Source organism: Alternaria incomplexa (genome assembly GCF_024043165.1).
Source record: "Alternaria incomplexa strain BMP 0042 chromosome Unknown scaffold_13, whole genome shotgun sequence".
Taxonomy (NCBI): domain Eukaryota; kingdom Fungi; phylum Ascomycota; class Dothideomycetes; order Pleosporales; family Pleosporaceae; genus Alternaria; species Alternaria incomplexa.
The window spans coordinates 930,921-1,154,232 of record NW_026249862.1 but is presented as its reverse complement, the minus strand read 5'-3'; the positions used below and the strand labels follow the sequence as shown (position 1 = coordinate 1,154,232).

Sequence of the window (223,312 nt, the reverse complement as noted above, 5' to 3'; positions counted from 1 at the left end):
TTCTGGTCCTGCTGGTTGGCGATAGATGTTCTGATGAAGAAAGCTACCGTTGAACAACTGCGTATGCCAATTTGGTTTCACATCCCGGACGACCGGTGCTGTTGCCATCAGTAACGACATGTGTTCTTCGAGAGTCCGTTACATACAGTAACGCGAAACATGATGGATACAAAAGTCATCTGGGTCGGAGATCAAAGCTGACTTGTTCACAGTGAAGGCTATCCACAAAGCAGCACCTACGTATACGATGGTACATGCTATGAGGGTCCTCACTGCGACTCGCACATCGCGGCTCGATCCTTGGAACGCTGGTGATTTAAGCGTCAGTAAGGTCGACGAAGAAGAGCCAGGCAAAAGAGTGTCGTCGTCGTCATGGCACTCGGAGTCGTGTTGTAGTAACCGCTCGTGTCGAGGACGATTGCGGAGGATGTCGAACATGAAGAGATTGCAGTTCAGATATACGCGTTCTGAGATCGGAAACTGGTCGACGATGAAAGAGTAGCAAGGAAATAGCGACAGACCTGCTATCGCATCAAGGGATGCGAGTCCCCCCAAGTCGCTTTACCAGACGACTGGGCCTCAATACCGTCTATCCCTATAATCCTCCATGTACGACTTTCGGTACGAATTGGACATCAGTACGACTTGACCAGCCGTGTAGGACAAGCAGTGACACTGTGATGGGCGTCAGACATGTCAAACACGTTAGTCGTGCGATGTGGAAGGCGACATATATCACTCCGCTAGCAGCACCGCGCCCTATCATATCTTTGGAATTCCCACTAACAGTATCCGACTTTCTTTCATTGAGGCATCAATCGCCGTACCGGTCACTATCGTACCGTACTATTGAAGAACCTGCGTAAAGGTATCCCAACGCTACCATAGCTTGACCGAATGACTTACTCCGCCTTACTGCTATGGAGATGCGCTCTGCGCTTACACCGAATTGGGGTCACGATAGGCAAATATGTATGCCGGACTAACCATCACGACTTAGTCTGGCCACATGATGCTGACTCCATAGCAACGACGCACAGCTACATCTGTCCTGCAATCTTCACTCATCAACCAGTAGGCGTTATTACCGGAAGAGTACGTCTTGCTTGCTTCACTTGAAGGCGGTGTACATCGTTGAGCGCATCTGAACTACGTCTTCCCAAAACTTCGGACCAATATCACTTTACCGATGTTGTCTTTGCACAACCTACAGCAGCGACTTCATTGCACCTGCGCGAGCTACGTGGTGCATGCTTCCCCGATGCTTGCAGTCAATGCGAGCAGATACAATATTACGCGCATGCGGATGCAACCTTACGCCATGCTCACTACAGTTGGCCTCTGTAATGAGGTTGTACTCCATAGGCACTGCAAGCCGACATGTACAAAAAGGTGACTCCCGTGGCGAAACTGGGAAATCACCACAACAGTCTTCCCTCAAGGTTACTTCCTCGACATCCTTGAAAGTCTCCGCTGTCTCACGGCCGATCATTCCCTGCCATGCATCTCGAACTGGTTCTCGTGGGTCTCGCCGCCCTTACGGCAGCTATGCCACTCGATAAGAGGGGTGACGACTCCGCGAATCAAGCTCAAGATATCAACTACAAGGAATACGCCGGCTACCGCCCGTATTACCAGTACGGAGATTATTCTTCACCAGCCGAAGCAGAGGCAGCGAAGATGCAGCAAGGTACGTTCTCTCGCCCTCCAACCTTCCGGACAAAAGCACTTCTAACGGTCCAGTAGAATCAGCGGCCACGAACATGAAGCGCGACGAACCCTTATCCAAACAGGAGGTGTACGACAAGTACGATAAGTACGAGACCTACGGCGTCTACTACGAGAATTACAATCCGTACCCTGCTTCTGTAGAAGCCGAAGCCGCGAAGATGAACGCTAAGATGGAGAAGCGCCATATCGTGGATATGCCCAAGGATATGATGGATCAAATGACCAACAGCGAGAAGCGTGACGAGCCCAAGGAGGTTCAGGCTGCAGGGGATTCTTGGTACCAGTCTTACATGTAAGCTTCTTCTCCTCTTTCTTTCTTCTTTCGACGTCTCTCTCCTGGGCATCCAGCCCTCTCTCCTCATTCGATCATTGGAATCATTCACGTCTTCGTATGCCGAATCAACACTAACTTGATTCCCTTGTAGCCCCTACTCAAACTACGGCAAGTACAGCGGCGCAGCTGAGGCCGAAGCCGCCAAAGCTGGATGCATCATGGCTGCGAGTGGCTGCGTTGAATGAGCCCTAGGCAAGGGCGATGGCTTGCTGCATGCGAAGGAGAGAGGGATGATGCACACTAACGATTGCTGTGTGTTCTGCGATGATGGTCGCGCTGTCGCTCGTTTATATGTAACGCTGCTAGAGGGGTCGTAATGAAGGGGATTGGAAATAAAAGTGTCGCTCCTTGTATGTGGCTCTTTGATGTGTGACGCTTGGTGAATTGACATTTTATTCTGGTCCGTTTGTCAGCTTCACTGTTAGTAACGTGAACTTCGATCACCATTAGATTTTGGTATGATAATCTACTCATCTCATCCTCAGAAGTGATTCAACAATACTTTTGCCAAGTAGCAAAATTCTCTATAGGCTTGGTTGGTAATGGCAGGATGTAGCAACAAAGATTGGATCGACGTGATCGTAAAGAGTGGATACTCCACTTTCGCTTCGTACACCCTCATTCTTGGGCTGACCATGGTATTGGCTCGGTCGTTTGTGTCGATGCAGTCTGCAATCGTGCTGGCTCGTCGGGTACGCGCCATCGGGATGTGGAGCAGCCTGGGTACACTACACAGAACTACTCATACGGATGAACGTCTGGCGTTGGCGCATGGGTAACAAGGCCGCCCCTAGTAATGCCCGATGACATATAGCATTACAGATATCGTTATGCGTGGGATGCATAGGATTCAGGATTCAGCAGCAGGATCTATTGATCTTGTTGGATCGATCGGCCGTCGCGTATGGCCGTATAGGCGCTTGCTCCATCTTCCCATATCGAATATCGGTAGCCTCGGCTCGAGTTGCATATGGCCCCAACGATGCACACACCTAGCCCCAGAGTTGCAGCGTGTAGTGCCAGCGAACCAAACGCAGTATGAATCGCATTCCAATACTACGTCTGAGAGGTTCGCCCATATGCGCGTGGTCAAGTGTACAACACGAGATGAAAAAATATGGATAAATCAGCCACTCATATTATGAGAGTGACGTGCAGGGATCAGTGTAGAACGGCCCCCTCTCAAGACAAATGCAATTACGAACCAGGAAAGATGGGTTATCTCAAATCATCGGACGATTCCTGAACCGTGCCCGCAGAAGGCAGCTAGAAGGCCTGTCATGGTTCAGTCCGTAACGTTAAACTGGGGGCAGGGGGTTGGTCGTGTCGACACACCCGGATCGATGACGCACCCGAGACGAAAAGCCCACAGGTGCCTACCTCTGGTCCTAACAACGAACGTGTATGTATGCGCCGCAAATATTGAAACGCATTCTTCCGGTGGTAGTCGCATTTCCTACTTTGCAAATGGTCCACTTGGCCAAGTTAGATGGTGATGGTTGTGCACTACCCTCGTGATGCACCCGCCGCCCATGTTTGTAGGCAACATCGTGGCACCAGGCTTAAGCGACCGGCGCACAGTCTCGCGCGAAAGGGCGAAGCCGGAGATTGGACGCAAGTGGTCGAATCGGAAAATAAGACATATGGGTTATATAGAAGCGCAATGTAGAGCTCATATACCTCGCGTGCGTCTAACGTGTCGCAACGTTGAACAGGGCGGGCGCCCCGCAGAATAGCGACCACCTGGCACACGACGGGTCCCGCCGTCAGGCTCGCCAGCCACAGCGCACCAGGCTCCACGGAGATGCGCTCGTGATGTGCAGAGCCGGTGTAGAGTTATACATCATATATGTGCATATGAGGCGCCTTACAGCGATGTATGAGGATAGGCAGCGTACAGCCTGGGCGGCGATCATGGTCTGCTCGAGGCTTGGTGGTATTGGAAACTGCTTTGTGATGTCTGAATAATCAGCACCGGGTCTCGACGTGCAAGGATTGCCATGTGGGGAAGTGCAGGATTGTGTGGCTTGCATCGGCCAACGTGCGGCCAGTGACTTGAGTGGGCCGACGAGTTTGATCGCGGTTTAATCGGACGTCGACGGGAGGCAAGCGTACGAATCGCAAGGGCGCCATTACATGGCCATGCTTCCGTCCCTTGTACAGGCGGCATGGGGAATGCAGCCATAGTATAGGCGGAGGGATAGGCCGCAGCAAGCACCTCTTGGAGGGCTTTCAGACATCACCCACCGTCGTCATACCTCGTTTCTTGTCTCATCCAGCCCCGAGTTGTGTCGGCCTGGCTGCGTGCTGCTTCTCTGCTCCAGTCGCGCGTGCTGACGCTCAATCCACCTCCCCACATACCCAACTCGCGCTTTGATATAGAGACTAGCGCCCCCACTGGACTCCAAGCAAGGGCCGTGACTATCCTGTGGAGAAGTCGGAGCTTACCATTTCCCCTTCTTCGGCCGGCGTTCCGATCCAAGCACACGACGTTTGGACGTCTCGACGCCTGATTCTGCCTGCGATGTTGTTTTGGGGCCTTGGGTGCAGGCGCATATGAAATATTTCTTCTTCTGATCTTGAAGTTTGGAACCTGATGTAAGATTGACTGCCTCGGCGCTACGCGACAGCTCCACGACGGCAGGCAGTCGTCGAGAACATGGCCGACTCCGGCGCAACCGCAACCTCCATAGCCACGCCCTCCCACGCGCGCTTCGACAACGACGACTCGCTCCTGCTGGCTGAATTTGGCCTGCCTGAACTTCGAGCCTCTCCGAATGCGACTGGGACTAGTCCGTCCAACATGATGGGCTCGTTTTCCGACTTCGACATGACGTTTGCGCAGAGCCAAGGATTCGCGTCCAATTTTGATGGCATACAACCAAAGATCGAGGCTGGATATGCGGACCACAGAGGCAGCGTCGGCAACATGAGCGAAGAGGGTATGAGTGGCGGCGGGAGTGCGCATCCAAATCGGATGAGCATTGGAGGAAGCCCCGGCCGCGACGGAAACAACACCAGCCCCGAGAGCGCACCTGCCATGGGTATGCTCGCAATTGGCGAATCGATGAATGATGCTTCGGCGCATGCCATGAACAGCGGCAATGACGGCACAAACCATTCGACTACATCGCGAAGGAGCAAGGACGATGCGCAAGATCCGCCACTTTGGAGCGAGATGAAGACAAAGGCTGGTAAGGAGAGGAAACGACTGCCTCTCGCTTGCATCGCATGTCGAAGGAAGAAGATTCGCTGCTCCGGCGAGAAGCCAGCCTGCAAACACTGCCTGCGGAGCCGGATACCGTGTGTCTACAAGGTCACCACTAGGAAGGCTGCACCGAGAACGGACTACATGGCGATGCTGGACAAGAGGCTCAAGCGCATGGAGGATCGTGTCATCAAGCTGATACCAAAGGAAAGCTTGCCTTCTGTTGCGAATGTGGGCAGATCCGTCGTTAAGCCCGCTATCCCCGGCGCCCCACCCAAAACACCCACCACGAAGAAACGCGCCGCAGAAGAAGCCTTTGGCAACGAGCTGGACGAATGGTCGAAAGTAAAAGGAGGAGATCCAGAAACCGCTGGGTCGACATCGCACGGCAAGGAATCAGATGAGAACAAGCTTCTTACCGAAGGCGCGGAGAGCTTGCCGTCGAAAGAGATCCAAGAACACTTGGCTGAGGTGTACTTTGACTTTGTCTACGGGCAAAGCTACCCACTACTGCACAAGCCGAGCTTTATGCGAAGACTAGCAGCTGGGAAGGTTCCGCCGGTACTGATACTAGCAATGTGCGCCATATCGGCACGATTCTCGAACCACCCGCAACTACGGACAGAGCCATGCTTCTTACGGGGCGACAGCTGGGCTGAACGAGCGCGTGAGATTGCCCTGAAACGATACGACGCACCGAATATCACCATCTTGATAGTCTACCTGCTGCTGGGGCTTCATGAGTTTGGCACCTGTCAAGGCGGACGGAGTTGGATGTTCGGCGGTATGGCACAGAGGATGGCATACGCACTGCAACTGCACAAGGAGAACGAGTACGACCCACTGGTCAACGAACCAGACAGGAAACCCCTGAGCGCTACTGACCGCGAGATACGGCGGCGGACCATGTGGTCTTGCTTCCTAATGGACCGTTTCAACTCCTCCGGTACCGACCGACCACTCTTCGTACACGAGCAGTACATCGAAGTGCAATTACCAGTCAAAGAGCACCTATACGTACACGAGATACACGCGCCCACCGAGAACTTAGAAGGCGACGTGCCGAACCCCGTTCCACCTGACAGCGGTCAACTGGCGAATCCGCGCGATAACATGGGCGTCTCGGCATACACCATACGATTAGTCTGCATATGGGGCAAGCTCATCAAGTACATGAACCTGGGAGGAAAGGAACGCGAAGCAGAGCCCATGTGGTCGGCCGATTCGACCTACAACGCTATCAAGAAAGAGGCGAAAGAGTTCAAGGCGGCATTGCCCGAGATGCTGGTCTACAATCCGGAGAACTTGAAGAGCCATGCGATTGGCAAGACTGCGAACTCGTTCTTGTATCTTCACATCTTATGGCAACAGATTATGCTGTTCATGCACAGGTTCGCGCTACCTTCGACTGCAGGCAGCAGACCACCGAAAGACATGCCGCATGACTTCCTCACAGAGTCCGCCCGCTCCGCGCTCGATGCCGCGAACCAGATCTCGATGCTCATCAACGAAGCCATGGACCACAACGTCGTCGCGCCATTCGCCGGCTACTCCGCTTTCTTCTCCTCGACCGTACACGTCCATGGGGTCTTCTCGAAGAACCCGAAGCTCGAAGCGCAATCGAAAAAGTACCTGGCATACAACGTCAAATACCTGACAAAGATGAAGAAGTACTGGGGCATGTTCCATTATATCGCGGAAAACCTGAAAGAGCTGTACCGTCAACACGCCGACGCGCAGCTGAAGGGGCCGAATGCGAGCGGCGAAAAGAAGAAGGGCAGCATATTCCAATATGGCGACTGGTTCGATCGATACCCGCATGGTGTTTCGAAAACAGACTACGAAGATGCAGCTGAGTCAAATCCGAATGAGCCAGGCACTGACGCCGTTCTGGGTCACAAGAGCGACCTGCAAAGTGTGGAAGAGTTCTTCGCATCGCTATCTCCACCGTCGAAAACCGATCAGCAACGCAAACAAGCGCGCAAGAACAAGTCGAAGTCGATCTCAAAACCTGCTGATCTCGCTTCGGCAAACCAACAAGATCTGCCACGCTTACAACGACACAACAGCCAATCTCACCAAAATCATGCCGCTCGACTGCAAGCACAGCAGCAAATGAACATCAACATGGCCTCCCAAGATGCAATAGACGCTGCCATCGCCGCTGGCTACGACCCCGCTGCTCTCTTCGCCCAACAACAGCAACAACATGCTTCACCCCAACAATTCCTCGCCGACTTCGCGGGCTCCCACCACGCGCATCAGCAACATCCGCACCACCCATCGCTTCCCCTCATCAACACCTCACCTACGATGATCCATCCCTCACACGCCCACCAAATGGACCCCACCAACCTCTCTCCCTTCCCCGATCTAGCCACCGATTTCAACAACTCTTTCTGGAATCTCGAAGCCATGGGTCTAGGCAATAATGCGAACAACAATAACTTCTTCGATCCGATGAGCAGTTACTTCGTGCCGTTCAATGTGGAGCCGCCACCACAGCATAGTCTAGGCGACGATGGAGTTTTTGCAGGGCAGGGCGCTGAGGCGTATGGGTTCGCGCTGGGCGCGGGGACGCCTGTTGATTTGGATATGATGCATGGTGGTGGTGGGGCGAGGATGCATAGGGGGAGTGTTAGTGGGGGGAGACCGAGTTTGGGGAGGAGGGGCACGGGATTGGAGTAAAGGGATGTTTTTCTAAAACGACCTTGATTGGGGTCATTGGTATGGGAAAATTAATGTGGGGATGAATATCAGGTATATACCATCGGACGGAGTTCTCAGTGATATGAGGCTGTGTATACGGTGTCGGCGCAATCAGGAAGAAGGCCTCAGGGACTAGGTTGTTCATAGTCAAAAGCGCGGCTGTATCTTGGATTTGGCTTTGCAATACCACTTTACGCATCTGAAGTTTTCTTAAGATTCTATATCATCAAAGCGCAGTAAAGTGACCATGGCGCTATGCGTCACGTTATCGTCGTGCTCATGGTGATGGCGCACTTCCTGTATCTGCTCTAGCGCAAATCACGCATCTGGGTAGTCGCAGGCCGGCGGATTGTCCCCCAAGCTTTCGTCTCGCATCGACACTGCGCCCACCTCCAAACTCACACTTTCACCATTCCTCGGGGCTGTGGAATGTATTCATAATGGAACTTCTGTCATACATCACGTCCACAATGATATCTTGCGCTTGTCTGCCTCAGATGAGGGGTAAGGCTTCATTCGTCGACCAGGCTGAAAGCGCCTTACAATGACGATTGGACATTGCTTCACCGGTCTGATGATCATGGCCTAATTATCCCAATGTGGCGCCGTCCTCAATGCCTACTGGTGTAGAGAGAAGCTCATTGCCTCCGCGCGAGGCACCGGAAGAAGCTTGCATATCTGACCGGTTCGTCCATTGATCGAGCACTGTGAAGCTGAATTGTGATATAGAGAGAGATTGCAGTGCCTATGCTCTTCCGACTGATATCACAAGACCACACCGCCGAATATCATCATACCATGCACAACATCACCACCCGGAATGTCGGACGAAATAGCCCTGCTTCCTCGCCTCTTTGAGCCGTTAGAGGAGAACCAAATACGCATTTTAGTCCTCTATCCGTCTAAGGACCGCAATCGCCCTTTATCAGGGCGTCATGACGTCCAGACTCTTGCGAAGAAAGGCGATGCCAGCCAAGCGCCCGACTGGAAAGAGTACTTTGCTCTGTCTTATGTTTGGGGAGATCCTACCAAGACGGGCTGGCTTACGCTTGATACCGGAATGCTCGAAATCCGTTCGAATGTACACCAGGCTTTATTGGAAATACGACAGGACAATGAAGAGATAAGGCTCTGGGTAGATGCAGTCTGTATCAACCAAGGCGATCGTCAGGAGAGATGCTTACAGGTGTCGCTCATGGGTGATATATACTCAAATGCAAGGTCGATCGCCATTTGGTTGAATGATGACAGAAACATTCTTGGAAGTACCATCACACCTCCAAGGATTCCATCTTACCACTGGGCTTATAGGTTGTGGACAGCGTACATGAAGCTGTCAGTGCTATCAGATATACGTATCTTGTATGGCGCATTGGAGTTCTTCTGCAACAGCAGAGGGGGTTTCTCTCTGCTTTGCAACGGTCGTGTAATACAGGTCAAACGAGCAAACCTAAACAAAGGAGCTTTGGGTAGATCGTTATTGACCCAACCCGCAGTCACGCAGGTTGCAGGGATTCAACACACACTTCCATTCAAGTACCAAATCGGCCACCATATTCTTGACGACCATCGATCTGTCATGCAGCAGCAGTATCCTCGACGAAACAAAGTGCTTAAGTCTCACGGAAAGCCTCAACACCGCATCGTATTCGAAGAGATCAGTTTCTCGCGAAGTCGCGCAATCAAGATCATACCTTCGTTAAGTACTGCAATTTTCAGCTCTTGGCTCAAATCCAGGGTAAGGTAGCCGCTACAAATAGCTCTCAAGATATTTTACTAACTTCTTACTAGTATGTATCCTCCTTGCTACGCTTTAACAAATCAATTTCGAGACATTTCATTATTTGTGCTGACAGCTTGATAGCGAGAGAAGGAACTCCATGTTATGGCTCAAGAGCAACCACCTGAGCATCGATGAGAGATATGATAGCGGGAATACCCAGTGCGAGGCTCTAGTCGACACGAATATAGAAACAAAAGGGATTGAATCTGAACGAGCGAGAACGTCGAGGGATACTGATCAGCGAGCGAGTGAAGAAAGAACTATACGAGGCTACAGGATGTTCTGGACGTGTGTAAGTTGTACCAAGTCGCGTTCAACGATGGAGAAGAGATATCATTTCCACAATGCTAGCATCCCCAGCTGATCCAATGAGCAGACCTGCGGCCATAAAGGCCTCGATCACTACATAGAGTACTGCTCCGGTTCTGTACGGGAGCTTCTACATCGTCTTCATGATGCCGGTATTCATGGATACATTGAGCCCTGGGACCCGCTTCAACCCGGTCGCTTTGCCATAAGCCACGCAGTCGCACGCCTCTCGATAATCGTCAGCAACATGCATAGGTGGGTCCTTATGTCTACAGTCGGCTATGTTCGACCGTACCATGCAGACTGGCTCCCTAAAGACCCTACAAAGACGGTTCCGACATCTTGGGGCACTAAAAAAGGCAAAAGGCCCTATATCGAGAATACCGCTGGTCGTACGTCCAGGACTTATTTCCCGACTGCCAGCTCCCAAAGTCATGGCACCACAGCTTCGTTACTATTCAGTGGCAACCCTGGTGTTCCTTCTACAAATACAACGGGTCAATGCAATCAAAGTAGTTCGTCAACGACATGCACGAGCACAAACACCACACAAGTCAACATACGGGAGGATTTTATACTTCTCTGCATGAGAGTGAAGAAGTTCCTCACTAGAAGACACGACGTCGGAGTATCCGGCATCACATGTGACCGCGAACTTTTTCAAGCCTTTCGTAACGAGTACAATTCAAGGTTTGGACGAATTTATCGAAGGTTCAGCCTTCGAACAGCACAACGCATGAGCTTCGTAAAGGTGGAATGCTTAATTCCACGGTCTGCAATCGTTGTTGCTGACGCGCTTCACTAGTTTGTTTTGCATCCCCGCTCAGAAGTCGACGGTTTGATGGCTGACATGCCACCGGACACCGTTAAGCACTATACGTGCGATCCTCGCAAACCCGACCACATACCTGCTATAGGCAGCGACTTTCTGATGCACCGCTTCACTTCACCAGAGGCATGTTTCCATGACAAGATATGTCTCAACCAAATGCCGAAACGTGTTGGTGAGCGCCCAACACCAGGCATCGACCCAGATTTCTACACAGGTTGGGGAATGCACATAGACGAAGGTTTGAATTTCGAGCGCATATGCTTCATACTCTTTATCGGCATTGTATCTGGAGGAACGTTCGGGATTGTATGGGCAATCTGTAAGAAAAGTCTGCAAGATGGGTTTGCGGTAGCAGGTTTCATCATCGGCGCTGAAGCTATAGCAGTCGCTAGTTTACAGCTTCTGTTGGCTTTTGAAGCTAGATAACGCAACTTCGTGGTCGCTGGGGATCGCGTTTGCTGAGGTCTCATCTGAGCGCTTGATGAAGGGCTTTTCGAGACCGGGTGGATATACTAAGCGAGCAACACGCGGTTTCTGCAAACCAGAGGTCGCTTTTCCTATGTCTGATCTACCGCACAGCTGATGTACAAAGCTCACATTCGCGCCGCCTACCCCATTTCGGCCGCTCCACTTCATCAACACCTCGACCCATCCACTTACCAACCATCGCAGCCACATCCCAAATCCCCACCCCAGCCTCGGATCACAAGATCCGTCGCATATCATACCAGGGCACGAGTTTGAGGGACCAGGCATTTCATGTTTGAAGATCGACCGTGTCGTTTGGTGAAACGCTAGTGGCGACGGGCCTGCAACATCATGCAGCTGCGGGTGGATCACGGCAACTAGTATTCGCCTACGCTGATGCTGAACAGGATAGTTGCGAGTGATTGGAAACCGATGATTTGAGTGTGTGGTTTTGCATGTTCGGAATCAACCGTGTTTGGTGCGACTTGTCATGCGCGCGGGGTGGAGTTACTCGTTTTGGTGCAGGCCGCAAGAACAACACCACGGTGCGATGGGCGCTACGACAGAACCTCACACATGAGTAACTCATCAATACTGATCGTGACATCCAGCATGCGGAGTAATTCTGTGTGAGTTGTATATTCTGATAGGCCAACAATGTGATGGTGGTATTATGTGAAACATACATGCGTTTGCTTGTTTAGTGGGATTCTGCAACTCCAAAGACAGCGTTTCGCAAATCCACGATCTTGCATTGAGAGTTTCCGCCTTGGCGCCTTTAGCCTTCATCCCCAGGCGCAGACGAAACTGAGTATCGGAACGTTGACACCTCTCAGCGCCTGGGTAATCGGCACTCCGCCACAGCCAAGTATGGGAGGGAAACGCCTCACTGCCGCCAAGCACGTTTAGCCTTGCCGGAAGACCTTCGAAAACGCATCTTGACACAAGAGCCTGCCTGCATCCATACTGAATTGTACATGCCAATGACGAGCTGAGTGGAGCGGTGGGCGGCTGTCATCCCAATGGAGAATACGATGCGATGTAGATCGACAATGCAGCGCAATGGGAAAGAGGTATAAGATGCCTTGACGAAGCCGGCTCTACAATCATCATCAGCATTCAACTCTTCAGCTCCTCTACTAATACTTCATTCTCCATTAGCCTGGTGCTTCTCGCTTTTCATCTTTACTTTCAAACCACCCATATCTTTTAATCCACCGAGTTGATCTCGATTTCAAATACACACATACAATATGCACTTCTCACCAGCTCTCGTCCTCGCCCTTGCGGCTGCCGTTTCTGCCCACGGTGTGGTCTCTGAGATCAAGGGTGCCAATGGAGTCACCATGCCTGGCTTGACTATCCAAGACGGAACTCCTCGCGACTGCTCCTCCAAGTAGGTCTCTCAACCTTCTATTCTTGAAACAAGTTACTAACCAATCTTCAGCGGCTGCGGTTCTCAAGCCGACACTGCCATCATCAGGGACCGCGAAATCTCCAGTGGCAAGACTGGTCCTCTTGGTCGCACACAAGGTAACGGCAACGTTGATGCTGCCGTTATGGTTGGTGCCTTCATGGGACAGGGTGCCGCGCCTCCTGCGAACAACGGTGCTTCTGGAAGTGTTGGTGTCGAGGACAACATCCAACAGGCTGGCCAGAGGAAGCGTCAATTCCTCAGCGGTCTTCTTGGTGGAGGCGCTGGTGGTGCTGGAGGTGCTGGCGGCAAGGCCGGTGCTACTGGTATCGCTGGACTGCTCGGTGGAGGTGGTGACAAGGTCAACGGCCCACCAGAGTCACGCGTTGCTGCCGCAGTAGGAGCAGGTGCCACAAGCGGCATGCCCACTTGCGCTGACGATGGTACCGTCACCATGACTCTGCGCCAGGTAAGCGATCACTCCTACTCATTTTCATACATTTCTAACTCATTCCTTTCAGATCAACCAGGACGGTGCTGGACCATTCACTGCCGATGTTGATGGTACCTCAGGCGGTACTGACGAGGCCGCCATGCAGCCTGCTACCGTCACCCAGGACGTTCCTGGCCTCGGTGTTCAGGGTATCTCGCTCGCCACCAACACCGAGTTTGCCATGAAGGTACAGATGCCGGCTGGTATGACTTGCGACGCTACTGTTGCTGGTGTCAACAACGTCTGCGTCATGCGCGTCCGCAACGGTGCTGCCGCGGGTCCCTTCGGCGGATCTGTTGCTTTCACACAGGGCGCCGCCGCCAGGAAGCGCGCCATCGCTTACAAGCTCAAGAAGCGCATGGAGATTGGTAACAAGAACTAAGGTGGATGTGATGAACACTCTACCCCAATGTTAATACATGGACTGGCTGGTTCAGCGCCAACGATCGATGATGGAAATCGGGTACATATGGATAATGAGTATTATAGAGTATAACGAATCGCAATGAATGCTTCATAAGAAAAGAAACATGCGTCCTTCTTGCACAAGTCCGGTGGTTGCTGACGTCGGGATTAATGGATTTAAGAGTGGCGGTTTACCGGGAGAAGTGACGCCAAGGTGAAGGATCGAAAACCCACTAAGCTAAGCCTAAGGCGGACCAAGCTTATCGTAACTGCTATTCTGCCCCCGCCACCCGGTTGTTATCCTGCTCTAATGCCAGCAATCAACACAGCAACAGACAGTCCAAAGTTGGGACGGTATGTAGACTTCCAGCTTTGAAGCGATTCTGCGCATAGTCGCTCTTCGTCAGAATGCTTCGAAACTATTCAGACCCTGTCATCGCGCAATCCACAGTAAAAATCGCAACATGCACCAAGCCATAGTACGCTATTATTCGTCACAGATCTACCGTTCCCACGCCAAGTAAAAACTAGGAAGTCGCTTATAACGGTGGTATGCCTAGTTCTATGCGTCTGTCTCTCTGACCACCATCTTCCGGTTCGACATGGCCCTCTTTGATTCGAAAGCTCCCGCCGAGCACCCGTCGCCCACGGCAAACTATAGCGACGATGACTTCCAACGAATGGACCCCAGTGGAGTCAAGCGAGGCCTCAAAACTCGTCATCTATCCATGATGGCGCTCGCTGGAATCATTGGACCTGGTATTCTGGTCGGTACTGGTGGTGCCCTCGCAGAAGGAGGACCGGCATCTCTGCTCATAGCTTTCAGCGTTATCGGATTCATCGCTTTCAGCATTACGCAATCCTTGGGAGAAATGACAACCTTGTATCCTACTGGTGGTGCTTTCGTCACGCTTTCCGACCGATTTGTCGACAAAGCATTCGGAGTAGCGGTGGGCTGGCAGTACTGGCTGGTGTGGGCATGCGTGCTAGCAAACGAGTACAATGTCATCTCCTCTATTCTGGTCTTTTGGGGTCCGGAGGTGCCTCTATGGGGCTACTTCCTAATCTTCTGGTTTGCATTCCTAGGCTTCCAGATGTTGGGCGTCGAGTCTTTCGGCGAAGCGGAGTTCTGGCTTGCCCTGATCAAGCTTGCGGGTCTTTGCGCCTATTTCATATTTGCCATCATCTATGCTTCTGGCGGTCTCATCGGGCAAGATGAGGCACTCGGATTTCGGTACTGGAACGACCCCGGCCCCTGGGTAGACGGCTTCCGCGGAGTAGCCACAGTCTTCGTTTTCGCTTCGACGTTTTACGCCGGTGTCGAGGCGGTTGCTGTGGCCGCTACAGAGACCAGAAACCCATCGGTAGCTGTACCTCTGGCAATTCGACAAGTCATTTGGCGAATTCTCTTCGTATACATCGGAGTTGCCTTCTTCTTTGGGCTCACCTGCCCTTCGAATGCGGACGGCCTAGCGAACGGAGCCAGCCGCGCACTAAAAAGCCCTATGACCATAGCAATCCAAAACGCTGGATGGCAAGGAGGCGTGCATCTGATCAATGCGTTCATCTTTATTACAGTCCTGAGCGCTGCGAACAGCTCAATCTACATTGGGTCTCGAACGATACTCTTCATGGCACAAGAGAAAATGGCGCCGAAGTTCCTTGGGAGGACGAACAGCCGTGGAGTCCCAATCTACGCCATTGTCTTCACAAACCTGTTCGGGGCGATATCCATGATGAACGTCAGTACTGGTGGTGGCCAGGCGTATTCCTACATCGTCAATCTGAGCGGTGTCTCTACCTTCCTTGTTTGGGGTTCTATCTCCTTTACACACATTCGCTTCCGGAAGGCTTGGAAAGCACAAGGTCGAACGCCCGACATGTTACCTTTCAAGTCGCTCGCTTACCCGTGGAATGCCTACTTTGGAGTATCAGCCAACATATTCCTCGCTCTTGTCCAGGGCTGGACCACGCTGAGCCCATTCGATGCAGGCACATTTGTCGACGCTTACATCATGTTGCCGGTGTTCGGGATCATGTTTGTGGGATACAAGGTCATATTCAAGACAAGTTTCAGGCGAAGCCACGAGGTTGATCTTGACACGGGAATGAGGAAGGACTTGGACATGAAGGATGAATACGTGCAGACGGAACCGCATACCGAGCCGCGAGTGAAGCAAGGCTTCGTCCAGAACCTCTGGCGAAATTTCTGAGTAACATGACCAGTGTATTTGGTCGCCTATACGATAACACCACTATCAACAAGACTGTAATTCTATCATGCGACTCTCATTCGCGCAAATGCAAGTAGCTACGAAATAAGGCTGACAATGGCTGCTTGCTGATAAATGATACCAAGCGCTTCACGCGACAATTCGCGGTGCATGCCTTTTTGAGTGACCCAATCGGTCTGAAAACCCCGCATCAATCGCCTTGGACTATACCACAATCTAATAATAACGGTTCACTAGGGTCCAGAAGGATGCGACTCCGTCAAATTCTCTCGTGGCATTACGCCCAGGAGGATCGCAAACCCTGTCGTGCTGTCGTCTCATTGGCCAGATTTGATAATAATAGCCGTGGGCCTCTGCTCGCGGGCCTGGTCGCGGTAGCCTAACTGTGTGGGCAACCACGCCGCAATGCTGCATACCTAGGTAGTGCCATGCAGCCTCCCGAGTTACTCTTCAACCACCGATGTCATTTGCGCAGTCGTACATTGTTCAATCCGTACTTGCTACACGCTCGCTCGTATAATTGAATTTCGCTGACTCCCCTCCCATTGGTTGGATGAAACTCGAACAAATTACCATGGCGACGGTGTCCGGTAAACCACGCCAGAGAGCCTGGAAACCCAAAGCACGCTCTGGCTGTAAAACTTGCAAGTAAGTCGCTGCGTCAACTATAAAGTGTGCCTATCGTCATAGCACGGTATGGCTTGCACTTTGTTTGTGGCTGGGCTCGTAGCCCGCAAAGCTCCAGCCGCCCACTGGCAGGTACCGCAACGCGAAACGTCAACCCGATAAGCCATTCTCCAGCTTCAAGCCGCGTCGTCATCAAATCCCACTACGCATGGACTCGAAGCTGAATATATCGTCTTTTAGTACTGCTGTGTATCCAATGGTCTCTTGCTAATCTGTACAGAATACGCAAAGTCAAGTGTGATGAGGAGAAACCGAACTGCAGACGATGCACCTCAACGGGCCGTACGTGCGATGGCTACGATCCATCTTTCAGACCTCCGCCACCATCAACGCCCTCGCCTCCAGAGTCATCGAGAAGTTCACCTCAGTCGGTATCAAGTTGGAGCTTGACACGGTCTCATTCGCCAGTCTTCATCGCTCCAGCCATTCGTCTCGATACCAAGGAGGAGCGAGATAGCTTCGAGTTTTTCATGACGCATGCCGTCTCAAATCTGCGCGGATTCCTCGATTCGCCGTTCTGGCAACGAGAACTGCTTCAAGCTGCTCATCGTGAGCCCGCGATTCAACACTGCATTATCGCCTTGGGCGCTATGTATCGACGCTTTTCCGAAGGCTGCGACTCACGTCTGACCGAGACAGCCATACTGGATAATTACCTACAATTCGCTTTGCGACAGTCGAATCAAGCAATTCAGGACTTGTTGAAAAAGCCGAAGAGCAACGACAAAGTAGTCAAATCAGATAAGATCACGCTTATGACCTGCGCTATCCTGTTCACCAGCATGTGTTGTTTGCAAGGCTACCAAAGAGACGCAATCGAACACGTACGCAGCGGCATCCGGATGTTAAACGAAGTGGACCAAGGGAAAGAAAAGTTTGATCATCCGATAGAACTGGAGTCTATACGCACCATCTTTGTGGGATTCGATACGCAGATTAGGGCGATAATGCCAACGCACATCTCACCATCCTGGGTCGCGAAGCCCAAGACTAGACCGCTGGGCAGTTCAACGAACACGCTGAGTATGTCTGCGCTACATGCGATGTTGGGACACACACAGAGCCTACTAAATAGCATCCACGCTTTCAACCAAAGAACCAAACTACGCCCCGCCGACGAAGTCGAAGAAGTATACATCGAATACCTCGACCTCATCTCCCGCTACCACCGCGGCAAACTCACCATGGACAATCTCTGGAAGCAAGCCCCTGCCTACGGCGAAGAATACACCGAACCCCTCACGGCATTGGAACTAACACAAGCCCAAATGGAATTCCTCCTCCGCGCCCCACGAGCCGATCTCATCCAGAAATTCCCCTGTCTAGGCGACTTCAAACCCGCACGGAAACCTTTCATCGAACCCTTCGACATGGCCGCACAATTCGTGCTCATCTTCGAACTCGCTGCTAAACTCCTCCCTCTTTCAGGCGCGCAGACGCCTATCTTCCAAACGCCCGTTGGTCCCACATCCGCACTCTGGGCTATCGCCGTCCGCGCACCGTCGTCTTGCCAAGCCCTCCGCAAACGCGCTGTGAAACTCATGCTGAGCCATCCCCGAAGGGAAGGATTTTGGGATGGCATGCTTGCGGGGCAGATTGCGGAAGAGGCGTTGAGGTTTGAACAAGAACGTGCGCGAGCGGAGATGGGTATCGAGGAAGATGAGATGTGTGCGGAGCTGGAGGTGCCGGAGCATTTGCGTATTATTGCGTTCTATTTGACGCATCCGAAAGATAGTGATCGGACGGTCAAGGTTGAGTTTTCGGATGCCAGGGATTTGGCGATTGGGATCCCGGGGTCGGTTAAGTGGATAACTTGGTAGAAGGGTGGTGGCTTGAGACACAAAAGTGTCAAGACAGTCTTGTGCTATGACATGAAGATGTTGGTCTCCTGAGTTAGCCGACCCGAGAGTGTCTACTTGTTCTTCACCGCCAGGGCAGCGCTTCTGCAGTACGGAACAGCATCTCCTCAGCGCCGTGCTACAGCATTCGACAATCTACGTTTCCTCGACTCGGGGTCCAGAAAATGGCATTACAAAGGCGTGAAAACGTTGATGAAGGACTGCCATGGGTACAACACACAACCTTCTGTCTCCGATCACAAGGCTGGTCCCAGACGAAAGAAGAGCACGTCTAGCACTGCCATCATCGTTTGAAGATTGCGTGAATGCACGTGTTGAGGCACAAAGACTCAAGAGAAGGGATACCCAGAACTGAAGAGAGAAAGCCAAGGCTCAGCAGACTGTTCATATGGTCTGGTCAACCGCTGGTATGAGTAAAAATAAAAAATATATCGGTGAATGTATCGTACAAAGAAAATCATATAGGCAATGGTCTGAGCGACTCAGCATGCTACACAGTAGCCATGCCGGTCCTCCACAAACATCCTTTCCCTCTCCATAGATGTCAAAGTCATCCTAAGCCCCCTCCTCACCCATCAAAAACGCATCCAAATCGCTCACACCCAACCTCCCACCAGCCCTCCTCACCGTTCCCGCAGCACCCCTCGCCGCAACATCGCCCTTCTTCCAATTAACCCAACTCGTACTCACAATCCTCGTTTCTGGCTTCGGCCTAGCCGTCAGCCTCAGGCCCGTTCCTAGACTACCTCTCAGGACCTTCATATCAATCTTGCCGCCGCGGATACTGCGCAGGATGTGCGAGACAGGGCTGTTGTCGTCGCCCCAGACGGAGCCGTACGAGTCTTCGCCTGGGAAGAGGATGCGGGTTGTAAGTTTTGTGAGGGGCGTGGTGTGTTTGGGGAAGAGGGTCGTGATGAGGTGGGCGAGAGCGGCGGGGGCTTCGGCTGAGGTGGAGGCGGAAAAGGAAGGGAAGGTTGTATGTATGCTGGTTGTTTGGCGGGATTCGCGAGGGAGGGGAGGGTCGAGACGGAGGCGCGGGCGCGAGGCGTTGACGGAGACGCCGTGGCGGGCTGTTCGTCGGGAGGAGGAGCGCGTGAAGCTTGTTGTTGGTCCCGATGATGGGGTGGTGAACGATTGTGCTGCAAAGCTGCTGGATGGCGTCAAGCGCTCATCGTAGCTTGTTTGGAGATCTCGTGGATCGAGCTGGCTCTCTTGCTGGGGTGTGTAGTAGCCAGAGATGTAGACTCGACGCGCTTGTTTCAACAGGTAGGGGTATTGGTGCTTCAATACCAAGACGCCGTAAGGATAAGACACGTAAAGTGACAGGCCTTCCTGGTCTTCTTCGTTGTCGTGAACGACTCCGTCGGCATCAACAGTAGAACGCGCCTGCGCGATATGTCTCCGCCTACGAACACAATCGTTCAACTCGTCATTGATCAATCGGGACGTCAACATCAGCGCCACCGCAGCGGGGAAGCCCAGCTTCTCGCCCTCAATGTCTTCCATGTGTCCATTCTCGACGGCAATCGTGGGTGGCTTCGCGACTGAGAGGAGAGATGCATCGTGGTGGCGGCGTGCCAGCGGCGCGAGATCGAGTGGTAGACCTGGAACTTCCGTCTTCCGGGCGCGGTCCTGTATCCTGTTGCCAAAACACGTAGTGTAGCCAGCACTAATCGTGATTGCGTGCGGTTCGGTGAGGAGGTAGTCGTAGATTTGGCATCGTATCTCAGTGGGTATCGATAAGAAGCCGCTGTAGCTGCTGCTATCCGTCACACTCATGTTGTAATCGTAATCGTGGAAAATTTGTGGTACTCAATGGTGCCAAATGTATGGGTCTCTAGCGGAATTTATTGTAGCAAAAGTTGATCAAGAGTAAAAACAACGTGTCCAACGACGTGTTGTTGTAAGGATGAGTGAAGGATGATGTCGCCGAATCATGGATGTGGGGTGTGGAGCGGTGAAACAAACAGATGCCCTGCAGGAGCGAGTCACCGCGAGTCCCGGTGGCGGCCCCAGAGCCTCACGCGACGAGGCTGGCCAACATTCCACAGACGCCCAATCACGATTTTGCAAACGTCTGTTTGTTTACGCCAAGATGTATGCAATTATGACTCCTCCCTTACGCTACGGTAGGTGCGTGGAGCTAATCATCCTCACTATCTTCCGCTCTTTGTTGCTCAGCCAACTTCTGCGCTTGTTCCCACTGCATCGCAAATTCTCGCAGTTGACCCTCTCCGCCGCTACTTGCATCTACTACGTCTCTGGGAAGCTTATGCGCACTGTACTGTGGAGTTGAGAAGCCGTATGCCTCGGGGTCATCTCTCCGTACGAGGCGGAACTCTGGCTGCCATAGCTCCTCAATGTCGTCGTCATCTGTGTCTTCATCATCGTCTACAGTGTCACTAGCTGCCTCAACTGGCACGCCCTTGTCTTCCGGCTGAGCGATCTTCAAACGCACAGTCGTTTCCTCAAGAGGTGTTGCGTCGGGTACCTCCATAGTAAGGAGTTCCATCCATGAGAAGATCAGAGGATCAGTCCGCACAGCCCAGGGATTGAAATCGACCACCCAGACCTTGTCGTGCGGCGGCGGTACGTATACGTCGAAGGTGAAGTTGGGATCGGGAAATGTGTCGCGCAGTTTCGCGTCGAAGAAGTCTTGAATGGTATCTCGCAGCTTGTCCTGCATGTTGAACAAGAAGTCAAAGTGGTTCAGATCTCGCTGGCACAGGGCAATCAGCCGGCGATCCCGCACAAAGCAGCGGAACTCGACACTCGGATTCAGCGTGATCCACTTCCTCAGAACCAGATGATATGGAATCTCCGGGTCTGGTGTTGTAGATTGGTTGGCAGTGTCGTCAAAGGCGTGCGCCAGATCGTGTGTGACAAAGTCGCTGCTTTTCAGCAGCAGGTAGATGTCGTTTGGTGTCCGGCACTCCATGCTGTTGGTTGCGGCTATCCAAGTCGCGTCTTTTGGCGCGCTCCAGTTCAGCTTGGGTGCGACTTTGCCGCCCAGCTCCTCAATGGTCCGCTCGATGGCTTCGTGTGTGTCGCGCCAGTTGGCGCTCGGGTCTTGACCTTCGTCCTCATCGTCGTCATTGTTGTCCGCACCCGAGAATATGCCGCTGTCATTGTCTGACCACGAAGGGTTGTCGTTCTCTTCGGGAGGGAGGATGATGCCGTCTGATCGAAGGTAGTCGAGGAAGGCGGGTGGGAGGGGGATGAGACGCGCTTTGGGTGTTACGGCGCGGTATCTATTGCGGTTAGAGGAGAATCTGAGAACGAGAAGGAGTAGAGACCAACTTGGGATGCCATTTGTGATATGAGCAGTTCAGGATGTGCTCTTTGGTGACTGGTGGGAAGGGCAGTTCTCTGTACCCCACCTCAACCGGCCCTGAGGTGGTATCGTCGCTTGTGGCGTCTTGCGTAGTCATGGTGGTCGTAAATTGTGTGAGAAGGGATGAGAGCGAAATCTCTTAAGTTTTATATCGCAAGGCAATGACTCCATCTCTGGGTGAGTCTGCGCAGTACCAAGGGTAAAGTTTTGGTGGGGCGAGCCATTCCATCATTGCGCTTGGGCCTCCGTGCTCACCTCCGAGCTCTCCGCAAACCATCCATCAGTCTCGCCAGCGACACGCCCCAACGCGACACCCATCTCCACCCACCACCTCTACAAGCATCATGGCCGACAACGTAGGCCTCACCACGCCAAGAGGTAGCGGAACCTCGGGCTACGTCCAGAAGAACCGATCCCTCCTTCGACCGCGCGACAAGATCCAGCCCTACCCCAAAGACTGGGAACACGCCAAACACCGCCCAAGACAGCCAGACGCCGAGATCCTCGAACACGAAGCAAAGCGCGACATCGAAGTCAAGGTCCTTGAGCTGCGCGATAAGCTTGAAGACGAAGGCGTCGACGAAGACGAGATTGACGACCAGTGCGAAGGCCTACGCCGCAAACTCGATCAGGAACGAAAAGACGGCAAAGATCTCGGTCCTAATGCGAAGCGCCTCAAGTCGCACCAAGTCCACGACCTTGCCAAAGCAAAGGCAGAAGAGAGCGAGAGGTTGCGCAAAGCCCTGGGCATCAGCGCAGACTATGAGGAAGGAAGTCACTGGAGGAAGCAAGAGGAGAGAATGCGCGACAGTCTAGCCAAGAGGGAGGCCGAAGACGAAGAAAGGACTGCCAGAGCTAAAGAAGCCAGGCGGCATAGGGAGGACGACTCGGATTGAGCTTCTGCGAGTCTGCTATTTGGCGTTATGATCCTTTCCGATACCCATAGCCACTGTGCACCACCCTGAAGGCATGGCATTACTGCCTGGAGACTAGCATCCGAAAATCGGTCTCTGACATCTCTACGACATACCTCTAGTACCAAAGATAGCGACTGTCGATTACTGGTGCGGAAGCTGGAGGCACAGACAGGTCAGCTTCGTCTTCCAGCTTACAGTCTAAGAAGCAGACTGACTTCAACAGATGAGATCTAAACGAGCACCCAGTGTACCCTTGTCTACTGGCTTTTGGTTCTAATGCAGGAACCCTTTACACCATGTCAATTGACTTGACTTGACTGCTTCCGTGACGTCTCACCTCCACTGATGCGCACCTAGGATAACGCGCCGCTCACAAGCGACATTAGTTTGCATGCGCGGGATACCTATCTCCACCCCGGCGCATCTTTCGGTACTGAATGGACCTGTCAAGAGAACGGAGGCGTACCGCACATTGCGCAAGGTGCTTTGCTAGGGCTTCATCTTCACCACACCTCGTTCGCCTTATCACAAGTAACGATACCACATCTAATACACGCATTGTGACAGCCACTACAGCTGAACGATGAACCTTGTCCGTCTGCAACGCACTGTTCGGGTTGGCATTTCTTATCGGCCTAGATGCTTACCCCAGGCGGTCCAGCTGTCGGCCCACGTGGGTCACCTGAATGGCCAGCTTTTGACGGGCGCGCCAAGTCCTCACAACGACTGGGGTCATGCCCGTGCAACTTGGCTCGCAAACGCTCCACGCCGTCTTTTCCATTAACACGAACGACAGGGCTCTTGCAATGCCTCCTCGTCACCGATGCGGGCGTCATTTTCTATGAACACCCACGGGACGCCGTAGCGTACCGCATGCGATAGCCCACTCACCTAATTGGTCCATTCCTCAACACCAGCGTTCCGGCATCGTGGACGTATAAACCAGGTCTCTCCGCATTTGCGGGCTAGCTGTCTCTTCCCGTAGCAACACCACCGCACGTTACGTGCCCCGACTGTCACCATGGTCCGGCCTATCGCTGTCATGCGCGAGACATGGAACATCTACACTCCTGTCGAACGACGGAACATCGGCATCTACATCGCCGGCATCATGATGTACAAGTTCGGCCTCGAGGCATTCAACGGATCTGTCATTGCGCTTGCGACTAATCGATACGATGAACTCGAGAAGAAAACGCACATCTCCATTACTTTTCAACGTGTCGGCGTCTTGACTGGACTGAATCAAGCCTTTCAGTGTGTTGGATCTATACTGATCGCGCCACTCATCAAAAGATATCCGACGAAGAACGTTCTGGCATGTGCAGTGCTTATATTCGCCTTCATGAGCAGCGTCTTGCTCATCTTAGACGCTGCAACTGGCGGCAAGTTCGCACCGCGCGGATGGGCAAAGGATGACTTCAGCTACTACGGTGACTATGATACCGACGCCATGATCCCCATCTGTAAGTTCATAGCCCCAGTCTACCTAACGGTTCGATATGTCGGTCACCTTTGCTCTCATGTCTGCTGCCGCCAGAGCTGTCGCTGGCGGGTGCTGTAAAGAGCAGCAGGTACTTGTTCTCATCTGATTCCATGTTGCTGACGAACGCTAGATTGCGTCTGTGGTATAGTCTACGGCATGGTCGAATTGATCCGGCGAGTCATTCCGCGCGACTTGGTTGGCGGCAACATCCAAAAGCTTCGACGTATGGACTCTCTGGTCCATATCTTCTACGAGATCAGCGGCACTGCTGGTGCCTTTTGCACAGCACTTGCGCTCATTCCCCGGTTCGGCAACAACTTCAGCTTCATTATCACGCCCATATTCTTCGCCGCCGCATCCATACTCTGGTACTTCATTGAGGAAGCCAGCATACCGAAGGAAGGCAGATCTCTGATCTTGGAGAGTCAGCCAACCTATGTCAAGGCCGTGATAGGCGGATTCTACCTCTTCTTCGAGTCCGTTGGAACCGGTGCTAAGATCATCTTCAAACACCGCAAGTTTATCTGGCTGTTACCCGGATATGCTGTCGCGCTTTATGCGCACCGATACCTCGAGAACGCAATCGCTCCTGCCGTAGCACGCCGCTATTTCGGAAACTCGGCATGGTCACAGATCATAGTGGGAGGCTCAAACTTCGGCGAACTGCTAGGAGCGCTGTTTGTATTCATGTTCACGAACTTGGTGCACACTCCGATACCATGGCTTCGGCTAGACGCCCTGGCTCTCCTGATAGTCTGGTATCTACCTTTCTGGAACCCACCCAAGAACGACGTGGCTCAAGCTTGGATCGTGGGAGCGACGTTCCTCCCCATCAGTTTCGGGTGGGCTGCCGGCGACGTATCGCTCGCTGCATACATTCAGGCATCACTAGCGCGCATCGAGTCGAAGACTCAGAACGTATCTGCACTCGGTGCCGTCATGGCGTTCCTCTACAGCACATACATCGTCACGTACGCGATCGCATCCGTTTCCCTCGGGACCTACATCGACCGCGTTTCCGATCGCCACAACGAACAGATACACGGGGCTGTGTTGAACGTGGCTGCTGTACAGTTCACCATCATCAGTGTGCTGGTCTTGACGAGTACCTTTGTGCCGAAAGGCGCCTTTGCACTAAATCCCAAGATGCTCAGTGAGGAGGACTTGGATACCGATCTGGAGGACGAGGATCTGGAGTATGTGCCCGGAGTTCAGGTCAAAGGCAAGCGAAGCTACGAAAGCCACGAGATGACCAGTAGAACGAACAGCTTGGATTAGCGACATGTGAGAATGACTTGGATGATGCTGATAACGAATACAACTTTCCCATCTTAATGCGACAGGAATTGCTCCTCTGGCCACGTATCACAATGCGAAAGAAACAACATGTGCGTGCAGACACCTTGATGTCCAGCCAAATAGCATTAGCAGAATATGCGGGGTATCTTGTCTGAATCGCTAGATGGATGATACTTTGAGCACGACCTCGATCATCATGATCTGACCACCATATCGTGGGCCGGCAGAAGCCGCGACAGCACTTCCAATGTTTCTATAGTGATCTCCAGCACGTGTGTTCTTGTGCAGCGCTCATTGATCCCCACGACTACATGTAAGCTATCGGCTGTTTCATCGACGACTCCGAATATAGAAGGTGACCTCCGCGACGTTCCGTCTCGGTAGGCTGGAGTAGCTTCCGTAGCGGAGGCTCGACCCTGCGCACGGAGGGAATGTCACTTGATTGCAGCGCTGAGCAGTAAGAGTGGCAACTAAGCACTCGGCGTCCTGGGTTCGAGACAAGGGGCGCTTTAGCATGCGTCGACGCGCCAAGCCCATGTGCTCACGGGGCGAGGTTTGGTTGGCTCAGCCACGCCTTCACGCACCTCCAAGTCAGCAGCAACACCACGTCTTTGGGTTGCGCCAAGCAAAAGCTTCGCTCACAATCAGTCGCGCTGCGGACGCCATTTGCTTTTAACGGCCCAGTGCAAGCATGCGCGGAATTCCTTCCAGATCGCGCGTCTACTACGCCTTGTTGCGACCGCTGCTCTCGACCCATGGATGAGGCCGACTTCGACGGCTCACGCATAACACCTGTACCCGCCTGCTACGCGGCTGTACGTGCGCAATCCAGCTGAACAAGCTCAAGATCCCCAGAGCCTTGGACCCGTCGCTTTCGTGCTTTCGCTCTGGTCTTTGTTGGCGCCTTGTTTCGATACCCCGTCATTGTTGTTGTTGCCTCTTGTGGGTGGTAGCCCAATCTGACATCCAACCCGCATTAGGCACACCTCTGTCATCTGGTACACTGTTGCTACGACTACCGCTTGTCGGAGACTTCTACAAAATCACATCCACCGCAAAGCGTCTGGTGTTGCGGCTCGATGAATCATGCAGCCATATCCTCAGCCGAGTGGACCGCCCGGTAACGACAGAAATGAAGGCGGGCATCGGGGTCCGCTGAGTAGAACATGGCCACAGTTGTTCAAAAAGAGAAGGAGATATAGTCCGGTTAGGGAGAGCGCCCAACAGCAACAAGAACAGCAACAACACGTACAGCAGATGCAGCACGTGCAAATGCAACCAGCACCGCAAACACAGCCACAGCAACACCCCGTGCAATTACCGATACATCCCATCCGCCCATTGAAATCGCCATCAGTAACAACGCAATCTGTCACATCACCCACAGTATCTTCGATAAGATCTCCGTCAATAGCAGCAGACACCGCGAGCACATTATCATCGATATCCCATGCATCATCCGCAACACCGAAGAAAGTCGCCATCGCAAGAAGAAGCAGTAATATAGTACCTGCGGACAGCAATGGTATGCCTCTCTCTTCGTCATCAAGTCTCGTGACGTCAATTTCACCCAAACAACACAAACGCAAAACCTAGTATACAACTAACTCCTCCCAGGCGCCGGTGGCGTAACAACCCCCCAAGCCGATCTCCTAGCTTCCAAATCAAACTACGAACTAATCTCCTCTGGCCAACACCTCGAAATGGGCCTGCACTTCAGCACCGCCATGGCCACAGGCGTAATGATGAAGCGCGCCACGCACCGCGCCGCCGAACAAGCCCGGCGCGACCGCATGAAAATCGCCATGGTTGATCTAGCTGAGTTCTTACTCGACGGCGAAGTCACGTTCGGGAGCGGGACTACGTGTTTTGTTGTTATGAGAGGGAAAGATGGCGAGGATGGGAGCGAGAAGGTGACGGGCATGGATGGTGCCGATGACGATGTGAGGAGTGGGAAGGGGTCCATGCCGGGAGAGAAGAAGACGGTCAATAAAGCGCGATTGATTGAGATGGCGTTGGAGAAGATGAAGGCGCAGGAGAAGGAGATTGAGCTGCTGCGCAAGGAGATTGAGGGGTTGAGGGCGGGTGGGGATAGTATGGATGTGTCGTAGAGCCCACAACTGCATATGACGCCTTGTGTGATTTGTTGGAGAGGAGAGGAGGGGAGAAGGAGGGCTGGGTTGGAGCATCTTTTCTTTTGTAACCTGAGATATCCATCATGCATGGCGTTTGAACATATATTTTTTTCGGCATACAGTTCTACCGCATGTAACTTCCTTAGCATAGGCACTAGAAACGCAATACAGCATGTACCGGCCTGTTGCTTACTCGACGACTTGCACCGGACCCTTCGTAGCGTTCGAACCAAGTGGGGTTTCCACACGGGAACCATGGCCGTTAGCTCTGAGCTTTAAACAAGTTCGATCTGCCCAGTCTCCGCGGAGTGCAGATTGCGGAGAGCTAGCATCATGTTATCAGCTCAATAGAAGTGCAGGGTGAGGAGTAGTAATGGTCTCATTTGTACATGTCTACGACTATCTACGCGAGCAGTGCGAAGAGCAGATACGTCTTCTTCGCATAATCCGCCGCGTTCTTCCTCAGCCTGTTGAGAGCAACCTCGTCCATTTCCACTAGGTCGGTTTTCTGTACCAGTGCTGTGAGTTTGGCATCGTCTGCACCTGTGTCACCAACGAAGCGTTGGATGTAGAGAAGATCGAAGAGCAGTTGCTTGACTCTCTGTTCTTTTGCTTCCTTGTGGTTTGGTAATGATGGCGTGACGTCTGCTTTCTCACCATCGTCCGTGGTTTTGGGGTCTGGGCCTTCATCGTCTTCTTTGTCTTCGTCTTTCTTCTGGACAGAAGGGCTTTGATCTTTCGTAGGCGCGCTGATGGCGTCGAGATGCTCCTGAACTGTCTTGACTACTTCGTCGGCGACGCTCCTTTTCAGTACCTCAACGCTGCCGGGCGCCCACGCATCACTACCCAGCGCGCCCATATCTTTGTTCAGACCCCGCAGGAATCTGAAAGCGCTGGGTGACGGCTGGCTTGGTAGAGGTGGGTGTCCTTCCCACAGGATGTGGCTGTTCGTCTTCCCTTTAAGTGAACCTTGAAGCGATGTCTTGTATGCTTCCACGCTTGGTCTCGTGACGCGTAGCGCGAGTGTAGTATGCAAAGGTTGAAGAATCTCTAGCGTAAAGGGTGACGCAAGAGGTGTGGCTTTATCTTGGAGGCGTAACCGCGGTATCCGATCGCCGATCTCCCTGACTACGCGCAACATGAAAGTGGCCTTTTGTATTGATTGCTCACCATCAGACTTCTTCACGATAGTATTGAAGCTCCGACTTAGGTTTTGCATGGCTTCGCTCAGGGCTTCCTGGGTAGCTTCCTCGAGCAGTTTTGGATCGTCATCGCTAAGGAGTGCTTGCTTCGAATCACCAAGCTCATCGTCGGATTCGTCGTCTACATCGTCTGGGAAGGTATCGTCCCATCGTGCTTCCTTCATGCTCTTGACGATACCCTTGACTTCCAGGATAGACTCCATCCACTTGTCAAAGGCAGAAGTTACACTTATGACAGACTCATCGCGCCCTTGGTAGGTGTTAAGTATAGCGGATTTGAAGTTGTGTGCCCCGTTGCTCAGATCAGAGGCCTTGGTAGTGGTATCCCATAGCGAAGGTGCCACGGCCTTGTCTGTTGAAGCCACTGTGTCCAGTCGACTCGTCAGTTCGGTAACGACAGTTTGTAGTCCATGTGTGCGCGATCGCACTATGCCCTCAAGCTTATCGTTCATCGTGTCTCGTAGATCGTCTAAAACGTTGGCCGACTTGACACCCGCCATTCGCGAGCCAGACAGTATCCAGGTCTCGATCAGCTCTTGCCTCAAGTCTGCAACCTCTTTGAGTCGTTCTTCGCCTTCTAGTGCTTTTTGCACACCCTTGAGGAAAGCGGCAATAGCGTCCTTTGACCATCGGTGCATTATCCGCTCTGCTTCCGGCCGCTGCAATTCGTCGTGTCTCGGCCATGGCGTGTAGTTCCGTGCCTCATCGCCTAACCACCGATCATGTACATCGAGGTTCAGCTCGTAGAGACCGCGGGCGTCGGGGTCCTGGATCAACGGCTGCGCCTTTAGCTTTGCTAGAGCCTCTGCCAAGCGCCGTGGAAAGATGGTTTGTGTATCGAGACAAGTCTGAATGCACAGCTTGAGCGCACTAATGCCATGCTTCGCAAGCTCATCGCCTCCTGCCCTCAGCTCGCTGTTCATCTTGTCCAATCGCATCTTATGGAAATGGTGTAGGACATCGGTCGGGGTGGAGCTCGTCGCGAGCGCGTAGGCACACATGCTTTCGAGCAGGCTGGCTGCTTCGCCGTTCGTGTTCGAGAGGCGCTTGTCAATCCTCCTGAGAAGCTTCCGCCGTACCGACAGCAGTTTCTCCCACAGCTGATTGACAATGGGCGCCTTGTTGTCGGATTGACTGAGCGACTTGTGGAGTAGTCTTGAGATGACCAGGACTTTCGCAATGAGCAGATATGATCCCTCTCTTTTCATGAGGCGCGTCATGACCACAGGCGCGTTGCGCATGACTGCGAGCTGGGCCGCGAATGTATAGCGCTCCGCATCTATTGCCCGTCAACCCACTGTCCCTTGCCAATGCATTGTTGTAGACTGACCGCGACTTCGTGTATGCGTATCCATCTTTCCCGCGTTGTTTGTGATCTTGTCCAGGCCCCGCGAATTGCAGCTCTGCCCTACTCTTGAAAGCCTACTTTCCACCTGCTCCATGCGCACTTCCATATCGATGATCGTACCGGCCGTGTCGAGGAGACTGCGATAGCTTGCCCTGCAATTTTGTCAGCCTCTTCCATCTCTAATCCCTTGTTGGCCTGGCATTTCGTACCCGACAAGCGACCGTAGCTTCTCTCGATTGTCGTCGGCATTGTTGCGGAGCTGCTGTTCAAGCTTGCGGACGACTGGTATAGGGTATTGGAACGCGTCCTCCCACGTCTGAAAGGTTCGTGGGTCTGGCGTTTCGGTCGCCATTGGCGTGGGGTACTGGAAGGCGCGTGTTGGGGTCGCAATGCTACACGTAGAGGTACGCGGCGATGCTACATCTCCCCACCAATCGCGTGCTTAGTCATCGCACCTACCCATCACTCAATTGCCAACTGGAACAGTTGACTGACTTGGGAAGGTAGTACATGATCAAAGAAGGGGCTTTGAACATAATCATTGTGTAAAATACATGATGGCATTGGTGTTGAAACCAAGAAGTTCTATCTCTATACGATCTCAAAACATGGTATCACAGGTTAAGCTCAAATGACTCCGCCCATCCCAACTCCTACCAAACGAATCATTCTCCATCTGGAATAAATCCTGCCGTATCACCTGCAGCATTCCGTCTCCTGAGCTCGCGTTCCACGGCCCTCAACATGAGCTGCGCATCGTCAAGCGTCAATTCCTCCCCACCCCTCATACTCGCCAACAGTTCCGCAAATTCCGGGTCATCAGGCTCAATGATCTCAACCCTTCTGCCCTTGGTCTTTGGCTTTGGTGGTGGCAATGGCATGAAAGCTCTGTTCGTGCTGCCGAACTTGGCAATCATCTCCTCAAATTCGCCTTGTGGGGTGCTCTGGCTTGTAACTGCCCCGCCAGCACCGATGCGCCAGACGTCTTCTTTGTCATCTTCCTGATCGTCGTCGATCTTGATAGCGGTACGGATGACGACGTTGAAGTCGCCGCCTCCTCCGACGTCAAGATATCCGAGAACACCTGAGTATATGCCTCGTCTCACGCCGCTCTCCACATTTTGGAGGATTTCGCATGAGCGTTTTTTGGGTGCTCCAGTCATACTTCCTGCTGGTAGACTCTCAACGAACGCGTCGAATCCTAGGTATGGAACGGAATGTTTGGTTGGCTTTTTGGAAGCGTACTCCACAGGGTCTTCCCAATCTTCCGGGGTGGTAGGCTTGTAGATTCCGCTGGGTACCGCGTCGACGACTGAAACTAGTTGCCACAGTGTTTCGTATTCTTCGACTTCCATGAGCTGGCTCACTCGAACATTCTCGGAGCCGTAGACGCCGTGAAGTTGATGGCGAGTAAGATCGACGATCATGAGATTTTCTGCGCGTTCCTTAGACGACGAGAGGATCCCATGGGCCATCTCGGCAGTTACATCAGGTTTCTTCTGCACTGTTCCTTTAATCGGCCGGCATTGTGCAGTTTGCGATCGGTCCCAGCTTATGTACCGCTCTGGTGAGGAGCACAGTATGTGTACATTGTGCATCCTCATGTAGGCGCTGAATGGCGCGGGGTTTTGACCAGTAAGGCGTTTATAGAGGTTCCAGGAGTGTTCATTGTCCTCGGAGTGGGATATCCTGCACGCCGTAGGCTTGCGAGCGCGAACCTCGTTGCGAGTCGTGAGACACAACTCGTAGCTCTGGCCGTCTGCTATCGAGTCTTTGCAGGCTCTGACTTTATCGCAATAGTCGTCTTCGCCAACTGTGAGCTGATGACACGACTCAATATACTGGTGCATGGTGCCATGCGTCTCAAAAGGGTCGACCTGTCTCATTGCGGCAGAGTTCGGGGTAGTCTCTCGTGATTTGAAGCCTGCATGCTCATACAGTCTCTCTATTGTGTTGATGACCCAATCCTGGTCACAGGGACCGCGAATACTTTGAACGTAGATCTTTTTGATCTGGTGGTCAAAGACAATACTCCTTGTTATGTAGGCGAAGCAGATGTCCGGATATGAGGCTTCTTCGTGGCCGATGACGTCAATTGTTTCTAGACCAGCCTCATAAGATGCATATCCCATCAAACCTCCCCAGAAAGGAGCCCATGTTGAGCCCTGTGGCGGAGTCGAGGGCTGGAGACTCTTCATGACTTCTCGTACGTAGGGCCAAGGGTCGGCCACGGTCCAGTCTGTATGCACTTGGTCTTTACCATCTCTAAGCTCCATTCTGCGGGTACCAGCGTAGTAATGCAGGCGCAGAGTCTCTTCTGGGATGACGACACCAATAATGCTGTACCTGCCAGTTCCCACAGCCATGGGTACGAGGTTCGATTGCAGTCCCGACTCTAACACTATGGCTTCGCCTCTTGATAACTCGAAGAGCTCACAAGCATCCGCAACTGTAAGTCGTCCACTTCCCGTGGTCGCACAATGCACAGTGCTCGGTGGTAGATCCGGTAATGACTGCCCGTCCCCGTGCGCAATGAGCGAAGCCAGCTCGAACGGTGTGATTGTGTCGCTATCAAGCTTTGCGACGAAATCGGTGTAAGAGCGTTTGGTCTGTTTCTTCGTGCCGTAGATCCCCAACTCTCGTCGGAAATCATCAGCAGTCATCGGCAAAGACGGCACGTTAGATGTCAGACCATGCTTGGGGACGTTCCTGAACATGCGCTTCCGGTTCCAGGCTTGGGCGACCTCCCACCAATTCCGGATGATGCGCTTGCCCTCGTCGTTTGTACATATCGACTCTGGATGAAATTGAACTCCCCAGAACGGCTTCTGCAAGTGCTTGACGCCCATGAGAACGGCACCGTTAAGATCGCTATCAAAATCCCAAGCCAACGGCTCCAACTGGGGGCAGGTCTCGGTGGGTTCCCAAAGCTGTGCAGGATACCGTACAGCGCGCTTGTTCTGTATGGGGTGATCGAGTTTGACTTGCAAAGAGTGGTACTGCGTTGCTAACAGACTCTCTACACCGCGGAATATTGACTGGCTCTTGTGTAGGACGGCCGTTATGATACCGTGCTTTGGTTCCGCGAGCCGTTCAATATCGGCTCCAAATGCAAGGCATAGCGACTGGAATCCGAGACATATACCGAGCACTGGAACGATCTGCTCATCCCCAAGTTTCCAGAGTTCCTTCATTAGACCAACATCGTCGTCACATTTCGCCCAGCCAGGTCCTGGCCCTGCGATGACGGCATCAAAGCTCTTCAAATAGTCGGTAAATGCTGTGTACTCCCCAGAGGCTGATGGCTTCGCAAGAATAGGATCATCGATAAAGATTTTGATGATTTCCGCGTCTACGTTCTGTTCGACCAGCGCGACAATGTTGTTTGAGAAAGAGTCGTAGGCGTCCAGGCAGAGTATCCTTGGGCGCTGAGTCAGAACGGCGGGCGCCATCGCTTTGGTCTTGGATACGGAGCCCGGGATGATCGGACAGCGCGTATGATGTTTCTACAACAGATTCCAATATTGAATTGTCAAGAGAGTCAGACCAGACGTCTCAGCGACTGCCAGGTGTTGTATCGTGGTTGGTGAAAAGTTGAAGAGGTGGTAGGGCTGAAATCTTATCCCGCGATAAACCCGGCGATTCGCCGGTGCAAGTGCGGAACCGTGGATCGGGATTGCAGGAGTACCTTGGCTGTAGTTGAGTAGCTGGATGATTGACAGTAGGAGAGCCGAGGGAGCGATGGCAAAGCGATGGAAAGTGTCACAATGAACGATAACGATCTCATGCCAGGCCGCCACCTGGTTAGGGTCAAAAGGCGCCAGATGCAGGGTCCTACGGAAGCAGCCGCTTAGCTTCTCGACGCATCTGAGGTGTGCATGTCCTCGAAAAGGAAAGCATCCTTCGCTAATGTTGTTTCACCCAGACGATCGACCTCTTGCCACCTCCTTAAAACCCCGCGCCATGTTCTAGAAGTCAGAGACGTGTTACAGCTATCCCACACGCGCTGCAGTAGCCCTACGAAGTCGAACCTCTTCATCCTCACAGGTGCCAGGAAAGAGCCTACTGGACGACACATAGAGCAATGTCGGTATAGTCTCCAACCTAGCCTGACGCTCTTGATCTGCGCGTCAGATATCAGAATGCCACAAGATACCCTTTAGTAATGATGGCATCGGACATGATTACGCCTCGGCATACTAGAGTGGGCATCGCGCTTGGGCCATGTCGTCATGTCGAGATTCTTCCGCTGCGTTCCCACGGCGCGAGACCACCACATTTTGTTGAAGACGGCCAAGTCCCACAGTCGCCATGTCCTGGCTCAAATGGCGGGCAGGGCCCTTGATAGTACTCGGGACCTCAGCCATTGGCGGCGCCGCCTATCGCTTCACCAAATCCGCCGACCCCTCCGACGCATCGTTGAACCCCCATACCTTCACGCCCTACACTCTCGTAGACAAGCAGCCCGTCTCGTCGACCAGCGCAATATTTACATTACGCAACAGCAATGGTGTCTCGGACACGGAAAGTGTGAAGGAAGTGTGGAAGCGCAGTATCTGGAGTGTCCAGATTAAGCAGCCACAGCTACAGATTGCGCGCGCATACACACCACTGCCGCCTTTACCACCAGACGTCCACAAGAATGGCGAGAATGAGCCTGAGGATATGAGGCTGCTCATACGGCAGGAACAGGGAGGCGAGGTCTCGACCTACCTGCACCGACTACCCGAACAATCCACTGTCGAGCTACGAGGACCGAACACCGAACTTGAACTTCCGCGCGATGTCATAGAGGTTGTCTTCCTGGCAGGTGGGACCGGCATAGCACCCGCGATGCAGGTTGCGCAAGCCCTGGGAAGAAGGACTGGAAGCCGGATGCACATACTATGGGCGAATAGGCGGCGTGAAGAATGTGTAGGTGGCGTCAGCGACGACAGAGGCAGTACAACATCTGCACTAGATCGAGTAGGCTGGTGGCAGAGCTTCTTCGGTTCCAGCGAGTCCGTTGCAGCTGCACCACTTGCGGAGGACTCATCTACCGCGTCCAAGGGCATTGTGGTGAAGGAACTGGATGCGCTCAAGAAGCGGAGCGAAGCAACAAAAGGCGAAGGCCTCCGTGTCAACTACTACGTCGACGAGGAGAAGACATTTATCCATCCATCCGAGATCGAGAAGAAGATACAAAGGCAACGAGCAGAGAACGGCTCAAGGCTGATCATAGTATCAGGTCCAGATGGATTCATTGAGCATTGGGCAGGCAAGAAGCTCTGGGCCAACGGAAGAGAGGTACAAGGCCCATTAGGTGGCCAACTAGGAAGGATGCAACTAGGTGAGTGGAAAGTAATCAAGCTGTAAGATAATGTACGTTCACCATGATATCCATCTTCTTCACTCTCATACTCTTTATGCGCCTACCATCTTGTTCCTAGCGCATGTTAACACACTCCGCGGATCTTGACATCGGTGTTTCTCCGAGTCCGTAACTGCGCATATATGCAAGCCGGGAATAGTGCAGCCATCACTTGCCTAAATAGCGGCTAGACATTATGCAACAAGCGCGGCCTCATGGATGAATTCCGCGCGCTGAATAATTCCACAATCGGCGCATTTCGATCATTGCTCATCAGATCCCTGTCTCATCAATTCGAAACTTACACAGCATCTTTCCTATCAATTGCTCTTTGCGCTTCGTTCAACTTTCCGTTCAGCGTTCCGAGACGAAATGGGGGTGGACGCAGCAGACCCAGACGCCGAAGTCGCCGCTTCCCTTTCCTATCATGAGCAGCCAATCAGCGACAAGGATCCCAACGCGCGACCAGAATGCTTCACATCGACGTTCCAAGAATGCATGTTCATCGCCTCGGTGACTATGGCCGTGGCCATGACGAGTTTCCTAACCGGGTCAATTACAGTCATGAGTTCCTTCGCTGCACGGGACCTCAACATGACGAATGCGGAAATCACATGGATGAATGCAGCGACATCGTAAGCACATGTCCAGCAGAACAACTCGAGAAGCACAGACTGAAAATCCTTAGACTCACAGCAGGATCCCTCCTCCTCTTCTTCGGCAGCGTAGCCGACCTCTTCGGCCGCAAAACCATGTTCATAGCCTCCATGTTCCTCTTCTCCGTCTTCTGTCTCGGCGCCGGTTTCTCCACCTCAGGTATGACTTTAGATATCCTCTGCGGCGTGCTAGGCATCTTCTCCGCGTCCTCCGTGCCCCCAGCCCAAGGCATGCTGGGCGCCATCTACGAGTTGCCCAGCCGACGCAAGAACCGCGCTTTTGGCTGTTTCAGCGCGGGAAACCCCATGGGCTTTGTTTTCGGAACTATCTTGTCGGGACTATTTACGCAGGTGTTTAGTTGGAGAGCAGGGTTTTGGTTGCTTGCTATTGTGTACTTTGTGACTAGCATTGTTGCGGCGTTTACGGTGCCGAGGGATGGGACGCCCAAGAGGAGGTTGGATGCTGAGACGGTTAAGAGGTTGGATTTGCCGGGGACGGGGTTGACGGTGCTGGGGATTGGGATGTTCTGTGCGGCGTTGAGGTATGTTCTTTATGTAGGGTTGAGAGGATGTCAAACTGATTATGGGGTAGTCTCGGAGGCGATGCACTGCAGGGGTGGAAGACGCCGTATGTTCTTGTCCTACTGGTCCTAGGTGTTATTCTCATCGCGGCGTTTGTCGTATGGGAGATCAAATACCCATATGCTATGATCGATATGAAGATCTGGTATGATCGGGACTTTTCCCTTGTAAGTCCTCCTTCCAATCCCCATCTCCACCATCACCACCAGAAGACGTCCAACACAGCCCACTAACACGCCCACCAACCCCAGCTCCTCACCATCCTCTCCTGCGGCTTCCTTGGCTTCCCCATTTTCTCCTTCTGGATCGCACTCTACTTCCAAACCCAACTGAACTACAACGCCCTAATGACAGGCGTACACATGCTCCCCATGGTAATCGTAGGTCTAACAGCCAACGCCGTAGCCGCCCTCGTGCAACACAAAGTCTCCAACAAACTGCTCGTGGGCATCGGTGCGGCCGCACTAACCGTCTCATTCACCCTCGCCGCCGTGCAGAGGTACGGAGACTCATATTGGGCGTTTTCTTTCCCCGCACTGTGTTTGTGTGTTATTGGAGTGGATTTCCAGTTCATTGTCGCTAATGTAAGTTCCTCTCCCTTCCAATTTCGTTGTGTATTGTTAGTGGTTCTTGACACTGATCACGAGTAGATGTACGTCCTCTCATCCATGCCTACAAACAAACAATCCATTGCCGGGTCGCTATTCCAGACTCTGACTCGTCTGTGTACTGCGATTGCGTATGGTGCTGCGACTGCCATATTTGATGCCGTTCAAAGACGTCCTGCTACCTCTGGCTACTATGCGAAAAATGCTGCGGAGCCGTTTGCGGCGGTGTTTTGGTTCGCGGTCGCGGCATCGGTACCTGGGCTGCTTCTTGTTCCCTTTCTGAGGATTGGTACGCAGGGGCATAAGGGGGATACTGGGAGGGTTAAAGTGAGTGGGGATGATGGGCATGTTGTTGCTGCTGTCAGCGAGAAGCATGGACGGAGTGATGTGGAGGAGAGAGGAGAAGTGGTGTAAACGCATATGATAGGAACATCACGAAACTCAAAACAATTCGAATATCTGAACTTTGAACATGTGCTTGGTATTGTTGAGGGCAGTTGATCCGCATCTACTGATCAGGGTTGTAGTACTTCCGCCAGTTATGTTCCTCCTTGAATCCAAGAACATCCCTAATCTTGCGGTTACTCAGCGGCGCCTCCCATTCGTCCATCTCCCTCGTAATCGGCGTATTTGGTGCATACTGCTCAAGGAACTGCTTCGTCGGGAACGTAGCAGTGATGGTATCGTTCGTTGCGTTGAAGACCTGGAAGCCCAGTCCATCCTTCTGTACGCATAGATCGCAAATCTGGCCAAGATCACGCGCATCAATGTATGCCCAAGCGTTTCTCTTGCGGCACTCTGGGGACTTGATGTACTTTGGGAAGTCGCGCTCGTACTCGTGGGGCTCGATAACGTTTCCAATGCGGAGGGCGTATATGTCTGCGTCGAATCTGCGGGCAAATCCGCGGGCGACGCGCTCGCCGCAGAGTTTGGAGATGGCATAGGTGTCCATGGGGTTTACGTCCATATCTTCAGTCAGTGGGAACGCGGTGTAGTCGAGATCTCCTTGGCCAAAGCACACTTCGTAGGTGGTTTCGCTGCTGGCGATGATGATCTTCTTGACGCCGAGCTTGCAAGCTGCCTCGATGACATTGTATGTTGACCTCACGTTGCCGGCATAGCACTCGTTGTCGGGTACTAGCATGTTTCGTGCGTAGGCTGCGAAGTGGATGACCGCGTCTGGTGGGCCGGGTACGTGAGGACCTTCATAGCCGGCGAAGTTGAAGTGGGTTGTGAGCGCGTTGAAGACCTGGCCGCTGTCTGTGAGGTCGGTTTTGAGGGTGAAGACTCCGGCGTTCGGGTCGGGGAAGTCTGATTGGTGTTAGTTGATAAATCATCGCGGACCAGAAAACAACACGTACCTGTCAAGTCAAGATTGAGTACCGAGTAGCCCTTCTTGATGAGTTCTGGGATGACATGGCGTCCAGCCTTTCCTGAGCCGCCGGTGAAGACGATGCGCTTCCCTGAGGGGGCCATTGTGGGGAATCTGGGGAGTGGAAGAATGTTCTTGTATGTTCGCGATCTAATACTCGATATATTAGTGGTAGGTTGCGCATGGGGTAACTGCGGGGTCATTCCTACCCTCTGTAAACAAAAGATCTAACTGGCGTTTTAGGGAATCTGCTGAGACAAGATTGAAAATTCACCCAAGAAATCGTTCAGCAGAGATATCCTCATCTTTATAGGCGTCATTATGCATCTGCAGATCGATCGTCCCACCGGGACATCTCAATGCGAACAGGCGTGGCGAGGACGGTAGCTACAGCGGGATGTAGATGGTCGGTAAACCTACGTCACGACCCCTACCCCGGCATTTGGAGGTTGGACCCACCTAAGCACTACTTTTCGGTGGTACGACATGCTAGCGCAGGAAGACAGCGAATCTTCCGCAATTGCCATTTCACCACCTAGCACATCTTCACCTATGGTCGCATATCCCTATCCACACAGATGACCAGCGGTCTGATGCGGCGCTTCTCCACGTTTGCCCGCACGCAACTCCCCACTAGGACAGCGAGATCGCTCACTGCGCCCCGGCTGCTGGGGCTCAAGCAGTACAAGAGGACCCTCAGCGACGCCGGCGCGAGACAGGCATCCGTGTCGAGGCACTGGTTCACTAGCTCTTCGCCATGCTCCCATCCGGAATCCGATGAGCGCGAGAAGGCGCGTTCGAATGAGCGCAACTTGAAACTAGGAAACAGTAGGCGGCACCTGCTACATGTAGGATTAGAAGGCTGACACGATTACAGCAATCCGAGTACTCCACGATCGCCTACCCACGCTCTTAATATCGCCCCTACCGCAAGACATACTTTCCCCGCAGATTAGTCTTCAACTGTTCCCCTCGACGCACCCGCACCTACCCACCGTTAGTGGGAGGATTTCATACGCGGCAGCATTATGGACTGCACCGGTCGCATGGGGCCAAGTCCCCGTACTGGGCAATGTAAAGCTCAAGATATTGTCTGAGCGCATGGTCAAGAATGGAGGATCAACCACAAGCAACGTACGCAACGAGAAGCTCATAGTCCGGTGGCAGACATGCAGATCGGAGAAGGAGAACGGCCAGGTCAGCGACGTAGTCGAAAAGATTACGAGCATTGTCGCAGGATCCAAGAGGCCGCACCAGGAATTCACTGGGCTGTTCAAGTTCGAGTTCGACGAAGAGGGGCGCATCTTGAATCACATCATCGAGCACACGGAAGAGGGCCAGCACTGGGACAGGACGGCCAAGGTTATCAGTGTCACTGACTGGCTGCTGGGACGGGCGTGGGGGAGGCGTGAGGAAGTGAGCCCTAGTCTGGCTTTTGTCAAGTGCTGGAGAGAGAAGAACAGCCGGGGTCGTGGCGAGCGGCGATGAAGCGTCGGGGTACAGGCCCTTGACCACTCTATTGTACAAGACTTGTAATCACGAAGTAATGACAACACCCATCCTCACACAGCAGCGTCAATTTCACATGCGTATCCACTGCTGATGACGTGCGATTGGCCGAGGGCTTGGGTGAAATGCGGAGGCCGGCCATGTGCATGGAAATGAGTGGCAGGGCGGGATGGGATGCATCGACAGCGTGGCTGGGCCCGTGACAGCTGCTGTGTTTCCGCCCAATAGACGAGTTGTGAGCATCGACGCAGCACTAACGACTAACTCGCGCCTAGCATCACTAGGATCAAGCTTCCGGCGCATCTCCCCAAGGCCAACCCTCCACCAACATTGCTACCACCATCGCGCCCCCTTCACCCCCAAGGGCTTTCCATCGCTACTCGAGAGGTGTTTTTTCGCGTGTAGCCGCCGGCCGCTAGCCCTGCAGCAGTCCACCGCCCGGCCGCCCAAAGCTTCCCCGCTCCATTACACGACAGCGCCGGGAGCTTCAGCCTCATCCACCCAGGCAGAAGCCTAACAACCACGAGCGCCGTCCACGGAGCCCACACAGCCATGGCGGACCTCGCACAGAGCGGCGAATTGAGTGCGTGCTGACACATACACCTGCCCACGTCCCAGCTAACGAGGCGCAGACCAGCCCGTCCTCAACCTGACGCCCGAGGAGAAGCGCGTCTTCCAGTTCCTCTTCCAGCAAGCCGACACGGAGAAGCTGGGCGTCATAACAGGCGAGATTGCCGTCAAGTTCTTCGAGCGCACCAAGCTGGCACCCGCTGTCCTGGGCGAGATATGGCAGATTGCAGACACGGAGAACCGCGGTCTCCTGACCATGGCCGGCTTCTGCCAGGTCCTGCGACTCATCGGACACTACCAGGCCGGCAGAGACCCCGCCCCAGAGCTGGCCTTTAGACGTATGACCTCAATGGCCCGTAGCATAGCCATGCGCTGACACTGCCGCAGCTGCGCCCCTGCCCAAGTTCGAGGGCTTGAACATCCCATCCGCTCCTCCCGCCGCCCCGAGCTTCTCTCCACAACCCACCGGTTCGATACAACCTCAGATGAGCGGCAACGGCCCCATCCGCGTGCCTCCGCTAGTACCTGCCAAGGCTGCTGAATACGCAGGCCTCTTCGAGAAGTCTGGGGCCGTCAATGGCGTGCTCTCTGGTATGTGTCTTGATACTCGACTAGTGCGACTCTAACATTCCCAGGCGAGAATGCAAAGGAGATCTTCGAGAAAGCGCGGTTACCCAACGAAGTCCTCGGTCGCATCTGGAATCTCTCCGACACGGAGCAGCGCGGCGCTTTGAACGTCACCGAATTCATCATTGCCATGCACATGCTCGCTTCCTACCGAACTGGCAACATGAAGGCCCTCCCGACCGCCCTGCCCCCAGGCCTGTACGAAGCCGCCTCGCGACGGGGACAACTCCCACCTCCATCAGGCCGACCAGATCAATCCATGTCCATCCCGCGCCAGTTCAGCGGTCAGCAAAACCAGCCGCGGCAATCGAGTCCCCTTGGACGAACGCCATTTGGAGCACCGGCTCCAGCACCCCAACCGACCGGCAGCGATTGGCTCATCAGCCCACAAGAGAAGGCGTCTTACGACAACCTCTTCAAGACCGTCGATACCATGGGCCGCGGTTTTATTACTGGAGACCAGGCAGTACGCTTCTTCAGCGACTCCGGGCTACCCGAAGATGTCCTCGCAGGAATATGGGACCTCGCAGACATCAATTCGGAAGGTCAGCTGTCCAAGGACGAATTTGCAGTCGCAATGTACCTCATCCGTCAACAACGGAAGGGAGACCAGCTTCCAGCAACGCTTCCACCCAGCCTGATCCCCCCGAGCCTACGCACAGCCGCCAACCAAGCAGTACCGGTAGCTGCTCCTCAGCCAGCGCCACCCGTTCCTCGCGCCGTCAAATCAGCTGCAGATGATCTCTTCGGACTCGACGCCTTCACAGCACCGGCTCCTGCTCCTCAGCAACCGCAATCGACAGGCGGCTCGGCTACCTTCAGCAAGCCATTCGAGGCTGATCCTTTCGGAAGCAAGCCAACTTCGCCCACGTCTCCTCACCCATTCCAGCCTCAACCGCGAAACCCCGCTTCCACCTTCAAGCCGTTCATGCCTAGTTCTTCATTCGGTCAGACTCTTACCGCGCATTCTACAGGCCAATCGGGTACTTCTGGCGTGCCACAGCACTCCACACCATCCGCAATGGACGATTTGCTGGGTGGAGAGGATGTTGCTGAGATCAACAAGAAGCTGACGCAAGACTCGACTGACCTGGCCAACATGTCTAACCAGATGACCACTCTCCGAAACCAGATGCAGGAAGTTCAGAACAAGAAGACTGCGACCGAGGGCGATCTCAACAGTGTGAACACCCAAAAGCGCGATCTCGAGCTGCGCCTCTCGCAGTTCAAGACCCAGTACGACCAGGAAGTCAAGGCTGTCAAGGCGCTAGAGGACCGACTGGCTGCCTCTCGAAACGAGACGCGCAAGCTGCAACAGGACCTTGCTATGATCGAGGGCTCTTACCAGGATCTCCAGAATCAGCACCGCCAGGTAGGAGGCCAACTTGAGGCTGACCAACGCGAGAACAACAGCTTGAAAGAACGCATCCGCCAGCTCAACACCGAGATTGGACAGCTGCGTCCTCAGCTTGACAAGATGAGGAACGATGCCCGACAGCAGAAGGGCATGGTCGCTATCAACAAGAAGCAGCTTGCTACCAATGAGGGAGAACGCGACAAGATCAGGAACGAAATGAACGACTTGACCAAGTCGCAGGAAGAGGGCACACGCAGTCCGCAGGCCCAGACCCCCGCCGTCGCCGTAAGCCCCGCAGCGTCCACTACAAGCCAGAGCACGAACCCATTCTTCCGCAAGTCGCCCCAACCCGTTGCGGAGAACACCATGTCGCCATCTGGATTCGCACGTGAAGGCCCGCACAAGGACTTTGACAGCGTTTTTGGCAGCTTCGGCACTCCTCAAAGCACAGCACCTCCCGTCTCTTTCCGTCCCGAAAACCAGAGCCAAGGTCCCAGCTTCTCTGTTCCATCCGGCCAATCAGTGCGCTCTTCCGAAGGACCTGACGTTCCCACACCGTCTACCTCACCCCCTCTGTCTTCTTACCAGGAATCTCCCCGCGCTGCAGACCCGCCAGCTCCCCCTGAGTCGCGTCAATTCGGCTCTTCATTCCTGCCTCTGAGGGAAGGTGGCCAGCGATCCGACTCATTCAGCTCTTCCGTGCGAGCTACTGCTCCTGCCAGCAGATACGGTGGCCCTGGCAACGAGACCCCTACGATCTCCCAGGCATCTCCTGCGAGCACACCAATAGCAGAGAAGCCCACGGTGGAGCGAACTGAAACTAACCGTACAGAAACCGACAACTTTAACCCTTCTCTATTCAACCGTAACTTCTCATCAGCATCTCCTGTAGCCAGTATCACCAGTGACACTCAGCGCTCAACCAGAGCTGAGGACCGTAAGGATGCCTTCTCTAACTTCGGAGCACCTTCAGCTGGTGTTGACATTCCTGGTGCCTTCCCACGTGAGGCCGCTACCCCTCTTCAACAGAACCAAACTGGAGAGAGCAGTCTGAGCGCCCCCAACAGGAACATCAACCGCGCCGACCCCTTCGGCAGCAAGTCTGGTGAACAACCTCGTGGAGGCAAGGATGATTTCGATGCGGCATTCGCTGGCTTCGGCCCAAGTCGTCAGAATACTGCTACTGCATCCACCACAAGCGCACCCGCGGATAACTCCAACAGGTTCAACAAGGAGTTCCCTCCGATCGAAGACCTCGCTCACGACGATGACAGCGACAGTAACGATGAGCGCGGATTCGATGACAACTTCACATCCGCGTCGCCAAACCAGAAGCGTACTAGCACAGGACAAGAGCAGCGCTCTCAGCAACAGCAGCGACCGGGTACTGCGTCAAGTGACGAGCTGTACAGAGCTCCGCCGCCAACTACCCGCTTGGACTCCAACATCGGTGGCTTGCCCTCTCCTAGCGCGCAGAAGTCCCCACCCACCTACGAGTCCAGTGTGAACCAGACCAGAAGTGGATCGAACCAATTCCCCCCTGAGTTTGGTGGTCTTCTTCCTGCTCGCGAAGACCCAACGTCACCAGGATCTCCTGACACCGCGCAAGGCCCGGAAAAGTCGTACAATCCTCCTGGCGGTCACGGAGCTGCTCTCTTTGGCGGTCCTTCCAAGTCTGCGACTACATCGCCCCCTCCTCTAGATACTCCATCATCGACCGTTCCATCCGATCAATACCACTCGGCAGTATCGTACGGTGCCAATGAGAATAACAAGGGCCCATCACCTTCCAACAACGTCCCCCAACTCGGCAAGTCTGCCTTCAACGATGACTTCGACGCCGGCTTTGATGATCTAGCAGATGCCAAGGAGGATGACCGGGCTGACGACGACTTCATGTTCTCTTCGCAGAACCGTGAAGGTCTCGACGAGTTCAACCCAGTGTTTGACTCGCCAGCTGCCTCCAAGTCAAACACCATGGCTTCTCAGCAGACTCCCACCGGCAAGCCTCGTGGTGATGACAGCTTCAGTGACTTTGAACACCTGTCGCAGACCTTTGGAGGACAACCCCAGCAGCCTCAACCCGCTGCCTCGTCCCAGGACTGGGATGCCATCTTCTCCAACCTCGAGTCGTCGCAGACCGACAAGGGCTCGCACTCGCAGCAAGCATCCACTGACTTTGGCAAGTCCGTCTTTGACACTCTCGACAATGAGGAGGCTGCTGCTTCTTCATCCAAGTCTCAGGGGTTGTCGCCTCAAATGCCCTCGCTCGGTCGTGCAATCAGCACTGGAACCGAGCATGACGACCCTATCCTCAAGAAGCTGACTGGTATGGGCTATGGACGTAACGACGCCTTGTCTGCGCTCGAGAAGTACGACTACGACATCAACAAGGTAAGCAATGCAATCATGCTCTATATGAGAGGGAGCTCAAACTGACAATTCCCAATAGGCCGCCGACCACCTGGCTTCCGGAGGAAACTAAACACTCCAATCATTTCCACTCCAAACCACCACACACACTCACGCACCCCGGATCGCTCTTTTGTATGAGTACACATGTTTAGCATGGCTTTGTCACAACAAACTTTTCATACCCTTGGAGCGTTGGACCTGTCCCTCTCCCTTTTTTCCACTGTGGCTGCGACGCACGCCCTTTCCTTTGTTCACGCTTACTCTTCTTGTACTAAAGCTTTCACTTGAGACGGAGGCTTTTGGGCCAGTCTTGGTGCTGGCTGTGTAGTAGGGAGGATTGGGTCTGAGCGACTGCTGCGTTTTGTGCACATGGTTAGTTACTTAATCTAATTCGTTCTTTGGTTGATCGATGGGATGTTGTCTGCTTGTGCTTCCGTAAATGTGTATTTTGATGTTGATTAGAGCTTTGTAGCCCGCTCAAATAATATCCTGCCGTGTGGCATAGCTACATGAAGTCTCCATACTGCAAATCCCGTGATTCGTATCGTGATCTCTGTTTCTGGAGTCCGAAAGTGCCTTCACAGTCGCCGCTGTGCCAAAAGTGATCAAGATCGCCTGATTCCTGCCATCGGGTTTTCAGCGCTTCGCGCACCTTGAGCTTGGTTTCCATGTCTAGGGTCTGGTCCCGATTGAACAAGAATTCCGCGTCGTGGCTCTCGTTTTCTGGTCCTTCTTCTTCTTCTTCGTCGCTTTCTTCATCTGTTACCTCCTCGTCTTCCTCGCTGTCTTCGTTCGTGTCTTGCTCATTCTTGTCGCTTGCAACATTAGGCGGACGGAGAACGTAATGCCGGGCAGAGTCCCCATCTGCATCCTCTTCTTTCTCCTATCACTCATTAGCCCCACTCGTGCAGACACTCGCGTGATAATTAGCATTTGCCACTCCCCTTCCGTCATGCTGAAGAATCGACAAGGCGGCCCCCACTGGTCTTTCACTCTTTCAGCAGATGTCAAATACCTGATTCCTACATCTTCAATTCTCTTTTGGCGTGGTGTACACCAGTCGTCTAGATTTGCCTGGAACACCCTGACCGACTCCCCCCTATGTATGAGATCATACACGGGCCGTCTGATCGACTCGAGGATATTGAGCATAATTCGCTCATCTTCCATGTCGTAGGGATGACGATATCGATACCCACCAAATTTGATAGTTCCAATCTGGAAAGCGGTCTCGAGGCGGATGCAAATCTCGTGTTTGCGTTTCGTAGGTAGCAGCTGGAGGTCTTGGAGGTTTTTGTGAAGAGTCGCCACTTCGTCCTCGCTTTGCATTTCAGTTCCGGAGAAGTTGAGTACCAGCGTGAACTTGCGGATAAACTGATGCGGCTTTATTCTGAGCTTGAAGGGATCGGCGCGGAACAGGTTGCTCATCTCCTGGGCAGACGTGATGTAGAAACTGTTGATACTGTAGTAAGTTTCTGTAAGCTCTTGGGCTGCGTGCACTCCAAAGTATGCTGGATCCATAGCCCAGCATTTAGGTTGCATGTGGAGACTTTCACCGCAGATGTCGAGTGCTTCAATACCCTCGCCCCATTGCGAGTCTAACCAGCCAATGCGTATGCTCTTGCCGCATACGACACGCCACCATACTCCGCTATATTCCGGTGTAGTTTGAGGCTGAGCTGTCGGGCCGACGATGTAGGCGTATACCATGTTTCGAAGCTCCTTTGGTAAGACAGCGTGGAATTCGCTAGCTAGTTCGCGACATGATTTTCGCGCAGCAGTTGCGACTTCTACTGCTCTTTGGCGTTCCAAAGGGGAGGCATTGTATCTATATGTGGCTGTCGATTAGCAGAGATATTGATTCCAGTGGAAGTGAGGGACTGTACATTGGTATCGAGTCGATCTGTTCGTTGAACTTGCATCTCACAAAACCCTTGGCTCTTTCGGCTTCGGCATGGAGACGGATGATTTCAGGGTCGAGGTGCACCATAGTTGAGGGATGTGAGACGGACGTGTTGAAGGACACCAGAGGATTACGGAAAAGAGAGGGTATGTATGTCCGCGGCACAATGCTCCGCCCTCGCAGCACCCTTACATGGAAGGTCCAATCAGCTACTGTACCTCGAAGAACGTGCATAGACGCTCGCGCCTGCATTGCATTGCATTCTATTGCTCTACCACACAAATGCAATCGTGGAGTCTTTCATGATAAGAAGTTCGATTAAAATGATACCAAATCCCCATCAACCCATCAAACAACAAACGTGCACATCATACGCTTATACATGCAACATCGTCCCACTCAACACTTATACACCCTAAATCTTCATGTCATTAAACCTTCGAAACACCAACAGCAACAGATTCGGTTCTCACAGCAGCATCAACTTTCTCTTCATAGCGATCAAAAGCAGCAGTCCCTTGGATATGGCTGTCCTCAAACACATCGACAGTCGTGCTTGCAAACTTGCGCGCGCTGACGCGCTTCTCGAAGAGGAGATCAAGTTCAGCGAAAGAGCGGCCCTTGGGTTCGGGTAGGCGGAAGTAGGTGTAGATGATACTTAGGAAGCAGGAGCCGGCCCAGAAGAATCCGGCGTAGTTGCCCCTGGGGTGTGGTTAGCAGAGGGAAGAAGGAGAGGAAGGGAGAGAGGGAGGGTCGTACCAGTTCCAGGCTCCGGGGTTGAGCATGTAGGGTGTGAGGACGGAGGTGATGATTCCGATTACGTTGTAGAGGTTGCGGCCGAGTACCACGGTCTTGATTGCGAGGCGGCGGGTGGAGAGCTCAGCAACGAGGGAGTAGCATACGGTGCCGACGGTCAACTGGTAGAACATAGCCCAAACAATCATCATAGCTCCGGTAGCCATGGCGCCCTTCTCACGTTGAGAGGCCGGTACCAGGCCAAGGAAACCCATGACGAAGAGCATAACGCATAGTCCACAGAGACCACCTAGGTAGAGTGTTCGGCGTCCGAACCCGACTTTCATGAGGTACCAAGCGCCAAAGACACCGGCCATGTTAATACCGTACTGACCCATTGCGAAGTCATACGAAGTCGATGCGGGTAGACCGGCCTGTTGGAGGAAGTAGGAAGAGTAACCCGAGAAAGCGTTTCCACTCAAGTTCTGCATCGCCCAGGCCATGCAGACAATCTCCGTACGACGCAAATCAGTACCCTTGAAGCAGTCCCAGTAGCTGGCTCCCTGGGTGATCTTCTCTTCGAGGGCGGTGGTGTGCACCATCATGGCCACCGTTTCGTCGGCATCGAAATCAGTTTCTCGGTCCAAGCTGGTGAGTCGAAGCAGGGATTTCTTCGCGTCTTCGATTCTTCCTTTACGGACTAGCCACCATGGCGACTCGGGCGCTAGGAAGACACCGATGATGAGAGGGACGGGCCACATCCATTGGAGGGCGTAGGGGATGCGGTATGACCATTCGTCATCACGGTCGACCATGGAGCGGATGACACCGATACCGATGACTTGACCAAGACCCCAGCAGAAGTTGACGTAGGTGGTTACTAACTGATGTGAGCTTGTGTATGTGAAAGTAGAGCTTGATAAACTTACAGTATCCGCGCAGAGCAACAGGGCAGACCTCGCAAGCGTATGTGATAGTAAGTGTCTGGAAGACACCCCAGGGGATACCACAGAGAATCTCCGCAATCAGCAAGTGCACCACCGTCTGAGCCGTGAAGAAGATGGTGGTGAACCCAATGATCAGAAGCAAGCAACCCATGACAGTGTAGCGGTATCCGATAGCCTCACTGATCCACCCATTGAGGAAAAGACCAATGATCTCGCCCACAATGACTCCGTTCGACAGTCCAGCTTGCCATGGCGCAGGAATTTCCCAAGACCCGTCCGGAAGCTGCTCGCCATACTTTTGCTTGAACTGCGGGAATCCGAAGAAGTTGTTCAGCAGGCAGACATCGTAGCCTTCCATGACGATACACGTGCTGATAAGGACAGACCATCCAATCGCCTTGGGATAGAGTTTGATACCCTGCATCAGCGTCATCTTGCGTTCGTTGTCCGTGGCAAGCCGCGCATCGTCAACAAGCTTGTTAGCAGCGCGCTTGTGATCGGACTCCTCATTCTCTCCATAATGCTCGAACGGGGGCGCGGCAGTAGGCTGAATATCCTTCTCTTCCGCCATGACTGCTCTCTTCCGTGAACTCTCCTTGCAAACCAGAGAAATTCGGGCCGATGTCGATCCGGCCAGGGCTGGGCTGCTTTGGGAACGATAGTGGGGTGCTGCAACGCTGCTCCACACACTCTCGAACCAGGACAAAAGTAAAGAGAAATCCGGGGAAACTGCTACCGTGACATTGGGTGGTAGGACATGAGGCGGTCTTTAAGCATAAAATTTTGCGGGGTCTAGCATGGCTTTCGGGTAAGCGTGGTTGTAGCGGCGAACCATGCAAGCCAGGGTCTGGGTCGCGTGCAGACAGGTGGAGCTTTCATCTCCTGCGGCCGTGCGCGGACGTGATTGGGTCGTCCCATATGCGACCTTCTTGCTATGGGTTAGGAAGACAGAGACGGATGCTGGTGGCTCGGGTAATTCTTCGTTCACATGGTCTCGTGGCACGCCTGGTGCATGCCCAGCTGGCCTGTCCTTGGCCAGAGCGTGGGTGTTCACGATCGGAGCGGTGGCCGACAAGCTGACCGTTGAGCTGGAGTACTCGCGCATACCATGTGCATGGCTAGGTCAGCCACACCGAAAATCGGCAATAGCGACCGCGCCGTAGTGAATTGCTGATAGCTGTGATGTCGGAAGTTGTTGCCAGTGTACGCAAGAAATCGTACAAGTAAGCCCAAGAAGGAGTTTGCCGAGGTAGCGCCTTCGGCTTTCACCCGTACCTGGCGGTGTAGTGTCAAACGGCATGTTGAACATTCTAGAAGCTGTGGAATGTATTGCATCTGCACCAAGATGGTATTTATCTAATTATGTTCCTTGTTTGTGTCTTTAAGCCCGTGTAAGCTACATCAAGTAGTCCTGTGTCCATTCGCGGGCTCCTCAATAGTGTCATCCTCCTCTACACCAGTAATTGCTTCCGCTTCTTCACTCCGCGGCTGTACTCGTCCGCCAAAGAATGCGAGAAGCAATAAATCATATGTCGCTTTCAAGCTACCAGCTGCAACAAAAGCGACCCAGAAATGATCGTTCCCAGCAAGTACACCAGTAAGACTTGGTCCACTGCTCTGGGATAGTGTCTTGAGTATATTGACTACGCCCATAACGGCAGTTCGCTCTTCTGGTAAGACCACAATCGAGAGAAAGGCTGATCGAGGGGCCTGATCCATAGAGTTGAGCACAGAGCGACCAACGAGCAGGCAGATGGTTAAAGCTAGTCCCGACGGTACAGGCAGTAGCGCGAGGAATATAGAAGAAGGCAGATGAGTGAAGACCATTGCTTGGATTAAGCCGAGACGTTTTGCTAGACTCGAGGCGAAGACATTTCCAAGTGTCGACACAAACCTGTATGTTCGTAAGTGTGTGGTTTAAGGCATACTTCGATCAGGTTGTGACTTACCATGTTGCAGACATGATGCCACCTAGCTTCCCTTTTGGTAGATCAAATTTACGTTCCATGTAGTAGTTGATCAAGCTAAAGGGGACCATCCCCGAGCCCAAAGAATCGAGGAAGAACAAGCTGCAGAGTTTGATAAGAACAATGCGACTCGACTTGGAGATTTTGCTTAGGGAATGCCAAAACTTCTTAGGCTTTTTGGGGGCTGCGTCTCGAGTTGCAGTATCTCGATTCTCTGTTTCGTCATTGTTCAGCAAAGGCTCGGTCTCAACTGATGCAGCAGACTTGTTCCGTTCATCGTTCCAGTCGCTGTGCTCGCATCTCTGGCTCAGGAACAGAGTCATCAGCGCCTTGACACACCCGACCCCAGTGTAAATCCAGAAGATGGCGCGATACGCATCCAGATCCGTCCAACCCTCGATAGCCTGCAGGTTGTCGACCGCAACACCACCAACTGCCAACCCCGTTGACGTGCCCAGTACAGCCAAGACGACATACCAAGTGTACACATCCGACCTCTTGTCCTCGGCTACCAGGTGCGCTAACGTCGACTCCTCCACAGCTCTGAACGGCCCGATCTCGTTCCCACTAGGACTGATGACACCGACGATGGCTGCTAGAAGCAAAGCCACATAGTTGCTTGTTGTTGCGAAAACAGCGCCGGATATTGCCATGGACACAGCTCCAAGGAGTAACGTTCGGCGCCGTCCTAGCGTATCCGCGACAAGTGTGAGGAGGAGGCTGATGACTACATCGCCGAGCAACGTCAACGACATGAAGAGTCCGATCTGTTCATCTGAGAATCCTTGCTCTTGGAAGAAGAGTGCGAGGATAAGTGCCACGCTCCCGTATGCAAACAGACGGATGTACCGTGCCAGAATGAGGATGTAGACGTCTTTTCCAGCATGCTTCATTGTCGCGAGTCCCAGTTCGCGGCCGAGCCATTGTGCCGCTTTGACAGGCGCATCACGAACAGACATGCTCCGAGGTTCGGGATAGGGTGGGTATTATGAACGTGGCGGAGTTGGTACACCTGGACTCTAAGACGTTAGGAAGGCCAGAAGTTTTGTAGAAGGAAAAAAGAAGAGAAGAGGCTCTGGTTATGATTGCTTTTCCGAAGCCATGACGGATCAGAGTGTTTAGTGCTGCCTGGAGGCCTGGGGCCTAGTCGAGTTTCGCGTCATACGTCAGCGCCTGCATTTTACCGGATGCGGGAAGGAGCGAAGGGTACTCGGCATACATACATGTCAAAGGGCGCATCAAGGGCGCAAATCAGTTGTCACAATGTGACGCAGAGATCTTAATAAGTAGGACGTTAGCATCGAAGCTGTTGTTGAATCTTATCCATCAGTCGTGTGGTGGCTGAGCTGGCGTCTTCACATCACTAAAGCGCATGTTTGTGTTCGTGGAACAAGCATCAAAGATCTAGGAGATGAAGTCTGATTGCCCATATTAAAGAACACCTGAGACACCGAAGGGAAGAGACCTAGTGGCCACCACAAATTGTAATGCAGACACCAGCACATCCCAGAAATCCAAACGAGAGCCCCCATTCTATGCGATCGGATGTCGCCATGCTAGCGCACAACTTCGGGATGGAAACGTGGAGATGGTGACGAATGGGAGACATGGCGGTCATGTATCAGTGAGCATTATCGTAGTACTGCACCAACCCTCGCATGGCGTAAAGGCGGGAGCTCAAACACCCACGCCGTGCATTGCTCATCCGTAGACACCGGTCCGTTCTCCGACACATAACAACTCTTCCTCTTTCTCTAGCAGCAACCACCGCCGGATCCGTTTTGGACACCCTGGCCCTGGCCGATGGGGACTGTGGGCTTGGTGTTGGCGGTTGTGGTACCCATGCGCTCCTTGATCTGGCGGGCCATGGTCAGGAAAGCTTGCTCGACGTTGGTGGCGCTCTTTGCGGAGGTCTCGAGGAAGGGGATGCCGAGGCTGTCTGCGAACTCCTGTTTGAGCTGTTAGATGGCGTGCGTGCTCTGGGGTTAGCGAGATGATGGTACCTTTGCTACGGTGTACTCGACAACCTTCTTGTCCGCCATATCGGACTTGTTGCCGACCAACAGCTTGTTGACGCCCTCGGTTGCGTATCGGTCAATCTCCTGCAGCCACTGCTTTACGTTGTTGAAAGAGTCCATGTCGGTGACATCGTAGACGACGCAGATGCCGTGGGCGCCGCGGTAGTACGAAGATGTGATGGTTCGGAAGCGCTCCTGGCCAGCGGTATCCCACTATGATGACTGTCAGCACTCACGCCCAGACGCTGCATTCTGCAGTGTACGCACAATCTGTAGCTTCACCGTCTTGCCATCGAGCTCGATTGTTCGGATTTTCTGGGGCTTGTTAGATTATCGCCGACCGGGGCTGCAGGTGCGCGGGACAACGCACAAAGTCGACACCGATGGTCGAGATGTAGCTCTCGGTGTATGTGTCGTCGGCGAAACGGAGGAGCAGGCACGACTTTCCGACACCAGAGTCACCGATGAGGAGGAGCTTAAAGAGGTAGTCGTATCTGTCGAAGCGAGCCGTCAGCGGGAGCCTTGCATGGCAAGACGGGCAGCACCAGGGCTGCTGTCGATGGCAAAAAGTAACTCTGCGGGTCTTCACGTTAGCACAGTCGCAACCCCAGATCTGGCGGCGCTTTCCCCCGGCCTGTGGCGGTGGGCGTCGCGCGGAGGTTACGTACCACTCAGGGTTCATGATGGCGGTGTTGCGGGTGTGGAAAGAGGGAAGAGACTAAGAGATGTAAGTTGGGGGTGGTCAGAGGCAGTCGTTGTGGGGTATCGCGGGTCGTCGAGGCGGACGGTGTTAAGTAGAGGGTGATGGGGTGCAATGCGCGGATACCAGATGTGAATAGCTTGGCATTCAGCCAGGCCCAAATCCGTGGTCACAAGTTGCCGTAGCTTGTCGCGCCATCAACATCACATTCACGCCTGCTTATCTGCCGCCTAGCTTTGTCCAGTGAGGCGCCCGTACGCCGTCTGACGTATGACTCTGCTTTGTCTTGTTGCCAGTGCCAGACAGTCGCAGATCACGCATCATCATGTACAGTGCCAGGTGGGTGCCATCAGTGCACCCACGTGACAGCCGCCAGGGTCCACCGCCCCAGTCACCCAGCCATGGCACGCATCACCGCCATCGACTACAAGTAGCTTTCACCCAACTGATCATGGAATGGAGAATGTGTCATTCGTTTGCAGCAGTGTGCAGTCCATCGTACGTCGTTGCCTTTGACGTAGCCCAACCTGCCAGCTCTAAAGCACCGTAACCCGAAACCCCCATATAGTACAGACATCAGGACAAGTTCATCGCTACATATTACATTATTTTGCCGAAAGCAGGGATCAGTGTTTGGGCCAACCAGAAGGAGAAGACCAGCTTGGGTCCTGTCATGAGCAGCTTGGGCGTCAGTCCCTTGAAGAAGGACGTGGGACCCTCGTGCTTCATCATGTTGGACACGATCCTGAAGCCGCTCTCGGGGTTCTCAAAGTTCCTGTTCTGGATACGCGTCTTGATGACATCGAGAGGAGCAGAGACGACGAGCGATGCGCTGGCTCCGGCGATGGAGGCGACAAAGTTTTGCGACCATGAGGCCGAGTTGTAGTCGGTGAGTTTGTAGAAGTACTCCTTGGCGACAGCGGAACCACCGAAGAGCTGGGGGTGTGTTAGTATTCGGATAGCTGTAAGTAGAGTGGTATACATACTGCGAATGACCCTGGCGCGTTACGTGCTGCCGTCCATCCCCAACCACGGTACAGCCCGAGCCCTTCGTCGGAGATGATCTTGAACAGCCCACGGCCTCGGAAAGCCTCAGGGTTGGTTTGTCGCTTGATCTTGAGAACATCCAATGGCAGGAGGACAATCTCACCGATACCGATTATGGAACCGGCAGTCGCGTGCATGATAGCCTTGCCGTTGCCCTTGCCGAATGCGCGGTCGAAGCTGTCACCGTGGTTGTGGGCGAGGTAGTCGCGTACGAAGGGCTGTCCGCCGAACTTGTATACTCGTTGGAGGATCTATATCTGTCAGTCCGAGTTCCTGTGTGCTCGCACTTTCTAACGCACCTTGTATGCGGCGGCATATCCGAGACCGGGGAACAGTGAGAAGAATCGCCCAGAGACTGACGCGCCAGCTGCGTCTCTGAAGACAACCTTGTTGAGATGTGCAGCGTTCTCAATCTACATGTGTTCGAGTCAGAGGCCGTCGGGGTATTGTATGGTCCACATGTCGCACCTTGCCAATGTTGCTCATCAACCGCTTCGCCGTCGTGTCGACCGGGTGGAAGACCATGAGCTCTGCGATTCCCGCACATCCTGTGCATGTCAGATATGCTATATTGACTCCAGAACGGCCGATGTACCTGCACCCAGGACCCTAGCTGTGTTGGACTCCCTCTTGTACACCTTTGCGGACGAGTTGGTGCCGGCAGCGACTTGCGCAACCTTTGCGGCGGCTTCGGAAGGTGATGGCGTCATGGTCGAGGATTTCAAGCAAAGCAGAAATGGACAATTGACAGGTGTGAGAGGGAGCAACAGCGCAAGGCAATTGCGGTACCGAGCAGTGAAGAACGGGAGCTAGAGATAAGATGCCCAACGATACCCGCTCTCAAAAAAAGTCGTCGGGGAAGCGAGTTCAACGTCCGGCATCGCCCCGCCAAGCACCACGCCGCTACCACACGCGCCCCCAGACGCGAAACTTTGTCCCTCCATCCCGACACGCACCGGCAGCATCACATCACGCGATTGAGGAGCACTCCGCCTGCTACACGCGAACTCTGCCTCGCCCAGCATAGAAATCTGTCAAGTCGGAAATTTGCAGTCGCCACGTGACGCGCATGATGAAGCCCGAGTCCTCAGATCGTAAGTAGTTGACTAACTAGCTAACCATATCATACAAGAAGATTTATACGAAACAATAAACGCCCCTGTTCTACGCACAATCAAATCCGGAATGAAAGGCTGTGCGCCTATCCTTTCCTCTCTGCAACCAAGCCAGCGAACTCGCCTAGCGACGGTGTCTGCAGAATCTCAAAGATACTGACTTTAGCTTTGACAAAGCTACCCAACCAGTTCCGGAAGTCCACAGCAACCAATGAGTCGACGCCGATGCTTGTGAGCGCATCAGCAGTGTCGATGGCGCTCGTCTCCAGATTGAACAAGTCGGCAACCTTGGCTACTAGCAGGTCTGTGACGACCTCCTTCGTTTTGCTGTCACCCGCCGACAGTGCCGATAACTGAGCTATCAATCCATCGATGTTCTTGGATGACTCGGACTGTCCCTGAGCTGAGGCTTCTGTCGCGGTATCATCGCCCAGTCGAAGAGTTCCCAATCGACGATCATTCTTCACCGCTGGATCGTCTACCAACTTGCTGTATCCAGTGATACATGTAATGATCTGACTGTTTTCGGCCCGGCGTCGATTTGGGTTCCTGATTGCATCCCCGAATAGTCGCAACATATGGGCAATCGGAAGACATTTCATGCCAAGGGCCTTCTCCACGCGGTTCTTCACCACATCTCCTCCTTGTGCGACGTATCCGACATCGTCAATAGGACCAAGATCAATTGTCACGGCGGGCAGGCCAAGGGCAGTGCGGTATCGCGCAATCGCGTCCTGGAACGTACCGCCAGCGGTGTAGTTGCTCTGTGACACGTTGCCGAGAACTGCAGTGGCGGAAGAGGTCGTGATGAAGAACTGGAGGTCAAGCAGGTTGTTATGAAGGGCCCAGGTGCCGGTGACCTTAGGACCAATGGCCTTCTGCCACTGCTCAAAGGTCATGCTTTCAAAGACAGTGTCGTCAAGGATTGCAGCAATCTGAAGAACTCCCCGGATCGGAGGTAACTCTGCCTTCACCTCTGCGAGGAGACTACAGACCGCTCCTTCGTCGGCAATATCGCAGTTGCGAAGATGAACGTTGCAACCGTGCTCTTGTCCTTGTTCAATCAACGCCAGCCCCTTCGGATGAGCGACAGCATTGCGGGAGACGATCAAAAGGCTCTTGACCCCCTGTTCCAACATCCACGAAGCGGTGGCAAGTCCGATGCCTCCAAGGCCTCCAACGATCATGAAGGTAGAATTTGGAGCGTCTAGGCCAAGCGATGTTTCAGCCTTTGGGACGACATGAACCTCGTCGCCTGGCTGTGGCAGGATCACAGCACTGCCCATGTAGCTTCCACCTCGGACATACTGGAGCGCTTCATGGATCTCAGCCAACTTGAAGGCCTTCATTGGTGTCGCGGGTCTCGCTTCCTTGTGCTGCAACAATTCGATGGAGTTCGCCAATGCCCTGTGGAACATGGCGCCTCTCATCTCGCTGTACTGGAGGGTATCAAGACCAGTCATGGACACTCCGCGGCCAAAGGGCGACATGTCAAGATGCTTTGCCTTCTCGGTATCAGCCTTACCGATCTGCACAAAGCGACCAAACGGTGCAGTGCACTCCCAGGATGCCTTGAGCAACGGTCCGGTTACTGAGCTCAGCGTCACATCAACTCCCTCGCTGTTCGTCTGAGACATGATAGCAGAAACGAGATAGGCGGCTTCATCCTGCAGGATATGGCTGGGAGCGATGTTGTAATCTTCCAGCAGAACTCGACGCTCTTCGTCTGTTCCGCAAGTGACGAAGATCTCGGCTCCGATGTTCTCCGCCAGTGCAAGAGCAGCCTGGCCCACACCTGCCGTACCGAAGTGTAACAACACTCGCTCATGCTTCTGAAGTCTTGCGATGTCGCGCAAGGCTAAGCAAGCGGTGGAGTATGCATATGGGGTGGACGCGGCTTCCTCCCATGTAAGCTTGTCGGAAACTTTGATGACGTTGGTATAATGAGCGCGACCGGCGTTGCTGATAGGCCCTTTGAAGATGCCGCACACTCGATCTCCAACGCGAAGTCCGGAGTCTCGTGTGTCCGGGCCAAGGTTCCTGACGATACCACTGCTCTCATGCGCAACCGACTCGTTCTCTTCACTCGCCCCTACAATGTTCAGCCCAAAGGCTTTCGGTTCGATCTCAACAAATCCACTCGGCAGATCATCCGCCGCATCAGATGTATCCATAAAGCAAGACTCTGCGCCAGATGTACCGCTGCCTGATGGTTGTAGGACTAGTGTTTTGCCGGAGTAGCTGAACTTCTGCAGCTGAAGAGGTTTTGCGCCTCCGCTGGCAGCGCGATCCTGTTCAAAGTCCGGATAGATGCGAGGAACGTACAGGTTCTGGTTTTTGGCGGAATATTCCCAATCAATGTTGATGTTCTCAGATGTGCTGTAGTCAAAGCTTTGCTTGAACACATGCGCAAGCATGAGGATGGTCTCGGTTGGCAATGATTGTTGGGGTGGCTCGCATGCCAACCGAACGTATCGTGTGCTTGGATCTTCGCGTCGCAGAGTTCTCAAGAGACCAGTCACCTGGGCAAAGCGTGGATCTTCATCGTCGACAGCTCCACCAAAGCTCAGCCAAAGAATGCCCTTGGACCGAAGAAGGAGACTTCGGAGCTTTTCAAATGCACCGCGATCCATAGTATCGATGAAAGGTGTGCCTTGGTCGAGCGCCATGATCAGTAGACGGTCACTGTCTGCCTCAACTTCATCGAGAGTCTCCACCGAGGGAGCTGAACCAGTAACGTGCTGCACGGTTCCTGATACTTGATCCAACCAGGTTTGAGGTTCCAAAGCTGACGGTACGACAATCGAAATTGAAGACGGATACAATGGATCCTGGGTTTTGGCGTGCGACAAGATTGTGCTGGTAAACTGGACTTCGGGGTTTTCGCAGTCTCCAATCTCGAACTCGACGCCAGAGAAGCCTGCTGCTTTCAGAGCCTTGTCCCATACTCCTAGGTTGACGTAAGGGCATGTTTGGCGTTCAGGCTCTTCGCTCAACCACCATCTCTCAACTGTTCCGAAGATCAATTGGACGTCAAGTGAATCCTGGCTCCCTTCGAGCAAGACTAGCTGGCCTCCAGGTCGCAGCAGCTTTCTGACGTTCGACAAGGTGCGCTCCAGGCTCGGTGTCGCATGGAGCACATGCGAAGCAACTACAAGATCGTAACTATGGGCTACGAACCCCTGCTCGATCGGATCTTGCTCGATGTCGAGCTTGGAGTAATTCATCTTGTCTTCCCAAGTGGCAAACTTGGTCTTTGCTGCGCCAAAGAACCCTGAAGAGATGTCCGTAAAGTCGTAATGGCCCAGTAGCGAAGCACCTGACTCTTGCTCAGATCGCGCAGCGAAAGCATCCAGAACAACGGATGTTGCTCCGCCAGTTCCGCCACCGATCTCGATGACTTTGGCCCCGGGTTCCACAACAGAGTAAAGCTCCACAATCTTTCGGAGATGCTTGTAAGAGCCGTTGCAAAGCTGCGGAAGCTGCTCGTAGTAGCGATTCAAGAGTCCGTCTTCCATCATCAACTCCAAAGGTGTTAACTTGCCTTGCACGATGTCACACAGATGGCTTCCAACGCGTTGGACCAACTCTCCGGACGCGTTGGTTTGGGCCACTCGATCACAGAGCTCCTCGATGGAAGCCTTGTTCCTCGTAGACCATTGATCACTCCCTGACATGAGTGTACCTTTGTCGGCCGACAGGATGATGGAGTTCATCCACTCGTAGAACCTCTTGTGATACCAAGTCCATTGGTCGTCCGCCTTCGGTCCCAGCTGCTCCAGAGTTCGGGAAATATGGTGGTAAGATATTTCGCGGACGTCCCGTGCAAAGTCGAGTTCAGACTGGGTTAGGGGAATCCTCATCGAGTCTTTGATATCATCTGGGATAGCGTAGTGGATGTCGAGTTCCCATCGGCTCTTGGAATGGATCGCGGGATGCGCTGACTTCGCATCTTGCGCATGCGTAGCCGCCTGGGTAACACGCTGGAGACGGAAGTTCTGCATCTCGAATGATCCCGTTTGGTGCGCATCATCTCCTGTGGGAAACACTGAGCCTGTGAAGATTGAACCTTTGGTGCCTGATGACAGGCAGTCCAGGCTTGCGAGCAACCGCTGGTCCGCATGCGTACCGAGCTGGGAAGGCACGATCACCTTCCGGATCGAGCGAGGTATGAACATTGCATCCTTCGTCAGGTCGGCGGGTAGGGTCGCGTAACAGCATTGGAAGATCGAGTCCAGTGTCGTTGGGTGTATTACGTATTGCTGTTCGCGTTCAAAGGCCGCTGGAGCGATAGAGAATTCAGTCTCCGATCGTTCACGAAGAACGCGACTCCCAACAATGTTCTGGAATGTTGGTCCGTGGTGGAAGCCCGAATCTCGCAACCTTTGGTACAGGTTCTCGGGCTCGATCTCCTTGGTGTCCTTTTGGTGGGACAGCACAGAGCCAAGAGAAGCCCTGACATCCTCTAGTAAATGCACGCCGTGGTCTGATCTAGCTGTGATGCAGCCCTTGCAGTGCTGTATCCAAGCGTGCTTGGTGCTGACCGACCACAACTCAAATTCGTACCAACCGGCGTTGTCCAGGTCCTTGTCGTTGCAAGGACGGAGCGAGAACTGGATCTCTGTTCCTCTGTTCGAGGCACTCGACGTTTGTGGTATAATGAGAGCATTGATGATGTCCACATCTCGCAAATGATACTGCAACTGAGGTACCTCTTGGTCAGGCTTGCTCTTGAGAAGGCGCATTGCTTCGATGGCCATTGACACATATCCTGCGCCAGGAAGGACCACACTTGATTCCAATTGATGGTCGACTAGCCAAGGAATGTCATTTGTCCTGAGGAAGTTGCGCCAGGTCGGAGTCAAAGGATTCGATCCAGGAATGGCTCTACCAAGCAACTCATGGGGCTTGAAGCGCTTGTATCGATGCTCTTCGGAAGCCCTTGGCTCGATCTTGTAGGAGGTCTGATGGTTCCAAGGATATTCCGGGAGGTCATGGATATACTTTGACTGATGTGAGATGTTCGACTGGGGTTTGTTCACAGCTGTGAGATGGACAGGGTAGCCTCGCGCCACAAGGGCACAGACGACGTCTTGCGCAGTGTCAATCGCATTTAAAGGTCGCTTCAGACAAGAAAGGTACGGCATGCGTGTCTCGCCGAGCGTTTGTCTGACGGGACCTGACAAGGTGTCGTGGGCTCCAATTTCCAAGAAGACGGAGACCTGGCGATTCGGTGTTGGCGCTTCACCCTCAGGCTTTGTCGAATCGAAGATCAACGCTTCCAACGCGTTCGAGAACAGGACGGGACTAGTGAGATTGCGCACCCAGTGTGCGGCCTCAAAAGTGGAACGTGAAGTGACAATGCCACCCGTCACTGGAGATGCAAAAGCGACGTCGAGCTCGCCTTCTGTGATTGGTCCTAGAAGTTCCTCGAGGCAACTCTGGTACTCCTCCGCCATATGCTCCATGTGATGAGAGTGATAGGCGAGAGGGACCTTCAGCTTCCGTGCGAAGACATCATCTTCTGCCAAACGATCTGCGACTTCTTCCAGGGCGTCCATGTCACCAGAGATCGTGACACTGGATGGACTGTTGACACAGGCGACTACTACCTTACCATCAGAAGAGAGATCAGTCAGGTACTCTCGGACTTCTTCAGCACCGAGACCAACGGCCATCATGCCACCTGATAGTTTTGTGATCTTCTGGTACTTCTTGGCAAGTCGTCCACGGTGGTATACGACGCCAACAGCTTCCTTGAACGAAAGCACGCCCGCCGCGTATGCTGCCGCAATCTCACCACTCGAGTGACTGACGACAGCGGAAGGAACGACATTCCAGGACCGCAGCAAGTCAACCAAGCACAGCTGAACAACGACACTGAGCGGTTGACTAAGCTCAATCTCCGCGACCTTGGTAGTCTTCGCATCACGCGATAGCTCTTCTCTCAACGACCAAAGCGCACCAAATTCTCGCAAGTGGGCCTCAGCTTGATCGATAGATGAGCTGAACACCTCAGATGAGGTCATGAGCTCACGGCCCATGGCGTACCATTGCGCACCCTGACCGTTGAAGACATAACCTATACGAACTGGCGCAGACGATGCGCGGGTCGGCTTCAAGCGGCTGTCTTCGAGAGCGTCGGCTAGTTGCTCTAGACTGCGGGCCTTGACGGCGACGGTCCATGGGAACCTCGATCTGCGCTCGGAAAGCGTGTAGGCTAGATCGTTGGGCGCTGGGGCATTTCCTGCCTGCAGGGCGTTGCGGATGTACTTTGCTAGGTCTTTGCATCGTGTGACTGCCCCGGCTTCTTCTTTGGCGCTCAACATGTAGACCAGAGACGACGTGTCGGTGGAGATATCGGAAGGTTGATCAACCCCATTGCTCGCATGGCTATTGCTGAGGTCATAGCCATTGGTAATTGGGTGCCCGTTGGTGTCGGCGTGTTCATTGGTGCTGGCGTGTCCTTTGGTGCTGGCGTGTCCATTGGTGCTGGCGTGTCCATTGGTGCTCGCATGTCCATTGGCGATCTCGCCGTTGCCATTCTGGAGTGCGAAGCGACGCTGTTCGCCAGGGCTCGGGGGAGCATCGAGGATGACATGTGCATTGGTTCCACCATAACCAAAGTTGTTGACAGATATCCTGAACGGCTTGTCCTTTGGCCATGGCGTCAGCTCTGTCGGTACCTGAAGTTTCCAATCCTCTAGTGGTATGTTCGGATTGGCTTTCTCGAAGGTGGGGTTTGCAGGTATTTGCTTGTGGCGTAGTATGAGAGCTGCTTTGATGACTGCTGCTAGCCCGCTAACAGGTTCAGTGTGGCCGATGTTACTCTTGACAGAGCCGACCCAGATGGGGTCAAACTTCTCTCTTGAGTTACCGAAGGTCAATGCTAAGGCCTCGGCTTCAATAGCGTCACCCCCGGTTCCTGTGCCGTGGGCTTCAACGTAGCCTGTTGATGAGAGGTCGATTCCTGCCCGGCTATAGCATTGCTTGATAAGCTGCTGTTGCGCTTCCATAGAGGGAGATGTGATCGTCCCGGTCCTACCGTCCTGGTTGACAGCGGATTCGCGAATCAAAGCGTGGATGTGGTCGCCATCCCTCGCCGCTGCCGAATACTTCTTCAAAACTAATACGGCCATGCCCTCGCCCCTGCCGTAACCACCGAAACGATGATCCATGGAATAGCATTTTCCATCTTCGTGTAGAAGACCCAGATTCGAGATGGCGATGTAGAAGTCTTGGTTCAAAATCGCGTTAGAGGCTCCAATGATGGAAACTTCGGACTCTTGATTCCGGATGCTGTTGACACCCATGTGCAGAGCTACTAGACCACCTGAACATCCCGTGTCGACAGTAATACTGGGTCCCATCAGGTTGTAGAAATGTGAAACTCGGTTCGCAAACATGGCTGGACCGTTTCCAGTGACAAGAGATGTGGGCATCGAGTCCGCGTCTTTCATCAACATCTCGGCATAGTCTCTGCCAAAAGTTGCAGAATATACGGAGGTGTTCGAGCCGGAAAGCTTCTCGATGGGAAGACCCGCTGTCATTCTGTTAGCTCTGGCAAGACAGCGCGTCAGGGGAATCGGGGTGCTAGCTTACCACTCTCAGTCGCATTGTATACTCCTTCTAACATCAGTCTCAGCTGCGGGTCCATGGACTTTGCGACCTCCGCCGTAAGGTTGAAGAAAGGCGCATCGAACTCTGTCAAATCGTCCTCGATGAAGAAGCCGCCCTTCACATGAAGCTTCAGATGGATAATCAGCTACTACCCATGGTTTTGAAGTGCTTGAGGACACTTACACTATCTGTCCGCTGAGAGTCGGGATGCGATGTCTTGCTAATGTCGAAGCGGCTCTTGGGAACTGGCGACCAGCAGCTCTCGCCGCTGGATAATGTGTGCCATAGACCATCGAGGTTCGATGCTGACCCTCCGAACTTGCAGCTGATGCCAACTATCGCTATCGCGTTCGAGAGGTCATCGGATTTCGGTTGTGGAGGAGCATCAGAAGGCACGCCGTTCATGTCCGGAATGCCGTTCGTGGGCGTGGTGTCTGTGTAGTAGAGCGGCATTATGAAAAGGCGGGTGTGATGGGTATCTTGGTTGTCAATATCAACGAGATAAGAAAGAGAAGCATCAAGAGGGAGGCTGAGGCATATATTGCCATTGTTCCTCAAAGGCTATCTGGCATGGAGGACTGTGTGCGCCCCCGGTCTAATCGTATCTAACCCGCCATCCTGTCCTCGAATTAAATTATTCCAACACCCGAAAGCACAGTCGAAACGTTGCGCGTCTATTTTCGATGACGACACAGGAATGTTGTTGCTAAGAGACGGCTAGCTCACGTGATCAAGTGGGCAATCGGGGCGTTGCAAGTGCTCGCGAACTCTTGATAGTGACGCCTCATCTAGGAACGGCTTGTAATGTGAAACGGCTTTTTGGGACAACTCGTTGACTAAACCGGTAGCGTACCATGCGATGTTCGGGACATAGTGCAAAGCACCCCGAACGTTGTCGGGTCATACGGGGAATTGGCGGCTGGTTCATCCGTACAGGGGGCAACGCTCACCATTTTGGTGACTGTGTAAACTCCCTATTATTGCTAGGATGTCCACTCCCATATCTTCTTATCTTAGTGGTGGACCGACGTAACAACCGAACTTCGTCATAGCCAACATGAAAGTCGACATCGTCAAAGTAAACGGGATCTGGCCTCGAGGCCATCAGAACGCATCACCACAATCAGCAAATCTGCCAGCTTTAGATGCATGGTATGCGCACCGCCGTACTGTGCCTACTATCTATCTCTTCAAGAAACCGACGGAGCAACAAGATCTTGTTGCGCGACTAACTGAGAGTCTTTCTCAAACACTCGATGACTTCCCGCGCCTTGTTGGGTCTCTGGAGAGCGTCAAAACTTTAGATCCCGAGAAGAGTGGGCAGGAGTTCCAGCGAACAATTGTTAATTGGGGCAGTTCTAGCGACAGAGCGGTAGAGTTCACTGAGGCACGTACCAGGTCGCGCATCCGTGGACTCCTTCCACCTGCTACTCTCAACGAATCGACATTTCTATGGGACTATTCGCCTCTGTCTCTCCGCGGACTGTTTCCAACACCTTGTGCGGAGCCTCCAGGCATTCGCATTCAGTTTACGGAATTCGCATGTGGTGGATTCAGTCTGGGTGTCGACTTTGAACATGGCCTGGCGGATGGTTATACGGCGGGAAAATTCTTAGAGCGCTGGTCGATGATTTATGGCCAAATGTTCCACAACGAAAGCGATGCGCTCCCCAATCCCCCGTCATGGCAACCAGAAATATTCAGCGACCAACTGGTTGATATCGATCTGGAAGCAGAGGGCTCTGCGCTGCTTGAAAAAGCGAAAACCCTTCCGACGCGAGGCCCATATCGCCGTACTCTCCATTCAGACGGCTCCAACGCACAGAGGTCGGAAATGATGTTCAACTATCTGTTACATGTACCGGCCATGGAGGTCACGCACAAGCTCGGAGAGCTACAGAAGAAAAGCCCAATGCGCTTGACTGACCAAGCAGCGCTAATTGGTTTCTTCTGGGCGTGTCTAAATCGAGCTCGAGTCCACGCGCAACGTCCGCCCATCGACCTACACTTAGCAAGCAGCTTCCGTTGGCTTCTGGGCGTACGCGACGGGCTGCTGGGCTCGCCGTTGTTCGTGGTCATGGTCTCCCCCGATTCTGAGAGCAACCCTACCAACGCCACCGATCCAGTGAACCTGGCTGTCAACGTCACAAAGGCTCTCGGTGAATACGATGACAGTGCCATGCACGCAATCACGTATGATGCTATGTTCACCGACAGTCCCTCACGTGGCTTCATGCCAAAAGGAGGGGACGAACATGTGGAACTCAGCTCCGTAGCTCACTTGGGATACGACAAATTCCATATTGGGCCTCTACGCCCATCCTTTTATATCCCTTCGTCGTCTATACCCAACCTTTTTGTCTTAACAGAGGCTGTGCCTACTGGCCCTCCTGTCGGTAATACGTGGTACAAGAACGGGCTTAACTTGTTCTTCAATGTGACTGAGGATGTGTTCGAAGCGTTCTCGTCTGATCCAGCATTGGCAGAGTGCGAAGTATACCAGGATGTTTGAAGAACAGGTGTCGAGTTTTTGGTTGTTATCCAGGTGGGCTCTACCTTATTTATGTTTCGTCCTAGGATCGCTGGATTGGCTAGACATGTATATACATATAGAAAATGCACAGCAGAGACGCGAATGTATTGAACAACAACCTTGACATTGCTTGATAATATGGGACTTGGATCATGGCTGCCGTGTTGTGGCCCCCTCGGTTCCGATCGGAATCGGAATAGTCCGGCCGCTTCCCCACCTTCTATCAACGATGTATGCGCGAAGCTGCGTTCTTCCTCCACACTGCGATGACTTTGTCAACAATTACTCGATAATTCACGAAAGCTTTGTGAATGCGATACCAGCTGCTTGTGATGCTAGCGTGATCATAGCACAAAATCTCGTCGGGTTGATGCACCTGTGCTCTTGTGCGTCCGGTAGAACAGACGCTCAATAGGATACGCCCGCAGCCCCTGCAACCGCCGTAGTCGTCAAAGAGTAACATAGCAGCAAGGTAAGGCAAGTTTCTCGTACGGAAGCATCAGCAGCAACAACTTCGTTAACAACATAGACCCGTTCAATCGTGGCTAGAACACCAACGTGGGCAGCATCACAGAATTTGCCGTTTAGTGTTGTCGGCACATTGTTCGCGGAAAGCAGCTTTCGTACAAGCAATTTAAGATATCTTAATTCTAACTAATACTGTACATAACACATGTGCGCGCCTTAAAGGTATTGATGTCACTCGATCCGCCCAGCTCCTACTCCTGCCTTGTAATGCCTCCGTCTCTCAATGCGTACAAGTTAACAAGCCCACCACCCAAGTGCTCATTACCAAACACCTTTCTGCCTCCCTCAGATCAATGCTCAGGGCGCGATGGAGGACCTTGATCGCATTTCGCTGATGCGAACGGTGTCGGCAGCCTCCGGGAATGCTCTGACCATGCGCTCTAGCACGGTTTCAGTCCATTCGCCCCACCCCTGCTTGCATTCGGCGCAAAGGACGACACCGCCGAAAGTATGAGCCTGTGGGGCACCATATGTCTCCCGGTAGCTGCACTTAGGGCACAACCCTTCCTCCGCCTGGTCCAGCATAGGCACGAGTCCGTTAAACAACAAAACCTTCTCGTTCGCGAGAACATGACGGTACTGCTCAAGGCTGAATCTCTCTTGCTCCTTTGTTTTCTTCTGCTCATCGATTCTGTTCCATAGCTTGAAGTTGTTCCGTGTCTGCGCGATGACGCGCTGGTCCTCAGGCCGGCCTAAAGTAAGACCCTCCTCCACGAAGCGGTATCGTCGCATGATCATGTGGATGGGGCCACCGAAGTAGCGGAGAAAGTTGATGACACACTTCATCTCGGGTTGTCTCGCCCATGCCACATCCAAAGCCCAGAGCGCCTCGCGGCACTTGTGGTAAGCCAAGACACGCTTCTCCTCCGGGACATATGCAAAGGTGCTGTTGATCTCGCCCTCGGAACGATGCTTCCAGTAGGATATGCCATCGTACATGGTATTACCGATTTCGGCCATGATGTCGAACTGGTCATCCGTGAACCAAATGTGGTCGAGATCGTTGCAGGCTAGAGCAACTCCAATAGTGAAGCGGACGAGTGCGTCGGTGTCGCGCATGCGGAAGAATTGCCAAGGTCCCTTGGATAGAGCGACACTATAACGGCTGAAAAGCATGGTGTTTGTCTGGTGTCGTGACTTTTGCGACGACATCAAGAGGAAGCAGCGGTACTCGCGGCACATCTCTTCACTGGAAACGGAAATATGTTAGCAGGGAAACTTGCAACGTCGAGGGTGCTTAATGGTGGAAACATACCCTCCTACTGTTCCTCCGCACAAGGTGTTCAGCACTCCGGTAAGACTGTAACCAACGACATTGTCGTCATTGGCAACGTCCATGAGATCACCCTTGAATTCCGCAATGATGCCCATCACGATGATGCGCATGAAGGCAACATATCGAGACCAATTCGTGTATTCAGGAATAACACAACGAGTGTATTCCCAAGCCGTTGCGTAGATCTCCTCTTTGACCCGGAATGGAAGGTCGATATCCTTCAAGTCATCCGCAATGTCGGGTGGGTAGTACCAGCGCTCATTGACAACATGGGTTTTGTTATGAGTCGCTTCATCAGAGTGTATGTTGGGTTTTTGATCATCTATGGGAAGAAGATCTTGTTTTCCTTGGGAGCGAAATCGCTGTTTTCGAATTAGCGCTGTACTTGACGTTTACTGACGTCGGATTGAGCGTACCTGGAACATCAAAACCCCTGTCCAAACGATTCCGAAGCCAATGAAATTGGCAAGAACTTTTGTCGGGAAGGCAGACATATTGTTGTGGATGGAATTTTCAATGTAGGAGTTGAGTGCTTCGAAGTGTTGTAGTGGTGTGAGGATTTAGTCACTTAGTGGCGTTCTACTCTTATATCAGAGTACACCCGGTCGAAGCTGGTATCTTCGTAGCATATGTCTTTCTTGATCCACAACTCAGTTCCGTATTCAGCGTTTCATCAATCGCCCTTCTGCAACTCATGCGCGGAGACAGAGCTGATGGTGAATAACCCGAAACCCAAACCCAACCCCGAATAAGGGCCGCGGGATATTATAACAACCTTCGACGTCATGACGTAGTATGAACCGTTGCATTCGCTTATTCCGACATCATTCGGTTCGGTACATTGTGGTCTACTAAGTTGACGACGTTTTGCTATCAATAGCACGGTTGGTATATGTGCCGTTGACGCTCCTTAATGTTCTCTGACGCACGTCGATCCACTTCAAGACCACCATAGGGAGTTTCAACAAGGAATTCCCAGATTCCGTCGCCCAAATTTATATCACTTCTCTTTTTCTCTCCCGAAAGTCCTCCGCCATAGCATCCTACTTGCGGTGATGGCCATGCTGGAACTCGCCCTCTCGGACCGCCCCTTTGCGGGGTGGTCCATTATATTGGTGGTGAGCCGGAAGTTCTCCATCACACGAAACACATACTAAATCCTACCCTAAGGTCATCACATCCGTCATAGTACAAGCCGTTTATCGCCGGTGGATGCACAGCCTGAGCAAGTATCCAGGGCCATGGATAAATAGCGTATCAAGTATTCCAAGCGCGATCGCAGCTTTCCGTGGCGTCCAACACTTGTACAACTACCAGTTACACGAGAAATACGGACCAGTCGTCCGGATCTCCCCCGAGGAACTGAGTTTCACCGAGCCAGATGCTTGGGAGCAAATTTACGGCCACCGCGTATGTTCATCCGAGAGCGCCTGCGCATCATTCGCGGAGTTAGCTAACAGCTGGTTCTTAGCGTGGCGAAGCGATGGAAAAAGCACCTCTTTTCATCGGCGTCGTGAAACCAATCGACGGCTGTGTGGGCATCGGCCTCGCAAAAGGGTCTGAGCATGCCAGGCAGCGACGCGCAATGGCAGTCGGCTTCACGAAGCCTGCGCTCATGGCGCAGCAAGAGATACTCGAGAGTCAAACTTACAAATTGGTGCACGCAATCAAGATACGAGGGAAGGACGGTAAAGCTCTGAACGTGAGTGATTGGTGTATGTCTCTCTTCTTTCCACTTTGCCGTTGGAGATCATGACGCAGACTAACGTGGTATAGTGTCATACACCACATTTGATATCATTGGCGACCTATGCTTCGGTGAATCTTTTCACTGTTTGGATGAAGGCTTTGCCACTGAATGGGCGCTGGCAACAACAAATGTTCTCATTGCCTCAACTTTGGATATGGCTGTTCGGAGAGTAACGGGAGTGGGTACATGGTTTAATCAGATGGCGCAAAACTTTATGCCGAAGGAAGCGATGAAGTGGAGGAAGATTTCCTTTATGAATACTCGCAAGAAGACCTTTGATCGTAAGTTATCAAGACATGTCTGCAGAGCCAGAGTTGGCTAACATCTTACAAGGTCTTGCTGACGAGACTTCCACTCATAAGGATGTGATTTATCACGTTCAACGCAATCAAAACGCCCGAAAGTCTCTTGCACCCACTGAGCTTTTGCTCAACATGACCCTCCTCGTCACCGCCGGCTCCGAAACCATTTCCAGCGTCCTCGTCACCTTCATGTACAACCTCTGCATCCATCGCGATGTCTATGAGCGCCTCGCTACCATGATTCGCATCACCTTTGCTGATCCAAGTGATATCACACTACAAGAATTGGAAGGCTTAGTCTACTTCGACGCATGCATCAAAGAAGCATTGCGTATCTTTCCACCGGTCAGCTCGAATCTTCCACGTGAAGTCCCGGCCAAGGGTGCACAGGTCGGTCCCCACTTCCTGCCAGGAGGTATGCTAGTCTCTGTGGCGCCCTGGGCAGCAGTACGTTCGAAAGACAACTTCCATCTGCCAAACGAATATCACCCCGAGAGATGGCTGCGCAACCACCCCGAGCACGGCTGGGACCCAGCGTTTGAAAACGACAAGCTGTCCGCATCCACACCGTTTGGGGCTGGGCCCAAACAATGCATGGGCCAAAATTTGTCGTACTACGAGATCCGATTGATCGTGGCGCATCTACTTTGGGTTTTCGACTTTGAATTGGAGACCGAGGGAGTAGAAGGTGAGAAGAATCGCTTGTGGAGCCTGGATCCTCATTTCGGGCTTCTGAGATCGTTTCAGACTCTGAACCGACCCGATTTGTACATCCGGTTCCAAGAACGGGCAGGCATCTAGTGGTACTTTGGACGGGTGAGAAATTCAGACGGTATATATCAAAAAGTTCAATCCATGTGTTGTAATGTTTTCATCTCGATAAACCTCGATATGTGCAGGTCGGTGTTTGTAGGAATGTTGCGGATGGCTGGCGATTTGAGAGCTTTGACCACTTCGGCTAGCGAAGCTCCGAGACTTGGCACGCTGCACCTCTTCATGCGAACATTCACGCAGTCACTACGCCGCCAACGCTTTTCTATGCACATCAGACCTCGAGATGTATGCCTTTCAGTGTCCTCAGCTTGACTCAGCATCTACGGCACTCTACAATGATTCCACCTTGGCCATGTGCTTTGCTTCCGTATACGCACACCACGAGCGCGGAACAAGACCAGTCGCATTCTCCCGTCAGTTGAGTGCACGGTGAAAAGAAGCCGCCTCAAGCTTACTTCTTGTTCCACTTCAAACAAAGGTCAGGATCGGTGCGCTGAACAAGAGGCTCTAAGGACGTGTTGCTGTTAGAGCTATAACGCTACGGAATAATCTATTTAGCGGAAGTCGGATCCTTCATACTGATCATGACCGTCTTCGACTGCAAGTACTCTTCCAGACCAGCCATCCCACCCTCGCGCCCGTAGCCACTCTCCTTATATCCGCCCCATGGCAACTGGCTCAAGGGCAGGACGGGGCTGTTGACTCCCACCATGCCGACATGGAGAGCGCGGGTCACACGCAAAGCACGCGGCATACTGGAGGTGAAGACAGCAGCGGCGAGCCCGTAGGAGGAATCGTTGGCAAGTGCAAGACCTTCCTCCTCTGTGGAAAAGGTCTTCACAGCCAAGACAGGCCCGAAGATCTCCTCGCGGTATGCGCGACTGTTGGTTGGCGGATCGATCAGAATCGTCGGCGGCATGAAAAGGGCGGTGGGGTGGTCAGGCACCTCGCCTGCGACTACCTCGACGCCCTCGTCACGGGCAGCATCCACGAAGGCCTGCACTCGCTGACGATGCTGCTTGTCAACCAAGGGCCCAAAGAAGGCTTCCGCCGGCGCGCCGTGGGCTGCAGCCAACTGCTTGAAAGCAGTGCTGATGCCCGCAATGAAGGCATCGGCGATGTCGCGGTGGACAAGCACTCGCGAGGCTGCGGAGCACACCTGGGCACCATTGAGGGCGAATGTCTGCGAGCAATGCGAAATGGCGGTTTCGAGGTGGGCATCGTCAAAGACCAGTGCTGCCGACTTGCCTCCCAGCTCAAGTGTGACTTGCTTCAGGTTGCTCTTTGTGGCTGCATCCTGTACTGCACGGCCGCCGCTGACGGACCCCGTATAGGAGATTTTGCGAATGCCCATGTGCGATGCGAGGAGAGCGCCCGTCGCTGGCCCGCCGGACACAAAGTTCACCACACCTGGGGGAAAGCCAGCCTCGCAGAACAGTTGTCCAAGGTACAACGCGCCCAGCGGCGACTTCTCTGACGCCTTGAACACAAACGTGTTACCTGCTGCGATAGCGGGCGCGATCTGTTGCACTCCAGTCAGCAATCGCCTGGAAGAATGAACATAGGCGGCATTCTCACCTTCAACGCCGAAAAGATGGGCGTCGCATTCCACGCTCCGATGCCTGCGCATACTCCAATTGCCTCCTGCAACACCATCTTGAAGAAGCCATCGCCATCTTCAGTGTAAGTAGTGCCACCGATTTTATCTGTCAAACCTGCGTAATACCGGAAAGCGGCCACATGGTTCCCCACCACCCTCGTCGCCAGCATCATGGGCGCTCCCATACACTGCGACTCGAGCTGGGCTATCTGTTGAGTATGCTTCTCGACCAGATCGGCGTACTTGAGCATAAGCGCACTACGCTGTACGCCTGTCATTGCCTGCCATGTTGGAAACGCCGCCTGTGCTGCCGACACAGCCAAGTCGACATCCTTTTCTAGCGCTACTTCGATCTTGTCTGAAACAAGACTTCCATCGTACGGGTTGTGCACCGTGAGCCTCTCGCTAGTATGCGATGCGACGTACTGTATTTGGTCATTAGCTTCCATACCGCGACATATCTTGTACTGTCTCCGTTCTCACCTCGTTGTTGATGAAAAGTTTCTCTTGCATCTCCATCATGTTTCAGCTGGTTATTCTTCTGGAGCAAATTTTGGAGAAATGATAGCAATTGAGCTGACAGTGGGATATATAAGATAAATGACTTTATCAAGATTAGGGGGGGTTCTTCAACTTCAACTTCTTCTTCGCTTGCCTACACCGCCCGCGACTTCGATACCAACTTGCGCTGCAGCAGGCTAGCACGAAACTGGTACAGTTGAGCTGGCGCAAAATCATCGCGTTACGGTGAGACTGTAATCACGCCGTTGTCGGGTGGTTCCCTTAATCCCATCGGGGTTTTGGGTTGCATAATTCCGGGCGATTGCCTCCAGTCTACCACCCGCATCTGGCCCGACCAGCCTCACCAACGTCAGCCGTTCGCCAACGATCGCGTCTTATCTGCCTCGCGATACTTCTGAGCCTGAAACTCTTTTCTGAGCCGGCGCAGGAACGATAACATTGATGTTGGACAAAACAAACTGAAAGCTTGTCGTAGCAAAACAGACGTCATTCGCAGTCAGAATCGCAGGCGTAATCTGTGTACATATCCTACATTTCGTGTCAAGGTTTCTACACCATTTGATACCTTCGCCATGTATACAGAACTGATCTCCACTCGATTTGCCTCGATTCCATTGTCCTTACCAGCGCTCTGTGCGACGCTGGCTGTGGTTTATGTGATCTACCTGGTGTACAAGGTCGAAGTCCACCCCCGTCTTTTCAACCCGTTTCGACATCTCCCCACAGCAAAAGTAAGATATTACCATGGAATGCTTGGTGCATAATTGACAGTGTTGATACAGGGTGGACTACCTTTCTTAGGCCATGGGCTCCTTCAATTCACCAACCCCCGTGGACAAGCCTATTTGGACATGGCAAACTCGGTACCCAACCAGGGTCTGATTCACTTCCGCGGATTTATGAATGTCAACCATGTCCTGGTAGTTAGCAACGAGGCCCTCTCTGAGGTGCTGGTTCGTCGCGCGTACTCATTCACCAAGCCAGCGGTGTCTCGACGACTGATGAGCCGAATCCTGGGGCCGTCTCTCCTCATCTTGGAAGGCGATGAGCACAAATATCTTCGTAAACGCATTCAGCCGGCATTCAACCATCGAACCGTGCAAGATCTTTGCCCCATCTTCTGGTCAAAGGCCATAGATATGGTAGAAACAATGGAACGGTCCACCGCCTCGGCTGACTCAAAGCACTCCGTAGTAGACATTCTGCCCTGGGGAAATAAAGGTACCCTTGATGCTATCGGTCTCGCTGCATTGGGCAAAGACTTCGACACACTACGTCAACCGAATGAGCTCACGGAGTTATATGAGCTGTTGACTGGCAGCAAAGAAAGCGTTCGTCACTTGTTCATAGCCAACGCCTTTTTGCCCGCCTGGGTGCTACAACTCCTCCCACGAAAGTTCAACCGCGACCTTGATGAAGCTCGCAATAAGTTGCGACAGCTTTGCTTTGCCTTTGTCGAAGAGAGAAAGAAGGAAGTTGCCGAAGGCACCGGACAAAAAGCCCTCTTACTGCAGCTCATACAAAGTGGAACGCTAACGGACGAGGAACTGGTTGGCCAGCTTCTAACAATCATCGGCGCAGGGTATGTCGTCAACGTTTATTGGTGGACAATAGGAATTCCTGCTAATAGCCACATAGATACGAGCCTACCTCAGCAACTTTTACCTGGGCTCTGTGGCTAATTGCCACCAATCCCACCTGGCAAGATCGACTCCGTACCGAAATTCGCGAACATATTCCCTACCGCTTTTTCGACAACGACGCAGAAAGGTTCAGCGACTCTGCTACCCTCGATACCCTCCCCGTCCTCAACGCCGTCGTCAACGAAACACTACGTCTCATGCCAACCTCACCCATTACCTCACGCGTCGCCGTAGAAGACACCACCATCGTTGGTACCCGCATCCCAGCCGGAACGCGTCTGTGGGTTGTTCCCGCGGCTATGAACCGCTTTGCATCGTTCTATGGAGAGACTGCAGATACTTTTGAACCGGGTCGTTGGATTGATGAAGACAGCGGTCGAGCGAACAACCATGGTAATGCACACACCAATTACGCTTTCATGACATTCTTGCATGGACCGCGCAAGTGCATTGGAGCGGGCTATGCAAAGGTCGAGTTACGGGCTTTTATCTCCGCCTTTGTGGGTAGCTATGAGTTTGAGATGGCAGATAAAACCTATGTGCCACAACCTGCTGGTATTACAGCTATCAAACCCAAGGATGGTTTGCCGTTGAAATTGAAGCGTACACAAGCGTGGTAGTCACGTTGTATCGTACTCAAGGGAGTATGATAGGGAAGAAATTAGACAGTGGAATAAATGCAGTAATTAACAACGTTGGACTCCATGCTGCTGTGACGTGCTTCTAAAGTGTCCACTATGCCGCCCAGTTGCTTTTCGATCGTTAAAGTGCGTTCGAGTCGCTACGCACAACCGTATAATCACACAATTATTTCACACGACAGTACTATGCTGACCGAGATTACTTGCAGCCTTCGCAACAGCATGCGTCACGGATTCGTAGGCCCACGCGACGTGCATCCGGTACATGCTTGAGTGCTTCGATCAAAAGGGTGAACGACGATGCATGCACTCCACCGAAATTGTCTTCGCATGAGTAAACGACGAAGCGCATCTCAAGAAAGGCAATAACAGAAAGTGCGTTGTGAACATGTTCATTCGTGACGGGGGACATAAGGAAAACGTTAGTCATATCTGCATCGCTGGAGAGAGTGAAGAAGGTGTTATCAAGAAAGGATGACGAATAGCATAAAGGTTTCGCACGCATCGGTATAGTGCAGCAGCAGGAAATCGCGTAAAGACAGGTTTTTAGTGTTGCCCTACAGCCAGATTCTCGTAGAAGCAAACTCCATGGAGATGAGGCTCCTCGGCTCAACTGGCTTATGCGGTGATGGCTCCGCCAGATCCTCCAATCAGTCCTCAGAGCCGCCTGCCCCCGAGCCTGCCGCGCCTGCCCAGGTGATAAACACGAAACGCCTCCATCTCACTTCTTCTCTGACACCTTCACCATCAACCCCTTGTCAAGGAACACGCCATAGCTGATCGTATCGCACGGCTCAAATGGACGCACAAGCTGCAAGTCGAACACGCGAAGCATCTGCCAGGATTAGCGACGGTCACACCAGCACCATCGCGCACGTTGCGAACATACCTCAAAGACCACCTTCACCATGTCCATCATAGCGATGTTCTTGCCTGCGCATACCCAGCCTCCGTAGCCAAACGACATCTCCACGTCCTGCTCCATCTGCCTGCGTCTCTCGTCGCCTACCTCCATGAAGCGTTCTGGTCGGAACACGGCCGCGTCGGCGCCGAACAGATCTGTTGACTGCAGCAGGGCTGACATGTTCATGCATACATCGGTCCCTGGGGGAAGCATCTTTCCGTGGAAGATTGGATATTCGCCTGCGGGTACTTGTTTTGGGAAGAGGCCGAGGATGGCCGGGCGCATGCGCAGGCCTTCGTAGATGACCGCCTGGAAGAAAGAGATATATGTCAGTGGGGAAGATCAACACGTTTAGGCGCGATTCCGATGAGACATACCTGCAGATACGGCAACTTCTTTCCCTGCTCCAAGGTAATGGGGTAGGACACCTTCTCCGTCCGTACCGCGTCCTGGATCTCAGCAACAAGTCGGTTATACACGGCAGGCGAGCTTATGGTGTGTATGAGAATGGAGCGCATGGCGTTGGCGGTGCTCTCGCTTCCAGCGAGCAGGAGGAAAAGACCCTCAGATTGGCACTCTTCTTCTGTGAAGCCGCGAGCCATCAAACTCGCCAGAAAGTCCTTATGATTCTTACCACCATCGGGTGCAGCAAAGCGACGGCTGACCTGATCAGCTGCGAAACTAATCGGAAGTTAGCGAGAGTGCCCAAAAGAAGAGAAAGATGTAAACAATATGATCGTCAGGCAGATGCTTACCCCATGAGCGCCCCAAAACCCTTTTTATCACTGCTCTTTGGACCGATCAATCTGAGCACGAAAGGCGAGAATGCAATCTTGCGGATCCAACGTATGTCAGCCACTGTCGACATCCTCGGCCAAAGCTCGTCTACTGTGCCCAAGAATTCGTAGTGGTCTTTTTCGTCCTCGAGGTAGCCAACCGCTTTGCCGAAACCCATCCTTGTGATGACGTCCATGGTGAAGTATTTCGTGATGGCCGCTAGATCCAGCAGAGGCTGGCCCTTTCCTGGCGAAGTCACCACATAGCGGTTTCGGAGAACGCTGATAAGCGTCTTGACCTGGTCGTCGATCAAAGCCTCGAGACCTTGAGTTTCGCGCCCGTTGTATGCGGCCATGGACCTCATTTTTGCCTTCTTATGCTCTGCCGGATCGGTAGTCGTGAACAAGTTACCATGATACGGGTTGAACCGGCCAGCTTCATACCAATCGCTGCGAGGGTAATGGTTGCGCGCCGCCGAGATGATGCGCAGGATGTTGGGGTCATCCGTGACGACTTCGTTGGGCCCGACGCGCACGAGAGGACCGTGTTTGGTGTGCAAGTCGCGGAGTACCCAGTATTGACGGCCGCTGTATGTGGTGCGTCCTATCCAGAAATAGGAGAATGGCGCGGTGAAGTGCGCGCTGGGAATGTGACGGAGGCGCCACCATGCTCGGATGAAGCTCTGCACTACCCAGAGGGCGGCGAAGGCTAGGGCGATGGCGTATATTGACTGTTTGCTGAGAGAGATGTCTGATAGCCCGTATCGAAGCTGCATCTTTTAGATCTGATCAGCCTTGTTCTTTCTCGTGGCAGCAGTGAAAGTAATTCGACATACCTTGGGTGGTTCTGCTGGCATGGCTTGTAAGCTCTAGGAATGATTCCGTGTGGTTGTCTCTACAGGCTCTTCTTCTTCCAGCGAAAGGTACAAAAGATGGTAAGGTGAGCAATTTGGTGAGGCCCAGCCTACTCCGGGTCAAAGCCACGTGCGTGTGGAGTGTACTCAAGTGATAGACGATGGAGCATTTCAATTACCCCGGAGCATTCCCTAGGTAATACGGTTCGGTGTATACCAAAATCTACGAGCATCAGCCAAAATGCCGGGGCTTTTTTTTTTCGAATGCATCCATCTTGAAGAGCATTGAAAGCCCTTTCCCACATGAAACCAAAGTTGGACGGGTCTCTGTTTGCATCATGCGAAGGCGAAGAATTAATGAGCCGGCAGCCGCTTGTAAGGCTACAAATTCCACATGTACATCCATCTACTATCTACGACATTTGCGCCTAAGCTGACCTGTCAGCTGGAAATTGCATCTATATCACCGAAGCGTTAATGTCAGGCAAATGTACCGAGTACCACATGATCGGAGGCCAATCAGAACCCGTAATGCACATATAATAAAAGCTTTGATGTTTAGGTATTTGGAAGTATCTGCTCTAAATATCATGAGGTGCTACCAGCGCAACCATTGAAATCCTCTTATCTACCTTCTCCTAGACGTGGTGCTGGCGTCTCTTGAATCGCAAGCCTTTTCTTTGTCTAAAAGGCACCTCTCATTTCCAACATTCCAAACATCTGTTGCGCTGCCGCTCCAGTCTCGGCCGCCGCCGACCGTAGTCCCCCCAAAAGCGTGCTCTTCGTCTCCATGTTGAACATTGACAACTCTCGTGATGTCTGCACAACTCGTCTGAGGCGGAGTTTGACCAATGCCTCAGAACATGACTGAGACATGTCTTTACTCAACGTCAAGCCGCTGATTGTCAGGTATGTCGTTTGGCCGTTGGGCGCGCTGACTGTTGTTGCCTCGCGCATATAGGCTTCTAGATGCTCAATGACCCAGCTCATGGCAGTGCAAAGCATCATGCTCGTGTATATTGAGCCGAGAGAGCAGTGGGCGCATCCGGTGATTGCTTCTTTGGTCTGGCTGAGCTGTTGCTCAACAGCGAAAACAACGTCTAGTGGAACTGCTGTCGCACGCCACAGACTGACAGAATACATGAGATGGCTGAGTTGAGTGGAGCATTTGCAATCCACATTCTTTGACAAGTCGAAGATGAAATTTGAAGCAGCTGGAGAGGAGGAACTGGAATCTTTGCTGAAGTCTGCTGGGGGTAAAAGAGAAGTTTGGTTGTCCTGAAAGAGGTTTCGTTGGCTCGTATGGCTCAGGGGCGGTGATGGCTCCTGTCCTGGTGCCCCAGTACCGTTACTAAGGTCGAAGTCCATACCACTGAGCATGGTCTGGCCTGACGACATATTCCACATCTGCGGCATGACGCCTGGGTGATGGCTATTCGTTGCATTGATGTCGATTCCACTCTCGCCCCACTCCCATAGCGAAAGACTCTCCATCGGTTCAAAGTCAACTCCGTCGCCACTGTGTGATAGTTCCATCGGTATGTTGGTGAACGACTCCATCAAGTCCATTCCTGGAGACCTCATAAGCATACGCCCTTCCCCTCCATCGCTTGTTTCTCTCGAGATCTGCTGGGGGGTGTTCCGTGTCGAATCGTGACGCTTCTTTGTCGAAAATAGCGAGTCCATGGAAGATGAAGAGGGTGTCAGTGGCGCTGTTCCACGCCTTTTTCGTAACCCATTGGCACTGGCATCCTGACCATACGACCCGACGTCATCTGAGACTATAGATGTTTGACGCCGCCTTCCCGGGCGGCGTGCGACGCTGTAGTTGCAGTCTTGTTGGCAGCCACGGTCTACGCAACGTTGGCAAACTGGCTTTTCGCGACTGCATTTGAGCTTCGATAGAGTACAGATATCGCAAGAGTTGCGCAGCCGGCGGGTTCCCGGACGCGTCGGATCCATGTTGGTAGCTTCGCGAAGAGAATAGAGATATGTCGGTTGTGTGCAAATTGAAAATTGACCTTGAACAGATGAACGTGAAAACCTTGGAATGAGAGTGTGGTGGTGTTGACAGTGCGATAATCTCGAGCTTATGTGATGCTATCTGATACAGATGTAGATGTTCGCTGTTGATAAATTGGCAGGGGACTACTATTAACCGGTGTCGTAATTGTACACTCCTGGGGATCCATGGTCGACCAGAAGTATGAACAAGCTTCGTACCATCGTAGGAGAATCGACAACCCAGAAATTGAGTTTTCGCATTCGGTGCGGATGCTATGACTGTGAGTGCCTTACAACGGCGGATGAGCTGTCTTCAAACGTTTACAGCGGCATTCGTTACCGACCACCAAGTTCTGGTAATAAATGTGATGCAATGTTGACGTCCCGTCTCCGCGATGGCACGCCGTGCAAGTAAAAGCCACACATCGTCGCGCGTGTTAGGTATCTACTACCCTGTCTGGACAAGCAGCGCCGTTGAGGCAGGCCTGTCTTGAGGCCTGACGGGGCCTAGAGTTTTGTGTCCTCATCTGTTATGCAGATCAAGGGCGCAGACATAGACTGTGCGCGTTGAAGTGGCTGACACAGTGACACTTCAGCCTCGCTTCTGGGAGTTTCCGTCGATCATCGCACGCCCACGGACAGTTGACTAAGGGGGAGTTGGGCTGGTGGACCTGTACGGCATACCTTATTCTGTGATTGCGTATTCCTACTTCGTACCCATCGCTGAGACAATTCCTTCTGACTTCACAGAGAAGCACTCCGATGACGTCGAAGAACCCCAGTCATAAGGTGAGGCGCCACTCCGAATGCTTGTATGAACGTTGGTGTGTGTTGACCAGGGTACTCATGACTGCGAAAGGTCGGGACACGCTGTTGCTTCGCTAGTGTCAGCCACCCGGTTCTGCACACAGCATTGAGTGAGAGTGGAGTCGGCCCGGTGCCGACAAGCCTCCCACTTCTAAGGTTGCCAACGCGCAAGCTGCTTTACGCCAACCTTTCCTTCACGCAAGGTCTTGCATGAGACACCAACCTTCTAACAAGTAATTTGATCGTGATAAGTCGCAAGTTCAATCGTCGCGGGTAGTGGTTGTGAAACGGTAGTCGGGGGCAGCCTCGGAATCGAACTTACGAACGGGTAAGGCTGGCACTCCCTTGTAATGACAACAACAGACTTCGTGCATCGCACATATCTTGGCCCTACCAGCACCACGGACGGGGGTCTGGTCACAGCTCCCTTGCCCATCTCAATTACGAGGTCGCGCATGGGTCTTGTTAGTGTCTGCTCTTAATGGCGGGTAGATGCCGAAACACTGGCGTATTTTTAGGTACTCGTTGTCTCTGCGCCTGGAAGTGTTGGGAGTAGGTATCGGTCGCGATCGAGACTGTGGTCAAAGTGAATGAACCTTATGAAGTGAAGAAATCGCTGCGCCCCTTTTCACTGTGCTCGGCGACAGACGCGGGAGTTTACAGTACTGAACCCCTTAGGCCTCAACGTGGCGCGTTCGGTGCGCGCGGCAAACTCCATGTCCTGAGTTGTGGGTCTGAGATCGGCGCTAGAGCTTAGTGTGCATGACGTCGTGGTTCAGTAGGCCGGCACCCGGTCGCCAAACAAGCCTGTACTTACGAACTTGCTCTTGCGGAAGGCTTTTATGATCTTATTCGTGAACTAAAGGTTCTTGACAGATAGACCTCTAGAGAACCACAGTGTCTTTTCATTAGTACCCAGGACTTTCTTATTCTTTTATTATACTCGTGAAGAGAACATTTACCGAAGGAAACAGTTTCGTTGTTCTGCGCTCTGCACGGTAAATTCGGTAAGAAGTGAGTTTGGGCGATCTGCTTGGAGACCTCGGGATGGCTTAGCCCATCTCCCGCAGGACCCACACCCACAACTACCGCATTGCTTTCGATAGCTCGGAACATCAGCTACGACTCCCCGCGTTGCTGCATGCCCAGGTTCTGGGCATCAACAGTCATCTGAACGCCGCTAGGTGAGGTTCACAGGCAACTGAGCCGACCTCGGGACGAACTGTATGTTTCATGAACGACCCACCGGTCTCTGATACTCCAGGGCTGTATTTATGCATGAAACCAAACAGTATTTATCCCGCGGAGGATCGGAGCAATGTAAGCTCGGAGAGAAATGAGAGAAAGATGTACAGTATAACAGCATCATGTTTGGCTAATGTATCCATGTGCACCATCCTGCAAGCACTCATCCTCTTCCTGAACGACCTTGTATCTCTTGCAACTGTGAATATGGATATCAGGGTACGGCATTCAACAACCAAGTGCATTGCTTCAAATTTGCTTACTTCATATATAGGGCCCTCTGTCAAGCGACCAGACTAGGCAGTGCATGTGTTGGAGATCCTCGACAAACACTGAATGCTTTCTCAAAGATCCAATCGGCATCGAAATACACGATCCCGCTGCAGAGTACAATACACTAGAGAAGGTTTTGGAGCTCGACCAGAAGCTATCAAATCTGTATAGTGCGATGATGGAGTGCAGCACATGTTCTTCAGACCCCATGCGCGCTATGGCTCTTTTGCAAGAGCTGGACGTTCTTTGCACACTTTACGTCGCGGCACAAGCAAAATATGCGACAACAGACAACCATATCAAGAGAGGCAACAGTGAAGGTTGTGTAGAGTTGGGCGACAGCAAGTTTCAAGTAGGCCGGTTCGTGTTGGACAGTGAGGAATCTAAGGCAATAGGCCGCATTATCGTCAAGCAGGGGTTGGATCATCTCCAGAAGAAGCTGCTGATAGTGCAAGCGGAGCAAAAGCGGGTCAACTCTGGCTCAATGAACGACGAGATCGGGGAGAAGGTGCGGGCGATACTATCGAAAGTCTGGGAGGCTTCCGCGTATGGATGTCTGTAGCCGACAATAGAGGCAATTCCCATCATCAGCGTCATGCACTTCATGAATCTAGATCTCTCAGGGCTTTGTAACGATCCATCAATCCAAAGACAAGCCACACCACGTGGGAACCAGCATGGAGCATGGAGCATGGATGAGGACGTCAGGGCTGGCAGGCGTTGGAAACGTGGTAGCCTGCAACGGTGATTGAAAGGGCATCATTGGATTATACCGAGTCTGCGAAACGGCTTTTCGGGCCTTAGCATCGGGTCGATGCGGGACATTATACGAGCCGGCATACGTCTCAAGTGATTGGTGATGCAGGTACACTTAAGTCCCCCACTCCCACATGGCTTCAAGGATACCTAGGTGAATCTACAGCACAATCAACATGACATCGACCGTTCCTCTCTACGAACTATGCGTACCCCCACTGCGGAAAGCGATGCGAAACCATTTGGTGGTTTTGAAGAAGGGTGAACAGTGGTGCGATGAGAACAGATATCCGCATTCGAAAGTCCTCAGTGCTAGACTTGCACCGGATATGCATGTACGTATCTTGCTCACTTCCATCTTCGAAGATAAGAGTAATAGCTAAAGAATCTTTCTCGCAGCCACTCGCACTCCAAATTTTCTTCCAAGTTACCACTGCAACGAAAGCGCTGGAGCGTCTTGGTGGCATGGAAGTACCCACGTTCGGGTTCGACGCGGCCTCCTTCCAAGATCTATACACACAGATTGAGCAGGCCTTGGAATACTTCGAGAAGGCGCAACCCGAGGCGTTCGCCGGGAAAGAGGACATGCCCGTCATGATCGACGTGCCTAACATGTGGCATTTCGACTTGAACGGCTTGACTTACTTGCAGGAGTTTGTTCTACCGAATTTGTAAGAAGTCATTAGCCTCTTGAGTACATGCTTGCGTTGCTAACAAACTTGATAGCTTCTTTCACAACGTGACGGCCTATGGGATCATTCGAAATGTCGGGGTACCGATAGGGAAACTACATTATCTTTCGGGTGAAGACCGACTCATCGGAGCGTGATCGTACTGCCAGCCTGATCAAGTGGAACACTGAATACATACCCTGGAGCCTACATTGACACCAGATCTTTCCAGTCGATGGTTTTCTTTTAGTATAGTCTACAGGCTATCTTGGTTGATATCTTCTACCAGGTGATGCATTAAGGCTGCACATAGACGAAGAAAATTTAGGCCAGATACAAACATGTCACATATCGTAGATGTAGAAGGCGCAATAGGCACCAACAATGGAAAGTAAGGCGCGCAGTTACCCCGCTAGTCCTCTCTCGATTACCTCCCACCTCGCAACATCACCACCCCCAAACCCAAGATGTTCGACAAACTCCGCGGAAAGTCCCCATCCGGGCATTCCAAAGGCGACTCTACAGATTCCACCAAAGACAATTCATCATTCGCACCCCCACCACCCGCCTACACAGCACCTTCCTCATCAGCATCACAACCCGCATTAAGCCACCCCGTACAGACACGCTTTGCATCGCTATCGCTCCACAAAGAAGACCGCCTCCGCTTCCTGCGCTTCCCTGAGCCCATCATCTCCAAGTGTCGCGCCACCATTCTCTCAACCCGGCCGCTAGGTATTAATAAAGAGCAGCTCTACGCAAACAGCCACGAGTTCAAACTAAACGGCTACCCATGGGGCGGCTACGGCAAAGAAGGCGTTGAAGCACGGCGTCTGATGAACGGTGTACTAGCAACGCTGCATGCATCAGGCTGGCTCTTGACACTCAACACCGACATCTCTAAATCCGCAATGGACAAAGATACCCTCCTCTTCCGGTTTCAGAACCCGATCCCTGTGCATCACGAATGGTGTGTTGTAGCCTTTAGTCGCCAGAACCGCCTTCGCTTCATCGACGCGCCTGCTTCGTTGTATGAGTCCTTCCCGGCTCGTGTAGGTGCGGATTGTATCTTGGAATCTGGGTTAAAAGAGCAAGGGGTGTGGGAGTGCAAACTCAGGGGCAATCCATGGCAGCCTAGTGGGGAGGAGACGATGCGAGTGAGGGAGTTGTTGATTGTGTTGGTCGAGTTGTTGGAGGAGGAGGGGTGGAGTGTGTATGCTAGTATTGATCAGAAGAGTAGTGGGGGGCAGGGTGTTAGTGAGACAGATACTTGGCATTGTTGTAGGGTGAAGGGGTGGGAGAAGGGTATGCCGGTTTATATGAGGTGAGGAGCATAGGTATGTGGTCAAGACCTTCCAGGTCGATGCACGGGATTTGTGCTGGTAGCATGTACTATTGAAGTCTGTATTGCTTGATGTAATGGACCTAAATACTCAAACGCCGTCTATGCAAGTTTTCAATTGGGTATACATGAATGTTACAAGCTAATCGCCGAGCCCTTTCATACTCAGGAGAGAGGGCTGCCAATCTCCTTCTTCACCCAGTTTTCTAATCCGCCGAGAGCGATGATCTCTTGCACGTTGGGAGGTAGCTCGCCGACCTTGACGTTCCACTTGGCGCCATTTGGTCCTTCTTGTACAGAGACGGTACTCCTGCGAACATCCCATTCCAGGGTCCAGCCAGTGCGGCGGGTTGGTTGCTTGGCTTGACTTGGCTGAGCAGCAGCGGCGGGAGGTGGCGAATCGAGCGACTCGCTGTTATTGGAAGGCTCCTTAATAGCCTGTTGTGAGGATGTCGCATCCTTGGAAGAGAAGACTTCGCGGAGACGATTGGCTAGCTTGGGTACCTCGACTCCCATCAAAGCATTGTTGATGCTGTTTCGGCTGAAGATGTTACCAAAGCTACCAGAGACGACTAGCGGGATGCCCTTGGCGAGGATAGCAGTTGCGGCCTGCTCACGGCTGCTACCGCAACCGAAGTTGAAACCGGATACGAGGACGTCGCCAGCCTTGGCAATCTGCCCAAAGTTGGGGTCGTAGTTCTCCATGCACACTTCCGCCATCTTCTCGCGGGTAACATCGTCTTGGTATGTGTATTTACCGGGGTAGATACCGTCGGTGTTGATGTTGTCTGCATCGCAGAAGACAATCTCACCGCTGATCTTCTCAGGGAAGCCGGGGAGGATCTCGGTCAGCGTCTCGGCTTCCGAACCTGGTGCCGCAGGCGGGTTGACAGATTGTGTCTCGGGCTCAGCGTTACCGAAGGTATCGATGGCAGCTTCAGCATCCTTGATGGCCTTTTCAAGCATGTCCTCGATTGTCATCATGCGTTCTTCTTCAGGAACACCATCGCCTTCTCCACGTCGAACACCTTGGTAGCCTTCAGGAGCCTCGTACCATCCCGGGCCAGAAATTATGCCCGACAGGGCACTTGCAGCAACTACTTCAGGGCTAGCAAGGTAAGCCTTGGCGTCAGGCGAACCCATACGACCCTTGAAGTTGCGATTACTGGCGCTGATACCAACCTCACCAGGTTCGAGAAGACCGGTACCAAGTCCGATGCAGGGGCCGCAACCGGAAGGTAATGGTTGCGCGCCAGCTTCCAAAAGCGCCTGCCAGTCACCAGCCTCTTCTGCGGCTTTTTGTTCAGGAATTGACGCGGCAGCAATGTAGAAGTTGACATGGTCAGGGATCTTGGGTATCTTGCCGCCATTCAGAACGGCGGCGTCCTTGAAGACGTTGGCAGCGGCAGCAATATCGGAAGCGCGGGAGTTGGTGCAGGATACGAGGTAAGCCTTATTGATGGGGATGTTTTGGCTCTGGAGCTCGAGCAGTGGGGTGGCCACCTTGACGGAGTTGGGACCGGAGACATAGGGTGACAGAGTTGACAGGTCAAGGAAGAGCTCCTTGGCGTATACCGCTCCCTTGTCCGCAGCCAACGCAGGCTTGAAGATGTGACCCATCTTCTCACCAACGATACCAGTAGCAGTGAACAGCTTATCAATACGTTCGTGGACAAACTGTTGTTGATGGTGGTCCTTGGCCTGTCCTTCTCCCATAGCTGCCAGAGTGGCCCTTGCGCGAAGCCAGCCGTGCAGGGTAGAGTCGATAGGGAATAGACCCGTAAGCGCACCCCATTCGGTTGTCATGTTCGCGATAGTGAGACGATCGTCGATGGGAATGCTGCCCAGGGTCTCGTCAGTGCCGGTGAACTCGATGGCGTGATTGAGCACTTCGTCCTTGTTGAAGAGGCCAGCCAGAGCAACGATGACATCCTTTCCAGTCACACCCTGGGGCATTTTGCCATTCAGTGTGACTTTGGCCACGGGCGGAATCTGCCACCAGGTCTTGCCCGTTGCCCAGATACTCGCCGCATCTGTGCGCACGACAGGTGTACCCAAGCATCCGATACCGCCGTACATGTTGGAGTGGCTGTCAGAAGCTACCGCGAGTGTTCCCGGCCAGGCGTAGCCCTCCTCTACCATGATCTGATGACCAATGCCTCGGCCAGCGGGGTAGAAGACGACGTCCTGCTTCTGTGCGAATTCCTCGATCTGGCTGTACTTCTTCAAGTTCTTGTCCGTCTTGTTCTGTACGTCGTGGTCGAGCGTCATGACGATTTGGTTGGGGTCGTTGATCTTGGTGGCTCCGATGCCCATGAACTTGAGCGCCACAGGCCACGAGTTGTCGTGTGTCATGCATTTGTGCGGTTGCAATGTCACGTAGTCGCCCGACCTGAGGACTTTGCCCTGCGCAACTCCGACGGCATGTCGCTGCACAATCTTCTCGGTGAGAGTCTGGGGTGTTGCGGGCGTCTCATTGAGCGAAGAGAGGAAGCTCGCCGCCGGGCTCTCCTTCATCGAGGGAAAGACATCATGGGCATCGCGACGGACGGCGGTCGTGGCAAAGGTTCGGGGTACGAAACACGGTCGAGGCGAAAGCGAGGCGGCACGAAGAGCAAGACTTGCCCAGGGCTACATTGAATATTAGAGGATATATAGCCGGCGACGACAATTCCTACATACTGCTAGTTGCCTGCGACCCAGGAGCCGGGCTGCCCGTAGCGACATGGCCATTGCTGTGGTGATACCTGAACTGGGAGCAATGTGGTGTTTGCAGCAAACGGCAGTGATGCGCATCCCCAGACCAAAATTCGCGACCCACCCGCGCACCGAAACCGGCGTCAGCGGACTTGCGGCGCCTGCCATTGGGCGCAGCCGGACACCTGCAATGACTTCGCATAATGCTAACAACTCCCACGCGGGGACATGTAGGATCCGGGGCAAGCCATATTTGAGTACTCTGCATGAGGGGTTGCCATGTCCACGCCTGCGTGTTGTATGCTAGCCCGAGATCGGAAGCAACTTTTGGTAAGAGGTTGGCATTGGAGTCATCCGTATGACGCGACGTGAGAAGACTTGCACCAGACAAACCGCCCCTCTTTGATCAATTTCTCCCAAGTATCTCCGACTAACTCTGCACACCCACTGCTAATCTTCAAGCCCGTCGTCACCATGGTCAACCGTTCCGACGTCAACTACTTCGGCGCTGGCCCCGCACCCCTGCCCACCGAGGTCCTCGAGAAGGCCTCGCAGGTGCTTCTGAACTACAAAGACAAGGGCATTGGTCTCTGCGAAATTTCCCACCGCTCGCCAGAAGCCAACGAGATTCTTGCCGACACCAAGAAGGCCCTGAGCGACTTGCTCGAGATCCCGGACGACTACGAGATCCTCTTCCTCCAGAGCGGCGGCAGCGGCGAGTTCAGTGCGACCGTATACAACCTCGTCTCGATATGGGTCGAGAAGAAGCGCGCCAAGATTGCGGAAGAGGTGGGCGACAACAAAGATGAGGTGGTGAAGAGGCTGCGCAAGGTCGTCGACGAGGAGCTCAAACTCGACTACCTAGTCACCGGCTCTTGGTCGCTCAAGGCATCGCAAGAGGCAGCGCGTCTTGTAGGAGCCAAGCACGTCAACGTGGCCACCGACTCGCGCAAAATCAACGACGGCAAATTTGGCAAGATCGCTTCGGAAGACCAGTGGAGCCTGACTCCGCGTTCCAAGGGCGGGCCAGCCTTCGTGTACTTTTGCGACAACGAGACCGTCGACGGAGTCGAGTTCCCGTCTTTCCCTCAGAGCCTTGAGGGCGACGATGCACCCCTGGTCTGCGCCGACATGTCGTCAAACTTCATTTCCCGGAAGGTTGATGTGCGCAAGTACGCCATCATCTTTGGCGGCGCCCAGAAGAACATTGGCAACACGGGTATCGCAATCGTCATCATGCGGAAGTCGCTCCTTCCGCCACACTCGACACCCGCCTCGCCCGACCTGATGAGAGAGCTCAACCTATCGGTTGGCCCCATTGTGCTCGACTACCCCACCATCGCGAAAAACAACTCGCTTTACAACACACTGCCCATCTTCGATGTCTGGGTGGCTGGCCAGGTCATGTCCGGACTCGTCAGCTCCTATGGTGCCAAGCGCATTGGTGGTCAAGAGGATGTCTCCAACGAGAAGGCGCGGACCATCTACGATATGCTCGAAAAGTACTCCAATGTCTACCAGGTAGTGCCAGACAAGTCTGTACGCAGTAGAATGAACATATGCTTCCGCGTCGACGGTGGTGATGCGGACAAAGAAAAGGCCTTCCTTGCAGGCGCAGAGAAGAAGGGCCTGCTAGGTCTGAAAGGACACCGCAGCGTAGGTGGCATCCGTGCCAGTAATTGTAAGTGGCCCTATAACTCCCGTCTTATTGATCCCGCTGTCAGACATGGTTCGAGTCGTGCCTTCACAAGGCATGCTTGGGTACGCGGCTTCTGGCCGACCTGGCCGAGTGTACTCGATCTAGGATGCGGCCTGGGGAAAATCCTCATCAGTGACTCAGGCTAACTTCTTTCGTGCTCTAGACAATGCCGTCTCGCTAGATGGCACCAAGCTACTCGTCTCGTACCTTGAAGAGTTTGCAAAGTCGGCTTGAGTCAGGCCTTGCGCAGCACTGTGTATCAGTCCCATTCAAGGGAAAAGTTGAACACCGTGGAGCCTTCATCGACGCTACATTTTCTTGTTTGCTTATTTCTGGCTTATTGTAGGCTGCAGGCTGCAGGCCTGTTCAATGCCCTCCAAAAAATATACCCTCCTGTCACAACCGTGTCATTCAACAAGACACACCTGTGAACAGCAAAATCAAGTCCCAGTCTACAACTTCTAGTCTTATCAGGCCCGATCCTTATCACAAGACCCAACTAGACTGCTTGTATCCACCCGGTTCATGATTTGCATTATCGGAGAATACTATGAAGCACACCCTTGTGCCTCGTGCTGTGGCTGTGACTATGTAGAGGCTGTGCCTTGGTGTTCTGGAAAGTTACCATTCCTAGTATGACTACCACGATGCATTGACGAACTTCGTGCACTGCCTGTTGTAGTAAGATTTGCAAAGCCCTCTCTGATCTATCTTGGTCTTGGTGGCTTGCCAGGTCAAACTTCAGACCACGGCGGTTGTGACGAGACGTCTGAAGTGCTTGGGTGTAGACGTGACTGTCCCGCTGCGTAGGCGCCTTGATTAGACCTGCCGGCGGCTACCAGGGAGTGTGATGATGTGAATACTGATCACCGTGTGGTGTCGCGCTCTCGGTGCTGGACTTACGTCTCGAGTATGTTGCTTTTCTGCAGCACAACCCTCTACCACTCGGCGGTACCAGTGGTTTGAAAGTCAGTTCTGTGGAGGCCCAGGTGCGCTGGGCTGCGATAACACACGATCTTCCATCTGGGCTTCTCAATCGGTTCCTTCCGTCTTGCATGCTGATGGGTCTTGCATCCTTCAATCTCACGCCCGCGAACCGTTCCTATACGTCGCGTGCGTAAACCAGACCGACCTGCGCACTAGGCCCAATGCAGCAATGCCTCGTGGCTTTACACATCCCCCTCCGTTTTCTATAATATATTGCTTATACCTTCCAGCTAACCATCTTTGCTACGGACGTGTCGTGGGTTTGCGAGGCTTCCCCGGCGAACGTTGACCCGGCAGGGGTTCTGGAGTTCGCTGTGTCTCGGACAGGGTCGAAGCGAGGATCTGCGGCACAGTCTAAACCCAGCAAGCATCAGAACTCTAGTCCGACCACATCCACCTCACCACCACCGACGATGCGCCACTGTCTACATCAGCGCTTCCGCGCTGGAAATAGCTATCCAGGAACCCAAGTATAGTGCTCAGCGTCAGATGAGATTGCGCGCTTCAGCAGGCCGAACGACTTGACGAAAATGGGTCTGCGGTCTTGAGAACGAAGGCACGTTCACCGGCGGACCATGTGGAGACGGCCGCTACGGCAACGTCAAGCAATGACGTCGTGCTGAACCTGTCCAACCCGGTCTATATGACAGCAGCTACGAGAGCGACAAGAGGCTTTCCAAGGCAGGTGGCTGCTGTTCGGCGCAACGGTGCCTACGCGGGTTTCGCTGCTTCCGCTGGCCGGGCTACCTGGCAGAATGCGGGTGGCTCGCATGAGGTTGAAACCCACTCCCACCCATTGCGGGAAGATGCGACCTGTAATATGAACTGGCTGGATCTTTGCTAATGCGGGTCTATTCAGCCAATGACCGGATAGACGCCTGAGGACCGCTGTTCCGAAACCGTGCGCAGCAGCTACCGCCCAGTGGTTTTGTCATATACCGTTTGGAGTCTCATACCCGTCTCTTGTCTCTTACGTCTAATGCTCACGCTCTTTCCCCTTCTTTCGTTGCTCTGCTGGCAGGCTTAGCCATTTCCTTCTTTGACGCTGAGCTGGTTACTCTTTCGTTTACGACGTCAGTCACACGGTCTCCATGAATACCTAGTCGTTTTCCTTTCTTCAGCCGCTGCTGGTTACCAGCGAGACAATTCTATTCCTTCTACACCCGTTGTAACTAGAGCCGGCGAGATGGAATCATGGGCCGACCATTTCCCTCAGCTCGAGGTCCGATCGCACTTCAACTTAACTCTCAACACGTCAGCTGTTCGCCAAGTTCCCTGGACGCAATCAAACACGACGAGGACTCTCATCGCGAGTCTACAGCTTCAACAGGTACAAACGCTTCGGACGACACATCTTACCCTTGGAGCTTTCAGCCTTGCCTTGACCTTATTGACGGTTCATCGGATCGTGTCGGATGCGCGACGAGCTGCAGCTCTTCAGGTTCTCCCAAGAAAGAAGTCAGTATAGCATGATCCGAGTTTGCGATATTGCTAACGAGAACTAGGAGATTCAATGCTCTTCACAATGTCCACCCTGCCGAAACCTTTCCCCTTGCGTTGGCCTGCGGTGCCGTTCTACAACAAATTATCTTCGTATCAGTGCAGGGCACTACACTTCATAGCGTGTTCTCTAGAAGTTGCCGCGGACTAGCGATGGTCACATTTCCTGGTACGCTCCGCATACATCACATTTGCGAACAATGAAACTGACAAGCAGCAGCTATCTTTCTGATCGGATTCATTACCTTGGTCTTCGGTATCGAGGTAGCAGTCAGAGCCTACAAACAAGACCGATTCGCCCCACGCGGCAAGTGGAACACGATAATCTGTATCGCCGTTGTATCGTTCATGCTTCTTCTCTCCTGGATGCCAACTGTTGCCTGGCCGTCTCCGAACACTTGCTTTGGCGGGCTTATCTGGTTCCCCATGCGGTACGATCTTCTGATGCTGATCTTCCTTTCAATTCTTGTTTTTCTGCTGCTCATGGTAGCCGCTATGATCAGTATTCAGCTGATGAGAACGCCGGACCTGGACCATAATGAGCGAATCTCAGCTTCACGTATGACTTACTTCTTGATCGTTACCGCACTAATCTATGTGAGTATCTACACTACCTTTCTAGCCTTTCTAGCTAACAATCATAGACTCTCGTCATCCCTGTGGAAGTACAGTCCCTTCGCCGAGAATTCATGGAAGCACTAGCCGCTTCTCGAGTCGCTGAAATCTCACTGTTCTCGTCAGGAATGGTCATCACGTTCTTCCACCTCTTCCTCCGTACGAACGCGACACGAATGGTCATTCGTCCCATCGAAGAACTAAAGGCGCCCGCGAAACAACAACGACCAAAGATCCGTTTCTTCGGCCCTAGCGATCTGGAGATGCAGATCAGTGGCCCGATGGCATTGCAGACAACTCAACGTTTACACAGTCAACAGGGTCTGATCGATGTCGGGCCAGAAAAGAACCGTGGTGACTTTGATCCTCAGTACTTTGAACGACCAGAGCGGGCTTTGACACCGGCATCGACCAAACCTGGAAGCCCTATCGATCCCACAAAGTGGCCTCTTCCACCTGCTCTCGACAACGAAACTACGATACACGAGCGCAAGCAAAGCCAAAGCTATTCCTTGTTTCCCACACGCGCTGAGGAGGTACCTCGTCTTCCACCAACTGTTTACGATCCAAAATCTACCTCAGACGGTTCCTCTATTTCCAAGCTTGCCCTGCGACGATTTACTCGACGCGGCTCGGTCACGAATGTCGGCGACGCTTGGGATTTTCTGAGCAAGCCCAAACTACCATTTGCAGAACGACACCAACGCATGCAAAGTACCGATAGCAGTGCAACCGTCCAAATTGGTCTCCGCTTCTCAGTTGCGCCTGCCACGCTTGCAGCAGCCAAGTGCACACGGGTTGAACGAGAGACCCCTCCGTTGAAGCGAGGTGCTACCGACAGCAGTGAAGCTTCGTTGGCTCTTCCGATCCAGAAGCCTTCTACGACCAGCACATCGCCATCGCAGGAGATGCTTAGCTCCAGCGTATTCTCCCCTCCTCCCCCGCGTGGTGAGTCGCCAGCACGACCCAGAGCGAACAGCCCAGCGCGGACTCCACCTTTCCCCATCACACCGGCAGGTCAATCCAGCGCTCACCTCCAGGCCCAACGCGAGAAGGTGCTACCCTCCCCACCACCGAAGTCACCAGCCTCCCCTCAACCCTCTGCTACCCCGGCAAAGCCTGCTGTCCCCGAACCTGCCTGCATCAGCGGACTGCGCATGAACCCTGTGACACCCGTTACAGCAGTTGGTTCACCTACAACATCATCGCAGCCAGGCACACCTGCGTCAGTCAACAACCTCACGCGAACGAACAGTGGCCATGCCGCTCCGTCACCTACAGCCCGTATTCCACTTGGCGCGGGCACGATGCAACGGACGCCACGCAACGGCTGGATCTAAGCGGAGCCTGAGGCTACACGAAACGCGCGAGGGTACCTTTCCCAACCCTATTTCCTTTCTTACTGCTAGACCGGAATCGGCAACGAGCCGCCTGTACGATTAACTGGGAAGACGCGAGTTTCTAAATTTCTTGTTTCCTTTGCTCTCGCGACTCTGGGTGGTTCGCGTCTGGGCAACATACCCACACAGGCGTTACGGTTTCGGTTTCATGTTTTGCACAACACCTCCTGCGACACAGCGTCTCGGCACATTGGTCAGGGTTCTAGCCCCAACCCCAGCTTGCCCTTTGTCGCATGAAGGTTCATGGGAACTTCAGACCCTTTTCGGTCAGGTCAGGCAAGGTCTTGACTCTCGACCTTGCATCCGTCACGTCGCTTACGATACGAACATTCATTCACGAACCACCGGTGCTGCGCACCCTGCTACGGAAATGAGCACGGCACGTCCGCTCTTTATACCCCACACCATCACCTTTTCCATCTCTTCCTCTTCCTCTTCGTCTCTCTTCCCCCCTCTTGTCTTCCCACTGTTATCTTTCTTCACGTCTCGCTTAGCACCCCCATTGCCTCTTCCATGAGCTCTTGTTAATAACCCGAGGAGATAGAAGGTGTTGAGCCTTTGAGTAGTATAGCCCGATTCTCTGTTAGTCTCTTTGATCAGATTGAAAGGAGCAGAAATATAAACAAATAAAAACCTTCTCCATATTGCCTTGCTATCATACACTATGATAATTTCTGCTCCGTTGCGGAATTCACTTTCACCTGAGTTGTCGTCCCCGACTTGTCACGTAATTGATACGTCCGATATATCCCGCCGATATCTTCGTGAGTCTACGGTAAGTATCTCTGGGGTAACCTGTTCACGGCCACTCTTTCCGACCACGTGCCCATCACACCATCATGCGTTCCGCTCGAAACAGGAGGCGGATGGAAAACGAGAGATCTACACTTGAAGTTTCCACCCGGGTTCCGGCTTAGCTGGCCTCGAGCGGACCAGGATGTGATTTGGAATACCAGACTTGAGACGAACGATGCTAGGGTCTTGACTTGCCAGTCTGCTATTATGGACCGGGCCAGTCGAAGCCGACATCACATCGTACCTCGTAACGAGATATCTGAAGGCCTGAGCAAAGTAAGACGCAGATGATGACGGCTACGGAACAGAATACGTACACGTTGATATCATTTCTTCATTTCTACGTAATCTTATACAACCATGACGCTTAGTATACAACAAAATTGCGGTAGTTCTCTCTTTCATCGCCTCCAGCGTTGCCAGAACTTCCAGCCAACCTTCTCGTTGCCTTCTTCCGGCATACGGAACTTGTTCTGCTCTTTCCCTCTTCGTCTCCCCACCCACGCGAACCAAATCACTAGGCCTACTACCATGAAGGCTACAACGAGTAAAGTCTGTAATGGCTCTGCGAATACGGCTCTGCTCAGCAAGAAGAGACTGACGCAGCAGAAGATGATGGGTGTGGTTATCCATGTCTTGTATGGCCGTTCTAGATCGGGTTCGCGGACGCGTAGGATGATGAGGCCGAGTACGGTTTGGAAATAGAAGGCGTATCCTGCTACGCCGTAGAAGGTGACGAGAGTGTCGAAGGAGCCGACGACGATGTAAATGGCTGTGAGGAGCGCGTTGAGCATCATGGCGGATATGGGCGTGAAGAAGAAGCCTGCGTCAGCATCCGCGAACCAGGCTACTAGCTTCTTTGGTATCTTGCTCTTCCCTTGCGTTGCGTTCATGCTGTGCAAGCGGATTGCTCTGTGGTTCTTTCCTAAACCGATATTTCCGAATAGGGCGGGGAGATAGCCCTCTTTACCGGCGGCGTACACTAGGCGGCCGGATGTGAAGGTCGTCGCGTTGAGTGCGCCGAAACATGACCCCGAGACGAATAGCGCGAGTATGAGCGAGCCGACTGGACCGAAGACCTGCGAACCGAAGGCTACGGCGACGGTGTTGGACGATTCGATGACTGAGGTCGGGAGGACGAGGAAGTAGGATATGTTGGCTAAGATGTAGCACAGTATGACGAGCGGGAGCGAAGTGTGGATGACGCGGGGAAGGTCGCGGGTCGGGTTCTTGAACTCGGCGGTGACGTAGTTTACCTGGTGTCGTTAGTAGGAGTGGGCAGGGTTTCAAATCGCTTGACGTACATTGTCCCAACCGTCGAAGGCCCAGAGCCCGGCGTAGAGTGCCACTGCCCAGTTGCTAACGTTCTCGCTCGTGTCATCGAACCAGCCGCGATTCTTCCAGTCCTCATTCGCGTCGCCCTTGTACGAAAGCCCGGTCACCGCAACTACGATACCGATGACTGTGACTCCTGTAAGTGCAAAGAACTTCAGGAACATGAAGACGTCGGCACTCCTTGTGCCGAGCTTTGTGGACACACAGTTGAGTAGCGTGACAGCCACAAGTCCCACCAAAGCCACGCCCTTGTTCAACCATGTGCTTGCATCCACAGCTTCGGCGCCAATAACAGCGCGCACCAGGTATTCTCCAAAAATTATGGCAATAATGGCTGCCGAGCCCGGTTTCAGCACCACGACTGCGCACCATGTGAACAGGAATCCCGCCCACTCTCCGAATATCTTAGACAGATAGACTTGGGCACCGCCATTGAGTGGTATGGCGCCTCCGAGCTCGGCGTAACTCGCGGCACCCGTCCATGCCAGTATTCCAGCGACGATCCAGACTATGAGAGACGCGCCTGGCGACCCAGCATTCTTGTTGACTTGAGATGGTGAAGAGAAGATGCCACTTCCTATTATAAGCCCAACTACCAATGACAGCCCATTGAGGTATGTAAGGCTCTTGTTCTTCTCCAATGAGCCGCCGTTAAGCGCATTCGACGGGTCTAATGCTGGATTGGAGGGCGCGCCCAGTGCTGTATAACCCTGCGCGGTACTAGAGAGAGGGAACAAGTTCGGCGCGAAATCGAAGGCGGAGGACACGCTGTAGGAGCGATTGTGCCGTGGTCTGTTCGGATCGTGACCAGCCGGATTCAGTTCCGACAGAGGGTCTTCATCATCGAACGACAGTCTACGCGAGGAAGGCGCGCCTGAGGCCGAAGACTCTTCGGAAGTCCGCCGTGAAGGGTGCGACGAGGAGGCCAGCGAGGCGAGTTCGAGGGAATCGCGAGTCGGCGGTGGGAGGTTGGAGTAGCGACCGGCGGCCATGGTGCGGAGGGAATGTGGGAGAGATGCGCGCAACCCTATCTGCTAGCCATGGACGGTAATTATGATATGAAGGGCGAGGCAGAGTGTAGGGGCAGTATCCAGCACCCCTTTCAAGCATTCACCGCTGCCGTGTATGAGTGGTGCAGCTTGCATGCGCTGTTGAAACCGACGGGCTCCTATGCCGTCATGGGACTAGCTCCCGTTCGAGCGCTAGAGCTGCATCCAAAAAATGTGGGAGTCGTTCAGGACTGGATGCTTGGCGTAGATCCGCGCATCCTCCAGACCATGAATACGACACGTCCACGCCATGCGCATACGCCCAGGTGATGCGTCGTCTCAGTCTGCAGTCCGTAGGCTGGCGTCGCCCTCCACGCCTCCCAGTCTCCCGACCGCGCATAGCCCTACGATGGGCGAGTACGCTGGAGAGAAAGTCAAGAGCTGAGGGAATCAAGGTCGAATCGCTCACTGCGAAATGGCAACCCCATTGGGACCAGCTATCTGCCCAATGGCACGACCTACGGAAGTCCGATAGGGGAGACGCATATGTGCTGCCCATGTTCCCATACCCCTCGGGCACCCTCCATCTAGGCCACCTGCGGGTATACACGATATCCGATGTTCTCTCCAGATACAAGCACATGCAGGGCTACAAGGTCCTACACCCCATAGGCTGGGATGCGTTTGGTCTACCGGCTGAGAACGCGGCCATCGAGCGAGGGGTACACCCGGAGAAGTGGACGCTACAAAATATCGAGACTATGAAGAGTCAGATGAAGGAAATGGGTGGACGCTGGGACTGGGACGCTGTATGGAAAACGCTCAATATGTTCAAGCATGGGCTGATCTCTGTATGTAGGAAATACGAACGTGCGATCCCCATTTCTACAAACACACCCAGCGCATCTTCCTCATGCTCCATGAGCGCGGCCTAGCCTACCAAGCCAAATCTCTCGTGAACTACGATCCCGTCGATAAAACCGTCCTCGCAAACGAACAAGTAGATGCCAATGGCTGCTCCTGGCGCTCCGGTGCAAAGGTCGAGAAGGTGATGCTGAAGCAATGGTTTCTAAAGATCAAGGAGTTCCAGGAACCCTTGCTAAAGGATCTGGACGCTCTTGCACGAGACGGCAGGTGGCCTGAGAAGGTTCTTGCCATGCAGAGGAACTGGATTGGCAAGTCTGAAGGCGCGCAACTTTGGTTCGATATCGTCTCGACCGATAGTGAAATGCGCTTTGAGCCCGTCGATGTCTTTACTACCAGAGCTGACACGCTTTTTGGAGTACAGTATATCGCTCTTTCTTTGCGTCACCCAATCGTTCAGCAGTTAGCCATCGAGGATGCAGAGCTCCGCGCCTTCATGGAGCGAGCAGCAGAGCTCCCCCCAGACGCCAAGGAGGGTTTCAAGCTGCGGAAGATTGTAGCGCGCAATCCCCTCGCCCACATACAAGGCTCCACAGGACCCTCTGTACCTATATACGTGGCTCCATACGTTTTGGACGACTATGGCTCTGGCGCTGTAATGGGTGTACCAGGTCACGACACTCGAGACCACGCGTTCTGGCGAAAGAACGTCGGTGATGAGCCAGTCAGAGTCGTCGTATCTGCCAAGAAGGGCTCACTACCTTTGCCGCTTGTACCGCGCAGTGGTGACGACGTACCTATGACTGAAAAAGGCTTCGTTGCTGCAGACATAGATCGTTTCGGGGGCATGACCTCAAAGCAAGCCGCGAATGCGGTTGTACAAGCGATTCTCGATACTGGAAAGCCGGCTGAAAAGAAAGCAAACTGGCGACTCCGTGATTGGCTGATAAGTCGGCAGCGCTATTGGGGTGCACCTATTCCAATCATCCACTGCAAATCTTGTGGTGCTGTTCCTGTGCCTGAGGAAGACCTTCCGGTCGAGCTACCGAACCTGCCCGACAGCCTCTTCGAGGGCCGCAAAGGTAACCTGTTAGCAGAAGATGAGAACTGGAAGAAGATTTCTTGTCCGAAGTGCGGCTCGGCTGCTGAGCGCGAGACTGATACTATGGATACCTTCATGGACTCGTCGTGGTACTTCTTCAGGTTCCTAGATCCGAAGAACGAGCACGCCTTGGTCGACCCGACAAAAACCAATACTGGCATGCCAGTGGACCTCTATGTCGGCGGCGTAGAACACGCGATTCTTCATCTTTTATACGCGCGCTTCATCTCCAAGTTTCTGGCAACCACTCCAACATGGCCAAAGGGTTATCTAACGAATGGTGAGCCTTTCACGCGTCTCATCACGCAAGGTATGGTGCACGGAGAGACATTTACAGACCCCAAAAATGGTCGTTTCCTGCGCCCCGATGAAGTCGACTTGACCAATCCCTCCAAGCCCATGATCAAGGCCAGTGGAGTTACTCCGAACGTCAGCTTCGAGAAGATGTCGAAGAGCAAGTACAATGGTGTGGATCCAGGTGCCACGATTGCCAAGTATGGCGCAGACGCCACGCGCGCGCATATGCTGTTCCAAGCACCTGTCAGTGATGTGCTTGAGTGGGATGAGAAAAAGATCACTGGCGTACAACGATGGTTACATCGAGTCGTCAAGCTGTCAACCGCACCATGGATACCGGATGATGTGATAGAGACGTTCATTACACCCACACAGGTTGACAGTAAACTCCTCAGTATCCTACAAGATGCTTCGACAAGCGGCGAATCTAAGAACGCCACACGCGAAACCTTGGTGTCCACCCTCAAACCAGATGAAGCTCAGCTTTGGATCAAGACACAGGAAACCATCGCCAGCGTCACAGAATCGTACTCGCAGACATATTCTCTCAACACCATCGTCAGCGATCTAATGACACTGACAAACACTATCTGGGACACGCCGCATGCGTCTCCCATCACACCAATTCTCAAATGGTACTCCATGGCCCACCTCGTTCGCATGCTCGCCCCAATTGCTCCTGGTGTCGCTGAGGAAGCCTGGCATCAACTGAACACATGCACTGCGACTCAGACGAATGACAGCGGCGTCTCAACAGTCTTCGCAACAGGCTTTCCAACCGCAGATCTCGCCATCATACCGCTCCTCACCACAACGCGCAAATGTGTTGTCCAAATCGATGGCAAACGCAAGTTCGACGTGGACATCCAAAAACTCCCCGATTCGGTCAATCCCAAAGATATTCAAGCTGTAACCAAGTTCGTGCTTGGTGAGTTGGTACAAACTCCAGAAGGGAGGGAATGGTTCGATAGGCAGACAGGAAAGATCTGGAAATTGAGTGCGACGGAGGAAGAGAGTGAGGAGTTTGGTGTCGTCCCGGCGGGATGGAAGGTCATTGCCGTGAATGGCGGTGCACTGTGTAATTTTGTTGGGCCGAAGAAGCATAAGGTGGAGAAGGGTCGATGAACATATGTATAAATACAATCTCATATCTCACCAAAGTGCCGCGCATGAAGAGATCTGTTGTTTACAAGCAGTGTTGTTGAGCCGTAGGATCCAAAGATGGAAAAAGGTAAATTAACGCACGTATGAATTCGACATCTCATCTCGTCAAGTGCCTAATACAACATGACTTGTAGTCTTCAAGCTGTAATTCATCTCCCAGCTTGCTGACTACGGAGAAACTTGTGGTCTGTACGCTGCGCTCCATGTATCAGGCAGTTGTATACGTGATGTTCCGTGAAGTGAGTGTAACACTAGAGAAAACGTCGGATACCTCCAGGCATGGTTTTGGTCGCGTAGATTGTATAAAACGGCGAGTTTGTATCCCTCAACTAGTTACAAGCGATATGGTGTTGTTGCAGTCTGATAGTGTGCGCGCGCTCTCACCGCAGTGCCATGGCAACGAGCGTTTGCGCGTTTGCTCTCACCACGCGCTCCACCACAACACAACAGCGCGAATTCAAATCTGTATAGAACTCATTTTGACTGCTCTATGTATTGTAATTAACTCAGCTAATTCTCATATAGCAAAGACCTGCAGGTTCGAGTGGAGTGATAAGCGTCTTTACGTCTTGAAACAAGCCATAACATCCCTCCGAAGTATTGTTATATTTTTGCCGTTTGTTCGAACTCAGCTTGTAACAGTCTTTAATGTAGGGAGTGCACAGTTTCTTTTTGCCCACGGGCGTGGTGGCTGCGGAGCAGTGGAAGTGAAGGTGAAGACGCGTTTGAGAACGCGTGCTACGCAAAGTGACAGTGACTGAGGAATTATCCGCGGTGAAGGCCTGTTTTGGATTTCTGCGCTTCGTACTGAGATATAAAAGCTACCTTTTGCTGCCTTCAACTTCCTCTCTCCAATCCCTATACATCATCATCTCACCACTTACCTACTACAACACACTTCCCACACATCAACACAACAACCATCGCAATGCAATACACATACAACACCCCCGCCGAGCGCACAAAGTTCATCATGATGCGCTTTGGCGACGACGTCTACTGGGGACAAGTCTCCTCCAGCCTGAAAGAGGGCGATGAGACCTACAACGCGCTCCGCGCCACCTTTTCCGGGGTTCTTGAACCCACTCAAGACATCATCATCTGGCATCCTGAGCGCGATGAGAAGGTCTGCTTCGACTACCACCACCTTGTCGAGGGCCCGACATACCGCATCGAAGCCACCTTTGGTGGGCGTCAACAAGGCTCCGGCGCTGAGGCTTCTGGCGGTTACAAAAAGGCGCAGCAGTGCCTCGAGGCCATTCGCAAGCATTGGGAGTTGGGTGATGACGGCGAGATCTTGCCTGCGTGGATTGCGCCTCGCAACGGTGAAGGCAATTTGGTCGCTCCGCGCGATTGGCCTGCACGCTTTGCCGGTGAAGTGCGCAAGCTGAGCGGCCACAGCGTTGGCAGATACCAGGTCGCGATGGGGTATCTGGTCGCAGCCGTGGAGGCTAGGCGTGAGCGAGGAGAGTACCCGGGCGAAGTGACGAGCGGCGACTGCAAGACCGCGATGGCGCGGATGATGACAGGCACCGCTGACCAGGCGTACGCCCAGCTACCAGAGGAGATAGCGGCTACGCAGATGTTCGCGGGTGGTCTGGCGGAGGCGGCACAGCAGGCCCTGGAGGAGATAGAGGGCGAGGGAGCGGCGGTTGGGTTTGGGTACGAGGAGGGCGGCAGATTCAACATCGGTACACACTTCCGATCTGCTTGAGCACTGGGGACCGAGGGGTATACATGCAGTTGCTGATTTTACTTTCTGAGCGTGCTGACAATATGAACGTTCCTCATTCCAAGCCCAAATGTCCTGTCTCTTCCGCAAGATCATGAATACTCTTCAAGGCCTTACAGATACCCTTGTGAATTGGCCAGTCCCGCTTCTGGTGCTCAACGCTACAGTACCTCGCGGACTTACACGCGGAACATGGCTTTAACCCCTCGGACTTGCCACACACCTCGCAGCTACGCGCCATACTGGGGCCCTTACAAAAAATCTTGTGATTCGGCCAGTCCCGCTCCTCATGCTCAGCACTGCAATACATCGCCCACTTAATCCCACACTTTGAACATGGCCTTGACCCCTCAAACTTGCCACACACCTTGCAGGCGTGCTCTGCGTCATACTTCATTTGATCCGCTCTGAAGACTTTCATAAGTTCGCTAGCCCCTTCTACACATTTCTTAGTACCACAAGTTGGCACGATGCCAATGACAACAAACGGTTCCGGCGTGTGGAGTTGGGAGACGCAGAAAGTCTTTCCGTATCTTGTCGGGGCTTCTTTGCAAACTAAGCATTTTGGACCACTCCTTGTGTTGAACTCGTCCTGGTGTTTTGCGATAATTGGAGGCATGGCTTCTCCGAACTCGCGTTCGTATGTTGGGGGTGGGCTCGAGTGTATCTCTGGGGGAATAATGAGAGATGCGGGGATCTCGCAGTAAAAGTCCCAGGGCTTTACTTCTTGGAAGCTTAGAGGCGTACAGTGCATACGTACGGTGCGCATTTCTGGTTTGGGTTGTGCTGTGCTCTTTGCTTTGTCTTTTCCCTGGCTCTGCTTGCTCGACGAGGCGCTGCTACTTGGCTGACTGGGCCCAGATTGCTGTTTTCCCTTACTCGGTTCAGTTTTCTTGTTCTTTTGCTGCGCTGGAGCCGTGTTGGGGGTAGACGTCGAGGTGCTTGATGTTCCGTTTTCTTCCTCGTCAAGGAGCTTCCAAGCCTGGCAGGTTTCCTCCAAGTACTCTTTCGCGAACTTCAGGTCTTCGCAAATACGCTTATGTTTCTTCCAATCAGCCTTTTGATGCTCTCTACTGCATTATCTCGTCACCCTACATCTGGCACATCTCATTGCTCCATCCTTCCGCCCGCAGTGGCAGGGAGTGCCATTAGATATTTTGCTTTGGAGATGAGCTGTGGTCATTTCGATCATCGCTTCGTGTGCTGCGATCACTTTTCTCTTACAGGACCGGCTTCCGCAAGTGGCATAAACGTTTATCCTGATTTGCGAAGCATCGAGATGTAGCAGGCACTCCGGCCTGAAAAGCAAATCGGTAGCCTTCGAGCTGCAAAACATACACGGATGTCTGGAAACTGTCTGTTTACACTGAGGCCGATGCTCGGATTCGATGTCCAAGAGTGTGGAACGAAGCTGGGCTTTGTATTCGGGCGTCTCTCGAACCTCCAATGGTGCCCTCAATAGATTGGTGGGCACGCTCGCAGCGCCGTCCCAAGAGGGAATGTTCATGACACCTTCACTCCCCCGGTAATTGATGTGGAGTAAGATATTTTGAGTAGCCATGATTGAAGGTTGAAGGTGGATGAGAAGGTAAAGTGAAGCACTTCAGAATTGAGAGGTTATGATCAACGCACTGACCAGCATTGATGCGCTTGCTAGCCACCCCTCATGTGCAGACCATTCTAGAAGGATCACAACAGATCAATTGATCGGTCTAAACACAGAGGTTGATATTTTTCAGCCTTACCTCAACCTCTCGCCCTAGCCTTCAATCTCAACGTTCCACTTTCCTCTTCCCCACTATCCTTCCTTAACTGTGCCTCAATCATCCTCCCAATGTTCCCTCCATCCTGCATCACACCCCCTCTCAGCAGCTCTGTAATGACGCGTCCTCTAACGACCGTCTCTTCAACCACACCCTCGACATTCTCAGGCCCTATGCGCCCATACCAGATACCCGAGCCCTTCAATGCATTGCCCTCCAAACTGGGAGGTAGATACATGATGACATTGCCAGCATACTTGTGCCCACCAATATGACTTATCAAGCCTACATCCGCATCTATACCTCTCCGCTGAAACTCAGATCGAAACGAGGATTGTAATAAGGGCCCGAGAATACCACAGCGCTGATCGCGGCCACCGTGGCCGCATATCAGGATCGTGGGTTTCGTGATGTCTTCCGCCTTTGGTAGTTCGGTCGCTTTCGAATCGTCGCGAAGGAGATGGGACTTTTGCTCAGCGGAGAGACCATCGTGCATGGAATGGAGATTCCGAGCCTTTAGATATGCGGTCGCGAAGTTCGAGAAGGCTTCGGGGGTATGTGGGATATCCGGTATGCGTTTGAAGCTCGGTAATAGCAATGCCGTTGTCGCGCCTGCCTTTTCACTTTTCGGTAAAGAGGAAGCAGTGATGAGAACGTTCGTGAATGGCTATATGATGCGGAAACGTGTCAGCTTTCTATGTATCATGAATGACTACACTGGGAAACAGACCTACATCAAACGCAGGACCGCCTTTTCCAATCACACCTTTAAGCCCTTTTACAAAGTCCCCGGTCTCGCCCTCCTCCTGCTCGATGTTGCTAACCCAGTCTTCCTTCCCGGTACAGAATATGACCTGTTCAGAGTACGCCGCCATAGTATTCAACAGTGGTGTCTTGCGATCAATGTCTAGATCGGGAGGCGTTGCCGCGCACTCGCAACTCGGTGACGGACATGATTGCGTGTACGGTATCGCAGTCTGGAAGCGCGTCCGGGTCGTGGAAAAGGAGCGAAATGCGCGTGGTATGGCAACCCGGGAGATGCGGGTGAAGGACATGTTGCGAAGTTGGCGTGCGAGATTCTTGGGGGCGCTGTGGAAATTGTATGGGCGTTTCGGAAAGCATTCCGCGATGATGACGCGAAGTCGGGATATTACAGTACACTAGCGCGGGCTCGGAGTTTGGTGCACACCGAAGGTCACAGGCAACAGGAGATTCAGAAGAGGACATGTGATCGGCAAGATGATTGATGATTTTAGAGGGTCTCGTCAATATACGTGTATGAAGTACACTTGACTTCTCCCAGAACTAACCCCTATCATGTCTCCAGCCATGCATCCCGCCGCTCAAACGCCCACTCATAAGGCCACCACCGCTATCCCCACCACCAAAACCACCAGGGCTACCAAAGCCGCCGCTCCGACGATTACCACTACCACCGTTGAGTAGCTTGTCGAACTGCTCAATACTTACGATTGCACGTTGCTGTACATCATTGTCCGCATCGCGACCCAGCTGCTTAGCGCCTTCCTCGAAGCCCAGTTGGCGAAGGGTGATGGCACGTTCACGCGTAGCGGCTTCATCGGTATGATCTTCTATCCACACGAGATTGTGCAGCATCCAGGACAATGCGACGCGGATATCGCGGCGAGGGTGAGTGAAAAGCTGAAGAACATGCTGCATGAGAGTGGTCTGCGAGATGAGAAGAGAGCGGTGCTGAGGCCGGCCATTGGCGAGGTGCACGAGAATATACACTGCGGCCAGAATGAGTTCGGGGGCGGGATAGGTAGCCCAATTTGGCTGTGCTGGGGTGTTTGTGGAAGAGGAAAAGGGTGTGCGGTGGCTAGTGCTTGGCCAGTAGCTTGGGGCTGTAGCACTGGGTTGAGTTTGTGACATCGTCTTTGGCCGGATCTTAGCATCGAGAATTTCGAAGAACCGACTGTGGCCAAAGGTCTTGAGCAGGTGGTCGATCATCTCGCCGGAAGCTTTGTCTTCTGAAACAAAGTTCCGGATGAAGTCCAACGCTTGTTCTTGTATACGGATATCGTCGCGCTCGCCGTTGAGCCGGTTGTCCTGTTCGTCGTTCTTGATCTGTTGTAACCGATCTCGAATGTTAGTTGCACTTGTGTACCGTGAACCAGGACGTTGATGCCGTCGCATAGACGGTATACTCTCAGTCATGGCGTCATCATCCTCTTCGGATGACGGCTCTTCGTCCACATCCATATGAGGCTCGTCAACCGCATTGAGGATATCGACTTGCTCGCCTGCTGCGTTGGGTGTACCCATAGTTGGCTTGGATGGCTCTCCGTTGAGTACTTGTACGAGCCAGCCAACACCGAGCTCCTCGAGACATTGTATCTTCATGGCATGTGGTAAGCCTAGGCACAAGTGCTTGAGCGCCCAAAGGCTACCGAAACGAAGGTCGAAGTTTGCTGATCTACATTGTTCGCAGAGCGTTCCCAGTACTCCAGACTCGACGATCTCCTAGTAAATACATTAGCATGAAAAACGGCACAATGAGCATTGTACCCACAGTTCGCATAGGTGACACGTCAAGCACCAAGTTGGTGATGACCTCCGTAGCGGCAATCTGCACTTTGACGTTCGGATGCGTTAAGAGCTCAAAGATTGGCTGTGCAACTCCGTGATCGATCAAGCTGGTCCTCAGCACACTGACAGACCTGGAAAGCGACCGTATGACTTTACAAGCAGCAATGAGTACCGAATCTGGATTGCCGTCTTTCGCTAAAGAGGACGCGCCTTGCTCGTTGCTTTCGCGGTAAGGAACCAAGGCTTCGATGATGTGCGTTGCAGCGCCCATCTCAATGACCATCTTTCTCAACGCATCTTGGTCTCCTGCTATCGCCGCCAGAGCCAGTAACACACTCTCTCGATACCTGAACGCGTGCAATACATCGGCGCTTAGTCCAGATCTGCCCAGTGTGGAAGATGCAGGGTCAATATCTGGGTCTTTCACTTCGTGAGATGACGATCGTGGTTGCCAGAGAGGTTTTGAAGATGTAGTCGGCACATCGAACGACTTCTTGAGAATCTGAATAAGGGTCGGTAGGGTTCGATTATGAACGGCCGCTGTTTGAAGAGTCTTATTTCCCGTAATCAGCTCAGCAAGCACAACTGGCGAGCGTTCCAACACGAATCGCATCTCATCTCTTGAAGCAGGGCTTAGAGTATTAGCTCTTTTCGCTTGCTCTGATGTCGGACTTGAATCTTCGATCATCTTCTCAACGAGGGGAATGATGAGATACGAGAAGTGGCGCTCTCGTGATGTCTTGGAAGGATCGTTCAAAGGCCAACGCTCGCCGAATTTCTTCAGCAGTGCTAGCATCCCACAAGCAGATAGACGTTCTCGGCCTTCACCGCGGCGGGCGACGTATATAAGCCATATGAAGAGCGGTGACTCAGATTCGTCAGTGATCACACTCCGACTTGAGTTCTGCTGCAGCGAGTCCATACTCGGTAGTCGAGAATAGTTATCCCCGGTGACAGAGCCGTACGCACCAAGCGCCGGCCATTGTTTGATGTACGGATCTGATTTGCTCGCCATCGTCTGTACCCGTGGTATTAGCTTATCCCACGATGCCGCTTGTGTACTTCCATCTGATACATTCCGCTCCTTTGGCCACCCAAAAAGCTGCTGTATTGAGTGTGAATACAGGAAACGTGCGGTATAGTAATGCGAATCCTTAATGATGACCGAAAGTGCTTCCATGATGTCTGACAAACGAATCCGATCTGTCGGCGTCGAGGCCGATTTCTGAACACTGTTCGAGCCGTCACCTCCTGTTGTCGTTGCCTGACCATTGGATTGCCTCCACTCGGTTGCGGGGATACGATCGTCCATGGCAGCGACAGCAGCGAGCTTGTCAGCTAGGAGATCCAGCACTCCCGCATCTACTAGCATCTTCTTCTGATTATCTTCTACGCACGTCTTCGTGATGAGCCGAATCGTCGAGTCAATCTGTTGGTAGGCCTTCATCGTGCCTGCCGGTTGCGCCAGTATCTCGGCCAAGCTGTCAATGACAGGCCTGGTGTATATCGATTCGTTGACGGTAAAGGCGAGAGACGATCGGGAGGATGATTCGGAGTGGTCGAGCCAGGGCTTTTCTTGGTTGACTGCATCGACGATCTGGTTGAGGGTTTTGAGGGTCGTGGTAACGAGTTTCGAAGGCGTCTCGCTGGGTCGTAGCGCTTCAAGCAGGGGAGGTAGTACGTGACCTGCCAGAAGCGGAGCAACGAAGGCTGGTCCACCTGTATGTCTCAAATATCAGCCAACATGTTCCTTCAGATGGATCAGTTCGCGATGCGCGCTCACCATTCGCAAGGCTACCGGCGACGAGCGTAGCCTGAAACCTTAACTCATCCTCGGTCGTCCATTCCTCGATGCTCTTTCTGGACTCATTGAAGAGCCCAGAGCTGTGTCCATTGGTGACGTTTCTCCTCCTCTTCCCACCCTTCCTAGCTTCCGCCCGTAGCAAGCCCGCCAGTGGTTTCACAACACCATGTGTCACTGCCAGTTCCTTCCTCTGCTCGTGTCCGACGATCTCATTCTTCAGGTTCTGGAGCGCGGCGAGCTGTGCCTCGGGCGTGCTCGGATTCGCGAGCTCGCTGAGTGCGGGAGGAATCGTTGACCGGCCCATGGCGTAGACGGAGAGCGAGCGGGTTTTCGGTAATGGGCGTGTGCTACAACCGACTGGCGCAGATTAACGGTCGTCGTGCAGCCTCATGCGAAGAGGTTCAGTGCTGGGCGCACAAGCGTGTGGCAATGACGAACGGCGCAATGAAAGCGTCCCAGGGAAACTGCGGCTTGAGAGGTTGGAGAATCGTAGGAAGGCGCAGCAGAGAATTGTATCACTGTTCATGCGGCAAGGAAGCGCTAATTCAAAACAGTCGTCAGTCGCGATGATAAGTTTGCGAGGTAAGTCATGCTTCGCCGCGTGGTCGCGAGGGAACTTTGATGATGCACAAAGCCGCCCGCGCTCCATCGCGTTGGCGCAAACGTCAGAGTCGCGCGATAACACTTTGGTTATCGCCACGTGATCGACCCTTCATGCGAAGTCGGTCCAAGGTTTCCATGTCCGAACAGAGCAAATGCGTACATTCATAACGTGTTACATAATCATGACCCAAACTCCCATGAGTACCGTTACAGTCGTGACACGCATCCCCAAATCCCTTCCCGATGCCACCGTCCCGCCGCCAAGACAAAAGAGAATCGTGTAGCCATCAATACAAAAGGGTGCCGAAGCAGACCCAGAAAGATGCAAATGCATAACCCCCAGAAGGTTCGTCTCTTCATCCATATCCATAAACCTCGGTATCGTTCTCCTTCACGACACCCCCCTCGGTAAGTATGACAACAGCCACACATGCCGCATACGCCTCCCGAATCGCACAAGCCATGCACGTCTCCTTGATATTTGCCACAATAGCACTATGCCCATGATGCGCGCACCATGCTCTTGCGAAAACCTCGTTATCGCTTACACCCAAAGCCTCTATAACAAGGACATTGGTAACTTGCTCGTGCGCACTCTTTTGCTTCTCGTTCATGAGTGTAAGGGCTTTCTTGCCAGGAGAGGATTTGGACGACGTGGGACGGGGTATGCGACCGGACTGGGTACCCCAATCATGGATGTCGACGAGGCCGTCATCAATCTTTATGGCTTTGTAACTAAAGTCGTAGAAAAGCACTGACGGGTGTTAGCATGTGACAAGCTTTTCTTGAGGAATAATCCATACCATGAGGGCCCTGGTGGCAGGGGAAGGCATTGATGAAGTCGACATTGTATCGCAGCTTCATCACCCAGCTCTCACCACCACATGCAAATGAAATGCCAGCATCGAAGAGTATTGGTGGACCAGTGGCGTGTCTGGTACCTTCTGGACGCTCCTTAACAGGGATGAAGCGGAGCTTCTCCATACGTATGAGGTCTGTCACATCTTCGGTGTCTGGCATAGGAACCTCGTAGTCGTCCACGGGATACATGTCGTCTGGCGCACCCAAAGGATTGCTGCGCTGATCCATAGACTCCACGTCGATGGAGACAAGCATGGGATCCGGAGACTCGTGCTGTCTAACCTTTACACACTCTGTCCGCTTGAGATCTGGGGTGTAGATGCATGGTCCAATCCAGCCAGCAATTTGTTTCACCCCGCGTGCAGCCCCTAGTACTTTGCCAACAATGGACTGTGATGACCAGTACGTATTCGCTCGGTATTGGAATCCAGATGCAGGATGCACGTGAGTCAGGTACTTTAGAGCATCCCCGGTGTCTCGATCACAGTCTATCAAGCTGTTCATGATGAGCCACGGGAGCGTCCGACCTGGCAAGATAATCCCCGAAAACCAAGACATGGCATCCGCAGACCGGTCCTCGAGCGCTTTCTCCTTCAGGTCCTGCTCGTCTAGAACATACTCAACCTCGTCCATGTTCGGCCATTTGAGCGTTGCCGCAAAGAGCCTCAAGGCTTCGATCTGTCTGCTCTTGCTCCTCAGGTCGAAGCTAAAAGTGCTCTGGGTGGATGATGTACGCGTCTTCGTAATCTCCATATTCTCGAGCCACCGTTGAGCCACTGCTAGGTCCCATGTGATAATGGCTGGGAGCTGCAGGATAAGCTTCCGCTTAGACTTGTCCGTATGGTGCTTGGAGTGTATTCGAAGGTAGAGTTCCACTGACAGTAGCAGTTGGTGGAAGAAGTCTTGCTTCCGCTGCGGATCGGGAGAATCGAACCACTTCGCCACGACCTGGTTCTTGGGGTGTGAGAAGTCTACCCATTTCGGGTTGCTTAGTACTGTGATGAGATCCGTGATCTGCTGGTCGATCCGAACATGGCGGCGTTCTTCGTCAAATCGCTCTGGGTCTTCGATCAGTGTACCGTATAGATAGCGATATAAGTCCTCAGGATCCTGCGAAACCAATAGTTAGGATCATTCGAACCAAAGCACCCCGAGCACGATTGTTGACTGACATCTTCATTGAGGCCGCTCTCTAGGGTCTGTAACCGGTCCAGAATCTGTAGGAGCCTGATCTTCCGTGGCTTGACCTCGCTCGCGAATTGTGTAGGAGGCTGACTGGTCCTCCACTTGCTGACCCAGTTGTTCAAAGTTGTGGTTCCTGCACTCTTGCCAAACGCGTACGCCATGCAAGGGTACTCGTGAGCCAGCCACGGAAACTGGCTATCAGACGCACCCGTCATGTTGAGCGAAATGTCCCTGTATGCCTCCTGCTGGAAAGATGCGCGGTCCGTTCGGCTCTGATGCTCAGCCTCCATGACCGCATAGAAGCGATCGTAGCCCGCTGGTGCGTTTGCTATCGCATCGCAATATCCCTTGAACGACGACGCACCGGCACATATGAGTTCCTCTGCCTGGTCAGGTTCCAGCGCATCCTCCGACGTGTATCCTTTCGGCGGCCATCGTCTTGACTTGCGGAAGTCCTCGAGCGGGGTGGGCTGGGAGTAGGACTCGGAGCGACGATGCGGAGCGAGGGTCTGGTAAGGGACCATGTGGGCGTCTCCTCCGCTAGACAGCGGCCTCGTGGGGTTTGGCTCGGAGCCGTGTCTGGTTATGCGTGTGCGCGTGACTACGGGCGACGTTCGCGTTCTTGGGTGCTTTCCCACCTGCAGTTGCTGGAACCCATTTGTGAGTTGCGGGAAGGGCTCGGGGAACGCGTACGGGAGGGCTGACGGCGCTGACGGTGCCTCGGGGCGAGGCGCGCTCCAAGGACTGTCGTACTGGTGTTTGATACCATCCCAGCGGGTGTATTCCGAGTTCATCTCTTACGCATAGCACTCTGTGTTGGAGAATTACCTGAACCTCTGGTGCCAGTTAGTGAGTTGTCGATTACAGAGTGATCAAGCAGCATGGCGGAACTATCGACGAGCAACTTGAGCACGTGCGAAGGTTTCAGACAAGCCAGGGAAGTAAAGCCAGAGCTGGCGAGGAACACAGAGCGCTCGATTGGGTCCGTGGGCTCTTGTGACATATACACACTCACCCTCATAGTACTATAGTCGCGCTACTGCCGCCGCCGGAGGAGTAAGACGCGTCTGCCGCGGGTCGGGGTGGAGATCACGTCTGGATCGCGAGGTGCTCGGGGTAGCGCCGGCACACGATTGCTCTAATGTGACCTCGTAAAGACAGACGCGTGGAGAGTGTAGTGGGGGTGGAGAATGAAGGACGGAGGGTTTCAAGTCAGGTCATGTTCAACTCTTGGGTCAGGGTCACCACTACCTAGGCCGACATCGTTGATCAAGGTCGCGTGTAGCATACTTCGGCTCTCCCTGCGCCGTGGCATTTGCAGGAACCTCCGTCGTCGCAGCAAAGGAGCGCGATAGCACGAAGAGCTACGCCATAGGGGTGGAGTGTTAGCCTCACTCTGCGGCACCCGTGCGTCTTACGACTGGGGTATGCTAGCAGCCGATTCTACTCGTCCACGTTACTCACGATGCATGCTCTTAGCGGCTTGACCGTGGTGCGTCTGCCAGAACACCATTCACAAGATAGTGGCATGCATATTGAAAGGGGTTGATGATTTAATTTTGCTCGTACTTTTCAAGTAATACTTGCTATTCAACTTTCTCACTCGCCTCGTGCATCCTGCGCTCGTCGTCTACTAAACAAGCGGTCACACGAGGGCAATGTTCTGCTTCATCCCTAGCTGTTCTGTTGCTCTGAAGCATGCCTTGGGCTTTTGATAGCTACTAGAGGCGTCACTGTGGCGGACCGTGCTGGTGGCATCGAAAAGATGCCTATGAGCGTGCTCGCTGATGGCACGAGCCTGAGGTGATGTAGTGATGTGCCTCCGGCAGCTCGATAAGATCCCCCGTTGGAGGAGAGGCTGTAGGTGATAACTCCTGCCGAGTCATGTTCGCCAGCTCATCGACATCCAACCAGCCGTCTTCCCAGCCTTCCATACAATAGCGGCCACGGTTTGGCTTGACATTGGGAACAGATAAGATAACCCGCAACGTCGTCTTCGCGAACTCGTGATTGCGACCAAAGCTATCGAGGTAGAGACGCTAACGGCATTTGGGAGCGTTTCATGAGCTGGCTTGATATCGTGGCATGATGCTGCTCAGCGCTCAAGAGCTTCCGTCATTATGTGCCTGATTGATTGGTGTGTATTCCTGTCGCTGATCCCGTAGGCGTGGTTACGTGGTTTGAGCTGGCTGCCGGTCCTGATTCCGGTTCCTTCTCTATAACGTAACCTGCGCCACGATCGACCAGACCTTTGTAGTAATCTACGAGTACTTCTGGCTTTGGGACAATGCGCCATTCGAGCCTCCGCAGAAACTCCAGCTCGAGTAGCGCCAATTCACGGACACTGACGCCGCCGACCCTTGCATATAGACTGTTGGTCCAAAAGCTGTCGCTAAGGCCTTTAGCTGCGACTGTCGCAGCGGTTATCAGGAATCGATGCACAGTAAGGCTGCTGATTGTGAAGGCGGGGTACATGGCGCACAGCTTGTCGACGTAGAAGACCATGGAGAGGAGAATAGGCGGAGACAGTGTAGCGTGCACTATGAGGCGGGAGAGATAGTCTCGTACTGAGATGCCCGGCGGGGCTCTGGGGATCAATGTCAGCGAACACTGCTTCGGTCAGTCTTGGACGGACGCACCTGGAGTGGAATCGTGTAAGTGTGCCGTCGCGCAGCGGATAGCCGTCGTTGAGCCGCACCAATTCCATAAGCATGTCGGAGATGAGCACACCGAGGTCTTTGACGTCGCACGTCTCATACTGAAGGGGCATGACCTTGACGCCTGGCTCCTCGGGCCTCGCTCGCTTGGCTGGCGAGGCAGGAACCTGCAAGACAGTGCTTTGCTCTTTCTGCACCCCGGCTGGCTCTACTTCCGCATGCGTGCTCTCGTACGACATGCGGCGACCCTGGGGTTGCACATTGTTCGCGGGCGCGATGGGCTGCGGACTTACCCGCACTTGGGGCTCGGGGGGCTCCGTGACGACAGGCGCGGCGGAGGTATCCCCCCGCGGTGCAGGCACAGTGGCAGGAGCGGTCGAAGACGTCGAGTCGGCCGTTTTCTGGTCCTGGTCCCGGTCCTGGTCGAGGGTGGAGATATCGAGAGCGATGTCGGCGCTCGTGCGGTTGCTGGGCTGCGGCCGGTAAGTCGGGGGAAACCCAGACGGCGAGTACTGGGTGCCCGAGTCGACGTATCCTCTCTTGCGGCTCTGGGGCGAGGGCGCAAACGTCGGGACTGGCGAGGGTGCCGAGAAGGCGGGCTTTGGGGTGGGCGGCGCGTCGAATCGCCGTGAGGCTACCGTGGTCACGGCAAAGCGGGGCGAGTGGGCGCTGGAGGAAGCCGATGTGCGTCGCGAGGCATGGTACGGGCGGTGGCTGGGCGTGTGGAAGGTCGTGTTCGGCGAGGGCGGTTGCGAGATTGTGGGTGAGGAAGTGATCATGTCGTTGTGCCGGGCTGGGGGTCCTAGGGTGGAGGAAGATGGCAAGATCGGGCAACCGCGGTGCAAATCATAGTCAGGCCTGAGGACGGTCACGGAACTGTTGGCAGGAACGTGGGGAAGGGAGGAACCATCGGCGAGGCTTCATCTGGCGTCGAGTGCGTAGGGCCGCCGCTCTTCCTTGAGCGAGTCTTGGCTGGCGTTCTGACGATAGCAGGCAGCGCCCACACCACGTGTGACGTCCGGGGATTTCTGTAGGCTGCCGGGCAAACCTTGCACCCTCTCGAACATCGGCAAACCATCCCATGGCTGCTTCTTCCTGTCCTGCGCACCCTTTAGTAATTCTCACCGCATTTCCTGCCGGGTTGCGTGTAGGCGCATCGGCCCTGCGTGCCAACATGCTCGTCATCGCTGTGCGGAGCGCCTGACCGCCAATGAACAGCCATCAAGCCCTAGACATGGAGGGAACATCCTCTAATCAAAATTTCCAGAAGACGACAACCGATCGCTAGCTTCCGCTCGCACTAGCTTAGATAGTGTGTAGATTTTTGCTCTTGCGAAACTGCGCCAGTCTTCAAATTATACAAGCCTGACTACACGATGAGCGTGATGTCACTTCGACAAAAAAACATGCATGTTCCAGCCATCATCGCACAAAGCATTCAACGCCTGGCAGAGTTCACCCACAAGACGACCGATCAACTGACAATTATCCCCGCTCGAGTACCCACCATGCACGACGCGTCCAACTCCAACCTCAAAGTTACCTAACCCGCGGACCCTCTGCTATCTACCTGCGATAAACTCTGGTACCACAATGTCGCTAGCCGCTGGTTGCCGGCCCACGTTTTACAATGCCACAACATCACTCGACGAGACGAGGGCCGCTTGGCAGGGTTTTACACAATAGGCCCGAAATGGCATCGTGTGGCAATTGCAGATGCAGTACGTGACGGTCTCGTTGCTGTACGGTTTATCGTCAGCTCGACCGATCTTTTTCCTGCCGTGGGTTCCGAGAGCAGATCTAGTCCCGAGTTGGTTCGTGTATTACTTGTGTATCCTTCCGCGTTGCGAGAGTCGGACGTACAACAAAGGCGTGACTACACTTCACGTTATCGATAAGCACGCACTATATAGATATCTTCTGTATTCTCTATTCGAGGTAGCCTGCATCGTATGATCCAGCTTCTACAACGGCGCTGAAGATTTTTCATGCTTTATCACGTTGTCTGCACGAGTCCCATTTGGGCATTGCACTATTCAAATGGTATCGGACGAACATTGCATACGAGCTAAAGATGATAATTCAAATACATATCGCTCATCATTTTGGCTTATTGCGCCCAGATGCGTCCAACTCTGCCGAGAAAGACTGTTGCTCCAGCGGTGGACTGTGTAACTCTGCTACGGCAGGTTGCCCGTTCATCTGTGCATGCTTTAGTTGGTCGATCCTACGAACATAGTTAGCGTGCATGTCTAGGCCAGGTATCTTTGAAATAAGTGATACTTACTGTTGCTGCGACAACCCACTGACATTGCTCATCATACTCATATGGCCTTGTTGGGGCCCGGGACTAGTCCAACCAGACGGGTACTGCTCTCCTACATTGTGCTGACCGTATCCTGGGGGCGAGTTGAAGCCATAGTCTGGGTAGTGTCCTGGCGGTGGAGTAGCATAGCCAGGAGCTGGTGATTGAAACCCTGGCGATGGGAGTCCTCCATGACCGTAGTCCGAGCGACCGTACTGTTGGCTCATGTGTGGGTCGTGGGTATTCGTACCGTCTCGCTGTTTGATAACCTCCTTCAACGACTTGGATCGGCCTACGAAGAAGAAGAGAGCGGCACAGATTGCCAGGAAAGCCACGCCACCGATTACTATGCCAACGATGGCACCAGTGGACAGGCTATGACCGCCACCATGACTTCCCCCGTTAGACGGTGGTGGTGCTCCCGTTGACGTAGGGGCATTAGACAGCGTCGATGTTGCCTCACCAGGAACTGGTTCGCCAGGCGCTAGTTGAAAGTCTGCTGCGGCAGCCGCCTGAACTTGCGATGCCAGTGTTTGCGTAGAGTTCGGGTTGATCACTCCGACCATGTGTTCGCCCAGGCACGAGTTCGGTGCTGCACAATAGAAGAAGATGGGCTCTGTCGAGTTGATCGTAACATTGAAGTATGTGAGCTGCGAGAGTGTTAGCGTAACTTGCCCGGTTGTGCATCGAAGGACCAACCTCGTTCGTGTTGTTCACCCATTGGGTCTCAGACCAGAACCCTACTTTGTCTTTTCCCGTATACTCATACGGTACGCATGCTGATCCAAACTCAGCTCTCACGACCGAATGATCCGGTGGATAAAACTCCCATTGGACGATGTCGCCCACGGAGACATTGTGGAGTTCCTGCGGTGTAAATTTGAAGCCTCCGGCGCCAGCTTTGACCGAGTGGATTGTCGGTTCACCCGACGATGTCGGTGTTGCAGTCGACGATTCTACTGCTTCCGAGGTCGTAGGTGTCGCCGATGAAGATTGTATATTGTTGGATGCCGTCTGTGAGACATCTTGCGCCATAGTAGACGAAAAGTAAAGTTGGCTGGCCGCGATGGCCACAGCTAGCCTTGCGGTCCAAGAGCGTCTCATTGCGATGGTCGTGTGGCGAGTATATTAGCACAATAGTAAGACCAGCCTCCAGCACAAAGCCCGTGATCTCTTAGTCCACTCGGCTTTCAGATTGTCGGAAAAATACGAATGCAATGCGAGCAGTGTAGCAGGCAGCATAAAGGCTCAAAGAAGGAAACAGAGCAAAGGTGACCCAGCAGGCTGACCCCCAACCCTTAAGTCACTCTTCCGCCCATCTTGCCCCAGTGCTCGATACCGCTGTTTCCAGCCCCCACAGCCGCACTGCGGATAGTGGACCAAGCGACAGGCCACCTTCCTGTATCTGCCATCATACATGGCCTTTGTTCGTCTTATGCAACCAATCAGTACATTCAATGTTGCCGATCTGGCAGGCGCGCCCTTGTGCGGGCGCATCTGAGGCGTACAGCCATTGCAGCAACATGCCTGTAAATTCGCCAGCGGGGCGTGCCATCAGCATGTCAGCAGGGAATAAGAAGCACAGTCGATAGAAGGATGGATATGTGTAACGGCAGCTAGTGCTGATGCTGGCCCATCACCACTTGGCCTATTTCCGTGCCACCATCTCCTCGACTGCGCCGCCGAGTGCATCAGTATTGACAATCTCGTTCCGACCTCGTTCTGAGGAATCTGGGGATGCTGGCCAAGGGCGCGTAGCAACTCTTTCCGCGTATCTAGTTATCGATTTGCGCTGTTCGCAGCTGCCATGCCGTCTAGATCCTTCTCGTACGCGAGCTGGCATGTGGTGGAGCACAGCTGAGTTGTCGTCAAGGAATGAGCATCGAGCGTTTGAGCCGCCAGCCTCGGGTTAGCTTAGCGTTGGTCAGCGACCCGGCCATGAAAGCGGGCCCGTCTGCTTGGCGCATGCATGGCTTGGGCGCAGTATGCTGATTGCGATGCGTGTGCGGAGTAATTGCTGTGGTGGGTGGAGGATCATGCGAGCGCGGAGCGGCTGTCGTGAGGCGTAGGGCTCGGCCGGTTCGATGGATAACGGCTGGCGTCATGATTAGCCATCTCCAGGGCTCGTACCTAAGCGAGGCGCAAGCCGACCATCTTGAAGCGGCTCAAAGTACCGAGGTTTTGCGTCACATCAGCAAAGCTATCAATAAGACTTTCGTTCAACATCACTGTCATCATCGGAGTACTCATATTATCGAGGCGCAGCTGTCCTCTAGGAGGTGTTGATTATTTGCGATTGAAGAAATGCAGCGCGCGTACTCAACACATAAAACATCAGACATCGCTTCATCGTACAGCGAAAAAGGTATGCCAGATACGCCAGGCCATGCAACGAATATGATGGATGCCGTAAATCACGCCATCTCTCGACCAGCTTCAAGTAGCTCAAAAGGGTGGCCTTTTGACGGGACTCCGTGGACTGCTCGCACTGAACAAGCCCATTTGAGGCATCTTAGGGCTCTTTAACAGATTCGAGGCGGCTTCTTGCTCAAACCGCCTAGATGTGTGTGACGCGCTCGCTACGGGCGGGCTTCGCAGCCCTGCGACCGTGTTCTGCGGCCCCTCGTCAGTACGACTGGAAATGTCATTCATCTCTTCAAACTCGCTCTTCTTTTCCAGAAGTAGGCTTTGCACTTCATCCAAATGCTGCTCGAGCATATCGTCTAAACTGTCCTTGGGCGATTGGATAAGGTTGCCAAGCTTCTTGCGCATCTTGCGTTGACGGCTTGGATTCCAGACGAAGTGGCTGTTCTTCACGAAGATCATAGAGTGCTGCGAATCTTAGCTGGTATCATGTTGTAGTCTTCAAGCGTACTTACGGAGTAGTACCAGCTGGAAATGGTGTCGTCCGTTGCTCGTTTGATGGACTGAATAGTTGTTTCTCCCACAAATCCGATTAAGCACTCGACTGGGCTATCCGGATCGGTGCAGTTTTCTGTAAAGTCAGTTGCTACTCTGGGAAGGCAAGCTGCAAGAGGACTTGGGATGCTTACCATTGTGGCTCAGTAGATCAACAAGTCCAAGATACGCATCGCCGATACCCATGAAGAACACTTGCGTCGCCTCGTTTGGTCTATTTACACGTTAACAATTGATCAAAAGCGCGTTCTGAGAGACTTACTCAATATAGTTCTCCCACAGATACGCTGCAAGCTCGCGGGTTTGCTGCGCTCGGACTGCGGAATCATCGGATCTTGTGTAGCCGATGATCGACTGACTGTGATTAGCAAGCTATCTCGGGAAAAGCATCGCGAAAGCTCACGTCTTCCACTGCAACGACTCTCGGAATATTGACATCAATGACTTGAAAGTCATTGTTGATGGCCCAGTCAATATACCTCTTCGTAACATCAGTCTTCATCCAAAGTCAGCGATTACACAGTGCGAAACTGCAGCCGTACTCACAAGCCATGTGTTGTGCAGTTCTCTCTTACCAGTCACCGGATCGGTGTGGTCTTGGAAGCTCGGCGGGTCGTGAAAAATCACGAGGAGAGGATACCGGTCCATGAACTTTGGTCTGTACTAAGTCAGGATCTGCGAGGATTATGAGGAGAATGAACTTACGTTGCAATAATATTATGCTCAAACGTCTGGGATAAGCCAGCCTTGTTGATTTGTAGTGGAGGAAGAGGAACCATGGAGTGTTCTGATGACAGCCGCTGACTCTGCCATTCGCGGATGATTTCGTGCAATCGATATGTATCTTTGTAGCCAGGGTCGGTTTTGTCCAGGTGTTTAGGGTAGAGGGACTTCCAGTACTTGGAGTGCTGGCGTTTCACGTTCTCTATGACGTAAACCGCACTATCCTTTGGGGCTGGAAGATCCTCGTTCAGGCGATCCGGCGGCTCCAACATGAGTACCCTCGTCACGGCCAGCGCCGAGCGCGCTATTGATCTGAGATTGTAACCGCCTTCGAGGCACACCACGATTTTCCCCTTTGCTAGTCGCATAAGCATATGTGTCATGTGACCGTAACACGCTGGTGTGACGAAACAACCGCCCAGCAGGTCTCCTTCGGCTGCATCGAAACCAGCCGAAACTATGACAAGATCCGGATCAAACTCAGTAGCAATGGGCATGACAATTTCCTGGAAAGCGTAGAGATATTCTGAGTCGCCCATGCCGTGTTCCGCCCAAGGGATATTCACATTCTTCCCCTCACCAGGACCTTTGCCGCAATAGTCAAGATTACCGTCCTTCAAGTTGGGGTAGAAGTTTCCGTCTTTGTAGACATGCAGCGATATGTAGAGTACGTTTGGATCCTCGTAAAAGGCATGCTGAACGCCATTACCGTGGTGAACATCCCAGTCCAAGATCAAGACCTTACGGCAAGTTTCCGGATATGCATTCTGACAGACCCGGGTAGCTATCGGAACGTTGTTGAAGATGCAGAATCCCGAAGCCTGATCTGTTTCGGCATGATGCCCGGGAGGACGAATGATGGCGATTGCGTTGCGCACGATTCCTTGTACTACCGCTTTACAGGCCTCGATGGCTCCTCCAGCTGCGAGCTTGGCGCACTCGTAGGTCGCATGGTTGAAGTAAATTGAGTCGCGAGCGGAGGCCTCCATTTTAAGATCTTCCACAGTCATGTCTAATAGCAAAGTTAGTCGAGTTCTCTCAATGTTATCATAAACCTACCCTGCAATGACTCTACGAATGCGTAATGCTCTTCCGTGTGTATCAGAAGGATTTCTGGTCTCGTAGCGAAGCGCGTCATGATCCTCCAGCACTTGTCTTCTTGGTCTTCGTCTAAATCACTGGTCGCCAGTAGACCGGCTTGCCTAATTTCTTCATAGATGGAGTGGATACGACGCGGATCTTCGGGATGGATATCATCAATGAGATCCATGTCAGGCAGCTCGGCGTGAAAGCGCATACGAGAGTCGTAGACGAGGCCTGTTTTGTTCGTCGCATATGGAAGAATCGATGATCTCGGTTTTGGGGGTATGCGAACTTGCGGACTTGATCGCCTAACAGGAGTAGGGCGCGACATGCTCATCTTATCCGACCAGCCACTTGGTGACTTTGTCGTTCGATGTGATCCAGCCTGGCTCTGCGTGGTACTAGGTTGCAAAAATGAGGGGTTCTTCGATGGGCTGTGAAAGGGGAGTTGCTCTCTTTTAGATAATGGTGGCCCTTTGATGTTCGCAAAAACTTCAGACGGGTTCACGGTGTCCAGTACATGGTCCCCATTTGGCTCCGTCGAATTGATGATGGAGTCATCTCCCATGGCATAGTCTTCGTCTGCCATGACTATTTCGTAGGGTAAAGCGGGCATGGTACGCCTCGCTTTGCGGTCGCGGGCTTGCAGCTATAAATCCATTAGCGACAACTCTATCAGACGCGCCGGTCGTATGACTTTGAACACCCGACCCCATGACTTCAGCATGGTGTGCTGAGTGAATGAAGAAAACCATGCTTCTAATCTGAAGCCGATTTGGGTAGATGGAAATGTGATCCCAAGCATGCTAAGAAACAAAGATGTTGAAGAGAAAGCGCTTTGATGGTCGACCTCTGGTATGAGAACATGTTGTTGATGCGAAGCTAACTGTAAGAGCTGCTTTGAGATGAATTTCGGGAGTGGTGAATAGAAAGGCACTTACTGGCGATATCGCTACCGCATTGAGCTAGCTGTACTGGAGCTAAACGTATTGGTGGAGGATTGGTTCCAGAAGATGAGAGTAGATCGCGCTCTAGTGGATGCTGCAGGGTGAGAGCGCCAAGTGTTGTTTCTTTGCGATACTTTCTTAACGGAGTTGTGCTGATCTGTAGTTGGGTAAGTAAAGGTCGTTATGCACTGACTATATGTTGTTCGTCGCGTTATGTAGAAGGCAGATCGTAAATCGCGACAGAGGTCACCTACATCAGCTGCTGAACAACGTGAGACTGGAGCTCCAGCAATTTTATGTAACGTAAAAGCAGTTTATAGCTTTTTGAATCTCGTGATAGCTGATGCTGGGCTTCAAAGTAGGGGATAAAGTGGAGCGTTGCAATGCAAGTTCCCTACGCAGCCAAGATCCGTCACATGACTAAGCAGCGCCAAGTTATTTAGCGCAGTCTCTCGCCGCATGCCTTCAGTGCTCAACCTGGCGACCTAATCTTCCTCAAAGTTATGGCAGCGGCAAGCATGAGCAGCATTGAAATAGGTTATGTGGCTCAGCTGTGTACGAACTAGGTAGCTTCATCATCCGCTTCCGACATGGCATCTCGGCAACCCGCAGACCGAGGCCAAGTGCTCTCCCAATGTCCCAGTATAGGACCTCGGGATGCCATGATACGACGACACACGAGTGTGAACATTCACTACTGAGAGATGGCGGTTTCGGGGAGGGCATGCTTTAAGGTTACTGATATTCTCAGGACAGCTCCTCAGCATAGCCATACAGAAGCCCAAAGCCGATAATAGCCATTCAGATGCCTAAAACTGCCGCATCACGGAAGCCACCTAGAACACCCCGTTCTTCCCCGCAAACGCTTTCGCCAGATTACGGGACGTAAACGAGCAGCCGGGAACTAAGCGGGAGAAAGGGATCCGCGTGCAAGTATACATTCGCGTGAGAGTCGTACCTCGGGAACTAGCTCGCAAAGGAGCGCTAGAAAATGCAACGACAGGGGCAGCTCCACTACCATGCAGACGGGCGAGGGGAGCCTTATTGTCACTTCATGTTCACGGGATACAGGCGAGCTTTATTGTGGTGATTATTATTCATTGATTCATGTCTAGCATAACGCATTCATGTTCAGACCATATTTTCATCCCCGCGTTGTCCGCGCCTAGCCAAAGGTAGCCCGCTTCATTGAGTCGGTGCTGAAGAAGTGAAATCAGAGTTTAGGTGTTGCCTGGCTCTGTCCTGACTCCTAAGCGTTGCCATCAACCTTGGCAATGTAGACCAGGAGGTCAAGGACACGGCGGGAGTAACCCCACTCGTTGTCGTACCAGGAGACGAGCTTGACGAAGTTCTTGTTCAGGGAGATACCAGCCTTGGCGTCGAAGATGGAAGAACGGTTGTCACCGTTCAAGTCAGTGGAGACAATGTCGTCCTCAGTGTAGCCGAGAATGCCTATGTCATGTCAGAACGTGCGCTTGAATGGCATGGGAAAGTGAAAGCTTACCGTTGAGTGGGCCGTCAGCAGCCTCCTTGATGGCCTGCTTGATCTCATCGTAGGACGCAGCCTTCTCGATGCGGACAGTCAAGTCGACAACCGAGACGTTGGCAGTGGGAACACGCATGGCCATACCAGTGAGCTTGCCGTTGAGCTCAGGAATGACCTTGCCGACAGCCTTGGCGGCACCAGTGCTGCTGGGAATGATGTTCTGGGCAGCGGTACGGCCACCACGCCAGTCCTTAGCGGAGGGGCCGTCAACGACCTTCTGGGTGGCAGTGTAGGAGTGGATGGTGGTCATGAGACCCTCAATTATGGTGAACTTGTCGTGGACAACCTTGGCAAGGGGAGCAAGGCAGTTGGTTGTGCAAGAGGCGTTGGAGAGCACCTCGATGTCGGACTTGTAAGTCTCGTGGTTGACGCCCATGACGAACATGGGGGCATCGGCGGAGGGAGCAGAGATGACAACCTTCTTGGCTCCACCCTTCAAGTGGGCCTTGGCCTTCTCGGTGGTGGTGAAGACACCGGTGGACTCGACGACGTAGTAGGCGCCGGTCTCGCTCCATGGGATGTTGGCGGGGTCCTTCTCCATGTGGAAGCGGATGGTCTTGCCGTTGACGGTCAGGTTGTTGCCGTCAACCTTGATCTCGCCCTTGAACTGGCCGTGTGTGCTGTCATACTTGAGCATGTAGGCCTGCGTGTGTTAGCTTGCGTCCCGTAGTCGTAGAACCGCTGCATGGCATCGCAAAAGCCGATGTGCAAAGGAGGGTGGGCTATTCTGGGTTTGTGTTTGCGCGGGGATGCTTACAGCGTAGTGAGGCTCGATGAAGGGGTCGTTCACGGCGACAATGTCGACGTCGTTGTGCTCGATAGCATTGCGGAAGACGATACGGCCAATGCGACCGAATCCGTTGATACCAACCTGCGCCGACGTGTTAGTGACTGCCTCCTGGCGCAGCGGGGTAGTGGAAGGAGCTTACCTTGACAACCATGATGAACTGAGTGTAGTGCTGAGAAAGTTAGAGAGTTGAAGAGGAAGCGAGGCAATTGCGCTGAGCTCACTCTTTTATAGGGTATAAGCTGATGTAGAAGTGGTGAGAGACAGAGTTTTGTGTCGGGCGCAGTGTTTTGTTGGGTCTGGGCTAAGGTGGGGTGCCCAGGTGAGGGAGGGGCAAGCTAAATAGCGACCAGCTTGAGGACGTCACAAGTTTTAGTTCTTTTTCTGTAATCCGATATGCAGCACAGCCTGGGCCCCCAATTACACCACCTGCGCCTCCCACACTTCCGGCCGGCTACCTGCTTGTCAAGCCAAGCGCATTTGCATTCAGCCTCGGGGGCGATATCGCCATCATTCGAGGCCGCGGACTGCACCGGAGAGCAAGGCGGGCAGCTCGGGCAGACTATGCTGAGCTTACCCTGACCGAGGCATCCGTAACTATCTCCAGACGCATTCGTGACGCCAAGCGCTCTGGTGATACCGAACTTGCAGCCTCGCATACTGCAGTATGTACCGCAGGCGGCTGGTCGGCCATTCAGGCCCGGCACGCCACGCAGGACACGATTCTATCAATGCTCTTACGAAAGAGGTATACGTGCATCTCGTAATCAGCGAGAGCACAGACTAGTGATTAAAACAGCTCTGCGCGGGCGTCAGCCGTTGTCGCTCTCGTAGGAAGGATCTTTTGGTCATTCGATGTGATAAACCAAAGCGCGCAGCAGAGTCTGATGCGATCACCGGTTCGTGGGGAGGCGAGTGTTTTGTGTCACCACCGAGATTCTCTCCGCCAGGCAAAGTCGAGTATGGTTCGAGATGAGGCGTGGGTATCCGCGGCCGGCACCGTGGCACTATGATGGACAGACATGTTATTTGTAGCAGCTCTGGCCCGCCACATGATCGCCAGATGCTACGGCGATTATACCAGGAGCACAGGTACCTGCATATGGGTGCTGTGGCAAGGAGACCTGGAGCTACAGCTAGAGCTTGAGCTTGAGCTCGAGCTCGGAGTTCAGATGACGATGCAAGCGAGTCCCGCCCCGACGCGTATGTTGTGCGCAGGTGCCGAGCCTCCGATCACGGGACGGGAAGACACCTTGGAATTACCTAGGTAGAGCGCGTCTGAACAAGCGAAATTCAATGTCATCCTGTCAGAGATGTCTAATTGCTTACACACGTTTGAAGGACATTTATGATAGGTTGGCATCTATACGTTGTAGACTCTCGCAGCACTGATCTACCCCGCGCTTGAGGTAGTTTGCGAGTGTTTTGTTCGAAGTTGAACGTTCCATGCTCACTCGGGTACCCAGAAGGGGGAACGATGCAACGCATGTGAGATATATAGTTCAGCAAAAGCCTCTCGATATAATCGATTTAGCATACACGTACCATCTTGTCTTGTTTGTTGCAACATTATGGTACCTTATTTAGCCAAATTCAGGGGTCTCTGCCGACCAAGCAGCTCACGCAGGGCGAAAGCGCACCCATTCGGCGTATTCGCCAGTCGTAGCTGAATTGAGGTCACGATCGCGATGCTATTGTAGACCTCCAGTGCCGCCAAAGGTTCCCCGGTCAAATCTCCGATGTCAATATCTCGACTGGGCCCTGTGAGAGAACTGCTAAAGCTGCTCGAACGGACGACAACATCCACCTTCATTCCACGTGGCTTCCCTCTCACCATGGGGTATATCGGAAACATGGCAACCTCAGCTCAGGGTGGGATGAGGCTCTCAGATGCCGAGATAGACGGTTGTCCCGGCCAATGAGAGGTTCAGCGTTAGGACGACGAGGGCGCTCGGGCCACAGAAGATTGATCGTTCCACCACCTTGGCGTTCCTCCCGCAACCACATTTTGCAAGACAGCTCTCCTGGCCCACCATCGACTCCATCACCACCACGATCCATTGGCAGCTGTAGGTCCCTCGACGGGAAGCTTCTCCCTTTGTTTTCTATTTTTCGACACTCTCCAGTCCACCCGCCGCCATGCTGCGCTCGTCCATTGCCCGGGCTTCAAGCTCGGCTGCCGCCATGTCATCGACCGCGACCCGCACTGCTCTCCCCAGAGCTGCCCCCGTAGCCTGCCAGATCCAGCAATCCCGCCAGGCCCACGCCATCTCCAACCCGACCCTCGCCAACATCGAGAAGCGATGGGAGGACATGCCCCCACAGGAGCAGGCCGATCTGTGGATGACGCTTAGGGACCGCATGAAGACCGACTGGAAAGAGTTGACCATGCAGGAGAAGAAGGCTGGTGCGTACAATCCCATTCCGCGCATCTGGGTACTGCGATAGCTCGTATGACGTATCTTGTGTTTTGATCGAGGTACCCGAGCTAGCCCGCGGCATCTGGTGCGCTTAACGCGAGTTATCGCGACGTGCCGAGAAATTATCGATACGAACACCGCGCTGACAACACCCTTTGTATACAGCCTACTACATTGCCTTTGGTCCCCACGGTCCCCGCCGACCCCCGCCCCCGGATGAGGGCCGCAACGTCTTCCTCCTCTCCTCTGCCGTCATCATGGGTGCCTTTGCCGTCTTCGCCTTCACGCGCATGTTCGCCAGCCCCATCCGGCCCCGCACCATGACAAAGGAATGGCAAGAGGCCAGTGAGGAGTACCTCAAGGTATGCCACCTCCATGCTCGCTCATCCGCATCAGCGCTAACACAGCACAGTCGCAAGGCAGCGAGCCCATCACCGGTTACAAGGGAATGTTGGTACAGAGCAAGTCCGAGAAGGACCTGCCTGCCAGGGAGAAGCTCAACGATGAGTAAAGATTCGAATAGAAGCGTCACAGCAATCACCATGCCAATACCGATACCACATTTTCCTTGTGTCAACTTTCCGTTTGGTACTGTCTGTGTCACATACAACAAGATCGAAAGCATTACGAACGGCTGCCGATCGGCCATTGTCATAATAGTCCTCATTGTACAGAAATCTAGAGGCTTTTCGCGTTTACCTGACGGTTCTCCACTTCGATCATGTGCAAGACGCACATTGTATGACTTATGCAACTCTCAAATCAAGGCGCTCCACCCTCGTCATATCAGATAATACCTGTGTAGTTGCGTGACTGTTAATCAAAGGCGTGTGCAGATAACTAAAGAGGTTAATATTATATTAACAGAAGTCTTGCCTAAATTCTTTAAATAAGTTTTTTAGTTAATGCTTATAGGGTTTTAAGTTTGCTATTAGCAATTATATCCACACAACAGCGATATAAGGGGTTTATTGCCTAAGGTGTCTTTGTTGGTGAGGTTGGAACATTCCTATCATCTTCGTTCGATATTAAATGGTCCTTTCGCAATCTGCGATGTGTATTGCAATGCACGATTCATCTTCACCCATCAACGGGTGACTGCTATGCTGATCATAGTCATGAATTGCAGCATGCAGTTAGATATTATGTTACGAAAACGATGTCTTAGACGGCTGACAGCAGCTGTAAAAGACGCACATACCCGCATCCGCGGCCGAGGTAGTCCTTGTCGCACAGCAACGAGATATGTCAGCTTTGTAATAGCATGCTTGTTGAAGAAGTGTAAAGACCGCGGCCGTGCTTACTTTGAAGTCACAAGCTTGCTTATGAGCTCATGGCTCTCGCGTGTATGGTTGCAAGTCATGGGTGAACACTGACTTCAGTTTCCCACAGCTTCATCCTAGCAAAGATGGACTGCAACGTCTGTCCATTGCGAGAATTACTGGTGCACCCTATTCAAGCAAGATATCGAACACATACTAAGCTCAAGCCGCCTAGGTGTATACATCACCTTGAAAGTACTTATAACTCTGATCTTTACATCGATGTGGGCTGCGCGGCACCTGTTCGCTTCCTTCGTTGCGTGAGGTAGGTGCATCCATGAATGCGTGCCAACAGGACTACTAACCGGCATGTCCTTTCAGGCCTACGGTCCATGAGAGAGATCAGATACCTGTGTTCCGGTTCTTCCTTACGTAGTATACTATTCGTAATATTAGAAACTCGAGCTTTTTGCACATCTCGAGCCTGCAGCTGACCTCAAGTTTTCCATCGCTGGTCTCACAATGCACTATTACCGGCAGCTACCTGCAGTATGCTCTATGTCATCTCTCGCCTAGTCAAGCTAACCATGGGCTCATCCTTACAGTGCACGGCAGGGGTGAATCACTCAGTAGTCTACACTGCATCAGGAAGTTACCAAGTTTCGTTTTTAACACCAATGTAGACTTCAGGGTACCTGTTGAGTTTTACTATAGAGTCCTCTGATGTATATGTATCCTACTATCTGGTCTGCAACTTCGGCATCTTGATAACTTGCCTGCTGCTTCCTTCCAACCTGCAACCAGTCCTGGGAGGAGCCCGAACGAGTTGTAGCCAGTGGCACGGCCTAGCAACACCCTTGATGGAGTCTGGAAGATGAGAGAATGCCTTTTCAATCTGAGGCCCAGTCGGTTTGGTATGGAACTAATCCAGTGAGAAGCATGCTAAGAGACTACAGACTACTTGCTTATCGTCAGAATCACGTGCACATCAGAATGGAGATATTTCGAACAAGAAAAAGCGGTCTCTTCATGCAAGATAAGCTACAGAAAGCCACGCATCATGACACCCGCTAAAGTCCCACAGTTTCGGAGGTATATCTTTTGTACAAAGTGAGACTACCAGCGATTTGCCCTAGACACTTTGGCCGACTCTTCACCCACCACGAAAGTCCGTCTATGACTTCTCGAGCTCGGCAAGAATCTTCTCTCCCTTGGCGCGGGCTGACTCGAAGTCACCGACCATGTAGAAAGCACCTAAAGATGTCAGTCAAACGCTGTGAAAATGGTTATGTGGGGAACTCACCCTCGGGAAGGTCGTCACCCTCACCAGTCAAGATGGCCTTGAATGAGCGGATGGTGTCCTTGAGGTCGACAAGCTTGCCTTCAATACCAGTGAAGACCTGGGCAACAGCGAAAGGCTGGCTCAGGAAACGCTGGATCTTACGGGCACGCTCGACGGTAAGCTTGTCGGCTTCCGACAACTCGTCCATACCGAGAATGGCAATGATATCCTGGAGCGACTTGTACTCCTGGAGAATCTGCTGGACGCGGGTGGCGGTGTCGTAGTGGTCCTGACCGATGACACGGGGGTCCAACATACGGGACTTGGAGTCAAGAGGGTCGACGGCGGGGTAGATACCCAACTCGGAGATACCACGGGACAAGACAGTGGTGGCGTCCAAATGGGCGAAGGTGGTGGCGGGAGCAGGGTCAGTCAAATCGTCAGCGGGCACGTAGACGGCCTGGACGGAGGTAATGGATCCCTTGGTGGTGGTAGTAATACGCTCCTGCATGACACCCATGTCGATGGCGAGGGTGGGCTGGTAACCGACGGCAGAGGGAATACGACCAAGAAGAGCAGACACCTCGGAACCGGCCTCTGAAAAGTTGTTAGTGTGTGACTCGCTGGGGAGTGAAGGGGGTGAACCAACGTGTGAAGCGGAAGATATTGTCGATAAAGAGCAGCACATCCTGACCCTCTTCGTCGCGGAAGTACCTAAAAGGAAAATTAGCAGCCGTAAGTACATGTCGTTGGTTAAGAACTTACTCAGCAACGGTAAGACCAGTAAGGGCGACACGGGCACGGGCACCAGGGGGCTCGTTCATCTGACCGAAGACAAGGGCGACCTTGGAGTCACCGTCAAGCTGAATGACGGAAGTCTCCTGCATCTCGTGGTACAGATCGTTACCCTCACGGGTACGCTCACCGACACCTGTGAAGACGGAGAAACCACCGTGGGCCTTGGCGATGTTGTTCTGCCCATCGTTAGCTGATGCTCAGCCTGGAAGCATTCCATGTCCTTACGATCAACTCCTGAATGAACACAGTCTTTCCGACACCGGCACCTCCGAAGAGACCAATCTTTCCACCACGAGCGTAAGGAGCCAACAGGTCGACAACCTTGATACCGGTGACGAGGACCTCAGCGGAGGTGGACTGCTCGGTGAACTCCGGGGGGTCGGCGTGAATGGGGGCGTACTTGGTGGCCTTGATGGGACCACGCTCGTCAATGGGGTCACCAGTAACGTTCATGATACGACCAAGGGTACCGTGACCAACGGGGATCTTGATGGGAGCACCGGTGTCGGTGGCCTTGGAACCTCGGACGAGACCCTCGGTACCGTCCATGGCAATGCAGCGGACGACGTTCTCACCCAAATGTTGCTGTGCTGAATCAGTGATGCTGTTCTCACTTCTTCAATTCTTGGCGTCCTTACAGCGACTTCGAGGATCAGCTTCTGGTCACCGTTCTGGGTTGTGACAGCGTTGAGAATAGCAGGGAGCTGCTCGGTGTCGAACTTGACCTGCAATTGGTTGTCAGCGGCTGTTGTGTGGATGCGATCGCTGATGGCAAAGTCAAAACTCCACCACCATCGACCAGAAAACTTTTTTAAAGGAAGCTGGCGGCCTTTACGTCTACGATTGCGCCAATCACTTGGTGAATCTTGCCATCCTTTGTAGCATCGGTGCTGGCGAAGCGTGTGGACATAGCTGGAGCGAAGCTCTTCTTCATGGGCGAAAATGCGCTGCGGCGGATGGCCGGCCTGCGCATGGAAGCGCGGAGCGCCTGCTGGATCCCACTGTCGAAATAGGCGTCAGTCCATCTCAATTCATCGTCAATTGAACTCATTGGGCGTTTGGCTTACCTCTTCAGCATTGTGAGATATGTGGTAGACGGATTGGTGAGTGGAGAGAGGGTGGGTTGATGAGGAAAGAGCTTCTCACAGCTCGAAAGGAAGGCGGCGTGCCAAAAGATCCGTGCGCGGCTAGTGCCCACGCGGTTAGCATCCGGCAACGAGACAACCCCAGGATCGATTTTCCCACAATCTCCAAAGCACGTTGCGATTCTATTCTTACATTTCGATTGCAATCGCTCTTACCCTCCGATTATCGCAAACTACCTCTACATGCATGCATTCTTGGTCGAAGCCACGACGTACAACCGCCTTCCGATTCGCTCCGATTGAACAACCGTCTTCAGCGGCCGCTTCGAGATCACATCCCACGAAGCAAAATGGTGGTACAAAAGGTCAAACTATGGTGTGCGTGGAAGGCCGTATCGATCAATGCGTACAGCATATTATAATTCAGGCTGCAGACTAAGTCCGACTTCGACGACCATTCCGTGGTTTGGGATAATAACGAGGATGCACATCGAGATACATGCTCGCAACAGTTGACTCACATAGTTGACATTAGTTCCCATAGTGACAACCTGTCGCCGACGAATGACTTACAACTTCCAAAACAACACCATGATTATACAATCAGGCTCTCTCGAATAAGCAGGATCGCCATTCCTACTACTGGCAAGTCCGAATCATCATCATCGCCAGGTCAAGAGCTCATCACAGAACTGCATACCAATAAGGACGATGAAGTTCTCAACAGATCCCATCTAGCCACCGAGGTCCCTATCTGTCTGAGGCACGCTTACCTTTGCCATCGTCTTCCCTCTCAGATCGCCAATTCTCGAGATCAACAACCATGATCCCAAATATACATTTCTCAGATCGTAGTCTCCAAACCAGTACGCGAAGTTACCGCAAATTCATGATTTTGACTGTGAGTACCTCCAGGCTCCACTGTCAGAAAACGTAGCCCAATCAAGACGCCAATGTATACTGCAACGCATGATAATGTAACCGCCACAATTACGTCGAGATGCGGCTCTTTGGAGCACCCGATACGACAGCACCGGCGGAAAAAAGGTCGCAGTCGATGTGTAGACAGAGAAGCTGAATACTTCCCGTGCTCTGGACACATACCCTGGGCGTCTACATCACATCCTGTCTTACAACGTTGTGACCATAACGCACAACGTATACTTCATAGTGGATTTTGCGTGTTGGGTAAGACTTTGAAATACGAGGCTTCATAGATTGTAAGTGCTCTTCTTCTACACCTTCCATTGTGGTAGCGAGATTCATGTTCGTCTGCCGGTCGCACGAAGGCTGCCTTCGTCAAGGTCAGCCTACGGATGCGCCGAAGCGAAAGCACGATAGGAAGACCAAGGAATATCTATCGAAACCCGATGAGTGTGCCTGGCGACATTTAACCACTGATGTCACATGCACCGAGAAGAGAAGAGGTTGAATGGGCAAGGTGGAAGAGTATCCCTGCAACATGAACCAGGCTAGGTGGCAGGCCCGTTAAGACATGGACGCACCGAAGATCAGGCAAAAAAAGGGCCCTGTCAATCGCAAGAGGAAGTCGGCAGAGACGAAGAGGACGACGATGACGACGAAGAGTGAAGCGAGATGCCCTCTTTCACCGATGGCAAGTGGTTCCCCTTTGCACATGGCGAGATGCCATGGTCGTGCTGGCGAAATGCCTACCCTCTGCGCGTGGCCAGAAGCCAACCCTTTGCGCATGGCGAGATGCCAGTTTCCTTCTTCTCTTTCCCTCTCCTCCCCTCTCTATTCTTTTGCGCAAAGGGTTCGTTACTTGTGCTGCTCTGGTAGTCAAGCGAAGAACCTGGAGTGCGGTACGGGGCCGGGCGAGGTGTTGGATGGTTGCGCGGTGTCAGTAGGGTGTTAAGGCAGCACGGCGGCGACTATCAACCAGATTAGCCTACAATGACATTGATGGGGTGTATTGGGTCGTCCTCGAAGACTTCGCGAATCCGCAATAGTTACCGTATAACCCCCATATGTGCAGGTCGCACCCTTAGCAGCCGTTGTCCTGGCGGTATCTGGATCCACATCGCCCATATTTGGCGATGAAAGGAAAGATACGGGTGATAACTTAGAAGAAGCTTATATATACCACGCAGCGCACGGTAGCGACAGACACAGCAAGAAGCAGAGAGTATTCATCGGATTTCATCAATTCTTGATTAGGCAGCACAAGGCTTGACACTGATCGGGATCAATAGGCCATATTTGAGTCACCTTCACTTTCACCTTCACCTACAGGTAGACGGCTAAGCCCCGACGACCGCGACCGCTACCAGCAAAAAAAGAGAACTCCGCACGGCAAAATTTTTAGTCTCAAGCTGGACTCGACCTATGGGCAAAAATATAACAATACTTCGATGAGATACCCGACATTTTCATGGCGTACAAACGCTAATCACCCAAGTAGAGCTCGCAGGTCTTTGTTACATGAGAAATAGCTTAAATAAATGAAACATATAGGACATTCTTGTCATACACATCGATATCTCTAAACTTACCCTTCCGTCAAAATCCAGCGTGGAGTTGTTCGCTAAGTGCTTGTTGATACGTGAAGCACCGGCACGATGATGTATACTCTAAGCGTCACTTGCAGTTAGAACTCCAAGCTTCTCACCGGCCGAGGACATGTTGCATTCACTCCTGTTTTACGACCTTTTTGATACTGGTAGAGGGCCATACCAAACTTGGACACATGTCTGATCATACCCAACGGCTTGTATACTCATCTGAATGAAGCTATAACATAGATTTGTCACATATTGGAAGAACACAAGGGCGTAGGTTGATCGGCAGATGTCTTCTATTAATCTATCGAGACATAAATCGCTATTCATACTATGCGGCACGATCATTTCGCTGGGTATATTGACCCTTCAATTTAACATCCACCACCATGCCTCTTAGACATCGGTCATATTTCCTACAAAGTGCTCTCGAGCGCCAGCACCTGTTACTATGATTAGCATTTGATCGCAATACATTTATATAAGGGTTCACTTACGATAGCAGTCCTGCTAGGAATGTACACCTGCAGGAAATTCTTCCTCTCGTTCCAGGCAAATGGTGTGGTGAAGAACCTGGTTGTCTCGTCTACGTTACCATGGCCACCGAACGCCTTGCTGTCGGTACTCAGAACGATACGGTAAGTGCCCTCCTGCTCAACACCAACACGGTAGTCGGTGAAGCTCTCCTGAGGATGGAAGTTGAAGATCCACAGCAGTCCAGCGCGCTCGAATACGATGACCTTGTCACCCTCGTGCTTGAGGCTGACGTAGGCCTGAGGGGAGTGGAGCCATCCGTACTTCTCCTCAGTCCACTGCATCTTGCTGTCGAACTCGTTGAGGAACCTGTACCGGAGGAGCTCGTCATCTGGGAGGTTGAATTGGCGGCGGGCGTAGTGGAAGCTGTTGTTGTTGCCTTCACGAGGGAAGTCGAGCCACTCAGGGTGACCGAACTCGTTACCCTCAAAGTTCAAATAACCCTCACCTCCCAAACCGTGTGTGATCAGTCGAATCAGCTTGTGCAGCGACAAACCGCGGTTGATGACTGGGGTGAGCTCTGAAAGAACCGACATGTTGGTATACATTTGCGCGTCGCAAAGCCAGAAGAGTAGAGTCTTGTCTCCGACCAGCCTAGGATATGTCAGTACTGATGATTAAACCCCATATGATAACATACGCTTGATCGTGACTCTCCGCGTAGGCAATGGTCTTCTCGCCGTGCCTTCGGTTTGTCAAGGTGAAGACGAGTGCGCCCATGTCCCAGTCAATGTCCTGCTTCTCCTTCAACCACTTGATGTAGAGGTCGGGTACAGCCATGGCTAATCGGTAGTCGAATCCTATTCCGCCTAACGAGAGCGACACGCAAAGACCAGGCATACCGGAGACGTCTTCGGCGATTGTGATGGAGTCGGGGTAGAGTGTGTGCAGTAACTCGTTGGCAATCATGAGGTACACGACTGCCTCCTCATCGACTGAAGGACCGAAGTATTCGTGGTAACCGCCCGAGAAGCCCCTGGGTGCGTTAGTCTTTGCTAGCATCAGAAGCGGATGAATACTCACGTTCCAATGCCGTGGTGGGTGTATAGCATGCTGGTAACTCCGTCGAATCGGAAACCATCGAAGTGGTACTCCTCCATCCAGAAGCGCAGGTTGCTGAGCAAGAAGCGCATGACCTCGTGGTGACCGTAGTTGAACAGCCGGCTGTCCCACAGCTCGTGTCGTCCCTTGGCGCCCTCGTGGAAGTAGAGGTGGTCACTGCCGTCGAACATGTTGAGACCGTCAAGCACGTTCTTAGATGCGTGACTGTGCACCATGTCCAGCAAGACGGTAATGCCCATTCCGTGCGCAGTATCAATGAGCTCCTTCAGGTCGTCTGGGAAGCCGTAGCGGCTGCTCGCAGCGAAGAAGCTGTTGATCTGGTATCCGAAACTGGCGTAGTACGCATGCTCCATGACGGCCATTAATTGTATAGTGTTGTATCCCAGGTGCTTGATGCGAGGGAGGATGTCACGGGTGAACTCCTTGTAGGTCGCTACCTTGGGCTCGGGGGAGGAGATACCAACGTGGGCTTCGTAGATACGTGCGCTCTGGGGCTTGGGCGGCCGCTGGTTCTTCCAGACGTACTTCTGGGGAGGGTTCCAGAAGCGGGCATCGTATACGGGGGAGACGTTGAGGTCTTGGGTCACTCGGGTGATCCAGGCGGGGAGGCGCTCCTGACGCGCATGGTCGTTGGGGACGACGAAAGAGACCTTGATCTTGGAGTCGTGGGGGATGGTGGGCTGACCGTTCTGGCCAGGGATCGTCACCTCGAAGACGCCGAAATCGTTCTTGGTCATGGGCGTCGCATCGCGGTCCCAGCCATTGAAGTCACCAATGAGGTAGGCGCGCAGGGCATTCGGGGCCCATTCGCGGTAGACGACGTCGCCGTTGGACTGGACATTGAAGCCGAACTTCTCATAACCCTGGGCGCTGTTAGCTACACCGCTCTTGCCAAGGCGGTTGGGATGCTTGCCCGCGAGAACTTCTCGAGACCGCCCTCAGTCTCTTCAATCGTCTTGATCCACTTCTGGGCCTTGGAGAAGCGGCTCTTCAGCGCGTCCTTGAAGGGCTCAAGGTAGCCATCCATCTGGATGATGCCTGGGCGAATTGGTCAGTCAATTGATAAGATAATTTGGGCATCAATATTTACCAGTGCCATCGTTGGGGACCTGCCCCGGGGCGTCGCTCAGGGCCGAGTTTGCGGAAGCCTTGTTGAGCTCCATGGTGTGGGATGGTAGGTGGGAGGAGCTGTGAGGTTTGCTACCAGAGTATATGGCAGCGGGAGGATGCAGGTCTCACAGCGACAGGCCGCCAGATGAATTGCAGAGACGATCACGAATTTGCGGGGTCTCTAACCCGATTGCTGAGGGCAGCGCTCAACCAAAAGTTGTTGCCAACCCAACAATCAACGTCATAGCTCAGAGCACGCTGTAACGGGCATCGCGCCCGCGCCACGTCCCAACAGCGTATCTCTGCTGGGGTGCGGTCGGAAGGATTTGCGCTACAATTCATTCGGAGCCAGGAACCGACAGCCGCGTCTAAAATGCCATTGAAGCGGACCCTGAGGCGCTTTGCCGACTACATGGTGTTGTAGACTACCTGATAGTAGCACGCTGGTCACGCGTCGGCGGCAAAGGCCCTTATCGGCATCGGGAACCGTGGGGACAGAGCTTCCCCCGCATCTCTGGCCTAACGTGGGGAGCTCACGGCGGCTCAACCACGGTTACTTCCAAGCCTCGAGCGCAGCCGGCGCCATCGCGACTCTGTATTAAAGTCCTCGTGATGCCCTCGATGCCTCTGAGTTTGTAGTGTGATTTCCCTGCGCCTCCTCTCCCACGATGCTGCTGTCCAAGACGATCCAAAGGGCGCTTCCCGCTGCCGTCTCGCCCCAGGCCCGCGCGTCCTACCTCGCCCTCTATAGCATCTCGCGCCGCGCGCCCTTGTCCCATTCGCACACGCGCAAGTCGTCTAGATTCAATCGCTCCGATTTCAGCGGTCAGGGCTTCTCGTCTTTCTATGAGCCTGACCAGCCCACGCGCGGTCCACTGGGTAACACCAGCAATGTGGGCGCAGGCCACATCACGCCCAAAGTGCTGAGACAGCACCTCGACCAATTCGTCGTGGACCAGGACCGCGCAAAGATAGTGCTAAGCGTAGCTGTCCATGAGCACCATCTCCGCATCCAGGAGATCAAGAGACAACACCATGAGCAGGCTAGACTCGAGGCGCAGGCGCAGAGGCGAGCATCCGTGTACAGACATCCTGTAGAAGGTAGCCCCAATTCTCATATTGATCCAATCATCGACGACTTCAACCGTCATCCTCTTATGATGCGGGCGCTGAGCAGCAGAGCAGACGAGTTCCCCGGCCAGCAGTCCACCGTAGAACTGCACAGTCACAGTGACCCTCTACCCTACGGCGAAGCACCTACCTACAAACCAGCCTCGTCTACCTCCTCAGACCCCGATTCCTTACTCGATACCAGCGAGCACCAGCTGCAGATAGAAAAGTCCAACGTGCTCATACTCGGACCTACTGGTGTGGGAAAGACGCTGATGTGCAAGACACTGGCCAAGACGCTGGGTCTGCCCATATCCATGTCGGACTGCACTACCTTTACACAGGCAGGATATATTGGCGACGACGTCGAGTCGTGCGTTGCTCGTCTCTTCTCAGCCGCGAACTATGACATCGACGCAACCGAGCATGGCATTATTGTTCTGGACGAGATCGACAAGATCGCAGGGTCCAAGATGTCATACGGCAAGGATGTCGGCGGCGAAGGTGTTCAGCAGGCGCTGCTCAAAATCATCGAGGGCACAACCGTACAGGTGCAAGCCAAACCGGAGAAGAGCGCGAACAGGCCCGGCGGAATGCCCGGTGGCCCTCAGCCTCCTGGGCCAGGCGGAAACAAAGGCGAGGTCTTCAACATCCGAACTGACAACATACTCTTCATTTGCACTGGCGCCTTCTCAAGCCTACACAAGATCATCTTGGACAGGAAGTCCAAGGGCAGTATGGGTTTCGGAGCGTCGATACGGTCATCGAACGCACATGCCGCCGCCGATGGTGTTATGCTGACAGGTGTGGAAGCTGAGTCCTTCAAGAAAGACTCCCCTTTTTTCGTACCGCCGAAGAACGAGGTCCCGAACCCGTTTGGTGTTAGACAGGTTCAACGGGAAGAGAAGGTTAATGTACTTGACCATGTGCAACCAGCAGATTTGCAGAAGTTTGGCATGATACCCGAACTCATAGGCCGCATACCCACGGTCTGCGCAGTAGCAGCCCTGGACGAAGAAGCTCTTGTCCGCGTTCTCACTGAGCCCAAAGACAGCCTGATAAGACAAGAAGAGCACAAATCGTACCTCAGGAACATCGAGCTACGCTTCACAAACGGCGCACTTCGCGAAATCGCACGGAAAGCAAGTAGGATGGGCACAGGCGCTCGCGGGCTACGACACGTCGTCGACCAGCTTCTCTTGCAAGCCAAATATGAGACACCCGGTAAGCTTACCTCCTGCCTCGACAATAGATTGAGCTGACTAAACAAATCCTCCAGGCTCAAGCGTCAAGCACATCCTCGTCACGCAAGACGTCGCCCTCCTCAAACGCGCACCCCTGTACTTCCACCGCGGCCAATCCGCCGCTTTCGAAGCCGCCCACGCCCAAGAAGAAGAGCGCTGGGAGGAAGAGCTGCGCAGCCAAGAAGACCCAACCATCGCTAGCAACTTTCAGGAATACAGGAAAGCTAGTGCTGCAGGCTTTTAGCCTACAACGTCGTCTTCCCACGAGGATCGATCGCTCGCGCCGGCCCCTCTCCTCGTCCTGTACAAGCCGTCGCAGGAGCGCTGCGGAAGGCACGAGGGGTCTGCAGTAGTTGATGTGCTGCCATGCGGGGCGTACTTTGCAGCCTGCTTGCCGTGTGCCCAGTGGCGGGGAGAGACGTACCGTGCCGTGCATACATGTCCGGATGCTTCCTGCGTGATATAGCTGGCCCGGCTTATACGCAAGCAGGCGCGGCTTCGGGCCGTTGCATCTCTCCCGACTGGATGTGCATCCCGGTGCTCTAGAAGGTGTCTGGTCCTGAGCGGGCACCCCTTGTTCTCCTCCGTCTCCCTTTTCCCGATGCTGCATGAACCATTTGCATTTCCTTACTTCCTCGCGTCTTCCAGCCCATCCACAATAATGTTACCCCTTTCCAGTCCTTTTTCTCGGTGTTCAGTCTGGCGTTTGGCGTTCTCTTTTCCGGTTCGTTCGGCTATTCTGGCACTGGTAATGCGAAATAGGAAGGTTTTGGATGAATGCAACGAACAGCGTGTTGGTGGTCACACAACTTATAGTTATCCCGTACGACACAATGCAAATGAGATGGATGATGTGCTTCCTTTCGATTTCGATGAGATTCTGCAGTGTATATTACAGGAAACGCACGATCTGGAGTTCTGACATGCATAAACGCCTCTGGAAAGTTTGTTTGGACGACCCTGTTTCCGTACGTCCGAAGCGGAGTGTCGAATGGGAGAGAGAAGGTCTAGGTCGTGGTTTGCGTTCTTTGCTGTTGCTATCAGTGGAATGCACACACATCAGCACCAGGAGTTGCTGGAATCTGTGCCCTGTTTGCTGCATACACGCTATTATCTCTTGACAACTGGATAGTTTCGAACACAATGTATACTCCTACCTAGCTGACACTTTTGACAATACCCAAGATTTTCTACAGAACGCAACACGAAACGTAGCCACCATTAGTGCCCAGGAGCGCACTATACGGTCATGCTCGGGTACCTGCGGCGTGTGTGTCCTATGGCCCTGCTAAACGGTCTTGTCTTATCGACGCTGCAGTGCGCATCCCACGCCCTTCTAATCTATCATAGATTAACTTCCGTAGCTTGGCCGCCTCTTGGAACGACGATGCTGCAGCGGAGCTTATCCGATGCAGCAGGGCTATCAATGTCATCAATATGTGGTGGGAAGATGCGGTAGACGTATACGGCACTAGTTGTTTTCACGCAGGAGCTGAGCACCCACGGTTTGCAGACTACGAAGGTCTTTTGTTGTCTACAGGATTGGTTGTGTGCACCTCTGAGGAATACATGAGCCTCTGTTCCAGCACGCAGAAAAGTGAGCATTTACTGTATAACATCAGAGCACATCATTGTTTGGGGACAATCCACGGAGTTCAGGTTGTATGCTTGTAGCGAGAGATCGTTGAAACTGCTAGTCCTTGCGAGGGATCTAGCAGTGTAAGAGGATTTGGTCTAGTGATTAAAGTGGTAGTAACCGAGCAAAGTCTATGGCGGATAGTATCGTATCGCCCGTGAGAACGACCCTCGACAGCGAAGAAGAATACAAATGAGATTTCGAGCGAGTCAAAGGCTTTTTTTCCAGAATCAAAGTGGCCGAAGCCAATGTTGTTCGTACCAGAGAACCATCCCACCAAAATCATCATCAAACATAGATATCCAGAACCCCAAAACGCCACCCAGATGCCCGCTATACATAGCCCCATATTTGTTGTCGTAATTCGTGCTTTCGTATCGTCAGAAGTTCATTCCTCAAAGTCTTCATACAGCATGAAGCCAGGTTGAGCGCGCATCTTCTTGGCGCCCCGCCCTTGGTCCCAAGTTGGCGATGCTGGCCGGGAGGTGGCGCGTGATGGCGGTTGGGATGAGTACATCTGAGGATACGATTGCTGTGCCGAGAATTGGAAGTTGTACGCCTGTGGGAAGCTGTCCAGAGAATGCGGGCGGTGGAGGGCGTACCCAGCCTGGGCTGACATCTGGTCTGCTGTAGGACTGAGCATCGTTGGCGAGAAGTAGCTCTGGCCGCGCTGGTGCGAGGCGTACTGCTGTGTAGGTGCGGGTGCAGGCATGGCAGTACCGTAAAAGTTCATGTTGCCTTGGTTTGGAGCTTGGCTCGCTGGGGTGGGGTTCATCATCCGAGGGTACTGTGCTTCCCGTGGGAAAAACATGCTCTGCGAGTGTGGCAATCCGGGAGCTTGTGGGACAATGGGCGTCGTGGGTAATGAGTACTGGCTGCTGCAGACGGTCGGAGAGTATTCTGACATGGGCATTGTGTACTGGAGGGGCATGTTCTCATGTGACCCAGTGGGAATAGTCAAAGAGCTCAGGGCCTCTGAGGGACTTTCCTTGTTCTTGTGGTCATCTGTGATCTGTACAATCTCGGAGACTTCCTGAGCGAGTACGCTCTCGTTGGCGTCCTTGAAGGTGAAGATGACCCTGTAGCCGACGGGGGACTTGTCTTCTTGATGTCTGCAGTAGCACGTTATGCGCATGACGAACTCGACTTTCTTGGCGTTCATAGAGAAGTCGGAGTTATCGTTGTCCTGCCATCTCTTGAACTCCTTCTCGTTAATCATGATGATGCGGTCGTCCTCGTAGTTGGACCACTCTTTCTCATCGTCAGCCTCGCGCTTCTTCTTGCGGTTGAATCTTTTGGCTTCGCGTTCCTTGCAGCCTTCGCAGATGATGACAGCGCCGCCATTTTGGGGGTGGCACCGGTCGTCTTTGGCGATGTCTGTGATGGCGACGCCACGTGGGCGCCTTGGCGTGGGCTCCTCGCCGCGGGCACGGCGGAAAGCGCGTTCCAGTCCTTCTGGCTTCTCAACGGCGGTTGCCAGAACAAGAGTCAGCTGTAACCGGGCAGTGGAGTTGTTCTTCTCGTTGGCCTCAACCTCCTCGGTGCTGGCCATCTGCTTTGGTTTGGCGAGATTCTGGCGGGGGAAGCGAATCCACTGGATGTGCGAAGCGAGCGGGTCCATGGTCACGGTAGTTTTGATTTGCGTTTCGGCCCGGTTCTTGTTCTTATCAAGAGCGATAGAGACCTTGGCCTGCTCGAGGGCCTGGGGGATGTGGATTGCAGGCCAGCTGTCGTTGGTAAGGGATTCATTGCATGTCTCCGGGGAGCTGGTCTGGCTCTGGTCCCGGTTGTACTCGCCTGGTGAGTTGGCATTGCTGAAGATGAATTGGTCGTGGGGCGAGGGTGTGTTGGAAGTGGGTGTCGAATGGGCCGTGTTGACAAAGTTGCTGAATTCGTCCTCGGTCTTGATGCACGGGTAGCCTTGGCTGGAGAAGGACGTCAGGTCGAGGGCCGAGTCCTGTTTCCGGCTTGAGCGCTCGCTTGTGCCAGGTAGGACGCCAACGGCATCGTACGACTGGAAGGCGTTGGGATCAATGCGCATCTGCCAGAAGGAGTCCTGGAAGTCGCCGTGGTTTTCGAGGTCCTGGGGATTGACAAAGGTGTTGAAGTTCTGCATCGTGTCCATGGCGGGCAGACGTCTGGGTAAGAATTGTGGGCCGGAGAGGGTCCCGCGGGCGATCTTGGGTTAAACGAGAGTGGGCAGTGAGGGAGATGATGCGAGGACAGAGACAACCCGTGGGTCAGAGGAAGCGACAGTCTGGGACTATAAGGCTACGATGGACTGGGAACAGTGTGTGGGTGCAAGCGGTCGTGGCCACTGCTGGTGAGGGGTCTGCTCGCAAAACCAAGGGTGCAGGTCAGCGCTGCGTAAGTGATGGGCACGACCGGCTATGGGCCAATGAGACGCGCGCGAGCCAGGCTGCGCACCGGAGCGGTCGGCGGGCGGGGAGACGCGTCAGGGGCAGCTTGGGACGATGAGACCACAGTTGCTGCAGGCTTGGAGTGGGATGGGCGAGCTGGACGGGTGGTGAGGGGAGTAGTGAGGCAGGCAAGCGGGGTGCGGAGGAGGGAGGAGGTGGGTTATGGGGATGGGGACAGGTGAATAGAGGCGGTATTTCTCTTAGCAACACCCCACTGAGGTTCGCCGCAGTCTAAGGCTGCTGGCTGCTAACCAACGTCGAATAATCCCTGCCCATGCGAACGACACCACCCAGAGCCGGAGCGGGCGCCTGTGTAGAGGTACATCGATGCCATGACAGCGCTGCCTCGCCCGCCCGGCTACCCAGGCCGATCCACAGCTGTCCGACGCCCCAGCGCACTGGGCTCGGCGCTACCCATTATGCCTCAATTTTTCAAACTCCACTCTGCCGGCGTAGTGAATTGTCTATTCTCCCACTTGCACTGCGAAACCCGTGCCAGTGCGGTCCACCGCGGGAGATGTACCTGAACTTCCAGCGCACGCCCCGTTAGCTGCAGATTCTTCACCCTGCACTCTCTAGACTCTGACAGCGGCTGGAGTCGGCTTGCTGTGCGACCGCGCCGTTGTGCTCAATCAAAACACTGCATCGTGTCCCAGGCCTGCATGCGAATCATCCTGCGCCATTGCGTCGAGGCCTGTCCACCATGCACGCCTCAGATCCACGCCAGCCCTCGACTTGGCCTCTCGCGGAGTCTCATCCGGCAGACCGAGCCAAGCCAAGCTGCCATCTGGGCGCCTGTCCACACGCCTCGAATGGTGCCACCGACCGCCTGCCTGCCACAAACCTTCCACGCCTGATCGTCCACTCAGGCATCCCGGGCCCCAGGGTACCTCCAGCGCACGTCCAGCTGCACTTGCTGTCCATGCCTGTCGACCTGTCTGTAAAGTTTGTGATAATCAGTTGCAAATTTCACCACCGTCGTCGGACGCAGCCTGCCGCAACACGCATCCATCTGTGACCTGTTGCGACGCTGCCGTCATTCGCCCTGTTAAACCCCAGGATTTAGTCTTTAGCCCCCGCTCCCAGTGGCGACGGAGCACACCGCTGGGTTTCTCGGAATGCAACTACTCAAAGTCGCCATATCCCACTCGATGACACAAGTTGCGGCCAGACCACACCAACTTGACCCCAAACGTTTGTATCACAAAGTGCAATATTGCGAAACGACCTGACTTCTGTGTCGCATATCCAAATAGAATCCGCCGAACTGATGCAAATCTTTGCTGCCCTTGATGATGCTTTTGCACGGCCGGGCTTCCGCGTGGCTTTGCGGACATTTGGCCATTGGCTGCTTGTCGCCATGATACTCACCGTACAAGCCGAACACCTGCCAAGCCACCCTAGCAGCAGAAGCACACCTATTGAACAGTCGCCCAAACCATCGACTATCGACTTTGTTCTACGATGCTTCGAATCTATGCACGGTCTTACATCCGGTGCTTCCTGTATGTCGAAAGAACTAACATCTGCAACAGACGTGGATGGCATGCAAACTTTTCCACGTCTCTGCTTGTGCAGCGTCCCATGTTGCGCCGTGCTATAGCAAAAGCCATTATACACCAGGGCATCTACCTAGCACCAGACCAGATATAGGAACAATCTTCCCCTGCAGGCGATCCTGCGGCAGGACATGAGAGACCCCGTCAAACAGACCGTACCAAGGACAAATCGTTTCTTCTGTCTTGCACCTAGGGAAACCGTACCATAAAGGCATGGGCGGGCCGTATGCTAGGGCTTCGTGCTGACAAAATAGATACGGTGTAGACATTTGGGTAACAGCATACCTAGGTGCAGATCAGAAGGAACGAACTTCCCCGTTGCGAGCATCATGACTTTGGCCAGCTTGTGCAATCGGTCCTGCGGGTAGATAGTCGCTTGATAAGATAGCGCTTCCGTACCGTTCTTTACATATCAATCCAACCATGGAATACTATGCAGTAACCCGACTAGTACGCAGACCCCATTGAAATTGGGCAGGAATATGCGACAATCGCTTTTGATTGCAGACGGCCACGTTCCCAGATCTTCTTGATTTTCCATGTACGCGTATATTGATCTGTACATGATGGTTGAGGTATACATCATCTCGCTATAATGCCGCACACTAACGCATAACCTGGCCAAGATCTTCACGGTTCTACTTGAAGAAAGATCAGTCTTAATGCGTTTACGAGTGCTACGTATCAGGGGAAAATGTGGTACGTTACAGCGTGCTGTAATGGCTTGAGTTACTCAGCTGGTGTCGTTGAACAACTGTTCGTTTCACGACATGTGGAAGTGGTGACAACCTTGTGTCTAACTGGCCTTATCTGAGGCCATCGGTATGCTCAAGCTTGATGACGCCAGCTGCGATACAAGAAGCTCTCATACCAGTAACCTCTTGACACCTCAGACGACAACCAAAAATTAAACACGTTTGCAGACTACATCGAGATGAAAACATGCAAAGTGGGAGACCTAACGGCAATGTAGACTTCAAGATGTTTAGTCTTCTCCCACTGTTGTGCTGCGTTTCATCATCTTGCTGTCGCTAGAGACGTCAAGCGGCTCATGTTGTGGCACAGTTGTGCCATGGCTGACTATACAGGTGGTGTATACGCCATCTATCCAACACAGCGATGAGGCCAAGCGCACATCCAATCATTCGGGTATGCGGCGCTCTGACGAAGAGCAACCGCCGTATATGCACTGTATTCGCAATCGTTCGCTTGTCCAAACCCACGAATAGGTCAGCGTTGCCCGACACCAACTCTCGAACCACACAACCTCCTCAGGTGCAACACAACCTTCGATGCATACCCATCTGCCAATATCTGCGCACCCAATTCTGTCGCCTGCCCCTGCCCATCGTCGTCACGGACCAGGTCCCCTGTAGCCTGCCATGCTGCCTCGAGACGGACGCCGTTTCTACATTGAGCCTCCAGGTGGTGTGATTGTTGGCTCAACGGCACGACACGAACTCAACGGTCCCAGCAACAAGCAGATAAGTGGCTATGGTATAAAGTAGCCGCATGGCAAGTACTCAGTACATAGGATTCTTACCCCTCTCTTCCCACACGCGAGGAATTACACCCTGTCGCTGGTGCTGACAATCTGCAGCATTCCCATGGGCACGATACCGTTATCGCGGACGCGCCGCCAGCCACTCAGGTGATTCTGCAACCCTAAGCAGACGCCTCTTACGTTTCCGCGCAAACTTCTCGACGCTCGACACTGAAACGTATCTAGCGCGCGTACTGGTGCAGGACGCGTCCAGGTTGTAAGCGGAGCTTCCGTCTTCCAAGGAAAGGACCTTTTGACAAGCTGGAACACATGAATAGGTTTTTCCCCACTTCCCACTTTCTCCTGCGTCGTGCACTACGGCAATACATTGTTAGCAGCAACCACTGTATACGAACGCCCTGGAGGCTATTGACAGTTCTAGCCGTGCAAAGTTGCAACTAGAGCAGCCTGACTCCCGGCGTATGCTCCAGAGTACGTCTTGCTATTACGATTGGAAACATTAGGACCGTCGTATGCTTCACGGGATGTCAGGTTCCCAAGGCTGCTTCCATACAACAACTTCAACGCGAGAGCCGCAAATGGTATTACTCCCGCTATGCTTACTACCCGCTATCCGAAATCTCTTCACCGTGTTTCGTTCCGACGCGCCTGTTCGATCGTCACTGCCACCCATTTCAGCCTGCTAACCTTCACTTGCTCATGCCACATCCTCTCTAAGCCATCGGCTGCACGCCTGGAATCTCGACCCATCTGTGGGCGGCGAGGCGGCTAAAATGCGCGATTCTAGCGCCAACGTAAGCGTTAAGCTTTGGCCGCCAAGCATCCGCTCGCCTGCTGCGGGCACGCCTCCGGGACTACTGAATGGGGAGCTACCCGGCACGGCAAGCGGATCGCATAGGCATCGCATCGTTAGCCATGCGATATCAAAATAGTCTTTTTGACGGATACAGACACGGAGATTATGGACGTTAGATGCTTTTTTCGAAATAGGCTACGTCTACACCGTCTCCGCAACCTTGCACTACCAGCCTTGTACCAAGCGCACGTCAAAACCTTGTGAAATTGTCGGGTCCGCGGTTCGCGATGTCGGCGCGGAGGCGACCGACAAGCCGGAGCACAAGTGGAAAAGATCTCATGGACTAGACCGAAGTCGTGCCGTAGACGAAGGTCGTTTTCCCTAAGCGTAGCAGAGGCTGACGACGATGGAGCATGGGCTGGATGTAACAGCGGGAATAGTAGGGCGGAGATGCGCCGTCCTCCTTCGAGATGGGGACCCACGCGATGGATGTACAGGTACATGTACACATGACGATTAGTGTCCGCGGAGGCTGAACATGACTCCATGCAGGGCCGATTAACGATTGATATGACAGCCCTTTACAAGGCGCTGCAGCCCGATTTGTAAAGTATATTCGCAAGGGATTGCCCTCGTTGCGGTGGTACTCGTCGCTTACAGCCAACTGCTTTCTGCTACCCGCGACAAGCCCGGCACTTGGTTGTTATTCCACCCCACGGACGAAACACGATCAATTTGATGTGTCGTCCAGAACGCCTATTATGGCGCCCGGAGGTTCTCGGGCTCTTTTGTGGATCGAAATCGTACGCGAATAGTTTCATGTAGACCTCAGTCTCGACCTCGACTCTGACTGACACCACCGGGTATGGTACCAGTCGTACACCGGTAACATCGGTGTATATTCGCGGTATATCACACTCGCATTCGCGTTCGGACCGATACACTGATTTTTCAAATCCCATGCGGCTTTCATGATTGTGTTTTGATCACAACATCACATGTATTGAGATTGATGGATTTCGACGCGGCCCATGGGATTGCCAGCCTAAGGATTGGACGACACCAACATGAAAATGTTCCAGATGATTGTGATCGATGCGAACAGAAGAGAGGAACAGGAACAGTTTTAGATGGACGATGCTTCCGAATCCAAGTCTTTTGGACTTCGAAGACATGTATGTGTGGATTTCTGGCTACGCGTGACAGATACATGGGTCGTCAGCGGCGATATTTTGAATATCTGAGATAGCCAAGACAAAGACATAGATCCTCTGGCGCAGGTTTTGGAAGTTTCTGAGAACTTGTAGCCATGAAGTAAGGTAGCATAACGTGTAGAAGAGCGGACGTAGAGCGGTGCAGGTGGGCTGCACCTTGCTGTATTAGGACGAACCGCGGTGGGGCGATGAGCTCACATCAAGCACAAGGAAACACCAAACGACGCGTTCCGACGCGACAACCCGCGCAATCGTTTGTTTGCGACTTCCCCATTCCATTCCACGACGTCCGACGCCGTCACGCGACTCAAGATGTTTTCGTTGCCTATGATCGCGCCGCGCCCAGTAAGTGCATCTGGAAATACTCCAAACACAGGCCATACCAGAACAGCAATTGACAATATCTCCAGGACGCCAGCCTCTGGCCCTCCCACCACACCACCCACGCCGCTTTCGAAGATACCCACCCGAATTCCCCGCCAGACACAGCCCACGGCCAAAACCAGCGACGCCCTACCTCGCACCATGGCCCTCGTCGCATTCAAAACCAGTTCCTCGCCAGTCTAGCCGCCGACGAAAACACAATCGCCCAGCGTAAGCTCAATGTTCGCAGATTCGGCGCGGGCTGGATCCGCCCGCCCGGTGTCACCAAAACACTCCAAGCCAGGGAGGACGAAAAGTTCGAGAAGGAGGAACAAGAGATGATGCAGCGCAGAGAGCAAGCTATGATGGATTTGGCAGCCGCACAACAAGACGCCGCAAATGAGGAACAAAGGGAGAGAGGAGAGATGGCGGAAGAGGCTGGAGAAGGCGAAGAAGAAAGAGACCTTGACGACGAAGTCCCCGAGGCCGAAAGTACACCCAGCGCATCCGCCTCCGAGGTCTCCAGTGACGAAGAATCAGAGGAGGAAGCTAGCGAAGTCAGCGGCGATGTCCAGGAAGAAAGCACAGTACCGTTCAACGAGGATAGCTTCATTGAGGGCAGCATGTTGGAAGCAGAAGTATCGCATATGTTGGAGATGGAGGAGGCTGAGATGGCAGGCGTCCTGCAAGATGAGCGCGATCTCGATGACGATGTACCAGAAGCCGGGAGTTACGAACACACGGATTCCGAACTCGAAGATGATAGCGACGTGGATAATAGCGCCCTTCCACCTGGTCTGGCTTCTGCGCGTTCGACGCGTTCACATAGACGCCGCTCCAGTGGTCGTCGTATATCGAGCCGCAGAAGTTCGGGATTGCCTGGGGGCATGATGTTTGGAGGCGGACATCCCGCTGTTGGAAGGGTTAGTCTGGGTGTTGATCTGGGGAATGGGCGTAGTAGCTTCGGCATGGATGGTAGTAGTTCGCTGCTTGAGGGCAGCTCGTTCTTGAGGAGCTCACCTGCAGGGAATGCGGCGGCTAACAGGGGCAGTCTGAGAGATAGGTTCTTGGGGGCCGCGAGGGGTGGCGGTGGAGGAGGCGGAAGGAGGGCTTGATGTTGGAAGTGTGGCAATGATTATGAATGTACGATAGAGATACCCAGTAGCTCGATAGAGCCTGACTGTATTCAGATGAGCAACAAGCCCGTTTCATGCTACCAACATACAAGCCAGGAGGTACCCATCCCATTCTACCATCGCTTCTACCCATACCAAACACGACCGGGACGACAACATACCCCTACACCTCAGCTAGCATCTCCTCAAACGCCTTCCCGAGGAAGCTACCTGCCTCCCCAAACATTTCCGCGCGCTCCGCCCTCTCCTCGTCGGAGTCCAAGCCCAAAACATGACTTACACACCGCATAGAATCTTCCAGGGCGCCCCTGCCTTTCAGCAGCAGGTAGTACTCCAGCCGGGTCTCTATGGAGCACTCTCCATCCACACACTCGCCAACATAGTCTCCATCGACTGCGCCGCTCAGCTGATAGATACGCTGCTGCCATTCGTCGTCGGCAACGGTCATCATCTCTTCCATTCCCCGTAGCAATGACGCCAATGTAGGTACTGAGCTACTGTGGATGGCCCACAGTGCGTTCAGCTTGCCAATGGTGGCGTTGATAAGCTTGTGGTCTGACATGAGGTCATGAGCGATCGAGCACCGGGCTTGTTTTGGGCTCAAACAAATTGGGTCTGATTTGGCGACCAGTATGCGTTCCTTGTTGTAGAGTTGAAGGTGAAATGGGTATCTGAGGTCTTCTAGCACCAGAAGAGGTGGAGCAAAGGTGAGGGTGCTTGCTTCAAGCTCTTCCGGCTTCAGGATGCTGATGAGGTACATGAGGTTACCACTATTCCACTCGATAGGCTCATCCGTGTCATCAGAAATCGGCGAGGAGGGCGCTGTGGACGAATCATCCATGCTGGACAGACTTACGCGAGAGCCGCGGGAGGAGGGAGGGGTCCATTTGAGGTTAGGAACCCATTGAACACCAGGCTCGCCCAGAATAGTGTGCTGGATGTTGTGAGATACATTGTCGCTGTCATAGCCAGGCTTGCTGCTGGTGTTGACCTTGAGGAATACATCGGTGTCGACGGTCTTCATAGGCTGCGTAGGAGACTCGACGTATCTGTCACTGAAGGGGTTGGCGGAAGTTGCTGCTGACGTGGCCATCATGTCGGATTCAGCGTGATTGCTGATCTGAGCGCTGTCAGGGGGATTGATGGAAAAGAGCAGATGGTGATGCTGAGTGTGGGAAACGGAGCTGTCAGGAGTAGAAACTGCGAAGACGACGGGTATTAATAGGGTTCGCTGGCTTATCGAACAATGGCTGGTGACAGTGGCTATTCAAGCCCCGCGGTAATCATGAAGGCGCAATGTTGCTGCGGTGAACCGCCTGATTCACGTAGCATTGTCTGAAGATGGGAAACGCGGCAATAAGAAGATACGGTAGAAAATGAATGCGGGTACATTGACGAAGGGGTCGGAGTGTAGCAGATCACCTGTTGTACGTGACCTATAGTTGCAGCAAACTGATAGCTTCGTCACCTTATAAACAGTCGTGCAGTGATTCGTCCTAGTCATGCATTTCAAGTGATGTCGTTCATTTTCCTTGTGTCCATCCCAGCGGTAATTATATACAAAGCTCAGTGGGTCGCAAAGATGTTGCGTGTGCGCAGGTGGACTGGGGTCTCGCCCTTTGGCGCATCTGGTATCGTCTTCTCCAATTTCTGAAGTGGTGTTAGCGAAAGACGTAAGGCACAACGATAACCGCGACATACCAACTTCTCGAATACACACTTGTTGAGCTTGCGCTCTTCTGACCGGCAGTTCCAGAGTTGTTGGTTGTGGTTCTCTAGGCATTGCCAGTGGGTGCGGAACTGTTCCAGGCAGTTCTCGTTGATGTCCTTGATACTGCCACTGCTGTCAATACCCAGGGTTCTATATTGGGCCTTCCGCCAGTACGTACACGCTAGCCGCACACCTGGTGACCTTGCGGCCTTCCTTCATGCAGTCAAACTCTCCCCGGCCGTTGGCCTCGGTCTTGCACATCATGTAGTCATCGTTGTAGGCCTTGCATCGTGCGCCAATGAAGAACGAGGCACTTAGGAGGGGCGCAGAACTGGCTCCGAGCTCCTTGACCTTGGGGATGTCGTCGGGTAGAGGGGTGGTGTCGATAAGGGCTTGCTGGTTGAACCTGCAAATTAGTCAGCATATGTGAGCGCCATAAGATTGGCAGAGAGCGCTTACCTGGGCTGGCGCGACGACATCTTGAGGGTGAGGTGCCAATGGCGGGCTATCGGCTCACGAATTGGCGATGATGCTCGTGAGGTCGTCGCGGAAGTCGGTCTTGGCGCTCACTAAAACTGGCAGGGATGCGATGGGCCGCGCTTGTGCCTGACCTTTGTGAGCGAGAGACAACAATCTCTCACTGCGCCATCTGCACCTCCACCGCGCCCTTACACGCCTCTCCTGCTTCTCATCAATCAGGATGCGCGCCGATTGATTGTTTTTGTGAATAATACCAGCGCCTACTTTCAGCGATCGCCTCCTTCGCGTGCCTGCGCGCGACCGAAAACAAACATTGGAAGCTCCTCCATCCGCGACCTGAATAACGTCACTCGTTCGAATCACTATCGAATCTGCCCAGAAGGACACGCGCATACTACGACTTCTATTCAACATGTCTTTTAGCTTTGGAAACCCGGCAGGCGGAGAAAAGAAGACGGGCACTCTGTTTGGAAGCACCACAGCACCAGCTGGCGGTCTTTTCGGTCAATCGCAGCAGCAACAGCCGCAGCAGTCGAACACGACACAGTCCAGCCTCTTCGGCTCATCAACCGCCCCTCAACAGAACAACACCAATAGCCTGTTTGGCTCGACACAGCCGCAGCAACAGCAGCAGAACTCGGGATCGAGCTTGTTCGGCCAGCCCCAACAACAACAGCAGAACGCAGGCTCAAGCCTCTTCGGACAACCTCAGCAGCAACAACAAAATGCCGGCTCAAGTCTGTTTGGCCAGCCTCAGCAGCAACAGCAACAGCAGCAGCAGCAGGGGCAGCAACAACAGCCAAACATGAGCAACAGCCTCTTCGGCGCCTCATTGCAGCCTGCGCCCGTCCTGAACAACATTCAGGCGCAAAGCATCCAACAACAGCGCGAAGGGCTTCCGCAGTTGCGCCAGTCCTCCGCGCAACCTTTCGCTGCTAATACCATGAACGGTCACAGTACGGCACCTCGAGATCACCGCTGAAGTCGCGCTAACACTTGCCAGGAGAGAAGTCGGTCATCGAGCAGATACGGATCCTGAATAACAAGTGGGATCCCAGCAGCCCCGAATGCGTCTTCCAATACTACTTCTACAACTCGGTCAAGCCTGAAGAAGCGCCCTTCTACGGTCCCTCGCAGGGTGAAGACGAACGGAAATGGGAGGAGGCTTTGTCCAAGAAGCCAAGTCCAGGTGCTATTCCCGTGCTTGCGCGTGGCTTTGAGCAAGTTGGAGAACGCATCAAGCAACAAGCAGCCGCTGTCACCGCGCTACGAACCCGCCTGCACGAGATCAACAATGCACTATCGCTTCTCAAAGACGCCCATGAGCTGACGGTAGCATCGCGCATCACCGAAGCTAAGCGCAAGCACGTCGTCTTCACCCAGCGAACCTTGGCCCTTGCAACCAAGGTCCAGATCTTGCGAAACCGGGGATACGTTATGGATCAGCCAGAGGAGGAATTGAAGAAGAAGCTCATCGAGTTGGAGAAGCAGACCTTTGATCCTGTGCTTGGCGGGCGACAAGAAGAGATCTGGGCGCGCATGTCCGGCGTGCGCGAGCGGGCGCGCATCCTACAAGAGGAGACTGAGAAGCTGGGCAAGACGATTGACCAGCAGCAAAACGGTGAGCTTCTTACAGGTGAAGACCAGAAGGCGTTGGAGAAGGTAAGAAGCCCATCTCATGATCCCTCACGCATACTTACACCGTATCTTAGCTCCTCAAAGACTACGACCGACAACTCGAGCATCTCAAGAAGTGGGTCGACGACACCAGAGACGAATACGACGAGTGGGAGACTGCAAAGCAGTCAAGGCCGGCAAAGCGATAAGGGCATAATACGAGGGCGCATTTGTCATGTACGATTCATAGGTGATGTAGAGGTTATATTGCGAAAAGTTGGGCGTTGCGAGATACCATGCAGCAGCGGACGGATGCATAGAAGGCGTACAATCAAGCGTTGCATAATATTCATCGTCTCATCATTGCGCACATGTCAGATGGCGTTTGGTGAGTTCTCTTTGCTTCTAGACGTATGCGTCGATCCCCATATACTGTAAGGGTATTTGTGTCCGTTCAACCAGTAATGTTACAAGCGCATGTATTCCCTAGGCCATGCGAGTATGTTGTACAGTAGTTCGTTGGTATATTGCTTCATTCTTTCACTCCGTCTGTGCGTACACCTGTTCATGTCCAGCGCTTTAGATTTTGCGGACGAGTTCGTAATCGCGGGGGCAGTCGCTGCTTAGAAGAGTTTCGAGACGTATTCGACGAGATGAGGTGCTGCAGGCTGTTAGTCTCCATCCGACCACCATGTAGTCCCAGATCATTCTTACAGAAGTACAGCACGACAGCGCTGGCAGCTGTCCACTTGATATCGGTCATAGTCTGTGCCTCGGCCGCGGCAAGCTCCTGCTTGGATGGTTGTGGTGGTGCTGTCGTGCACGTCAGCCTTGTTGTCTTGATTGCGTCAATCCCTGGCAAAACTCACCTCCGAACATTCTGGCGGTGTGTTGTGTGAAGAGTGGGGTGAGGCGATAGAAGGGGCTGTAAAGCGACAGGCGGTATGTGAGTTGGGTATCTCGAAGATGACGTTTACGGTGCACTTGGATACGCAAAAGTTTGGATTGTCGGCGTTTGGGCTGCGATGTTGCCGATGCGGTCGGTCACGTGGTTGCGCGCACCCTCCTTCCAGATCGTTCGTTTTGCTCGCCGTTTCTCTTCAGCATGAACAGCAGAGATTGTTTTGAACCCTCTTTTTTCGATTGTCTGGTTCAGCATGGCAGGACTCTCTTTCACGCAGGGAAACCGACAACAGTTCATCAAGTCTTCCGTCCCTCAATCTATGGATGACAAGAAAACTGCTTGCTCGAAGAATGGATGTCTTTCACTCGGACCTGATTATCGGTCTTCGGGGATTTCAATTCCTCCTTATCCCGACTGATCAGTCGAGCATGTTGGATTTCTTGTACGAACAAGCTGTCCTGTACAGCAAAACGGACCGATGTACACTTGAACAGACATGCTGTTCACTCATCAACCCGCATACCCTTGACATATTTTCTTTGGAGCTGACACGAATTCTATCAATCCCCAACTTCAACCTCCCAATCTGGCAACCTCCAATACTTCGATGACCAGCCCAAACTGAGACCAGGCCCCAGGCTGAATCAAAGGCGCATTTCTTCAACCCCCAATTCTGTCATTTTCACATGCTGTCATCTCTGGTAACCGTCACCTTCTGAAAGAACATCATTTCATACATCAATGCACCTCCTACAATTAAAAAGCTGAACAGTTCTGGAGCCTACATCGACGTTAGTTTACTTGAGTTGCATGTTTCTATATTAATGTAGGCTGCAGACCTATTCAGTTTTTCCCTAGGTTGACGTGAATGTGCATTCGCCCCTGTCTTGAACCTACACAGGGCACGGAACCAGGTCAGTGAAGCTCGTGGCGCGGTGATGTCGAATTACCGGGAATAAACCCGCAAGCACGTCCACCTGCCGAAATCTGGGGGCGAGATATGTAGAATGAACAGACAGGTGCGAGTATATTCAGCGGCCTACAACAGCATATAACTCGCAGATGACAACTTCTAAGAACAATGTGCTTCTAACATATGTACTTCTTCTTCTGATATGTAGCTATGCGGTTAGCGTTGCCTCAGATGAAGTGGTGGTTTTCCATTCATTGCGAGGCTAACGCAGGAGGCCGAGACTCAACAATGCACCCGCGTGCCCGCAGTCCGTGGAGGCATCATGCGCCCAACGTGCAGGTCGTACAATCTGTGTCGCCCCCATCCAGGACTCCGGAATTGGTATATGGTTTGATTGCGAAAGCTAACATTGGGCTAGCTCGCGCTGCAATGATCCGTTGCGAACCGGTGAACTAAATGTTTCAGATCTTCTAAACACGCCGTCAACAAGAACGCCACAGATTCCGATCCGAGCCCGAACAGCAATGCACCGCGCAGCCTGCGTGCCCAATCAGCGAAGCAAATACGCATCGCTGATCGCCGGATGTAGTCGCGGTCGATCGGCCCTACAACGACCCCAAATGATGACAGGGGCGACAAAAGATCCGCCCCTACTCATGCTGTATTAATATGTGATCTTGCGGAAGTCTGACGGCCTTCAACTTCTGTTGTTCACTTTCCCGTCGCTCTTTACGTTCTTTACCGAAGATGTTGCTCTCCGCATCTTCTGTTGTGTTGGCATTGTACTCTTCTTGCGCAGTCGCGCTGTCCGCTCCTTCTAACAACGGCTATGTCCATGGATCCTCCAACCTACACTTCGCGCCCCGCCACGCCCATCCCCATGCAAGACCTCGCCAATCTGTAGATCAGGATGCGTCATGTGCTCCATACTGGATGGAAAATATCAAACACCAGGGCATTGCTAGCTACAATCCGAACCCTGGCAACTACACCGTCTTCCGGAATGTCAAGTCTTTTGGCGCAGTCGGCGATGGAGTCCATGATGATACTGCCGCCATTCAGAGAGCGATCTCTTATGGTGGCAGATGTGCGCCTGGAACTTGCGGGAGTTCTACTAACCAGCCTGCCGTGGTGTACTTTCCAGGTGGTACATACAAGATCTCGAGTGCTATCATCGACTATTACTATACTCAGGTATGTACTCTGTCCAGTGCAAGATAGATGGGATCACCAAAGTCAGCCAAGCAAAAAAAGGAAGCGTACCCTAGAAGTTACACCCACTTCTGACTTATCTACGTATGGATGAAGATATGGTGCACACCTGTAGGGTACATGCAACACGTTGGACTTTACTTGGAAACAGGCACTTGTGATATATAACGTTGTGACTGACTCATTAAAGATCATCGGAAACCCAAACTGTCTTCCTACCATTCAGGCTGCCTCCAACTTCTCTGGCTCAAGTTTCGGCCTGATCGACGGCTCTCTATACGGCGATAATGGACTTGGTTTCAATCCTACGGTCACCTTTTTCCGCCAGATTCGGAACCTCATCATTGACACAACAAAAATGTCGGCTAAGGATTCACCTACTGGAATCCATTGGCCAACTGCACAGGCGACGAGTATCCAGAACGTGATTTTCAACATGAACGCCGAAAACGGAACGCAACATCAAGGTCTTTTCGTTGAGGCAGGATCCGGTGGTTTCATGACTGACCTCGTTTTCAACGGTGGAAACAAGGGATTCATCGTCGGAAACCAGCAATTCACCACTCGAAACATTACCTTCAATCATGTCACCACCGCTATTGAGCAGCTCTGGGATTGGGGCTGGACGTACAAGTCAGTCTCGATCAACAACTGCCAGGTTGGACTCAATATGACCAACGGTGGTCCTTCTGCAGTCAATGTGGGGTCAATCACCTTCTTTGACAGCGAGATCACAAACACCCCGATTGGTATCGTTACCTCCAGGACCAAGAACTCCGAGCCTGCTGCTGCCGGATCCCTTTACCTGGAAAATGTTAAACTCGACAATGTCCGTACCGCTGTAGCTGGTCCCAACGGAACGTACTTAGCAGGATCTTCTGGTGCTTCGACTATCGAAGCTTGGGTTGACGGTCACCGATACCTGCCTCAAGGTCCCGTAGAGGTGCGTGGCGCTATTGACCCAACCAAGCGCCCGGCAGAACTGTTGGGTGCGGATGGCAAATACTACGAGCGCTCGAAGCCTCAGTATGGCGATGTTCCCCTGTCGCAGTTCCTCTCCGCTCGTGATCTTGGTGCCACTGGAAACGGTCGAACCGACGATACCGATGCTCTCAACGCCGCGATCCTCCAAGCCAACGCCGAGGGAAAGATCCTCTTCATCGACGCCGGCTACTATTTGGTCACCTCTACAATTTACATCCCACCCGGTGCCACCATCATTGGAGAAGCCCTTGCCTCTGTGATTCTTTCCTCCGGCGCCTACTTCAACGACATGGCCAACCCCAAGCCAGTCGTCCAAATCGCCCGACCAGGCGAACAGGGCCGAGTGGAGTTGTCCGATCTCTTCGTCAGCACAAAGGGCGCGCAGGCTGGTGCCATTCTGATTGAGTACAATCTTGGTACCTATACCGACGAGCCTGCTGGTCTTTGGGATGTGCATGCGCGTATCGGAGGATTCGTGGGATCAGACCAGCAAGTCAAGCAGTGTGGAACAACGCCTAACATTACGACTACTGCCGCGAATCTGAAGGAGGAATGCATTGTATCCTACATGACCATGCATCTCACCAAGTTCAGTGCAGGACTGTACATGGAGAACAACTGGCTGTGGACTTCTGATCATGACCTCGACGGTGACGGCCAGCTCACTCTCTATGCCGGCCGTGGTCTGCTTGTTGAGAGTATCAACGGGAGGATATGGCTGTGAGTTTTCCGACCTTTGTAGTCTCGCCAACAGTCACTAATGCTATCACAGGACCGGCACCGCAGTCGAGCACCATGTTCTCTACGAATACCAATTCGTCGACACAAAGAACGTCTTCATGGGCCAGATCCAAACAGAGACAGCCTACTACCAGCCCAACCCCGATGCCACTCTGCCTTTCCCAAACAACCCCGCGCTGTCTGACCCAGTCTTCACACACAAGCCTCTGAATGGAACGAACTCTACATCCACCAGCACAGCGTCCGGCTGGGGTCTGCGCATCCTCCGCAGCAACAACATTCTCGGCTACGGAATAGGCCTGTACTCTTTCTTCAACAACTACTCGACGAATTGCTCGCGGGTTACGGAAGACGAGAAGTGCCAGTCGACCATTCTGTCGATTGAAGGGGGCCGCAACACGTATGATATTAATCTCTACAACGTGAACACTGTGGGTAGCACAGAGATTATCACGCGCGATGGAGTAGAGTTGGCAGACAACAAGGACAACAACAGTACCTTTGCAGACACCGTCAACGTTTTCAGAATCGGTGGCCTGGGTCTCGATCTAGATATTTCGTTGTAGATTAGATTGTACTTAGTGGGGCTTTTCCTGTATACAATTTTTTTCAACCCTCCAACTCCACCACAACACCACCCACTACGATTATTTGTCCTCTATTTTCCTAAACTTCCATCAATTTCCGATATGGTCTAGTGGCTAGGATTTGCCGCTCTCATCTGCAGAGTCAGTTCACTGTTTAGTGCCGGCAAGGCCCGGGTTCGGTAAGCTTCTTCGATTGCCCCTCAGTTCGATCTCCTCTAACAACGATTCAGATTCCCGGTGTCGGAATATCATCTTCTTTTTGCTCTCTGCATACTATAGAACATGTCGCAAGAGTGATAGAAGCTTCTTTTTTTTGCGTTTTGCTTCAAGGTCAAAATCTTTCTCTTTGGCGGGGTTCAAAGGTCGGGGAGGTTCTAGCTCAGGACTGTTATGAGGCCGCATTAGGCCAGCGAGCCTACATACAGTCTTCCTTGGCATGGACAGTGTCTCTTATTATATTCTTAGCCTCTAGGAGGATGTCGTAGTGAAGGTATATCATACTCACTTCGAATTATCAACACAACCTTGGTTAGTATACGTGATAAGCATGATTACTAGTTCAACACAATAAATAACAGCATTCAGGTTACGTTCAGAAGAAGAATACTGCATTCGATAGTGTACAAGAAGCTGGCTAACCCACACACCAACTCTGAAGCTACAAGTAACGCCCGCTATGCAATTTTACCATGCGTAGACCCCAAGAGTATGTCAGAGTACCAATGTGACGTCCAGAGCAGCTGATCAATGACCTTATCTAAAGCCGAACAGAAAAGAAAACGCAAACCGCATTTGAATGGCGTCGTAAGACCCAGCTCAGCGCCTGCCTCCGCTGCGACCACCCCTGATTTGCTTCATGATATCCACGTTGCTCGAACGACTGCGTGCGTTCTCGTTGAACACAACGTTGCTCTTGGGCGCAATGGTATACGTAGTGGGACCGGACTCCATGCGGGCACGCTGGAATGCCTTGGGGGCTTCGAGCTGCTTCTTTCGGTTTGCTGCGTAGGCGGCGGCTTGGCTGCTGGCAGCGGACCTGTCGGTAGTCTTGATTTGACTAAGGTTGTTAGCATACATAGCGAAATATGAAGGCGCAATACATACCTCGGGTCGTAGTCGGCCTGGGCAAACTCCTTCTTGCGGTAGTCGTCTGTCCGCCTAAGAATGGGACGCGTCCAGTCTGTAAAGAGGCGCTCGGCTTGTCGCTTGATGGTCAACTCGGGCTTCTTGCTCTTGATGTAGAACATGATGACCTTGCCGATGCCAGATGCGACAAGTGTGTCCTTGTTTACAGGTAACTTGGCTAATGAGGCCATGAGATCTTTCTGAATGTCGTACGCGGGAAGACTACCATCGCTTAGGGGCTCCAAGAAGAAGCGCACCGATTCGAGCAGGTTCACTTCGGGGTCCACGATGGTATCTCTCAGTGTGTTCTTGTTCAGGAGGGCGGTGACTTCTGGCAGAAGTTTGAGCTTGTGTCGTGCAGGCTCGTTGCGCTTTCGACCTTCGTTGTCGGCTTCGGCGGCAGCTGCCATACGGCGGCGCATCTCCTCAATCTCTTGGTCGGCCATTTGTTCAAGGTCAATGCCATCCTTCTTGCGGCGGCGATTCGAGCTGGTGCTAACGATGCTGTCGATTTGCGCATTAAGCTGCTTCTTTCGTCCTAAAGTCACAGTTAGTAGATATGAGGGTCTAGGTATGGTCATACATACGCTCTTCCGGGGTCAGATGTTCGTCTGGATCGCCCTCTGGGCTTGCGGCTCGGACCCTGCCTGCCTTCTTGGACCGCTTGCTTCGCCTGTCACCCTCTGCAATATCACCGTCATCGTCGCCATCCTTGTTCTTCTTGCGGCGAGGCTTCTCAGCCCTCTTTTTCTTCTTCTTTGGCTCTTCACCCTCAGCAGCAGTGCGCTTTCGCTTGTGTACACCAATCTGCTTGACGTTGTCTTCGTCGATCGCTTGCGCCGGGCGCTCATCAATAGCAACATTGTTGATATCGAAATCGCCAAACTGCTCGTCCATTTGGTCATCGTCCAGCGCTTCGGAAAGCACCGACTCATTGTCTGACAAGCCAGCCTCGATGTCGTCCTGGTCAGGCATCTCGCCGGGTCGGTCCTCTGTCACTTCCATATCTTGGTCTGGATCACCGATAGGGGGGTTCGGGGTAGCGTTCTCCTCGTCGATTTCGGGGCGCAGGGGATCAGCTGGGTCGTTGCCAGCCGCTGGTAACGGCGACCTCGAATGCGATCGGTTGAACTCAACGTCCTCCATGCTGGCTGTTTGGGCCTGGTTCGTCGAAATCAGGGTATCGATGAGAAGGCGCGGAGGATGCGAGATCGATTAACGGTGACTTGTCGCGGTAAAGGTGGACCAGGCGCGAACGTCGATCGTGAGATGCTCAAGGAAAGTTCAAGGGAGCGCGACGGCCATGACGCGCGGTGATACTATTTGCCGGGGCCGGGCTTGGCAAACGGAGGCGCGGCTGGTCCGCGATTGTCAAAGACCGCAGCCGCTCCTCCACCTTTGTTCGACAACTCACTCGCCTGACCACCAACCTCAGGCCCCCCACCATCACTACACCCCCGACGACGTCTTACAGAGTCTGCTCGACGCTGTTTGTCAGCTTCTCAACTGACGAGCTTCATCCTAGACGACATCCTACTAGGCTCCGCCATCGTCGCAGCACCTGAGTCACTTTGGGTCTCTATTGCGACACTTCCGCAGTTGCGCATCACCGCCTCATTGTTGGCTTGAAGGGGGAAGGGCATATATACAGAAGGAGGATTGCAGTAGCTGGGGGAGAGCGAGTTTGTTACTGCCTAGCTGTACCGGCGCAGTCTTCACACTGCGTCATTTGGCGCGGCCATAGCTAGTATCCAACACAAGCACTGTCATTACGTGTGTTCGTCGAGAGCGAGGAAGCATATCGTCTATCTTGTTCATCTGGCATCGACATCGTCAGCGTTGCGACTCCCCGACCGCAGAGTCAGCCGCTCACCCTGCCCTTTGCGCGCAAGTTTCACGTCTTCTAACACAGCACACATCCCCTCTTGTCTAACCCCAGATATTCTTGCCCATCATGTCTGTGTCAGCTGCTGAAGTGGCTGCCGACTTTCGGGATGCTCTGCAAGATTTGAGGATGAACAGCAGACCTGAGATTAGCAATCTAACCCTCATCGCCAAAGAGAACACAGAGTATGCGGAAGCCATATCCAACGAGCTTCAGAAGCATATCCAATCGGTACGTCCTGGAACCGTGTAGACTAACAACTCTATCATTCAGTTCAAACTTACTTTATCACCGGTGACTGACATGGCATAGACTCGCCCCGAATGGAAGCTTCCAGCCCTCTACGTCCTTGATTCGATTGTTAAGAATGTTGGCACGCCATACACCGTCTACATTGGTCGCAACCTTTACAGAACCTTCATGGACGCCTATCTCGTGATGGATCAAAACACACGCAAGAACATGGAAGGCTTGCTGAGGACGTGGAAGATGCCTGTGCCCGAGTCGATGGACCCTCGCCCTGTGTTTCAAGCCGACGTGACACAGGACATCGAGAATGCACTGGCTAAATTCCGCGCAGCTCAGCAACAGATTCGGCCGCAACACGCGCTTCCCCCTCGTCCTCCGTCACTCAATGTCGCCTGGAGGGGTACATCCACGCCGCCGCAAACTGGACCACGTTATGCCGCTCCCAATGATCCGCGTGCTCGACCGGTAGGTTTTCAATACGATCTTCAGACAATCTTGCTAACAAACCTTCCAGTCACAACCCCCGACACCTCAATATCCACCATCACACGCATCCACACCACCTGTATACCAGCAGCCTCAGCCCATGTCGTCTGTTGATCTTGCCGACTTGAAGGTGGAATTGACACAGCTTATCAGCACAACACAGAACATGTTCGCGCATAACCCAGCTGACGCTGCTCTACGTACAAAGTTGTCAGCACTCCTGTCCCTCAAGCAGATCCTGGACACACAGACGTTGCCTCCTCAACAACTAGAGGCCGTACGTCAACAGGTCCGAGCATTAGCACCTCCACCAGCACCAACACCGACCTTTGCTCCTTCTACGCCAGTGTACCCACCACAACAGGCAATGCCCCAAGGCTATCCACCTAACTTTTCTCCGATGGGTGCACCTCCGAGCAGCGCTCCGCCGAATGTCGCGCAACTTCTGGCAGGCTTCCGACCACCGCCACAATCGACTCCGCAACCCGCACCAACCCCGAATCCACCGGCCTTGAACTTGGCAGAGCTACTCAAACGTGTGTCTTCCCCAGCACAACCGAACTCAGTGCCTGCCTCAGCCCCCTTTCAGATGCCATTCCAAGGCTTTCCGCCCCCAGTCTCGACTCCAGTACCGGCACCTCAGGTCCCCCCGCCCACTCAGTCTGCGACACCGACTGCCAATCTCGCTGCTCTGCTTGCGCAGTTCAGCAAACCTGGTGCTGTGCCGCCCTCAATGCCACCCACGCCTGTGCAGAGCACTCCCGTTCCTCAGTTACCACCACAACCTGTTGCTGCGGCTCCAGCCCTTGGATCCGCCGAGTGGCTTTTGAAAGCTCTGGGTGGTGTACCTGGTGGTATACCTGCAAACCCAACGCCGATTCAATCCCAGCCGGCCACACAACAGCCACTTGCGCCGGGTAGTTTGATGGAACAGATCGAGCTCACCACGGCGTCAATGAAGAAGCCTCGTCTTCACCTCATCTCCCGCCTTTACGAGGCCAAGCCCAACATCTGCGCCACATGTGGCCGTCGCTTTGAGAGCACACCCGAAGGCAAAGAGAAGAAAGCACGCCATATGGACTGGCATTTCAAAGTCAAGGATCCAGATGCCGCCAAGCGAGGTGTACACCGCAGCTGGTACATTCCCGAAAAGGAGTGGATCGAGTACCGCGAAGTCGACGAGACAGCCCCCGACCAGTCCAACGACGGTTCCTCTGGTACAGGTGGTGCTAAACCGAAGAAACAGGCCAAAGATCGCTACGTGAGCGTACCACAAGACGTCACACTACAGCAGGCACCGTGCCCCATCTGCCAGGACAAATTCGAGACGCAGTGGAATGTGGAGGCCAACGACTTTGTATGGATGGATGCCGTAAGCGTGGGTGGTAAGATATACCATGCTACTTGTTTTGAGGAGGTTTATGGCAAGGGTGTTGGTATTGAGGCGCCAGGCACGCCCGACTCAGTACTTGGAAAGAGGAAGGCAGATCTTGGTGCCAACGGTGACGGAAAGAAGGTTAGGGCTTATTAGACATCACTTTTTATTTTTAGTCGTGGACGTTTGGCCATTTTTCAGAAAAGGCCACGATGGTGGGCTTTTGCAGCATAGCGTGGCGTTTTTGACACAGTCATATAATATTTGGGCTTCTACGTAAATTCCATTGACGGTGATCAATGGTAGCAATCACATATTTCAATACATGGATGTCTCCTACTTCGACTCGTATATTCCGTCATGATATATCTATGTACAAGTCCGCGTCCCAACTTTCTACACCCACTCCTTCGGACTCTTGAGGACTTCGATTAACCGTTCCTCCCTGCTACCCTTTGCAGGTTCATGCATATACTGCCACCTTGCCGTAAGAGGCAGACTCATGAGAATACTCTCAATCCGTGCACCAGGTGTGTTCAGACCAAAAGCCGTTCCACGGTCGTGCACAAGGTTGAACTCGACATAGCGTCCTCTGCGGATCTGCTGCCACTGCTTCATCTCGTCTGTGTAGGGCATATCCTTCCGCCTGTTGATGATGGGCAGGTAGGAAGGCAGGAAAGCAGACAAGCAGTCTTGTATGAAGGAGAATAATTGTTCTTGGTCCTTCTCCGTCTCGTCGAGGTCGTCGAAGAAGATGCCGCCTACACCTCGTGTCTCGCCCCGGTGCTTGTTGCTAAAGTACTCGTCGCACCACTTCTTGAATCGCGGGTAGTACGCCTTGTCGTGCTTATCGCACGCTTGCTTGATGGCGCCGTGGAAGTGTATCGCGTCTTCATCGTAAAGGTAAGAGGGTGTGAGATCGCAGCCACCGCCGTACCACCATGCATTTGTGTTTCCCAGTTCGTCGGCGGTCTCGAAGTAACGATAGTTGAGGTGCACGGTCGGTGCGTTGGGGTTGTGGGGGTGAAGGACCATGGATAGGCCTGCGGCGAAGAACTCGAGCGAATCGACGTTGGGGTCGAGAGCTTTGTGGTTGGCGCGCATCTTCTGTATGGCGGCTTTAGGCAAGCGCCCGTATACGACTGAGGTGTTCACGCCTCCCTTCTCGAACACGTTGCCGTCTTGCAGGATACAAGTGATGCCACCACCGCCTTCTGGTCGCTGCCATGTGTCGATCTTGAACTTGGTGCCGTCGACCTTTTCCAGCTCAGCCACGATTTCCTTCTGGTTCTGCTTTATGAACTGCTCCATTCGGAGGCGCATGGGTGATTGCTCCGAGACGCCATTCTCACGCTTGAGCAGGGCATCCTTCTCGGCGATGGAGGGTGCTTCGGTCTTGATCGTGTCGTCCGTCCACTGCGACATGGTTAATAAGGTTCAAAGCAATATTCAGGGTCTCTGTGTACCATGGAGTAGACCAAGGCCCCAATGAAGGGTACAAATAGCAACCGTATCCTGTTCGGCCATTTGCTCGGTGGAGGATTACGCCATTCTTCCAAAGGATCCGGCTTCTCCGGTTTCTTGCCTGAGGGTAGATCTAGGCGGCGTCTTGGTGAAGCGTGTAATTGTCTAGTGCAGATGTGATTTGGGCGTAGTGTTCGTTGCGGCGCATGGCTGTGGGGGAGCTCGAGAGCTCTTGAGATGCGGAGTGAAGATCGGAATGGACGCATGGCGGGCGTGTGGAATCTTGAGAAAACGTTCACCACGTGGAGATCATTGGAGATATGTAATAGTCGCGAATTGATTTATATCGAGTCTGTGGGAGAAAGTCGGTGGTTTGGAAAGTTGTCGTGCATCACACCACGGTGGGCGCATCATCAGTGGAGCTCCTCGGTACTCCTACTAGCGGTATCGGTACCTGCATCATGCAAATACGGCAAACTTGCCATTACAGACAACGAAGGTAAGGACGCGCGAAAGCGCTTACTTTGAGTTGTACTGGTCTCGGCTTTGGACGGTTTGAGTGCTCAAAGACACATGTGCACCTACCTGTAGACGCGCAGCATGCGGTAGCGAGGGTTCGTTGGCGGTACTCGCTAGGTAGGGTGCGCACTGCTACCCAGTAGCCTGACGGGCATCTCACGGTGCACGAGAAGTACTCGTTCGCGCTGTCATAGAAGGCGTCTGAAGAGATAGCTACGTTGCTATGAGCGGCAAGGTGGTCGGACGCGCTACATGCCTGCCAACGCGCGTGTCCAACGCGTCGACTTCGAACGATGGAATGATGCAGCCTACGTCAAGTTCAAGATAGCGTCACGGCGCATGCCTACAGTGGCGGTGCTCAAGTCGATGGATGACTCAACCTTGAATGCGTCCGGGAGACCCAGGTCATGGGAGCTTAGCAAGTGACTTGGTGGGCGAAGCGGTCAGCACAGCCATAGACGAGAACCAGGTCGCTCTTCACGGGTGAAAAGGGCTGCATTCGCATGACGAAAGAGGGCTGATTGCACTGTCTCTGATTCCCACAGAGCACTTGGCTGGCGCGTGAAGCGTTGGTCGTCCGTTGCATAGGGCATGTGCATGGATGGTGACTGACTTGGGCGTTGGTTAGGTAAGGCTGGAAGTGATTCGCCCCGCTCTGCTGCCTGCCCTTAAACTCCCACACCGCCCGCACCCTCAGCGTCCTACATCTCCACCCGCACCACTGACAAAACTCCCGCCTGCTCACTCAACACACTCACATACACTACCCATCACTCTTACACATATCCAAGATGCGTTCCAAGTTCAAGGACGAGCACCCGTTCGAGAAGCGCAAGGCCGAGGCGGAGCGCATTCGCCAGAAGTACAACGACCGCATTCCCGTACGTTTGCCTCCTGCCTATGCATCTCCCTCACTACCACAGCAGCTAACAAGGCGCAGGTCATCTGCGAGAAGGTCGAGAAGTCGGACATCGCGACCATCGACAAGAAGAAGTACCTGGTACCCGCCGACCTGACCGTCGGACAGTTCGTCTACGTGATCCGTAAGCGCATCAAGCTGTCACCTGAGAAGGCCATCTTCATCTTCGTTGATGAGGTTCTGCCGCCTACCGCCGCTCTCATGAGCTCGATATATGAGGAGCACAAGGATGAGGATGGCTTCCTGTACATTACGTACGTAATCCCTTCGCCGCGCAACGCGATGCAGCTGCTAACAACCTTATAGGTACTCCGGCGAGAACACATTCGGCGAGGCCATCTAGGGAGCTCACTCCATCCCGCATCCCCTTATCTATCGGTTATCAAGGCCGCGGCGAACTCACAGGCGTTATCGGATCACGGGTTTCTTCATTATTTCATGGCAACACTACACGGGCTGGGTGATGGATCGGTATTCTTGATCAGCGATTTGGTGCGACGGCAGACTCCTCGGCACTCAGCACTAGGCAAACATCATCTGAGAATGAGGCGGATCAAGCACAAGACAGCGAGAATGCACTCCGCTGGAGATGGAGCTCCACGGACATGACGAGTGGCGGTCGGACAGATTGGCTTTCTCTTTTGCGCTGTACCTGTAGCTTGATCATCACATTTCAGCCCAAATGCACCAGACTTAATCCACGACGACTATCTTCAGATGACCCCATCTGTGACGTCTCGCATGTATCCCGTGAAGCGCTATCTGTACCTGACAAGGCAGCGTGACTTGCGGCTCCTCCGGGCTGAAACCCATGACGCCATCACCCGCCTCACCAGACGCCTAACCGCCTCCATACAACCAGCTGCATGCAGACTGGACGCACAACATGGATAATTAAAGCGACGTGAACTGTTCTAGCACCTTCTGAAACAATGACATGCTTTCCAAGCGGCTTTTGACGCGTGCTTGCCCAAGTAGTCCGCATGGCGCGACCGCGGGCGTGGGGAAGCTCCAGCTGGCGGCAGGCACGGACCACAGCAAATGCAGGTGCAGTGGATCTTTGATAGACGCGATCTGAGAGAAGTTGATCGAGACACCGACGTGAATTTTTGCCCTTGTCGACTTGCACCTGCAGAACCATCGTAGTTGCCTAAACAACCGACTTCTTGTTCGCAATCGGATCACTTCCGGAAGACTATTCTGAGACCCCGCAGTTATGGCGGCCCAGTACATCATATCAAAGTGATCCTTTCCCTCTCGTCGACCTTGGACTTGGAGACTAACAAGTCGCGCAGAAGTCTCGACCCTCTTTTCGCCATATCCATCGGTCTCGCTGCTGCCTTCACACGGATAAATCGCGAGGAGAAAGAGAAGGGCCGGAGCTCACAGGAGAGCATAGATGTGCTGAAGAGGAGATGGAATCTGGCATGGCAGGGGAACGAAGCGGAGAAGAAGGCTTGAGTTCGAAGAGACAAGAAGGAATAGAAAGACGTGGGACGAGAAGGTCATAGGGAAATGCAAACGCAAGACATACGAAGTTGCATCCGGTGCACTTCCACCAAGGACGAATACTACGATACCCTGCTACGCAATGGACAAGAGGAGGAAAGCTGGTTCAATAAGAGCCGTCTCACTATACAGAGGGTAGGCACCTCCTCGCTACGCCATCCATAAGACATGCCCGATAGTCATCATCTTCTGTCTGGTCGTACCCAGCTTGTCAACAGGCGTAAAGATCAAGTGACAGCTCATCCCAGAGGCTGCGGGAGATAGAGGTACGGCGCAGCATGCAAAGAGTAACCATCTTGTTCTCTGTGCAATACCAATCGAACTCGCTCTGACGATGCGAAAGCTGTAAGAAATGTCACAGGCTTCATGGAAATATGCTTAAAGTCCTCTCGAATATGCTTTTTCTGATATACCAGATATCCATATCTATTTGAAGCTTACTTCGGACACGAATATTACCACCGCAGCTAAATCGCCTAGGAAACAAGTTTCCAAGCCGCCTCAGCCGTGAGTCTAAGCAGTGCAACCGAGCTCGCAGCAAAGACCGGAAAGCGTAGCGAGACTTTGTTGGTCGAAATATGAATAATGCTGTATACGAATCTCAAGCCGATATAAGCCCACGCCAAACCAACGGTTCTCTTATCCTTTACATCCAAAAGACTCAGTCCCAACCACCCAGCATAGAACTGAGTAGGTTGTTCGAGTAAGTCGACGTTCTAAAGATGGCCCAGTGTCGCGTGGGACCTGATATGGGTGAGAAAGACTTTGCAGTGGGAGTGGCGGGCAGGCCAAAAGGTATCTTCGATAACCAGCTGTACGATAAGAAGCAGTCCGGACAGTCTCTTCGCTTAGGCACCGGGAGTGGGTGACTCTATTGGCGACACACTTGTGCGGGTACAGCTCTTCTCTCGGGGTTTGTCTACGCGGCCACTGGAAGAGCTGTGCGGGCATCGTTACCTTTTCCTTGACCGCATCAAGTCCAAGCGCACTCAAAGACGGTTCCTGGACGCTTACTTCATTAATCCTCCGAAGCTACGAAAGAACACAACAGCCACGAATGGGACTCGTTGCCGCAAAGACATCCTCCGTAGCCCAACGCTGGTTGGTCGGGGTCCAGGGTAAGTGAAGGCATGTTAACGTGTGCCAGACAGTCGGTGTACTGACATGAAATCCACGCATTCTAGCTCACTTTTGGAAGGCTCCTAGGTTCGTACTGTGGTATCCCGATTCCCCGAGTGGGGGTTCGGGATCCTCTTGATTGGCCCGATGGTCCTTCCTAGCGGATTCTGACGAATAGGAAGTCATGGCGGAAGTGGCGATATCTCCAAACCTCAGGAAAGTATCACCGCGCCGCGGTAAGGAATTCCTGCCACATGGGAACGGCTGGTTGTACATGACGCTACGAGTCATGGTAAATTCTAGGATCGCGAGCACCTGACCTTACGACGTTACACCGCGGCACCGGGAACATGACGATCATCATTCCTAAGGCTTCACCGACACTCAGATACGAAAACGTCAAAGAAGTCTTACATCCGCCGGTTAAGATATCCTTCTAGGTGCCGAACTCTGTCCGTGTGGAACTATATATGCTTGTAACAGTACGACTGGCAGCCAACTCCAACTGAGACGAACACTGCGACTACTTACCTCAAGATGGATACCTTAGCCAATAACACGCATCCAAAATGGTGGAAAGATCCGGGCATGAAGAAACTCAACTTCTTGCTCCTTTCAAGCTACATAGGCGCCATAACGAATGGCTACATCAGCTCCCTCATCTCCAATCTCATTGCCAACCCCAGATACTTCCAAGACATACAAGGGCTTTCCCATCCGAAGCTACTCGGACTAGTCACCGCTGCCCAGTCCATGGGATGTATCGCCGCGTTCTTCCCAGCACCATGGCTATCAGACAAGTACGGCCGCCGTGTAGGCATCATCTTTGGCAACATTGGAATGATAGCCGGCTTTACGGGGCAGATATTCTGCACAAGATTCGATCAGTTTCTTGGGATGCGCATACTCGTCGGGTTTTCGAGCATTTCCAACACGATTTCATCCTCCGCCCTACTCGTCGAGCTTGCACATCCACGCCAGAGGGCCGTTGCAGGTGCGCTCTTCAACACATGCTACTTCATCGGCTCCATCACCGCGGCTTGGGCCTCTTACGGAGCTTTGAGAATACCGGGTTCGTGGTCATGGAAGCTACCGGTAGCCATTCAGCTGTTTTGGTCGCTGGCGCAGCTGAGCTTGATCATGTTCTGCCCCGAGTCGCCTAGGTGGCTTGTACGACACGGACAACAAGAGAAGGCCAAGTCTATCATGATACGATACCATGCCAATGGACTCGCTGGTGATGAGCTAGTATCTTCCGAATTCGCGCGCATGTGCGCATCGACGGCGGCTGAGGCTCAGAATAACACTACTGGCTGGCTGGCCTTGCTTGCTACACCAGGCAACCGCAAACGCCTCGTCCTATCTGTGGTCATCGCCGTAGCTACGCAATGGGTCGGAAACGGAATCATCAGCTTCTACTTGGCACCGGTCCTGCGAACGGTCGGAATCACAAACTCCCTCCACCAACAAGGCATCAACGGCGGGCTTCAAGTCTACGTCTGGCTCTTGGCCTGTGCAGCCGCACTGTTATGCGAAAAGGCCGGTCGACGCCGTCTCTTCTTAACTTCCACGAGCCTAATGTTGGTCTTCATGGTCCTGATAACCATCTGCTCAGCCCTCTACTCAACCACCGGCTCCGCATCTGCAGGCTACGCCGTCATTGTATTCCTCTTCCTCTTCTTCGGTGGCTACGTCATTGGCCTGACACCCATACCCATCCTCTACGTCAACGAGATCTGGCCGAGTCATCTCCGCACGAAAGGCACAAGCGTGTTTTGGGTATCGCAAGCCGTGTCTATCACTTTTAACCAATTCGTGAACCCCGTGGCGATTGACAAGATTGCTTGGAAATACTACTTGGTCTATATTGGTGTCTTGGTCGCTGTTATCAACTTCATCTTCTTCTATGTGCCGGAGACTAAGGGCCTGTCGCTGGAGCAGATTAGTAGTATCTTCGATCCTGTACAGGATGTTACTGTCGAGCTGTCGGTTTCGGATGTTAGGAGGGAAAATGAGGCGTAGAGGATACATGGTGCGAATTTGGGTCTTTCCGGTCCATTTCAGCGTAACGAGGCAACGACAAGAGAGGTGGATGAACGTAGTTAAATCAATAAAAATATAGTTACAGACTACGCGAGCTTATCCAAAAGCCTAGGAGTGGGTTTTCGACAAACCATCGAGCTGACTATGGGCAGTCCAAATGCGCTGGTCCAGAGGTCCGGGGATCTTTGTCAGTTTGTAAGCCTGACGGAGGGTATCCCAAGAGCTTTGATCAGTAGATTCGGAAGTCTTTGACCGTTTCTTCGGTTTCTGCTCCTGACTTTGCAAATCAGATGCCTCCTTCTTGCCCTTACTTTCATCTGTCTCCTTGGTATTTTTCTCCTCGACCTTCTCATCTTCTATCTCATCACTCTTTCTCTTCTCACCCTGATTCCCTTCCTTCTTCCCCTTCCTCCATACGACCCCGAAAACGCCAGTTCTCTCAGGTGGCTCATACAGCTCAGCAACTGGCCCTGGTTTGTTGGGTAATCTTTCGTATATCAGAGTCGAGGCCTCAAAATCGGTGTCACCTTGGGTCTCCGGATTATGAGTGAGCGGGTGTATGTCGTTTCCTGGAAAAGGGAAGAGAGGGTGATCGTCATTGATAAAGTAGTGTTTTATTGGTAGTGGACTGTCCTTCTTCTGTCTGCCTTTTCGAGGACAGGTTGTCACACATGCAGTGTAATGACCCGCTCGTGTGAGGTTACCGGAGTGAACGATCTTGCCAATGAGCTTGTATCGGAGCTGTGAAGACGGAGGACTAACGTGCGCAGTGAGGTCGAGCTCGTTGGGAATGATGATGGGATGTGTATTCTTGATCGGCAGACTTTGGTCATCCTTGTCGAATACTTGGTCTCCATTCTTGTCGAAAGTGTTTAGTTCCAGATTAATCCGAAGATACTCGGGTGCAGTTTCGATCGTTTTGAACTTCTTGACATCTCCCGTATGATTGCAGGCTCCGCATGTTACCGGCATATCTTCGATGTCCAGCCATGTCGAGTTTACCAGGGCAGTTTGCAGATCAGGATGATTATGGCCATTCTTTGCAATCATGACGTTTGAGAAGCCAAGGTCTTTGGTGATGTCGTAGTTGTCGATGGAGTGGAGGTGGGTACAACTGCCATGTGTACACCGCATTTCTTCATGCCGGGTCAGAGTGAAGAGGTAGTTGAACTCGTCCAGTCGTTGGTGATTACTGTTGAGACAGTCAGTGATCTGCACACGGGTGGATAGAAGAGAGTACTTACCCAGGATCGATACTGTCTTTACACGCATTTAGCAACCTCATCAAGAACTCATCAGAATCTTGCTGGCCAGCAGCGTTTCTCATGCGCCCAATGCGGTCATTGCGGGACTCGTTGTTAAGCCTTCGATTCATGAAAGCAATCTTTGATTCTCCCTGCGCTTTAGTAAGTCCAGAGGAGCTGGGGGGCTCAGTGAACCAGCGTCTAGCCATGGCGTTCAACGCTTTGACACTAGGACGTGTGTGGGGGAACTTGATGAGATTCGCATTATCCCGCGCGTCCGACCAGTAGTCCAGGACAAAAGCCTTTACTAGGCAAGCCACACATTGCTTAATGTCTTCTCCCATCTTAACGAGCACCTGATCCTTCGCTTGGCTCACTGGGAGATGGCGATTCGGATCGTTTGCGCGACAAGGCCAATCCGCGCCCAGCGCTGCGTCGTTATGCTGCTTTATCCAGTTGCAGAACTTTGGAAGATGGACGAGGTTCTGCAAAGCGCTATTCATGTAGCAAGAGTTTCCCGAATTGCCAATGCCGCGGGGCTGCTTGTTGGGACGGCCTTCTGGCCATGTTTTGCTGATTGCATTCGTAACCGCAGGTCTGCGAGGGTTTCTTCCACGTGGTAAGCGAGACCGATGGCTTCGGGGAGGAGGTGCGGGAGGAAGATGTATAGGGGCAGTGGCTGCTTGGCGCCGCGTAACCGGAGGCATGTTGATCTGATGAAGTCGGTAACGGTAGACGATGTAGTAAATTGATGCGAGATGGCAATAGTCTCATGAAGATGTTGTTTGGATGTGACGACTTCCCGCGCGTCGATAGTTCTTCCATCTCTTTTGAACTATGTTTGCACGGGCGACAATGAGTAGCCTTTCTCTTTGTTCTGTTGTCGAGCTGGTCATTGTGAACCTTGCCACCAAACGGGCTTATTGATCTTTGGACAGGATACCTCAAAGAAAGTGAAGGTGAAAGGCAATATGTGATGTGTGAATGTGTGAATGTGACTGGATTGGTTTCCTAGAGTTGTTAATCTTGGCTCATTCAACGTCGACGGCTAAATCGGAGATGACCTACATGTATTAAGCGCATTGCAGTAGATAGCGATGCAGCAGAGTGACTACATTGTTATCAATAGATCATCTAAGTTGATGTACCTTTAGACTTGCTTACCCTTACCTTTTCCCTTATATTGTTCCTCTTCGTCATCCTCCTCCATTCTCCTCTTCATTTCTTCCACCGCTGCTCTTTCCCTCTCCTCCCTCTTGGCAGTGCATTCATCCAGCAGTTCCTTCATCTTCTTCGCTCTCTCTGCATCACTGAACTCCTTCATCCACTTCTCGTTCATCTCTGTTGCCAGCTTAATATCCTCAAGTTCAAACTCGATCAAGAGAGTGCTTGCGGTGGGACTAGGTGTACTATCTTTGCTCACGGTAACGAGGTCGTCATCTTCAAGCCCAGTATTCCACAAACGACGACGGGGTTTCGCGCCAAGGTGGCCAGCCTCTTCTGAGATACAGTCTCGCTCACAGCATTGTAGTCGTAACAGTAAGTCTTTTATTCGTCTTCGTCCCATATTGAGCATCATGGTGAGCCTTGTCGTTCTGTAGTGCGAACCCCCAGATCGAAGCTCGAAGTTCGGCAGGTAGCTTGGGGAATAGATGGAAGGTAGCCGCCATGATGGGCTGTTCATAGGGTTGCGAAGAAGATAATGCGCCCTTCGGTCGGATTGGAGCCTGGTCTGGTGCGCGCCGGTCATCGAAGTTGCACTTTGGTTAGTTTTGTGAAGACGCGTGAATGGGATCTACTGTCATCGGATTGAATAGGGGCAGACCGTTCGCGCGAGACAGCGCGCGTCGACTGCTGCAAATCCGCCAGGATCTTCTAGTAACGCCATGGCTCGAGAGATATGTCGATGTATTTGCGATGCACGACGCGCAAGCGAAGTAGACGCGTCGTGACCCGGTGGGTGCTTGCCCACACACGTCATTACCCAGCCATCTTTGTATCCAACCAAATCGGGTTAGCTCTTAAATCAACCCACCATCAACGTGGGCAGCCACTTCCAGTACATCAACATGCTCACTCTTACCAGTATATTCATGTGTGCAAATCCAATCGTGCCATTTATGTACCGTCAAGTTGTGACGCAGATCACCAAGGGCCACCCATGCTCTGTGGGTATCCACCGCCCCTTCCCCCATGTTCAAATCCACGGTGCGACGGCAACACCGCACTTTGTCCGCCATGGAAGTGACCACCACCATAGTCTTGACCTTGAATATGACCTTGACCCTGACCACCAGTGTACATACCTTGCGCTGGCATCTGGCCAGGCATCTGCTGCGCATACGCAGCGCCCTGAACAGGACTCGGCATAGGCCCCTGTGGCATTGGCATTCCTCTTCTAAAGCCTTGCTGCGGCATCTGCATCTGCTGCTGCTCAGCCCTATTATATGCCAGGTGCGACCCCCTAGTCTGTTGCGTATTCTGTCCAAACCCATACGTGCGATTCGGTTCCGGCATCGCAGCCACCGCAGACACATTAGTTGTAGCCGTCTTCCCCACATCTTTCGGTGGATTCAGCGCAAACCCCCAGGTACCCTCCCTCAACTTCCCCTTGACGAATCCAACTTTCTTCGCCACACCCTTGGGCATCTTGCTCTCGTCGCATCCTCCAATCGCCCATTCACACGCCTTGACAACCGCATTCCACATCCCTTTCTCCGAGTCTCCGAGCACAGGGTTACCTTTCTCCTGTCTTACGCGCTCTAGCACGGCCATCATGAGGCCCTGGACGCGGTTTGTGACTTTTTCGAGATCCTGGGATGACTGTGGGATGAGGATGTGGAAGGTCGCTGGGCTGGTGGGTCGGATTTGCGACTTAGTGAAGGCGATATTGACGGGCGCTGCGGTGTAGCAGTCTTGTGTGGAAGCAGAGGCGGGACCGACTGCTAGTCTGGCGAATGCAGGGACGCCTGCGCCGTGGGCTAGAAGGGCGAATGGGCTATCGGCTAGCTGAACAGCGTGGTGTATGGCTTCGTCTTTGCCGGCTGCGCGACACTTGCTCTTCTCGTAGTTTTCTTTGCTCACGCACATTCTTGCCCAGTGTTTCGCTTTACCCGCATCGAGGTGCTTTTGCACCATCTTGACTGCGTCACTGCCGTACCTGCCTTCACTCGCAGCGCGGAGCCGGAATGCAAAGGTAACGAGCTCATCTTGCGCTTTGTGGAGGTGAGGCCGCGACAGCGAGGTAGGAAGGAACGTGTTGATGTAGTAAGCGTAGTAGTACACATACGTACCGAGATACTCGAAGTTAAGCATCTGACTAGGTGCATCGAGGAAGACAACGGGTATGTCCAGTTTCTTCGCGAACTGTTCCAGGCGCTCGAGATCTGGCAGTTTGTTCGCTCGTCCAAATATCGAAGGTGCTATTCCGTCTGCAAGGTTGAGGGATCCCGTGATGGTGATTGCAGATAAAGCGGATCGTAGAGGAGATGTTGTCATGTTGATCCATTGTAGCAGGAAGTGCAGTACAGCGCCGTGATGCCAAACTATCTTCTTCAATCCGCCCATCTTCAGTACCTGCTCGACAGCCGTGTTGACTCTCTTCACTGTCTTCTCGAGCGCCTCCTGCTGTCCAGATAGAACGCCGTTATCCCATCCCCTCACTATGACAATCTTGCTGAACACCGCCACGGTGCCTTCGAGATGCTTCTTGCCATCAGCTCCAGTCAGATACTCAACCAACTGGCAGATGCGACCGAAGTTGTTCCTACTTCGACTCTCTTCAGCAATGATTAGCATACTGCCATCACTTTCGTTCGCGCCCTTGTTCTTGCGCACGCCGAGGTCGCACAGCTTGGCGATGACCGAAGTGAGCTGGAGTAGGCTGTCGATATCGGAATCAGTCTCCCAGATGTGAAGGACACCTGGGGCGCAGACCTTTTCGAGAGTGCTCTTGGACGCGGCAGCGAAGGACGACTTGTACTGATCTGGCATCGACTGCACCGACTTCTTGAACGCTTCGAGATCGCTGGACCACGGGCCATTGAAGGACGTCATCTTCTCGGAATAGCGATGCTTGCGCCGATGGCGAGAGTGCGACCGAGATCTGTGACGATGGGAAGAGGTGGCGGGACTGTTGGGAGGCTGTACAGAACGCCCAGTGTTGCGCAGCGGCTGGTTTGGAGAGTGGCGATCGATGAAGCGGTTGAGGTAATTCATTGAAGGCCTGCTGTTGTTATACTCATCTTTATGTACATGGCGAAAGGTGACAGTTGGTGGTTTGTGCATGTTGCCCGAACGCGGCGTTGGCTGTTCTGGATGTGAAGGAGTATGTGAAGACGGACCTGCAAAGTAGACACGTGAGCGCAAAGATGGACGCTTCCAGCAATTGAATACAGTGGAAAACGAGGATGGCAGCGAAAGTAGTGAAGTGACCGTTACGTGGCCAACGGCGAAGTGACAGCAACTATAATGTTTGGCCAAGGTGTGGAGGAGGAGTGATGTGCAAAATAGATGATCGCAAGCACCAGGGGCGGCAACAATTCGTGTCGCATTCTACAGAAATATCAAAGTAGAAGTATACATTGTATTGTATACTACCTACTTACAAATATGTAATACTGTGTATGCAGGAACCTCAGAAATGCGACACGGCTTGTTGCCGCCCTAGTGCAAGTGTGCATGACCTTACCACCAGAACCTCATTGAATCTAGAAAATCATAATGTAACCGCACAGATATCCAACTGTACCGTAACGCCGTCTCAAAAGATGAAGAGAAAGGATGCGTGCGAGCTTTACTTGCCAACACCACCACCGTGCTCCAAGATAGTCTGCTTGTCAAGCTTCTCCACCTTTCTGCTCAGCAGTGCACGTAGCTCAGGACTGATGACCCTCGCCTCGTCTTGCTCTTCTTCACCGACCTGCTTGCCCTTGTCTGTGCCGGAGGTTGACGCTTGGTCTTTCGCTGGTGATGCACTTGACGCCGTACTTGGCCCGGGGCCGGCGACGATTGCAGCAGCCAACTTGCGTTGTTGGGCTTGCGGAGCGGAGGGAAAGTTGCCTTTCTTGTCGATTGTCTCTACCGTTCGCTGAAATCTCTTGAAGAGCGATTCCGCGCGAACGAGTGTTGACTCGAGATCCATAGTACCGGAAAGCTCGTTGACTGCAGTTGCGTTAGTACCATTCACTGTCAATCTGGGCTGATTTGGTTGCATAGCTTACCATACTTGAGCACCTCGTCAAAGTGCTTCAGGTGCGCCATAATCACATCTCGGTGCTTTTCCAGGATAGCTAATGCGATGAAGATGTGGAAGTTGCTGCTCTGGTAGTCGGTCCAGAGCGACTCCCACAACCGCAGTACATCCGGCCACTCGAATTCGCGCTTGTACCAGACAAGCAGCATCCGGAAGAAAAAGAAGAAGTTTGTCGACTCAGCGGACTGAAGGTGAAGATACAGCTTGGGGTCCATAAGCTGTACGAGGTGGTCAAGCGTCGTGAGCTGCTTGCGCATGCCGGACTGGTCGCGTAGGAAGTTGCGCTCCTGTTTGCATGTCAGCCCTATAAATGATTATAATAGCCATGGAAAGTGTACGTACCATGCGCTCCATGAATCCAACAAAGCCCCAGAATGCGACGGCATCATCCTGCATGACTGCATAGATGGGCGCAAGCAAATCGCTCATGCCCTGAACGTAGCCGAGATCCTTGTTGTATTCGTTGTACGTAAGGAGCATGTCTTTCATCTGCTCCAAGTGAACGTTGGTGCCAGTTTCCGCAAAAGGCGAGTCAGGGTCAGGGTGGGGAATGTCCTCGCCGGCGAAGATGGGGATATTGCGATCTGTGCGATGTACGTCTTTCTCTACACAACGGACCCCATAGAATGGGACAAGTCAGCCAGTTTTCAAGCAAGGGCATGACGCGCAAGGATACATACCTATTCTGTTCTTTTGTTCTCTCCACCATTCCTCTTGCTCTTCATTCTGGTTCCCTTCAACCATTCGCTCCCACCAAGCGCCCTTGAGTCGAATGTACTCGTCTCGCCTGCTGTTAATGTTCGCGCGACGCTCTTCGTCTGAGCTGTCCCAGTCGTACACCCCGAGAAGGAAGAGCCATGCTTCCTTCCGTACACCATCGTCAGGATCAAGACCTCCATGGAAGACGCGGTCTTTGACCTCGTCCGGTGTCAGTTGTAGGCGGCCCTTGGAGTCGAAGAATCCTTTCCATTCTTCCAACGTGACAGGTTTTCTTCGGTCGGCCATGGTCATCTTATCCATGTCAAGGATCTCGAAGTCGCCGACATCGCTCTCCTCCATAGCCAGAACGTCCTTTGCTGTCCATATCCGCTGGTTCCGTTCTCGCTCGCTTTGTTCTGCAATGCCCATAGCCCATCTTGCCAGGTAAAGCCTTGCGCTGTCGAACTCTTCTTGTAGTGTCTGGACCTCTGGGTTCTGAATCAGGCGTCTAACCTGAGGCGGAATCTTGGGGTTGTCTGCGACGGCTTGAGCAGTCCTTCGCGTGAAGGTGGTGACCTGGCTAAGCTTCTCGAGGAAATTCCATCTTGCTTCCTTGAGCGCCTTTGTGACCGGATCCATCCCACCGTCCCTTTTACCAGACTGCGAAGATGACGCGTCTGCTTTGCCCTCGGTGCTCTTCCTTGGTGCAACGTCTTTGCCGAAGGATCGCTTGTCGTCTTCCGAGGGGTCGATAAGGTATATGCTTGGATCAGCACCGGACCGTTCGACTGTGACGTATCTCTTGAGCCATCTCAGCACCTCGTCGCCGCCCCAGAACATGCCCCCTCCGTCGCCAAACGGATCGAAGCTTTCCTTGGCCAGCTTCTTTCGCTGCATTATGGTAGACTGGCACTCGCTATCGTGGAAGAAGAGCGCAGGGAAACTGTCTCCAGCCCGAGTGTTGATGACGACGCTGCCAAACCACCATCCGATGCTTGGTGGCCGTATGAGGACGGAGTATATCTCGCTGACAGGCAGAGCAAATGCATACCCCGGAGTTCCGGCATGTGTAGATGGTGTGGGAGGTGGAGGTACGAGGTATGACTGTCTGGGAGGTGATGACGAGTCGGACAGATCGACCTTGACGTATGTGTCGTATGCATCGCCGAGGTTTGACTCTGGTATCCAGGCAAGGAGTAGCGATGACGCGTTCACGCTGCGAGCGGAGGAGGAGGAGGTTGGACGCGCATCGTTAACGGTTCGGTTAGACTTCTGCTGGACGAGAGCGACGAAGCCTGGGATGTTGTCTTTGGAGGAAGGCGAGGGATGCACGTAGACCTGCACATGTTAGCCTGCTTCCATCATGCTGCGTTGGATAGGCTTTACGTACCTTGCTCTTGGTGTATAGTAACTTCACACCCTTTCCGCTACTAGTATGGCGGATCGTGTTGTATTCGCCTTCTTCATCGTCGCTGAGGTCGTAGAAGCTGGCCGAGGGCGATGGGGGCGCTGGGGCCGACGAAGTCATGCGGGGCTAGGCGGCGTCCCAAAGACGCGGAATGGAGGTTGGTGATGGGTTCCGAGTAAGATGGCCAGATAGCATGCGCAGGAGATATTTGGAGTAGTATGGTGATAAAGCAAGAAAGAGGCGCGTATCCGTTTGGCGCTATGCAGTTGCAGGTGATGCTTGCGCGGGCAGTGACCTGGAGTGACCTACACCCGCCACAGCGTCACTGGTGGCTGTGCAAGCCTAGGGCGGGGTTCGCGTCGCCCCAGCCCCATCGCATCGAGTAATGTGCTCTAGCCGCGACACGCTGCGCAAGATAGCCATAAACGAAATTCTGCCTTTGAAGTGATTATGAGCTGAATGTATTGATTAGGTATTCGTCTATGTGGTCAGGTCTACAAACCCCATGCTTGCCCACCCATTGACGACCAAGATCCAACTCCGTTACGCCGTGCTGCACACAACAAGAACAAGCTCAACGCATGCGCGGTCCGCTTGGCAAGCCCATACGCCCACCTTGCGGTCCGCGTTGTGGTGGAGGTGCGCCGCCGCCATATCCCCCTCCCTGGGGCGCATACGGATCATCGTTCCCGCTCCATGGGGAGTTCGATGACATGCCAAATGAGCCCTGTGGTCTCCCGCCGCCGCTACCAGTACTTCCATAGCTGTGACTCCGATCTTCAGGGTAGGGCGCACGTCCAGCTTGCGGAGACGATTGCGAGTTGCCAGATTCTGAAGAGAGTCCTCGCGGTGCTGGGCTCTGTGACCGTCCCCATAACCTGGCCTTGAGCCTTTCCTGTGCTGTTGTGCCCGACCCTGTACCCGCGCTCGGTGGTGGTGAAGCTTCTGCTTGTGGGCGTCCTCCCAATGAGCTCTGATAGCTCCCTGCTCGTTGGCTGGGCAGTGGTCTGCCCTGTATTTGAGGGTCTGGTGTCAATGAGTTGCCCATGGGCCGGCCTTGCATGGGACGTGCTCCACCGCCCCGTGCTCCTGGCCCTCGGCGAAGTGACTGTGGTTCTTGCGGTGGTTGTTGTGGCGCGGGATTATCCCACAGGTCGTTCAAGCCTCCTCCCCGGCCTGCTGTTTGTGCTTGTGCCTGTTGTCGCGAAGACACGAATTGGGCGGGCGCAGGCTGGGGCGCCTTTGGGTCGGGAGGAAGCCATTGCGGGAACGGCCGTCCTTTCTCCGTGTAGTATGCGCGAAGGACTCTGGAAAGATGCGAGTCGTCTTCTGTGTCGCCGTCTGCTTCGTCCGAGAGGATCTGTCGTCGCAGATTGTTGTAGCGCGAAGTCGTGTTCGTAAGGAGGTTGTTTAGATAGGACGACATGATTGTGTGCGCGATCGCCGTTCGAGGGTGTGGGCGGCCGATGCGCGTGGTGGACAGTTTATGCCGTCGTGTCGGTGTTGGAGATTAGTGGTGGTGCGAGGCAGTTGGGTCGCGCCCGGGTCGCTGTTTCCAATTTACTGGGCGTTTGGGAACAAGACCCTGGTTACCAACACCACACTCCAACGTTTCTTCACCCCAAACCATGGCTGCTTTTCTGCTCTTCGTGATGCAACCAGTTCATGCCATACGCGCGACCTTTCTTGAGCCAATAGAATCGTCCGCAATACACATCTTTTCGCACCTGGTTTCAAAGATGGAAATCAGGCGCGTCGCCCGACCGATTCATGTAAAGCAGCATGTCCAGGCATGTCCTGAATCTTGAAACACCGCGAGTCTATGCTGCCATTCGTGGTGGGACACTGATCGGAAAACATGTCCTGAAGCTCTTCGCGGCTTATGCGCTACTCTACCAGCCATACCCTGACATTTCTATAGCCTGCTTACTCCAGTAATTTAAGACAACACTGGCACGAATGGCGGAGCAGCATTCGAGAACGACCATGGCAGATATCCACTACATGCACAAGCATGCATGTTGCCACAAACTAGCGCTTTGAGGTGGCAGCCTGAAGGGCTGAAGGGCGTACTTCAACTTTGAGATTATATGCGACCACAAAATACCACGTTCTGACAGGTAACGCTTCCTAACCATGGAGTTGCCATCGAAGAAGATGTCTTGGGAAGAACGAAGAGAAAGGAAAAACCGCGAGATTGCCGAGGCCATCGCCAACGTTCAAGATGAAGCCACCCAGATCGACATCATCATGAAGAAGCGAGGTTGCTTTGGACCGAGCGAAGACAATGAATTCTACGCAGTCATACAAGACTACTTAAACAACAATACCGATGCAAAAGACACTACGAAGAAACTGCTCGACCCTATCAACAAAGCCATCCTCCATAACAGAAAGCACCTTCCCTTTCTTAGTATCTGGTACTCCATAATCCACTCCGCCAAACGCCTCCCCTTCCGCGACACCACCGGTCTTAACAAAATCGTCACCCTAATGAAGGCCATAAAAGCGAGCTTCCCACCCCCAACAGCCAAAGATTCAGACATGTACACCTGCCTCCGCCGCTTCGGCATGGCCGCTCGCGAGAGTATAGACGACGGCCCTGGAGGCCAGTGTGGCTACATGACACAAGAAGTGCACGCATACGCCAACATGCTCTACTTTTACGCTCTCATCACGCGCGAAAACGTGCGTAATTTCTGGATATATTGCATCTGGGAAATGCGCAATGCACTCGAGACACCACACGAAGACGATGCGAATGGCACAGCAATACAAAAATACAATTCTTTCATCCCCTCCGCTGCGGTCTGGGTCTTTGCTATGGGCAAACAAGTCCACGAAAGAGAACAAGACCTTACTCCAAAGAAGGCGACTGAGGGGGATCCAGGTAGAGGTGGACCGTTGTGGAAAGGTAGAGCGGAGTTTAGTAAGCAAAGGTGGGCGCTTTGGAAGAAGAGGTTTAGAGAACTTGCCGAGATTGAGGGATTGACTGAGGAGGTTCTAGGGATTGCGAGAGAGGCTGCCGAGAAGATGGATGGGATTGATGGTGGGGCGAAGTAGAGTGGTGCGGAGGTTGGAGAATGGCCCACATCTGTATATATGACTTTCTGCATAAAGTGAAGTTGAGATACATCATCAGGCAACCTACTACAATAAACACTTATACGCCTTTCAACACTTTCAGTCGGTCCTTCGCTACATTAGTAGTATGACAAGCATATCGGCTAGCGGGCGGACGCTCCCGTAGACTACGTTATGGCAGGCATCGGAGTTGTGTCCGCCAGAGTGGGACATGGCTAGCGACCGTTGGCGGGTCGTCTAAAGCCCGTCACACTTCAAGTAACGCGAAGGAAGAGCAGAGATGAAGTACACCTGTCTTATCAAAGTAGAATTTTATCTATCGCCAGGAAAGTGCTTGCCAGCAATGGACCTCTGCACGCGCTTTTCGCCTTCCACTTCGCTAGAGTGTCCCTAGTACTCCTCCATCTCGTCCTCACCGTGTGATGAACCTGCATCCTCGGCCGGAATAGCCTCTGGTTCGGCTGCATAAACCACCTCTCTGACAGCGACATCTCGAAACGCTACATCAACCATATCAAGGCCGGTAGTGCGCAGATCCATTTCCAAAGCTTGGCCACCCGATGACAGCAACTCCATCTTCGGTTCAATATCCTGAGTTCCCTGCTCACTCTCTTCTTCGTCGTCAAGGTAGACCCAATCGTTTCCGCGATCAAAGGCGTAGAACTCTAGACGCGGACCGTACAGCAACATGCCGTGACCGTTCTGGATGTTGCCGCCTCGGCACAGGGCATCAGTGAGAACGTCGCTGCGGTGCATGGTGTTGCTCGTGGAGAGGCGTGGGACTTCCTCGAAGTTGTCGATCATGATGGCGAGGTAAGTATACGGATGCTGCTCGTGCGTGACCGCACCAGTCTCAGTATTCGTTGCTATCGTCTTGCGCATGACCACGAAAGCGGCGATGTCCTCAGGCGCGATATGATCCCACTGCAGGTTGAAGAGTTGCGTAATACCTTGGGCGTACTCTGCTACCTTGGCGTCTTGCTCTTCTCTCTCCGCCCTCTCGAGCTCCTTCTTGGTTGGGACTTTGCGGCGAAAAGCCCTGCCTTTGTTCTTGTGGAACTCTTTCCAGATATCTGACTTATCGTCGGCAGCTAAGATGAAGTTCATCCCGTACTTTGCTACGGGTCCGGGGGGAGTGGGTACCACCGTGTAATTATGTGACGGGGAATAATAGTGCGTGAGGAGAACAAAGGCGAGCGCTTTGGCGTACTGCATGCGAGTTGCGTTTGTCGCAGTTGACACTGGTCTATAGCGGTCCAGGTGGGCGACATATAAGGCTTGAATACCGGGTATGTTGGTGATAGAAGTCTGGGTAAAGTCCGGGATCTCGAAATCAACCAGAGTCTTCCAGAAGTCTGGGGGGAATTCTGGCTCTTCCTCTTCCATATCTGCAGTATACTGGTGCGGTTCTTCAACTGAAACATGAAACTGGGCATCGTTCGACTCGATAGGATGTGGTGTGCTCTCCGGCGTCATAGGTCTATGGTACCCTTCGTAGTGAGCACCATGCGGCATTACATCAGACATGAACGTGTCGTAGCCATTTGTGCCCTGGTTATGAAAGCCGTAATGCGGAGCTGAGGTCTCGTCTATGTGTTGTGGTGTGGATGGTCCGAACCTCTCCTGGAGGAAAGGATAGACGGGAGCGTACTGTTGGCCGACACCAGAAGCGCTGTCGAAGTTCATATGCTCTTGGTTGTAGTTGTAGTTCTGGTCCATGTTGGCAGTTGAGTGGGTCGTAGAGTGTAAGTTGGTGGAAACAGGCAGACCAAAACGAAGCAGTTATAGTCGACAAATAGAGGTATTTGCTAGCGTAGAATCGGCATAGGTAAAGGTAGCATCATGGCACAGGTGAAGGGCGCCTATGACCAAGCAAGTATTACTTGCAACCGTAGGAGTCATGCGTGATGCCAGTCTCGTTCGTAATGCCGATGAGATGACAGATTTGTAGTGATGCGCCTCATATCGACTCGTCAGCAACAGGTTGACTCTTGGTCACAGTGTCTTCCACCACACCATCCATAGCCTCTGCTGCCCCGTCTGTGGCTCCATCAGCTGCCTTCTTCGCTTGCTCCTTCGCCTTCTTCTTGAGCTTCTTCTCTCGATTTCTCCGAGTGTTCTTCTCACGCTTGGCTTCTTCCTTCTCTTGCGCAAGACGTGCTGCCTCACTCTGCTTCTCTTTTACTGCCTGGAGCTTCTTCCGTATGGCTATGCGTGACTTCTTGCCCTTCCTTGTGCGCTTGTGTGCCTTATCCTCGATAGTGACGAGCATAGGAGGGTGACCGACCAGGACCTCTTTGCTCATGCCGGCTGGCGATATGGTGCGCACCTTCCATGGCAGGGCGCAACCAGGCCACGGCTGCCGCGACAGCTCCAGGACGCTCCTTCCCTCGATGGCGGCCGCTCTGAAGGCGTCTTCCTCCTCGCTTGTGGGTTCGTCGGCGAAATAGTAGCTCCGTGGCTTCTTCAAAATCAGTCCTGGCTCTCCGCTATCGGCGCCTGGCGATGAAATTCTAATCTTCAGCGATTGTGGAGCAGCGTTTGCGGGCGCAGCGAAGAGCCGCAGCTCCGTCTCGTCTTCGTCGCTATGCGCGATATCGTGGACATCATCTTCGGTCGTGGTATAGGTAAACTCGGTGTTTATCTTGGATCGCAGCAGCTCTTCGAGATCGGGGTCTGGCGAGGATTGTCTACATGATGCGGGCGACTCCAGCTCAGCGCGGCGAACCCTTGGCAAGGTCAGTATGCAGATAACAGGCGCACTAGCGAGTCGACCCACCGCTTCGCATCCGGCACTTCAAACATGGCGTTGTCGTATGGACGTCGCAGAAGTTGCTGTTCTGAAAGTTTCGTGCCTGGACATCGGTTGCGTAGCGGGAGATCGGCATTTGGCTAGACAGGTGACTAGCGGAACTGCACGATCGCTTCGTCACCTGGCAATAACCACGGCCGCATCGCGATCGGATTCTTCGATTCCCCCCATGCCAAAAGAAATGCAATTGCCTTGGAATGACCCGCGGAGCAGGATATCCGCCCCCTAGCACCGATGTAGTTACTATGCCACTCAAAATGGACGACAGCGGCAGCCACTCGCCTGCAAGAGGGATGGACGAGCACCCTCGCTGCCAGTCGCAAACCCCCCACCGTTGTGCCTCTCCCCTGGGACTGATACTCTGCTGTACTGTGCTGTGCTGTGCTGCGCTTCAAGAAGGACATGCTGAGTCCCCTACGAACACACTAGAACCATGGGCTACTCGTGGCCAGAAGCAGCCCGCGAGCGCGATCTCCACAGGTTTGGATTGTGCGATAGAAGCGCGTCGGCTGCAGCTAAGGATGCTTACAGGTACTACCGCCCATGGCTCGATGCACAGAGCCTGGTTGACGCTGCCGACGGTTCTGGTAAAGGCCTGACCTACTCTGGCTTCCAACCCCAAACGTCAAGGGATCGCTCCCTGACTGCCTTTGCGCAGCTCGCCACGCTGCGACTTGACACCCGGCGGGCAATGGTATCGCTGATCGACTCGCACCACCAGTACATTCTTGCCGAGGCCACGCGCACCCTCTCGCTGTTCAAGCCCGTCGCCGAAGAGCCCGAAGACGAGGTCTGGCTCGGCAATGCCATCTTGACCAAGACCGATGCTGTCTGCTACCACACCTTTTCTTCGACCTACACGGCAAAGGAGGAGGATGGAAGCACCTACACGGGCGAATGCATGGTCATACCGGATTGTAGATTAGACCCCAGGTTCGCCGACAGGGACTATGTCAAGGGTGAGCCTGGTGTGAGGTTCTACGCTGGAGTCCCGATTGTTACCAAAGCAGGCCATCGCATCGGCGTCTATGCTGTATCTGATGAGAAGCCTCGCGATGGGATTAGTGCTGGCGAACTGCGCTTCATGCAAGATGTCTCCGCCGCCGTCATGGAGCACCTCGAGCTGGCCAAAGACAGCATGGACCGCAACAAGGGTGAGCGCATGGTACGCGGCTTGACTCAGTTCATCGAGCGCTCTTCTTTACAGGACAGCCGAGAAGACGGCAACCGGCCCACCACTATGGAGAAGCAGACCGAGAACGCGCGCTTACTAGCCCTTGACGAAGAAGAAGGCCACAACACGTCTGTACCTGCCAGACAAGCTCACCGCAAGCGTGACGCCGAATCCGATGCAGCTCGTATCTTCCACAGCGCTGCTCGTATAATTCGCGAGAGTACTGAAGCCGATGGTGTCGTCTTCTTCGACACTTCGACCGCTGGGATAAGAACCCATCTCTACGACTACAATCGCACAGCCGGTAGTAGCGATGAGAGTGCGACACACAACACTGATACCGGCGATTCGACGGCTTCACGAAGGCTCAAGAAACAGACAGTTGTCGCCGCGGATGGCGTATCTGATGCAAATGGGACTGACAGCAAGGCCTGTCCTGTGGTCGGACTATCTTTACGTGAAGGCAATGCGGCCCTAGTGCACACAGACTTCAGCTTCAATGAAGCTGCCATGGAGCGCTATATCCATCGATATCCGTACGGCAAGTTCTTCAACTACAACGAGGATGGTATGGGCATCAACTCTTCTGATGAGAAGTCTGAGCGTTCCGAGACAGAACAGTCCGATCGTACAGTCGACGAACCGGCCGCCAACACCAAGAAGACGCGCAAAAAGCGAGAAAGATTCATCCCAACCGAGTTCCTCAAAGTTCTGCCAAAGGTGAGAAGCCTTATCTTCCTGCCACTCTGGTGTCCGGCCACAGAACGATGGATCGCCGGTGGCTTTATCTGGACAACCCAAGCCGGACGATTGATGAGCCCGGATAACGAACTCCCATATCTGCAAGCATTCGGAAACTCGGTGACTAGCGAAGTAGCACGACTCAATGCGCAGAAAGCGGATCGTGCCAAAACCACATTCATTGCGTCAATATCACACGAGCTGCGTTCGCCGCTGCATGGTATCCTTGGATCTGTCGAGTTCTTACGCGAGACGGTGGCATCGGCATACCAAGAGTCTTTGGTGTCTTCTATCGAAACTTGCGGCAAGACCCTGCTCGATACGATAGATCACGTGCTTGATTACGCGAAAATCAACAAATTACAGAAAGTCTCTGGTCAGAACAAGCGAAGCCTGGGGCGAAACAAGCGACAGCCTTCTGATAATTCGATTCTTGGTGTGACTTCAGACTTTGATCTAGCACAACTAGTCGAGGAAGTTTGCGACACTGTGTGTGCTGGTCACACGTTCAGGAAGACACATCACATCAAAGGAGCCGCGATCTACGATCAAGCTGAGAGCAAGGCAGCGACAACGTCCCTCCAGGACACAAATAACAGCAACGAAGTGGCAGGTAGAGATACACACGGCTCTGTCGCTGTGTCTTTGATCGTAGCCCCGTACGTCAGTTGGATAGTGAGATCACAGCCCGGTGCCCTGCGACGCATTGTCATGAATTTACTTGGGAACGCGCTCAAATATACCGACTCTGGCTATATTGCCATCAACATGATACAGCAAAAAAGCTCCGCCAACTTCATGGACCTATCTCTTAGTGTGGAAGACTCCGGTCGGGGAATGTCGCAGGAGTACCAGCGGACAAAGTTATTTTCGCCGTTCAGCCAAGAGGATCCTTTCAGCTCAGGTACCGGACTGGGTCTTTCGATCGTCAAGCAAATCATAGAATCCCTGAAAGGCGAGATCGAAGTAAGGAGTACCCACCACGTTGGTACTGTCATCAAGATCAGCATACGTCTACCCATTGGTTCCAAGGCGAACGCCCACCAAGATCATGCTCTTGTCAGAGCACCCCAAGAGCTGAAGGGCACATCTGTCTCTATCGTTTGCGACATGACTGACACTGAAGGTGGCGAGCGGGGGTTGAAAACCAAGGAGTCTATGGAAAACGCTTGCAAGAACTTTGACATGAAGATCGTCGCCTCGAAGCACGCCAGTACTAACATCTCGGTCTCTGACATCGACTTTCTGCTCATCGACTCTCCCTCTCTCTATCAATTGATGCAGAGCTCGAATGCCAGTCGCAATAACACATCACCGCTAGGAGTAGTTTGCGTTTGCACAGATACTGCGGAGAAAGTAGCAGCAGAGACTCAACTTGCGAGACAAATTGAAGCGCTTGGCTGGATTATTGAAATAGTCACACAGCCGTGAGTGTTCCCTGAGCAAGCTTGAGACCAGATTACTGATGAAATTTATAGTTGTGGACCTCGAAAGCTCGCCCGCACACTTCTATCTTGCCAGAAACGTGCCTCACAACACAACAACGAGCGACCCATCAGCCGATCGATGAGCTCCTCGTCAGTGCAGCTCGACCTTCATTCTCTTGCACCGCCGCGTACCTCGACTCAGCGAAGTCTCAGTGACATGTTCCCACAAGACGTATCAACGCGAAAAGCTGACGAGGCCGCCGGATGGCCTTCCCCACCGCCACCGCGCCCCTTCCCAATCACCACCACGCCTCTGAGTCCCACCCACAGCGAAGGCGGTGAATACTTCAATCCACGTGTCCTCCTCGTAGACGACAATGCCATCAATCTGAAGCTCCTCGTCGTATTCGCCAAACGGCAGAATCTGCGCTACGTGGAAGCTACCAATGGTCTCGAAGCGTTCGAAACGTACAAATCAGAAGCCATGTCTTCTTCACCGCCAGCCCGCCCTTTCGACTTCATACTCATGGATTTGAGCATGCCCGTCATGGACGGTCTGACAAGTACACGTAACATCCGCCAATACGAGAGCAAGAATGGCTTGCCAAAATCGCATATCGTCGCATTGACTGGACTCGCGAGTGCGCAGGATCAACAGGATGCGCAAGAGGCAGGTGTAGACATGTACCTTGTTAAGCCTGTTAAGTTTGCAGATATTAAGAGGATCTTTGGTGGGAAGTGAACGTAGTTTTCGCATGTTCTTGATGGCGTTACGCGCGGTCTGGTAGCTTGTCTCACGATGTTGGCATTATTGGTTGGGCATTGCGAGGGTATTCTGGATGGACTTTTGCATAGTGGTTTGGATGTGATAGGTTGGCATATGTCCCTGGCCAGGGTTAAATTCACGATGTTATTAACGATGAGCTTCCCGATGCAATCAAGTCACGCAATCCACGGACGCCGAACGGCGCATTCGTCCCGTCTCGTGAGAAACTTGATCCTGCAGGAACACAGTCCTACGCCCCGAGGTGGATACACCCGCGTATACGACCAATCAAGCAAAGGAAAGAGCAGTTAGGTTGCAGCATGGATTCACGCCTGCGGCTAATCTACCACCGGCATCAGGCGCCCAACGCCCTGCTTTCAAATCCGGGTGTTAGCAGTCGCGCACATAGGTACACGAGTTCTTGATTGACGTCTTTCTTGTATTGTGCTTCTTGTCTCATGATCTAATATGACGAGCCTGAACAACGTAAAGAAACGCAAAACAACTTATTATCCCGTTTTGATCATCGGGGCGGGTGCAACAGGTATTGCGGCTGGAAGTCAACTGAGGCAAAAGCTCGGATTGAAAGAATTCAAGATTGTTGATCGCCAGTCTGGTATTGGAGGTGAGTCAAAAGAGCGATCTCATGATTGCCTTGATTGACGATCGGTGGTAGGAACATGGTGGATCAACCGGTACCCAGGAGTAGTAAGTCTGATCGTGCACGATAACCGGAATAACACTGACTGTAACGAAGCAATGCGACGTGTAAGCGATATTGTGCGAGCTCGTAACGACGATAATTGAACATCACAAGGCCTACTTCCCTATACTCCTTCTCCTTCGCACCAAACTACGTTTCGAAACGCTTGTATCCCACCGGCGAAGAATTCCGCGAGTATCTCAACGAGATCTCGGAAAAGTATCAACTAGCCTCTCACATCCAGCTGAACACCGATGTAAAGGAACTCCGCTGGATCGAGGCCGACGCGCAATGGGAGGTAACACTCCAGCACCTGGTTCCTGGTACCGGCGATCTTAGCACCCGAGATCGAGAAGACAGAGCAACCGCTTCCGGTCGCGAGTCCGTATACCTGCATGAAGAAGTCGTGCGCGCCAAAGCAGTGATAAGCTGTGTGGGAATCCTTGTAGAGCCGAACCCATGGCCATCTTCCATTCAAGGGCGCAATACCTTCAAAGGCGACGTCTTTCACTCTGCACGCTGGCGCGACGACATTGATCTCAACGGAAAAGACGTAGTAGTACTCGGAACCGGCTGCAGCGCCGCGCAGATAGTTCCATCGCTACTCAAGGAACCCTATAAAGTCAAGTCACTCACACAGATTGGTCGATCAGCACCCTGGGTAATGCCACGACTTTCTGAGCCTTTCGGAAGAGAAAATTACGCTATATACGCACCCACGGTCTACAAGTGGCTTCCGTTCCTCGGCTTTATAAACCGCGTCCTGATATATCTGTTGGTGGAGGTCATTTGGTCGACCGTGTTCCAAATGAAACACAAGAAGTGGCGGGCTGCGATCGAAACACAACAGTTGGCTATGATGAAGGAGATCGTGCCGGAAAAGTACCATGATATCATGACGCCGGACTATCCCTATGGATGTAAAAGACGCGTCTTCGATACCGAGTGGTTACCCAGCATGCAGAATTCCAAGTTCATGCTTACCAATCGTCCTATCCAAGCTGTGGATGGCAAAGAGCTCATTCTGGGTGCCGATGGGAAGGCTACATCCGGCCAACAGCGCATCAATGCCGATATCATCATCCTCGCCAACGGGTTTGAAGCGACTCGCTGGCTGCACCCACTTTCAGTCTACGGTCGAGAAGGAGCAGCCTTGCAAGAAGTATGGAAGCAGCGTGGAGGCCCGGCTGCATATATGGGGATGGCCGTTGATGGGTTCCCGAATTTCTTCATCGCTGTTGGACCGAACACGGCGAATGGCCATCACTCACTCATACTCACGAGCGAAAATACGGTCTCGTATATTCTCAAGATGATCAAACCCATCCTGAGCGGCAAGGTAGACCGCGTCGAGGTGAAGAAACAGGCCGTCACGGCGTGGACTGAGGATGTGAAGAAAGATCTGGAAAAGACCGTTTTTGTGGGTTGTCGGAGTTGGTATATGGATGAGCAGGGTTACAATTCGACAATGTATCCGTAAGTCTTTCATCTCCGGGCCAACTCATATAGATGCGCGATCCTAACATAATCTGTAGTCGCTCGCAAACAGATTTTACGCTGAAGTGCATGTTCCCGGCATACGCGGATTGGAATGCTTTCACGTCTTCGGGGTCCAGAGTCTCGCTCCAAGGAGGCAATTTTACTGCACTGGGCGCGTCTGCTGTGGCTGTCGCGGTGGGCCTGTGGTATGGTGTCGCGAGGTACTTGTGATATGTCGCATCCTAGAGCTTCTTCCGATAGATGCGGTGTCGCACAAACGAGCTCTTTACCCCTCTTGAGCTTGCTCATCGGTGACTTAGTCAACTCTTGTTATCTCTGAGCAAATGCATTGTGAGTCGCCAGATCGTCAGCGCTAGCGCTGTGATGTGCCCACGTTGCTACGGCGGCTTTCGGGGTTCTTACAGCAGAAATGCATTCTGGCTGATTGCTTTTCCCATAGCACTTACCGGTTGTCCAGTTTGTGTTGTGGTGTTGCCGAGGGTGGGCCGCGCCTTCCCATTGAACGCGGAATCACGCGACTTCGCGTAATAGGAAACCGCGAAGGACTTCAACACGCTCTTCAACGCTTAGCGCAGCTAGTTCATCCTTCCACAAGCCTCTGTTTGACTGCATCACTGCATGCCCATTAAATTGCGCGATACCGACCTGCCTTGTCAGCACTAATGCCGTCGCAATGAGCCCATCCTTCTCCTCATCGCCATTTCTTGTGAGAGCCATCTCACCCATCTAGCAGCCGCATATCGCCACACCGCATTCACGCTGTCCAACTATTTCATCCAACTCCATGCCGACACTTGTTCATGTATTCCGATAGCTGACCGGGGAGGTGCCAGCGGTGCGATGCGGAAGAGCCCGGAGGGTGATTGCGGAGCCATACAGAGGTTGTGGCGTTCGTCTCGAAGATAGAGGGATAGGCATGGATGCAGGTCTGGCCTTCTGTACGACATGGGCGAATTTTCGCGTGTGATTCGGACACCACATCCCATGTCGCGACCTCGAGGCGATGGGTGATGCTGGTGACAATTCCACTGCTTCAATAGCGCAACGAGCCCACATCACGGATAAGCGGTATGCGGGACGCGCCACCTCGTTCGACGATTTCACGCTGTTCGTCGGGTTCAGGTATTCCGTCGCCCATCGTAGAGAGCTTGAGTCGCAAGCGTGGCAGCGTGGCAGCGTTCGCGAAGTTGGTGGGTCATGAGTAATTGCAAGGGTGCAATTCGGCAAGAGAAGGTTTCGCTAGAGGATCGCCTTCCTGGACTATCCTTATAGGCATTTCCACTTTCGGGTCTCCGACATGCATGTCCGCAACACCATCAGCGCTATCGCATCGTCAAACAGGAAGCCGACTATTGGGTCCAAGATAATTGGCTGTGGAGTCCAGGTTGTATCTCTAACAGTTGACAGGGCACGGCATAGACCCTGCGCGAGGGCTAAGATGCGGCTTTCCCTCTCCGAAGCGTAGGATTGCAAACACGAACGGATCTCAGTCTCCACCTTGCCCAATCAATTGGCAACATGGAAAGAGATCTATCAACCTCTTCTTACCAAGACTTATTGCCACCCGGCAGTATCTAGTTACAAGCTCACCTGCCGAAGGCGAAGCGAGCATGCGCGACACGTGCTAGCCGCACCGATGCCAGGAACCTAAAGTCGCTAACGTTAGCCTATTCTCAACCACTTCGCGATTTTAAACTCCATATGGTCAGGCTCAAGCTCTGACCTGCGCCTCAAACGCAGGGCGTCCATGGCCCAAACCGCGGGGCCGTGTTGATCATCGTTTATCGGCACTGCAGTTCCTCCACGTTCACTAGTCTGAAGCTGTCTTGAAACAATAAACAACACCCCCACATCTTTCTTTAGAACTCCTTCGTTTCGACAGAAAGGGGTATCACCTTCCAAACCAACGGTCCGTTTGCTGATGCGACACCAGAAAGCGTTCATCGGAGGGTTAGGCTCTGCAAAGCTGTATCGATGTTGTTCAGCACAATGCAGTACCGGCAGCATTGCATGCATCTCATGGCTCTGAAGCTGCTGCGAGTGAGATCCACCACATGATCGCCACGCAGAGTTGGCGAATTATGGCACGATGATCAATGACCATGAGCAGATGCACCACATCTCGTGAGGTGAATGACCGGGAACCACATCGTAAGCTTGAGCATAACGGGCATGTTCGCTAAAACATGTCACGCTTCAAGCAGGAGCTTTCCACCGGTCACATAGTGGCGTATATCCGTACTCCCAAAACAGTAGCGTGGGTCTTCCTCACCATTGCTCTAGCGGCCTGTCACATCTATTCCAGCACCTCTCTTCAACGCTTACCCATGGGAATCGGGGTCAGAGGAGACAGCTACTCATACAGTGCTAGGTGTAAGCATGAGTCGCGGCTGCTATTCTTGCCACTTCTCGGAAACATGTTACAGTGTATAAGAAGAAATGCTCATCGCTCTCTTCTTACCATTATCATCTCAGGTCATCACAGTCATTCGCTCTTCGCTTCTCGGCACTTCTCACCTATACTATCTTATTCTTCATCCTACCAGACACTCACTCGATAGAACCACTATCTTCTCTTCACACATAATGTATATTCGCAACGTCCTTATCTCTGGCCTTGCGGCTGCCAGCACAGCCCAGGCCTACTCCAACTACACCATTCGGGAAGAAGACTGGACCGTCCCAGCACCAGCGCCAGTACAAGAGAAACGTACTCTTGCAAAGATCTTCGGCATATTCGACGGCATCTTCGGTGGCGGCGGCAAGGAACCTGCGCAAGAATGCCCTGCTGTCTGGACTCAAATCTCTTCCACCCTCACCCAACAATTCCTAGGGGACGGCCAATGCACAGATGCTGCGCGCGCTGCTATCCGATCTTCATTCCATGACTGCTTCAACGGCGCATGCGACGGTTCTCTCATCCTCGCCAACGAGTGCTCGAACAAAGAGAACCGCGGTATGGAACGCCTTTGCGGTAATCTTGCCAATGTCGCATCCCAGACCAAGGTCGGTGTTGCCGATCTGATCCAATTTGCCGCCGCACATGCAGTCAAGACATGTCCTGGAGGACCCACTATTCCCGTCAAGGTTGGCCGCAAGGACTCCAGCGAGGCGAATGCTCTCGGCGTTCTACCTAGCGGTCATGCCAATGCAAAGGACTTGGTCGGACTCTTTGGTAAGCATTCATCTCTAGTCTTCAACACGTTCACAGCTAACAGCTTTCCCAGCGCAGAAAGGCTTCTCACCCTATGACCTCGCCGCTCTCATCGGAGCCCACACCGCCGCCAAACAACGCTTCACCGACCCTTCCAAAGCTGGCTCTGCCCTCGACTCCACTGTCGGCACCTGGGACAACAAATACTACTCCGAGACCATGCGTGGAAGGGCTCCTTTCACACTCCCCTCCGACAAGAGCCTTGCACAGAACCCCCTTACTGCCGGCCCGTTCATCGCCTTTGCCGCCAGCAAGGGTATGTGGGACTCGGCATTCGTAAGCGCAATGGTCAAGATGAGCATGCTCGGTGTTGAGAACAAGGAGGACTTGATCGACTGCACGAGCGCGCTGCCCGGTGGCAGCAAGAAGAGGGATGTCAGGAGCCGCAACCTCTTCGACCGCCTCAAGTGGTAGACAGTGTGGGTAATTTGTACGGTGTGAGCATTTTCGGGCGTTACGATACCTTCTTATTTTTTCATTATGGGCACTTCACGACTCTCTTTGATGGTACATGCTAGTCATGTTTTCTTATATATACCATAGTCTAGCAATAGTATAGGCGGCGGGTAGTATGACACAGTAGTACGATGTCATTAATAATTCAAACACTTCACAAATACCTATGACGTTTACCCATCACGTTCTCATGCTCGGAAGAAACTGGATAGAACCTTCTGCAGAACGCACCGCCGATACAAAATGCGCGAATTAGAATAACGACGTTGATGTATGCGTCTCGGTTCTCTAAAAGCATCCACAGTGTTCTTCTGCCTTTTTTTAGTAGTCAGTAACGCGTCCTACTACAATGATATAACGACACAGTAAGTCCACGTATTCATTATCTACACATGCCTTCTTTCGCCTATATTCAACGTCACTGCGAGCCAAAGCGGCTCAAGCTACCTCCTCCTTCAACAGGAAATCGAACACGGTGCCCTGCGATAAGCCTTGGTTCTTGACGCAGAGCTCAAACGTTAGAATGGACTGTTCGGTGATGACAACTTTACGCTTCCTTCTTTCGCAGCTACCATAATGCTTGGAGCGAGCCTTGGGGTCCTCCTGCACTGTTTCCTTCTTGTCGGTCTTGCCCTTCTTCTTGGACGTCCTTTTGTCGCGAAACTCGTCTGCATTATGCAGCATCTTGGGCTTCTTGTGATGATGTCCGGAGCGCTGGGACGAAGGCGCTTCTCGTTTGGCTGCTCGAGGTCGGTCAGAAGCCATGGCGGTGGCAATATCTGGCGACAGCTTGGTGGATCGAGCAATCTCAAAATCACTATTGTCGTATCTACGAACGAGAGACGGTGAGCAAGAGGCTGTCCAGTTCGTGCGGGCAATGGTGAGCAATGAGTTCCAGTCCCAAGCAGGCTAGCGCGTCTGCCTGCGTTTGCACTACCCGGGCTCCCTGTATAAGAATCCTGTCCTCTCCGCCTCCAGCTTCGACCTCAGCCAACCTGCTCCTCATGGCAGTGCTACCTTCTACTTCGCCTTCGCACTGCCTACAAAAGCGGCGGCGCACCGACTTACTAACAACTTCTTCCATCTTTTACAAGCAGCTCTTTCAATCGTTCCCACCTACACTCACACGGCGTCAGGTGTGCCACATATGACTCTGCGAGGGCAGAACGTCTAGGCTCAAGGGCCTAGGCCTGATGACCTAGAAGCTTGTGGTGCGATCCACCAGCAACACCTACTCGACAGTAGCGATGGTGCCAGGGGGAGCCTCTTTCTCACGAAAGCCCATGCCTGGAGAGCAAGCTTCAACCCGAGACGGTCTGTGAAGTGCGGTCCTGGATACGAAACATCCACAACGATACGGAGATCTCGAGATCTAAGTGTGAGCTACTTTGGAGGCTCACATGAACGAAAAGGACGACGGAATCCATCTTTCTTTTTTTTCGTTGGCGTCTCTGCCTTGAGCAGTGCGTTGAAGAAGAAAATGACGCAATACATCTAGACGCGAGATTAGAGCCTTAGTTCACGAACGCCATTCAATTCACATCGAATGTAATGGCTCGATGACGCAATGGCAGGGGAACGCCAGAGTGACAAGACGTGCGCCAGGTGAGCATCGGGAGAAGAGACTAACAGAAAGCAAAGGAAAGAAAATTACCAAGCAGGTAGATCAACAACCGAGACGCCGACCGCTGATAGATGAGAGTCTGAATAGCGAGCGAACTGAAAGCAGAAGGCATCATCGCCGAAGCTGCCCTGCGCTGTAAACATTGAACCTTGTAACGACATTAGCGGTAGCACGACAAAGAGGAAGGAACGACAGAAGGCAAGAGACGAGCATAGCTTACCAAGATGACCAATATTACCCACACCCGTCGACTTCATATCACCGACGTGAATGGCCTTTGTACCACATCTTCCTCATACCAACCTCTCAACTTCCACGATGAAATCACATAATCAGAGACGAAGAAACAAAGATGACGACATAATTCCTATAACCCCCCATCGTGCCTTCCCCAGGATATCTAACCTTCCCCATCCACCCATCGATGCCAAGCCATCCATCCCATCATCCAAACATACCCATCCGTCACCTTCCCTACACTAACAGTAGCAAACAAAAAACGACGCCAGCGAACATCACAAGGACGCAAGCGATGCATTAGTAGGTCCCTCCAGATGTATTACAATACAAGACAAGGAAACAAGCAGAGACAGCCATGTTGTGTAGAAAGTTAAAAAAAAGCTTATAGTTTGCTCAAGCGAGGAAAATGACAAAATAAAGTAGTAAAAAAAAAAGAACAAGGCGATCGGGTATCGAAGTCGAAAATGGGGCTATCGCGAAAATTATTTTCCCAACTGGCTTCCTTCCCCTCCGTTCCTTCCAAGTGTATGGCTTCCCTTGCTAAAACAACAACGATGGTAGTGCAAGCAGCGCCCCCAATACGTGACAACGTGGCGGTATTAACGTAGCTCTCTCAGCCTTCCTCCGGCGGTGGCGTGGGTAGATCTCTCCCCTTTGATTCCGGACTCGGTGGGTGGACGACTGTGACTGGCGTCGTGGGGTCTCTTGATTCGTCGTCTTCTTGGTCGGCGGCGCCATCACCGTCGATGATACTTTCGCCTTCTTCGGGTATGGCAGTCGGGCTCAAGATACCTCCGTCTTCGCTTTTGGCGGAAGCTTGATTGCGTCGGTTTCTCCTTCGTTGTCTTTCCGTGTCCGCGCTCTCTCTTCTCCGCCTGACGGATAGTGACCCATCCTTGTTTAGGCCAGTTCCGGACTGAAGACCTTCCAGCATGGCAGCAGCGCGGTCTGCGATGTCTGCTTCTGCGGTACCGGCGGCGGCAGCTGCTGCAGGACCAGCGGTGCTACTAGCCTCGCTATCCGCAGTCTCGCTGGTGGGACTGAGCAGTTTGTTCTTCTCGTCCTCACCCTCGGCACCCTCTCCGCCATCTTCCATGTTGACGCCGATCTCTGGGATCTTCTGGCCACTAGCCACGCGTACCTGGTGCCTGTCCTTTAAGCGGGCGCGACGACGGCGATCGCGTTGATCTCTTGCTTCGGGCTTAGCAGCACGTAGCTTCTGGAGCAAGTCGTCCATGGCACCGGTGGATGCGGGTGATTTGGGAGCATCGGAGTCCGAGGAGAGGGCATTGGGTGAGAGAGGGTTTGCGGTTTGCGCTTGTTTGCGACGCATGGAAATTTCGTTGCGACGATGTTGCTCTTCGAGAGTGGTGTTCTTCTCCTTGGATTTCTACAAGCAAGTTAGCAATTGATCCATAGCAATGTATAACCAAGCCGTGTAAAGCCAGCATCGTGATCACAAGAACAGGGGGTTGGTGATGACTTACCTTCCATTCCTGGACGAAGTTGGCCAACTTCGCAAAGAAATCCCTCCTCGCACTGTCGTCGGTCGGATCTTCACCATAGAACGCCATAATGTCGTCATAGCTCTTCTGCATGTCCTCAAGGAAGACCTGCATCTGCTCTGCCTTTCTCCTAGCCTCCTTCATGTTCCTCTGCACAACAATGGCGACCTTGTCCTCTGGGTGGAACTTCGTCGGATCAGACAAGTTACCAGAGTCTAGCGACATCTGAACGTTCTTGATGTTGTCGATATACTTCTTGGCATCGGTCTGAAGTTGCTCGACGTTGATCTTCTGGGCTGTTACAACGCCACTGATCTCGTCGGTAAAGCCTTCCCATCCAGAGTATTGGTTGCGGACGATTCTTTCAACGACATCGGCGAATGTAGACTCGTTCTTGTCATCCTTGAGCATACCCAATCGCCCCAGAGTAGAGAGCTTGAAACCACTGGCTTGTTTGTTGGCATCGTTCATGAAGTTACCAATGTCGAGAATGAGACCCAGAACACTGATCAAGCTTGACGAATCACGCAGGCTCTCGGATACCCTTGAGATTTCTAGCAGCTTGTTGGAAATCTCGTCGTACTCAGTTTCGTACGTGCGAGTCAGGGCAAGCGCCCTCATCCTGCTCTTCCAGTAGTGGTGCAGTTCGTAGGCAGTGAGAAGGTAGATCTGATCCTCTCGTGTGAGTTCGTTCGGGTCCTGTTCGCGCTTGCTCTCGCTAGCATTGGGTCCAGTCCAGTCCTTCGAGTAAGGAGCCATGAGCTTGGCGGTGTTATCGGGAATATCGCAGAAGTCGTTCTTCTGCAAGAACTCCATAGTGACAGGGTCATCCAGAATCTTGTTGTCGCAGTGGATGATCATCCTTACGATATCTTCAACTCCGTACGATGAGAACTTGGCCATACTGATCTGGAAGTTGTGCATGAGGTCGCGAGAGATGATCTGCTTCTTGTCGTCCTTCTTGCCAGATTTCTTGCCAATCGCCTTGATCTCCTTTGCCAAGAAGAGCTTCTCGACTTCCTCCAAAACACCCTTCCTTGCCAACTCCTGGTACTTCTCTTCTTTCTCTTCCGAGCTGAGACCGCGAGTGGCCCAGACAGTGGTAGTAGGTTGGTCGACCTTGTCCCAATGCAGGGCCTTAAGCTTCTTCTTCGGTCGCGGTCCAGAAAGAGCAAATTGTTGGGCAGCGCCAAATCCAGGCGCCTTGGGCATGAATCCAGGACGTTTGGCACCTGGCATTGGTGGTGGCGGTGGTGGAGGAGGTGGCATGCTGCCATCTCCTGGCATAGGAGGTGGTGCAGGGATTCCGGGCTTGAAGCCAAGTTTGCCTGGCGGAGGCGGCGGCGGCGGAGGTGGTGGAGGTCCAGCAGTACCGGGCATAGGAGGCGGAGGAGGAATGTTGTTCGAGAATCCAAGGGCACCAGGAGGCGGGGGTGGAGGTGGAGGGATGTTGGCTTTGGGTGCCTCATTATCGCCAGGCGTCTTTGGTGAGTCGGATTCGAGGCTGGGATGCGATGGTCCTGTAGTAACGCCATCCCCTTCAGCATCAGAGTCTTCGTATCGCTTGACGTTCGCCGTGATATCCGCCATGAGGGCATTGGCTGTCGAAGTGCTGAGCTTTGGCTTGTGCATCTGGATCAGACGGGGCTTCTCAATGACAGCATCATCATCGTCCATCTCCGACATCTCAGCATCCTCACCAATCTGGCCAGGAAGGCCAGGGAGGGGCTTCCTGCGGGGCACTCCACTTTTGGCACGTACTGATCCGAATGAGCTGGCTTCGAGGCCACCATAGCCCTGTTCGGTCATGCCAGGCATGTCGCCCTCCATCTTTTCTCGCAGTTCCCGAAGCTTCTCGCTGGGCTGCATCTGCAGGGACTTGCCCTCCAGTGTTGCTTGTGTCCTGGCTCGTTGCAGTTGGATCTCCAGTCTGTTCATCAGACGTTCGCGGTCCATGATACCCTGCATTTGAGCTGGATCGGTGGTAGCGAGCCCGTCCTTACCAGACTTCTTCGCTGCCGACGCTGCTACGTCTTGAGCATCCCTAAGCATCAAGTACAGTTCTCGCGTCTCCAGTTCGTTGCGTTGCAGTTCTTGTGCTCGTATCCTCTGCATTTCCGCTAGTTCGGCCTTCATCGTCTCTACTTGCCTACCACGGAGCTCAATGATACGTTCTTGTTCCGCAAGTTGTTTCTGCAGCTTAGAGACTAAGCCATCTGCACCCAACTCCAGCTGCGCTTTCATCTCATCGCGTTCTGCAATAGCCGAGTCTGCGATTTGTCGTGCTTCGACTGCTTCATCGCGAACCTGTCGGGCTTCAGAATCGGTGTACAGCTTGTCAAGCAGAGATTGCACAGTGAAGTTCAGGCTCTGCTTGAGGTCCATGTCTGGCAGTCGGCGGTCCATAGCCACGTAGCTCAGCATTTGGTCCACCAATTGGAACATTCGCAATCGATCCTCGCTCTCAGTGTCTCGCATCAACAGCAAGTGTTGCATAGCTGACGTGAAGTAGTCTTGCGCGCGAGTGCCACCAATCTTGCTCATGATAGCGTCTGCGATTTGCAGAGGGTCGTTGAGATCCTTGGTTTCGCCTTCGACGCCCTCGACCATGGAGCTGTTCTCCTTCTGAAGGAAATCCTCATAGTCGACAGCTTCGTTGTCCAGGTAGTGCTCGATCTGCTTGTCGATGACATCGTATTGAAAGCCTTCCATCTTGTTGAAGATGCGCTTGATGCCACATGCTGTGAATTGGGCTCGCACGTGCATCCTGAGCTGCAGGTCGCGCTCCGGGGCATCCACAACCATGTTGATCAAGAAGAGTGTCGCGATGGCGTATTCCATGAGCAGGTTCTCTACGCCGATACCTCCACTGCGGACTTCGTCTGAAGCGCCTACCATGGAGCCCATCTTGCCACGGCCGTCGACCGTGACTTCGACGATGCGCATCCATGCATCGAAGCGACTGCTTTCGCCATACTGGGATTTGAGGTTGTCGAGTGCCTGCAGTACTTTCTCATGTCCACTTCCGTTGCCCCAATGGCACAAGAAGGTCAAGACATCTGAGACGAGCTTTCGTGTGTTGAGCCGCGTGGAGATTAAAGAGCCGCACAGCGCCTGAATGATGGACGGATGGTTGAGGGCGTTGTCGGCACCGTACTTGTTGTTCATCAGAGCCTTCAAGCACTTGATGATTTCGTATTCGCGTTCGACGTCGTTCTCCGCCTTTTGCGCCATGACGCTGGGAGGAGGCGCCGGCCCTGTTGTCTTTCTGCGGTTGATCTTGGCCAGCACATTCGTGAGGGCGATTTGACCCTGCGCTTCGATGAAGCCCCTGACCCAGGCGATGGGCTGTGTTCGCAGACTGATCTCCAAACTCGACATCTGTTTTATAGATATGGAATTGTCCATGACCTTCTTGACGTACCACTCGGGTGAACCCTCCTCTTCTGCGCGCATGAGGATGTCTTGGCCACCACCTGCACCGGGGCCGCCGTAGGTTATCCGCTGCGTCTGGCGCTTCTTCTCCTCGTGCTTGAACTCGGCCAGCTTGTCCTGATAGACGAGGGTCCACTTCTTGTCAATCTTGTAGGCCTCCATCTGCCGCCGCGCCTGCTCTGGTAAGCTCTTCCATCCTCGCTTCACCATGAGGTTCATGAACTCCTTCTCTACGACATGGTCTGGCGGCCGTTGTATGCTGAGCGTGTTCTGGTTGAACGAGGTCTGCGACGCGGAGGGCGAGGAGGAGTTGTAGTGCAGCAGATGGCGGTGCGAGTCGCGGGGGGTGGAGACGGCGGTGGGGAGGAGACTGCCGGCATCGAGGCCTATGGAGGAGATGGTGCTCTGAGATGGGTTCTGTGGGTAGAAGACGTTGCTGCCGCGCGACTTGGAGTCATTGCTGTAGATGCTCGCCTGGTCGGACGAGGTGCGCGTGTTGTTGGAGGAGTCAGTGCCGGCGTAGTATGAGTAGTTGCCGTCCCTGCTGCTCCCGCGCGCGCCCCACTGCTGCATCGAGACGCCGCGGTCGCCTGGGTTGCTCGAGGCGATGGTGGTGCCGAGCGAATGGGGCGGAGGGCGCGGTGGCCCCGGGTTGGAGTAGCCGTTCTGGGGCATTGCGGTGGCGTTGAAGACGGGGTACTGATGGAAGTCGCCGCCGCCCTTGTTGAGGTGGTGCGGCAGCGGTTCGGCGTTCTTGGAGGCGTCGTCTCGCGGGGGGTCGATGGAGGATACGGGGCCAGCTCGCGCGAAGATGCCCTCAGCCGTCATGGACACGGGCCGCTGGTCTATCGAAGCGCCGCCGATGGAGTGTCTGTGTGAGTGTCGTGACGAGAGCGAGCCATGGGAGCTCCCCGGGGGGCTGTCGGTGGACGATGTGGTGGTATGTTTGGCGTCGCCCGTGTGCTTGTCCTTGTCTTTGTGCAGGCGTCGTCCGAAGAACTTGCCGGCAGAAGATTGCCGACCCTTGCTGTCCATGCCTATAGCGAGAGCCTATGCCCAATGCTCTGCCGCCTTGGGAGCGCGCCGCCCGACGTGTCTGCGTCCCCCTCCTTCGCGGAGCAATGCGTCCCGCCTCGCTGCTACGGCGCAGGTGACGATGCCGCTGCCTCAGCGGGCGTGTGTAATCCTCAAACGAGCGTGCGGGGCTGCGTGCGGTGAGTCGAAGGTGAGAAGCAATTCCTGGGGCGCCGTCGTGGCAGCAATGCGGCTGCGAGAGAGGGAGTGGGAAGTCGCCGAATACTGTAACTAACTAGCGCCCCCCGTGTGACTGCATGGCAAGTAGACAGGACTGGGACGCGGCCATTTGATCTCCACAGCGCCGATTCACCACGTCTCATAGTTACAGCGCGCCAGGGCTGCTCCGCGTGGATATGCAAGCACGCGAACCACCCGCCATGGCCGCATTGGCTCCGACGTTCTCCTGAGACGTGCGCACGTCCGTGTTGTGGCGCCATCTGCCATCCATGCCCAGACGAACCCCTAGCCGGCCTACGCGACGGGCGTCCTCCCATCGGCCTCGACGTCGACAGTAACTATTCCCGGCACATCCAGTACTGTACATCCCGCCTGTCTGTGGCGCAGCAGGCACAACACCTGCACACTCGCCCGTCGCACCTTCCTCACGCCTGGCGCACTGCGTCTCAACACCACGTCTGCTGTCCACATCCACCACCCACGGCTAGCAGCCCCGGCCTCGCATCAGCCCTAGGCGATCAAAAGGACGCGCTCCGCCAGTTCACGCACCTTCACTAGCACATGCATCCACAGCCATGGCCGGCTTTACCCATTTCCTCAAGGTGAGTGACAGCTGTCACGTACAGGAAGCTTGGGCGGTGAGCGCATAACGCGACCCACCGCGCACACCAACCCCATGTGGAGGCTGACGATGCGCCTCCAGACCATCCTCGTACCACTCTTCCTCGCTGCCCTCCTCTATGTCCTGCTAGTCTTCCTCGTGCTGCCCTTTGTGCGCCGGCACCGCAGCCGTTATAGCCAGTACCTGCCTATGCCCGCGAGCGTGACCGACTTCCCGTCCTCTTGGCGGACGAACCTCTCCGATGCCCTCTACAACCTCTTCGCGCCTTCCGCGTGGGTCAGACAGCGCGCGATTGTGGATGGGAGCGGACAACACGACGACGACTTGTTCGACGACGAGGAGGGAGAGGGCATGGTGGGCTTTGACCCCATCGATGAGAGGAGAAGAGAAGCCCTCGAACAACGCCGCAGCATCATGGAGGAAGAACGGCGGTTAGGACGTGAGCTGGAGGAAGGCTTCAAGGATGACAGTGAAGATGAGCATGAAGACGAGAGGCGGCGGTCCTTGTCACGACATCGATGATTTCTATAATACCCTTCCTCATACAAGAAAACACGAACAACTGCACTGCCGTCTACATTAGCATAAAAGCTGAAGTTATGTAAAGCCCTGAGGTAATGTAGACTTCTAGGAGGTAGGTGTCCGAACTTTTCGTATGAGGTGTTTACATCACTTTGCCTACAATTTGGAACTTTCTCATGCATCACATCATCGGTTGGAGTTGGAGTTGGAGTTCAAGTGGATATATTCATGTACATAGGTAGGCGGAAATATCCATCTAACGCCTAAACCTAAACAAAGAAATTCGTGCCAAATCGCTCAAAGAAGACAGAAGGCTGCAGAAGGAGACCGTTCCTCTACTTGCGCTGACCGTACGCCTTGGTGGCGTAGTCGCCCTTGTGGACAATGAGGTCCTGCAAAACGAAGTCAGTGTATGTCTCATGTGCAATAGGTACAGATTTTCACTTGCCTCTGGGCGATAGTTCTCGCGGCCGGAGAAGTACTCGTCGAGGATAGCCTTGGTGCCGTTGGCGTATCGCTCCTGGGCGTCGATGGAGGTACCGGACATGTGAGGAACCATAGCGTTACCGCCGCCCCATGGGTTCTGGGCGTAGCGGAGCGGGTGGTCCTTGGGAGCGGGCTGAGGGAACCAGACGTCACCACCGTATCCACGGAGGTGGCCGTCCTTGAGAGCCTGGGCAACGTCCTCCTTGACGACGATGGCACCACGAGCGGTGTTCACCAACCATGAGCCCTTCTTCATCTTGGAGATGAGGTCCTTGTTGAAGAGACCGCGGGTCTTCTCGTGGAGCGGGCAGTTGATGGTGACAACATCACACTGGGCCAACATCTCCTCGAGGTTCTCGACGCGACGGCAGCCAATCTCCTTCTCCTTCTCAGGAGAGAGGGGCTGGTAGTCGAAGTAGAGGAGCTCCTTGCAGTCGAAGGGCTTGAGACGGCGGAGCACACGCTCACCGATACGGCCAACAGCGACGGTACCGACAACCTTGTTCTCGAGATCGTACTCGTTCTTGGCGACCTCGGCGACGTTCCACTCTCCCTTGGCGATCTGCTCGTGGGCGGGGACGAAGTTGCGGACAAGGGTCAGGATGGTCATGACAACGTGCTCGGCGACGGAGACGACGTTGGAGCCAGTAACCTCGGCGACGGTGATACCGCCGTTGGTCTTGTTGGCGGCATTGAGGTCGACGTGGTCAGATCCGATACCAGCAGTGACGGCAAGCTTCAGATTCTTAGCCTTGGCCAGGCGCTCTGCGGTGAGGTAACCGGGGTGGAAACTGTTGATCGCGATCTGTTAGCTGATGCTGGCTCGGATGGTGTTTGCAGCCTTAGCGCGTCCGGCCGAAGCTTGACGCGTGCATGTGGGGCGCTTAGCGGCATTGCGGGGTAGCTCTGACGTACGGAGTGGTAATGATAACCTCAGCATCAACAAGGTGCTTGTCGAACTCGGAGTTCTCGCCTTCCTTGTTGGAGGTGGTGACGAGCTCGTGGCCTTGCTCCTCGATCCACTTCCTGATGCCTAGCTCGTTCTCGGTAGTTCCGAGCATGCGAGGCTCCTGCTCAGCGTGGACACCACCCTAGTGTTGTCGTTAGACATGCCAACGCGCATTGGGAGTACCATGGACACTTACATCGTAGAGGACGAGAAGAACTTTGCCCTGTTGTGAAGCCGTCGCGGTCAGCGTTCTGAAAGCATTCGGTTGGCGGAGCGACGAAGTTAATCGAGGTCCGGCGCGTGCGCTGAGGAGGGAGGAGGCAGGGCGCGCAAGGCGAGAAGCAGATCGGAGAAATACCATTTTGACTTATTGAACTGATAGTAGAACAATTGAGGCTCCGAGGGAGAGATATATAGTAGAAGCCGGCAAATGTACAACGAATGGTACGTATTCCTGACGCAAGGTATGTCAGCCTATCGTCCCGGCAGGGGGGAAGTGAGGGGTGCGTGGGTCGGTATACCTCTTGCGGGCCGAAGTGACGTCGTTGTATGGTAGAGAAGTTAAATGGAAGACCGGATGCTACACTGGACAATGTTGGTGTTGTGAGAGCAATTGAGGGGTTCGTGAGGGGGCTTTTATATACCGCCGAGCAGCCGCACGATCTTCTCACTACTTTCAGCCTCTGATCCCTGGGTCACCAGGCAGACGAGGTCGGTCATCCCCACTTGGTGATGCGACATTCCCACACAGACAAGTGGTCGCTGCGGGTGTGACGGTCGTGTTTGGAATTACTTCGCATCGCTGATAGTGCGGGGTCGCGTCCAATGGCGCGAATCAGCTCACAGACGCGCCAGGGGAGCTCTACCAGCTGCTTACCCGTTTGATACTCACGAAGCTTCGCCGAGAAGCCCGTAGCGTAGTCTGTGGGCGTGGGTCAACACGGTAGCTCCAGTAGCGCGTGGTCGTTTGACCCGATCGAGCAAGAATGTACGTAAATCGAGGCCTGGGAGTGGCACTTCACTGGCGTACGCTAAAGCTCCATATGGAGAGCTCCCGAATAGCTTCAATTCGGCATTGTGGAAGGATCAATATGGTTTACGGAGCTGGTATTGTGACTCTCAGAGGCCCGAAGGTCGTGATGAAGTGTTGTTCGAATGGCTGTCCGCAGGGCTTTCGCTGGGTTCCAGCTTCCAATGCGACCACAGGAAAATGCATCTTGCGTAGAGAGAACTGTGGGCTCGGACGACACACCCACAGCATCTCTGGAAGGTCGTGCCCGTGCTAGCGATGGCAAATCCAAGGAAAGTGGGCTTGTGTCCGAGCAATCTAGATGCCGCTTTGTACTTTGTCCGCAGCAGCACAGGAAATGCGGAGCTGCAGCGGTTCAAGCTCGCAGTCTGCGGATGCGAGATGTCGCCGTTGCGCCTGACAAAACTCGCGGGAAGCCAGGGCGACGGTCGGCGCAGGGGGTTTGTCTCGGTTTAGACGGCGGCAGGCTGGAGATCGTTCTTATCTTTCGGCCGAAGCTCGCTCGGAAGGTGCGCGCGCGCCAAATTCGCGTTTCGGTAGTTCCAGCTTCCAGCTTCCAGGTACCCCACCACATCCACAGAATGACACTACGCATCCCTTCTCCCGATGTAGCTGAGGAACCCGATGGTGTCATAGTGTCATCTTGCCGACATCTCACGGAGCCATCTTCTGTCGATGAATGACTTAGTTATCCGGTCCCGCTCTTGCCTATCGTTGTATTAATCATACAGCTTCTCCGGCAGCTCCGCCTCCTCTGTATCACCTTCATCACAGCTCTAAGATCAAGTCGCTTGATCTCCTTGTATACTACTGTACTGGCTTTAACAGTAGCCTTCCCGCCCTACACGAGATTGTTCAAGACCCCCGCATTGCTACATTAACGATCACAATTGTGAGGTGTGCGCCGTACAGGCCATGATGTCGCCATACCGTCCCAAAGCTAGACAGTCTGTAGAAGAGCTTCCTGTAACTCTCGGTGCTCTATGTATCCGCGAATCGTATCCGTGTCGCATTCTACGCGACGGGAGGTAACTGGAACGAGTGTTGGTCTTGCTTTACCACCTGGGTAGCTACAATCCGTCCTGGATTAGCTGACGACAGTAATTCGGAATACGTCGGATAACAGTACACAGAAATCGTGAAGGAATGGAACATGGACTGCATTGCAAGAGCTCATGTGCATGAATATAGAGGGTTCTACCCAGCGATTTTAGCGCTCTCTTACCCAGGATACTAAATGGCGCACAAACAAAGCGAAGGTGAAGGCGAGCGCGAGCAAGCCCAAGCTCCAATTAAGGCCCATAGCGCAGTCACAACCTTTCAGTCGCCATCCTTTCTACACTCTTCTGAATCAGCCTTTTGATTTAGGGCGCGAATCGAGGTTCTTCTTCCACCACGGTCTCAAAGAAGGCAGAGTCTCCACGCTGGCTATTCCACGGAAGCGCACGTCTGAGGGTGAGTCCCCATCAAGCTGATAGCGAAAATCGTATACTGACGTCAACATAGGTACTGCCACAATGTCTACAACCGGAGGCAACGCAGAGGTCATCGCGAAGAAAGGCGATGTCATACTCCAGCTAGGCAAAGACGGGGTCGCAGAGGGTGTTCGCAACGTCCTTGTCGCATCCGTGGCTCTTAGCCTCGCTTCACCAGTCTTTGCAGCTATGTTCGACGGTCGCTTCTCCGAAGGCCAGAATCTCTCGCCAGCTTCACCACGTACAGTTCCGCTCCCGGATGACGATCCTGAGTCCATCATCATGATCTGCAAGATCGCACACTTCCAGACATCGCAGCTTCCCGTCAAAATTACCGCCATGGCAGTTTCCAAACTCGCGCTCGCATGTAACAAGTACGACTGCGTGGATGGGGTCCGATCATGGGCTATTATCTGGATCGCCGCCCTTCTTGAAGATCCCGATGCTGCGGACTTCGAGAAGATGATTCTTGCTACACATCTCCTTGAGTTGCCGAGTGAATTCTCCAGGGTTTCTCAGAGACTGGTGCGAGACCAAACCACGATCCTCAGTGTTACAGAAGCCATGGACGGTCATGAATTTCTGCCTCTGTTGGTATATGAATATATCCTACTTCACCAGATCTGTTATCAGAATGAGATCACCAGGATATTCGCTTCGATCGTTACAGGAAAAGAGTCCTGCAATACGAGCAGCCAGGCCGTTGTTACTTTCGTCAGGTACCTCCAGAGAAACGATCTATGGCCTATCAAAGAGTACTCGGCACCGGTCATCAAGTCCAGACTTGTAGCCGTGCCTGAAGCAACCACCCCTTATGGCAACGTCACTAACGCAAGTTGCCGTACCTCAGCCTGCGTCTGCAAGTCTGATGCTCGGCTCATCAAGGCCATCCTTATAGCCGAGCTCGATAAGGCATACAACATGATACAGGGTGTCTGCTTAGACTGTGTTCGTCAAAAGCTACTCGGAGAGCAAAAGCGGGAGTGTCGCGTGCCCCATGCGACGAAAGAAGCAACGGTTTACCCTTGATCGCCTTACGAAATGCACATCAAGGCACGCGTACGCTTGTCATAAAGTCTGGAGAAAGTATGGTGTTCTCGGCAGCGGCCTATGTCTTTTCTCTCAGATGGTTTCGAGACGCAGGATACCATGGGGCCCTAGTTTTCACCAAGGTTGGGCCCGAAAATAGAAGCTCTATCGATTCGGTTCTAGCGAGGCTTATTCTCCTTGTAGCCCTGCGTGGGCATCACATTAGCCTCAAATAGAGTGCAATAAGCTTTCCAAAATGAACAAGACTTTCTCAACGTGACACTCTTCGAATTTGATATCACGTAGTTTTCTAAGTAGCTCTGCGGCACACCTCGCGAATTTCGGCACTCATCAAACTCGGTACATCTCTCAACGCCACGCCGCAAGGTTCTTTGGCTCCAAAAACCACCCCATTCAAGGAAAAAACTGAACACCCTGGGGCCTGCATCAAGATAAAAACGTGCAAATTAGGTGGCCCAACGGCGACGTAGGCTCCAGGGTGTTCAGTTTTTCCCTGGTATAAGGTGACACTTACATTTCAGTCTTCGGCTCGAGGGCAACCTTATTGCGTGTCCCTCTGGCCAAAAAGCTCGTTACTGTTGCCGCCCACGTATGATACTCTACCCACCACACTTAATCCGTATCTCACATGCAGTGCCCTAATTTTACCTGTATCAATGACGTACAAATTCGTACACCTCTCTATCTCTAAGCGGAAGGCGCAGTGATGGTGATGCATTGATGCATTGTTGAAAAGGACACCGACATGGTACCATGGTCGTTAGGTAACGGATTGGCTGGCAAAACAGCTGTAGGCCGAGATGATATGGTTGACATGGTGGCGCCCCGGAACGAGAAGATGTTCTTGTTGATAAGAATTTAGGCGCTAAACGCATCATATGCGCTGCTCTTAAGACCCGTCCGCCAGTATCGTGAGTTCGTAGTTTAGCCTAGTTAGTCGCCAAGATCCAGATCCAGTCGGTAGAACTAGCTCTGATCATCCCAGGAGAAGGCGCTATTCCGGACTTCGTGAGTGATGCGTAATACCTAGGTACTGCCGAAAGCGCTAAGCTGGGTTCAGCGGAGATGATGCGCGAGCTTGTGTGTGGGTATCTCGCGGGAGATCGACAGGAGTGGCCAGCATTCGCCATTATCATCCCGGACTTCGGTGTCGTGATGTAGGGAAGAACTGGTTCGGGGTTTGAGGGTCTTCGGAGGGGTTCAATTGGGCCGCTCGCGGGGTCAGAATCGTCGTCATCATAGTTTCCCCTGTCCAGCTATTGCCACTTATTGATGAGATGCGGTCAACCTCAATTCGTACTCATCTTCAAACCACCAAGTCGAGTCGGTCATAGATGATGAGACGGGTAGGACACGAAGTTCAGCTGCTCGCCATACCTCGCTTGCGCGCGACGTCCAAGTCCGAGCTCCACTGGCGCCTCGGCAACTCTCGCCGCTTCCCAAATGTCCCTCCGCTGACATCTCCGTCCGCTCTCCAACAGCCTGCGCTTACAGATCTCTGACATATCTGCTTCGGCATTTCTGGCTAAATGAAACAAGCTTCAAGTCCGCCCGACGCCTGATCCTTCGATCCCTCATCTCTCTGCCTACCAACGATTCGCCATGTTCCTTGTGATTGGGCACGTGGTGCGTCCGCCTTGGTAAACCCGTGCATATCTGTACCATTCCTCAGCTCTTAGCATGATGTCCTATACGCGCGACATTCGTCCCGATGCTATTAAGGCCCAACGTTCGATATTGAGTACAAGGTCACCCCGTATGCTATGCGATTATTTCCTTCTCGCCTATTCGCCAACGTTGAAGTATCTAGACTTCGTTTTCCTCAAATTGGGAAGCGAGCTTGTCTACCGTCATCACGAGGAGGGGATCCGAAATTGGTTTCCTGGGGAAATTAATCTATCCCGCAGCATTCTTGGGGTAGGTTTCGCAAGGGCGTGTCTCTTCCCCGCCAAAGGGCCTAGTGCTTGCTCCTAGAGAGACGGCGCGAGGGGTTTGTCAGGCACGCTCTTTGTTGTATAGCGTGGCACGGTACGCCTGAGCTGTGCTACGGTCGATCAATATAAAGAGCCTGGGTACTTGCTTTCCCCAGAGTAGAATTCATTTCGCTACAACACTACCGACTGAACCTTGGAAAGCTTGCATACTCGTCTCTCTTCTCTCGGAACGCAAACCAACGTCTGCGCATCATGTTTGCCAAAATCCCCACCACGCTTCTCCTGCTCGTCACCTCGCTCGCACTACCTACATACGCTGGTATACAACAAACAGACTTCAGCGGCATTGGTCACATCTACGTCTTAGCCTCCGACAACTGGGGCACCGCAACCCCAGAGTCAAGTGTAGGATGCCTGAATGCGCATGGCAAATTCGTCCATGACAGTGGGAGCGGGAAAGAATGCGGGACATTCGAGCGCATGGATGACTACCCTTATACTCTTAGCACTCACAATGGCAACTGCACATTCCAAGACGCTAGTCAAGAAGAGAACGTCGACAGCCACTACGGGCAGGGCGATTATGCGTGGACGTGTACGGAGCGCAACGTTGACATTTACGACGAGCTATACACTATAGTACGTATTGTTCTCAACTTGGCTCGCCAGAATACGTTGCTAATGCGCATGTAGACCGGATTCCCATACGTCTTCCTCTGCTTCGGAGATGTAGCATGCTATTACGATGCTAAGCGTACCCCTACTGTCAACGAATCTCTTCCACTATGGCAATTCCGTTGGGGATCGCAGCAGACCGGCATCACGCCGGGGCATGTTATGCTGCAACTCATGTGGAAGAAGCTTGGTGATACACCAAAGAGAGAGCAAATGAGCGAGATACCAGGCCCAAGGATCCAGCTTAGTGAGGGCATGCAGATATCGCTACTGGGTCAGAAGTCAAAGGCATAGTGTTGAGACCAAGCAATTGGTAAGAAGCGCAACGCGTCGGAGTACTGAGTTATGATATCCATTTTTCCATTGATGAAGGGGCGGGCGGTCTTGGATGTGTTTCATCTGGTGTGAAGCGACGTTAGCAATCGCTAATGAGTCCGGGTCGTACCGCATATGTAGTCAATTTGATGTGCGATGCCAGCTTGCATGCGCAAAGTAATCTCGGAACAGTGCTGTTTCAGATCACCACACGGCATGGCTATCATTAAAACCTTCCACGCATCCGTAACACCGTGAATCATAGGTCAAAGACTTAAAAGATGAAGATAGGATATCGGGTTCGTTAGGTGAGATTGCTGCCGACATCTGAAGTCACAAGCTATTAGTCCACCACTCATTAACATATATGGCTGTCATCAAGTTTATGCAAAACAGGGCCTAAGTAGATGAACCACCGCCAACAATAGATTGATGTTACCATTGTCGTAAGAATGACCGATCCAAATGCAGTATAGTTACAATGAGGCCGATATATTAGTCGGCGGAAGCAAGGTTTACCATGAAAGGTCAGTGAATGATTGACGTCGTCGAAGATAATGCGAGTCAATACCTGACCTAGCACGTCGTTGTTGGGGCCGTGAGGAGTAGTCTCGACCCTGACAGTGCTCGAAGGCTCGTAGGTATTGAGATGTACATGCTGGCACTTGTAGGAGCCGTATGTGCCAGTCAATGGTAGAGGAAGCTTGTGGACATCGCCGCAACCGACGGTGAAGGCGGCTTCCTCGTCCGACATTGAGCCGCCGCAGTCCTTGTTCTTTTGGTTGTTAGTTCGTACGACCGATCTCAATCATGTGTCGAATACGTACCTTCCAAAAGTTGCACTCGATGGACTCGACGCAGATCATGATTGACATGATGTCGTCGTTGTTGCTACAACACGTCAATGACTGCGATGCAAGAGTGATGAGATTACGTACAGTGGAAAATACCTAGGGCTTTGCTTGTCCATGAGGAGAAACGTAGGCGCGGATGAGAACTCTGCTTGAGAGTACACGGCGCCGATATCGCGGACGTCGTCGTTGTTGATCATGCCGATGTGCGGACTAGGAGCCGCAAACGCCGTGCCGATGACGATGAGGAAAAGAGAGAAAATGTGCTGGTAGTACATTACTTCGAAAGATATTTTGTCTTTTGTCTTTATAGTTCGTGAGAAGTTTTATAGTTCAAGAGCGCGGCAGTAGAGGGAATAAGTTGAGGGTGGAAGTGTGGAGAGGAAAACTCTCGGAGGAGGTAACCGCTGCCATTTATGTTCCGCTGGCACCAGGCAAACACTGACCAGCCTCGCAATTGGCGACAAGATCGATTGCCACCTTCCGAAGGCGCAAGGGTGAAGGCGAAAAGATCCCGCCCTTTCTTTTCCGGACTCTCGGTATAGCTCCGCGGTAGTCATAGAGCGCTCCGCGAGATCGTTCCCTCTGTCTCTGCTCGGACCCACCATGCTGATATATCGGTGAGGGTGAAAATGAACTGCCATGCAAAGAAGCCATAGATGTGTGAGTCTCCAAAAGTTCCTGCCCGTTTCTGACCGTACCCTTTTCTTTGTTTCAACGTCTACTTAACACGAGGAGATCTTTAGCCATGTATTGAGGGACGGCAGGGTCACATCCGAGCTCTTGCATAGTCTTCTTTCGCTACGCTACCGCCTGCGTGGAAGTGTAAACGAATATGCGATTGTCCAGCTTGCGTCAATCCGCATCTGGCACTCAAAGTGATTGGAAGGGTAATATATAACTCGCTGGTGGCCATGCTCGCTTTCGGCTAGAGTGGGAAACAATCAAAACCTTTGTCATCGATAGCGACGCGTATGCTCTTGGTTGAAGATGACGATGGAAGTTTAAGCTGAGTATGACTAGTGCTAAAAACAAGTACTCGTAGTTCTCTTTCAGCTGCGATACTACGCCGTGGTATACGTCTCGCTGGAACTGAATGTTATCTAGACTATTAGCTCTTCGATCGAAATTACAGCGGATGCATCGCCGAACGGCATCGCTATATCTGCGACTAGCTTCGCTGTATAGATCGTCTACAAGTCGATTCGCGGTATTCTATTTAGTTAGAATATCAACTTGCCGTACACCTGTTTTAAAAAGGCAAAACCTATTTAGCTACCTCTAAACGCTATTTAGCTGCCTCTATAAAACTAGATAATAAGCCTCTAACGTTTTTTGCAAGTTAAAATATCTATACTTATTAATAGTTTAAAATCTTCTTTTTAATTAGGTAATTTAATATTAGATTAAGGTTACTCTAAGTCTTCTATAGCTCTTCTAAGGCCTTCTATAAAGTTTTTTAAATATTAAAATATAAAATAATTATAGTAATATAGGCGTTTTCTTTATGTAATTTTTATTTATTACTTTTAGGCTAGAAATATTATATTTTAGTAATATTTACTACCTAAATCTATCTAATAGCTTTACTACCTTATATTTATACTATACTACTATATTATAGCGTAAGTATACAAAACTTTAAAAGCTTATTTAAGTAGTACTTATTAACTTTTAGAAATTTTTTAAAAAGATTCTACTAAAGAGTAGTTAAGATATAAAAAGTAAAGAACCTCTCTAGGTCTTAGAGATAAGGCCTACTACGTTATATTTTATAATATTATACTATATTATAAATAATAAATAAATAAACTTTTAAGCTATTAAAACTAAGTCTAATAGACTTAAACGCCTCTTACTATCTATATATACTTTTCTTTCTTATATGTTATAGTATAATAGAATATTAAGTAGAAGTAGAAAGTATTTAATCTATAATTAGTAGAATAGAAAAGCAAAGTAAGTAGTAATAAGTAATTAGTATAGTATTCTTATCTAAGAAAGCTACTCTCTACTTTAAAAAGCTATTAGAGTACTTATTCTTCTTCTAATTATATAATCTAATTAGGTAACTAATTACTATACTATAATATTTATAATAAAGACTTATAATCTATATTAACTTATTTATTACTACTAATAATATATAGATAATACTTAGTAGTAGTACTACTATATTACACGCAGTCTCTTTTAAAAGTAAGTACTACTACTACTTTTATTATAGTTATAATTACCTAAAGGCTTAAGAAAATTCTAGAATTAGTAGTAGTAGTAGTAGTAATATATTTATAGTGCTATAAAAAGGCTTTATATTCTCTATAGCCTAATACGCTAGCTAAATACTCTAGAAAGATCTTAAATATACCTATAGTCTATTTACGTATTCTACTACAAGCTTATTAATAAGCTATTAGTATTACTTTATTATCTAGATTATCTATCTTACTTATATTATTAGCCTAATTATAGATTTATAGTTATTATTATTATTAATTACTAGCCTATATAAAAGCTATAGATATAGCTATAGAGTATTATAGTTATAGAAAGAGAAGTAGATAAGCTCTAAGTTTTATAAAAGACTAATAGCTATATTAAGTATAATAACACTAATAGATAAGAATAAAAAGAACGCTAAGAGAATATATAATCTACTTTGTAGTTCTACGTATATTACCTATATTAGTGCTATTAGCTATAATAGAATTCTTATAAATTCTACTTAGCTTTACTATATTTTAGTTAGTAAGACTTACTAAGACTAACTAAGACTTATAGAACTATTAAGTTACTCTAAGTATATAGCTTAGACACTAAACTCTTATAGCTTAGTATATTTAACTTTATATAAGACTCTAGTATTTAATCTAAGAATTATACTTTTTTCTTAACTTCTTATAATATTATATTATTCTACTAAATATACTATTAGACTCTTATACTATTATATTAATCTACTAATTATACTAGTATACTAACTTATTCTACTTTACTTACTTACTTTCTAAGAACTAACTCTTAGCTTATCTTAGAATAATTTTTACACTTTAAATACTCTTAAGATAAGTAATATAAAGATAGATACCTCTACTACTTTCTATACTATAAAAGTTACTAGTAAGAGTAATAAGTCTAATATCTACTATAGAGAGTATAATAAGCTTAAAAGTTAGCTACTCTAGATTAACTATTACTTCTACCTTAAAGGTAATAAGATTAATAATAATAATATAGTTATTTAAACTACTATATTTCTATAAGAAAATATTAAAGAATAAATTATACTTATTATCTATTACTATATAAATAATACTATTAAGAATATAAATAATAAGAATCTAGTTAAAGACTAGAATACTTTTAAAGTAAAAATACGTAAAGTCTTCTTATCTTTCTAAAAAATAGTAATTACTAAGTAGAAGATTTAATAGTTACGCTAGACGTACTCTACTACTAACTATACTACTTAGTTCTAGTAGTACTAGGTAGTTATTAATTAGAATAATAACACTTTAATATAGATATATAAATAAGATCTTAAACTCTAAGTTTAAAAAAAACTAATAAAAAGTAGAACTAGCGTTAATACGCTTTAAAAACTTACTAATAAAGTAATCTATATTAATAATAAACTCTATAAACTCTAGCTAGAAGAATAACTATTTATATAGAGAATATAAGCACTAGAGAATATAAATAGAAACGCTTAGGTTTACTCTAAACCTTACTATTTATACTCTAACTAAGAACGTTAATAAAGCTATATACTTAGAATTCTAAAGTTATATACTACTAATAGCTATAAACTTATATACTTTAATAATCTTAATAAAAAACCTAGATAACCTAAGTTTTATAATAAGAAGTAGAAAAAGAAAAACTTTAACTACTATATCTATAGTAAACTAGGTTATATAGTAAAAGAATATAAGAGCTAAAGTAAGATAGAATAATAGCTAAATATTCTATAATCTATAAATCTAAACAACTAGAAAGTAGTATAAGCTATTAACTACTATTCTTAACGTAAGTAGCTATAAAGCCTAACTAGTAGACTAAGTAATATATCTATTATAACCTCTAATAAGACTACTTAAGAAGATATCTCTTTAGATAAGTATAGTACTTCTAAAGAGAAATCTAAGAAACCTATAGAGGTTATAGAAATTAACTAAACTAAGTTTAGAAAGATAAAGCTATTTAAGAATAATAATAGGCTATCTACGCTATATATTTAAAAAGACTAGATAATCTAACTCTTATTATAAATTAACTACCTACTATAATATTTTAATAAATCTAATATTAAGTATATATATAAGACTCTAGATATTATAGCTAAGATATAAGAGAACTATTATTACCTCTTCTAATAAGTAATAGAAGATAAGAAAAATCTTCTACTATATATTATTAATATTATTTCTACCTCTAAATAACTAGACTAGATCTAGTAAGCTATTAAAAACTATAAGACCTCTATAATTAGTAATAATAAGATTATTATCTAATACTCTAAAGAATTAGATTTTAAGATTAATACACTACTTACGTACCTAGAAAAACTTCTAAAGAAATTCTCTAAATCTAAGAACTTTTTTAAAGAATTTAAAAGGTTTAATAAATACTATAATCTTCTAGAAGAACTTAAGAAAATAGACTATAATAGTAAGAAGATATATAAATAGACTATAAACGCTATAGTGTTATAGAAGAACTAGTTTATATATTATCTTTCTAATATAGAGTAAAAGAAAGCTAAGATAGTATTTCTAAAGTTAAAGAAGTAATCTATAGATAGGCGCCTTATAAAAGTTAAGTACTAGATAGATTATAGATAATATATATTATAGACTTCTATTCTATCTACTATAGTAATAAGAATAAAGTAGAATAGAACTCTAGACTAAATAAAATAATACTAAAGTATAAGTAGTCTTAGTTTAGATACACTACTAACGTATACCTAGTATATCTATAAAATAAGTAAACTACTTTTTATTTTTCTAGATACGTTAACCTATAAGAGATCTTCTAAATATAGATAGTATTTTAGAAAGATATTAGAGAATAACTAGTATAAGAATATAACTAAGATAACTAGTATATCTACCTATACTTTAACTATAATAAATATATAACTACTAAAGATTTTTATAGATTTAGAAAGGCTTTTTTAGACTAAGACTTCTAATAGAAAAAGCTTATAAAAAAATTAATAGTATAAACTTCCTAGAACTTATTTAGCTTCTAGTAAAGCTTAATAGAGTAGAGATATAGGTATTTATAGACTTAGAAGCTTAGATAAGCTATATTTCTATATAAATAGTATACTAAGCTAGACTTATACTACGTAGAAAGAAAAAGAGTTATATACTACTTATTACTAGTAGATAACTAATACTAGATAAAAGAAAGATTATCTATAAAGTTACTAGAGTAACGCTTAATATCTATAAATATTAGAAGAAGCTAGACCTAGATATCTTTAGATTAGCTACCTATAATATTATATTAGATCTACTTTAGTTATAAGAATATAATCTATAAATTAACTAGAAGTTAAGAGAGTTCTTATTTAACTACTATAGATTAGATATAACTATAAGTATACCTATATATTATATAAAGCTAATAGTAAATAAAAGAGAGATTAATATAATTATAGTAAAGTAACTAATCTTAACTAAGAATATCTTTAAGAAATAAAGGTTTAGCTTAATAGATATAAGAAAAAAATTACCTAATTATAAAGTTAGAGTTCTAGAGAAATATATAACTTTAAGTATTCTAAAAAAGTATAAAGAATTTAAATATCTCTTTATAGAAGTAGTAGATAGTAATACCTTACTAAAGTACTAAGATTAGAACTATAAAATTATTCTAGAAGAAGAAAAGAAACTACTCTTTAGACTAATCTATTTCTTATTAGAAATAGAACTTAATATTCTAAAGAAGAAGCTAGTAACTAACTTAAAGAAAGGCTATATTAGACTCTTTACTTTACTAGTAGAATTTCTAATACTTTTTATTCTAAAGAAGAAAGAAAATCTACTAAGAATATACGTTAACTATTAGAAGCTTAATAATATTATAGTTAAGAATTAATACTTTCTACTAAATATTATAGAACTATAAAATTAACTATTAAAAGCTAAGATCTTTATAGTAATAGATTTTAGAGATAGCTACTACCTTATTAGAATAAAGAAAAGTAAAGAATAGAAGATAGTATTCTATATATAATATAAATACTATAAATATACTATTATACTATTTAGACTTATAAACACTCTAGTAATATTTTAGATACTTATTAATAACGTATTAAGAATATACCTAGATATCTTTATTATTATATATTTAGATAATATTCTTATCTACTCTAAGAATAAAGAAGACTACGTTAAATATATCTATATAGTACTAAAGTACTTAAACTAGTATAACTTATAGGTTAAGCTAAAGAAGTATATATTCTACGTAATAGAAGTACTTTTCTTAAGCTATATTATAGGTATTAACAAAGTATAGATAAGTAAAGAAAAGATTAAGCTTATTAAAGAATAGCTTTAACTAACTATAGTTAAAAAAATATAATTCTTTTTAAAATTTCTAAACTTTAACTAATAGTTTATTAAGAACTACTCTAAGATAACTATTCTTCTAACTAAGCTAATATAAAAGAATATACCTTTTATATAAAGTAAAAAAGTAAAAAATATATTTTAGATACTTAAGAATATAAGTATTATACTACTATACTTTTATATATTCTAATTAGAATAACTACTACGTTCTAAAACTAATACGTTAGATCTTATACTTAGAGGCTACGCTAGCTAGCTATATAAAGGTAAATAGTATTCTATTACTTACTACTTACGTAAGTTCTTAGAGTCTAAAGAATAATATAATATTTATAATAAAAAGCTTCTAGCTATTATTATCTATCTAGAATATTAGAAAGTATACGCTAAAAGCTACTTAGAACTTATAATATTTATAGATTATAAAAACTTAGTTAACTTTATAACTACTAAAGAGCTTAACTACTAATAGATTTAATAGTTAAAGAAATTAGGCTAATATAAGTTTAAGATTATATATATATTTAGAAAAGATAATAGTAGAGTAGACGCTCTTAGCTATAGATATAATATTACTAGAACTAAATCTATTATAGATACTATAATACTTAAGATTAATTATAATAGGTTATTAGAACTAGCTAAGACGCTAAACTTAATACTGTTACGGGCGGAAAGAGGCCTACTAACGAGTATGTATTTGCTTCTATATACAGAAGAAGAAAGATAAGAGAAGAAAGGTTCTCTTTACGCGTACGACTTGCCTCTTATAGGCCTTGTGCTTTACTACTTTAGTTAGCGCTAAGTTGTACGTTATGTAACTAAAACCGTCTGCTTAATACAGCGTAGCCTCTTATAATACCCCTCTTCTAAGAATTATACGTAACGCGTTGTTGTAAGAGAGTGTTTGCGATATAACGTTAGAGTCTGTAGTAAATCCGACTTCTATACGTATATATTAATTGTTGTTTAACTGCTCTAACAGTAAATAAGGCCTCTTATATAGATCTAGCTATTGTTGTTTAACTGCTTCTCGTAGTAAGAGAGGGTTTTAGCGCTCTCTCCTAGGTATATAAGGCTAGCTTCTCTCTCTTAACTTATTTCTTTCTTACACTAACTTCTTTGCTTCTTATTAAGACCTCTTATATAATAACCTAACAATAGCTACTTCTACTCGCGGTATCTAGGCCGCTAACAGTTCTAACTACCTTGCTTTCGCTACTAGCAGTTAGGCTAATAGCTCGTACGCTAACGCTGCGACTAACCTCTAGAACATTGCCTATCGCCTGCTTACTCGTAACTATTCTAACGCTACAATTGCAGTTATTAACGTATAAGGCAGTATTAACATAAATAACTACTCTATCTAGTATATTCTTAATAGAGAGGTTGCTAATAAGCTTTGTTGTGTGCTTGCGATAGCCTCTATACGTTTCTCTTAACTCCTCTTTTACCTTGCTAACTATCTAATAGGCTTCTATCTGCTATATCGCTAAGTTCTTTCTTTGTTCTGCCTAGAACTTACTATATAACGCCTATTAGGGTCTAGGCAACAGCGAGTACTTCTCTATTATCGCTCGCAGCACTATCTATGCTCGCTAAATTCTTACTAGACGCGACTCGTACGTTAAGGCTTTTGTTATCTATACCTGTAGTGTCCTTAACCCTGCTAGCTGCTCTAATAACTACGCCTATGCTATACGTAGTGCTAGGGCCTTTACTGCCTTCGCTAGTTATATCTCTATTTCTAGAGAGTAGAACGGTGCCTATTCTAACTGCGTCTAGACTAAGCATAGTGCGCGCTGTAGTCTTGTTAGTTAAAGAGCGCCTAATAGCAGAGGAGAAGCTCTTTCTAGTTCTTGTTCTCGTATAGGTAGTTAGGCGATTCGTGCTCTCTCTGCTAAGAAGGAGTTTATTAATATAAACAACTAAGTTTTCGCTACTAGCGGTTCTGTCTTCTCTAAAGAGAACTAGAGAGCGACTGTATAGCTTGTGTACGAGTTAGCTAGAACTATAGAGTAGTAGTGTTAGCTAGATTTCGTTTTAGTTTCTATGTAGCTTCTTGAAATCTAACCTATTTTACGAGATATTGCTTAGTTTCTCGACGTGTTCTCTTACTTATAATGCTCTCTACCTGCTATTTAAGATATTTCTCTTATTCGTCTTTGTCTTGTACAATAACTACTATAGAATTTAGATTATTAGTCTATTATAAGAGTAGAGGATTAGTAGTAGCTAGTCTAATCTTGTTGACATAGAACGACTTAGTTTCCTAGAGAACAGCTAACTCTACCTAGTAAGAGTCTTGTACGCGTAACACTTAGTACTTTTTACTCTTCTAGTCTAGCTTCTTGCTAGCTCTTATAGTGCGTACGTCTTGTAGGTTAAGCTAAACCTAATCTCTGACTTTATAAGTAGGGGCAGGTTTTCTAGACTTGTTTGTCTGCCTTTTCTGTTCTTGCTATGCGTACGACATAGCTGCGATTGCCTACTCTGCAGCAGAAGTAATTGTTTAGATAATATCTTTAGCCTTCTTATGTATAGGCTTTTTAGCTATCTCGCTACTATCCGCACGTTTCTGTTCTCTCTATTAGGAGAAGAGCGTGTTATAGTAACCGTGTTATAGAAAGAAGAAGGAGACATTAGTAGACGTGTTCGTGCAGAAGTTAAGCATTAGCTTAAGAATTAGGCATAGCGTAGCCTAGTTATCTTAGTTATTATTGTAAAACACTTATACAACTACCTTAATATTGCTGTTTACTCTCTTAGTTGTACTATTAGTCTGTAGGTAGTAGGCCGTAGACAGGTTTCTTCTTATGTCTAATAACCTATAGACGTCTCTCTATATAGCGCTTGCAAACTAAGAGCCTCTATTAGACGTAATAGAGAGAGAAAGGCTATAGTAATAGTATACTTCTCGTATAAAGGCCTAGGCTACGTTCTAGCTTTCTATCTTCTGTATAGGTATTAAGATTGCAGCTTTGCTAAGGCGGTCTTTTACTACTATTAGGTTTAACTTCTTTTCTAAAAGGGGGAGCTCTATAATAAAGTCTACTGTTAAGTGCTGCTACGTACGGCTTAGAACTAGTAGAGAGCGAAGGTAACTATGTCTTCTATCTCTCTACAGAGTACTTTTCCTGTAAAGCTTGCAGTTCTGTATAAAGCGTCTAATATTATTGCTTATCTTTAGCTAGTACTATTCTCTTGCTACAATTCTGTATGTCTCTTCTCGACCTAGATAGCCTGTTTGTAAGGATAGGTAGGCTATCTAGATTATGCCCGTACGAAGTAGTTCTAATTTAGGTACCTAGGTTCGTGTTCTCTATGTAAGGCGGTCGTCCGAGTTAATTGCGCAGTCTTCTAGGGACACAGCTATCTTTCTAGTCGTAGACAGTAAGCGTTGCCTCTTCTGTACGGACTAGAGCACTTCTTAATAAAGGTTATTCTTAGCTACTGCTGTAGCCTAGTAGTTCTATATTAACTCTTGTTTATTTAGTAGCTAGGGTAGTGTATCTAAGACTATTAGTGTAACTAGAGGGAGTAATGTAGTAACTCGTACGCCGTCTTGTTAGTAAGCTAGAGTTAGCATTACAAACTTTCTGCTTGCGATTCTATTATTATTCTCGTTCTGTAGCATATCTTAGTTCTGTCTAGAAAGAGCGTTGGCCCGTACGTTCTTCTTTTCTAGCCTATACCTAATCTTTATATTTCTAAACCTTAACAGCTTGACTAACTATTGTACGTAGCGCTCTGTTATCTTTTACTTCTTAGTAAAGTATTTAAGGTTCTTGTAATCTGTAATAACCTTAAATTCTTATACGCCTTAGAGTTCGGCGTTCTATTCTTTTAAACAGCAGATTATAGCTAGAAGCTTCTTATCGTAGATTAGGTAGTTGCATTTATAAGCAAGGAACTTGCGTAATAGGTAGGTAACTGTACAAAGTACGCCGTCTAGGCCTCTTTAAGAAAGAGTTTCTTC

General features: G+C 52.1%; 70 protein-coding genes and 1 non-coding gene across 71 annotated transcripts; 35 read left to right on the top strand and 36 right to left on the bottom strand.

Moving 5' to 3' along the window:
• Positions 1–4,724: 4,724 nt before the first annotated feature.
• Positions 4,725–7,961, top strand: J4E90_008695 (uncharacterized protein; the record flags this gene model as incomplete). Its single annotated transcript, XM_051438217.1, has 1 exon — positions 4,725–7,961. One exon carries the CDS (start codon positions 4,725–4,727, stop codon positions 7,959–7,961), a length of 3,237 nt encoding a protein of 1,078 aa, XP_051288216.1.
• Positions 7,962–12,627: 4,666 nt separating this feature from the next.
• J4E90_008694 (uncharacterized protein) lies at positions 12,628–13,663 on the top strand (the record flags this gene model as incomplete). The annotated part of the gene is made up of 3 exons (XM_051438216.1): positions 12,628–12,770; positions 12,822–13,257; positions 13,310–13,663. 3 exons carry the CDS (start codon positions 12,628–12,630, stop codon positions 13,661–13,663), a joined length of 933 nt encoding a protein of 310 aa, XP_051288215.1.
• A 625-nt stretch (positions 13,664–14,288) lies between these two features.
• J4E90_008693 (uncharacterized protein) lies at positions 14,289–15,899 on the top strand (the record flags this gene model as incomplete). Its single annotated transcript, XM_051438215.1, has 1 exon — positions 14,289–15,899. The coding sequence occupies one exon, from the start codon at positions 14,289–14,291 to the stop codon at positions 15,897–15,899; it is 1,611 nt and encodes a 536-aa protein (XP_051288214.1).
• Positions 15,900–16,872: 973 nt separating this feature from the next.
• J4E90_008692 (uncharacterized protein) lies at positions 16,873–18,427 on the top strand (the record flags this gene model as incomplete). Its single annotated transcript, XM_051438214.1, is given in 2 exon segments — positions 16,873–17,014; positions 17,031–18,427. 2 exon segments carry the CDS (start codon positions 16,873–16,875, stop codon positions 18,425–18,427), a joined length of 1,539 nt encoding a protein of 512 aa, XP_051288213.1.
• Positions 18,428–19,021: 594 nt separating this feature from the next.
• On the bottom strand, positions 19,022–20,245 carry J4E90_008691 (uncharacterized protein; the record flags this gene model as incomplete). The annotated part of the gene is made up of 2 exons (XM_051438213.1): positions 19,022–20,191; positions 20,240–20,245. 2 exons carry the CDS (start codon positions 20,243–20,245, stop codon positions 19,022–19,024), a joined length of 1,176 nt encoding a protein of 391 aa, XP_051288212.1.
• A 364-nt stretch (positions 20,246–20,609) lies between these two features.
• J4E90_008690 (uncharacterized protein) lies at positions 20,610–21,897 on the bottom strand (the record flags this gene model as incomplete). The annotated part of the gene is made up of 2 exons (XM_051438212.1): positions 20,610–21,717; positions 21,767–21,897. The coding sequence occupies 2 exons, from the start codon at positions 21,895–21,897 to the stop codon at positions 20,610–20,612; spliced, it is 1,239 nt and encodes a 412-aa protein (XP_051288211.1).
• Positions 21,898–22,144: 247 nt separating this feature from the next.
• Positions 22,145–22,696, top strand: CWC21 (RNA-splicing factor; the record flags this gene model as incomplete). The annotated part of the gene is made up of 1 exon (XM_051438211.1): positions 22,145–22,696. The coding sequence occupies one exon, from the start codon at positions 22,145–22,147 to the stop codon at positions 22,694–22,696; it is 552 nt and encodes a 183-aa protein (XP_051288210.1).
• Positions 22,697–23,738: 1,042 nt separating this feature from the next.
• J4E90_008688 (uncharacterized protein) lies at positions 23,739–25,481 on the top strand (the record flags this gene model as incomplete). The annotated part of the gene is made up of 2 exons (XM_051438210.1): positions 23,739–24,183; positions 24,352–25,481. 2 exons carry the CDS (start codon positions 23,739–23,741, stop codon positions 25,479–25,481), a joined length of 1,575 nt encoding a protein of 524 aa, XP_051288209.1.
• Positions 25,482–28,040: 2,559 nt separating this feature from the next.
• Positions 28,041–30,080, bottom strand: J4E90_008687 (uncharacterized protein; the record flags this gene model as incomplete). Its single annotated transcript, XM_051438209.1, has 1 exon — positions 28,041–30,080. The coding sequence occupies one exon, from the start codon at positions 30,078–30,080 to the stop codon at positions 28,041–28,043; it is 2,040 nt and encodes a 679-aa protein (XP_051288208.1).
• Positions 30,081–30,852: 772 nt separating this feature from the next.
• On the bottom strand, positions 30,853–33,639 carry J4E90_008686 (uncharacterized protein; the record flags this gene model as incomplete). The annotated part of the gene is made up of 1 exon (XM_051438208.1): positions 30,853–33,639. The coding sequence occupies one exon, from the start codon at positions 33,637–33,639 to the stop codon at positions 30,853–30,855; it is 2,787 nt and encodes a 928-aa protein (XP_051288207.1).
• An 859-nt stretch (positions 33,640–34,498) lies between these two features.
• On the top strand, positions 34,499–35,542 carry J4E90_008685 (uncharacterized protein; the record flags this gene model as incomplete). Its single annotated transcript, XM_051438207.1, has 1 exon — positions 34,499–35,542. One exon carries the CDS (start codon positions 34,499–34,501, stop codon positions 35,540–35,542), a length of 1,044 nt encoding a protein of 347 aa, XP_051288206.1.
• Positions 35,543–37,891: 2,349 nt separating this feature from the next.
• J4E90_008684 (putative secondary metabolism biosynthetic enzyme) lies at positions 37,892–38,859 on the bottom strand (the record flags this gene model as incomplete). The annotated part of the gene is made up of 2 exons (XM_051438206.1): positions 37,892–38,694; positions 38,745–38,859. 2 exons carry the CDS (start codon positions 38,857–38,859, stop codon positions 37,892–37,894), a joined length of 918 nt encoding a protein of 305 aa, XP_051288205.1.
• A 474-nt stretch (positions 38,860–39,333) lies between these two features.
• Positions 39,334–40,243, top strand: J4E90_008683 (uncharacterized protein; the record flags this gene model as incomplete). Its single annotated transcript, XM_051438205.1, has 2 exons — positions 39,334–39,583; positions 39,633–40,243. 2 exons carry the CDS (start codon positions 39,334–39,336, stop codon positions 40,241–40,243), a joined length of 861 nt encoding a protein of 286 aa, XP_051288204.1.
• A 573-nt stretch (positions 40,244–40,816) lies between these two features.
• Positions 40,817–45,303, top strand: J4E90_008682 (uncharacterized protein; the record flags this gene model as incomplete). The annotated part of the gene is made up of 5 exons (XM_051438204.1): positions 40,817–40,847; positions 40,897–41,172; positions 41,222–41,425; positions 41,470–45,212; positions 45,271–45,303. 5 exons carry the CDS (start codon positions 40,817–40,819, stop codon positions 45,301–45,303), a joined length of 4,287 nt encoding a protein of 1,428 aa, XP_051288203.1.
• A 435-nt stretch (positions 45,304–45,738) lies between these two features.
• Positions 45,739–46,127, bottom strand: J4E90_008681 (uncharacterized protein; the record flags this gene model as incomplete). Its single annotated transcript, XM_051438203.1, has 2 exons — positions 45,739–46,097; positions 46,124–46,127. 2 exons carry the CDS (start codon positions 46,125–46,127, stop codon positions 45,739–45,741), a joined length of 363 nt encoding a protein of 120 aa, XP_051288202.1.
• A 1,440-nt stretch (positions 46,128–47,567) lies between these two features.
• Positions 47,568–49,389, bottom strand: J4E90_008680 (uncharacterized protein; the record flags this gene model as incomplete). Its single annotated transcript, XM_051438202.1, has 3 exons — positions 47,568–47,838; positions 47,896–48,751; positions 48,801–49,389. The coding sequence occupies 3 exons, from the start codon at positions 49,387–49,389 to the stop codon at positions 47,568–47,570; spliced, it is 1,716 nt and encodes a 571-aa protein (XP_051288201.1).
• An 830-nt stretch (positions 49,390–50,219) lies between these two features.
• Positions 50,220–51,744, bottom strand: J4E90_008679 (uncharacterized protein; the record flags this gene model as incomplete). Its single annotated transcript, XM_051438201.1, has 2 exons — positions 50,220–50,712; positions 50,768–51,744. 2 exons carry the CDS (start codon positions 51,742–51,744, stop codon positions 50,220–50,222), a joined length of 1,470 nt encoding a protein of 489 aa, XP_051288200.1.
• A 1,026-nt stretch (positions 51,745–52,770) lies between these two features.
• Positions 52,771–53,485, bottom strand: YPT1 (GTP-binding protein of the rab; the record flags this gene model as incomplete). Its single annotated transcript, XM_051438200.1, has 4 exons — positions 52,771–53,016; positions 53,071–53,118; positions 53,174–53,324; positions 53,472–53,485. The coding sequence occupies 4 exons, from the start codon at positions 53,483–53,485 to the stop codon at positions 52,771–52,773; spliced, it is 459 nt and encodes a 152-aa protein (XP_051288199.1).
• A 618-nt stretch (positions 53,486–54,103) lies between these two features.
• On the bottom strand, positions 54,104–54,687 carry J4E90_008677 (uncharacterized protein; the record flags this gene model as incomplete). Its single annotated transcript, XM_051438199.1, has 2 exons — positions 54,104–54,439; positions 54,490–54,687. The coding sequence occupies 2 exons, from the start codon at positions 54,685–54,687 to the stop codon at positions 54,104–54,106; spliced, it is 534 nt and encodes a 177-aa protein (XP_051288198.1).
• Positions 54,688–55,751: 1,064 nt separating this feature from the next.
• Positions 55,752–63,441, bottom strand: J4E90_008676 (Type I Iterative PKS; the record flags this gene model as incomplete). Its single annotated transcript, XM_051438198.1, has 2 exons — positions 55,752–63,208; positions 63,438–63,441. 2 exons carry the CDS (start codon positions 63,439–63,441, stop codon positions 55,752–55,754), a joined length of 7,461 nt encoding a protein of 2,486 aa, XP_051288197.1.
• Positions 63,442–64,342: 901 nt separating this feature from the next.
• Positions 64,343–65,797, top strand: J4E90_008675 (uncharacterized protein; the record flags this gene model as incomplete). Its single annotated transcript, XM_051438197.1, has 2 exons — positions 64,343–64,348; positions 64,394–65,797. 2 exons carry the CDS (start codon positions 64,343–64,345, stop codon positions 65,795–65,797), a joined length of 1,410 nt encoding a protein of 469 aa, XP_051288196.1.
• Positions 65,798–66,643: 846 nt separating this feature from the next.
• Positions 66,644–67,662, bottom strand: J4E90_008674 (uncharacterized protein; the record flags this gene model as incomplete). The annotated part of the gene is made up of 2 exons (XM_051438196.1): positions 66,644–67,535; positions 67,658–67,662. 2 exons carry the CDS (start codon positions 67,660–67,662, stop codon positions 66,644–66,646), a joined length of 897 nt encoding a protein of 298 aa, XP_051288195.1.
• A 1,864-nt stretch (positions 67,663–69,526) lies between these two features.
• J4E90_008673 (uncharacterized protein) lies at positions 69,527–70,475 on the top strand (the record flags this gene model as incomplete). Its single annotated transcript, XM_051438195.1, has 2 exons — positions 69,527–69,532; positions 69,777–70,475. The coding sequence occupies 2 exons, from the start codon at positions 69,527–69,529 to the stop codon at positions 70,473–70,475; spliced, it is 705 nt and encodes a 234-aa protein (XP_051288194.1).
• A 523-nt stretch (positions 70,476–70,998) lies between these two features.
• On the bottom strand, positions 70,999–72,567 carry J4E90_008672 (uncharacterized protein; the record flags this gene model as incomplete). Its single annotated transcript, XM_051438194.1, has 3 exons — positions 70,999–71,970; positions 72,027–72,473; positions 72,532–72,567. 3 exons carry the CDS (start codon positions 72,565–72,567, stop codon positions 70,999–71,001), a joined length of 1,455 nt encoding a protein of 484 aa, XP_051288193.1.
• A 575-nt stretch (positions 72,568–73,142) lies between these two features.
• On the top strand, positions 73,143–74,833 carry J4E90_008671 (uncharacterized protein; the record flags this gene model as incomplete). The annotated part of the gene is made up of 3 exons (XM_051438193.1): positions 73,143–73,301; positions 73,353–74,152; positions 74,209–74,833. The coding sequence occupies 3 exons, from the start codon at positions 73,143–73,145 to the stop codon at positions 74,831–74,833; spliced, it is 1,584 nt and encodes a 527-aa protein (XP_051288192.1).
• Positions 74,834–75,575: 742 nt separating this feature from the next.
• J4E90_008670 (uncharacterized protein) lies at positions 75,576–77,310 on the bottom strand (the record flags this gene model as incomplete). The annotated part of the gene is made up of 4 exons (XM_051438192.1): positions 75,576–75,689; positions 75,744–76,067; positions 76,136–76,439; positions 76,514–77,310. The coding sequence occupies 4 exons, from the start codon at positions 77,308–77,310 to the stop codon at positions 75,576–75,578; spliced, it is 1,539 nt and encodes a 512-aa protein (XP_051288191.1).
• A 4,341-nt stretch (positions 77,311–81,651) lies between these two features.
• On the top strand, positions 81,652–82,279 carry J4E90_008669 (uncharacterized protein; the record flags this gene model as incomplete). Its single annotated transcript, XM_051438191.1, has 2 exons — positions 81,652–81,663; positions 81,719–82,279. The coding sequence occupies 2 exons, from the start codon at positions 81,652–81,654 to the stop codon at positions 82,277–82,279; spliced, it is 573 nt and encodes a 190-aa protein (XP_051288190.1).
• A 523-nt stretch (positions 82,280–82,802) lies between these two features.
• J4E90_008668 (uncharacterized protein) lies at positions 82,803–83,148 on the top strand (the record flags this gene model as incomplete). Its single annotated transcript, XM_051438190.1, has 2 exons — positions 82,803–82,808; positions 82,873–83,148. The coding sequence occupies 2 exons, from the start codon at positions 82,803–82,805 to the stop codon at positions 83,146–83,148; spliced, it is 282 nt and encodes a 93-aa protein (XP_051288189.1).
• A 463-nt stretch (positions 83,149–83,611) lies between these two features.
• J4E90_008667 (uncharacterized protein) lies at positions 83,612–84,472 on the top strand (the record flags this gene model as incomplete). Its single annotated transcript, XM_051438189.1, has 1 exon — positions 83,612–84,472. One exon carries the CDS (start codon positions 83,612–83,614, stop codon positions 84,470–84,472), a length of 861 nt encoding a protein of 286 aa, XP_051288188.1.
• Positions 84,473–84,651: 179 nt separating this feature from the next.
• Positions 84,652–87,219, bottom strand: LYS4 (mitochondrial Homoaconitase; the record flags this gene model as incomplete). The annotated part of the gene is made up of 2 exons (XM_051438188.1): positions 84,652–87,117; positions 87,169–87,219. 2 exons carry the CDS (start codon positions 87,217–87,219, stop codon positions 84,652–84,654), a joined length of 2,517 nt encoding a protein of 838 aa, XP_051288187.1.
• A 438-nt stretch (positions 87,220–87,657) lies between these two features.
• On the top strand, positions 87,658–89,116 carry J4E90_008665 (uncharacterized protein; the record flags this gene model as incomplete). Its single annotated transcript, XM_051438187.1, has 2 exons — positions 87,658–88,864; positions 89,046–89,116. 2 exons carry the CDS (start codon positions 87,658–87,660, stop codon positions 89,114–89,116), a joined length of 1,278 nt encoding a protein of 425 aa, XP_051288186.1.
• A 1,939-nt stretch (positions 89,117–91,055) lies between these two features.
• Positions 91,056–93,324, top strand: J4E90_008664 (uncharacterized protein; the record flags this gene model as incomplete). Its single annotated transcript, XM_051438186.1, has 4 exons — positions 91,056–91,327; positions 91,375–91,538; positions 91,590–91,966; positions 92,014–93,324. The coding sequence occupies 4 exons, from the start codon at positions 91,056–91,058 to the stop codon at positions 93,322–93,324; spliced, it is 2,124 nt and encodes a 707-aa protein (XP_051288185.1).
• Positions 93,325–94,580: 1,256 nt separating this feature from the next.
• On the bottom strand, positions 94,581–96,506 carry J4E90_008663 (uncharacterized protein; the record flags this gene model as incomplete). The annotated part of the gene is made up of 2 exons (XM_051438185.1): positions 94,581–95,435; positions 95,484–96,506. 2 exons carry the CDS (start codon positions 96,504–96,506, stop codon positions 94,581–94,583), a joined length of 1,878 nt encoding a protein of 625 aa, XP_051288184.1.
• Positions 96,507–96,554: 48 nt separating this feature from the next.
• Positions 96,555–99,891, top strand: J4E90_008662 (uncharacterized protein; the record flags this gene model as incomplete). Its single annotated transcript, XM_051438184.1, has 3 exons — positions 96,555–96,804; positions 96,906–97,312; positions 97,363–99,891. 3 exons carry the CDS (start codon positions 96,555–96,557, stop codon positions 99,889–99,891), a joined length of 3,186 nt encoding a protein of 1,061 aa, XP_051288183.1.
• Positions 99,892–100,858: 967 nt separating this feature from the next.
• J4E90_008661 (uncharacterized protein) lies at positions 100,859–101,644 on the top strand (the record flags this gene model as incomplete). Its single annotated transcript, XM_051438183.1, has 1 exon — positions 100,859–101,644. One exon carries the CDS (start codon positions 100,859–100,861, stop codon positions 101,642–101,644), a length of 786 nt encoding a protein of 261 aa, XP_051288182.1.
• Positions 101,645–103,408: 1,764 nt separating this feature from the next.
• J4E90_008660 (uncharacterized protein) lies at positions 103,409–108,083 on the bottom strand (the record flags this gene model as incomplete). The annotated part of the gene is made up of 5 exons (XM_051438182.1): positions 103,409–104,092; positions 104,160–104,332; positions 104,781–105,909; positions 105,959–107,694; positions 107,759–108,083. The coding sequence occupies 5 exons, from the start codon at positions 108,081–108,083 to the stop codon at positions 103,409–103,411; spliced, it is 4,047 nt and encodes a 1,348-aa protein (XP_051288181.1).
• A 655-nt stretch (positions 108,084–108,738) lies between these two features.
• On the bottom strand, positions 108,739–111,222 carry J4E90_008659 (uncharacterized protein; the record flags this gene model as incomplete). Its single annotated transcript, XM_051438181.1, has 3 exons — positions 108,739–109,136; positions 109,186–110,353; positions 110,416–111,222. 3 exons carry the CDS (start codon positions 111,220–111,222, stop codon positions 108,739–108,741), a joined length of 2,373 nt encoding a protein of 790 aa, XP_051288180.1.
• Positions 111,223–112,546: 1,324 nt separating this feature from the next.
• J4E90_008658 (uncharacterized protein) lies at positions 112,547–113,864 on the bottom strand (the record flags this gene model as incomplete). Its single annotated transcript, XM_051438180.1, has 2 exons — positions 112,547–113,015; positions 113,068–113,864. 2 exons carry the CDS (start codon positions 113,862–113,864, stop codon positions 112,547–112,549), a joined length of 1,266 nt encoding a protein of 421 aa, XP_051288179.1.
• A 1,321-nt stretch (positions 113,865–115,185) lies between these two features.
• On the bottom strand, positions 115,186–116,425 carry J4E90_008657 (uncharacterized protein; the record flags this gene model as incomplete). The annotated part of the gene is made up of 3 exons (XM_051438179.1): positions 115,186–115,312; positions 115,373–115,765; positions 116,181–116,425. 3 exons carry the CDS (start codon positions 116,423–116,425, stop codon positions 115,186–115,188), a joined length of 765 nt encoding a protein of 254 aa, XP_051288178.1.
• A 1,410-nt stretch (positions 116,426–117,835) lies between these two features.
• J4E90_008656 (uncharacterized protein) lies at positions 117,836–120,329 on the bottom strand (the record flags this gene model as incomplete). The annotated part of the gene is made up of 8 exons (XM_051438178.1): positions 117,836–118,222; positions 118,270–118,385; positions 118,444–118,523; positions 118,572–118,663; positions 118,713–118,805; positions 118,856–118,967; positions 119,015–120,044; positions 120,092–120,329. 8 exons carry the CDS (start codon positions 120,327–120,329, stop codon positions 117,836–117,838), a joined length of 2,148 nt encoding a protein of 715 aa, XP_051288177.1.
• A 1,982-nt stretch (positions 120,330–122,311) lies between these two features.
• Positions 122,312–123,549, bottom strand: J4E90_008655 (uncharacterized protein; the record flags this gene model as incomplete). Its single annotated transcript, XM_051438177.1, has 4 exons — positions 122,312–122,514; positions 122,567–123,251; positions 123,366–123,479; positions 123,538–123,549. The coding sequence occupies 4 exons, from the start codon at positions 123,547–123,549 to the stop codon at positions 122,312–122,314; spliced, it is 1,014 nt and encodes a 337-aa protein (XP_051288176.1).
• A 1,985-nt stretch (positions 123,550–125,534) lies between these two features.
• Positions 125,535–126,326, top strand: CYA4 (Cytochrome c oxidase polypeptide 5, mitochondrial; the record flags this gene model as incomplete). The annotated part of the gene is made up of 3 exons (XM_051438176.1): positions 125,535–125,802; positions 125,981–126,177; positions 126,228–126,326. 3 exons carry the CDS (start codon positions 125,535–125,537, stop codon positions 126,324–126,326), a joined length of 564 nt encoding a protein of 187 aa, XP_051288175.1.
• A 1,925-nt stretch (positions 126,327–128,251) lies between these two features.
• Positions 128,252–130,235, bottom strand: ATP2 (atp2, beta subunit of the F1 sector of mitochondrial F1F0 ATP synthase; the record flags this gene model as incomplete). Its single annotated transcript, XM_051438175.1, has 8 exons — positions 128,252–128,331; positions 128,381–128,956; positions 129,009–129,073; positions 129,125–129,333; positions 129,383–129,742; positions 129,796–129,882; positions 129,993–130,158; positions 130,225–130,235. The coding sequence occupies 8 exons, from the start codon at positions 130,233–130,235 to the stop codon at positions 128,252–128,254; spliced, it is 1,554 nt and encodes a 517-aa protein (XP_051288174.1).
• Positions 130,236–133,177: 2,942 nt separating this feature from the next.
• J4E90_008652 (uncharacterized protein) lies at positions 133,178–135,520 on the bottom strand (the record flags this gene model as incomplete). Its single annotated transcript, XM_051438174.1, has 6 exons — positions 133,178–133,204; positions 133,259–133,889; positions 133,936–134,271; positions 134,319–135,220; positions 135,271–135,395; positions 135,448–135,520. 6 exons carry the CDS (start codon positions 135,518–135,520, stop codon positions 133,178–133,180), a joined length of 2,094 nt encoding a protein of 697 aa, XP_051288173.1.
• Positions 135,521–136,135: 615 nt separating this feature from the next.
• J4E90_008651 (uncharacterized protein) lies at positions 136,136–138,065 on the top strand (the record flags this gene model as incomplete). Its single annotated transcript, XM_051438173.1, has 2 exons — positions 136,136–137,801; positions 137,857–138,065. The coding sequence occupies 2 exons, from the start codon at positions 136,136–136,138 to the stop codon at positions 138,063–138,065; spliced, it is 1,875 nt and encodes a 624-aa protein (XP_051288172.1).
• Positions 138,066–139,845: 1,780 nt separating this feature from the next.
• Positions 139,846–141,582, bottom strand: J4E90_008650 (uncharacterized protein; the record flags this gene model as incomplete). Its single annotated transcript, XM_051438172.1, has 1 exon — positions 139,846–141,582. The coding sequence occupies one exon, from the start codon at positions 141,580–141,582 to the stop codon at positions 139,846–139,848; it is 1,737 nt and encodes a 578-aa protein (XP_051288171.1).
• A 5,680-nt stretch (positions 141,583–147,262) lies between these two features.
• J4E90_008649 (uncharacterized protein) lies at positions 147,263–148,428 on the top strand (the record flags this gene model as incomplete). Its single annotated transcript, XM_051438171.1, has 2 exons — positions 147,263–147,295; positions 147,361–148,428. The coding sequence occupies 2 exons, from the start codon at positions 147,263–147,265 to the stop codon at positions 148,426–148,428; spliced, it is 1,101 nt and encodes a 366-aa protein (XP_051288170.1).
• A 184-nt stretch (positions 148,429–148,612) lies between these two features.
• J4E90_008648 (uncharacterized protein) lies at positions 148,613–149,542 on the bottom strand (the record flags this gene model as incomplete). The annotated part of the gene is made up of 1 exon (XM_051438170.1): positions 148,613–149,542. One exon carries the CDS (start codon positions 149,540–149,542, stop codon positions 148,613–148,615), a length of 930 nt encoding a protein of 309 aa, XP_051288169.1.
• Positions 149,543–150,015: 473 nt separating this feature from the next.
• J4E90_008647 (uncharacterized protein) lies at positions 150,016–150,639 on the bottom strand (the record flags this gene model as incomplete). The annotated part of the gene is made up of 4 exons (XM_051438169.1): positions 150,016–150,099; positions 150,151–150,283; positions 150,339–150,566; positions 150,620–150,639. The coding sequence occupies 4 exons, from the start codon at positions 150,637–150,639 to the stop codon at positions 150,016–150,018; spliced, it is 465 nt and encodes a 154-aa protein (XP_051288168.1).
• A 413-nt stretch (positions 150,640–151,052) lies between these two features.
• Positions 151,053–152,466, top strand: J4E90_008646 (uncharacterized protein; the record flags this gene model as incomplete). Its single annotated transcript, XM_051438168.1, has 3 exons — positions 151,053–151,596; positions 151,644–152,302; positions 152,353–152,466. 3 exons carry the CDS (start codon positions 151,053–151,055, stop codon positions 152,464–152,466), a joined length of 1,317 nt encoding a protein of 438 aa, XP_051288167.1.
• Positions 152,467–155,372: 2,906 nt separating this feature from the next.
• J4E90_008645 (uncharacterized protein) lies at positions 155,373–157,577 on the top strand (the record flags this gene model as incomplete). The annotated part of the gene is made up of 3 exons (XM_051438167.1): positions 155,373–155,387; positions 155,477–156,990; positions 157,043–157,577. The coding sequence occupies 3 exons, from the start codon at positions 155,373–155,375 to the stop codon at positions 157,575–157,577; spliced, it is 2,064 nt and encodes a 687-aa protein (XP_051288166.1).
• A 117-nt stretch (positions 157,578–157,694) lies between these two features.
• On the top strand, positions 157,695–157,844 carry J4E90_008644. Its single transcript has 2 exons — positions 157,695–157,732; positions 157,758–157,844. It is a non-coding gene; the product is annotated as a tRNA-Glu (tRNA).
• A 570-nt stretch (positions 157,845–158,414) lies between these two features.
• On the bottom strand, positions 158,415–159,869 carry J4E90_008643 (uncharacterized protein; the record flags this gene model as incomplete). The annotated part of the gene is made up of 3 exons (XM_051438166.1): positions 158,415–158,655; positions 158,703–159,261; positions 159,311–159,869. The coding sequence occupies 3 exons, from the start codon at positions 159,867–159,869 to the stop codon at positions 158,415–158,417; spliced, it is 1,359 nt and encodes a 452-aa protein (XP_051288165.1).
• An 808-nt stretch (positions 159,870–160,677) lies between these two features.
• Positions 160,678–162,874, top strand: J4E90_008642 (uncharacterized protein; the record flags this gene model as incomplete). The annotated part of the gene is made up of 3 exons (XM_051438165.1): positions 160,678–160,839; positions 160,921–161,322; positions 161,372–162,874. The coding sequence occupies 3 exons, from the start codon at positions 160,678–160,680 to the stop codon at positions 162,872–162,874; spliced, it is 2,067 nt and encodes a 688-aa protein (XP_051288164.1).
• Positions 162,875–163,114: 240 nt separating this feature from the next.
• Positions 163,115–164,448, bottom strand: HEM13 (Coproporphyrinogen-III oxidase; the record flags this gene model as incomplete). The annotated part of the gene is made up of 2 exons (XM_051438164.1): positions 163,115–164,134; positions 164,185–164,448. The coding sequence occupies 2 exons, from the start codon at positions 164,446–164,448 to the stop codon at positions 163,115–163,117; spliced, it is 1,284 nt and encodes a 427-aa protein (XP_051288163.1).
• A 1,044-nt stretch (positions 164,449–165,492) lies between these two features.
• Positions 165,493–165,963, top strand: ATG8 (ubiquitin-like protein atg8; the record flags this gene model as incomplete). Its single annotated transcript, XM_051438163.1, has 3 exons — positions 165,493–165,582; positions 165,642–165,874; positions 165,927–165,963. 3 exons carry the CDS (start codon positions 165,493–165,495, stop codon positions 165,961–165,963), a joined length of 360 nt encoding a protein of 119 aa, XP_051288162.1.
• A 2,822-nt stretch (positions 165,964–168,785) lies between these two features.
• J4E90_008639 (uncharacterized protein) lies at positions 168,786–170,270 on the top strand (the record flags this gene model as incomplete). Its single annotated transcript, XM_051438162.1, has 1 exon — positions 168,786–170,270. One exon carries the CDS (start codon positions 168,786–168,788, stop codon positions 170,268–170,270), a length of 1,485 nt encoding a protein of 494 aa, XP_051288161.1.
• A 129-nt stretch (positions 170,271–170,399) lies between these two features.
• On the bottom strand, positions 170,400–175,591 carry J4E90_008638 (uncharacterized protein; the record flags this gene model as incomplete). Its single annotated transcript, XM_051438161.1, has 4 exons — positions 170,400–171,483; positions 171,536–172,094; positions 172,706–173,035; positions 173,815–175,591. The coding sequence occupies 4 exons, from the start codon at positions 175,589–175,591 to the stop codon at positions 170,400–170,402; spliced, it is 3,750 nt and encodes a 1,249-aa protein (XP_051288160.1).
• A 739-nt stretch (positions 175,592–176,330) lies between these two features.
• On the bottom strand, positions 176,331–179,016 carry J4E90_008637 (uncharacterized protein; the record flags this gene model as incomplete). The annotated part of the gene is made up of 5 exons (XM_051438160.1): positions 176,331–176,698; positions 176,758–177,076; positions 177,132–177,394; positions 177,470–178,826; positions 178,879–179,016. 5 exons carry the CDS (start codon positions 179,014–179,016, stop codon positions 176,331–176,333), a joined length of 2,445 nt encoding a protein of 814 aa, XP_051288159.1.
• A 454-nt stretch (positions 179,017–179,470) lies between these two features.
• J4E90_008636 (uncharacterized protein) lies at positions 179,471–180,322 on the bottom strand (the record flags this gene model as incomplete). The annotated part of the gene is made up of 1 exon (XM_051438159.1): positions 179,471–180,322. The coding sequence occupies one exon, from the start codon at positions 180,320–180,322 to the stop codon at positions 179,471–179,473; it is 852 nt and encodes a 283-aa protein (XP_051288158.1).
• Positions 180,323–181,032: 710 nt separating this feature from the next.
• On the top strand, positions 181,033–181,959 carry J4E90_008635 (uncharacterized protein; the record flags this gene model as incomplete). Its single annotated transcript, XM_051438158.1, has 1 exon — positions 181,033–181,959. One exon carries the CDS (start codon positions 181,033–181,035, stop codon positions 181,957–181,959), a length of 927 nt encoding a protein of 308 aa, XP_051288157.1.
• A 411-nt stretch (positions 181,960–182,370) lies between these two features.
• Positions 182,371–183,699, bottom strand: J4E90_008634 (uncharacterized protein; the record flags this gene model as incomplete). Its single annotated transcript, XM_051438157.1, has 1 exon — positions 182,371–183,699. One exon carries the CDS (start codon positions 183,697–183,699, stop codon positions 182,371–182,373), a length of 1,329 nt encoding a protein of 442 aa, XP_051288156.1.
• A 241-nt stretch (positions 183,700–183,940) lies between these two features.
• On the bottom strand, positions 183,941–184,785 carry J4E90_008633 (uncharacterized protein; the record flags this gene model as incomplete). The annotated part of the gene is made up of 2 exons (XM_051438156.1): positions 183,941–184,709; positions 184,760–184,785. 2 exons carry the CDS (start codon positions 184,783–184,785, stop codon positions 183,941–183,943), a joined length of 795 nt encoding a protein of 264 aa, XP_051288155.1.
• A 440-nt stretch (positions 184,786–185,225) lies between these two features.
• J4E90_008632 (uncharacterized protein) lies at positions 185,226–188,876 on the top strand (the record flags this gene model as incomplete). Its single annotated transcript, XM_051438155.1, has 3 exons — positions 185,226–185,272; positions 185,324–188,134; positions 188,186–188,876. 3 exons carry the CDS (start codon positions 185,226–185,228, stop codon positions 188,874–188,876), a joined length of 3,549 nt encoding a protein of 1,182 aa, XP_051288154.1.
• A 492-nt stretch (positions 188,877–189,368) lies between these two features.
• J4E90_008631 (uncharacterized protein) lies at positions 189,369–191,083 on the top strand (the record flags this gene model as incomplete). The annotated part of the gene is made up of 2 exons (XM_051438154.1): positions 189,369–189,525; positions 189,789–191,083. The coding sequence occupies 2 exons, from the start codon at positions 189,369–189,371 to the stop codon at positions 191,081–191,083; spliced, it is 1,452 nt and encodes a 483-aa protein (XP_051288153.1).
• A 2,606-nt stretch (positions 191,084–193,689) lies between these two features.
• J4E90_008630 (uncharacterized protein) lies at positions 193,690–194,731 on the top strand (the record flags this gene model as incomplete). The annotated part of the gene is made up of 2 exons (XM_051438153.1): positions 193,690–194,278; positions 194,331–194,731. 2 exons carry the CDS (start codon positions 193,690–193,692, stop codon positions 194,729–194,731), a joined length of 990 nt encoding a protein of 329 aa, XP_051288152.1.
• Positions 194,732–195,211: 480 nt separating this feature from the next.
• J4E90_008629 (uncharacterized protein) lies at positions 195,212–195,538 on the bottom strand (the record flags this gene model as incomplete). Its single annotated transcript, XM_051438152.1, has 1 exon — positions 195,212–195,538. The coding sequence occupies one exon, from the start codon at positions 195,536–195,538 to the stop codon at positions 195,212–195,214; it is 327 nt and encodes a 108-aa protein (XP_051288151.1).
• Positions 195,539–197,250: 1,712 nt separating this feature from the next.
• On the bottom strand, positions 197,251–202,612 carry J4E90_008628 (uncharacterized protein; the record flags this gene model as incomplete). Its single annotated transcript, XM_051438151.1, has 2 exons — positions 197,251–198,027; positions 198,125–202,612. The coding sequence occupies 2 exons, from the start codon at positions 202,610–202,612 to the stop codon at positions 197,251–197,253; spliced, it is 5,265 nt and encodes a 1,754-aa protein (XP_051288150.1).
• Positions 202,613–203,406: 794 nt separating this feature from the next.
• Positions 203,407–203,975, top strand: J4E90_008627 (uncharacterized protein; the record flags this gene model as incomplete). Its single annotated transcript, XM_051438150.1, has 2 exons — positions 203,407–203,433; positions 203,535–203,975. 2 exons carry the CDS (start codon positions 203,407–203,409, stop codon positions 203,973–203,975), a joined length of 468 nt encoding a protein of 155 aa, XP_051288149.1.
• A 3,982-nt stretch (positions 203,976–207,957) lies between these two features.
• J4E90_008626 (uncharacterized protein) lies at positions 207,958–208,944 on the top strand (the record flags this gene model as incomplete). Its single annotated transcript, XM_051438149.1, has 1 exon — positions 207,958–208,944. The coding sequence occupies one exon, from the start codon at positions 207,958–207,960 to the stop codon at positions 208,942–208,944; it is 987 nt and encodes a 328-aa protein (XP_051288148.1).
• Positions 208,945–211,151: 2,207 nt separating this feature from the next.
• Positions 211,152–211,868, top strand: J4E90_008625 (uncharacterized protein; the record flags this gene model as incomplete). Its single annotated transcript, XM_051438148.1, has 2 exons — positions 211,152–211,538; positions 211,593–211,868. The coding sequence occupies 2 exons, from the start codon at positions 211,152–211,154 to the stop codon at positions 211,866–211,868; spliced, it is 663 nt and encodes a 220-aa protein (XP_051288147.1).
• Between the last annotated feature and the right edge of the window lie 11,444 nt (positions 211,869–223,312).